General features: G+C 39.3%; 1 protein-coding gene across 1 annotated transcript; it reads right to left on the reverse strand.

Moving 5' to 3' along the window:
- Positions 1-38,159: 38,159 nt before the first annotated feature.
- On the reverse strand, positions 38,160-239,058 carry pcdh1a (protocadherin 1a). The gene is made up of 5 exons (XM_007233812.4): positions 237,773-239,058; positions 206,917-207,737; positions 204,085-206,271; positions 104,746-104,965; positions 38,160-46,426 (listed from the first exon to the last, which is right to left on the reverse strand). The coding sequence occupies exons 2-5, from the start codon at positions 207,706-207,708 to the stop codon at positions 46,050-46,052; spliced, it is 3,576 nt and encodes a 1,191-aa protein (XP_007233874.3). The 5' UTR covers positions 207,709-207,737; positions 237,773-239,058; the 3' UTR covers positions 38,160-46,049.
- Between the last annotated feature and the right edge of the window lie 49,300 nt (positions 239,059-288,358).

Genomic DNA, 288,358 nt, shown 5'->3' on the forward strand with positions numbered 1-288,358 from the left:
GTATTACGCCATCTATATAATATATGAGTTTCACGTTTTGAACTGATTTACTGAAGTATTTTTTTTTATATTTATTTTTTTAGATGCACTAGTATACTATAAGTGGAATCAGGTGAGCTGCTTTTTGTTTTTGTTACAATATGGACAGGTTTGACACCCTTGCTGGAGACCTTTAAAATGTTCTTTACACTCATACCTCTTTATTGAGACCCTTGGATAGGGTGTGATTAAGAAGTGCTACTTAAGCTAAATATTACAAATGCTGTTAGCCAAGTTGAGAAAGATAAGAATATGCTTTATGAATACACTTAATTGTTGGCACATCATCCAATACATTGATGTAAGGATTTTATCATCCAATGTTGTGCCTAGAGGTTTAGCCCATTATGTTATATGTTTTATTGTCTGAAGTTTTTACCTTTTTTTTCCTATATCAAAAATGTCCCTACTAATCAGCCTATTAACAATCTTTTCATGGGTTAACCTGGCTTTAGAACAGGGGAGCACTAAATACTATGGGGTGCAACAGGACTATTAGTGTCAGGAGCCACTGAATTAAGGTATTTAATGTAAATAGGATAAGGTAAGTATAAAGTAATAGATTGTCCATTATAACAAATTCTAGTTTACAGCTCTTGTTGCCAATATCCCAGCAACACTCATATGTCTTTTGGGCTCAGGTCAATGCCATATACTGCTGTGCTGAGAACAAGTACTGCTGGTCCACCACTCAAATAATTATATCTGATCAGCGGTGGTCCTATGGTGGTCTTTTTCAGGATAGAATCGGGCTGATAAACAGTGCGGCAACAGATGGACCACAGTCTGTGACTGCAGATTCACAAAGAGAACCTACACGGTAGCTGATAAGAGCGAGAACAGAAAATAACTCGCTGTATAATTATACTAGTGTGCATAAAAACAATCACTTGGGGTGGTTTCTCTTGAAGGGAGCTTGGAGTGAGTTTTTTTCAGATTTGGGGGTAGAGCAAACAAACAAGATGGGCAGAAAATTGGCTGGACACAGAGTGAAAGCAAAGCCACAGAGAAAAATCCAAAAGCCTCCAAAGCCTGAGGAGACAATGATCTTCAATTACCTACAAGTCTCTGTCCAATTTAGCTCAGACATGAGAAGAGGAACAGAGGAGGTGGTGAGTGGGTGGGGGAGGGGGGGGTGTTGCCAAGGGGTGGGTGTAGAGGCGGGGTTGTGGGGAAGTGAGTTCAGAAGAGACCCAGCGATGAAAGGGTGAAAGTTTCCAAAGAACCAGGCTAGCACAGGGAAGGTGAGGCTTTTCTTGTGTGGCTAAGTGGATCGACGCGGCGAAAGTGAACGGGGGCATTTTAATTAGATGACGGACGCACGGAAAGGGGCTTTTAATTGGATGGGAATCGACCGAGTAGAAGAGTGGAGTTTTATTCAGAGGAGGGAAGGAGACTGGAAGAAAGTGTGTGTCTCTAATGAGCAGAGAACATCAGAGTCTGAGAGAGAGAGAGGGAGAGAAGGAGTGTGAGAGAGACAGAGAACAAAATTTCATCTTTACTGAGAGAAGCTACACAGTGTTACTTACTGGCAGGGGAGTTAAGGGGCTACAGCACATCTGTCATTTAAAGCAATGGTGCGGTGAAAAATCAAATTTGCGCAGTTTTCCCTTTACCCCAAACATATTACAAACAACAGTTGACAAAAGTACAATGCACCAAAAAAAAAGAAAAAAAGAAAAACTCTCCTATCACTTGATGGTTACTACGACTTTCAGCTTTGCACCACACTATTTAGTAAGTATATAGATGTCCATGAGTCATTCTAAGTAAGAAACAGCACTAAACATTAAGCATTCAGTTGTTTTCTAACATAAATTCAAACATATGGCAGGCTTGGGTCAATTAAAGCTCCCCCCAGTGTTAGTTCTCGGTTAAATTGGCTACTTTGAACTAGCGTGACTGCCACGCGGTTTAATGAATGCACCAGGTCTTAAACCTCCTAGGAATTCATCCTTGGTTTTGGTTTTTAAACAAACTCTAGTGCACTGTGCTCAAAGTATGTCTGCAACATAAACCATAGCAGAGCCAGCTACATCTATGTGAGACACACCTGAGACATTCTTCTCAGCAGAACATATTTGTTCTGTGGAAAAGATATATTGATTTCAGCCTATTTAGGCGTGTGGATATGTGGATGTGGTTTATCACCCCTTCATTCTGGAGTTCTGGAGTGATAAAACATTGGTAAAGCACTAGGAAAGCCATTATCAAACACACATAACCGCAAACACATCAGTCAAACAGTGTTTTGCAGTGGACTCTGACCTTAAATTGCTTGATACTGTGGGAAAACCACAGTAATGCACACGCCTACATTTCCTACATTGCAGGGCAATATTCCATATTCTGACCCAAGTGTCTGTCCATCACAATTTTCCCTTTTCCAAGTGAAATTCAGATATTAAAGCTGTATGTTTTTTTCCTGCTTCAAACATTTCAAATTCAAGAACTTTACATTTCTGCCTAAAATGTGTATCCTACAATTTGACCACTGGAAATAGATAATCATGGGTTTAATGTTACGGCTGATTAGTGTAAAGCTCAGGCTGGAGCAGGGAATGGTTCAGAAGTAATTGGTACTAGTAATAGATAGTTCTGTAGTTGATATCATGAGAGATATAATCAGCTTTTTATCAAAAGTTTATAAATAGTCTGAGTCTTTTGAGTAGTTTTTTTTTCTTGCCACTTTAAATGCTGTAAATTCCAAGTGAACCAGAACCACAATGACCACTAACAGAGCTTTGGTGCCAACCAAGAGTTTAGGTAAAGTAGTAGACCCCGTCCAACTAAAGCCAGCTTTCAGAGGGAGTTACATTTACTTCCACCAATTTCTGACCTCTTCAGCTCCGGAAAGTGAACTGTATTCAACTAAGATATAATAGGCGTTTAGCTGGGTGAATCAGTAATTGAACTGTGAGATGGAAGGGGTGAGGGAGCAGAAAATGAGGGCGAGCGGTTCTCCCGGCCGTCACTCAGCAGGCCAGGTGTGTGGTTAATCACAAGTGCCTTTCCTTTAGTTTTCAAATTGGACAGAAGGAGCAGGTCCCCCGGGAGGCTCCCTGTCAGCATTCATCTTCTAAATGAGAATCTCTCCTCCACTCCATCATGTAACCTGTCCAGTCGTCTCTGGGAGGTGCCAGTTCTGCTCCCCTCTGGCAGCTACGCCATTTCTCAGTGAAAAAAAAAAGAGGAAAAAGGAAATGCGCCGCTTTTCCGACTCCCGTTTACGAAGCTGTCAGCCCAGAGCAGGCCAAGGGGTCTCGGGCCCCTTACAGGGATGAAAAATAGCCAAGCTGGTTGAACCTGTTGTGCCCCCTCAGGTGTGCACCAATATATATCCGGCACACCTGCTGCACCCGTTCCTGAATAAACAGCGCAATGCAAAAGGGAACTGGGTCCAGCTCATAGGACTGGAGGTAAAAAGCAAGGAAAACAAATCAGTGAAATGTAGTGCTTTCACGGCTTAACCACAACAAAGCCAGGGAGCTGGGTGAAAAGGGTTGGGAGGGCCGTGACCTAACCTCATTTTTGTTGCATGGTCCAAATAACTTTTACCAGGCTATCACTGCATAAACTTCACAATGAAACTGAAACTGTGAAGGTTCAATTAGCAGAGTAAGAGCACAGTTTTGCTCAAAATATTGCAATGCACACAACATTATGGGTGACATACCAGAACAAATTGTTGGTGCACGTCTTGCTGGAGCATCTGTGACCAAGACAGCAAGTCTTTGTGATGTATCAAGACCCACGGTATCCAGGGTAATGTCAGCATACCACCAAGAAGGACAAACCACAGAACTACATCCAGCAGGATTAACTGTGGGCGCAGGAGGAAGCTGTCTGAAAGGGATGGTCGGTGCTAACCCGGATTTTATCCAAAAAACATAAAACCACGGCTGCCCAAATCACGGCATAATTCAATGTGCACCTCAACTCTCCTGTTTACACCAGAACTGTCATCAGGACAATACATTATTGTGGTCTTAAACCAGGTGTTTCGGTTTCATTGTCAAACCCTCTTCCACATACCTATTGTTTTTGAAAAGAATTAACTACGTCATTTCATATGTAGAAGTACATTTAGTAGCAGTTAAAATGTTTGGATACACCCCTTATGTATAAAATGACAGATAGTCTGCTTTAAATTTCTCAGTTCATAGCCTTTCCTTGTCATAAGTTAGATTTTGTAATGGACTTCCAATTGTATTTGTGCAACTAAATAGAATGAATACTGTAGTTGCTGCTAATCATTTTCTTTCTTTTTTTTTGCATTTTTTGTAGTTCCATTGGAATGAGTTAGGATTTTCCTTGCATAAATTATGTAGCAGTTATTGGATTTTTTATTGACCTGTTCTATGGTTCTTTGTATTGTTTCTACACTGGCCGACCAAAAAAGGAAAAAGTTGCTGCAGTTGGTCAGGTCTAGGTTCAGCAACAGTACGTCCTGAAATGAAAGATGACAATGCCAGGATTCACAGAACTGGAATAGTGAAAGAGTGATTCAGGGAGCATGAGTTCAGCATTTTCACACCAGGATTGTTCACCATAGAGTCCAGAACTTAATCTTATTGGGAATCTTTGGAATGTGCTGGAGAAGGCGTTTTGCGGTGGTCAGACTCTACCATCATCAATGCAAGATTAATGCCACCTTTTATATAAATAAATCTTGTGAAAATGGAGAACCTTATCGAAACAATGCCAGAGTAGATGCATGCTGCAATCAAAGCAATAAAGGTGGTCAAATATAAATATATATATAAATATATATATATATATATATATATATATATATATATATATATATATATATATATATATATATTTTTTTTTTTTTTTTTTTTTTTTTTTTTTGCATTTTATCCAGTATTTTCTGCATGTGGTTCATGGTTTGTTCACAGTCTTTCATGAACAGAGCTCTCTATGTGAAAGAAAATAAATACAGTTTTCCTTTCTTTTCAAGGCCCTTTTCAGCCAGCAGGCGTATTCCTTTACCCAGCTGTACAGTATGTAACATGAATTTATAATAAACTGCACTGAAACTCCCAGTGCATGTCATTTGGCTGCAGGTGAAACCTTGCCTGATTATGTTGTTATGCTGGGAACAGGGGTTAAAAAAATGGGAAGGCTGTGTACAGTATATTGTGTGTGGGACACATGTCAGGTCCTGTGTTAGCTTTGCTAATTTGGCTCGAGCTTGAAATAGCTTGGGGTGTTAAGCAGGGCTAACTGGAAGTGTGTTTTACAGCTTTTCCACTGGTCTCCCTTATTGATTCTTTTGTGAATTACAATATATTTCCAGCGCAAACAATTATATACGGCGCTAATTAGATTCGGAGCATCGGGCATGCTTGTCATACAGATTTGGTAATCAATTCATACCAGCCTCTTCTTCATAAGAGTTAGCATGAAAGTGAGAAGGCAAAGAAAAAGAGCCAGAAAACTGACAATGTCGTCGGGCTTGCTTCTTTCTGGCCCGGATTTCTTATGGAAGTAGAAGCACTTTAAAAGCTCTAATCCGTGGAAGTGCCGAACTAAAGTCTGTGGGGAAAACTCAGCTAGCTCTACTATATGAGAAGTCCCCTTACATAAAGCCACTGAGGACAGTAAATTAGAAAAAAACATCTAGTATGAAGTACATTAGAGCCCTGATATGGTGTACACTCTCCCTCTAGCACTAACCACCAGCGCTAGCTACCCTTCTCCTTCCATCGGGGCCACTCATATCATCTTCTCTATGGCTCTCAGTTGATTAGCTCCAGAATTGTGTGGTCACTTATTTTGTTCTGCTCCAGCATCCAGTCATTTGTTTCTGCCTCCATGGTCAGTCTATCATTGCTTTTCTCATTTACAGTAGTAGTTCATTTCCTGCTTCATGGCAAAGAACGCTGTAGCTTTTATTTTCTTTCCTTTTCTTTCTTCATTTCTTTTTTTTCCGTTTTTGGTCTTTCCTCACCGGATGCTGCTGTATGGATGTGCCTTTAAAGAGAACCCTGTTCCTCAGAAACTTGGATTAATCAACAGAGAACTCCTTAAAGTGAGTTCCTCCCCAGAGGAACATCCCAAAGTTCCTCAGATGATGAGGAAAGGAACAGGTGCTTAGAAAAAAAAATATAGCAGAGCAACCGAAAGGAAGCAAGAGACAAAGAGACAGAGAGACAGAGAGAGGTAGTGGGAGATAGAGAGAGAGAGTGAGCAAAGGAAAGATGGATCTTTTGTTGTTGCAGACACAGGGGGTGCAATTAAACATAACGCGAGTGCTAGCGCTAAGCAGTTTCATTGAGAGGCATTGGGAGGGGGTGCACATCATCTCCCAGCTTACGGGGATAAGGCAAGGAAGGAAGCAGCTCAGCTTGGCGCATGGATTTTTAGGTAGGCAGGTGGGCCTGGCATCAGCTACACACGGATCAACACAACCCCGCCGCTTAAAGGAGAAAAAAAAAAAACAACAGAAAAAGAAAAATACAAAATGTTGACTCATACTGAGTTGCTGGTTTATTGGGAACTTGGTACTTAGAAATTTGATCAGAAACACCTACAATGCACTTTGTAGGTTTCGAGCATTGAAGCCCATCTGTTGCTGCACAATCTATCAGTCCAGCTCTTTCCCATCCATCAACAGAAGGGACCTCCTGAGGGCTGAAAAAAAAATGACTAAAACCAACTGCATCCATAAATGGGCCAAGTAGAGCACTTTGATTGAGCTGGTCACAGTACAAACCCAGTAGGTCTCTAAGAGGCTGTTTGCACCTTGCATTAACAGGGCATTGGATGAACAACACTTGATTACATTCAGATTTTATAAAACCACGTGGAAAGCCATGCCAGGTGTTAACATGACCTTGGTTAAGATTGGATCGCTCAATGTATGGATCATAATTTGGACAGTTATGGGAATTTATGGCAATTATATGCGCTCAACTTTCCACTGCTTTCTACTTTTATTTTCAGTACTTGAGTAGTACATTTTAGAATAAACTACTTGAAATACTTAAGTACAAAAAATATTTATAAAATTCTTTAGTGCTGGAACTTAAGTGTGGAGCTTAAAGGGCCCGAGTGGTCCAGCGGGCTAAGCGCTGCCACTATGATCAGGAGTTCACCAGTTCGAATCCTGTTCATGTAGTGTACCATTGGCTACCAGAGCCCTGTGAGAGCACAATTGGCCTTGCTCTCTCTGGGTGAGTAGATGGTGCTCTCTTACCTCATCACTTCAAAGGGTGAAGTCGATCAGCACAAGGCTGCATCTGTGAGCTGATGTATTGGAACCGAGTCGCTGTCGCTGTCGGGTCGGGTAATTAGCCAAGTAAATTGGGGAGAAAATGGTAAAAAAAAAAAAAATAATAATAAAATTAAAGAACACTCAGTATGCAATGATGCAAAACTGGCAAATACAGGAAATCAGGGTTCAGTTCTAGACTAAATCCTAATGCTGGTTTCTAACTTTTTCACCTTCTCAAACAGGACTTCCTTAGCTGAAACAAGCTGCGAAGTATTTCTATTTGTTTTATTTCTTTTTTACTGTGAGGACTTGAGAAAGCAAGGTCAGGAAAAGTGAGTGGAGGGATGTTTAAAAGTTAGCCGGCTTCAAAAGTTTCAGCTTGCTGGGTGTGTGTGGGCAACTGTCAGAGCTGGAAACAAGTCTGTAAAAAAAGTTGAGAGCCCTACGTTTTTTTTTTTTTTTATTAAGGTAAAATGTTTTTTTTAAAAGGTAAAACAAACGTTTAAACATCCCATAAGAATTAACTCTCAATAAATTCATTATTTAGCAATGTTAAGGTTTACATATTTAAAAAAAAATAGGAATTATTTTGGCTTTGAAAACATTTCAAAAAAGATTCAAAAGCTGATGATGCAGTTCCTTTGAATACATTTTACAGTGATGAAAGCCTCCAATGTTTCAACGTGCCATGGCCTTCGCCCACAGCTATCACATAATAACATAATTAAAATGTCTGTAGGTTTTGAATCTTGACCTACAGAGCTCCTTTGTTACATGGTACACAGTGCATACTGACAGTCCAGGGGCAGGGTTTTCTTTTTATTTATTTATTTATTTATTTTTTAGATAGATCACCTAGCTGTAGTGATCAAATGATGATACCTACATAAAACCTACACGTTGCCCAAATCCATGTTCCTAATGACTAATTATCCTTTTTTCCCCATTGATGGGTCAAGTGTTTTTTTAAGGGGGTACTTACAGGGGTTGGACAATGAAACTGAAAAAACTGTCATTTTAGTGTGGGAGGTTTCATGGCTAAACTGGAGCAGCCTGGTGGCCAATCTTTAATCATTAATTGCACATTGCACCAGTAAGAGCACAGAAGAGTGTGAAGGTTCAATAAGCAGGGATAGAGCACAGTTTTGCTCAAAATATTGCAATGAACACAACATTATGGTTGACATACCAGAGTTCAAAAGAGGACAAATTGTTGGTGCACGTCTTGCTGGAGCATCTGTGACCAAGACAGCAAGTCTTTGTGATGCATCAAGAGCCACGGTATCCAGGGTAATGTCAGCATACCACCAAGAAGGACCAACCACATCCAACAGGGTTAACTGTGGATGCTGTAAGAGGAAGCTGTCTGAAAGGGATGTTCGGGTGCTAACTCGGATTGTTACCAAAAAAAAAAAAAAACATAAAACCACGGCTGCCCAAATTATGACGGAATATAATGCGCAACTCAACTCTCCTGTCTCCACCAGAACTGTCTTTTGGAACAATAAATTATTGTGGTCTACAACCAGCTGTGTCAGTTTCGTTGTCCAACCCCTGTATATATATAACATTATTACCATGGCCTCATGGGCATTGTAAGAGCATGGAGGTTTGGGTGTTGCCTTGACTACAGAGTTAAAAAAAAAGTTTCTGTCGGTCAATCAGCATCATTAACATGTAATTTGTCTTTGTAATTCCGTTTCAAACGTCAAAAAGTGCAATTTATGTGCAATTTAAGTGCAACTTATGTGACTGGCCTCCGAGTTATAGCGCACTGGACGGATCCTAGTGAAAAGAATAGGGGCTAATGAGTCTCTGCAGGCCCTATACCATCCACCTCCACAGTCCGTGCCTCCTTTACCGCCCTTGGCAGCACTCACTGCTTACTGTATGGCGTGCTCTCAAACTATCTCATAAGACTTTTTCCAATAATTGGACACTGACTAGGCCTGGGTCCTTAGCTCATAGCCCCGGCTCTGCTGAAGACAACAAAGGTGCTTATCTCCTCGACGTGAATAGTGTCCACAGTGTCAACAACGTAATAGACTGCGCCCATTGTTTGTGCTTAATTATTTGCCGAGGCAGTTCACCCTCGAGAAAGAGCGCGATCAGATAAAAGGAAGGCAACAATAAACAGCGCATCGATACAGGTACGCCGCTGAGAAGCGAGGAAGCCGAGAAATTACTGACGACAGGAAGGTGGCCGAATTGCTTAGCTCATGCGAAAGGAGCCTATAGCGCTGCCCAATTACGCCGCCGCCCAGCAGGACCCTTGCTGCTTGCAGCCGGCATGCTGCCGCGAGAGCGTCAGCCCCGTGTTACACTTATAGCATTTCAGCTCCGAGGGAGCTGGAAGTTGACTGGACAACAGAAAAGCCTGCTGAAAATAAAGAAACAAAAGAAAACAAAAAAGAAAAGAAACAAATTCATGGAGAGCCAACACTCCGTGAGCCAACTGGCCTCCACTTATAAAATATATATTTTTTTTTAAATAAATGAAAAAATATACACCCCCCCTTATAGTTCTTCTTATTTCTGGTTATTTCTGGACACTCTTATAGTGTTTTTTTATTTTTTATTTTTTAAATGATTTTGATAGAAAGTCCAGACCTGAGTCTGAAACAAGGTTCTTGCTTTAGTTGCATTGTGGAAAACTAAATTTAAGTTAATTTATTGCACTAAAAACAAACAAAAAAAAAACTTTGTTACATTATACACTTACATTTACTTTCAGGGTATTTACTGTATTTAGCAGATGCCCTTATTCAGAGCGACTACAAAAGTGTTTTTTGTGTTTACTGTAATTTCCAGGACATAAGCCGCTACTTTTTTTTTACATGCTTTTAACACTGCAGTTTATTTGATAATGCGGCTAAAATAAAAATATATATATAAGCTTACTGTAAATAAACAAAAGTTTTACTCAAAGCTTTACTCACCAAATACGCTGTTTTCAATAAAACAAGAATGTCGATTAACCCAGGGCTCGTCAGCACAAATAAGTGTTCGCAGCTACTCAACATCAGCGTGAATCGTACATTTAAAGTGGCACTCTGAACTAAGTGGAAGGTTAGGATGAAAAACGGCGAGAAATAATTGACCAAAACCGGCCGAATGCAAAGAGAAACTGCTTTTGAAAGGCTGGACTGCTGTGTGATGAAGTGGACAGCACAACCTTTCTCCTGACACAAAGGCGCCTCACACTGCGGGAGCCAAAGCTAAAGTGCGACACAGGCTAGGCTACTGGTAGCCATGCTTCCACTGCAAAATCTGGATACAATATTATATAACTGTAACACTAGAGAATTAATAAGCAGCAGGTCATAAATGTTGGTAATAACCGATTGTAATCACAGCAGCCGGTAACAGATCATGAGCAAAATATGCTCCTTTCCCTGCAAGCTTCCTAAACTGGCAGCGCAATTCAACGTTTCCCTTTTAATATTACAACTTCATTCTTGTAATATTACAACCTTACTCTTGTGACTTTTCCTGGAAGAAGCCATGTCGCAGCACTGTTCATGGTACGTAACGTTATTTGTGTATGTAGTCTATTTAATTATATGTATTTAACGTGGACAACTGTGACATTTTTTTTTCTTACCGTAAGTTTTTTAAGTTTATATGACTGACAATAATTTCCCAGTTTCTAACTTAAATGAACAAAAAATATAGTTTGGCGCCCACTACATAAATGTGTTTAATGTAAAATGTTTCATTGACACAACTTAATTTAATTTATTCTAAAGGAGAGTCAGCAGAGCTTACAACTTACACATTATAGAATTTAAATAGTTGCCACAACTGGTGTGGTTTTCTTAAATACTTAAAAGTTTAAGATGACCTCAAAACTCAAAAATCTAGTACAATAGTTATATTTAAATTTTGAAATTGTATATTTTTTACAATACGTTGCACCCATAATACTGCTGTGTAAGACAGGGTGAATTTCAGCATAAAACCAGTTCTTTTTCTTCTTCTGTTGTTTACTCTGTGGTGATAGGCAGCCTCAACATTCTGTAATTGGTCTAAAAGTCCAAGCCTTCAACAGTGTTTCCAAACCGATCCATATTTCATGGCACCTTTTACACCTACCATTTTGGTTTGAACCAAACTAAAAAGACAGAAAGTCCAGACCAAACAAGTAGGTGTGAAGGCACAGTCTATATTAGGCAGCAAGTGAACAATCAGCTGAGAAAGCATTCCTGGTATACAGTGTTCAGTATCTACCAAAAGCTCTCTGAAGAAGTCTAAAACTAACAGTAAACAGATGAGTGCAGGAGTCATGTGCATCCAAGGCTCACAGATTTATGTCATGCATGGAGGCCCAACCTAAACGTCTTGGTGCCAGAAACCACAGGACACCTTCAGAGGTTCTGCAGAGTTCATGCCTCAGTGGGTCAAAGCTCTTCTGTTGGCACAAAGTGGCCAATAAAGTATATGGTATTGGGTTGTCCAATAATGTGATCTATATTTTTAGAAGGTTGGGGTTTCTAATAAAGTGGCCAATTAAATACAAGTTAGGGGTTCTAAAAAGTGTCCAATGAACTAAATATAAAATAGGGGTTTCTAATAAATTGGCCAATGAAGTATATGGTATGGGGGATCCGATAAGTTTTAGAAATCTAGGTTTAGGGTTTCTAATAAAGTGGCCAATAAGGCATTTAAAAATGATTCCAATAACGTACCCAGTGATTTTCAATATTGAGGTTTCCAATAAACTTAGGTATCCAATAAACTACATGCTAGGGTTTCCTATAAAGTGGCCAGTTACAGCAAGTTAAGGGGTTCTATAAATTGTCTAATGAACTAAATATAAATAAGGGGTTTCCAATAAAGTGTCCAATGATGTGCTTCATGTTGGTTTTCCAATACACTTGGCAATGTACAATCTATACATGTTGGTTTCTAAAATAGTAGCCATTTATATTCCAGGGAGGAGTTTCCGTAATGTGGCCAATGTCTTTCCAGGTTGTGGTTTCCAATAAAGTGGCCATAAAAGTTTAGCACGGCCTCATGGACAGCTTCCAAAACCATGTGGTTCCCGGAGGGGGCATGCCAATCACACGTGGCTGGGGGCTGCTGATCAGGATATCTACAGGAGCCAATCAGCCCACGCCTAGCCTCCATAAAAAGCTCGACCATGCGCTTCCTGGTGGGTAAACTGTTACTCCACGAAAGTTACAAATTCTAAAGAGTGCTTTCTGTTTCTCATACCTATAACATCTCAGGTTACTGAACTGCCATGTTGGAAACAGTACACGCTCAGGACAGGCTGGATTTTTTGGGGGGCAGAGCTTGTCTCCCTTCGAATACATGTGCAGAATAAGCATGAAAGATGACATTCAGATTTGTTTTATTTCTTTTAATAAATTGTTAATAAATAAGGGTTAATCTACAGTTACAGTAGATACAGGAATCACCAGAGTAAGTGTTTTTGCTCATACTGCTGTGTGATAAGTGTGCACCTAAAATCGTGTTTTCACACTACAACTATAGAATTATAGAATATACAATTTTATGTTCCAGTTGATCTGAAATTAAACAATGGGCCCTATTTTAGTGATCTATAGGCAAGCCATCAACCAAGCATGGCAAAGCTCAATTAATGTATTTGGTATCGAGAAGACACAAATAAAAAAATGCTTTACATAGCTCGAAACACACAAAATCCATGAACTAATTCATTCAAGTAATCATCGGTGTGCTTTGGGCATAGCGTTAAATGGGCAAAACTGATTAGCTTGTCGTTTGCTATTCCCTTTAAGAGCCAGGTGTGCTCTGACTTTGGCAGATTGGTATTTGAATGGCGCAGCGCTTCTGCGCTTCACAGCAGAGGACACTAACCTGCATTTTCACACTGTGAAGGTCCGTGAGCTGGTCATTTATGGGAACAGCAATGTCATTTTATTGTGTATATTGTTTATTGTTGATGTAAAAGTTTAGTGTAACAAGCGGGGGGGGGGGGGGTTGGGGGGTTCATTGGCTACCAGTTGCTGCTCGTATTAAATTCAAAGCCCTTACATTCGCCTACATGAGGTGATGACAGAACAGCTCCTCCAATGAACATCACCTCGCTTTACCAAACAAAGATTCACACAAAGCAATCCAGACTGTTCTCATGAGAGTTCCCCAATGGTGGAACTAACTACCTTCCACTACCAGATCAGGAGAATCTCTTGCTATCTTTAATAAACTCCTGAAGACAGAGCTCTTCAAAGAGCACCTACTCTCCTAACACCTCTAACTAACTACCTTCCACTACCAGATCAGGAGAATCGCTCACTATCTTTAAAACACTCCTGAAGACAGAGCTCTTCAAAGAGCACTTACTCTCCTAACACCTCTGACTAATAAACTAACTACTTCTAACCTCATTTCTTTCTTCTCCTCCTTCACTTCACTCATTATTTCCCTTCGACCTCCTTTAGGCCCTATCTAAAGATGTTTTTTTTACCTTTAACTTCTATTATTTACCCAAGATGGCGGCGCGTTAACACGCAGCGGCCACTCCGGGTCCGTTAAATGGTGCTTTTGTGTTACTATTTGTCGTTTTTTTCCGTTTATTTCCTGCAAATATGTGCATCGGAACACCCGTGCACATGTTCTACCACCGCCAGACCCTGCTACAGTGGAGAAATCAGCCAGAAAACACGCTACCGGACGAGGTTCTGCAGACGCTACTTGAGCTTAGCCTGCTAAGAGACCCAGGCCGCCAGCCCGTGGTGTTTCCTGACGCCGGAGCCCAGCGGAAGTGCCATAGCCAGCGGTGCTAGCATAAGCGGAAGCGCGGAAAGAGAGCCGGGATCCGCGCGAGGCTAAAGGCTAGTCCTAGCCGGCCGGCTATACCATCGCTCTTTCTGGCAAACGTCTGTTCCCTTGACAATAAACTGGACTACATCCGACTCCAGCGACTGCTGTGCTTTGGTTTTTGTGGAATCGTGGCTGAACGACAACATTCCGGACAGCGCCATTCAGCTAGCCAGGCTAACCGCGTTCAGAGCGGACAGGAGCGCGGCTCTATCCGGGAAGACCCGCGTGTGTGTTTACGTGTGTGTTTACATCAACACGGAATGGTGTAACAACGCTGTGACTGTCGCCAAACACTGCTCTCCGCTGGTGGAGTTCCTGATAGTCAAGTGCAGACCTTTTTATTTAGTACGGGAGTTCTCCGCCGTGCTAATAGCTGCTGTCTACATCCCACCCAGCGCTAGCATTGGTGCTAATGCTAAAGAGGCTCTGTGTGAACTCTATCGGACTATCAGCGATCTGCAGAACAAACACCCAGATGGACTGTTTATTATCGCCGGAGATTTCAACCACGCAAATCTCAAGTCAGTGCTCCCTAAATTCCATCAACATGTGGACTTTGCAACGAGAGGAGCGAGCGCGCTGGATCTTGTTTACACAAACATCCCCAGCGCGTACCGGGCGGAGCCCCGCCCCACCTCGCTTTCTCGGACCACATGTGTGGTGACTCCAACATACACACGACGAGTCAGCATACAGAGAGGAGGTGCAGCGGCTGATAGACTGGTGTACAGTCAACAACCTTCACCTGAATGGAAAGGAAATGGTTGTTGACTTCAGGAAAGCACAACACACCCACTCTCCACTCAACATCGACGGGTCCTCTGTGGAGATTGTTAAGAGCACCAAGAGTTCCTTGGTGTCCACTTAGCAGATAACCTCACCTGGACCCTGAACACCAGCTCTACAGCCAAGAAAGCCCAGCAGCGTCTCTACTTCCTCCGGAAGCTGAGAAAGGCCCGTCTCCCTGCACCCATCCTCACACTCTTCTATAGAGGGACCATTGAGAGCATCCTGAGCAGCTGCATCACTGCCTGGTTTGGGACCTGCACCGTCTCTGACCGCAAGACCCTCCAGCGTATTGTGAGGACAGCTGAGAGGATCATCGGCGTCTCTCTCCCCTCCATCACGGACATTTACACCACCCGCAGCATCTGCAAAGCAACCAGCATTGTGAATGACCCCACCCATCCCTCACACGAACTGTTCTCCCTCCTGCCTTCGGGAAGAAGGTACTGCAGCATCCGGTCCAGCACGACCAGATTCTGCAACAGCTTCTACCCCAAGCCATCAGACTCCTCAACTGCAGAGATGAACTGATGGTTTTTCTGTACATGCACACACACTCTTACCCCACTTACCCCAGAAAATGGAAAGCACTAAAAACCCTACTACCTCACTGGACACTGGACTCCTTTTGCGCACTGCATAATTTGCACACTGTCTTGTTATTTATTATTCTTTGTCTGTATTGTGTTGTATTGTCTGTCTGCACTTTTGTACTGTTGCACTACTGTTCTACACTGTGTTTATGTGCACCATGGTCCCTGGAGGAAGGTTGTTTCGTTTCACTGTGTACTCTGTATATAGCTGAAATGACAATAAAAACCACTTTGACTTTGACTATTACTTTTTGTACTTCACTTTTGTAAGTCGCTTTGGACCAAAGCATCTGCCAAATTTAATGTAATGTAATGTAATGTAATATATATTCCTAAACTCGCTATGACGCTATTTTAACAGTGCGGACGCAAGGTGTGAAAATGTGAAGATTGTTGACGCGTTGTTGTAAGATAGTAATGAGCATTGCAGCATTGTCTTGAGCAGGGTTTACGTAAGATAGAGCCCAAATCTCTCAAACAGTGGTTTGCAGCAACTTTCATTTCAATTCCAACCGTCTACAGCAAACAAGGTAAATGTGAAGGAACTCTGAAACAAAACTAGATAAAAAAGGCTACTGTTTGCTGCACTAGAGGGGTTTGATCCAGGAGTGAGGCTACTTTTAGAAGACAAAGTGTTCCGGTTCTCCTCGGACGGCGAGTAGTGACTAATTAGATTAATGCTAAGGTGTCATGTTTGGTGGATTCTGAGAAGTAAATGAACAGCGTTAAGTGTGCGGCGCGTGGCGGGTGGGCTGGAAAGTGGAGAGTGAGCGCTTCCTGACGCTACAGCGGCCCCGCAGTCTCCAACGTGTCTTTGTGATTTATATAATCCTGCCTTAATGGGCTGCACAACACACTGGCGCACACTCACACACACTCGTACACACACACACATTCTGGCTCTTAGCTGCCAACATCAACAATAGAGGAGGGGAAATTTGTACGCGTAGCTCCTGCAGACCTGCAGGTATTCAGCTGAGTCTCCAAAAACTGTTCCTCCTCGTTTTTCTTTTAACAGTTGCTGCTTTTTTATCAAATATTCAAGAGGAGGCCTCGGATGAGGGAGGAAACGGGGAGAAAAATACAGTGCGGCAAATAGCTATTCAATGTGTGTTTCCTTTTTTACCCCGAATATACTGGAGGTGGCTGCTAATGGCTGGCCGACAGTGGGATCACCGTAACCTAGGATCACTGAGCAGGTGTGTGTGTGTGTGTGTGTGTGTGTGTGTGTGTGCGCATAAATACAGTATATATGACCAGACAGTATATACTGTACTGTACTGTCCTATAGAAGCTGCACTGTGTGTGGTACAGTATGTCAGTATATTGGCTGTTATTGTTATGCATTGATCAGTATTTATTATATTGTGCTGTAAAAAAAGTATTTGCCCCCCCCACCCCACCCAGAGATTTATTTTGTTTTTTATTTTTTATCATACTTACATTTTTTTCTAATTAACAAATATATTTTAATATCAGGCAAAGATAACCTGAGTAAATACAAAAAGCAGTTTTTAAATGATAATTTAACTTATTATAAGGAAAAAAATATATATCCAAACCAATGTGCCATATGTGAGAAAAAAAAAAAAAAAAACCTGCAATAAGTTTTTAATATTTCTGTGGAGGAATTTTGGCCCACTCTTTTTTGCAAAATATTTTTAATACAGCCACATATGAGGGTTTTCAAGAATGAAAGGCCTGTTCAAGATCAAAATCACAGCATCTCAATTAGACTTTGAATAGGCCATTCCAAAACTTTATTTATTTATTATTATTTTTTTACTTATTTATTTTTTTGGAGCCATTCAAAGTTGGGCTTGCTGGTGTTCTATGGATCATTGTCCTGCTGCAGAACCCAAGTATGCTTCAGCTTAAAAGTCACAAACTGATTGGTTATTTTTCTTCAGGATTTTCTGGTAGAAAGCAGAATTCATGGTTTCATTAATTCTCAGAAGAACCAACAAATTTGACTTTCAGTATGTATTAGTCTTATGGCAGATGTAACGGGACACGTGGCATCCAATAATTTCCTTTCCTTTTGTCTTTTCGGTCTACAGATTTTTTCCCCAAAGTTCTGGGCATCATCAAGATGTTTTTTGGCAAATGTGAGATCTTTGTCTTTGTGTTCTTTTTGGTCAGTGGTGGTTTTTGCTTTGGAACTCTCCCATGAACACCATATTCGCCCAGTCTCTTTCTTATTATTGAATCATTAACACTGACCTTAATTAAGGCAGGTGAGACCTGAGTTCTTCAAATTTTGTTCTGTGTTCTTTTGTGACCTCCTGGATGAGTTGTCCATGCCCTTTTGGAGTAATTTTAGTAGGTAGGTCACTCCTGGGAAGGTTCACCAGTGTTCCATGTTGCCTTCATTAGTCAATAATAGATGTCAATGACTTTTTTTTTCTTCACAGACCAACACCAGCAGATGGCATGTCTCTCCAAACCATCACTGACCATCAGTAAGTTTTACATTTCATTTGGAAATCAAAGGGATCAGAGTCTGGAGGAAGAGTGGAGAGACACAAAGTCCAAACTGCTTGAGGTCTAGTGTGAAGTTTCACCAATCAGTGATGGTTTGGAGAGAGATGTCATCTGCTGGTGTTGATCCACTGTGTCTAAAGTCAGCGCAGTGTTTTCCCGCAAAATCTTACAGCACTTCATGTTTCCATCTGCTGATGACTTTCATGAGGTCCAGAGATGTGGATTTCATTTTCCAGCAGGAGTTGGCACACTGCCCACTGGTCTTATATAATATTCAAATTTTCTGAGATACTGACTTTTTGTTTTTTTTTATTGGCTGTAAGCCTTAATAATCATCAACAATAAAATACATAAATGCCGAAAATAGATTACTCTGTGTGTAATACATCATAGACATACTGTACATATAGATTAAATACTGTACATTATCTTTACTGTTGGATACCATAAACTCATATCTATATATTAGCACAATAGTGAGATGTAGTAGCATTTGAACACCGGGTTTCTCTGCATGTGTGTGTGTGTGTGTGTGTGTGTGTGCATGCACATGTGGTGGCTGGGCCTATGTCAGGGCTGATAGATGGCTCTCAGGTATTTCTGGATCAGAGATGGTTTGGAGATGGAGTTCAGGTGGGAGGTAATAGAGTGTTAAATGAGTTAGTGAGACGTTTCATAGACGCAACCGTGCACGAGGGGGCCTGGCAGAAATCGAAAAAGAAAGAATGTGTGTGTGTGTGTGTGTGTGTGCTCACACATAAATCATTCACCCATGTTCACAAGTATACCCCATGGACAAAAAGTATTGGGACACCTGCTCGTTCATTCTCTTGTTGTTCCCTCCGATATCAAAGGTATTTAAACAGATATAAACAGTAATAGCCTCTAATGTCTAGGGAAAACTTTATCCTAGATTTCTTCTATCGTTCCTATGTGGATTTGATTGCATTCGGCAACACAAATCTTATTGAGTCAGGGGGCCATATTGTATACCCTGTGCAAGGCGTGTCGTGATGCTTGTTGCTACGTTACACCCCATCAACAGTCTACTTTCAGGCCTTGCACCCATGCTGTAAAATATCATCAGAGTTTAGGAAAAGATCTACACTGATGGTGGTCATGGTGGTCTGGAAGGTGTGAGGTGTGTTCAGGTAAATTTCTGCCGTGTTTCTATCTTGGTGGCAGGAAAAACGCATGCGCTACTGACTGATTAAAACCCTGACAATAGTCAACAGTCAGCCTCCCAACTCTATCTTAGCCAACACATGTAAACTCCCACTCATTACAAACAAATAATGCGCGGCAACGGAAAAAAAAAACAGCGTTTACATCAACAATAAACAGAATAAAAAATAAAATAACATTGCTGTTCCCTTAAATAAGCTGCTGATGTACCTTAACAGTGTGAACATGCAGTTCAGTTTTCTCTGCTGAGACGAGCAAAAGTGCCGCGCTGTTGAGATACAAATGCGCCAAAGTCAGAGCTCACCTGGCTCTTAAAGGGAATGACAATTGGAGCCTAAAACATGATGATCAATGATCAATAAAAATAAAACAAAAAGCTGCGTGATGCACAATTGATCTGGTGCACCATAGATCACTAAAATAGGGCCCAGGATGTTGGAAGAAAACCAAGAAGCTGAACACACTCATTTAATGTATACAGTACCAGAGTTCCTTAACCTCAGTTGGAGAGGGGGTGATGAGTTGAAAGGGGAGTGGAGGTTGGGGCACACATTTTTAAATGAAATTATACTATATGGCCAAAAGCATTCACTCACCCAAATCATTGAATTCAGGTGTTTCAATCACTTTCATCGCTGCAGGTGTATAAAACCAGGCACCTAGGCATGCAGACTGCTTCTTCAAACATTAATAAAAAAATGGGTCGCTCTCAGGACTCAGTGAACTCCAGCATAATATTGTGATTGGGTGGCCAGATGCTCAACAGTTACTACTAAATATTCCACAAATAATTATCAGTGATATTCTGACACAATGGACGGGATTGTGAATGACAGTGGTCTTTAGATTACCTCAAGAACAGTAGAGCATTGTGAGCTTCATGGAATTGGGTTCCTTGGCCAAGCAGCTCCATCCAAGCTTAATGTAAACTGTTGCATGCATTGGTGTTCTCTGGAAAGACGAATCATGCTTCTCAAGGTTTGGAAATTCCAAGGAGAACAATATCTGACTGCATTGTGTCAAGTCTCACTAAAAAAAGTCTTAATGCTTCTGCATATCAAGAGGTTTTAAACAATTTCATGCTCCCAACTTTTCAAGAACAGTTAAAGGAGAACTTGAGTGAAAGTAAAACATGATAAAAAAAAAGTACTTACTTTGGTTGAATAGCACACCTCCGCCCTCCTACAGCTTTTTGAGATACAGTAATTTTGTAGTTTTTGCCCAGCACTCTGTACAATGGCCGCTTTGGGGCATATTTTCGGGGCCCCAATAAATATTTGGCAAATATTTTTACACCGTTATTCAGGCTCAAAGTAGCTCCACACTTCCTTGGTAGAATCTGGAGAGCTCTGAGATTTAAATTGAGGCGTTAATAACTTTAAAAGTGCACAAGAAGCTTATTAATAACCACTGTTTACATCCCATACTGCAGATAAATCACTGGACAACGCCATCTTTGTACTGATAATGTCATAGACATGTACAGTATACATAGACCTATAGTACACCTATTAAAAAATCACAACTCTACCAATTTTTACCCGACTTTCACACGGTTTGTTTTTTTACAAACGACAGAGATGAAGTAATGATTCAGGATGCTGTCACTCATTTTAAATACGTGCTTTCATGCTAAATTATGCACTTTAAATTATGTTCTTTATTAAAGACAGATATATGTTATACAGCCAGCTACTCTGAGCCTGGATAAGGGTGTTAAGTGATAAGTGATTTATTGGGGCAAAATATGCCCCGATACGGCCGTTGTAAAGAGCGCTGGGAAAAAAGTACAAAATTACTGGATCTCAGAAAGTTCATTTTACACCAGAGTTCTCCTTTAACGAATAGATCTTTCCTGTTTCAGCATGACTGCGCACCAGTGCACAAAGCTGTCACAATGTTAGGACAAACCAGATGCTTGCAGATGTAAAACCAGCAAAAAAGGATTATTATTATTTGAAGGTAATTCAAAAGAGTGGTCAAAAAGCCAGATCAGGTCAAGGACACAAACGGCAAAAACAAGCACATAGGGATCAGTCAAAAATCAGGAAAAAAAAGAAGCGGAAAATCTAGCAATCAAAGCAAAGAAGCAAGTCAAAAGAGTAAAAAAAAAAGAAATGGGTCAAAAATATACAAAAGTCAAAGACAGAAATAAACGCTTAGTATGCTTACCAAATGTTTTGGCAATACTTCGCAAAGAGCAAATGCAATAAATGTTTTTTGTTTTTTGTTTTTTTTATTCTGTACATACTCAGACAATCAGGCACAGGTGAAAGGAATCACTAATAAATCACAGCTGCATGTCCATGGTTGGTTGAAGAGGAGCATGTGACTGTGGTTTGAGAGGGAGGGGGATTCTGGGTAATGCAGTCTATAGTGAAAGAAATAGGTCCAGGAAGGGTTATAAAGACATGGATGAGCAAGTTTGGTGTGTAACAAATTGAGTGGCCTTCACAGAATCCTGACCACCATTGGGATGACTGCAGGCCAGTTTTCAGCCTGTTAGCTTGCTAGCCTGTTGTTATTTTGGCGTGGTTCCAGCAATATAGTGACGACTGTAAACTTCTTTCTTGTCCATCCTTTCAACACGTCCAGCCGGATGCTTCAATATATATTTTTACTAGAGAAAATGACAAAAAAGGCACAGTGACTTGGATAAGTAACTTGTGATCCTAATCTGATTACAGGATCCTAATCTGATTACAGGATTGGAAATAGTAACGTGTTCGATTACTCGTTACAGGAAAAAAAATGGTCAGATTACAGAATACTAAGTAATTCGTTACTCTTGGCAATATAGTGTGTTTTGTGCACAAAAAAAAAAAACTTTATTGTATATACAGTGTACATAGAAGCGAGTGAGTGAGAAGAGAAGGAGACAGGAAGAGAGAGAGAGAGAGAGAGAGAGAGAGAGAGGAAAAGAGAGTGAGAGGGTGAGTGAGCTCTAAGTAATAAAGTTTGTATGTGTCTGACATGCAAGCCGGAACGCTCTCAAGTGTACTTATCGACTTCACACACAGGCTCCTTTAATGATGATGCAGTTTAAATTGCTCCATTGATTTTAATGCAGCAATTACATCTTTAGTGTATGAGAGTCAATATAGTAGACAGTAATACAAATGGCTGAAAATGAGAAGGCTCAACTCCAGCGATTTTCTGGGAAACTTGAGTGCTTATGTTCTGCAAACCACCTTAGTGTCCTGAAAAATGACCAGTCGATATCGGCGGGTCGGGGGTGGAGGGCAGGTGGGATCTTCTTTTAGAGAAAATCTTAAGCGTTTTCTGTCAACGGAAAGAAAACGGTGTTGTTATTATTATTACCATTATTATTAGTATTCATCATAGTAGTAATAGTAGAATAGTAGTAGTAGTATATCTAAAAACACAGAAAATACAATATATGTGGCTTCCACTTCCAGGCACCTTATTTTTTTTTTTTATTACAAATCCTGATGCATATATTTGTTCTATACAGGATGTATTTTCCATTTTGCATGAGTACTTGGTACTTTTCAAGTAATTCATACCACAGTTAGTTTCAAGCCTGCAATGTGATAGGCTGAGAGGCATTTTATTAGTGCTGTTATCAGCCGGTAATGCACTGTAACCGAAGCTCTGCATGTATTACTCCGCCACATACAGGTAACCTAGCAATGATGCAGCGCTTACAAACCAAACAGAGCAGCAATGGAACTATTTTAACTCGTGGAGTGTTTATAACCAAAAAGATCACATTTTTCCTCCTCTTTAACTCTTAAAAAATATTTAGATAAACAGCGATAATGGAGTGCTTATGTTCTGCAAACCACCTTAGTGTCCTGAAAAATGACCAGTCGATATTGGCGGGTCGGGGGTGGAGGGCAGGTGGGATCTTCTTTTTTAGAGAAAATCTTAAGCGTTTTCTGTCAACGGAAAGAAAAGGTTGTTGTTATTATTATCAATACCATTAGTAGTAGTATTCATCATAGTAATATTCATTATAGTAGTAGTAGTAGTAGTAGTAGTATTTCTAGAAAATGCAGACAATACAATATAAGTGGCTCCCACTTCCAGGTAGTTGCCAGTAGGAGTGGGAATATCTAGGCAACATATAATTCATTTGAATTACAATTCAGCAATTAAGGTCTGCAATGCTATTAGAAAATGATTATTGATGCATCTTGATGCTTGATATTTTTCTTATATACAGGATTTATTTATTTTTTCCTCTTGCATGACTACTTGGCACTTTTCAAGTAATTAATACCACAGTTAGTTCCAACCCTGCAATGTGATTGGCTGAGAGGTGTTCTATGAGCGCTGTTATCAGCCGGTAATGCACGGCACTGTAACCGAAGCTCTCCATGCATTACTCCACCACGCACAGGTAACCTAGCAACGATGCAGTGCTTACAAGCCAAACAGCGTAGCTACAAACAGAACAGGAATGGTACTAAAGTATTGTAACTAGCTGAGTGTTTATGTTTATGTGAGATAATTGAAATAATACACTTGATGTTTGTGCTATAATGTGCAATGTTGTAATACAGGTGTAATAATACATGTTATAGCACTGAAAAACTATTCTCAGAATAGAAAGATAGATAGATAGATAGATAGATAGATAGATAGATAGATAGATAGATAGATAGATAGATAGATAGATAGATAGATAGATAGATAGATAGATAGGTAGATAGATTGCCTTGCAACGTGCAACCATAAAAATAACACTAATACTAATAATAATACTGCTGCTACTACCACTAATAATATTCTGAGAATACACTGTGTGACTTGTGGGTGATTATTCAGGCTAGAGCAAATGGCCTTCTATCTCTCTCTCTCTCTCTCTCTCTCTCTCTCTCTCTCTCTCTCCCTCCCTCTCTCTCCCTCTCTCTCTCTCTTTCTCTCAGTGTGTGTTTATTCCTCACAGCAGGCTTTTGAGAACTCTCTCTTTTAAAGCAGCTCAGAGAAGGTTCCTGTTAGTGCAGCACGACATTCGGGCGCGTGCTGTGTTTTTTCCCTCTTTTTCTTTCTCTTTGTTTTTTTATCAGGCCGGTTTTTGGGCAGCCGGGTTGTTTGACAGTGTTTAATTGGAGAGCACATTGAAAGGCAGCCGTCCCTGCCACTGGTTTCATTTCTAATTGCCAACAGCAGAGCGCTTAACGAAGCGAGCGCGCGTGGGTGAGAGAGAGGGATGGGGAGAGGGAGAGGGAGAGAGAGAGAGAGAGAGAGAGAGAGGTAGAGAGAGAGAGAGGTGAGTACAAAAGGGTGGAGTGAAAAGGGAAAGAAAGAGAGACAGAGAGGAAGCAAAGGGATTGTGGACAGACAGAGAAAAACAGAGAGAGAGAGAGAGATGGTGCTGAATAAAAAGAGAGAGAAAGAGAGATGGGAGAGTAAAGCAAGAAACGGTGGTCAGAGAAAATAGAGGTGGAGAGTAATAAAATAAAATAGGTAGGAGGAGAGAGAGATAGTGAGAGCAAGATAGATAGAAAGAGATAGGTAGAGAGAGAGAAAGAGGGATAGGCAGAGAGATATGGAGAAAGATTGAGAGGAAATGGGAGGGTGATAGGGAGAGAGATAGAGAGCGAGATAGAGAGAAAGAGAGAGAGAGAGAGAGAGAGAGAGAGAGTTTAGGTACAAAAGGGTGGAGTGAAAAGGGAGAGAAAGAGAGACAGAGAGGAAGCAAAGAAATTGCGGACAGACAGAGAGAATTAGAGAGAGAGAGAGAGAGAGAGAGAGAGAGAGAGAGAGAAAGAGAGAGAGAATAATGAAGAAAAGAGGTTATGGATTTAGAGATTGAGTTGATCGAGTTAGAGAGGAAGAGGGGCAGAGAGAGCACAAGGGTTGAGTGAAAAGAGAGAAAAAGAGATGAGAGAGGAAGACTAAAAACAGTGGAGAGTAGAGAGAGAGATGGGGAGAGCGGGAGAGACAGGAAGAGAGGGACAGATAGAGAGAAAGAGAAAAATGAGAGAGAACGACAAGAAATGGTGAACTGAAAAAGTAGAGTGAAGGGGCTGCGAGAGGGATGGGGAGAGCGAGAGAGCTAGGTAGAGAGATAGAGTGGAGGGAGATACGGAGAGTGAGAGAGAAAGGTAGAGTGAGTGAGAAAGAGTAGAGAGAGATAGGGAGAGCGAGAGAGCTAGGTAGAGAGAGAGTAGAAAGGGAGATATGGAGAGCGAGAGAGATAGGTAGAGAGAGAAAAAGAGTAAAGAGAGATAGGTTAATAGAGAAAGAGCAACAGAGATAGGTAGAATGAGAAAGATAGGTAGAGCGAGGGAGAGAGGTAAAGCCAGAGATAGGAAGGGAGAAAAAAAGAGAGAGAGAGAGAGAGAGAGAGAGAAAGAGAAAGAGAGAGAGAACACGAAAGGTTTGGGTAATGCCATCTATGCACTAGAAGAAAACTTCTCCTGACTCTGAAGGCTGGAAATCTTGCTTGGTCACTATTTGTGAGACTGAAACTAGATTCCTTTAGAGATTTTTGTTTTCCCATCATGCTCTAGGAGGACATTTATGAGAAACGGTTGAATAATGGAACACAGACTAAAGCAGCTTTTGGCCGCAGCTGCTCTTTTGTGTGCAGAAATTTGTTCCGGAACCGAATGGCCAACAAATAATAACTAGAAAAGTGCATTTCCTGAAGGAAACGCTGAATGGTTGAACAGATGAATGGGAAGAACAAGGGATGAAAAAAAAAACAACAACAAAGAGATGAGTGCGGGTCAGTATCTGTGAATTAGAGTTTGGGGACCTGAGCAGTACATGAGTACATGCAGTTGGATGGCTGTTGAACAAATGAAGCTCTATTTATTGGCTATGGATGAAAGGGGAGTAAATGTCAGGAACAAGGGATGATAAAAAACAAATAAATGAGAGAAGTTCAGCATGACTGTGGCCTTTTGTTTAAGCATCGTCATGGCGATGTGCTCATGTGCAATAGTTACATTGCAGGACGTGTGATGTCCCTCAAGGTAATTAAATCAAACACGTCATGTTGCAATATTTTGATTCTTGACACAAAAAGTAGATACACAGCACTGTCTCTGTGTCTGTGTGAGCGACAGGCTGTGGCTGCCTGAGAAGCCCAATGGGGAGGGAGTGCCCGAGGGGGAGCGTGAGAGGGGGGGGGGAGCAGGAGTGAACACGAGGTAACCACATTGCCTTCATCCACATGGTTGGGCATGTGCTTGTAAACACAGCGGTTGAAAGCTGTGCATCCCAGTCCAGCACAGTTTTGCAGTGCAGATATTTGCAGTTACAGCTGAATTCACACTTTTAATACCATCTTATTTACCATTTAAAAGCCATTTAAATGCCTGATTATGCCTAATTAAAGTGCCGATTACTGTTGTTTTGCTGTTTTCCTCGAGTTCTGCCTGCATTGGCCAAAAAAATAAAAATAGACAGAAATACGAGTGAATCAGGAAAGACCCTGGACTGAGGTCAACTTGTAAATCAGGATTCATGGCCTCGCCTATCTTAGCTTGTTACCGCCCACTGCAGAGCCATGGAGGAAGAGTGACAGTGCTGTTAGCCAATCAGAGGCTTTTATTTGTGTTTCTTTTGTATACCACATTTTTAGCAGTATTTAGAGCATTCTAAACACAGTTCAGAGTTCAGAAGGTAGATTATTATTTTTTATATTGAAATATAGATTAAACCCTTGTAATGAGTTCTTACTTTCTCTCCACTTTTCTCTGTCTCTTATTCTTTTACTCTCTCTTTCTCTGTCACACACACACACACACACTGTATTATTTTTTTTTATACTGAAAAAGGAAATAAAAAGTGGGCGGAGTGTAAGTGACATGCTGATTGGTTATTTTCACGTGACAGCCAAAACACACCCATAATTAATTAAAATATTTAGTACATGCCTTTTGCATGTTTTTAACCATGCAAGGCATACTTTTCCCGTCGTTATGATAGCAAAGAGACACTGACACGCCCTAAATCAAGCTGCACAGTTGACGTTTAAAGAGCCATTTAAACCTATTCCTGCCTCAGCAGCGCCCTCTTAGGTTAAACTGTGCTATAGGTGAGGATAATATGTCCGTCAATCATACAACACCCAGAGACCCTCTTAAAGTACCCCTCCCATTTTTTAGACTTTTTCACATTTGAGCTGAGGGGTTTATTGCCCCGTTAAAAATGATAGAGAGAATATAGAGGGTTAAGAAAGACAAAGAGAGGGCAAAGAGAGAGAGAAAAAAGAGGTTGAGTATGAAAGAGATGAAAAGACAAAGGGCAAAGGGAATAAGAGAGAGGTATGGCAGCACACGAAAGGATTGAAAGACAGTAAAATAAAAGAAAGAGGGAGAAAAAGATCAATTAAATAGTAGAGGTGCACAGGAAGATATATAAGAGAAATAGATAAAGAGAAAGAGCTGGTAGAGAGATATTTAGAGAGAATGGGTTAAGAAAGAGAGAATGACTGAAAACGAGTAAAATGAGAAAATAGGTTTGGAGGTAGAGAGAGAAAGAGTGCAGTAAATAAATGTATAAAAAAGCGATAAAGTCAAAGAAGAACATAAAAGGAAGGAAAGAGGTGGTAAAATGATAGAAAGAAATGGAAATGGAAACAATGTTTGAAAGAGTGAGTTTGAAGGTAGAAATAATAAACTTGGGTAAAAAGAAGAAGAGTGAAAATGAAATGAAAACAAGAGAAAAATAGAATAAGATATAATAAAGTGAGAGAGTTACAGAGGAACAGGGAGAGACAGAGAGGGGGAGGGAAAGAAAAAAGTGGGTAAAGTGATGGGAAATGAAAAGGAAGTGAGAAAGAGAACAAATACAATAAGAACACGAGTCTGAAGAAAGAAAAACATGGGGAAAAATATAAAAAAAAGGAGAAGAATGGAAAGGGAATGAAAAAGAGAAGAGAGAGAGAGAGAGATAAGGCAATTAACTAATGATGAAGAGAATACATAAAAGTGAAAGAGCTGGTAGAGAGACCTGTGGAGAAAAAGAGCATTGAGAGAGACAGAGAGGGAGAAGGAAGAGAGTACAGAGAAAGAAAAGAAAGGGTGTAAGAGAGAGAGAGAGAAAGAGAGAGAGAGAAAGAGTATACCTGAAAAAGAGTAAAAAGAGAAAACAGTAAATGGTTTTGAAGACAGAGAGAGAAAGAATGTAATATAAAAAAGGTATAAAGAGCGAGAGAGTCACAAAAAAAACAAAGACAGGTAGAGCAAGTAAGGAAAGAAAAAAGTGGGTAAAAAGATAGAAAGAAAGGGATATGAAAAGGGAAAGGGAGTGAGAAAAAGAAAGGACTAAAATGAGAAAATGAGTCAGAAGGTAGAAAGAACAAAAGTGGGTAAAAAGATTTAAAAAAAGAATGGAAAGAAAATGAAAAAGACAGAAAGAGAGAGAGAGCGAGAGAGTGAGGTGAAGCAAATACCAGTAATGATGAAGAGAATTTATGAAAGTGAAAGACCTGGTAGAGACCTGTGGAGAGAGAGAGAGAATTGAGTGAGAGAGGGAGAGGGGAAAGAGAAGAGAGAAAGAAAAGAAAGAAAGGGAGTAAAAAAGAGTGAAAAGAGAAAATGGGTTTGAAGACAGAGAGAAAGGGGGTGTAATATATAAAGGTATTATAAGCGAAAGAGTCAAAAAGGAACAGAGGGGGTACAGAAAGAACAAAAGTGGGTAAAAAGATAGAAAGAAAGGAAAAGGAAAAGGAAAATGAATCTGAAGGTAGAAAGAACGAAAGTGGGTAAGAAGATGGAAGAAGAAGAAAGGAAAGAAAAAGAGAGAGAGAAAGGTGAAGCAAATACCACTAATGATGAAGAGAATATATAAAAGTGAAAGAGAGAGAGAGAGGATTGAGTGAGAGAGGGAAGAGAGTAGAGTGAAAGAAAAGGAAAGGGAGTGAGAGAGAGAGAATGACTGAAAAAGAGTAAAAGGAGAAAATGGGTTTGAAGACAGAGAGAGAAAGAGTGTAATGGAAAAAGGTATTATAAGCGAGAGAGTCAAAAGAGAACAGAGGGGGTATGGGAAGAACGAAAGTGGGTAAAAAAGATATAAAGAGGAGGAATGAAAGGGAAAGGGAGTAAGAAAGAGAATGAATAAAATGAGAGAGAGAGAGAGAGAGAGAGAGAGAGAGAGATGAAGCAAATACCATTAATGATGAAGAGAATATATAAAAGTGAAAGAGCTGGTAGAGAGACCTGTGGAGAGAGAGAGAGAGAGAATTGAGTGAGAGAGGGAGAGGGAAAAGAGATGAAAGAAAGAAAAGAAAGGGAGTGAGAAAGAGAATGAATAAAATGAGAAAATGAGTCTGAAGGTAGAAAGAACAAAAGTGGGTAAAAAGTTAAAAAAGAAGATGGAAGAAAATCTGAAAGAGAGAGAAAGAGAGAGAGAGAGAGAGAGATGAAGCAAATATATAAAAATAAAAAAGGCCTGGTCGAGAGACCTGTGGAGAGAGAGAGCATTGAGTGAGAGAGGGAGAGGGAAGAGAGCAGAGAGAAAGAAAAGAAAGGGAGTAAAAAAGAGTAAAAGGAGAAAATGGGTTTAAAGACAGAGAGAGAAAGAGTGCAATAGAAATAGGTATTATAAGTGAGAGAGTCAAGAGAGTAGAGAGAAAGAAAAAGAAAGGGAGTAAGAGAGAGAGAGAGAGAGAGAGAGAATGACTGAAAACGAGTAAAATGAGAAAATGGGTTTGAAGACAGAAAAAGAGAAAGAGTGTAATACAAAAAGGTATTATAAGCGAGAGAGTCAAAAGAGAACAGAGGGGGTACGGAAAGAACGAAAGTGGGTAGAAAGATAGAAAGAGGAGGAATGAAAGGGAAAAGGAAAAAGGGGGGAGAGAGAGCGAGTGAGAGAGGCCAGGTTGCCACGGCAACAGTGGATCAATAGCGCCTGTAGCCGAGGGGGGAGTTACATCTCCGAGAAAAGCGGCAGCCACGCTGTTCCTCCAACGAGACAACAAACGCCGCTGCCACTCGGAAAAACACCACGCCACCAACACCGCCGCACTGAAACAGAAACATCCTTTAAAAGCGCGACCTTCGACGCGCGAGAGGAAAGAAAAAAAAAGAGGCGCGGACGGAAGAGTCCACAATGAGGGGCTGATGAGAAAAACAACGCTTTCTCTCGCTGTCGCTTCTGCTTCTTTAACTACATCTATTCTCCTTCGCTTACTTCTGCCTGCTGTGGTGGGCTTAGCGGCCTGCTATTATTCCCTCCATCCCGATCGCTGATACAGCTCGCGCTGTGTACACCAGGAAATCTGAGGCTGACAAGTAAACACACACTGCCAAAAGTCACTGGTAGCTGGGATTGGAGTATGTAAATACATCCCGGAGTGTTACCTCGGGGGACGGCTTGAAAACACCCACACTCCTGTAAACTAGATAGCATGCTAATGCTAAGGCGATGTACAGAGGGTTGGACAATGTAACTGAAACACTTGTCATTTTAGTGTGGGAGGTTTCATGGCTAAATTGGAGCAGCCTGGTGGCCAATCTTTAATCATTAATTGCACATTATTGCACCAGTAAGAGCAGAGTGTGAAGGTTCAATTAGCAGGGTAAGAGCACAGTGTTGCTCAAAATATTGCAATGCACACAACATTATGGGTGACATACCAGAGTTCAAAAGAGGACAAATTGTTGGTGCACGTCTTGCTGGCGCATCTGTGACCAAGACAGCGAGTCTTTGTGATGCATCAAGTGCCACGGTATCCAGGGTAATGTCAGCATAACCACCAAGAAGGAGCAACCACATCCAACAGGATTAACTGTGGATGCTGCAAGAGGAAGCTGTCTGAAAGGGATGTTCGGGTGCTAACCCGGTTGTATCAAAAAGAAAATACAGATCACGGCAGAATTCAATGTGCACCTCAACTCTCCTGTTTCCACCAGAACTGTCCGTCGGCACAATAAATTATTGTGGTCTAAAACCAGGTGTTTCAGTTTCATTGTCCAACTCCTGTATATTATCATCATTGAACTTTCAAGATTTGTTTGGATCCTCAACGGTTTGGACGGATATTTGGGGAAATGACATAGAAGGCATTACCACCCAGAGTAGACAGAGTAGTGCAGTTACTGTGGTTGTAATAATTGTCACCTTACCTGCGACATCTATCTAGAAATGTCTATATCTATTTCCATAGATGTTTGGGCATTTAAGATTTCTCAACCCAGGTGGCAAGTGGCTCAGGTGGCAGGCTAAGGGCTGCTGCTATGATCGATCTGGAGATCGCTGGTTCAAATCCCGGTCATGCAGCTCGTCATCAGCTGCCGGTGTCTTGAGAGAGCACAATTGGCCTTGCTCTCTCTGGGTGGGTGCAGTAGATGGCGCTCCTTCCCCTCATCACTCCAAAGGGTGATGTCAATCAGCACAGGGCATCTGTGAGCTGATGTATCAGAACCAAGTCGCTGCACTTTCCTCCGAGAGCGCAGTGACACTACATCAGCAGCAGTTTGAAAAGAGGCGGAGTCTGACTTCACACGTGTCAGAGGAGGCATGTGCTAGTCTTCACTCTTCTTGTGTTATAGCATTACTAGTGATAGGGGATATAAAGTAAATACAACTAGAAGGTCCTGTATGTGTCCTGAGTAGTTTACATATTTATGCAGTGTGAAGCACAAAAAATGTGCAGCTGTGCTTTCAAAAACACTGTTTTTAATGGGATGTGGGTTGGTATACATTTTTGTGCAGACAACTATGTACAGTTTGAAAACAGTGTAACATGTAACTGCAGCAGATTCCACGTTTATTCATAGCTGTGGGCATAACGTGGGTAATAAATCAAGTTAAACTGCACCTGAACAGCCGTTTAGCTCAAGCACGAGGACTATATATTTGATAGTTGGGGTAATGGATCAAGGTTGGATCATGTTTTCACCACAAACGAACCGCTCTGGAATTTGTTTGGAAACAGACCGAGACCACCTCCGCTCGGGGGTCTTGGTGTCTGGTCTTGGTGCGCTTGTTTTGCTTTGCACCCGAGTGCATCCAATTTTCTTTTGGAAAATGAAGTGTGATGGGATGGAGTGCTACAGACTATTAGCTCTCCAGCCCAGAGGGTTGTTGAACCCAATTGCAGAACAGTTGATGTCAAAACAGGTAAACCCAAGGAGAAAGAGAAAAAATAAAATAAATATAGGCCTTGGTTTGAAGTGTGCCTCTGAAAAATCTAAATTTTAGGGGCTAACAAGCTCTATCCCTTCCCCATAACCCTTGGTGTGCACACACAAAACAGAGGGGTAGGGGTAAGTGGTAGGGCCAAGGGGTGAAATGCGATTGGGCCTAAATAGTGCAGTTGTGAAAAAAAAAAACAACAGCACCAATTTAAGGGTGTTAATAATTCTTATTATAGTAAGTATTAGTGTGTCTGTTTTTTTTTTTTTTTACTTTATATATAAAGCACAAAATCTACAGACATTTAACTCAATATTTCTTTCTATATTTTTGGCCATGGCTCTTCATCCTCACATTTAGACCAAAAACCTGTTGTGCCCCTTTAAAAAAAGTTATTTCAGCCCAGACTGTTGAATGTTGTGTTTTTAACATAAAACCAAACAAGTACTTTACAATGGGTAATTAAAATGAAGCGTATATGCTTTTCTTTCTATTCTGTGTTTAATTCGTGCTGGACTATGACTGCAGCACTCTGACAGCTAGGGGGCAGTTTGGTTTTCTGTTTTTTTTTTTTATTATTTATTTATTTTTGCTGGGATCCATTCTTCTGCCAAAAAATCACCCACATTTTTCTGCTATTCTGTTATTTCTACTCTACTCTACTCTACATAGTGTTGTTAAGAGCTTATTATTTTTGGCTCTTGTCTCTTGTTTTTTGCCTATTCGCATATACAGAATTTGCCTGCTTCGCCTGCTTCGTCTGTCCGGCCTGTATCTTATTGACCCATTTATATCTCTTACTCTTTACGACTCATGTTCATCGACTCGGCGGCCGTTTATTTCCATCTTCTGACACCATCATTTCTCCTGTTAGGTGAATTACTCTACAGCGTCGCCTCCACAAAGAACGGCAGGCGAATAAAAGGCAGATTGATTTATTGTCTTTCATCTCGCTGGTATTATCTTTACGGCTTTGTCTTTATTGTGCTGTCGAGGACTTGCGGGATGTTGGGTCGAACCTGCCCTCGCTCCCTCACTTTTTCTTCTTCTTCTTCTGCTTCTTCCCTGGCTTCTTCGTGGACGCTAACGTTGGCGAAAGAAGGAGGAGGGCAGGTATAAAAGGAGCTGGTTCCTTTGGCTCTCTGTCGGTAGGTTAGTCCTTCATCCGAAGGCATTAATATTGATGGACAGATGGTGTCAGGTTCCTCTCAGGCGCGAGAACTGCACACTTCTCTCAGAAAACTCAATATTCTCTTCAGCTTCAAGCAGGTCTCTCAGGTGTCTGAAGCCCCTTCTCTCCTCTCCGAGACCTCGATGACGTCTAGCCGAGGAGCTCGGATAGCCAGGTCTTGGCCAGATCAATGTGTTTTATTAAAGAGCCCGTTTCATAGGAAAGAGCTGAAAGAGTTTGCTGAGGTATGTAATCACTTTTTGAAGCTTCAAAAGGTTGCAGTCACTCCGAAGCTTCAAAAACAGCCTGTTTACTGTATGCTGTGGTGGTGTCGAGTATGAAGGAGCTTAAAAAGTTCACCGGGGAGCTCCAAGCGTGGTCTGTGACCCATGGTTTTATGGTATGTTTTTGTGTGTATGTGTGTGTGGCCTGGCCTTGTTACTGCACCACGGTGACACCACATTATTGTTGGTGGAAGTAAGCCCAAAGTAAGACCACACTCTACCAATCAGAAGGGACCCTCTTGAAGAGCCGAAGGAGGTTGAGTGGCGGATTGGCGAACACACTGGCAGCCAGATGCAGGAGGTGAAGATCCTGATCCCAGAAGGTGGGGAAGCAGAACAGAATGCCTGTCTCTTCCCAGTTGAGCCAATCAATGATCTTCCACTACTGGCAGCAGCCCGAAAAGAAGACCCGAAAAGACTTTACCCTCTAAATGTACGTGGAAGTGGCGTGAATAAGTATTTTCCCCCTACAGATTTCTATTGTCTTTGCTCTTTAACTGTAATATCAGACAATGATAACCTGAGTACATAAAAAAATCTATTTTTACTCCATGTCCATTTGCTGCCTAATATGTAGATCCCACCCCTTTATTGGTGACGTTGGATTGGCTGATTGGTATATATATACATAATTTTGTATCTATCTAGATATTTTTTATTGAATTATATTTATATTATATTTATTAAAGGAGCAAAAAACTATCCAAACCAATATAAAACCAATGTGAAAAAGTGTTTGACCCCCTTAAAAAAATGAACTGTGATTAATCACACTTTTTTGAAAGCTAAGTTCAATTTCACTACTAACCAGTAGAATCAAGAAATCACTTAATTTAGAGTCTGACAACATGAAGCAACTAAAAGATCTTGAAAAGCAGCGCATTATGCCGCATATATATTTGAAGAATTCAAGAACAGATAAGATAACAAAAACTCATTGATCGTCTGTCAGTCTGGAAAAGGTTACAAAGTGGTTTCTAAAGTTTTGGAACTCCAGTGAACCAAAGTGGGACTTATACTAAACTTATAATATTCATGGAATGCTGGTGAACCTTCCCAGGAGTGACCGGCCAACTGAAATTATTCCAAAAGGGCATGGACAACTCATCCATGAGGTCACAAAAGAACCAAGAATAACATCTAAAGAGCTGCAGGTCTCACTTGTCTCAGTTAAAGTCAGTGTTAATGATTCAATAATAAGATAGAGACTGGTCGAAAATGGTGCATCTTGGTGATCTCCAGAACTTTGGGTAAATTATTCTATAAACTACGGACAACATTTCTCCCAAATTCCAAATAAAAATGTTTTTTGTTTGCAGAAAATGAGAAATGGTTAAAATAACAGAAAAAAAAGATGCAGAGCTTCCAGACCTCAAATAATGCAAATAAAACAAGTTTAAATTCATAAAAAGTTCTAAGAGTTCAGAAATCAATATTTGGTGGAATAACCCTGGTTTTTTAATCACAGTTTTCATGCATCTTGGCATCATGTTCTCCTCCACCAGTCTTACACACTGCTTTTGGATAACTTTATGCTGCTTTACTCCTGGTGCAAAAATTCAAGCAGTTCAGCTTGGTTTGATGGCTTGTGATCATCCATCTTCCTCTTAATTATATTCCAGAGTTTTTTAATTTGGTAAAATTAAAGAGCTGTATGTGGTTTATTTGTTTAAAAAAGTGGCTATGTGAAAATGTGCTTTCCGCTCCTCTGAGTGGGTGATGTCTCCAAGTATGGTGAACTGGTGAACCAAACTTACGAAGTCTGTACTGGCATGTACAGGAGTCCAAACTTGTGTACCTCCACAAGACGTCTGAAGATGTCCTGTTATAACTGACACACAGATCCTGTAAGTTCAGTAAGTTGTGAGTAGGCGCCTATATATATATATATATATATATATATATTGATCTCATCAGCCAATGAGCCTGAGGCGCCCACGATCTTGTCGCTGGTTCAGTGGTTTCCCATTATAAGTTCACTTTTGGTAGGTACACTGTAAACCCAGGAATTGTTTGAACTCAAATAATAAGTCTGTTTTACATAAAATTGGAGATTTCTAAACAATACTCAACTATTTCAATACTCAAACATGTGTGGGCACATATACAGTGGTAGGATGGTCCCCCCTTTAATGTGAGTCTTGGTCCTCCCAAGGTTTCTTCCTCCTCCTGCAGCTCTGAGGGAGTTTTTCCTTGCCTCCGCGCTCACTGGGGGTTCTGTATTATGTATATTCTATGTTTAATGTTTTGCCTGATTCTTTGTCCTGTAATCATGTTTCTGTAAAGCTGCTTTGTGCCAACACCTGTTGTAAAAAGCGCTATACAAATAAATTTGATTTGATTTGATACACTTAAACAGAGATATTTGAGTTGAACCAACTTATAATAACTGAGTTTAGTCTGTTGCCAATAACAGCTTCTTTTCCATTGGCTTCTGTCACAATCTATTTGCATACTGGGTGTGTCCAACAGTTTCTGACTAACACTCACCATCAGTGTGTAGTGATTCATCCAGGGCTACCTTAGGAAAACTTGTAGATCACATATTATGATTAAATACTTGGCCTCTGTGTTGTAGCTGTAAGAACAAGCATCATTTACTGAGCTGCTATAGTAACTCTGTGTTCTCGCTGTGCTCTCAGTACTTTTATTTTTTTTTTTACTGTTTTCTTTCATCTAGTTTTCTTTGAGTATTTAAAAAAATAGTTGAATGAAACCAGAAAGAAGACTAAATACAAGTTCAGGAAAATATTAATTTTAAATATATATGTATATGTATTTGTTAAGTTCACTGTACCTAAATTATATTACATGAACTTAAAATGTATTAGGTAATCAGAGTTTAGTCAACTTATCAGGTTTTACAGTGTAGAGGAAGCACTGTAAACTGTATAGTGAAAAGTTCTGCCTGATGTTTTAACAATGTTCTGACTTGATCTGGTTTATCGAGCCATCAACATTTGTCCAGGTCCAAACAGTTCAGACTGCAGGCAATTTGGATTTGTATCTCAAACCAGATCAATTGAGATGACTGACTGCACTTGCAACTGTGCATGACTGATTGCTATTTGCAATTGATCAGATCAGATTTGTAGTATGTCCAGACATCACAAACCTACCTGCATGGGCTGCCTTGGTAACCAGGTCAACGTCAGTAATGTCAATTTGGATCCAATTTGCTAAAATCGTTTTTTTTTTTTACACAGATTCCAGCTGTTCAGACTAGCAAAATCAATCTGGATACAATCTAGATATAATCCAGTAATCAGATTTGGGCTGGCAACCTGAACATAGAATACGATTCTTAAGATCAAAAAGAATGGACCAGTTCCACTCCATGTCCATTTGCTGCCTAATATGGTTGTCCCACCCCTTTATTGGTGACGTTGGATTGGCTGATTGGTATACAAGTAAAAAAAAAGGTGATTTAAATACAGCACCAGTTTACATTGTTTACATTGCTGTTAAGTTGAGTGATTTCTGTGGCTGGTAACTCTGATGCAACTGATGTAACTCGTAAGCTTTTTTTATTTTTTTCCTGGAGTGGTCCTGATGAGCGCCAGTTTCATCATAACATCTTAAAGTAAAAAATATATATTTTTTTCTTTACTTAGTTGAGTACTTCTTGGCATAATATGGATTAGAGCATTACTCAAATAGGGATATTCACTGGATACCTGTAACTCTACCTCTTCACACCGTTACAACTGATGCTCTCAAACACATTAAGAGACAAGAAATTCAAGTTTAATTAACTCTTGATAAGTTCAGCACAGCTGTTAACTGAGAAGTGAAGTTATTCCAGGTGACTCTTCCTCATAAAACTGCAGTTTTTTATTAATGAAAAAACACTAAATTTAACATCCTGACTTTCCATCTTAAAGGCAAAGTGTCATAGAGAAAAAAAAAAATCAAAAGTCAGTAAGAAACATCCATGCACAATAACTTTTTTTTTTTCACTCATTTTATTACAAACGTTTTTCTCAAGGAGGACTTATTACAAGGAGTATATTCTCAACATGCGGAAACAAGAATGAAACAGAACACGTGGGAACCAAACGAACAGGAGGAGGAAGAGGAGGAGGAGCGGGAGGAGGAGCGGACAACCCACTGTTCACGATAAACGTAAAAATAAAAATAAAAAATAGAATAAAAATGAAAGAAATCATAGTAAAATAAAAAAAAAAACTAAACAACTGGATAAAAGCCCTCATGAACGGGAGCCAGTGATGATTACGGTGCAGGCATAGAATGGCCACATTCACACCGACTTCAGCCAAAGATCAATCCAACCAAAGGCAAGATGTGCACATCTCAAGAAACACTTTACAATTGTTAATATGCCAACGGCTTTTTGTTTCGCAAGATTTTTAAAAAGCTTCACTTGCATGTACATAAAACTGTACAAAAAACAGGGCATCACAAGCAATTTTTCTCCTATATAAATATAACCAACAATTAAGGATAACAATGTTTTCTTTTATTTTTTTTGTTCGTTTTTTTATTTTCAGTAGTTTTTTTTTTTTTTTTTAATTTACTTTATTTTCAACTCTCCTGCAAAAAGACATACTTTCAAGGCAGCCGTCTTTAGGTTTTAGGTGAATAGTGATGATGGGGCTGTGCAGTGACGGACTTTTTCCTGTATTTCTGTGAAGTATTTCTTTTTTTTTCACATTTTTTTTAATAGTTTTTTTTTTTGTTTTTTTTTTTTCCGAGGGAAGTAAGAAACAAAAAAGAAAAGAAACAAAATAGAAAAGAGAAAACTAGAAAAGATTTAAGATTCTGGACCACTACCACCAATATCATCATCATCATCATCATTATCATCATCGGCAAGAACAGTAAACAATTTCTACCAATTATCTTTGGAATTCATGCTAAACTCGTCATTGTTGTTGTCACCTGCCTGACAGCACACATATGTGGGATTGGGTTGGGTTGGGCGGGGTTGGGTGGGGTGGGATTGGATTGGATGAGGATGTGAAGGAAGGGAGGGAGGGGGAGGGGTTAGGATTTGAGTGAAGTTGGGTTGTGTCGGGTGGAGAGAGAGAGAGAGGTCTATGTACAAAAAAGACACACCTTCTAGAGATGCTAGCCACGAAAAAAGACCAAGAAATCAAAAAATACGCGACAGACCACTTTTGAACTCTTTGATACGGGAAAAAACGGCCTGGAGTCAAAAAAGAAGATGTTCCTCTCTCACCGTGGTCTTCTTTATCACACCCATCAGTCAGTCCTCAGCTAGAGACACCAAAAACAGCAAGAGAGCACACAGCTAAACACCAGTTTTTAAAAAACGACAACGAGTGGAAAATTGAAAAGTCTCTTTCTTTCGTTCTTTCTTTCTATTTTTTATTTTTCACATTCTGCCCTTTGAGAATCAAAGCTAGCGATTCAGAAACGGCGTCGAGCGACTCGTCCCCGGATCCCCGGTTCCCAGAGTCGAGAAACAAGAGTCAAAAAACTCTTAACCAGCCATGTTGTTTAAAGACTAAAAAAAAAAAAAAAGAAAAGAAAAGAATAAAAGAGGCGACTCAAATCCTTCCATTCGGCTCTGAAGCGCTTCTTTTTTTTTTCGTTTTTCCTTTTTTTTTTTTCTTTTCTTTTTGACACAGGCTGGGATTACAGTGTAGTGGGGTCAAACCCTGCTTCGGTAGGAGAAGTTGGAACAGGTTAAACCTAGCAAAGCGAGCGAAGAGTGAACGGCATGGCACAGCACGGCACGGCGGGCGCGGCGGTCATCTCATCTCTCCGCCTCTGTCCTTAACTGAGTTAAGTCCGGGTCAGCGAACTGGCGCTTAGCCGCGGCCAGAGACGAGCGAAGAGTTTAAGGGAGGGCGAGAAGCGAGGAGCGCTAATTACCCCGGATCACGAGTCTCCCTGGAATTTTTTATTCCTTTTTTTTTTATATATATATTTTTTAATCCCATTCCCCCCCTATCACAGTCGCTAAATGGCTCTGAAAACAGCATAATGTGCTTTTTTTTTTTTTTTTACTCCTCAAGGCGGGCTAATCATTCGCCTTATTTAATCACAATCGTGTCCAGCCGTTTCCATATGTTTCTGCTTTAATTATTATTGTTCTCCGCCGGGCGCTGAAGGGGGCGCCTGCGAGGTAAGAGAAAAAAAAAAAAAAGAAGGAAAAGGGAAAAAAGGGGAAAAAAAGGCAGCGAAGAAGAAGATAAAGAGATAAAAAACAAGAAGAAGAAGAAGCCGATACCACTGCTGCTGCCTCTAGAGCCTCAATGCCAGTGCTGCTCTGCTGCCACCAAAGAAGTCAATTTTAAAAATAAATAAATTAATTAATTAAAAAAATAAATAAATAAAAAAAAAAGCATCACCTCCCAGCGACTAATCAGCTCGCTTTCTGCGGGCATCATGTTTCATTACTCGCTCTAATTAGTGAAAATGGCCACTGCGGCTACTCCAACACCCACCCAACACCCATCCACACTCACGCAGCTCACGCCGCTCATGCCGCTCACGTACACGCCGCGCACATGCCTCAGGTCAGGCAGTGGCTAAGAGGCTAGGTGCTGTATATAGATACATACAGTGTGAGCAGCAGAGTGATGGAGATAGCCCGGCCGTAATGTGCGACGCCAGGGCGCCGCTGGCCAATAGAGGTGCCCGTGCTGATTACTCGTGCTATTAGATCTGCTCAGTTCCGCTCAGAGCCAAACAGCCACACATTAGCTCCGTGAACAGAGTCGTGTCATAGCTGTGACACACCTGGAGGCCACACCGAGGAAAAAAAAAAAAAAAAAAAGAAGAAGAAAAATGAGAAACACCTCAGCAAACACGGCCAGGCCAAGCTATCGCCAGGCTAACTACCAACTACCAGAGCCGAGCTTTACGCCAAGTCAGTGGACACAATGGCCGTCGACGGACGAACGCAGAAGGATCGTAAATAAATGAGAGATTTTCTGATCTCCTAACCGACGTCGGGTGAAGGACATGCAATGTCTAACATGCTCGTCGCGAGGCAAGACGGGATTATCGATCTATCCATAATTCTTCGCTAATGATTGTTAAATACAACCGCTTTTAAGGCATCGAAAGAGAGGGTCCCTCGCTCCTGTACGGCTTTCGGAACCAGAGGGGGGCGTGGCCGCGATGACCACGTTAAGTAGGACAGTGAGGAGGAGAAGAAGAAGAAGAAGAAGAAGAAGAAGAAGTAGAAGAAGACACTTTCAGCATTTCAGTGGTCCCCTGTAGATGCTCATTAGATGGTCAACTGAATAGCAATGGATTTAAATAGAGGAACTACTTTTTTTCTATTTCTGGTGCTTCAAATTCCCTTAAATATGGAACAAAAAACATTACGCTTCAATGGAGGTCCATGCAAGCCAATGTTTAAAAAAAATGAGAATTTGTATTGGTCCATTTATCATAAAATCTGAAAGTTTTGACACAATGTAAACCTGGAGTGCAAAAAAAAAAGGAGGTAACGTTTTGTTATTGTTGTTGTTATTGTTTGTGTGTAACAGCAATTATATAAAACACAATGGGACCTAATACTGAGCCCTGAGGAACACCTTCAGTCTCTTCTCTAGTTTCTCATCCTGTATCATTTATTACACAGTAAAATGGAGGTGATTGGAAACCCCAAGACAAAGATTGACCTGAATTGCTGTTAATGCCCAACCTGTCTTTATTTTTTATTTTTTAATAAAATGAGTGTAGCTTCTTAATTGTTCATTGTACCTAGAAGGGAAAAAAAAGTTTTGACTAATTTAAAAACCATAGTTTCTTCACAAAGGTGTTTAGAATTAAGGAGAATGAAGAATTTGGTGTCATAATGTCATTAATTGTGTTTTTTTTGGGGGGATTAGTAGATTAGAAGGACCTTTTGAACATAAAAAACTATACTTTGTTTTTGAAAAAGAAAGTGATAAAGAAATGTAACGTCCCCATATGAGGACGCAGGGTCTCAAGAGGTTAATGGTTTAGTTGGCCTTCAAACTTGATAAACCTGAAGATAACTAGTATTACCAAGCTTGACCCTGCTGGTGGACCAGTGTGAAAAAAAAAAGAAGTGGTAAGCACCAAATACTAAGGGGTGAGCACCACATACTAAGTGGTGAGCATGACTCAATATGTGGTGCTCTCCCCTTAGTATATTCACTTGTCTGTACCTGACTTCACAGACAGCTACGTTGTGCTGTGCACATACGATGCAATCCTCCGTCCAGTTATCAATATATTATTTAGATATTATATATTTTATATTATATATTATATTATTTTTCTACTAGATGATACCTCCTGCCCTGTGCACGTCTAATAAGCGTTAGCTGGCTATCGCTAGCTCTGGGCTTAAAGCTACAAAGCTACCTTTAGCCTTTAGCTACTTAGCTGAAACATTCCACACTGAAATAAAAAATACACCATGTCCCTTCAGGGGATCCGTAGACATTGACATTATTGCATTGACATTATCTGAATATTTAGAAAAAAAAGGTTACATTAAAACTTTCTGAGACTATCGAGAATACTTATTGACATGTATCGAGAATGTTATCAAGAATTGTAATGTTCAAAAAAACGTCCTACTAACCAAGTACTGTTTTTTTGTTTTGTTTTGTTGTTGTTGTTGTTGTTGATTGTAGGGCAGTGACTTAGCCACCAATATATTATATATTCGTTCAGCTAGATCATAGATCATCAGTAGTCAGCTAAATTCTCCAGCAAGTAAACAGCTAATAACGACCAACAACAGCTAACGACTAACAGCTAACGTCTAACTAGCTTCTAGCTGAATTTAGCATCTGTTGATGAGCTACAGAGGACCACTGAATTGATCCTGAAGTGTTCCAGAAGGTTCTGCAGGAATCAGCCGCGGTCGTGACTTTGTGGAGACACCTCAGGCTACGCACAACAGGGGTGGATCCGCAGAAGGTCCGGCCGCTCCTTTCGGAAACTCTTCTGATAGCGCAACAGGGGGTTGCGCGCCAATCTCGGGCGAAAGCGCTATTCCGAAAGAAATGCCTTTCGGGCTCAGCCTCGTTCTAAAGGAACAGCAGGTCCGCCGCTCAGCGAGAGAGAGGCTTAGCCTGCCGCACACCGAGTTAAGCCACTGCGCCGGGTGAGGTCCGCCAAGGAGGAAAGGGTTCACAGTGCCAAACACACACCCAACGGCGGGTCGATAGCCGTGCACGCTAGCAGGCGCATGCGCGGAGAGAACGGCTACGTGTGATTGTGTGCTGGTAGCGCCACACAAGCGGCAATGTGTGGAGCTTCGCTTGTGGCTGAACACACACACACACACACACACACACACAGATACTATACATTAGTTTTCTGGTGTTGTGTAACCTAACACACACTCGTTCACGCATACACACACATACAAACACACACACTTCCTCACACACACACACACACATAAACAGGCCTGCTGTCCCGTAGCACCTGTGACAACTGTGGTGGGTGTCTATACTTCTATACTTCTGAACACACACTTTTACAGATCACACTGACACACACTCACACACCCACATATGCTGTGTCCCAACTGTATATAACACACACTTCTACTATTACTATGAAATATATATATATATATATATATATATATATATGAGATGTGTGCTGATCTGAAGAAGAATGATAAAAAATAACAATAAATTAGTACACAAAACAGTATAATATAATATTGTATTAACCTACTGCTCTTTTCTCAACTCTTGAGACATTATCGCTGTTGCCATAGCAACAGTAAGCATTTTTTTCTGATTGTTTCTGCTGTCATGATCATGATTTTATACGATGTTTTGATTTCAATTAACTCCACTCAACATACAGTAGTGGTAAGATTAGTCATTTTGTCATATCATTGACAAAATGTAAATGAATAAATAAATTTAATTTAACTAAAATAAATAAATAAATAAATAAATAAATAAATAAATAAATAACGCACCGCAGACTGCTGTAAGGATGTTTCTCAGGCAGATACTGTATGTAAATGATTACAGGTGTATTACAGGTGTATATACTCATTTCTATGTGTGACCACAAGAGAGTGCCCTATATATATATATATATATATATATATATATATAAAAGGCTCTCTGAGGCTAATTTTGGGTAGTGTACCTCTTGGTGAGAGAGGATTTAGATTGCTACACATTGTTCCGAGTGCTGTAAATGGTCTGGGGAGTGCTAAGGTGTATAACAATCTGGCACCCCAAGTAGTGATGCAACCTGCAACGAGTGATGCAAGATCTACAGGCACTACTGCAACATAAGTGGGCAGTTTTGCTTCTGGATGTCATGCAGGTTCTTGAAACTGTAAACCTCCAAGACCCAATAATATGTCATATTGTATATTGTTGTGTTTTTTTAAAGAGTTTTCACTAATAATTGGGAATATTTTACCTTAAATAGTGTAATCACTTACATATACAGCTCTGGGAAAAAAAATAAAAGACCACTTAAGTTACTAAATCAGTTTCTCTGATTTTGCTATTTATATGCATATTTTTTGAGTAAAATGAACATTGTTGTTTTATTCTATAAACTACAGACAACATTTCTCTCAAATTTCAAATATAAATACTGTATTATCATTTAGAGCATTTATTTGCAGAAAATGAGAAAAAAGTCTGAAATAACAACAAAAAAAGATGCAGATCTTTCAGACCTCAAATAATGCAAAGAAAAAGCAAAAGTTCATATTCATAAAGTTTTAAGTTTTAAGTTCAGAAATCAATATTTGTTGGAATAACCCTGGTTTTTAATCACAGTTTTCATGCATCTTGGCATCATGTTCTCCTCCTCCAGTCTTACACACTGCTTTTGGATGACTTTATGCCTTTATTCCTGGTGCAAAAATTCAAGCAGTTCAGCTTGGCTTGATGGCTTGTGATCATCCATCTTTCAATTTGGTAAAATCGAAGAAACTCATCATTGTTAAGTGTTTTTTTTTTATATTTTTGTCGGTTTAAATTTGATTTAATTCAAAAAAAAAAAAAAGCAAATTGGTGCGTTATTTTATTTATTTATTATGTATTTTTTGTCAATAATTCATCCTATTAGGCATTAAAGTGTGCCTATCCCTACTGGCCAGAGAATTCTGTTTGTATTTCTATTGGAGTTTTCTACTGGTGCATTTTCTGTGAGAATCTGATTAAATGCATTCATTGAGGGCAATAATGTATGTAATAATGTATGCAATGTATACCATTATGTTAAAGTAATAAAGACAAGTTTTTTTTTTTTTGTTTTTTTTTTTACAACATTTCTTTCAATCTACCAATCATGGCACATTCATAACTTTACGTAACTTAAATAAAATACATTAAATAATAAAATAAATAAATGTACATGTTGTTGTTTCTTTTTTTGATATGACACAGATCGCACACTCTGAACGTACACAATTGGAACACAGCAACATTTCCTCACCACTAAGCGACAGCAGGACTCACTGCAGGTCACACTGCTGCATGTACAGATCAGATCCGAGACTCGAAGTCCGCGAGGGTGTGAGAGCGTGTGAGAGCGCGTGAGAGCGTGTGAGAGTTCATGTGGAGGTTTTCTCCATCCCTCCATCTTCTGAAGCACCACCAGCACTATCAGCACCACCACCACCACTATCACCATCATCATGGACGTACAGTATCTTCCACAGGCTGGTTCAGTAATGTCACGAAGCAGTGTTTCTTTTTTGTAACTGTCGCTGTCGCTGCCGCTGATCTCAGCTCGAGTCTGGCAGTCTGATATTTATTATGTACAACCCCCATAGAAATGTATTTACATCACTGTACATGTACTAAGACCGCTCCGTCTGAAGGAGGAGGAGGAGGAGGAGGAGGAGATCCGATACACAAGAGGCGGAGACTCTAGAAGAAGAAGCTTCCGGCTTATGGCACTACAGCACAGGTCACACTGTTTAAAAGATCCAGTAAACATTCCACAGGCTAAACGAAGCTAAAGCCAGTCACGTCGAAGCTGTTGTTTGTTTTACTTGATTTGTTTCTTTGTTTTTTTTTTTGTTTTTTTTGTCTTTTTGCTTTGTTAAAACCGTGATTCGTGATGTAAAAACGCAAAAAAAAAAAAAAAAAATGCATTTCAAGTAACGTAAAAAATAATAAAATAAAAAAAGCTGATCAAAGTAATAAATAGATGGATGTGATTCATGGGTGAATAAATAAATAGAAATATAAATAAATGTACAACTCTTATCACATTTTTTTCTCGTGTCACGAATAGCCGAATGGATTCTATTCGCTAGTTAAGTGGCGTTCCGCCCCAGTCACGATGGTTCTCCGTGGATGTTGCTTGTACTTCCAGTGACTTCCCATGACTTCCATTGACTTTCATTGACTTCCAGTGACTTTTCCGTGAATTCTACTCGCTGTGTGTCAATCAAATCGATAATCAGACCATGCGTGGGCTCACAGGTAAATTTCCCTTTTGGAGGTGTGGTTGGAGGGGGGGCTGGTGGGCGGGAATTCAGAGGTGACGCTCAGTGGCACCTCCTCCAGTGGGGCGTGGTCACTGGAGACATGGTCACTGCTGGAGTAGGCACTGCGGGAGGGGGGCAGGCGAGGCCGGGACTCGTCTGCAACGAGCCGTGGGGCGCTGCCGTTGGCCAGCCGGCCCAGGCTTCCTCTCTCCTGGTAAGGCACGAAGGTGGAGAGCTTGGGCGGGTTGCGGCTCTTCCGCACGGGCGACGGCTGCCCCGGCATCCAGCAGGCGTCCGAGTGGCCCAGCTCGCTGCACTCCTGGCTGCAGTTCCCCGTCATGGCGACGTCGGGCAGGGAACGGATATCTGTGGGGTTAAAAAGAAAAATGAATTATGTGATTATCACTGATAGATACTTATAAAAATATAATACAATATAAAGTATAAAAGTACAGTCTGTATATCTATAAAACTGTGAAACTTATTATTTCAATTTCAATCACGATTCAACCTCTTTATATTTTAACAGCTTGCAAATTGTAAAGCCATAGACTATAAATTCATAGACTGAAGCCACATAAGGGCCATGGATCTCTAAAACTGTGAAGGAAGCTTATTTTAAATGGGTTAATATAAATTTATTCGATAAAACGGTTGCCATTTGCCTTCGCAGCATTTGATGAAATGCATTAAGATAGATAGATAGATAGATAGATAGATAGATAGATCATTTAAATTAAGCAGTGCAAGATTGTGCAAAAAACTACTAGTGCAAAATAATGTAAAGTAACGTAATGTAATAAGGCATCTCTGAGGGTGTGTCTACAGAGATGGGGGTGTGTCCACGGAATGGCCAGTGTTGCCGGACTAAAAAAGTGTCCCGATGCGTCATGACACCTCATGAATACCGCTTCTTATTTCAATTCCAATTACGACTCAACCTCTCTCTATATTAACAGCTTCCAAATTGTAAAGCCATACACTATAAATTCACAGACCGAAGCCACATAAGGGCCGCAGATCTCTAAAACTGTGAAGGAAGCTTATTTTAAATGGGTTAATATAAATTTATATGAGTCATTCGATAAAACGGTTGTCATTTGCCTTCGCAGCGTTTGATGAGATGCATTAAGTGCGTAAAAAAAAAAAAAAAGTGTGTTTCCAAAGCTTGCAGCAATTCTTTCAAGTGCTCTTGTTAACATAATATATGATTAAATATAACCTTTTTCCTATGGAGTAACATGCTATTTATGACCAGGAATATTTTTATCTCTCCATATTGAAGAACACGACACATTTGCATCTAAAACGTCTCCAAAGTGTAATTTTATATATATATATATATATTCTTTTTTTTTAGGCACCAAAGCAAATTACACTAATCTATTTATCTCAGCAATATGAGTGAGCCCCACATACGATTTAAACAGGTGCAAATAAACACACATACAGTAAAATGTAACAAGGAATTCTCATTTTTAACTAATTAACTCAGATCAGGAGGGATTAGTTGATGTTTTAAGGAAAACAGGGCTGTAAAACTCTTTTTGCTTTTTGTAAAATAGCTGTTTGTATTTATTGTAATGCTAAGTTAGTGTTTTACTGAGCTAATAAACACTTACTTCACAGGTAAGAAGCTTTTTCTTTACTGAAATTCCTACAGGTGCCTAAAACTTTTGCACAACACTGTATTTATAGATATACATTATGTAGTACAATAATTAGACCTTTATTATTTATCTTACATAAGCAGGTGGTGGGTTAAGGTAAAAGGGGGTACCCATAGACTATACTTTGAATGTTGAATGGATCCCCCATTCCAACCACTTCTACACACACACACACACACACACAAAAAAAAAGCTTTTTATATTAATGATGTGAAACAATTAAAAATATTTATTTATAGTTGTACTAATCACAACAATATTCTGTGATAAATCATAATTAAAATCATTAAAATAAAACAAGAAAATCATGACTTATCAGCTGGACCACTCAAATTCTCCCAATTCTGAGTAATAAAATACATTTTTAAGCTTTCTAATAGCTAAAATATATAATACATATTTTACTAATATAGTTTTTGGAGCTCTAAGCTGCCATTATAACCCTAAGGGAGCACCGGTTCGAATCCTGGATCATACTTCTTGCACTTCAGCAGCCTTCAGAGTCTGAGAGAGCACAATCGGCCTTGCTTTTTCTGGGTTGGGTAGTATCACTATTAAGAGACCACTTCAGTTTCTGATTTAGTTTCTCTGGTTTTGCTATTTATAGGTATTTGTTTGAGTAAAATGAACATTGGTGTTTTATTCTATAAACTACAGACAACATTTCTACTAAATTCCAAATAAAAATATTCTCATTTAGAGTATTTATTTGCAGAAAATGAGAAATGGCTGAAATAACAACAACAAAAAAGGATGCACAGCTTTCAGACCTCAAATGATGCAAAGAAAACAAGCTCATATTCATAAAATGAAGAGTTTTAAGAGTTCAGAAATCAATATTTGGTGGAATAACCCTGGTTTTTAATCACAGGTTTTGTGCATCTTGGCGAGTTCTCCTCCACCAGTCTTACACACTGCTTTTGAATAACTTTATGCTGCTTTACACCTGATGTAAAAATTCAAGCAGTTCAGTTTGGTTTGATGGCTTGTGATCATCCTTCTTCCTTTTGATTATTTAGATATTCCAGAGGTTTTCAATTGGTAAAATCAAAGTGTGGTCAGAGTGGTTTGGTTAATTAGCCTTGCAAATTAGGTTAAAAATAGGTTAAAGGTGACAAAAAGGCGTATTTTCAGCATTTTAAGGATCTAAAGTAGCCTGATAACCTTAAGAACATTAGGAGCAGAACCTGTGGATCTCTAATCCCAGCAAACCGAGGCATCAGTCACTGTCTTTAAAATTAAGCTCCACAGGAACATCCCTGTCTGAGTGAAGCCCGAGGAACAGGATGAGGAAGCGGCGCTGGATTTGTTCTGTTCTGTGGCGGCTCTGCAGGGTGAGTCAGGCAGACACTGCGGCTCACCTACACCCAGACATGGACAATTAGCGACCGATGCACAAGGTGCTTGCAGCGGTTGCTATGTGCTGCGCCGCGGTTGCTATGCGAGGTGCAGCGGTTGCTATGCAGCTATGGTGCTGTTGTTGTTTCGCGCCGCGCGGTGGGCTTGTGTTTTTCTTTTTTTTTTTTTTTTTTTTTCCAGCCACTCTGTGCTTTATTGCGGACCACTAGAAGCCGGCGTGGTGCCCGCCACAGTGATTGTGTTGGAAATGCCTGCTGCTGTGCGCCAAACACTGGCTGATAGCTGTTGATGGGTGGCTTAGGTGGTTGCTATGCACTGTGAACGAGTGTGAGGTGCAAGGTGCAAAGCCCTGGAGGGTAACACTTTCTATGAACGTCATCTTTATTAGATGCTATAACCACATTCATAACATATTATAATGCATTCATAAGGCATTATAAACATGGCTATAAATGTTTATAAAAATATAACCCATAACCCATTACAGCCATGTTTATTAAGCATTATGACCTGTGATCATAATACATTATAAGCAATATATGTTAAAATAGTATATCTCTATCATTAATAATCTAGTCCTATAATGAGAGTCTGGCACTTTCCATAGAGCGCACAAAGACCTGTTATAATACATTATAATTGACTATAACTAATATTATATTCAAGACAAGAATAATTTATGAGTGGTTAAAAATATGTTTAAAGGATTATTGAGGGTGTGGTTATAAGCTTATAAGTTGGAAGCTTTTTTAGTCATGATAAAGTCTGCACACGGGAACTGAGTTTCTTGGTATTGGTGTATAACATGTTATAAACGCAGCTATTAATGCATTATAATCACAGTTCATGATACATAATAAACATTGCTATAATGAATTATACATTTTTATGAATACGTATAGCCATGCATATAATGCCTCATGAATGCATTATAATGTGTTATGAGTATGTTTATATAGTCTTATAGAGATAACATTCAAGGAAAGTGTTACCCCCTGGAGTGGAGGGGTGGAAGAAGGATTGGGTGGAGGAAACATGACATGGAACATATGTACACACATACACACACACACTTAACCCTCCTATTATCTTTGGGCTCAATTTGACTCCATTTAGTGTTTAAAGTCTCTGAATAAAAATGATTGGCATTAATTTTGTAATTCATGTTTATTGTCTTTTCTTAATTGGACGAAGGCAATATGTTAAACAACAAAATTCATTTTGTTACTCAAACATATAGCTATAAATAGCTAAATCAGAGAAACTCTAGCATAATCCAGTTATTTAATCAAAGCTTATTGATGTTAATGGAGGCCAAAAATTACAAATTAAAAAAAATTCCGGTAACACTTCCTATGAATGTCATCTCTATAAGACTCTATAAACATAGTTATAACACATTACAATGCATTCATAGGGCATTATAAACATGGCTATACATATTTATAAAACTCTATAATTCATCATAGCCATGTTTATTATGCATCATTAACTGTGATTATAAGGCATTAATAGCTGTGTTTATAACGTTATACGTCAATACCAAGAAACTCAGTCCCAGTTTGTAGACTTATATCATGACTGAAAAAAGCTTCCAACTTATAAACTTATAACCACACCCTCAGTAATCCTATAAATATAGTTTTAACCACTCATGAATTATACTTGTCTTGAATATGACATTAGTTATAGTCAATTATAATGTATTATAACAGGTCTTTGTGCGCTCTAAGTAAAGTGACTATCATTTCATTGACTTTCACTGCAGGACTATATTATCTACTATAGATATATACTGTTTTAACATGTATATCATAAGCATAGCTTATAATGTATTATGATCATAAGTTATAATGCTTAATAAACATGGCTATAGTGGGTTATGCATTTTTATATATATATATATTTATAGCCATGTTTATAATGCCTTATGAATGCATTATAATATATTATGAATGTAGTTATAGAGTCTAATAAAGATTACATTCATAGAAAGTGTTACCAAATTTCCTGTTAATGTTTTGGTGTCTTGTGAAGTTCATGGTTCAATGGGTCAGAGATGTTTGGATAGTAAAAAAAAAAAACTAACCTCAACTTCTACAACTAAAAAGAACAAAAAAAAAAAAAAACACAGGCATGCTCTGGCCACGTTTTTGAGGGAAATCTTATTTCATAGCCAAATCAGTCAAACACCACACCCACAACCACACAATTTTCATTTTTTCATTTTCTATTTTCAGGCTTTTGGAGACATCTGATCCCTATCAAGACCTACAGGGGTTGGACAATGAAACTGAAACACCTGTCATTTTAGTGTGGGAGGTTTCATGGCTAAATTGGAGCAGCCTGGTGGCCAATCTTTAATCATTAATTGCACATTATTGCACCAGTAAGAGTACAGAAGAGTGTGAAGGTTCAATTAGCAGGGTAAGAGCACAGTTTTGCTCATAATATTACAATGCACACAACATTATGGGTGACATACCAGAGCTCAAAAGAGGACAAATTGTTGGTGCACGTCTTGCTGGAGCATCTGTGATCAAAACAGGAAGTTTTTGTGATGCATCAAGAGCCACGGTATCCAGGGTAGTGTCAGCATACAGTACCACCAAGAAGGACCAACCACATCCAACAGGATTAACTGTGGACGCTGTAAGAGGAAGCTGTCTGAAAGGGATGTTCGGGTGCTAACCCGGATTGTATCCAACAAACATAAAACCACGGCTGATCAAATCACGGCAGAATTCAATGTGACAGTTTCATTGTCCAACTTCTGAAAAAAAAAAAAAATGCACACACACACATATTAGGGTACTATATGCGTCTCTAAATGAGGCCCAGCACTGGTCCTAAAGGCAAATTTGATGTTGACTGGCACGTCTGAAATTAGTGTGCCCCTGATTGCTATCCATTTTCCATCCCACTGTTTCTAATTAATTAAATAGGGCCAAGAACCAGTGACCTCATTCCAACAACCGGCGCCACAAGCGACTGGATGTACTGTATCTGCTCCGCTCTGTGGGAGCGAGGCAACAACACTGTGTCTGTATCTCTGCATCTATCTGTATACGGCCTTCACTGGAAATGGGTTCTGTTTTTTGTTTTTTTTTTTCATGCAAATAATCAGTGGATTAAAACTGACACATAATAATTATTCTGTAACAGTTGCTCAATCATGCATAGTCGTTTATGTTAAAGAATGCACTTGCATTTGTATAAGCTTGTGCGTATTTTGAGGAACAGTGGCTTAAGGGAAAATGTGAATTGGATTTTAATTTACAGCATATTTACAGAAACTGTTTTTTTTTTTTTTATTTATTATTTTTTAAACCAAGAGTTTCATTAAGCTTCAGATATTGACAAACATTGCGTTAAGGGCTTTTTCTTTCCCAGGCAGCCAAAATTCTATATACTAGTGCATCTCAAAAGATATATATATATAATAAAATATATATAAAAGAATGTATTACAGACAGGATGATCTATTTTTATAAGCTTTTATTTCTTTTATTGTTGATGATTATTTATGGCTTACAGCTAACGAAAACCCAAAAGACCAATTGATACTATTGGCAGTGTGGGCAGTGCCTTGTACTTTATACAGTTGCCACTTTATTGGAAACCCCTACCTTATACAGGTGCATCTCAAAATATTTAATATTTTAATACTGTATCACTGAAAAGTTACTTTATTTCAGTAATTCAGTTGAAACTGTGAAATTCATACATGATATAGATGTATTACACACAAAGTAATCTATTTCAAGCGTTTATTACTTTTATTGCCGAGGATTATTAAGGCTTACAGCCAATGAAAAACCCAAAAATCAATGTTTAAGAAAATTAGAATATTATAAAAGACCAATTGGTACTTCAAAGTCAAGTCAAAGTCAAAGTGGTTTTTATTGTCATTTCAGCTATATACAGAGTACACAGTGAAACGAAACAACGTTCCTCCAAGGACCATGGTGCACATAAACACAGTGTAGACAGAACAATAGTGCAACAGTACAAAAGTGCAGACAGACAATACAACACAATACAGACAAAGAATAATAAATAACAAGACAAATGTGTGCAAATTTTGCAGTGTGCAAAAAGGACCAGGTGAGGTAGTAATTACTCTATTACACAGTGTGCAATAGAGTACTTTTGGCAGTGTGGGCAGTGTGCCAAGTCCTGAGTATATATAGTATATATAGTTTCACTTCTCTACAAGGAATAGACGAGCTTTGTGCCAATAGATACAATGGGTGTCAATAGGTTATGAAAAAAAAAAAAAAATATATATATATATATATATATATATTATAAACACTAGTATGCTGTGATTAATCATGATTCACTTAAATTGTTTGTGTTTTTTTTAAGATATTAAATTGTAATAGTGGATATTTAAATGTATATAAAAAATGGATGTAGGACTGGGAAAAACGTATAAAAAGTGTACAAATTAAAACAGTATTCCATGATTAATCACGATTAATGATTGTATTTAATTTTTATATTTTTGTATTTCACTCGTTTGTGTCTGTGAGAGAAAGAAAAAGAAAGAGAGAGAGAGAGAGAGAGAGAGAGAGAGAGAGAGAGAGAGAGTTAATTAGTGTTATTCATGAGATTTAGTCAATGTTTCAGCGTAAATAAAAAAGGGTGACACTTTATTTTAAGGAACACAAATTAGGCTTAATTATGAATGTCTTATTATTTGCTTAATAAAGCCTTAATTAGACATTTGTAAATGATGTATTCACATTGTATTAGCCTTTAGTCTTTTGTAAGTTTTCTTGGTGCTTAATTAGCGGTCTGTTATGTGGAAATGATGTATAATAATGGCTGTATTAATTCTTATTCTGCACAATAAACAGTTATGTTAGCACCCTGTTAAGCAGGTTATTAAGCATTAACTATTAGCTAATTCTTCATGTTATTAGTGTATAATTGGCAGCAGGTTGATCTATGTGAGTTTGGTAAGGTTATGGCTGTGCTGGAGTTTATTAAGAGTTAATAAGGGCTTAATAAGTCACTAATAGACCAAGATGTGTACCATATTCTAAAGTGACGTTCTGTTCAAATAAGCTAATAGTTAATGAATAATAGTTAATGTGAATAAATCATTTACAAATGTCTAATTAAGGCTTTATTAAGCAAATAATAAGACATTAATAAGCGCCTAATTTGTGTTCCTTAAAATAAAGTGTTACCATTAAAGGTAATCTGTGTATATATTGCTAAAATTACACTTTTATTAAACCACTAATATGTTACAAGGCGACGTAATTTAATTTGCATGTAAAAATCATTTTAAGTGTCCAGATGAATAGCATGCATTAAGGTTGTTATGTGTTAACACCCACAAGCACTACGATAAATGCACTCGTTAGAGGAAATGCACAATTAATTCATATACATGTACATATATATAGTGTCTGCGCAGTAAATTACAGTATGTCAACCACTGACCGCTGTGCTGCTCCTGTGTAAAGTGACCTAATCTGTCAACAAGGCAGGCGAGACCCTACACCACTCCTCCAGTGATGGAGTGGGATAAGGAGTGAGCGAGTGCAGGTGATGCCATTGCAACCTAATCACCAGATTTAAACCCCACTGGGACCTTTTAGGGAACTGTGATGGTAAATGTGTTGGGAAAGAGCTTCACAGTCTGACATAAATCCTCGTATCTTCACTTTCTTTACAGGTTCTTCTGTACAAGCGTATTTAAAGATGTCCTTCTGCTAAAATTCACATTTTTTCTTGTTTTTTTATAGTTGTATATGATGCTGCACATGACACTGTTCCTGTACCTCCATTGTCTGCAGTAGCTGGTAAAAAAAAAAAAAAAAAAAGTTCCGAAAAAAAATGAGTCGATCAGGAAAAGCACCCATGTCTACGTCAACCCGTGAATTAGTATTCATGGCCACGCCCACATTGGCTCGCGACCGCCCCCAGAGGCAGAGCTAACAGCGAACAGGAGCTAACAGGAGCTAACAGCGCTAGGAATAGCATGGCAGTTCGTTCCTGTGTTATTTGTGCGAATAACACATCAGTGTTATATGCTTTGCCCAGTAATTCAGAGCTAAGGAACAAATGGTTATAATTCATCTATGGAACATCACCAGCGAAGTACAACTGAGATAGGTAAGTAGTGCCATATCTAGCTTTAGTTTGAGTAAAGCAGGTAGTTTCACACTTTTTCTGTAGACACTTTTGAGTCATTTACTGATCTTATTTGGTTTGATTGAAACATCATATAAATATGTTTGAAGGTAAATAATATTGGTTGGGCAAGGAGATCTCACTTTTTTAGGTGTTTTTCTCAATGGGTTTCTTGTAGATTTAGCTTTACCGCACTGAGATGTTATCGCTATTTTTAGAAGTTTTTAGAGTAAGTTCCGCCCTTTCTAAGCATATTTGGATTATGTTTACGTGTGAAGGGATTTCTGAGTAATTAAGCTAAGAACACAAGGTGCGATTTTGGATGGAAAATCCATCCGTAGGGTTCTAAGGGTTAAAACCAACAACAGGATTATTACATGAGTCACACTGAGCTTGAGCCTAGACTGAGACTTTTAAAGTTGCTACATCCACGTCAAGGCTGACACGAGGATATACAAGGAGTCTGAGCCAAGAACAAATATCTCACTGTGAGTTGTTGATCTGTTTTAAAACAGTGCTCTATTACAACCCCCAAGAGGAACATTCCAGTAATACAAGAGAGAATTCTGGGACTTTTACACACAACTCAGCCATCAAGAACACCATAAAGAGGCTTCTTTCATGGCGCAGAAATAGTGTTTGAGGCGAAACTGCAGAAATATGTGTCTGACTGGAAAATTGGTAGACAGCATCGCAACGGAAACTCAAGGCTGTGAACAAAAGTATGATGTACTTGAATCTCATCAGCTGCTCTCAATGACCAACAAAAAAAAAAACACATCCTAGATTGCAGCAAAACTTAGTCACTGAGTTTTTTTTTTCAAAAGAGGGTGGAAAATGCGTCAGTGCAGCCCCATACAAAAGTCTTCAGAAGCTAATTTTGGGAAGTGTTGGTGAGACATGTCTCTTTAAAGCATGATTGGTCAGGTTTGAGTATGAATGCCTCATTTCTTGTACCACTCGTACCTTGTAACACTAAAGAGTAGCATTGAATTTTCCCACCCATTCAGCTACTACTCAGCTTTATATTCTGAAGACCAGCACATGCCTCTTTCGATACAGTCAGAGGTCAGCCACTGCCTTTTTTTGAAGTACTGCTGATGTAGGATTGCTCAGTAGCATCACTGTGCATTTGGAGAAAAGCTCAGCGATTCGGTTCAGATTCAATACATCAGCTCACAGATGCAGCCTTGTGTTGATCAACATCATCCTAGGAGCGGAAAGAGGGGAAAGAGCGCCATCTACCGTCATACTCACCCTGAGAGAGCAAGGCCAATTGTGCTCTCTCGGGAATCCGGTAGCTGATGTCAAGCTGCATGACTGGGATTTGAACCAGCGACCTGCCAATCATTGTGGCAGCTCTTAGCCACCTTTGTTGCCAGCAAATTTACAAGGTTAAATAAGCTGCACACTGACTACTTTACATTCCATGAAAATATATAATGTGATATTTACGAAACTGTAAGGGATGTACAGGGGTTGGACAATGCAACTGAAACACCTGGTTTGACACAGTAAGTCTATGTCCCGACGGACAGTTCTGGTGGAAACAGGAGAGTTGAAGTGCACATTGAATTCTGCCGTGATTTGGGTTCAGCCGTGGTTTTATGGTTTTTTTTTTTTACAATCCGGGTTAGCACCCGAACATCCCTTTCAGACAGCTTCCTCTTACAGCATCCACAGTTAATCCTGTTGGATGTGGTTGGTCCTTCTTGGTGGTATGCTGATATTACCCTGGATACCGTGGCTCTTGATACATCACAAAGACTTGCTGTCTTGGTCACAGAGGTGCCAGTACCCCTGTACTTTTGTCACTTTTGTGAGATACATAAACCAGTACATCGACCAGTATATTTATTCTGTGTCAGTCTAAGGGCAAAAGGGCAGGTTATTTAAGTGCCACCAAGGGTTTATCAGAACATTAGTATTTAGAGCAGAGTGTGTGCGTGTTTTTTTGTGTTTGTGTGTGTGTGTGTTGGAAGGGGAAGGGGGGTGGATATCTATAAGTGCTTTTAATGCATTATCTATGGATTAGAACTGAAACAGATACTGTTGTGTGTTCCTTTAGAGGGCATTATTCATCTTCCGTTCTGAATAACACATTCGTATTCAGTTCCAACCACAACTCCAGCGTGCCGCATGTCCTCAAACATTCAAAGAGCACGCTCGTAAACAAACACACACACACTCCCGTGGACCCCGGCACATAAACTCGGAGCGGTCCCCGAGCATGCCACGCTCCTCAGCCACACGTGTCCTCGCGCGCCACGCGAGCTGTAGAGAATAGTTCCAGAGAGAGAGAGAGAGAACAAATAAAGAGAAGGAGGCAAACAGTGTCTTAAAGGCAGTGGAGCTCCACAGATGGCGGCCCTGAGGCAGGCGAGTGCTCGGGCTCGCAGTCGTGAGGAGGGGGGGAGGCCCAGGGGACCCACCTCCACTGGCCTTGAACATCCATGAAGCTTTAATGGAGTCATTAAAAAACTGGGGAATGACAAAATATATAAATAAAAACAACTAAATAAAGAAATAAATACAAACACACACACATACACACACACACACATACACAAACTACCATATCAACTCTTCTGCCAACAGCGTAAACACACACACACACACACACACACACATACACACACAGACAAACACACTTTTGACCATAGTGGAGAAAGCAGCGGGAAATAGGCAGGTGGACACGGTACATACATCAAAGGAGAGCGGAACAGGAGTGGTAAAAGGGGAAGATGCTTTACACACACACACACACACACACTGCACTCAAACACACACATATACACACACACACACACACTTGGCCATTTTTTTCACAGTTGAAGTGCAGCCAGAGTAAATCAGCTCTCACCTCTGGAGAAAATAAAAAATAAAAAAAATAAAACACATTAGCCTCCCGCTAGCAAGAATGCGTGTGTGTGCGTGTGTGTGTCTGGACAATTGAGTTTTGCAGGAAATAGTTTGAGTGTGTAAGTGTGTGTGTGTGTGTACTGTATGTGTGTGTGTCAGAGATGGAATATGCTGAAGGTGAGAGGTGCTGGATAGATGAAGACAGATTAAGATAAGTGAAAATAAGAGTGTATATGGTGGAGGGTGGTGGGGTGGTGGGGTTGGTTGAGTGAAGGGCGTGTCTGTTGGATAGGGTGGATGGAGGTGAGGGTTAGGTCATGTGACGGCGACTGCGGGTGAGCGATATAGAGATATAATGCGTCTCTGACCGTGCGTCCGCACCGATCGCGACGCGAGCGACAAAGCAGCCGGAAGTCATTCATTTTCAATGAGAGCCAGCGACACTGGGCGACAGGCAGCGACGCGACGCGGGCGGTTTGAGCGACATGAGAGAGTTGACCAGAACTTTATGCAAATGAGCAGCGACGCGTGGCGGCGACTACCAATCAGAAACAGATTCTCATATGTTCGGCCTGAAATCGCGGCTCTGATATATATATATATTTTTTTTCCGTTATATGCTTTGGCAATAGTGCTGATTATTACATTAATGCCAATAAAGCACTGTTGAACTGAACTGAGAGAGAAGTAGAAGTCACTGTAGACAGAAAGAGAGAGAGAGAGAGAGAAACCATTGTGTACAAATTCACATCATTTATTGATTAAAGATCATTTTTCAGATTTTACTGATTTATTCTTTACTATTAAACATTATTAAACAAGTCTCCACACACTTATTTTCCTTTTACTGTAAATTACCATAATAATAATTGATAATCTTGTAAATAACCCAAGTTATGTAGTTGTAATTGTATGTATGTAATTTTATTTTATTTTTAAAATGTTTTCCGTTATATGCTTTGGCAATAGTGTTGCTTATTATACATTCATGCCAATAAAGCACTGTTGAACTGAACTGAGAGAGAAAGAAAAGTGACTGTAGACAGAGAGTGAGAGAAAGAGAGAGAGAGAAAGAAAGAGAGAGGAAGAGAGGCTGGCAGTAGTTAATGGGATTCGGTGAGCAGGTGACTGAGCTGGAGGAGAAAAATCTCCTCAACACTTTCTCTCCCAGATCAACAAAAACCCCAACAGCATCCAGAAGCTCCACAAAAACACTCAGCTCTGCCACCAAACTCTCTCTCTCTCTCTCTCTCTCTCTCTCTCTCTCTCTCTCTCGCTCTCTTTTTTCTCTCTCTCTTTCTCTAACTCCTTATATCCTCTCTCATTCTCCATGCCCTCCATCTTTCTCCCTCTATTTCTCTCCTTCTTCTATCCTCTCTCTCTGTCTTTCTCCCTCTATTGGTCTCTCTCTTTCCTTCTCTTTCTCTGTTCCCCCTCTATCCTCTCTGCATCCATTCTCCCTCCTTTTTGCTCTTTCGGTCCACAGCATGGCTCACTTCATTGGCCAGCCAGAAAGAGAAAGAGAGAGAGAGAGAGAGAGAGAGAAAGAGAGAGAAACATAAGGCAAACAGAGAGGGAAAGAGGGATAGATTGAGAAAATGAGAGAGGATAGAAAGAGGATAGAAGGAGAGGTGAAAAGAGAGAGAATGGCTGGACAGAGGTAGAGAGAGACAGGCTGACAGGAAAAGAGAGATTGAGGAGATAGATATTTTAAATAAATGATAAAAAAGTGAAGTGACTAAAATTAGAGAATAAAAATAAGAGGGGAAGAGACACAGGGAAAATGATAGAGAAATAGAGAGAGATAAATAAATCAAGAAATAAATACAAAGGAAAATAAAGGAAGAGAGAGTAAAAGGAGAGTGTAAGAATGAAAGAAAAAGTGAGAAAATGAGAAATAAGAGAGGGATTAAGAAATTAATGAAGCAAACAAGAAGTGGAAGAGAGAGAGAGAGCGAGAGAGAGAGAGAGAGAAAGAAAGAGAGAAAGGCTGGCAGTAGCTAATGGGATTGGGCGAGCAGGTGACTGAGCTCCTCAACACTTTCTCTCCCAGAACAACAAAAACCCCAACACCATCCAGAAGCTCTACAAACACAAAATGAAAAAAAAAAAAAAAAAGATTAAGGGAGAAAGAAAAAAGTGAGAAACAAGAGAGGGATAAAAGATTATGCAAGATGAACTAAGAAAGTAATAAAGGGAATGAGTAGTAGGAGAAAGAGGGACAGAATAAACACATGGCATGAGAAAGGAGGAATGATAGGTCGTAGAGACGACTGTTCGAGATAACCCCCCTCATTTGGGGCCTGAAGGAAAGACCAACTGTATACCCAGATATTTTACCCATGAGTTCCATGTAGCTCCCATCAAACTCACATAGATAACACCTCACAACCTGTAGAGGTGTACCCATTCCCAAGCCATCTCATAAGGTAATACACTGAACGTCCATTCGATTCAATGACAGAATTCTTCAGAACCACCCATTATATCACTTGGTATGTTAAGAAAAAAGGCAGACTGCATGGCTTGCTGCTTGATTTTATAGACCTTTAAATAATTTGATGATAACTTCCCAATGTTCCAACACGTTTTTCTTTATAGTGTAACTCATTAGCTCCAAATCCAGTGTTCCAAACCCTACACTGTAGGTTCCAATGCCTACCCTACGCCTAGCCATGGACCCTACGCCAAAGTCAGTTGCACACCTCCCCAGAAATGTACGTACACAACGTGGACAGCTGCAGCTGTGATTGGTCAACTGAGCTACCCACTCATTTGGGTCTTAATGGTTTAACCAAGAAACATGGAAGCATGCAAGCAGAGGTACAAACGTGGGCAGTTGCATAGGGTGCTCGCACAGGCTATACGATCGACAATCGGCGCAGAAGTATAAATCGGCTTGTAGGCTGCATTTCTTGGAAAAGTCATAAAACATTCAGAGAACATTCAGAGAACATTCTGATAACGTTCTGAGAACGGTCAGATAACTCTGTTCCAAAGTTAAGGACTCTTCGTAAACCTTTCTCGTAAGACTGTCTGTTGCGTTTTAGTGACCAACAGGCTACTAGTGAGTCTTCCTAGAAAAGTCCCATGTCCTACACTTTGGACTGCATCTATTATTATATAACCTGCTACTACTGTTATGCTTGCGTCTTCACGACAGGATTTCCACAACTGACTCACTCGTGATTGCGCTTCGACGGCCAGTGCATGCTAACCGCTAATCCCTGATCCCTGAAAGAGAGTGAAATAGAGACAAGGTGCAGTAAAAAAAAAAAAAGAACCTGTACCACAAAGAGAACGTCAACCTCAATGCTAATGATGCTAATTTTCAGTGAAACATTCAATCAGCTCTGGTCTGCCTGTGCAACACGTCAAGCTGCTGCTCTCTCACCCAGTCTCTCTCTCTCTCTCACACACACACAGACACACACATGTCGTGTGGAAGGTTTTACAGTGGGCTTGCGTCAGGAAGCCCGTGGGACGTCTGGGTTGTGTGTGTGTGTGTGACAGGTTTCTTCTCCGTCTGATCCTCTGCCCAGGGGCACAGGAGGGGGGGAAGCTGCTCTTCCTGCGATTTCACAGGGCACCCCTCCGTTTGATTCCACATGCTCTCTTTCTGTCTGTCGGTCTCTCTATCGCTCTCTCTCTCTCTTCCTCTCTCTTACTATCTCTCTCTCTCTCTCTCTCTCTCTCCACCTGCCGGGACTGAGCACACTCCACTGTGCTCTAATCAGCTGGAAATTGCAGCCTAGCTCACAGAGCGAGGCGTCGATCTGTCCCCATGTGGGAGCGCAAACTGTAGGCGTCTACTGTACTTAAGGCAATAAACAAATAAATAAGCGATATCAGACACCCTGCGGTTCGTGCTAAAGACAATGACGAATGCATTTCAATAACAATGCGGGGGGAAACCATCTTGTGGAAGATGGAGAAGAAGAAGAAGAAGAAGAAGAATGAGAAAGACGCAAGCTGTTTCTTTTCCTCCACCATGGCATGCTGGGGTTGTTATCACGTCGAGGAGCCGCAGTCTAACAAGCTGACACCTCCGACTACATCATGTTCCCTGCCAGAGCAAAAGCGAAAGACAAAGAATAGGAGAGCAGTCAGCAGGGAAGGTAACAGGAGTAAGACGGCGAATTTATCGCAGAGCACCAGAGGTGTCCTGACAATGACGTTTGCTCGCGAAACTAACACCGGCACAATCTCGCATTAGGTTTGCGGCCCCTCAGTATCTCGGGCACCCCCTGTTTTCTGCTGCTCTCTGCAAGCAGACAGGTGATTCCTCCATCCACAACGGAAAACTAGAACATCTGAGCCAGAATCTGAGCAAGAAGGGACTCTGGAGATGCAAGGCTGCGCCAAAGCGCAAAAGTCGAGACTCAAGAAGAAGTCAAAGTCGAGGCGCAAGAAAGGAAAGACAAAAAGTTGCTTTTCCTTGCCTCCCATGATCACACCCTGCCTCCGCCGCAACCATGACAGGGGCTTTTGTGGAGCAAATCTCAGCCTCTGAATCTTTCAGTCCCCAAAAAAAAAAGCAAGACGCTGCACGTTTGATTCATAATTGAACGCCCGCCCGCCTGCCTGCCTGCTCTACTGTGTGCAGACGCGAGCCCGCCGCTGAGAAAAGTGGGATGCAACCCATAACCCTTCATGTAAGGCACTAATCCATCTCCTTCAGCTCTCCCGTGTGTGCTGACAAGCCTCTGGATATGAAGGACGGGGAAGTCGGCAAGAGGTCACTTCCAGGAGGCTTCGGGATCCTCCCTAAGATGATAAAAATAACACGAGGGCAAGGAGGTCAAGGAGGGAAGGGAATTGAGCTTAGTGGTATGGCCTAGCGATTTAGATGTTTTTTTTTCCCATATCATTCAGCTTTGATGCATATTTGATGCTTTTAAAAGCATCTTAAAGTTGTTTGGAAGTCTAAACAGATAGAGGACAAACCTGAAGTTCAATCTCCATCTGACCTAATGTTTAAATGTTTATCCCTACCTTGCTTCTCCCACAATGAAGCTCCTGAAACACCCCTGCATCTCACTTGACGACTTTTTTGCTCATCAAGGTGGTCAAGGGTACCTGTTACTCAAAAGATTTTTAACACAAATCTTCCCATAAAGAAGTTCCTCAATATTTTAGTCCTCAGAGGCAGCAGTATTTTTTCTAGGGTTGCAACTACAGTTCCTTGGTTCCTCAAAAAAAAAAAAGAAACATAAACCATGTAAATATACCATTAAACTGGCAACAGCCAGTGGAGATTGCAGCCCGTTGTAACTTTAACTGCCAGTTTATTGGGTTTAGGGTTATGGCTTCTTTTCCTGGGGACCACATGAAGATATATCCAGTAAACAGCCAATGGATACCATGGCCTGCTGTAATAGTTATGGACTGTTTACAAATTATGGGCTGCTGTAATGATAACTGGTCGTTTACTAGTTATACGTTTATGCGGACCCCAGGAACAGAGGTAGTTACCATTGAATCAACGGCAAACAGCCAGTGGATGTTGCAGCCTGTTGTAACATTAACTGCCAGTTTATTGAGTTTTAGGGTTATGGTTACTGTTCCTTTGGACCACATGAACTTATATTCAGTCAATATTCTGTGGATGTGATAGGCTGCTAAAATGATAACTGGTTGTTTAATAGTTATATGTTTGTGCGGACCCCAGAAACAGTGGTAGTTACCTTTGAATCAATGGCAAACAGCCAGTGGATGTTGCAGCCTTTTGTAACATTACCTGCCAATTTATGGGGTTTAGGGTTATGGCCACAGTTCCTGGGGACCACATGAATATATATCCAGTAAAAAGACAGTGGATACCATGGCCAGCTCTAATGGTTATGAATTGTTTACTGGTTATTTGTTCATGTGGACCCCAGAAACAGTGGTAGTTACCATTTAATCAACAGCAAACTGCCAGTGGACTGGCTGTTTTTTTTTTTAACTTCTGATCCTTGGGTTTACATAACCAAGCTCCTAGTAAATATGTAGAGGATGCCATACCGGATTTACTGGATATATGTTTGGGTGCATCCTGAAACATTAGTAATTACATTTACTGCATATTTGCTGGTTTAAAGATTAATTCATGTTCTTTCTTTTTTTTTCTAGGGTACACCCAAACATATATCAGCAAATAACCACTGGATGCTACAGTATGGCTTTTTGCAACGATTACTGTTTGTTTATTGGTTGTATGTTCATATGAACCCCAGAAACAGAAAAGAGGTTACCTTTGAACTCATGGCAAACAGCCAGTAGATGCCATGACCTCCTGTTTTTTATTGGTACAAGGGCAACAGCTACTATTCCTGAGCTCCACACAAATATGCAGAGATGTTTTATAGAGATTGGTCCACAGTGTAGCCTGACTTTATTCAAAATGCAAATGCAAGCGTATTAATAATAATAACAACGCTGCCTAGGCTGCACTCAGTATAATGCAAAACAGCCACAATCAGACAATTATTCTGGCCGTGCCAGCTCCTCCTGATGGCCTGTGATACCATGGCTAGGGATCATTTTCCTCTTGGCCGCGGAAAGTCAGAGTTTGGCTTGTGGGGGCGGCAGGGTGTCGGCCTTTATTATGGAGATTGCTGGCGGTTGCGGGGTCATAGCTGGCCTCTGTGCGACATACTTTGGCACTGTCTCCTTGCTATTGGACTGTAGGGGAACAATTAGAAGCTGGCAAGCTAGCGGATGACTGTATCATCGGAGTGTATTAGAGAACAGGATAGTGGTGGCGGAGAAAAGCAGGGATGTCCGTATTTTCTAGCAGAAGGGTTTTCTTTTTTTGACTGTGATGCATCCGGCTGCAGTTTGAATCGCGCTGCCATGGGCTGGATTGCGAAGAGAGGGAAAAAAGAGAAAGAGAAAAAGAGAGAAAGAGAGAGAGAAAGGGGCTCTGAGGCCAAGGCAGCCTGGCTCCTCTGAGCCTCACTGAAAAATAAGAGAAGTGCATGTCAGCCCCCAGTCCCTCAAGTGCCAACCATCATGGCAGGGCACTGCAGTAGTTAGAAAGAGCTTGACTGGCTCACTGGCTGCGTCCCTTTCTGCCTCGGCTGTGATGGAGGTCCACGCCCCAGGGCCTCTCCGTACCCGGCCCAACTGGGGCGGAAGCACATCTGGCCCTGAGCCACCAGGGTCCCCAAAGTGCCCCTTGCTTCACCTGCTCTCGGATGCAGGCTCAAGCGGTACGATGATACTACCACTCTAATGTCAACCGCTGTAGTCTGTAGACTGACAATGATTATTTGGTTTGTTTGTTTGTTCTGCCGATTGCTATGTGTCCACACTCTTCTGCCATCCCATAATTCTACCATACATCTCTTCTACGTTCTAAGTCTTCTCCTGGTAAGAGATCACTCGATGCTAGATGTCCATTTTTTTAGTGATGCGGTTGAAGATATTTAACCCAGTTGACAGACTGGAAGAGAAGAAGAACATAATTGAACTGAGAGGGGAAAAAGGGATGTTCCTTTCTATCTGCCTTTAATCTATTTACCACAATCCTATAAATAAAAAAGTCTTTTAGCGGCGATGCACTACTTGTAAGTAGTGTACCTCCTGGTGAGAGACCACTGAATGCTAGACTGCTATGCCTCTACGATGCACTCAAAGACTTCAACAAGAAGAACATCACTGGTTCTTCTTCTAGATGGTTTTTGATGCTTCTTTGAAACAAACATTCTTTCCCTATTTCCTTTAGTATTGACCATGAGGTTATTATGGCAATCAGCCAGTGAATGTTGCAGTCTGTTGTAATGTTAACTGCCAGTTTATTGCCTTTATGGTTATGGCTACTGTTCCTGGGGACCACGTGAACACATATCCAGTCAATAGCCAGTGGATGCCATGGCTTGCTGTAACAGTTATGGATTGTTTTCTGGTTATATATTTGTGTAGACCCCATAAACAGCAGTAGTCACCCTTGAATCAAGACTTCAAGAAGAAGAACATCATTGGACTTGTTGGTTACCATACTTCTTTGAAACATACATTCGTCCCTTATTTCCTTTGATATTGACCATGCGGTTAGTATGTTATTTTCATTTGTTTGATTAAAAAAAGCTAAAAGCCTGACTATGAAGTATGTCTATGTATTGTGGAATAGGTGGTAAAGTTTACAACAAATTTGCAACAGAATTTCACAGCCAAACCCTTTTCCATTAGTGGCTGACAATGGCTAAGTTCAGATTGCCAGTTCAAATCAGATTTTTGGCATAACTAGATTGTATCCAGATTGATTTTTGATAGTCTGGACAGCCAGAAACCACAGGAAATCAGATAGAGAGGGCATTTGAGGGCTTGAAATGCAATTACAACAACTGTAATGCTGCAAGATGGTTGTTACGATAAACTACGTGGTTGATAGGGCGTTGTTACTTACTGGCTGTTAATGGTATCACCTTGAAGGATGATACATAGTTTTACGATCGCTATGATGTAGCATAAAAACGTGGGACAAACTAAACAGTGGAAATCTCTGGCAGAAAAGTATATAAAAGAATAAAAAAGGTGGCGCATCGTAATGCTTGAAAAAGGAACAGTGCCGCACGTTACTCAGGCGGCAGCGCGGGATGGAGCTGGCAGCCTCAGTGCTGATCTACTGTTCGGCACCAGTGCCTTTATCATCCCTCTGATTGTCTAATTGCCCTGTTCTGCCACGTCTCGGCCTAAGAATACCTGCTGTGGCCGTGGGAAGCCCCGCGCCACAGAGCCGTGCCCCTCCGGAGCCGCAGCTCAGAGCTAAAGCTGATGGAGACATTATTCTCCCCTCCTCATTACGGAGTCAGGCGCTCTCCAGCCAAGCTCACCCACCAGCTCTTCTCAGCACAGCCAAATAAGCAGCCTCAGCCAGGCTGTGCCCCCATAGGCCTATACAGCACTACATAACACTCAACTGCAATCTCCAAGCGAGAGGAAGAGAGATTTATTACCTTAACCCTTAAATGCAGGAGGATTGCGTACACAGCCCAGGGAAGCAGCGATCCTGCACTCGTGTCACCACTGTACCTGCATACTGCTTAGAGATGTCAAATAAGCAATTATAAATAAGATTTAGGATTATTAAGACTGTTAAGATACAGTACATCTGTTTATGAGAACAACTGTTTGGTTTATAACTGTTTATAAATGTTCACAACTGAATTTACCGTTAATTGTGCCGTGATGCTATGAATCTATATTAATCTATAATGCACCCCTTGTGCCCACATCATTAAATCTATATTAATGGGCGTGGTGGTCTGGAAGTGAGGTGTGTTTATGTAAATTTCTGGTGTATTGCTATTTTGGAGGTGCGCCACTGACTGATTAAAACCCTGACAACAGCCAATCGTCACCCATCCATACCTTTGCACAAGGATGGCTGCAGCAAGCAAATCCAGTTTTTACATCAACAAAAAACAGAATAAAGAATAAAATAACATTGCTCTTTCCGTAAATTACCTGCTGGCGCACCATCACAGTGCAAATGCACAGGTCAGAATCCTTAACAATAGTGCTGTTAACATATCAACGTGCCACAAGTCAACGCACATCTCAACAACAACAACTGGCATACAACTCTTAAAGGGAATGAAAGGGAACTCAAGTTACGCCCAAAACACCCCCTTGACTGATTAAGAGATTTAATTGATGCTTTCCTCGTTTTTGGAGTTGCACAGGGCATGTTTTTTTTTTTTTTGCATCCTCACGATACCAAAGAAGCATCAAGGCCCTAAATCAAGCTGTGCGATGCTCAAAAAGATTTGAACCCAGTTGACAGATTTTGAGAAGAAGAACGTCATTGAACTGAAAAGGAAAGATGATGTTCCTTTTAATCTGCCCATAATCTATTACCAACAATCCTTTGAAAAAGTTCTTTCAGAGGTCTCCAGGTGGGAGACCTTTGAAAGAGTAGTGAATGCTACACATGCCTTTTAGATTTTTTGATGTACTCAAAAAGCGCTTTTCCACCAAAAAAAAAAAAAACTCTGGTCCAAGGCTTATAAGAACCATTGTGCTTTTTATTAAACCAGCCCGTGTTTCCACAAATTTTAGTGGAACCGCCAAAACGTCACATAATACGTCACCAACAGAGGATGTTGCACAGCGACGGTGAACACGAATCACGCTGAAGAACCTAGTATTCTTCAGTTCTTGTTGCAAACGAACGTTCCTGGTTCCAGAACCCACTTTTGTTGGTGAAAATGCGACAAAAAGTTCAAAATTATGCACAAAAACCAGACCAGTGGCAGTTTCACATTGGTGGAAAAGCACTAAAAAACATTTTGCCTACAGGAGATGAAAGACTTTGAGAAGAAGAACATCATTGAACCAAATGTGAAAGATGAACGATGTTTCAATCTTTCAATCTTGCCACAAACTAGGCTAGTCTGATCTTCAAAACAAGGAAACGGTACTGGTTCTGGAACTGTACTGGAGCCAAGTCTTCTTTAGCAAATATTTAAAGTTCTGTTAGAAATAAAACAATGGTCAAGTTTGAGTTTTAAGGACTTCCAAGTTCCATAATTCAAACATGTTGCCTTTTATGGTAGGTCTTGAAAATTTCATTTTTCAGCAGGATAATGCTCACCCACACACAGCAAATGTTTCTCAGGAATCTCATTTCCTTGGCCTGACCATTCAGAAGCATCTATGGCACCATCTTCAGCAATCTACAAGTATGCAGGACCTACAGGCTCAGTTGCAGAACCTGTATGTCTCCAGTCTCAACCGTCTCAACTCATTTTTATTGTAATCACTAAATAGTATTTCAGTTAAAAACTATAAAACAGTAAAACTGTACAAGGGCTTGGGGAGAAACCGTAGAGACCGTAGTCACCATATGCACCATATCTAATGCTAGACATGGGCTAGAGGGTTTTGAATTAATATTATTATAATGTATTACCAAGTATCACCAAATATACAGATACTGTAGCAGCTTTTATGTCTTCAAGGGCTCAATTACCAGCAGCCATACACTGCATACTGGGGTAATCACGGAGTGCACAGAGAGCGCATGGAGACCAATTTAATGTGACTGACTTGTGGGTACTTATAGGAACACACACACACACACATTTCAGAATTAATATCCTCCAAGAACTAATGCAAATTAACGAAAAAAAAAAAAAAAGGCTCAAATGCTCAACTATAATTGTTCCCAGTTTAGTGGCATTTTAGAAATTAAATAATGTATCAAACGCGGATGAAATAAACATGAGGAATCTATTATTGAAATCACACTAAGGACGCCCGCGCCAAGAAATCCCGTGCCCTGCAAACGAGCGGGTCGGAATAAAATTTAGACGGCATCTTATATGGGTCAGACTTGTGTCTATCTAGGTCTTGGTCAGGTTGCCCTGTGTTGCTGCTGTGGTTCTCTACAGAAGGCCAGGCCCTGCCCGAGTGCGGATGATGTAACCTGTGGTAAATAGGGTGTTTATTTGGAGGCCGCTGAGCGCGAGAGGCTGGTCGAGGAGCGAGAGCAGCGGCCTGACTGTGCATTATTGCTATCTGCTATGATGAGGATGTAATCAGTGTCCCTGAGTTGTCGGCCAAGCGCCCGCGCTGACGCACCATAAAAGAGATAATCATCAGATTTCTATCAGCCAGCGGCCGGTTGAGCGGAGCTCCTGCCCGCTGTTCCCAACCCTGACTGCTATAGAGACCGAAACGACACCTCAGCCTCACCTAGAGTACAGGCCAAAAGTCTGGACACACCTTCTCTTTTTCAATGCGTTTTCTTTATTTTCATGACTATTTACACTGTAGATTCTCACTGAAGACATCAAAACTATGAATGAACACATGTGGAGTTTTATACTATAAAATTATATTCTAGTTTCTTCAAAATAGCCACCCTTTGCTCTGATTACTGCTTTGCACACTCTTGGCATCATTCTCTCAATGAGCTTCAAGAGGTGGTCACCTGAAATGAAAAGTTTTCCAACAGTCTTGAAGGAAGGAGTTCTCAGAGGTGTTTATTAGCACTTGTTGCCCCTTTGCCTTCTTCACTCTGTGGTCCAGCTCACCCCAAACCATCTGGATTCGGTTCAGGTCCGGTGACTGTGGACGCCAGCTCATTTTTTGTTAAGTACATGAAACTCCACATGTGTTCATTTATAGTTTTGATGTCTTCAGTGAGAATCTACAATGCAAATAGTCGTAAAATTAAAAGGAAAACGCTTTGAAAAAGAGAAGGTGTGTCCAAACGTTTGGCCTGTACTGTACGTCCTATAAAACCACAAAGATAAAAAATGTAAAAATAATAAAATAATAATAACATGGTAATAATAACACGAAGAAGAGGAAGAAGAAGAAGAAGAAGAATGTTATAACTATAGTCATTTCATTAACACAACGTATGAAGACACAATATATTCCACTAATCCTCATTAATACCTTATAGTACCTCATTTTGACACTGCCCTGTACACTACATACATATATTGTTTATATACTTCCTATATTTCCATATAATACTCTCTATGGTCCATATAATCCCTTACCATCATTTCCTACTCCTTTATACTTCAAACACTACCCTATATTACACTAAACTACACAAAACTACCCTATAGTACCCTTTACTACACAACACTACCCTATATTACACTAAACTACACAAAACTACCCTATAGTACCCTTTACTACAAAACACTACCCTATAGTACCCTTTACTACACAACACTACCCTATATTACACTAAACTACACAAAACTACCCTATAGTACCCTTTACTACAAAACACTACCCTATAGTACCCTTTACTACACCAAACTACCCTACAGTACCCTTTACTACACAACACTACCCTATAGTACCCTTTACTACACCAAACTACCCTACAGTACCCTTTACTACACAACACTACCCTATAGTACCCTTTACTACACCAAACTACCCTATAGTACCCTTTACTACACAACACTACCTTATAGTACTTTATAATACACAACATCACCCTATAGTAACCTATAATACAGAACATAACCCTATAGACTCCTATACTACACAACACTACCCTATAGTAACCTATAATACATAACACTACCATATATTACACTATACTTTACAACACTACACAACACTAGCCTATTCTACACATCTACCCTATAGTAACCTATAATACAGAACACAATTCTATAGAATCCTATACTACACAACACTACCCTATAGTACCCTATAATACAGAACACCACCCTATAGTACCCTAAACACTACCCTAGAGTAACCAATAATATGGAACACTATCCTCTAGAACCCTATACACACAACATTACCCTATAGTACCCTATAATACATAACACTACCATATACTACACAACACTACCCTATAGTACCCTATAATACATAACACTACCATATACTACACAACACTACCCTATAGTACCCTATAATACATAACACTACCATATACTACACAACACTACCCTATAGTACCCTATAATACAGAACACCACCCTATAGTACCCTAAACACTAGCCTAGAGTAACCTATAATACATAACACTATCCTATAGAACCATATACTACACAACACTACCCTATAGTAACCTATATTTTACAACACTACACTATACTACCCTATACTACACAACATTACCCTATACTTTACAACACTACATCATACTACCCTATACCACACTATACTACACAACACTACCTTATACTGCCCTATACTTTACAGCACCATACTATACTACCCTATACTACACCACACTATGCAATACTACACTATACTACACAACACTACCCTTTATTACCCCATACTGCACAACACTACCCCATAATACACTAGACTACACAACACTAACCTATACTACCTTATACTACACAACACTCCCCTATACTGCCCCGTACTACACAACACTACCCAATAATACACTATACTACACAATATTACCCTATACTACACAACACTACCCCATAATACACTATACTACACAACACTACTCTATACTACACAACACTAACCTATACTAACTTATACTACACAACACTCCCTTATATTACCCCATACTGCACAACACTGCCCCATAATAAACTATACTACACAACACTACCCTATACTTCCTATACTTACCAGCTTACCCTGTACCCCCTGTTCTCAAACGCTGTATTAGATATTCCACAATGCTGAATGCAAAGCTAGTAAAAAAAAAAAAAAAAGTCTTGGCTAGATACTCTCTCGGGATTGGCTGGTGCGACTGTGCTCCCAGATGTGTGGTTAAAGTTGTCAGTGTGACACAGAGATTTCAGGCCTCATTAGGTGGGCCACTGCTCGTCCTGCGCAACACAGCTACAGAAAGATTGCAAACGACCGTTAGGATGATTCTGCTAAAAAAGCAAAAAAACGAGGTAATATATCTCTATCCTGCTTTCAGGGATTTTTTTTGCCAATATTCTGTAATTGAGAATAACATTTTAGTGAAAGGTTTAGAAGCTGGGCTAGAGAGGAAAGAGGAAAAAAAAAAGATGAGAGAGAGCGCAGTAAGAGTAAGAGAGCGAGCGAGAGAGTTATTAACTAGAGCTCTATTAACTGCGGTTGTGCTCTCTGCTCTCATCCCTCAAAAACAAATAAAGGCAACCCAGGTTGAACCATCATCCTTAACACCCCCCATCCCCCCCCCCCCCTTTACCCATCCCAGGATGGACAATTTAATTCCACCACTGTCCAGTGAGGTCTGGATTAGAGAGAGAGAGAGAGAGAGAGAGAAAGAGAGAGAGAGAATGAAGAGAACATATAGCAACACAATGATTCTGTGGGGAACTGGGGGCATTAGAGACAAATTAGTCCTGTTTTTTTTTTACCCAAACTGATTTTCAGCCTCCTGTATTTCTGAGCCAAAACACCTCCACTGGTTTATTCCACCATTAACTGCATTGATCCATCCACACACACACACACACACAACACACACACCTAATCTTAATCATGGACAATGGTTCCAAATAACTAAACTGTTTTCTTCATTTAAAAACTGAAAAAAAGTTGTCCAAACAACATAATTTGGCCAATTTAAAACAGTCAAAGTTATAATTTATCACCTAAACCAAAGAACATGACTTCATGACATGACACATAACTTGTATGATATTTCTCCATTTTTGTCGATTTTTAATTTACCAATTTGAACACACAAACTGTCCCTTACACTGTGGTAAAAGTTCTTGATGAACAGACCAATAGAAATGCTTAATAATGACCTGAAATAAACTTTTTTCGTTGACTTTCATTAAAGGTATAGAAGTTTTTTTCTTTTCCCAGTAAAGTGTCTGTTTTGTAGATACTTGTTTTTTTATTGGACAGCGACGATACAGCAATGGTTGACAATGTCAAATTAGCCTTACTTGTTTATGCAAACGAACTTAAACAGTCGTATTCTGTTGATATCACTAATATCTTTGTATAACTTACATTTTAACTCTTATAACTCTGCATTAGTGCAGACACTGTAGGGGAAAGTAGCCAGATGGGGAAAAGACTACACACTGACAATTAGTGAGAGGGTTCACTGCCCAATCATAAGGTATTCAAATTTAAAAACAGGCACTGGAAACTCCTCTAATTGGGTGTCAATTAATTAATGAAATAATGATGAAATAATGTGAAAGAAAAGTGCATTTAAGTATATGTATTTTTTAGTTAACGTTAACATGGAAAAGTACATACTTTTAGCATTAAAATTATTACATATTTTTTTGGATAACTTCTGTGAACCTAAGTAGATTTCAGTATGTAATTTTAAACATCGTTTTAAAAGACTTGAAGTATATTATATATGTATTACTTTGTGTATTGATGTCTCCCTGCTTTGAATTTCTCTGATGTTGCTATTTACAGGTATATGTTTAAATTAAATGAACACTGTTGTTTTATTCTATAAACTATGGACAACATTTCTCACAAATTCCAAATAAAAATATTGTCAGTTAGAGTATTTATTTGCAGAAAATGAGAAACGGCTGAAATAACAAAAAAGATACAGAGTTTTCACCAAGTTCATATTTGTAAAGTTTTAAGAGTTTAGAAATCAATATTTGGTGGAATAATCCTGGTTTTTAATCACAGTTTTTTTATGCACCTTGGCATCATGTTCTCCTCCACCAGTCTTACACACTGCTTTTGGATAACTTTATGCCTTTACTCCTGGTGCAAAGAAATCAAGCAATTCAGCTTAGTTTCAGGCTTGTGATCATTTATCTCCCTATTGATTATATTCCAGAGGTTTTCAATTTGGTAAAATCAAAAAGAAACTCATCATTTTGAAGTGGTCTCTTATTTTTATTTTTTCCATTCTATTTTATGAAAATACAGAGAAAGTTTATTTAATGTGCATTTTTATACAGCATAATAAATAATAAAGAGAATTTAAGCACTTTTAATATTCTTTACCTAATTTTAACATACTTTTAATGCTCTTAAATATACTTCCTTCCCACAAGAGAATCCACACAGTAAAAACATAATAATGTAAGTATTAAAGTCTACCATCCAACACAAGCCACTTCAAACAGCAGAAGAGCCTCGATGACTGACACAACATCAGAATGAAAAGACATAAAAATCTTTACTGATTTAATCAAATCAAAGCATTCTAACAGATGACTGTAAATACCAGCGCCGGAGGACACGCCACACATCACAACACAACATCAACGCCAGTGATGATTCAATCTAATCATGATTATTTCTAAAAGTGATTCACTGTGTCAGAAAGTCATGAATCAGTGTGATAGGATCAGTACGATTCAGAAACATTTATATCTGTGAGCTCTGAACCAGCAGGGGCATCATGTTTTATGTACTCAGCTGTAAAATTGATATAATCCCGCTGTTTCAGGATGACACAGGACCACCACAAGTTTTGCATGAGATGGATTATCACACAACACCATTAGGAACCTCTACAACTTTATGCCTACATGTCTGGCAAGTTGTGGTATTTTTTTTTTTTTTTTTTAGTATTGTCCCTGGAAACTCTGTGATCTGATTAATATCATCCAGTATCATATTTAGCTATATGAGAAAAAAATAAATAAAAAATAAAAAATAAGAGGCCACTTAAAAATGAAGAGTTTCTTTGATTTTACCAAATTAAAAACCTCTAGAATATAATCAAGAGGAAGATGGATGATCACAAGCCATCAAACCAAGCTGAACTGCTTGAATTTTTGCAGCAGGAGTAAAGGCATAAAGTTATCCAAAAGCAGTGTGTAAGACTGGTGGAGGAGGGGGAAAAAACAGGGTTATTCCACCAAATATTAATTTCCGAACTCTTAAAACTGTCATTTCTCAATTTCTGCAAACAAATGCTCTAAATTATAATATTTGTATTTGGAATTTGGGAAGAATGTATCCATATATCCATAGTTTATAGAATAGAAATAGAAAACAACAGTGTTAATTTTATTCAAACGTATTCCTATAAATAGCTGTATATGTCTTTAAAAAAATGTCTCTGCATGTCATTTTTAAAAATATATTTCTATATATGTATTATTATAAATGAACAAAAAGAAAACATATACTTATAACATATATAAAGCAGTACCTGAGCTGCATAAACGGTATAAATAAAACAGTATAAGCTAAATCACCATCTTCAAAACGAGGCATCGTAATACATAATACAGTACATCTGTTTTATTTTTATATACACCCCTTTTTATCCCACCAATCCAGAGCTCGTTTGGTGGTCCGAGCCGTGTGGGACGGACGAGACCGAGGCCAGGAAAAGCTCACCGTCTCCCGGGCTCTTCCCCGAGGTAGAGGGCCCGGGCTGGGAGTCGGGGACAGTCTGGCTCAGACCCCCGCAATCAATTCTACTAACAGGCAGGGACTCTGACAAGGCCCAGCGCCATCTGTCTGAGCCGAGCCGTGCCCCGCATCGCCACGCCACGCTGGCACCCGGGCGCGCGCCCAAGCTGGCACCCACAAGACAAACAAGCCCCCTCAGACTCACACTCTGTTCCTCAGTCTGTCTCTCCTTTTCTCTGCGCCTTTCAACAGCCACCAGCTCAGACGAGCCGCCGTAATGAAATAATGAAGTGATGGGGAGAGAGCGGGCGACGACAACATAACAAGGGCTGGAAACGAAGAAGAATGGAGGAATTAGGGATGAACGCTGGTGGTGGCGTTGGGTGTGGAGTGTGTGTGTGTGTCTATATGTGTGTGTGTGTCTATATGTGTGTGTGTGGTTTGTACGTTTGCTGGAAATAGAAGACAGTGACAGTAGAGTTCAAAGGACTCGCTACACCATTAGGGCCTTCATACATCACCGGAACATCAGAGACAGAGAGGAATAGAAAGGGCGGGAAATAAAATAAATAAATCGCGCTGCATTGCTGAAGTTCCTCATCATTATGCAAATGCCCTTTTATTCCATTTTATCTCCCTCGCCTCTCTCTGTTGTCCATATGTGGAGTGGCTCCTCTGCCGGCATCAAAGGAAAAGCCCTGTTCTGGGCAGTCGTCGCACATGTAAATACCTCCATCTGGGGCTAACCTCCTCCCCCTGCTGGATCAGACGGGAGTGGCGGTGAGCCAGCAGACTGAGCGCTGGGTAGAACTTCCCCCGCTGACCTGGAGATGCAGCCCACCGAGGGCCAGATGCGCCCCACGGCCGCAGCCCCCCGTACGGGTGGTCTCGCATGGCGGCGACCTGGGCTTTGTGCTGTATGCAGTACATGCTGCTATTGTAAGCAGCAAGGTTGCAGACTGAGGGTTTAATCGCATGCTTTTGGCAACACTTCTGAAGCCCTACTGGAGCTGGATTACCTTTACCTGGGGAGGTGGTGTAATTTAAGTGACTACCGGCAAGATCCGTGATATTCATCCAGAATGAATATATATATATATATATATATATATATATATATATATATATATATATATATATATATATATATATATATATATAATTATTTTTTATTTATTTTATTTATTTATTTTTTACCACCTGACAGTAATAGCAGTGGATTGCGGTGATTTCAATCTAGTCTAAAGCATTCAAAGACTTTTAAAAGATTTTTAACAGTCTGACAGAAAAAAAAAAAAAAAGTGGGTGGGTTTTAATCCAGTATGAATCCGCAGCCTCTTTAGATTTTACAGACTGACACTAATAACTGTGAAGTGATTTTAATCTAGTATGGATAAACATCATATTGAGGTTTTGTAGCCTGACATTAATATGTATGGAGGTATGGATCCGTTTAATCCAGTATGAATATGCAGTTGTGCAGTCTATCAGCAGTAATTATGAGGGATCTAAATCCAGTATGAATCTACAGTTGGTTTAGTTTTGACAGCTTGGCAGTAATTACTGTGGAGTGATTTTAATCCAGTATGAATCTACATCATGCTTATTTCTTTACAGCCTGACAGTAATCACTGTGGAGTGATTTTAATCCAGTATGAATCAACAGCATGTTTAGTTTTTCACAGACTGACACAAATTATAGTAAAGTGATTTCAATCCAGTTTGAATCGGCATCATGTTTAGATTTTTACACAAATGTGGAGTGATTTTAATCCAGTATCAATCCAGAGTATGCTTAGTTTTACAGCCTGACAGTAATCATTGTGGAGTGATTTTAATCCAGTATGAATCTACATCATGTTTATTTCTTCACAGCCTGACAGTAATTACTGTGGAGTGATTTTAATCCAGTATGAATCTACAGTTGATTTAGTTTTGACAGCCTGACAGTAATCACTGTGGAGTGATTTTAATCCAGTATGAATCAACAGCATGTTTAGTTTTTTTCACAGCCTGACAGTAATCACTGTGGAGTGATTTTAATCCAGTATGAATCAACAGCATGTTTAGTTTTTTTCACAGACTGACAGTAATCACTGTGGAGTGATTTTAATCCGGTATGAATTAACAGCATGTTTAGTTTTTCACAGTCTGACACTAATTATAGTAAAGTGATTTCAATCCAGTTTGAATCTACATCATGTTTATTTCTTCACAGCCTGACAGTAATTACTGTGGAGTGACTTTAATCCAGTATGAATCAACAACATAACTTTAACTTTTAACAGGAGTATGGAGTAGGAATCTAGTATGAATCTACAGTAGATTTGGTTTTGACAGCCTGACAGTAATTACTGTGGAGTGATTTTAATCCAGTATGACTTTACAGCATGTGCAGTTCTTCACACACTGTGGACTGATCTTTATCCAGTATTAATCTACAGCGTGTTTAGTTTTTCACACAATGTGAAGTGATTTTAATCCAACATGAATCTACAGCATGTTTATTTCTTCACAGCCTGACAGTAATCACTGTGGAGTGATTTTAATCCAGTATAAATCTACAGCATGTGCACTTCTTCACACACTGTGGAGTGATTTTATTCCGGTATGAATCTACAGTGTGTTTAGTTTTCCACACAATGTGAAGTGATTTTAATGTAGTATGAATCTGAAGTGTTGCAGTCTAGTCAGTCTTGCAGCATGTTTAGTTTGTATAGTCTAAGATTATTATTATATATATTTTTTTAAACCAGTATAAATCTGCAGCCATTTATATATATATATATATATATATATATATATATATATATATATATATATATATATATATATATATATATATATATATATATATATATATATATAAAGCCTAGAATTTCCATCTGTTCATCACCACAAATCACCAAACTACACTGAACAAACATCCCTCAGGAACCGAGCTGGCCACCCTTTGCACAAACGCAACAAAACCAGAGCCACTATGAATCTACAGTGTGTAGTTTTTAAAAGTCTGACCGGTGATAACTGTACTTATTCGATACTGTATCAATCTGATGTTCTTAATAATCTGTTGACTGTAACAATTGTGACATGATTATAACGCAGTATGTATTTGCAATATGTAGTTTTTAACAATCTGGCAGGTGATAACTGTACTGATTCTATCCAGTATGAATCTGATGTGTATATAGTTCTCACTAATCTGTTGACTGCGACATGATTTCAATGCAGCATGTATTTGCTGCATGTGTAGCTTGACAGGAATAATTGTGGGTTCATTTTAATCCAGTATGAATCTGTTACATGTGTGGCGTTTCACAGCCTTTTAGTAAAAATGGTCTTATCCAGTATGAATCTGATGTATGTGTAGTTTTTAATAATCGGATCACTGTAATAATTGTGACATGATTACAGTGCAGTATGAGTTTGCTGCATGTGTAGCTTGCCAGTAATAACTGTGGGTTAATTTGAATCCAGCATGAATCTGTTATGTGTGCAGCGTTTCACCTAATAGCAGCCTTGGAGTAATTATTGTTTAATCCAGTATGAATCTGATGTGTTTGTGTAGTTTTTAATAATCTGTTGACTGTAATAACTGTGACATGAATATATTGCAGTATGTATGTGCTGCATGTGTAGCTTGACAGGAATAATTGTGGGTTAATTTTAATCCAGTATGAATCTGTTATGTGTGCAGCGTTTCACCTAATAGCAGCCTTGCAGTAATTATTGTTTAATCCAGTATGAATCTGATGTGTTTGTGTAGTTTTTAATAATCAGGTCACTGTAATAATTGTGACATGATTACAGTGCAGTATGTATTTGCTGCATGTGTAGCTTGACAGGAATAATTGTGGGTTAATTTTAATCCAGTATGAATCTGTTATGTGTGCAGTGTTTCACCTAATAGCAGCCTTTCAGTAATAATTGTTTAATCCAGTATGAATCTGATGTGTTTGTGTAGTTTTTAATAATCAGGTCACTGTAATAATTGTGACATGATTACAGTGCAGTATGTATTTGCTGCATGTGTAGCTTGACAGGAATAATTGTGGGTTCATCTTAATCCAGTATGAATCTGTAACGTGTGCAGCGTTTCACCTAATAGCAGCTTTTCAGTATTGTTAAGCATTGTTTAATCCAGTATGAATCTGATGTGTTTGTGTAGTTCTTAATAATCTCTTGACTGTAATAACTGTAACATGATTATATTGCAGTATGAGTTTGCTGTATGTGTAGTTCTTAATAATCTGTTGACCGTAATAACTGTGACATGATTATATTGCAGTATGTATTTGCTGTGTATATGTGTGGCTTGACAGGAATAACTGTGGATTCATTTTAATTCAGTATAAATCTGTTATGTGTGCAGCAATTCACCTAATAGCAGCCTTTCAGTAAGTATTGTTTAATCCAGTATGAATCTGATGTGTTTGTGTAGTTTTGTAACTATTTTAACCTATCGTGAATCGGAATTTTGCAGTCATACAGTAACGGTTGAATCCAGTATGAATCCGCAGTGTGTAGTTTCAACAGTTTGACAGCTACAATTGTAGATACCACTTTACAATATGGGTACATTATATACCGGTACTTTTACAGTTAATGCTTGAGAATGTTGTAAATCACCAAACTGCACTGGACAAACGTCCCTCAGGAACCGGGCCGGTCACCCTTCGCACAAACGCGACGAAACCAGAGCCGGATAAGGCTGAATGGATTGGCGAGAATCGATTCGCGTGTGACGCACAGTAGGAGCGGGACGCCTTTGTACAACTGTAATGTTCAATAAAAACACACATCCTCCAGCTTTCATAAATCACAAGCAGCAGCTCTAATCACTGTCAGGCAGCCTCTTATAAGAAAGAAGTGACTCATCAGCACAGATCCCTTCTCCCCCGTCCTCTCCGGCACCGAGAGAGAGCATGCGAGAGAAAAAGAGCGAGAGAGAGAGAGAGAGAGAGAGAGAGAGAGAGGGAGTCTGTTGGAAGTGGTAATAAAAGCGAAAATGAGCATTTTCATGCATGTCATTGTTCACTCGCTGTCACTCAGACGGAGGACAGAAACGGGCTCTGTACACCTGGCCCACCCAATCTAACGAGCCCAATTAAGAGAGATTACAATGCTCAACCCGCTACACCGGCCGTGTTTCGCACGCCAGCGCCGCGACGTCTCCCAAACTAATTGAACTCCCTCAAAACCGCCCGCATTCATATGCATGAGGGAAAAAAAAAAAAAAAAAGGCAGCGAATACACAGTGAATAAGATCTCCATTACTTCTGCTGTAGCTTTTAGTACTGCTGGGGGAACAACAACGCAGCCCGGGGCACAATCGAGCATAAGGAGGCGGGGGGGGGGATGCAAAACGGACCTTTCATACAGTTAAACACACGTCTGTGTACAGCATACTGCTCTTGGTCATCCTCTCCTATTCCCACGGCAACCGCATGTACCAATTTCCACAGCAAGTGGACCCGTATTTCTCCAGATGCACCCAGACGAAGGTCATAAAAGAAGCTGTTTTTCATGCTAAGAGGTTTCAATCCAATGGCAGAGTGATATTTCCGTGCTATTATAACTATTATATCTCAGACAATATTGCGGTATTACAGTATAATACAGAAGACATAATTGTATCATCATACTAAAGCATGGTATTATGAAAAACACTCTGACTCTAACAACTATGGGCAGATTGAATCCAGTATGAATCTGCAGTATGTAGATTTTTTTGGCATCATTAACTGTGGATTAATTGTAATCCAGCATGAATCTGCTCTGTTTGCATGGTATTTAACTCTTTTAACCCACTGTAAATCAGAAGTTTGCAGTCAGACAGAAACATACGACTCTGTAATATGTAGTCTTTAACAATCTGAGTCTAATATTGTTGGGTGACTTTTATCCAGTATGAATCTGACTGTAACAATTGTGGGGTGAAGCATGTAGTTTTTCTTTTTTTATAAGTCTGGCATCATTAACTGTCAATTAATTTTAATCCAGCATGAATCTGCTCTGTTTGCATAGTATTTAACGCTTTTAAACCATTTTAAATCAGTTAAATCCAGTATGAATCTGAAGTTTTTCATTTTTAACATTCTGATTTTTACGCAGTATAAATCTGCAGTGTGCAATTTTTAACATCCTGGCTCTAACAATTGTGGGGTGCAGTATGTAGTTTTTTTTTTTGTTTTTTTTTTAGTTAGGCATCATTAACTGTGGATTAATTTTAATCTCTTTTAAACCATTTTAAATCAGTTTTTTTGCAGTTTGACAGTCACAGTTAAATACAGTTTAAGTCTGCAGTTTGTCTTTTTTAAGATTCTGACTCCAACAACTGTGGGGTGATTTAAATCCAGTATGAATCTGCCATATGTATTTTTTCAACAATCTCACTGTAACAATTGTGGGGTGCTTTTAATCCAGTATGAATCTGCATTGCGTCATTTTTAACAATCTGGTATAAGTTCATTTTATTCCAGTATGAATCTGCTGTGTTTGAATAGTGTTTCTGCATAACTATTTTAACCCATATTTGACCACACCATATGCAGTCGGACAGTAACAGTTAAATCTAGTATGAAGTTGCAGTGAATTTGCAATTCAATCCAGTATGAATTTGATGTATGTGTAGTTTTTAATAAGCTGCTGACTGTAATAATTGTGACATGATTATATTGCAGTATGAATTGGCTGTATGTGTGTCTTTTTAAACAATCTGACTCTAACAATTGTGGACAGATTTCTATCCAGTATGAATCTGCAGTGTGCAGTTTTTTTTACCAAACTGGCATAGGTTGATTTTAATCCATTATGAATCTACTGTCTTTGCATAGTATTTAACTATTTTAACCCATTTTTTGACTAAATTATGCCGACAGACAGTTAAATCAGTAACAGATAAATCCAGTATGGGAAACCCACTTCTGTTTAGATTTGAACAGCCTGCCAGTAATAATTGCACAGGGAATTTAACCCGCTGTGGATCTGATTTACTGCGCAGTCAGACAGCAACAGTTATATTTATATTCACATAAATCCAGTATGAATCTACAGTGTGTCGTTTTTTTTTTTTTTTTAAACAGTCCGATGTAATAATTACTGAGTGATGAATTAATCGCATAAGCTGATAAGAAGACGTGACACTCATCAAATGTTTGATATCGTGCCCTAATCAAAAGCGCGCTTAAACAAATGCAGCCACAGACAGTCGTTTGTAATGAAATCATTATTGGATGTATTGTTATGCCAACAATGAAATCAGATACAACCGCTAATTAACACTGAACTAATAATTGCACTCGGCTGAGGTGTTTGTAATTGCTTGTGTATTATCATAACACGGACGCCATTGGATCGCATACGCGACTTCTCATAAGCCTAAACGTTACAATGGCAGAACAACGCAGCTTAAAAACTGCAACAATATAATGCCAATTACCGTCTCACACTACCACTGTATACCTGGGTTCATTAGACAGGGAACGACTGCGCCATGTTTAACGCAGCATTGGATTTTATTAACAAGTTATTAAATTATAGTTTAAGTGCACTCACACCCAAAAAAACGGTGCTTTATGAATATGTGGATCCAGTATTCCCCATCTCTAGCACTGTAGGCCACCTGTACTGCACCAGCCCTGCTCAATTCTGAGTGATTATAGCATCTGGAGCTAAATTAAATGTGTTAGATCAAGGGAAAGAAAATAAAACCCAACTCACAGCAAGAGCCAGGGGTAACACTTTACATTAAGTGTTGACTAACTAACATAAATTATTGCATTCGTTACCATAAATAAGACATGAGATAATACATTAACAATACTTAGGTAATGTTAATTAAACATGGAACTACAACATTAATTAATATTACTTTCACTTTTACATGAACAATAAATCAAACACTTCATTAATAATAGTAACTAATGTTCGATAAACAAGTAACAGCTTCATCGTTAAATATGTATTGATTAAATATATTTGGCTGTGATAAGACTTATGCCAGGGGTGTCCAAACTTTTTTTGTTGGGGGCCAGAAGGAGAAATATATTTGAAGTCACAGGCCACACTCTGTAATAAAACAAATAATGAAATATACCACTTTAAATAATACATTTTCCTGATTATTTCATTTACACACCATTTTACTTGACTTACGATCTTTATCTTTGACAGTGTTGTGGAAACTAAGATTTTTCAAACTGATGTTTAATTTTATGATGTCTCTTAATATTAAACTCCTTAATTACGGCAACTTTAAGACTCTTTGCCCTGTTTTTCTGCGCTAGAAATGCACACTCTCTCTGCTTTTAGACTCTTTTACCCCGTTTTTCTGCGCTAGAAATGCGCACCCTCTCCGCTTTTAGACTCTTTGCCCCGTTTTTCTGCGCTAGAAATGCGCACTCTCTCCGCTTTTAGACTCTTTGCCCCGTTTTTCTGCGCTAGAAATGCGCACTCTCTCCACTTTTAGACCCTTTGGCCCGTTTTTCTGCGCTAGAAATGCGCACCCTCTCCGCTTTTAGACTCTTTTACCCCGTTTTTCTGCGCTAGAAATGCGCACTCTCTCCGCTTTTAGACTCTTTGCCCCGTTTTTCTGCGCTAGAAATGCGCACTCTCTCCGCTTTTAGACTCTTTGGCCCGTTTTTCTGCGCTAGAAATGCGCACTCTCTCTGCTTTTAGACTCTTTTACCCCGTTTTTCTGCGCTAGAAATGCACACTCTCTCTGCTTTTAGACTCTTTTACCCCGTTTTTCTGCGCTAGAAATGCGCACCCTCTCCGCTTTTAGACTCTTTTACCCCGTTTTTCTGTGCTAGAAATGCGCACTCTCTCCGCTTTTAGACTCTTTGCCCCGTTTTTCTGCGCTAGAAATGCGCACTCTCTCCGCTTTTAGACTCTTTGCCCCGTTTTTCTGCGCTAGAAATGCGCACTCTCTCCGCTTTTAGACTCTTTGCCCCGTTTTTCTGCGCTAGAAATGCGCACTCTCTCCGCTTTTAGACTATTTGCCCCGTTTTTCTGCGCTAGAAATGCGCACTCTCTCCGCTTGTAGACTCTTTGCCCCGTTTTTCTGCGCTAGAAATGCGCACTCTCTCCGCTTGTAGACTCTTTGCCCCGTTTTTCTGCGCTAGAAATGCGCACTCTCTCCGCTTGTAGACTCTTTGCCCCGTTTTTCTGCGCTAGAAATGCGCACTCTCTCCGCTTTTAGACTCTTTGCGCGTTTTTCTGCGCTAGAAATGCGCACTCTCTCCGCTTTTAGACTCTTCGCCCCGTTTTTCTGCGCTAGAAATGCGCACTCTCTCCGCTTTTAGACTCTTTGGCCCGTTTTTCTGCGCTAGAAATGCACACTCTCTCTGCTTTTAGACTCTTTTACCCCGTTTTCTGCGCTAGAAATGCGCACTCTCTCCGCTTTTAGTTTCTTTGGCCCGTTTTTCTGCGCTAGAAATGCGCACTCTCTCCGCTTTTAGACTCTTTGCCCCGTTTTTCTGTGCTAGAAATGCGCACTCTCTCCGCTTTTAGACTCTTTGCCCCGTTTTTCTGCGCTAGAAATGCGCACTCTCTCCGCTTTTAGACTCTTTGCCCCGTTTTTCTGCGCTAGAAATGCGCACTCTCTCCGCTTTTAGACTCTTTGCCCCGTTTTTCTGCGCTAGAAATGCGCACTCTCTCCGCTTTTAGACTCTTTGCCCCGTTTTTCTGCGCTAGAAATGCGCACTCTCTCCGCTTTTAGACTCTTCGCCCCGTTTTTCTGCGCTAGAAATGCGCACTCTCTCCGCTTTTAGACTTTTTGCCCTGTTTTTCTGCGCTAGAAATGCGCACTCTCTCCGCTTGTAGACTCTTTGCCCCGTTTTTCTGCGCTAGAAATGCGCACTCTCTCCGCTTTTAGACTCTTTGCCCCGTTTTTCTGCGCTAGAAATGCGCACTCTCTCCACTTTTAGACTCTTTGCCCCGTTTTTTTGCGCTAGACATGCGCACTCTCTCCGCTTTTAGACTCTTAACAGCGGGCTAACTTTCATTCTATTTCTAAAATACCTTGCGGGCCGCTCCAAAAAAGGAAACGGGCCTCAAATGGCCTGCGGGCCGTAGTTTGGACACCCCTGACTTATGCAGTGGTAGCCAGTTACTTGTTTTATTTACTGATATCAGTTAACTAATATAGTATTATATATTTTACATTTTTAATTCTAGTAGAAATTCATCTCTACGTGGATTAGAATAAGGTTAGATTCACTTTACATCAGGTATATTTCTTTTACTGAACAGAGCTGTATAAGTGCTTAGTGCTAACTAACACGCTAATGTTACCAAGAAGAGAACTGAAGCTAGTGATGAGCTAGCTGGCAGCTAAGGTTAGCTAGCTCATCACTAGCTTTAGTTCTCTTCTTGGTAACATTAGCGTGTTAGTTAGCACTAAGCACTTATACACCTTATACTAACCTTAGCCACGAGCTGTTTGAGGAAAAATTGTGATTGTTTTTTACATTTTATGATAAAAATGAATAGATTTTGATGCAGTTGATTTCATGTCATGATTTAGAAGAGACACAGATTAAGCATAATTTTGATAAATAGAAAATAGAATTATTTTAAAATCTGGTCTTGGTCTTGGTTTTTCCTGGTCTTGGTCTTAACTCGAACTCGGATCTAGCAGTCATGACTACAACACTACTGGCTACCAACATCTCTCTTTGTTATCTTTCTCTTTGTTACAGTAGCATTTGCATCACTATTGCATTGATAGCACTGCATTCACATTGGATGTCACCCAGCATTGCCCAGCATTGCTATTTATTATCAGAACTTTTCTCAGATTTAAACACTAGTAAATACTGTATATGGTCTACATTTTAAAACTTCGAGACCAAGGACACAAGAAAAGTAATAGAGTTTTTTTTTTTTTTTTTATGTTTTTTTCGAGAAAAAAAAAAATGTGTCCCTATTGTTAAAATGACATTGACAATTCCTTGCAGCCAATATCAGCCCGGAAAAACTAGACTCTACACTGTTTTTTTTCTCCTTTCAAAAAGACTTTTGTGGCAACAATGGCACCGAAACACTAAAAACATGTTTTTTTTTTTTTGGTAACACCACTTTGTTTTTTGTTTGTTTCTCTCTTTTTTTTTACATCAGAGAATGCCAGCTAGCCTTCACACTGCGTGAACATCTCATGATGAATTGCGCGAGATAAAGTGAAGAAATATTGCCAGCGCGCCGCAAACAGGAGTCTAGAGGAGACGAAGTCTAGAAACGCAGCAAAAAGGTGCTTTTTTTATTACATTTTGCCGAAAGCGAAAAAGCAAGACGGGGGAACCGAGCCGACGTCTTCCTGCTGTCATCAGTGCTCGTGAAGCAACTCTGAAGCAGATCTGAGGGAGAAGCAAGAAGATGAATCGTCTGCTCGGCCTGGGTCTGAGTGCCAAATGTAATTAATAAGGATGTCCCAATCTGATCCAGAGGACAGGGACCTGGGTCGATCCAGGCACATCTGAATGCGCTGGGTATCGGCTATCATCTCACATTACACTTAATGGCTAAGCCTGGTATTGCAGGGTGTAATTCAGTTAGACTGTCTGAGTGCTTGCAATCATTTGACTCGAAATAATTGTGCAGTAGTTTGGAGTTTACACCTCACAGACACACAGCGGGGAATCTTAATGATTCTTCAGTTTTTACCATCTTTTAAGAAGTGATTCCTTTAGGAATGCCCACACAGCCACACAACACTTTGGCCCAATCCCATTTCACTCCTTGGCCCTACCACTTACCCCTAACCCTTCTTTTCGAGGGCTTAAAATCCTCCCCCTAATAATTGGGACAACCCTTTAATCACCCGATACATCATCAGAAGCGCTACTAAAGTTCAGCAACCTAACTGCTGCTGCTGAATAAAGAGTTAACTTTTAGGGCTTTATTGTTCGTCTTCAGAAAGAGGCGGGAAAGAAATTCAGTGCAGAAATTCATTATTATTGTCCGTTCCTTAATCCCTCCCTGATGAGAAGCTGAAATTAGCTTTGATTAGCTTTGATTTACTTTTTAACTATTTTTCTGCTCCACCTTAAAAGCTGCAGCATCTGCAGTCTATTACACCATTTTAAGGTGGGATGGTAAAGTTAGGTAGCAAGCTATAGCTACTACAACAAGCTACAGGCAAACCATGAACAAGTTCAAGTTCACGCTTAACTGCGATAGATTCACAACCTCAATATTTAAAGAGCTTACATTTCCATCTCACCTCATCTGCTGACTTGCCACGGACAGTTGGTGTTCCTTAATTCCTCTGTAATGAGAAGCTGAAATTAGCTTTGGTTAGCTTTTATTTGATCTAATTTTCCGTTCCGCCTTAAATCCTGCAGCCCCTGCCGTCTGTTGCACCATTTAAGGTGTATGGGTAAAAAAGTTAGCTAGCTAGCTAGCCACTGAGACAAACTACTAGTGACTACTACAATACCTTTTTATGCTTGTTATAATGAATTTGACCATAAAGCATTGAAACTACACATTAAACTATGGTGATATAAAGCTAATAATCACTTTTAACAAGGAAACAACTTTTTGTGGTGACTACATTTGTGGGTTTCTTTGGTTGCTTGTTTTTTCGACATCTTACCAGTGATTCTCATGCCCCTCAGTTTGAAGTGCACCTTTGAAAAATCTCCATTTGAAGAGCTACCTATTTGAAGAGCTACCTTTTTAAATTCTGTCTGTTTTCAGGGTGAAAAGTGCAAGCTGAACATGGCTAGGATAGGAACATTAGCCAAGCTAACTTAGCATTAGCCTTAGTTGGTGGTTAAAAGGTTGTCTGCTTTTCTATGCATGTGTAAATTTCCCTCACATGTGGCTTCCTGTGGCCTTGATGTGGTTTGAATTTAATAAGGTACTTTATGACAGACTACAGGCCGATAATACTAGCGCTTAGTGCGGTTAGCGGCTAATGCTAATGCTGCTCCAACAGTGCTAGCTGGGGTTAACAGCAGGCTAAAGGCCAATAATACTCAACTATGAACGGCGAAAGAGCTAATGCTTAGTGTTAGCAGTGCTAGGCAGGATAAGAAGGAGGCTACAGGCCAATAATACTCACCTCTGAATGGCAAAAAAAATTAGTACTTAGCGCTGTTAGCAGCTAATGCTAATACTGCTCCAGTGTCAAGTCTCGGTGCTGGAGAACTAAACTGAAACTCCTGGTAAAATTCATACATACTGTAGGGTGCACGGGATTATAAGGCACACTGAGGATTTTTGTGAAAATTAAAGGATACTAAATGTGCCTTATAGTGCAAAAAATATGGCAAATATATGCTACATTTAAGAGCATGCTTTAAAGACAATATGCAGATAATATGCAATGCTCAGTTGCAGACCAGACCTACCCTGATTGAAAATATGTGGAATTGCAGGATTATTATTGCAGGATTATTCCACCATTAGGAACTAATACTAATACTACTACTATGTGTACTACATGTGCCTTAAGATGTCTGGAACATTGCATTACGCATGCATTACATTACTAATTCTGTATTTGAAGTTCATTACATATGACCAAGATCTGTCTATATTAGTGTAAATATGTCTTTTAATTATATATGGTTCCTGGTAACCTTTTGAATACCTTCTGTACATGCATTGCAATCAAACACTTCATTCTGGATGCAACAGTTTTTGCAATTATTATCAAAAATATTGAACAGGTTCTGTGCAAAACTAAGAGGAGATCGTAGCATCACTCCTGCTTCAGGAACTGCAAAAAAAAATGTAGCTATGATGCAACTCAGCGCCTCTTAGATTGCGATGATAACGTTGTCAAATCGGCCAAACCCCAACTGGCGTGCAGAAAGACGAGGCACGAGGGTAAAGGGGGGGGGAAGTGGGATAGAACCTGGCAGAGAAGAAGACGAAACCCAGAGCTAATGCTTTGCGCACCAAATAGAGACCTGAAGAAATCAATAGCGACAGATCATGTTACATGAGAATCAAATAGAGTAGCAGTGATATCAGGAAGCCTGCTTTAGCCTTGGCTCGGAAAGGAGCAGCGCAGAGCGAGCGAGCGAGGGAGCAGAGGGAAAGAGAGAGAGAGAAAGAAAAAGAGAGAGAGAGAGAGAGAAAGAGAGAGCAAGAGAGAGCGAGAGATATTGCCTGTGTCTGTACGAGACAGTGGCTGCGACTGCATCAGTGAATCATATAGTATAAGGCCAAAAGCACAGCCTCCTCCAAATCCTACAGCCAGCTACTGTATTACATCATACATCAATCTGATCCAGGATCAAAGGGGGATCACGCTGGTACTATGGTAACAAGCTTCAAAGGCTTTTCTGCTCCGGCAGTCGCCGCAAAACCCGGGCGAAAGGGTGGATGCTATCACCTGTTTGGGTGATCGCAATACCTCGCGGTGGCTCCGGGGCACTGACGGGTTGTAAACATGGGAGCGACTGTAAGATGTAGGTTAGCGCTACGTTTCGCTGAGTGGAGTAAACAAACACACACTGGCTGCCCTTCTCTTGTGTACGAGGTGTTGGGACTGTCGCTGTAGATATGAACTGTCCATCAGAACATATAAACACATGTAGGGGACACTCAAATCCATGTCCATTGCTGATACAACTTGCCAAGTGCAGGCTAGAAGGGTTTAAAACCTCCCCCAGCCAGAGTTCTTTCATGTAAAGCAGTAGAAGTTTGTACTATGGGCAAGCTGCAATGTCTGTATAGAATCGGCTCAAGTGGTAAACACTTGGCAACCAGAGGGGCACAAGTGTCTCTGGCCGATTCCTATCTTATAGGAATCGAGCAATCGGGTTGTTAGCATGAATAGCTTGGACCCATTCACATATTATACTCTGCAACTGAGGTTTTGACACATGATTTCCGGGCTTTTTGTGTATGTTATACTCAGCCACCTTGCTGTTAGCAAAGGTGGCTCAGGCTGATTCCCATATTATTCTTGGCAACCAGGGGTGTTGACAGAAGCAGAGCAGGACAGTTCCCATATTAATCTTGGCAACCAGGGGTGTTGACACAAGCAGCTTGGACCCATTCACATATTATACTCGGCAACTGTGGTTTTGGTGCATGTGGTTCAGGCTTTTTCTATGTTATACTCAGCAGCCTTGGTGTTGGCAATGGCGGCTCAGGCTAATTCCCATATTATACTTAGTAACAGGGGTGTTGGCAAAAGTGGCTTGCGCCTATTCCAATATACTTAGCAGTTAGGGTTTTGGAACAAGAGGTTCAGGCTTTTTCTATGTTATACTCAGCAACCGTGGTGTTGGCAAAGGTGGCTCAAGCTGATTCCCATACTATTCTTGGTAACCAAGGTGTTGGGACAAGTAGCTTGAACCAATTCACATATTATACTTGACAACTAGGGTGTTGGCACAAGTAGCTTGGACCAACTCCCATACTATACTTGACAACTGGGGTGTTTGCATAAGTGGCTTGTGGCTACTCACATGTTACAACCTATACATGTAGCAACTGGGGTTTTGGTTCATGTGGTTTAGGCCTTTGGATTTTATACTCAGCCACCTTGATGTCAGCAACGACGGCTCAGGCTGATTCCCATACTATACTTGACAACCAGGGCGTTGGCACAAGTTGCTTGGACCCATTCACATATTATACTCGGCAACTGGTGTTTTGGTTCATGTGGTTCAGGCTTTTTCTATGTTATACTCAGCAACCTTGGTGTCGGCAAAGACGGCTCAGGCTGATTCCCATACTATACTTGGTAACTGGGGTGTTGGCTCATGCAGCATGGGCCGATTCAATATTATACTCTGCAACTGGAGTGTTTACTCATGCAGCGTGGACTGATTTAATCATATACTCTTCAACCGGGGTGTTGGCATATGTAGCACAGGTGAATTAAATAGTATACTCTGCAACTGGAATGTTAACTCATGCAGCATGGGCCGATTCAATATTATACTCTGCAACTGGGGTGTTGGCACATGCAGTGTGGGCTGATACCAATATTATACTTGGACAACAAGGGTTTTGCCACATGCACCACTTAGCCTGGATAAGAGCCAATCATTTAAGGCACAAATAATTCCAGAAATGGGTGGATTCTCCACAAAATGACCTATACACACATCTATACACACATTGTCTCAATTGGAAATTACCCAGGCTTTGTATAAGGGGGCTGGCAGTATAAAGTCCAGGAAACATCCTGTATTAGCACATTCACCTCTCAGGCACTGGGGTCTTGGGTTCAAGTCCAGGTCTGAGTGCAGTTTCCATGTTCTTCCAGTGTCTAAGTTTTTTTTTTTTTTTTTTTTTTTTTTTGGAGAATTTCTGTGAGGATTTGATGGCATCCCCAACTCTCCAGCTCAAAATCCCAACAGTAAAGGATTAAGCTGATTCCAATCATTCCAGAGAACACAGTTCACAGTTCACTTCTTCTCCACAGCTCATTTACGGGTGACTTTATACTCTTTTATAGCGAATGCCTGGCTTTAGATGTAGAGTCAACAGTTTATTATTATTATTTTTATCTGTTCTATAAATGACAATACCATATATTATCCAGAATTATCCATTCTGTTGGCAATACTTGGCAATACTCTACAGCGAATAGATGAACTGTATGAGTATGTGTGTGTGTGTGCGCCCATCTGCTCATCTGTATATGTAATATATTATTGCGTGTACAATAATAGTTGAATAATCTTTTATTTATATCGCATAACCCTTTAATAAACTGGAAGATTGTTTTCCAGCAGTGCGTTAACATGATAAAAAAAGAAAGAAAGAGAGAGTTATATTGGGATTCAACAAAGCCGTGTAAAAGCTAAACAGGCTCCTATAGAGTTTTATTATCACAACCACTATGAAATGTCATGGTGTAAATAATCGTAATTACAGATATTTGACTGATGTGGCTGTATGATTGCAGACAGCAGGGGAACCCAGTGCTGCTCCTGGAGATTTGCCCTCCCGCGGAGCCTGGCTCCAACTTTAATCAATCACATTTAATCTAGCTAATCAATGTCTTCAGGAGAACCTAAATATCAGAGCCAGCCGTGTTTGATTAGGCCTTGAACAAAAGCTCACCACTTTAAAGGAGCAGCACCTCTGACTGAATCTACAGCCAATGTTGTTGCTTCTTAAAGAAACTACGGTAACACTTCCTATGAATGTCATCTCTATAAGACTCTATAAACATATTCATAACACATTATAATCCATTCATAAGGCATTATAAACATAGGCTATACATATTTATAAAACTCACTCATAATTCATCATAGCCATGTTTAATATGCATCATGAACTGTGATTATAATGCATTAATGGATAATAGTGTTTATAACATGTTATACATCAATACCAAGAAACTCAGTCCTAGCTTGTAGACTTGTATCATGACTAAAACAGCTTCCAACTTATAAACTTATAACCACACCCTCAGTAATCCTATAAATATATTTTTAACCACTCATGAATTACACTTGTCTTGAATATAATATTAGCTATAGTCAATTATAATGTATTATAACAGGTCTTTGTGCGCTCTAAGTAAAGTGACATACTTTCATTGTGGGATTAGATTATTAACGATAGATATACACTATTTTAACATGTATATCAGAAGCATAGCTTATAATGCATTATGATCACAAGTCATAATGCTTAATAAACATGGCTATAATGGGTTATGCATTTTTATAAATATTTATAGCCATGTTTATAATGCCTTATGAATGCATCATAATATATTATGAATGTAGTTATAGAGAATAATAGAGATGACATTCGTAGAAAGTGTTACCGAAATTACGGTAACACTTCCTATGAACCCTGTATTCTATGAATGTCATCTTTATTAGACACTACAACCACATTCATAGCATATTATAATGCATTCATAAGGCATTATAAACATGGCTATACATATTTATAAAAATACATAACCCATTATAGCCATGTTTATTAAGCATTATGATCTGTGATCATAATACATTATAAGCTCTGCTTATAATATATCTGTTAAAATAGTATATCTCTATCATTAATAATCAAGTCCTGCAATTAAAAAAAGTCTGGCACTTTACTTAGAGCGCACAAAGTCCTGTTATAATACATTATAATTGACTATAACTAATATTATATTCAAGACAAGAATAGTTTATGAGTGGTTAAATATATATTTATAGGATTATTCAGGGTGGGTTTATAAGTTGGAAGCTTTTTTAATCATAATACAGTCTGCACACTGGGACACACTGGGAGTTTCTTGGTATTGATGTATAACATGTTATAAACACAGCTATTAATGCATTATAATCACAGTGATGATGCATAATAAACATTGCTATGATGAATTATACATTTCTATAAATATGTATAGCCATGTTTATAAAGCATTATAACGTTTTATGAGTATGTTTATAGAGCCTTATAGAGATGGCATTCATAGAAAGTGTTACCGATAATCCTTTATTAATCCCACAATGGGGAAATTTACAAGTGTAACAGTAAATAAATATCAAATAAATAGTAGTTAAAAGATGAGAAAAATATAGATATATTTTATATAGGGGATCACAGTAGATTTAGTGAGATGGATATAAACAAGTGTGCATCCATAAGGCATTATTTGACATGCATAATCTTACCTTATAATGACTGTAATAAGCCTGTATAATAGCTCTTAAGTACTTACAGTGACATTCATAACACATCATAAACTGCAAGTATAAGGGTTATAAAGTAAGAGCCTATAATGCCTTATAATATCTGTTCATACGAACATTGTACAATGTATTGTTGTAATGCATGATGCATGATAACACATATTTTGTGTATTGTGGTATAATGCATTATAATATGCAGCTATGATTTCTCAAGTTAAGCTTTTATAAAAGTTTGTAACACATTATAAAGCCTTATATACACTTAAAGTCATTACTGACTTTAAGTGAAGTGAGTTTTCATATGCATTTTAAACGTGAAAAGTAATTTTTTTTAAGCCTCACTGTAATGTCTTATAGAGCATTATGAGTGCTCTTTACTGGCTTTAAGTGAAGTTTGTTTTAAACGTGATGTATATGTTATTATGCCCTACTGTAGGTATTAGACAATTTAAGGCATTTAAAAAAAACACACTTCACTTAAATCCATTTAAAGTTTTTATAAGCATTATAAGCCTTTTCTCTATAAACCCTTATTAGTATAAATACTTGTAGTTTATAATGTGTTATGAATGTCGCTGTAAGTACTTATGAGTGATTATACAGGCTTATTACAGTCATTATAAGGTATTATGCATGTCATATAATGCATTATAAATGCATACACAAGGCATTATGAATACAGGGTTCATAGGAACTGTTACCCAAATTACAAAGGGAATTATCAAGGCCAGTGGGCCCTAAAGAGCACTAAACAAACGATGATCGATCAGATTGAACATCTGTTTCTGCGCATATTAAATGCGCCTTTCCGATTGAGTCAACAATTAAGATTTGTGATCACATTGGATCGCCATCCAACATGATTGAGAATCCATTTATTCATTATTTACTTGCCAACTTGAGAACAGTATCATGCAAGGCTTGTGATGGATGTAGTCCATTCAGTAGGTAATGAATTCCATAAATCAACCACCAGTCCTCCAGTCTAAACGGAAGTCACAAGTAAGCTAATGCTAACAAATGCAGAACATGTGCAGAGTGCAGAGTGTGCATATGCATAATCTAAAAAAAAATATATATATATATATATATATATATATATATATATATATATATATATATATATATATATATATCAGTATAGGGATATCACAACACAGTATAATAACAATATAATTAAGCAATAATACACGAGAGGCTGTGCTATAACGTGTAATATTGGCATCGCTGTGATGTGGTCGTAAAAATTAAGAGGCTACTTTAGTTTCTGAATCAGTTCATATTCACATTTTTAAAGTTAAGAGTTTTAAGAATTCAGAAATCCATATTTGGTGAAATAACCCTGCTTTTTAATCATTCGTTTTCATGCATCTTGCATCATGCATGTTCTCCTCCACCAGTCTTACACACTGCTTTTGGATAACTTTATGCCTTTACTCCTGGTGCAAAAGTTCAAGCAGTTCAGTTTGGTTTAATGGCTTGTGATCATCCATCTTCCTCTTGATTATATTCCAGAGGTTTTCAATTTGTTAAATCAAAAGAGACACATCATTTTTAAGTGGTCTCTATTTTTTTTCCCCAGAGCTGTATATTTTTAACAGTTAATATAGGGTATTTATGCAGAAAGTAAGGTGGCCGGAGATAGGCAACCCTTTTAATTCTGCAGGTCTTGCCACTGGGGGGTGCTTAATAACTAAAACTGTAATTTAAAACAAACAAAAAAAAAACACAATTTTTTAAATCAAAAGTCAAATGAGTCCCGGATGCAAATTTTCACACATTTCTCTCTTGAAAACAGTACTTTTAGAGTTCCAATGTTTTTTTACTCAGATTTTAATATTATTTTTACACAACTGTACTCTTCAAATTAAAAAAAAATATATATATAGTATTATTTTTTATCAATAGTAGATAAAACTTAAGAAAAATGCCTCTTTTGGTTTTGAATAAACACCAGAATCTGACATACTGAATTAAAAATAATTCAAATAAAGTATAGGAGTGGCTTAAATGTGCTCTGTCTCTATGAATGCTACAGAAAAAAAGATGACTGAAGAGAGACGCTGTCCTTTTCATCCAAATATGTACAAAAAACACGTTTTTATTATTATTTTTTTTTCAGGCAAATCTGTTACGCCCCACAGTATTACAGTAAAGATTAAAAGCAGTCAGTCGTGAGAGGACTGATAAGCGGTGAAGGGATGGTGTGCAGAAAAGCTGTGTGTGGTGTTGAGGAATGATTATCAGAAATATGGTGTGTTTTGTGCTTTGGGCGATATTGACACGGGGCCGCATGGTAAATGGATGCAGTGAAGGAAGATCATTACGCGCGGAGCATGTAAAACACCGACGATCCGGCGGCAGCAGCAGAGATTCGGGAGCAGAGAACCGAGGGTGAAGGGGGTGGATGCTGGGGTGGATGCTGGGTTGGGAATGGGTGGGGGGGGGGCACATGATAGATATTCTGGATGACAAAATGACAGTCGGCACCCCGCCAAAGACCTCGGATGCTTGTCGCACATTCACTGTTGACATTACAAAGCCGCGAGCGCTAGAAGAAAAGGAAAGAAAAGAAAATAAAAAAAAAGAAGAAGAAAAACAGTCCGCGGCCGTGTTTTGGTCGGAGGAATCATAAATCCGCAATTCCACATAACAGAGCGCTGTGAATCTGTGAATCATTCTCGCTTGTGTGCCGAGGGTCAGCTTCTCCGACCGAAAGTGGAGATTTCACATAAGCGAAAGGCCAGACTGCATCACGAATCGGCGCTCGCGATGTGGGGGGGCCAAGCACTCAAACACAGAGTTCACATATTGCTTTTCCTCCAGCTTTTAAATGCAGTGACACACCGTGCTCTCAGCCCGTCGCTCCCCCTCCCACCACCTATGTCTCTCCACATGTCAATCATCCACACGACAGTGAACAAAAAGGCTCTGCCAGGCCTGCCTGTCACCCTGTCACTCAACATTCAACAGCCCAAAAAATAAATAGGTAGAAGGAGGAGAGGCGGGGCAGTGCGACGCAGGTGATGGTTAGAGGGTTGGGGAGGGAGGGCTTTCCTCTTGTCGTTTCACGTTCACATTTTCATCTGTCTCGCGGCGGCGAAGGCTTTTCTCCGTAATCTTTCCTAAAGTGAGACTCGTGTTTTAATTAGGTCTACCTCTGCTTAACGCCTCCCTTTTCCCTCCGGTCTCCAATGGCCTACGTGCAGCCGGTGGGGCTCCGGCGTCGCTGTCATCCTCGCTTGCTTCCAGATCAAAACTCTGTCGAAATCAAAGATCCCGGTCCCCGACTCTTTCCCTTTTTCCCTTTTTCCCTTTTTTTTTTCCCCGGCTCCCACAACACAATGCTACTCTGCTACTCGAACCGGCGTCTCGTCCTGCCAGAGGCGGCTGCAGCAAAGCCACAGAAGGTGCCGCGAAAAAAAAGCCCTCCCGCTCTTGAAAGGGCCTGGCGTACCTGGGTGGGTGGGTACTCTGCTGAGTTGGATAAAGGAGGCAACCAAAAAACATGCATATTATATCACACGGGGCTTAAAGCCTCACATGCGCCGCTCGTATTCTCTTCTGCAGGAACGAGCTTCAAAAAAGACCTGGCTGAAAGACAGGCGACGCTGACTGTTAGCTGATTTTCGCTTGCAAAAAAGAAAAAAAAGAAAAGAAACCCATCCCATGAGGAACCCAAAGAAATGTGGATCCATAAGGGACCCGTAGAGTTGTGAAGCCATGAGGTGCCTCAATCAGTGAGTAAAAAAAAAAGAGTAAAAGAGCATTGGGATTGGGCCATATTCTATAATTCATGGTGACACCCTGAATTCTCTTAGTTCTCTCAGTTTTACTCTCAGTAGGCTAAATCCAATGAAGCAAGTTGTCCAGCAAGTTGTCGAAATAGTGTAGGGCCCAATCCCATTTCACTACTTGGCCCTACCACTAAGTCCTACCCCTTGGTTTTGCATGTGTACACCTAAGTAGAGGGTGTCAAGGTTCTTGTAACTCCAAACAAAGGGCTATTCTCTGGGAATCTCTGGAAAGATGGCGGCACAAGTGACCAAAGAAACGCACACATTTGAGAATTTTCTTAGTTTTAATTTACGATAAAACGCTATATTACCATAGTTTAATATAGTTTTATGGCCTTTAAAAAAAATGACTAGTAGTTTGTCTCTAGCTAGCTAACCTTACCCCTTCCACCTTAAATGGTGCAACAGAAGACAGAAGCTGCAGCATCAGCATTTAAGGTGGAACGGGAGAGAAAGTTAGCTAGCTAGGTAGCTAACTTTCTCTCCCGTTCCACCTTAAATGGTGCAACAGAAGACAGAGACTTCATCATTTAAGAGTAGATACTGAAGCTACTGTATGTGGAAGCTAACACATATGGATGTGATGTTCCTCTTCTTACTGTATTAGTAATGTTAGCATCCTTGCCTTGTCATTAGCTTTAGCCATTTTGTGGAAAAAAGACTTTACCCTGCTTCACCTTTAAGATAACAGTCTAGGGTAACAGTCAAAAGTTTGGACACATCTTATCAAGAACTTTGAAAAAGTATCCTCAAGTGCAGTCGCAAAAACTCATCAAAAAACGATGTGATAGAACTGGCGCTCATCAGGACTGCAATAGGAAAGGAAGGTTAAGCAATGTGGCTGTTGCACAGGATAAGTTCAGGCTCAGTTTCTAGCCTCAGAAACTGCTAAAAGATTAGAGCCACCTAAAAGCTTCACAGAGTGTTTTGGTTTGTCGTAATTTTGGTTTTAAGGTACTACATGATTCCTACATGTGATTCTTCAAAGTCTGGATGACTTCAGTATTCATTTACAATGTAGGAGGTGTGTCCAAATCATCAGAAGAAGTTTTTTTTTTTTTTCCTTTTTTTGTCCTAGTTCAACTGTAAAAGCTCAAAGGACTGCAGGGGTGCCATTATACGAGGTGAGCAGCCATGTTTACAACAGATCCAGCGGTGGCTACATATTTCATCGCCGCCGGCGTGCACCTTTAGGGGGTTAAAAGTGACACGGAAGAAAAAAGTCCCTTTTTTTTTCGAGATAAAACACAGACGACAGGGCTTGCTGATTCGGCCCAGAAAGACGCTGGCGAAGTAATTAAGCTCGGCCGCGCTAATGGAGGAAAAAAAGGATGAGAGTGCTGCGGAAAAGCGCGCCGAAAACCCTAAATGGTATTATGAAAGAGTTGCAGCCATAATGGAGATTAAATTGTACAGAAGAGAATTAAAGAAGAGTGCATTTAGTGTGTGCAAGCAGCTGTTAGGAGGCTTCTTCTATAAGCAGCGCTACACAAACACACTTCTTTTAGCATCGCTAAAACTCAGGAGGTGCGTGCGGAAGCTCGGAATCGCAGAAACCACTCATTAGAGTTTATTAGAGTTTATGGCGGCTGAATGAAGAGAAAAATGATAAAAGAAATATAAAACAAACAAACAGACAAAAAAAAAACACCTCGGCTATAAAGCAAAAGTGCTTTCCCCGCTATCCTGTTAAAAAATGCTACTTTTTGGTAGTGTACCTCCTGGTGAGAGAACTTATTTTGACCACTAGACAAACTAGACATACAGTCTTCTTCAAAAGTATCGATCAAGTGATTCTGATCCCTTTATTTCTGCAGCAAAAAAAACTAGTTTAATATTAAAATATAAATATGAGACAAAAGATTTTTCATTTCTGCAGGGGGGTTTAGGACACTTTATCTTCCTGCATGATGAAAGATCTCCCAATCAGTTGGGTCAATGGTTTTATCTTTCTTTAACATCTTTAACTAGACAAAATGTTTCTCTTTTGACTTTTGAGTTCATTAACCATCCATTAAGATTAACAAGTCCAACCCAGAATTAGCCATGCAAGCTTAAGCCATGACACTACCTCCACTGTGTTTTACAGATGAGCTAATGTTTGAGATCATGCAACAAATTAATTGTTTTAATCTACCAGATCAGGAGAATCTCTCGCTATCTTTAATAAACTCCTGGAGACAGAGCTCTTCAAAGAGCTCTTACTCTCCTAACACCTCTAACTAACTACCTTCTACTACCAGATCAGGAGAATCTCTCACTATCTTTAATAAACTCCTGAAGACAGAGCTCTTCAAAGAGCACTTACTCTCCTAACACCTCTAACAAACTACCTTCTACAGATCAGGAGAATCTCTCACTATCTTTAATAAACTCCTGAAGACAGAGCTCTTCAAAGAGCACTTACTCTCCTAACACCTCTAACAAACTACCTTCTACAGATCAGGAGAATCTCTCACTATCTTTAATAAACTCCTGGAGACAGAGCTCTTCAAAGAGCTCTTACTCTCCTAACACCTCTAACACACTAACTACTACTCCCCCTCCTTCACTCCTCTATCCCATTATTTCTCTTTGACCTCCTTTAGGCCCTATCTAAAGATGTTTTTTACCTTTAGCTTCTATTACTTTTGTACTTCACTATTGTAAGTCACTTTGGACAAAAGCTTCTGCCAAAGGTAATGTAATGTAATGTAATATAATATACGTTTTTAATATCAAACCCAAATGTTTTCGGTCTACAGTAGAAATACTGTAACCATATTGACCTTACCGTTCCAAGACCATTGGAGGGGACTGTATAATGAGTAAGTTTTATATGTATAAGAGGAGTAAAGTAGTCTATACTGCATTTATATGAATTATTGTCCATAGCATGTCTCTACAGTATTTTTCATGAGAATGTTGACTCTACACAAACACACTTCACGATCTGTTAGCATCGCTAAAACTCGTTAAAAGGCACATACGGAAGCTCGGCATCGCAGAAACCGCACGTTTTTGAGAGTTTTTTTTTAAGCTAAATGAAGAGAAAAACTGAAAACTATAGCAAACAAACAAACAAACATATATATATATATACAGAATTGAAAAAAGTACTGAAAATTGTAATTAAGTAAAAGTACCTTTACTTTGCTAAAATTCTACTCAAGTAAAAGTAAAAGTACCCATCTAAAAATCTACTCGAGCAAAAGTAAAAAAGTCCTCAATTTAAAATGTACTTTGAGTACAAAGTTACATAGTTACTTTTATTTATTTGATGTAAAAAAGGACCTCAAATCATAAATTAAATAATTATTAATGTAAATAATTTAGACCTCAGGCAGTATTTGTTCAGACCACCTTATTAAACATTTTCAAGAACAAGTGGCATAGGTTTCTATGATCCATTTTTTTGTTTACTGTTAAAAAGTTAAAAAGGTTATGGTCATATAGGCGACAATAAACTGTATTCTTATAGTTTTACAGTTCATTATTACTTTTTAATGTGCCATTGCTATGCTTTAACTGCTTTTTACATATTTTTTTTAACATCCAAGCAGATTTTCCTAATAAAAAAAATTTTGGTCGGTGCGTGTGCAGTGCCGTAAAGAAGCATATATTGATGGGAAATTTTTATTTTTTATTTTTTATTTTTTTTTTATTTAGACCATTTTTTTTTCCCAGCATTTTATTTTTTACTCAGTAAGTACTTGTGTCAAAATGTACTTGAGTAAGAGTAAAAGTACCTATTTTAAAAACTACTTTAAAAATGACAAATTACTCATCAAATCTACTCAATTACAGTAACGTGAGTAAATGTAATTAGTTACTATATATATATGTATATACATATATATACTATATATATATATATATATATGTATATACATATATAACACCATGCTCCAGCAACGCAGAGCATGCAGTTGGCCTGCGAACAGGCAGTGTTTGCGGTAGAAGCAGCGCATGAGTCTAAACAGGCAAACTGCAGCGTTATCTGGAGTCCAAAGGCTCCATTAGTTGGGGGGGGTTTAATTAGCGAGCTTGTGCGAGGGGGCCATTAAGAGTGATTTGGAGTTGTGATGGAGGGCCTGCTGATAGGGAGGCTACGCGGCTACTGCTGACTGCGCTCCTGACAGAGTGCGCGCGTCCTCGCCTCCCGCACAATAAGCAAGCGGGCAAACAAACAAGCGGATAAATAAATAAATAAATAAATAAACGAATAAGTAAAGCAAGCGGCGACGAAGAAAAAAAAAAAAGGAGGAGGAGTTCGCGTAACAAGGGATCTTCAACTTCAGAAAGGCCGAGCCGAAGCAGCGCTACCCAGCAGCTCGGGGTTAATTGACCTACCCATGCTCCCTCCACTGATGTGTTCGTTTGTTAGCTGCTGTTGCGAGGTTGGACGAAAAAGCTCCGCCAAACGTTGGCCAGGATTCAACCTAATGAGGAGCTCAAGAGCAAAACAGCACCGGAACGGTCTCGAAGCGCATTTAGCGAAGACTTACTAACATTTTATATGTGAGAACGGGAAGGCCTTGTACAGTAGGACTGCTTTATTTAGGTTTATTTTGCATTTTAAATAGCCTTTCCATTACACTGGTAAACGTTCATCTTCGTCTCATCAGTTTTTTTTCTGCACTTCATGAAAAAATCTACACTGGCTTTCCTATTCTTCTTGCTGATTTGTGGTTTTCATTTTCTGAAGCTGAAGCCTTTGTACTTTTGTTCATAAAGTTTTCTGCAAACAGTACATTGTGATTCTCCTTCACTCCTGCCCTCTGGAGGATGTTGCTGATGTCATTAAGACTTATTTTAGTTTTTTTTTTTTTAAATTAATATCATTTTTTCTAATATAAACTGCTGTGATTTTTCTTTGGTCTACTTGATCATCGCCGGTTACGTAGTACACCAGTGACGACTTTCTTCTTCAGGATGTTCCAAATGGTTCTTCTGGCTATTAACAGTATTTATGCAATGGATCTGACTACTGATTTTCCATCTTCCATCTCTTCTTCCAGCTTCACAGTTGCTTGTTTTTCTCTCATAGACTCTCATGGTTCTCTGGTTTTCATGCTGGTTACTCCTCTAAATAAATATATAATGCAAATGCACTGTGAAATGTGAAATTTAATGCAGACATTCAGCGCTGTTTATTGTTTGAATAATCAATGGTTCAGGATAAACCTGGGCAATAAAACACACCCAACAGTCACAAGTTCCAATAGTTTTGCTTTGAAGAAAAATAGGTGAGTTCAGACAAAAGGTGCTTCTGATCTTCTGAACTGTGTATCAGAAATGGAAATAAAAGCTGAAATGTTGATCTTTTGACTCACATTTGTCTTTTAATATCAAACTCAAATCAAATGTTTTCAAGTCTACAGCATAAATAAATTGATTGATCCACGGATCCAATACTTGAAGGGGACTGCATATAATGACTATGTACATATTGTGTGATTTTATATGTATTTTAAATATATTTTATATGTATTGGCTTAGATGATCATTGATGACATCAATGAAATAAAATGGACTTTGAATACAATACTATTATTGAATGCACATTGTACTAGTTTCTTAAATAATATAAAAAAACAAGTTATTTTGACAGGCCTAATTATACTTACTCATAGCATATGTGTATTATGTTCGATATATGTCGAAAACACACTGGATGTCACTAGAGAGAAGATAGAAAATCAATCAGAACCCTTGCACAAAGATTGACCATAGCCAGTGCAACTGTACAAAATGTTCAGAAGAAGAAAGTTGTCACTGGTGTACTGAGCAACCGATGTTAAACAGGCACACCAAGAGAAACCGCAGCAGTTAATGGGAGAAAATAAAAATACAAACAAGTTATTTTGAAAGGCCTGATTATACTTAATTATACCATATGTTTATTATGTCGAAAACACACTGGATGTCACTAGAGAAAAGATGGAAAATCAATCAGAACCCTTGCACAAAGATCATAAAGACCATAGCCAGTGCAACTGTACGAAATGTTCAGAAGAAGAAAGTCATCACTGGTGTACTGAGCAACCAAGAGAAACCACAACAGTTGATGAGAGAAAATAAAAATATAAAAGAAAAAAATAAAATAAAAGCTGAAATGTTGATCTTTTGTCTCGTGTTCATCTTTCAATGACAATCTCAAGTGTTTTCAGTCTACAGCAGAACTAAAGGGTTTAGCCTAACTGTTCTATTGCTTTTGGAAAGGACTGAATGTACAGTATATCATGTCTAATATGCACCATATGGATTAAATACTATATGCAAGTATATGTATACATAATATAAGTGTACACAAGTATCTTAATGTATCTGTAATATGTCCCTTATATGCATATATTATATAAGCATATAAGTGTCTTAATATAATAAAAAAAAGGGGGGGGGGGCATTTGTGGACAGAGCATTTGAGGTTAATAATTAATAATTAAATCCTGCATGAACTTTCATGAGCGTCTTACCGTTCTCAGGGTGTTCCATCTCTCCAATGCTTCCATCCGGCGTGGTCCTCTCGTAGTGGTCCTCGGGCAGGGCCAGTGGTCCGATGCGAGGGCCGGACGAGCTCTTGCTGCTGGGGGTCTCGGACTCCTCCAGACCGCTGTCGTAATAGCTCTGCTGGGAGGAGTCCTGCAGGTCCTGAACGGGATTGGCTGTGGAGAACGTCACTCTGCGATGCGGCAGCTGCGAAGGCGGGAAAAAAAGAAAAGAAAAGCAGGGCGTCCGGTCAAAACAATCTAATTATAACTTGGTGGGGGTGGGGGGCCCTAACTAGGCTAATTGACCACCAAATTTGTAATATCACACTTCGGGAGACATGGGCCTTTTTTTTTTTTCAATATGCAATTTTCTAAGGGGGCAATTAATGAGGAAACGTTCCCTTCCCACTCGTAGGGGAGGCTACTCCCGACGCAGCGCTAAAGAGGGACGCTCGCAGCCTCTTGATGGTGTGAAAAATTCGTAATTAAATTCTCCGATATTACTGTGAAGATGACCTCCAGTCTTTTAACATGCTTGTCTAGTCAGTGGATACACACACATACACACACACACACATACAGAAACAAAACACACACTCTCGTATTCTCTCTCTCACACAACACATACACAGATTTATACAAATATAGGATATATAGATGCACAATTCATAGACTTTTAACAGTACTAACCAGATACCCCTCTCAAGAGTGCATCTCTCAGCCCATACAGTGAGTGAGAAGTTATTATAAATTATGCACAATATGGTACATAATGAATGCCCTGCATGATCAATTACGTATTAGCTACCAAGTTCACCTCAAAAAAGTAGCTAATATGGCATGTAGCCCCGCCCCGCTCTGGATCTGATTCTGGCTCATCTTGCCTGACTTAAACTCATTAAACCCAGACAGGGATCAAGCCTAAAGAGAATAGAGACCTTTAACACTACTAACCAGATACCACTCTCAAGAGTGCATCATTCCGCTCATAGAATGAGTGAGTAGCTGTTGGTATAGCAGCATAAACACAGCTATCCACACAAACAGCAGAAGCATACATTGCATTGAGGAATTGGCCAATTGGTGATTGAAATCAGCCACCAAAAACTCTGATTGGTCAATATCTGATATATGCATGCATGCATGATGTACATATACCGTAAATAAGGAAAACCTACATTTGCTTTCTCTTTCACACAAAACACACACAAACACAAAGAAATAAAACTGATATAGGCTTACAGAGAACACAGACACACACACACATACTCACACACTATGAACACACACACACACACACACACACTTAGACGCAGAGCTCATAAAACAGTGGAAATCACTGATCCTGCAGAAAAGCCCTATTCCCAATTCTGAGTTAGTCCCCATGTTGCTGAGGGCAGGTGGGGGATCAATAGCACAGAAGCAGCATGCACGCACACACACACACACACCCACACACACACACACCCACACACACACACACACTCTCTTGTACAACTCCATGGCAAACAGAGTCATTTCAGAGCAGGAATTAGAGCCATTAAGAAGGCCATTCCAGCCCATATAAAAGGCCCATTAACAGAGTCATTTAAAACATATAGGGGCGCCATTAACAGCACGCTTTTCATCAGCGCAAACTCAAAACCTGCTACTTTTTTTTCCATCCCATCCCTCTCCCAAACCTGGATTCCATCATCGCAAACTCTCATCTGCCTCATTCTTTTCTTTCCGTCATTCCCCGCTGCCACCCCGGCGCGCTTATTTATTCATCCTTTCATTTATTTATCTGTTTGTCTGTTCAGTCACTTCTGTTCCCTCCCCTATTAATAGTGCTAAGAAGTAGTGCACACGCTAAAGTAGGCCTAAGACTCGAATCCTTGAAGACAGCGCCACACATAAAAGTTTGTATTCATTGTATTTATATATTTATGTCGGGATGCGGGAGGTGGCGTCTCAGATTAAATAAATCAAATATTAAAAAAAAAATAGTATTTAGGTCTGAAATGATAAAATGAGTCTTAAAAATATATTTTTTTCGAATGTGCAAGACTAATGCATCTCGTGGAGGAAAGAGAATATATAGACTTACTACTAACACTACTAACCAGATACCTCTCTCGAGAGTGCATCTTTAAGCCCATACAGTAAGGAAACTATTATAACAGCAACACAGCAGAGTTTAGTAACACAGCTGTCCATACAAAACAGCAAAAAGTAGATACAAATACAAATATATTTAGGACTATAAATGCTTGTATGAGTGGTCTGACTAAACACTGGGTCTTGCCGTAAGCAGGCATAAAAATTCTTCAAGCGCTGAACTAAAAAAAAAGGAAATTATAGCCTAGGAATAGGCCTAATGCTTGTTTGGGAAACTGACTCGTATATTTGTAGGATGTGCAAGACTAATGCATCCCGTGGAGGAAAGAGAATATATATACTTTTAACACTACTAACCAGATATCTCTCTCGAGAGTGCATCTTTCATCATTCAGTCTAAACAGTGAGTGAGTAGAATAAAGCACAGCAACACAGCAGAGATAACAAAAATAGTTATCCATACAGACAGCAAAAGTAAGAACAGCATGTAAGAATAAAAATACAAACATATTTAGGTCTATAAATTATTATACTGTATGTGTAGTCTAATTAGACACTGGGTCTTGCCATAAGCAGACATAAAAATGCTTCACCCTCTGCCCTGCAAAAAGAAATTATAGCCTAAGAATAGGAACGGACTTGTGTATTTGTAGAGTGTGTAAGACTAACACAACTCGTGGAGGAAAGCAAATATAGACTTTTAACACTACTAACCAGATATCCCTCTCAAAAGGGGTTACCTAACACAGCTATCCATACAAAAAAGCAAAAGTAGAGCGTGTAAAAACATTAATACAAACACATTTAGGTCTGTAAATGATTAAATATGTGGTCTGATTAAAAAATGGTCTGAGTAGGCTCTCAGAGACTACTTTTAGGTAGTGTACCTCTAAGTGACAGATAGTTTACTGCTAGACACGCCTCGAAGATGCACTCAAAAAGAAATTGACCTGTTGACAGACTTTAAAAGGAGGCACATAATTAGACAAAGAGAAGCAATATGGCAGTTTTGGTCCATTTGTATCAGACAGTAACCATAGTAGCCTTCGTTTGCAGTGGAACCGTTAAAAACTTGTATTTTTTTATGGATCCAGGTTCTGTTTTGGATCCAAATTCGAATATGGAGGCCCATTGGTGTAATGATCTGGAGATACATCACATGATGGCATGATGACAGTCAGTCACCACTAATAGTGATACGAGGAACACAAAGAACTGGTGTTTTTTTCAACATGACAATGCTCAAACCCATATAGCAAATGGTTTCCCAACTATGTTTCTTTGTTTTATTGGCAATCAAGCATGTGTGGGACCAGTTGAGGTGCCAGCTTCTGAAGATGCACTTCCCCCTGTATCCCAACATTTTGGAATTGGGAAAACCAACTCATAGGTGTTGGTAGGGGCAAGGGGTGAAATCTGGGACTGGGCCTTAATCTGGACCCAGTCTAAAGAGTTTTCCACTGGTTTTCCTTAAAATAAAGGCTTTTTTTTTTTGTTTGTTTTTGTTGTGAAAAGTCTGAAAACAAGAAGGCAATAAACACACTGTTTGCGTGCACTCTGCTCTCACTTATGCAGATATCATTCATCAGCTTTCTCGCCGCACGATCATGCTCATATGGTTCTAGTAGTATTGGAGCCCACTAGGGAGCATTTCCATGCACAGTAATTATCAGCTTTCTTGCAAAAACCCAAATATGGCATTTTCGGCACAAACAGCTTTGCTGTCTGTCAGCCCCCATGCAATGTGAGCGAGCGAGTGAGTGAGTGAGTGAGTGCTGTAGATCGAAAGGGTGAGACGGGGAAGGAGGGGTGCTTATTGTCTTGGGGCCAAAGCTTTTAATGTATTCTCCCCTTCAAATTTCTTATTAATTTGAGCGTTTGATGTACGAGGCACAACGTGGCTGCTATTCTTCTGCTTGAATATGGATGCAGATATTAATGTAATTGTTTTATCTATTGCAAAATGTACTTATCACGCTTTGCGGAGAATGCAAATGGCACTGCTTGATCTACTGTAAAAAGGAATGCATTTAGCATGCTTGGTGTAGAATGCAAATTGCACTGTTTGATCCACACAAAGCGACGCACACGCGCACTAATCGCTCATAACGTACACGCCAATGGAAACAATCTTATTTGGGAGCGTATATTAGCTCCGTTATGATTTTTCAATCAGCGGCAATATCGCCGTCCCCAGTCCAATGCTTGCGTAGCGGTACACTCCGAAAGAGCACAGCGGAGATTGTGATTAAAGGTCTCCCAGGCAGACGCATTACTATTTAAATGTAAGGGGGGTGAGGCAGGGGGAGGGGGGTTGGCGTTTAGTTGTTTAAATATGGATCCTCCGCTTAAACGGCTCCTCCAGGCATCGCTCCGGAGTCAGCGCTTCCTTTCCCTGAGCTCAGAGAAACTCTCCGCCGCTCCGCACTCTCTCCCTCTACAAGCCTGATTTATACTCCAGCAAAGACGCACATAAACGTATTTGCGCCAGAAGCCAAAGAGAGGTTTACAGGTGATTGTAGCATACAAGAGGCTTGCAGAGGAGCTGAGGTGCACAACTCTCCAAAATCTCAATTACACAAAATCCCTCCAAAATCTCAACTATAGAAAACCACCCAGAATCTCAACAACACAAAAAACTTCAAACTCTTACCTATATAAATCCACTAGAATCTCAATAACACAAAAACTTTAAACTCCTAACTATAAAAATGCTCCAGAATATATAGAAAACCACCAGAATCTCTCAACTATAGAAACCCACCAGAATCTCAACTATAGAAAACCACCAGAATCTCAACTATAGAAAACCACCAGAATCTCAACAAAACAAACATTTCAAATGCTTAACTATGGAAAACCACCAGAATCTCAACTGTAGAAAACCACCAGAATCCCAAGTATGGAAAAATACCAGAATCTCAACTGTTAAAAACACCAGAACCTCAACAACACAAAATTTTCAAACTCTTAACTTTAAAAAAAATACCAGAATCTCAACTATAGAAAAACCTCCAGAATCTCAACCTTAGAAAAAACTTCAGAATTTCAACTATAGAAAAACCTCCAGAATCTCAACCTTAGAAAAACCTCCAGAATCTCAACTATAGAAAAACCTCCAGAATCTCAACAATAGAAAAACCTCCAGAATCTACAGAAAAACCCTCAGAATCTCAACTATAGAAAACCACCAGAATCTCAACTATAGAAAAACCTCTAGAATCTCAACTATAGAAAACCACCAGAATCTCAACTATAGAAAAACCTCTAGAATCTCAACTATAGAAAACCACCAGAATCTCAACTATAGAAAACCACCAGAATCTCAAGTATGGAAAAATACCAGAATCTCAACTGTAAAAAACACCAGAACATCAACAACACAAAATCTTTAAACTCTAAACTAAAAAAAAAAATACCAGAATCTCAACTATAGAAAAAACCTTCAGAATCTCAACTATAGAAAAACCCTCAGAATCTCAACAATAGAAAAACCTCCAGAATCTCAACTATAGAAAAACCTCCAGAATCTCAACAATAGAAAAACCTCCAGAATCTACAGAAAAACCCTCAGAATCTCAACTATAGAAAACCACCAGAATCTCAACTATAGAAAAACCTCTAGAATCTCAACTATAGAAAAACCTCTAGAATCTCAACTATAGAAAAACCTCTAGAATCTCAACTATAGAAAAACCTCTAGAATCTCAACCTTAGAAAAACCTTCAGAATTTCAACTATAGAAAAACCTACAGAATCTCAACTATAGAAAAATCTTCAGAATCTCAACTATAGAAAAACCCTCAGAATCTCAACTATAGAAAAACCTCCAGAATCTCAACTATAGAAAAACCCTCAGAATCTCAACAATAGAAAAACCTCCAGAATCTACAGAAAAACCACCAGAATCTCAACAATAGAAAACCACCAGAATCTCAACTATAGAAAAACCTCTAGAATCTCAACCTTAGAAAAACCTTCAGAATTTCAACTATAGAAAAACCTCCAGAATCTCAACTATAGAAAAACCTCTAGAATCTCAACTATAGAAAAACCTCTAGAATCTCAACTATAGAAAAACCTCTAGAATCTCAACTATAGAAAAACCTCTAGAATCTCAACCTTAGAAAAACCTTCAGAATTTCAACTATAGAAAAACCTCCAGAATCTCAACTATAGAAAAACCTCTAGAATCTCAACTATAGAAAAACCTCTAGAATCTCAACCTTAGAAAAACCTTCAGAATTTCAACTATAGAAAACCACTAGAATCTCAACAACACAAAACCTTTAAACTCTTAACTAAAGAAAATCTCCAAAATCTCAACAACACAAAAATGTCAAACTCTTAACTATGGAAAACCACCAGAATCGCAACTATAGAAAAACTCCAGAATCTCAACTATAAAAAAACACCAGAATCTCAACTGTAAAAAAACACCAGAATCTCAACTGTAAAAAACACCAGAATCTCAACAATAGAAAAACCTCCAGAATCTCAACTATGGAAAACCACCAGACTCTCAACTATGGAGAAATACCAGAATCTTAACTATAGAAAAACCACAAGAATCTCAACAACACAAAACCTTCAAACTCTTAACTATAGAAAACCTCCAAAATCTCAACAACACAAAAATGTCAAACACTTAACTATGGAAAACCAATAGAAACTCAACTATAGAAAAACTCCAGAATCTCAACTATAGAAAAACCTCTAGAATCTCAACCTTAGAAAAACCTTCAGAATTTCAACTATAGAAAACCACCAGAATCTCAACTGTAAAAATAACACCAGAATCTCACTTATAGAAAACCTCCAGAATCCCAACACAAAACCTTCAAACTCTTAACTATAGAAAACTACCAGAATCTTAACTATAGAAAACCTCAACTCCATCTCAACATCATAAATGACCAAAAATGTGATCTACACAAACCTCCAATTATCATGACAGTTAACTTTTCTAAAAATCTCCAAAAAATCTAAAAACAACAAACCTGTAAAATCACCAAAATGACCAAATTCACATCTACAATCTCAAAAAATACAATCTTACAAAAGTTCATGTAAAGAATCTGGACTCAGTCTGGAAACAAATTTTGGACCATTATCTTTTGATAAGGAAAAAAAAAAAAAGACAGTAAAAATGAACAAAAAAATGAGGATGCAAAATTGTACTTGTTGCTAGTCTGTTCTCCAAAACTCTTTGTATCGTTGCTGTTTTTGCTTGTGAATTCTCTTCATTTGAATATCCTCAGTGAAACTAGAGATCATGATGCATATACTTCACATCAAGTATTATGATGTAAAATAAATGTATCTTTGGCACACTGCATTTTCCACCCATTTCACCACCCATTATTAAGAGCCACACTCGACAGAGCCAAATTAGCCAGCCCTCTCGGTCTCTTCTACTGTCGTCTTCAGAATTGCATGGGGGAGGCTGGGAGAGCAGCAGTGGGCCAAAGAGGCTAAAAGCTGCCTGGGAGAGTGGAGGAGCCAAAGTAAGTAGGGTTGGATGGAGCAGTGCACCAGGAGAAGGAGGAGGAGGAGGGAGATTCAGTTCTGGCAGGGCAAAAGGAGCTTGGCTGGGGATTGGAGAGGGGGGTTTTGGAGCTGGATGGGAGAAGGCTAACTGGAGTTGGATGGAAGGGGTAAAGGGGGGGATGGAGCTGGAGGCAGATAAGCTGATGGAGCACAGCGGGGACAAGGCCGGATGAGGCTTCCAGACGCTGAGAGAGAGAGTAAGAGCGAGAGAGAGAGCTGGCAGCGTCTGGGGAGTGAGGCTGAGAGCGAGTGCAGAGTGAAACAGGAGGTGCTGGTAACTGAGGGGTACACAATGCAGATTTGGCACCATGAGCACGAAGTCAGAAACCAGAACACTGAGAGAAAGAAAGAAGCAGAAAAGGGCGCAACACGAGCTTCAGACCGACTAGACGAGACGTGGGTGCTGAAATTAGCCCGGCGGAAAGTGTTGAAAGGCTGGGAATGAGAAATTGAATATGCAAGAGAAGTTCGTAAAGCATAAAGACGGGCGAGAGGGAATTATGCAGCCAGACACAGCAGGGGATTAGGTTTGCAAATATGAATACTCTCAAAAGAGGGCTGTGAACTCGAGGGGAAAGGTCCACAGTAGTTCCCTTAGAAGCCTACAGTTGTTGTCCTTTTGCTAAAGCACGTAAATCTACAGTTCTTGGACAACGAAACTGAAACACCTGGTTTTAGACCACAATAATTTATTGTCCTGAGGGATTTGGGCAGCCGTGGTTTTATGATTTTTGGATACAATCCGGGTAAGCACCCAAACATCCTTTTCAGACAGCTTCCTCTTACAGCGTCCACAGTTAATCCTTTTGGATGTGGTTCATCCTTCTTGGTGTTTGGTATGCTGACATTACCCTGGATATCGTGGCTCTTGATCATAAAGACATCATAAAGACTTGCTGTCTTGGTCACAGATGCGCCAGCAAGACGTGCACCAACAATTTGTCCTCTTTTGAACCCTGATATGTCACCCATAATGTTGTGTGCATTGCAATATTCTGAGCAAAACTGTGCTCTTACCCTGCTAACTGAACCTTTACACTCTTCTGTGCTTTTACTGGCGCAATATTGTGCAATTAATGAAGATTGGCCACCAGGCTGCTCCAATTTAGCCATGAAACCTCCCACACAAAAATGACAGGTGTTTCAGTTTCATTGTCCAACCTCTGTAACTGTATCATTACATACATCGATTACTCTACTTGTTTTGGTCCTTAAACGATGAAAAACCATGATACTTTGAAGACTCCACTACTCCACACTACTCCAGCATCAACCCCAGCTAGACTCAGCTGTCTGCTGAGCATCCCTGGAACTACAGGTCCTCCTTGTGATCTCTCCATCGCCTTTGAAAACCCTCATTATTTCAATTCTTGACTACTGCTACCGCTACTCTGTTTTCTTCTTTCGGTGCATGCCATCAGGCCCTTGCAGCCATCGCAGATTGTAGCGGCACCACTTGTCTTCAATTTTTTAATAAGGTTAGCCACGTAACTCCTCCGCTGGCTTCTTTTCACAGGCTTCCTGCAGCTGCCTGCTGACAACCTCAAAAACGGAGCTCTGTAGCTAATGGCAATGTCCAAAACACATTCAGTAGAAAGAGCCTTTTAAGCTACTAGAATGGCTCCATCCAAAAAGTTCCCACCATGCATCAAGATTCATGAAAAGTGAGCACTTGGCTGAAACGTGGTGTTCTTACACCCCTACCGTGTTTTGTTAAGACTTTCTGACTTTTAAACCAAAATAACTTCTGTAAAAAGTGCTAAGAAATACAGTCTAGAACAAGAAAGCACAATTTGGTCCAGATAAAAGAGGTGGTCCCAGTCCAAATCAAATGATCGATCCATGGTCCAGAAGTTGAGACGGGCTATCATAAAAAAACAGTGTTGTGCCAAGACCGGTGGTCTGACTACCCTTTGGGTTCACTCTGCCAATTGCTGTATCATTTGTAACACAACATGCCAGATGTTTCAGACCAAAGAGGGGCTCATCACTAATGATGATCTGCCGCCATTCTGCTTTTATCAACCAATTATTCAATGGGCACCATTTCAGCAAACTATAGTGCACCTGTCAATTGAGTATCATGCAGCTTGATTTAGGGCGTGTCAGTGTGTCTTTGGTGTCATGAGGACGCGAAAAATACACTTTGCATGGCTCAAAATCCGCAAAAGGCATGTATTAATTCTCTTAATTAATTAAGAGTGTGTTTTGGGCATAACACGAAATAAACCAAATCAGTGTATCACTTGTAATTCTCTTTAAGAGCCAGGTGTGCTCTGACTTTGGCAGAGAAAACTGACCTGCATATTCACGCTATGAATTGTATTCTTTATTCTGTTTACTGTTGAGGTAAAAGTTGAGTTTCCGCTGTGCAGCGTGTCCGTGTGTGTATTTAACGAGCAGGGGTGTATCACGCTGAGGGCGCCAAGTGTGCAAGGCACTCCTGCATGGCTAAGAAAGGATGGTGCAACTGACTGTTGACTGTTGTCATGGTTTTAATCAGACAGTGGCGCACCTGTATTTCCTGCAGCTAAGATAGAAACACACGGCAGATATTTACCCGAACACACCTGACTTCCAGACCACCAAACCCATCAGTTTGAAATTATTCCTAAATTGCGACACTATCTTAACAGCATGGGTGCAAGGCATGAAAATAGACTGTTGACTGGATGACTGGCTGTCCTTTTGCTTTAGTCAACCAATGACTCCATGTGTCCACATGAAAGGGACAAAATTTGATCACTCTAAAAGAGGTGGTATCTGCCTCTATTAAATTACCAATTGTCAGGAAGTTGTGACATGCAGATATGGAACAAGAGTTGTGCCAAAATCTGAACTCCCTTCCCCTTGCAGGCAGGCAATTTCTGTATCTGCTGTGACTGTAGATTGTGTACCACAACAAGCCAGACATCTAAGGGCACTTTTTTATTGGCGTGTTCCCTAAAGGTTCTCTGCTTTTCCACTGCAAAATCACAGGTTCCTGGCCAGAAAAGTCGGTGCCGTTGTGGTGGCCCCACATTTTTCATGGTCTGGAACTGGCAAACCTTTGACGCGAGTGGCCAAAGGGTGTGGTGTTCAAGCATCATCCTCGCAAAGTTTTCTACAACATGACCACATTTCCATATGTTGTGAGAGTCTCCTTAAAGCAGTAGAAACATGGGCCAATTCTTAAAAGGTCTGCAGGCTCTGGCTCCAGAACCAGCATTTTGTTGGTGACAAAAGCAGGACTCATCAATAAAGATGACACACTGCCATTCTGCTTTCATCTTGGAAGTAAAGTCCAACAAATCTCTGCAAGACACACTGTGGCCAGAGCTAAGATGAGCTTTTTTTTGTCTTCTGTCATCTGTCACATGTCCAGAAGGCATGGTGTCACCTTTAGTCTCCATTACAGGAACTTATCATCCAGATTTTACCAATCATAATAATGTCCTGCAATCAATGGCCCAACTTTTTTTCTGAATGCACAATCTGGTGTGCTCTTCCAATGGGACAATGCTCATCCTCATGCTGCTTTCATCTCAAGATTTCCAGCTACGATGCAATGGCTAAATGCATCAACATACTATATCTAGGAACTTGAATCTTGACATTTCAGTCCCCCGGCATGATTCTGTGGTACTTAAAATATGCCTCATGAAAGCATTTACCACAAAATAAGCCTTTATGTTAACAGTTAAGCAAAAAACATGAGGTTTAAGCAGCAACAGCAGGGCCAGACCTGATGGAAAATCACAGATTAGGTGTGGTTTGAGCTGAAAAGTGCTCCACAAATGGACGGGCAGGACACTGGGCGGTACAAGCTGCAAAGGAGGGCATCGCCAGGGCAATGCTTTTCCAGCCTGTGATTCATCCAGCCCATTACTCCTGCACGCTGTCATAGGTCAAACAGTATGAACGCTGCCATTTTTCACTGGTAATGGCAGCTCTATCTTCACCCAACGACAGCTAGCCATCATGGTGTCACAGAGAGCTTCAAACCAGCTTCAAAAACGCGAGAATTTATCATTTATTATCACCCCTATTTCAAACGTACTTGACCGTTCAGTACTTTTCTTAAAGGTCCAAACTGATGGTCTAGATCAATGGTTTACAACCTGTGAGTCAAAATGTTGTTCAACAAACATACTGCTCTGGAAAAAAATAAGAGACCAGATCAGTTTTTTTTCTGATTTTGCTATTTACAGGTATATGTTTGAGTAAGATATATTGTGAAATATTGTGATTTAGAGCATTTTTGCGCAGAAAATGAGAAATGGCTGAAATGACAAATAACAAAAGATGCACAGCTTTTAGACCTGAAATGATGCGAAGAAAACAACTCCATATTCTTAAAGTTTTAAGAGTTCAGAAATCAATATTTGGTGGAATAACCCTGGTTTTTAATCACAGTTTTCATGCCTCTTGTCATGTTCTCCTCCACCAGTCTTACACACTACTTTTGGATAACTTTAAGCAGTTCGGCTTGGTTTGATGGCTTGTGATCATCTATCTTACTCTTGATTATATTACAGAGGTTTTCAATTTGGTAAAATCAAAGAAACTCATCATTTTTAAGTGGTCTTTTTATTTTCAGAGCTGTATATCAAGCTGTGACAGATATTATAGAAATGTGTTGTAAAAATAAAACATTATATTTACATTATATTGAGAATGTTGCTGGAAGTTGGTAGATTAGCAAGTTAGTTAACATCAATATCAATATCAGAGACATTTTGTTTTACAACAAAGAATCCTGTGGCCGTTCAAGCCTATAGACCAATTTGAGAAGCTACATTAATTGTTTAACTGTATTTGTTTAGATGTAAAATGGTCAGTTAAATGTTTGTGTGGGCCGGTGTGCATTATGCGACCGGTTAATTGGGATATGAGTTGCAAAACGTTAGGAACCCCTGGTCTAGGTGGTGTGGTGCAGTGGACAACACCACTACTGCTAGTGAGCTAACACATCTTGTGGGAGACTGGGGTTCAATTCCTGGTTTGGATAACTATGCTACTACTATGCTACGCGAACTAACTAACTATGCAAACCAGTGATCAATTTCCCGATCACAGTGGCAGTGCTTAGCCAGTTTGACCACACAGCGCCCCGTATGTAGAGTATCTTGACTTGAGTAGCACTGCTGAGGTAAATTTATGATTAGAATAGCACTGCTGATGTATATGTGTACCTGTGCTACTCTGTGTTGGTGCTGTATTTACTGGTGAACTGTCAAAAAAAAAGTGACAAATTTAATGAAAACCTGCAAAAGCATGTGTTTTCTATGTTTAAGTTTTTCGCTTTTGGTTTCGGGTCGAAAAAATGTAATTTCAGCGCATCTCTAAAACTCTAAAACTCTAAAACGTACATTTCTAAACAAACTGTCACTTCAACACTCTCTTCCGAGAGACAGCCGCTATCGAGGAAGCGGGAGGTTTTGCGCACTGTGGAGGACGCATCTACGAAGCTTCGCAGACGCAAAAATTAGCATGCGGCGAATGCTAAACAGACCTGACAATGCCTTTTCCTTCTCCCGCCGTCTCTCTCATTCTAACCGCGCTCTTGTGATCATCCCTCGTTCTTTACTTGCCGTTCCTGCACCTTTGCCCGCCGCAGACCCCCGTTACCCCCACCCCCTCCTCCCCCACCTTGTCCTGTTCTTCTCCGTTCGCTGTGTCTCTTTGATAAGCCTCCACTCTTTGAAGACTCCACTGCCACACTGCCTGCCTTCTAGCTATTGCACGTAATACAAGAAGAAAAAAAATATATATATATATAATAATAATAAAATAACACAACTGCAGAAAGCAGGAAGGTGCGAGTCGGATGGGAAAATAAAAACAGATCCAATTCTCTTCCTCCTGCTCGGGTTTCTATGATTTCGTGCTCGCTGCGTCTCGGCAGAGGTGCACTTCTTCATTGTCATATTTGTTCGCGCGGCTCATTTTTCCAACCGCGCTCTACATGCCTTCAGAGGAGCTGCCTCATTGATCCTCACACAAGCCTGAAGCTTCTCTCTCTCTCTCTCTCTCTCCATCTCTCTCTCTCTCTCTCTCTCTCTCTCTCTTTTCTAACTCACCCTACACATGAACTTTAACCAACCGTGGATCTACGGGTTCATCCACGGATGTACTCTGCATTGCCAACAAACTAGAAATAAATCAGATGCACCTATTATCAGAGAACCATTATTTAAGCTGTGGCAGAAACAATAAAAAAAAAAAGATCTAACAACTAAAAAAAAAAAAAAAGTGAAAATTTGAAGGCCATTGAAGACATTTTAATTTTTTATTGTTATTTATTATTATACAGTTTTTATTTTATTTATTGATTTTAAAGTAAATCATAAAAAATACAATCATATTTATAACATTTAAGACAAAGAAAAGTTTGCTTACAACACTGCTATTTTTAAAAGGGTGCCATTGCATTATTATGCTACTTTAGTGGCATAAATTGGTCTTAAAAAGACCAGAATAAGGTCATTGTTTTGCCGAGTGGTCCAGTGGTCTAAAGCACTGCCTCTATGAGCGGGAGGTCGCAGGTTTGAACCCTCGAACTCCCCGCTCATGCAGCTTTGCCATCAAGCTGCCGGCGCTCAGAGGGAGTACAATTTGCCCTGCTCCCTCCGGGTGGGTAGATGGCGCTCTCTTCCCACATCACTGCTAGGGTGATGTCTGCAGCACAGGGCGTCTGTGAGCTGATGTATCGGAACCGAGTCGCTTTCCTCCATGCGCGATGGCTGCTCGGCAATGCTGCATCAGAAGCAGCTCGAAAAAAGAAACGTTGGCTGACTTCACATGAATCGAAGGAAGCATGTGTTAGTCTTCACCCTCCTGGTGTGTTGGGGCATCGCTAGTGATAGGGGGAGTCCTAATGAGTGGGTTGGGTAATTGGGCGTGTAAATTGGGGAGAAAATGGGAAAAATAAATTAAATAAAAAATATATATTTAAAAATGAACAGAATATAATTTATCTCAACTATTTTAAGACAATATATTGTCAAAATAAATAAATAAATAAATGATGAAATGTCTATCTGTGACAAACTTAAGTTACTTTAAGTAATTTTTTGTAGTAAATTTATTTGGCTAAATTAAAAGAAAAATCTGATTTGTGTAATCACTCCTGTAAGACACACTTAGACACACCCATTGGCGTCCCTCAAGGGGGGCTGTTAACGTCTTTCGCAAAATGTGTTGTTTTTTTATGATGTACATACAGTTTTTCTTGCACTTTTCTGCATGCCCTGCGGTTCATCAGTTCCTCATTAAACACCAAAACACTGTCATTTCTACCCCTCAGAAAAATAATGACTTGATCTTTCTGACATCATTTTAATGAGGTGACATCATCAAAGTCTCTGACTGCACGGTTTGAAGTAAGAAGTGAGATAAGCTTCCTTCTTCTCTTAAGATTAAAACATTTTTTTACTTATAGGTCAAGCTTGTAAAGGCTTGTCAACCCTGTTCCTTGCTTCTATTTTATTTATTTTTTTTCTATTTTTCTCCCAGTTTAGTGAGGACAATTGTCCCTCCCACTGAGCTACTACTCAGCTCTGATGCCACAACACATGCCTCCTCCGACACATGTGAAGTGAAACTTTGCCTCTTTTCCAACTGCTGCTGATGTAACATTGCCGAGTAGCATCACATTGTGTTCGGAGGAAAGCTCAGCGACTTGGTTCCTATACATCAGCTCACAGATGCAGCCTTGTGCTGATCGACATCACCCTAGGAGTGATGAGGGGAAAGAGCGCCATCTACTGTACCTACTCAGAGAGAGCAAGGCTAATTGTGCTCTCTCAGTGCTCCGGCAGCTAATGGCAAGCTGCATGACCGGGATTCGAACCAGCGATCACCAGACCATAGTGACAGCGCTTTAGACCACTGGACCATATATAGTATGGGTATAGTGTAAAGTAAACATAGTATGTACTAGCATAGAAAGTGCCTATGATTTAATAGAAATATTTATATTTTTTATGGCACATATTAATAATGCATCACAAATGAAAACTGTATGATATATCTCTATATCAATATTTTGTCCCACTCCTATTTTGTATGCTATACAATGCATTAGAAACACATATTTTCACACTCTGCAACATGGGGGTGTGTTTGCAGTTTCTTGCCCTTATTAAAAGTACATTCCATGACACATTTTGTTGATAAAAATACTAGAACTGAGAATTGAGTATATATATATATGTGTTTGTATATGCCTATGTATATGTTGGTATTATTTATTTATTTATTTTTCCTTTATGCTTTTCTCTCTCTCTTTCTCTCTCTCTCTCCTTTTTTTTTTTTTTGAGGTGAAGTTGGAAGAGTTGGGCGGTGGGATGTATGAGGGGTTTAACAAGTAATAAAACAATAAAGTATTTTTAGTCCTCCGAAGAGGGGGGGTGGTGGCGGGGCAAAAAAAAAAAAAACATATTTTAAAGGACATTTGACCAAATATACTTTTCTTAGCAATGAGTATTTTTGAATGTTGGTATTAGAAGCATTTGAGGGACACTGACCAATTGCACATTTCATTAAAAACAAATATATATTTACATTAAAAAATATATATATATTATATATATTATAAATATATATATATATATATATATATATATATATATATATATATATATATATATATATATATATATATACCCCAGATGTTGGGAACACAGTAAAAAAAAAATGCCGGTATATTGTAGTATATAATATGGGATGGTATTTGATTAGCAGCAGATATTTTTTTTATATATTTTGATAGCTGATAGCTCCTCTAAATCGCAAAAAATCTGTTTAAAAACCTTCATTCAATATTTTTACCATATCATCCCATATTAAGAAATGCTAGTGCTTTGTCTATAGTGCTTTCCAGTGGACGAACAGTAAGTAGTAGTGATGCATCAGCAAGCTGGGTCATTCTCGCATTTGCGTCACTTCTCACATATATTCTCGCACACTCTTAGCTTAGCTTCTGGTTTCTAGTAAAGGTCTGCTGAACTGAGCATCTGAGAGTAATGCAGTGTAAGGGTGAATTTTTGCAGTACGGATAAAGAATGCAAATGAGATCTTTAATCAAAAGATCTGTCACTTTACTGAATAACCAATGTCTTAGATTACACTGTATTTAGCACTGAAAAAAAAGTGTTTTTTGACTATTTTAGGGCATTTTTTACTACTAAAAAAAGTCCAAATCAGAGTCAGAACCATGTGTTCATGAAGTTCATGTGTTTGTTGCATAGCATACTGTACATTTAGCCTGGTTAGATTTGGTTTCACGCTAAAGTTTAGTGAACACAGTGAACTATCTTTGTTATTTCCTGTTGTCATCACTTATATTGAGCAGCCTTTCCAGGTGTTGTGCCAAATTGTGCTTCCTTTCCAGAATTGGACTCACAGTAGATACAAGTAGAATCAGTCAGATCTTGGCACACCACTAGTTACAGGTACATCTAAAAAAATAGAAAATCATAGAAAATGTGAAACTTTTCTATGATATTATATAGGTGTATTACACACAGATTGATCTATTTTAGGTGTTTATTTCTTTTATTGTTAATTAATATTATGGCTTACAGCCAATGAAAACCCCAAAAATCAGTGTCTAATGAGAAAATTAGAACATTATATTAGAGCAATTGGTACTTTTTTAGCAGTGTGGGCAGTGTGCCAAGTCCTGCTGGAAAATAAAATCCGCATCTCCATAAAAGTTGTCAGTAGCAGAGAGAAGCATGAAGTGCTGTAAGATTTTCCTGGAAAATAACAACAACTGCACTGACTTTAGACTTAATAATAAAACACAGTGGACCAACACCAGCAGATGACATGCCAGATTTCATTTTTCAGCAGGACTTGCAATCATGGCCACACTGCCAAAAATACAATTGGTCTTATTTAATCTACACATTTTCTGATTAGACACTGATTTTTTAGGTTTTCATTGGCTGTAAGCCATAATTATCAACAATAAAATAAATAAACAATTAAAATAGATGAAAATAGACTTTCTGTGTGTAATACATAAGTTTCAAATTTTGAACTTTTCAATGAGGTTCAGATTTTTAAAGATGCACCTGTATATTCTTTTCCATTTGTTTAATAGATGTAGTAGCTGACCTCAATTCCTTGCATTTGAGGAATCATTCATCCAGGTAAAAAAAAAAAAAAAAAAAAAGAAACGATAAATGTAAGTACTGAAACATTTATTTGACTTGAGAACCCTTGAAAAAGCTCTTTTTTTAAAGAATGTACGAAGCATCATAAGTGGAAATCATCTGGATCGATTATGCAATTCCATGCGTCACTTTTCAGCATTTAGTGTTGCAAAAGCTTCGGCTGTTTGCTGCGTTTTATCATTTTGCCTGAATACAAACACTTACACTAGGTGTTGAGGGAAAGCCCTGTCGGTATGAATGGGAATTCACTGTGCAGACGCTCCTCCAAACAAGGAGATGTTCATGTATGAGAAGATGTTTTTATCCATGAGCTTATTATAGTAATCTCACTCTCAACTCCTTTAAAAGAGTTGTCATCTTAGAGTATACTGATGGAAAGGGAAGTAACACGAAAAGTCGAAACATGAGTTTACAACACTTTACAAAACACAAGAAGCAAACACACAACCCTACACATAGCACTGGGAGCTGATAGCTTTCATACTATAGACTGTATATAAGTATGAACAGCACGACAGGGGTTTAAAAGTGAAGCCACTACATCTCCTACGCCCTCTGGTGGCTGGCTCCAGTACAACTTTTAACCCCGCCCATTTTCTATTTAACTGAATAAGAGATGGAGGAATATTTAATCAAAAATGACACATCCAGGAATTTTTTTTAAAGGGGTGTGGCGATGTGGTGATTGACAGCTGAGGGCAAGTTGATTGGCAGGTCGCCTGAGAACATGAACGTGCATTTCTGACATTCAGATTTTACTGTTAAAAATTACATTTCTGAAGTAAAACAATGGTAAGTGGTTTTTTGGTAAGTGGATAATTTCCCTCCATCAATTCATTAGTATTCCTACTTTGTTCTTCTCCCTGATTTTATTATCTAGATTAGGTTTTTAACCTAGCGTTAGGTACTTAACGCTGTAGCTAACTAGTTAACTAGGTTAGCCAACCCAGGTTAGCTAAGTTTAATTAACTTGTTTGGTGAAAATGACAGTGAAATGCAAAGAGTAATTGAAGGCGAGTATTAAAATATTTCAAACTGAATAAAATAAAGAGAACCTTATGCTCTAATTAGCTATTAAATATAAATAGAGATGTATTAAATATAATGCATTGAAACATTTACGCTAAACTATTGTTTTATCTGAATTTAATCACCGTGGAGGTTGCCATGCAAACTATTTCCAGTTTCTACTGATAATTATTCATTATTATCGATAATTATTTCTTGATATATTCTTGTAAGAAACTTGTAAATAGCCGGGTAAGTTAACGCTAGTTCGCTAAGTTGTGAATAGAAGTCTGTAGTCTGACGATAGACTGTATTGCCATTTAGCCTAATTCACAGTCTATTGTGCAGCAGGTCCACTGGCTGTGCACGTCCCCGAGGGGGAGGGCGGGGTTTGGGCAGTCACACGGCTCCGCCTACCAGTTCTGGCTCCAATTTGCCTCTACTACGCAAGCCATATTTTTGCTTCAAATCACCGTAATGAGAGTGAATGGGCACCCTAAGCTACCTGGATGCTCCCAGGCTCTAAACAGCTTTTACACCTGACCAAAATGAACCAAACTTGTGAGATAAGTGTTCTCAGTCCCAGAAATAAAAAGCCTAGTGTGAACGTGACCTCAGTGGATTGCGATTAGCGCTGTTTGTCAACACTGAACAATGTCCTGATGCTCCAGCGATCCAGATGATTCCTGTAACGCGCTTCTCCCGACTCACTGAGCTCGTTTGTCTCATCTGTACCACACAAGTTCTACTTCCTGGCAAAGTCCTATCAGGCCGAGCAGCTGTCTAACAGAGGCTTATTCCTCCTGGCTGAGGCGGCGAACCTTGAGGTGCGACCGGATTAGAGCTCCAGGCTCCGTCCCATTGCTTGCGACCCCGAGACAACCCTTTAACCTGACACACTTCAGTCGACTTTCCGTCAGCCATGCTGAAAAATGAAGGAACAGAGTTCAGGAGCGTGCACTAATCACCCACTTGTGTTGACTGCTGACTACTCTCTACTCCTGCCTCTCGCGGCTTTCTTTTCCCTGCTCTCTTCTACAGCCTCTCAACACTTTCCTCCACCCTGTCCCGAACCTGTCACTCTCTCTCTCTCTCTCTCTCTCTCTCTCTCTCTGATGCTCTCGCTGTCGCTCTTACTCTCTCTTACCATCTCCCCATCTCTCCATCTCGCCATCTCCCCGTCTCTCCATCTCCCCGTCTCCCCGTCTCGCCTACCTACCTCCCTCGCCCATCTCCCTGGCACGGCGGCTTGCCATTGGGATTTGGAGGAAATTGAATTGCATTATGAAGGAATTTCTCAGCAGCACGATTGGCATCATTTCCCCTTCACAATAGAACATCATTCTCATATCTCGCGGAGAGGTGGAGGGAAAATAGGCCGCGCACCGTTCTTTCTCTCATCCTTTTAAATTGAATTTTTCATATCACAGGGCCACGGAGACATCTGCCGTTTCTTTTAAGACGGGGCTTCGAAAGCAGCAAGGGAGGGGTTTGGTTTGTGCAGGGGAGAGAAAAGAGAGAGAGAGAGAGAAAAAAAACATATTTCATAACATCTGAGAGGCGTATACCTGTGGAAAATCATCCTTCCTTCAGGTGCGATGACAGCGGCTCTCCGTGCTAAACGATAAAAATAGGAGTAGCAGCGGATTCTTGTCTTGTCATGGACGCGAAAGACAAGAAAGGCAAGAAAGACAGGAAAGACGGGAAGACCAAGTTCTTGATTCTTGTAGTTTTATCTTGACATACATTAAGATTAGAGATATTTTCCTTTCTTTCATTGGCTCATCCAATTGGCCCCACTCTTCTTCTTCTTCTACTTCTTCATCTTCTTTTTTCAGGGCTGTCCATTCCTATGGTTTCTTGTTATGACGTTGTATCCTTTAAACCATACACTGTAGAATCATATAAAAACCTGATTCAGCCTTTGATTGGACCACATTTTGGTTCTTTCACACTCTTTGTTTTGATTCAGATCAAATAGAAAAGTCTCAATCTCCAGTACAAGCAAAATACGAGTGAAAGAACATTTAGTAGATGTTTTATAGTAGAGTTTTTTTTTTCCTTTTTAAAGATCTACAAGGAATTCCAGTTCCATTGAGTTGAGAACCCTACAATTTCTGTAACATTGCCAATTGTTAGCAATGTTAGTCTTTTGGCAAGGTTATGCAATTACTTATCATGGTCCATTGTCCATTGTGTTTAACTTAATTTAGGTCATTCCTGTAACACACTTATCATGACCTCACTGAGCTCGTTTATGTCATCTTCTTTTGCTCATCCAACTGACCCCACTCTACTACTACTTCTTTATCTTCTTTTCTTCTTCTTCTTTTTCTTTTACCGAAGCTGCATGCTCCCTCGGTTTCCCGCTGCGGCTTTGTAGCCTCGCCGCCGGACGGCTCCGAGGTGCACAGCTCCTAAATTGCAGCTTGTACGCCGAGAGGCCTTGTTTCGGAAACGCTGAGTGACAGGAGGAGAGGCAGACGGTATTAATCCAGGCACGGGGGAGAATGGGCGGGAGATGGAGGAGTAGAGTTAGACGAGAACGAGAGAGAGAGAGAGAGTGAGAGAAAGTGATGGAGGGAGAAGGAAAGGCACTAGAGAAATTAATCCTCAATATCCACTCCCAAGTGGGCACCTTATTCCCTCTCAAACTTCCATTTTCAGAGTTAATATCTCAATTCGCAGAAGCACTTGGCTGGAAGGCAAGCACGAAGCTCGCGCCTCCAATTGCTTTAAGGATGTGGTACATAATGGGATTGTAGCGAGAGATGACAAAGCTCTCGAGCGAGCTTAAGACTAGCAGGGGCCTCCAGAATTGTTTTCCCACGCCTCTATTAATAGCCGGCGAAGAGCCTATCTTCGGAAGAGGCTCCCGAATTTTGATGGCAGCGCTGATGAATAAAGTGCTATTATTGTTATTATTGTTTGGGCTGGCCTGGTTCCATTAGACAGAATCATCAGCGAATCAATCTGATCTGTTTTTCTGTTTGTCTCCACCCCTTCCTTCCATCCTTCCATCCATCCATCCATCGCCCAAGCCAAAAGCACAAATCCACCCCCCCTATCCACACACACACATTTTTTTTTTTTTCTCAACACACAAAATGAGGGTGATGATATTAAAAAATAATGTTTAATTAGAAGCCCGAACGGGCCTTTCATCTCCATGCTCCAAGCAGTCTGCCACGGCCGTGGAAGTAGGACACATTTCCTCTATTGATCTATCAGCAGCGCGCGGAAAAGAAAAAAAAAAAAAAAAAAGCTTCCGAATTTGGCAAAGCTCTAACAGTGCTCAACGAAGCTGAAAAATGACGGTCCAAGAAAAAAATAAAAATAAAAAGGACAGAGAAAGAAAGAAAGATAGAAAGGAAGGGAAGGAAAAAAAAAATCATCAGATCAAGAGAGCATTTTATCTGCAGCGAGTCGAGCGCCTTTCCTCTTCAATCGTGGGAACGGCCAGTCCGGGTTCGGGGGGATATCAAAGGATATCAAAGGGGTTTAAAGGCACCAAAACAAATAACCAGCCTGTCTCTCGCCCTCGCGTCCCCTGCCTCTCTGATGCCCTTCCAGTCCATTTAACCACTGGACTCGGATGCGATAGTTGTCAAGACCGGCCAGATCTGCCGCCGCATCATCCGCAAAGGCCGCAACGGCCGCAAGAGCCTCAACAGCCTCAGCTGCCTCCACTGCAGCCGCCGCCGCAGCCGCAGCCACGGCTCTGTTCTCCTAATGAATTAAGAGCTGATTAGAGGCAGCCATGACGCCTCGGGGCTTGGGAAGAAACATGCTCTGCTTTCTGAAAGCTCAGAAAAAAAAGAAAAAAAAAAAAAAAAAGAAAGAGAGCGCTGTGAAAACATCCAAATTTGTGGGCCGATGCTGACGACAGATATTCCGCTCCGCACAGAATTAGCCAATTTTTTATGTGCTTTTTTTTTTTTATCTTAGTGCGCATATTTTCATAAGTCCTTCAGAATTAATGGTAAACTGGCAAAAAAAAAAAAAATAATATATAAATATATATATATATACACATAAAAGGAAAAATCTGCACTAAAATGATAATATGCAAAGGCAAAAAAGGCAAAGGCAAAAAAAAAAAAGAAAAAATACAAATACACATTTCTGCAACATTTTGTAATAATTTAGCATTGGAGCACTGATTAAGCATGGTTCTACACAGGCCTCTGAGTGGGCACAAGCATTTCCCCGAACCAACTCAGGTCGGTCTTGTGGTCTACGAGGCCCTTCAGAGGATGTGATTTATGATAGAGCTGCTTGTCTCTTTGCACGGACAATTTGAGCCAGATGCCACCAGTCACGCTCATTCCCACCAACACACTGCGCTGCCAACTGTGGGTGGTAATTGGAATTTCCCAACCATCTGGCATCTACTCAAATCGGGCCTAGCGTGGGTTCTGTTAACGCTGATAATTCACGCCGTCCGGCCATTAGCAACGCTGCCAGTGTTTATTAACCTCGCTCACAGTCTTACAAGATAAAAACTGACAACTTATACAAGTGCGGGCATTCCCAAGGTGTTCCCTGACGTACATTAACACTTCCTTTATTAACAAGTTCCTTTATTTCAGTAATTTAGTTCAAAATGTGAAAAACCCAGAAATCAGTGTGTCAGAAAAAAGTACCCATTGGTACTTTTGGCAGTGTAAGCAGTGTGCCAAGTCCTGCTGGAAAATGAAATCCACATCTCCATAAAAGTCGTCAGCAGAGGGAAGCATGAAGTGCTGTAAGATTTTGCGGGAAAACAACAACTGCACTTTAGACTTTAGACTTGATACTGTAAAACACAGTGGACCAACACCAGCAGATGACAAACATGTCTCTCCAAACCATCACTGATCATCAGTAAATTTCACATTTCATTTGTAAATTAAGGGAGCAGAGTCTGGAGGAAGAGTAGAGAGACACACAGTCCAAACTGCTTGAGGGCTAGTGTGAAGTTTCCACCAATCAGTGATGGTTTATTTGGAGAGACATGTCTGTAATCTGCTGGTGTTGATCTACTGTGTTATACAGTATCAAGTCTAAAGTCAGTGCAGTTGTTGTTTTCCCACAAAATCTTACAGCACTTCATATCTTACAGCTTTCCTCTGCTGATAACAACTTTTATAGAGATGTAGATTTCATTTTCCAGCAGGACTTGGCACACTGCCCACACTGCCAAAAGCACCAATTGGTTTTATATAATATTCTAATTTTGTGATACACTGATTTTTGAGTTTCCATAAGCTGTAAGCCTTGATAATCATCAACAATAAAAGAAATAATACACACTTAAAATAGATCACTCTGTGTGTAATACATCTATATAATATATGAGTTTCACACTTTCAAGTAGAACTTTTCAATGACATTGTAAAAATTAGAGAACCTTAAACAAATAAGGTTTAACTCATTTAAAAAATCGCTTGGTTGCTATCATCTTATGCAACCGTGACGGATAATAAAACACCCACTACTCAAGGGAGTGATAGAGGACAAATCAGAGAGTCTATAAAAATGTGGACATTACAGGGCTAAGAGCTGCTTTATGGATTCTATCACTATGAAGAGGAGATGATGTGTCAAATAAATATGTTTACATGCGAGAGACTCTTCAAACTGCTGTTCAGCCGTGACAGCTAACCGGGCCAAAGCAAACAAGTGGTTCAAGGTGGCTTCAAGGCCAGTCTGGGCTTTCTGTTGCTATGAAGAGTAACAGGATTAATCAGACAGATGGAAAGACAGAAATAGATCCACTATCTCGACATATTGAAATATTGGGACACTTTTTTTATTGACTGTTTCTTCCAAAATCAAGGATATTAAAAAGCATTTACGTAAAATAAAAAGAGTCTAGCTTCGAAGATTTGATTACATTCGATGCATTTAGGATGGTTACCACCCAACCTCACCCCAAACTCTTCATCCAAACATATTGGACGGAGCATCTTATTTTTCCCCTAAAGGTACCCTCATGTTGGGTACATTTATAGCCTTTTTAATTTAAGCTTAGCATCAGATACAGTGCCAGTACTGTATAATCATATTTATGTTCATTTACTAGCAGTTAGTTGTTAATGCTAATGCTTCTGCTGCACCTAGCCTTAGTGTAAATCTGGAAATCTAAGCTGTCTGTAAATAAACAGAAGCATTTTACTCATCCAAATAAACAGTTTTCAGGAGAGAAATCACCTCCCCAATCCCCCACCACCACCCAGCGGCGACACTTGCTGAATTAGAAGGAAAACATGGTGACACCCCTGTGCCTTACTAGTGTTGCATAATGTGCCTTATAATCCGGTGTGTCTATGTATGAAAATAGACCAGAAAATAGACGTTTATTGGTAGTGCGCCATACAATACAGTACACTGTTAATGAGGACTAAAGTCACCCAGCCTACGAAGAAGCGTTTTTTTCTGAGGCTGGTAACTCTGATGAACTTATCCTATCCAAAAGAGGCAACTCTTACTCTTCCTTTCCTGGGGTGGTCCTGATGAGAGCCCATTTCATCATTATCTTTTTGATGCTCTTTGCGTCGTTTTGGATTAGAACATCACTCAAATTAGGTTAAACACTGTATACCATCAATTCTACCTCGTCACAACTCTACAACTGATGCTCTCAAACACTTTATTAAGAGGCAAGAAATTCAAGTAGTTCCGGTAACTTTTGAAGAGTTCAGCACAGCTGTTAGCTGAAAGCATGAATTCCAGGTGACTCTACCTCATAAAGATAATGATGTTCCAATCTGTTATCTAAGTAAGAGATGCGTACTTTTGACGAATCTAAAATATAATAAAACATTCTTTTTATTGAACTCTTTTTTCTTCATAGTTTGACTTCATAGTTGACTTTAAAATAATGAAAAACTGAAGGAAATGAAGGAAATATGTATGCACTGCAGCATATACATTAAATTAACTAAACAAGTTGATCAAGTACTGTAGAAATGCATTCTTTAGCGCCTTCAAAGTTTTTGGACGCATGAATTATTATTATTTTTTTGTATAAGCACAGCAGAACTGCGTCAATACGCCGACTTTAAAAAACGAAGCAGCCTGCAATAAAGCCCTGATTTTTCCCCCGCGTTCCCCAGCGCTGAAGCCTGCACACCAGCCTGGATGGAAAGCATGGCAGGAAGGCTGAAACAAGCCTTCTCATGAAGCCTGGTAATCAGAAAGCATTGATCCGACATTTCCAATTAAGTGGGAATGCATGTAGGGTCGAGGAGTTTGTGATTACGCAGCCATGCGTGCGAGCATGTGGGAGAGAGTGTTTGTCTGTGCTTAGTGTGCTGTGATAATGGCTTAAAACTCCAGACAGGCCTTCTCTATCTCAGCCTCGCTCTCTCTCCATCTCTATCTTACGACCCCTTCCTCTTTCTCTCTTTCTTTTTCGTTCGCTCGCTCGCTCTTGTTCACTAATTCGCCTTTCCTTTCCACTTTCTGTCTCTCTTTCTGATTTAGCTGGAAATGAAACGCGAAGAATCACGCCTCTCCGACGCACGCCGCCGCGAGTAGATATAATTATCCCCCCCCTGGTCTACGGTTACTGTAAAAGCTTCTGTTCTGCACTAAGTGTTTTTGACACCGGCAAGCGTTTCCTCGCACTAGCGTGGCTGCAAAGCTCATTGTGGAAGAAGTGAAGTGCACAGGGAGGCTTTTCCTCCCTTCCCTTTTTTTTTTTTTTTTTTGCCTTTCCTTCCTTTTTTTTTTTTACTGGACCATTAACACTTAGGTTGATGATTAAAGGCGCTGATTGGCTTTAAGGATCCGCTTTCGAAAACCTTGATTAGAGACGCCACAGATTGAACCATTATCCTAGGAACTGCACACATAAAAAGGCCCCCCAGGGACCTGGACAAGGGCTAGTAGGCACCAGTAAGTATTAGGCTAATAGCATGATGCTAATTTTGCTAGTCAATCTATGAGCAGAGTGTAAAGTGACAAGAACCTTCTACTAAGGCCCGATCCCTTTCCTTTTTCTTTACCTCTTTTGTACCCCCATCCCTTAAGAATTGAGTCAACCTTTCAAGCACTAGATACAAATTCAGTAAAACTAGCTGTAGCAGTGGAGCACTAAAGTTCAGCAACCTAGCTGCTGGTTAACTTTAGGGTATTTATTGTATGTCTTCAGATTACTGTTCCACCTTAAATGCTGCAGCCTCCATTCGGATTCTGAGTCTACTGCAATAAAATCACAACCTCATTATTTGAAAGTACTTCTATCTCCCTCATCTGCTGCGTTGCCACGGACAGTAGGTGCAGATTCCTCCCTCAGACGAAGTCTGCTGGCTAATCCTGGACCATTAACACTTAAGGTTGATGATTAAAGGCGCTGATTGGCTTTAAGGATCCACTTTCGAAAACCTTAATTAGAGACGGGACAGATTGGACAATTATCCTAGAAACTGCACACATAAACAGACCCCCCAGGGACTTGGACAAGGGCTAGTAGGCACCAGTTAGTATTAGGCTAATAGCATGATGCTAACTTTGCTAGTCAATCTATGAGCGGAGTGTAAAGTGACAAAATCCAGCTACTAAGGCCCAACCCCATTCCCTTTTCTTTGCCTCTTTTGTACCCCTACCCCTTGTTAGAGTAAAGAGTTATGTACAAAAAGAAGGGGTGAACATTTCCCAACTAAGAATTAGCTAGCTAGCTAGAGTAGAACAGCGCTAAAGTTCAGCAACCTAGCTGCTGGGTAACTAGTTAACTTTAGGGTATTTATCGTATGTTTTCAGAATAGGGGGAAGGTGGTGCAGCAATTCATTATTATTGTCCATTCCTTAATTATTCTCTGATAAGGAGCTGAAATTAGCTTTTATTAGCTTTTATTAACTTTTTAATAGTTCTGTTCCACCTTAAATGCTGCTATTACACCATTTTAAGGTAGTATGGTAAAGATAGGTAGCTAGCTACAGTAGCTACTACAGCAAACTACTAGCTAAATGTCTTTACCAGAGGTAAAGAAAGAGTTTTAGCTTGTCCTAAATGGCAAAACATGAACAATGATCAAGTTCATGCTTTAGTAACTCACCGAGCCAAGTTCCTTGTATGTGTGACATACTTGTGATTACATAAATAAAGTGATTTTGATTCTAATTCTGATTCTACTGCAATAGAATCACAACTTCATTATTTGAAAGTACTTACATCCCCCTAGTAGATTCAGATGCAGATTCCTCACTCAGACGAAGTCTGCTGACGAATCCTGCCGTATAGTTGATAATTCAACTGATCTAGTGGGTGGGGCTCTGGTGGGGGTTTCTCTTTCTTATTTTGACTTCACGGCTCATTAAAGCATATGATTTCTTACACTAAAACTCTTTCAACTAATTCACTAATTTTATTTTTTCATGTTTGGAGTGTTTTTAGGGGCAATCGAGACCCAAGTTGATATACAAAATCATGCACAAAGTGAGATTTGAATAATATGTTTCATTTAATGCTATGGCTGATAGCAGTATGGGGCATTGCAGTAAATCAAAGTTCATGATTAGCATAGTGTATCAAAACCTAAAAACTCATAAGTACTGTATGTATGCTGCTAGTCTGCTAGTCCTGCTAAGTCTTTGCTCATGCATGTTCCAATCTTTGCAAATCCATATATTTGTGGTAAAATATTAATATAAATATATAAAATATAAAATGTCCTTAGTGTCTACATGCATTGCTCTCAACCCTGTAAAACTAGGCCAGACTTTGAACACAGTCAATAGTAGATCAAAGTACAGAGTAAAACTTATATATATAAAAAAAAATTAATGTTAATCATGTTCCATCATTGAATTCAGGCTTTACCAATGTATTTTAATGCACTCTCCGGTGTAATATATCCAGTAACTTCCCTCCATATAATGCAGCCCTACTAGAGAAGGTCCAGGAGATGTGTCATATTAAAATGAGAGATAATGAGTCAGCCAGTCACGCAATAGCAGCTGACAGTCTACGGAGGCCGAGAGTAATCCCAGGCATTTATTTCATCCCTGTTATTCGCAGTGTTTCGAAACGACAGGGCTTGGGGTTTGGGCCTGTTTATAGGTCAGTGGGCTAATCATGGCCCAGAGGTGATCCTCCACAGTGCTGAGTGACCTCCATAATGTGACTACAGGACATTCAGGCCCATGCCTCAAACTCTGGGCTGGCCATTAGTCCCATGTTGAAGCACCCCGTCCCGCTGCATGCACAACCAATCAGTTCTCGACAGACAGTAGGAGGACAGAGGCTATGCTAACTGGCCAGAGATTGCTCCAGGGACCTTATTAGTGTTCACATCGTGTCAAACGCAGAGGGGCCTGCCGCTCTTTTCACTCATATATGTGAGCAGAGGACCAAACCCCAGTCTAACGCCAAGTCCACTGCACCGCTGTAAAAAAAAGAACTTTCCAAGCAAAGGATTAACTCTCTGCGGAGCAGCTCAGTAGACCACACTGTCTGCCCTGCAGAGTTCCTCTCAAAAACAAAGCATTTATCACAAGAATTTAAGGGTCAGAAGTTTATGGACTTGGACAGTGGTGTTCTCCCAAAAGCAGTCACATACTGGACTATCACAATTTGTATATCCATGACAGCGAAGAATGACGGTCACAATTTAGATCCATTAGGTTACTTTTTGAAGTAATATCATTGACAAGAAAGAGGAGGTAAATCTGAGATAAATTTGTAGATTTCATGTGGGATGACTATGGGAGGCTTCCTCAGACATCCCACCTATCCTGCAACTTGCAGGATTCTTCCTTATATTGGTAGAATCTCCTTGGCACTCTCAAACCGTATCACAAAAACTCAAGGGTCAGAAGTTTATGGACTTGGACAGTGGTGTTCTCCTAAAAGCAGTCACAAACTGGACTATCTGAATTTGTATATCCATGACAGCTTCGAAGAATTTCTGTTACAACTTAGATCCATAAGATTATTTTTTGAAGACATATCATTGGTCTTAGGACAGGAAAGCGGAGGTAAATCTGAGATAAATTTGTAGATTTCATGTGGGATGACTATGGGAGGCTTCCTCAGACATCCCCATATTGGTAGAGTCATCTTGACACTCTGAAATTTTTCAAAAACTCAAAAGTCAGATACTTATGGACTTGGACAATGGTGTTCTCCTAAAACACACAGTATATACATGTATATACAAGCTAAACAAATTGGTCTTCATTCAGATCCATAAGCTTACTTTTTGAAGAAGTATCATTGGCGTTAGGACAGAAAATAGGAGGTAAATCTGAGAGAAGTGTGTAGATTTCATGTTGAAGGACTGTGGAAGTTTTCCTCAGACTGCTACTTGCAGAATTCTTCCATATATTGGCAGAGCCCCCTTGACACTCTCAAATCCTCTTAAAAAGAAAGAGTTTATCACAAAAACTCAAGGGTCAGATGTTTATGGACGTGAACAGTGGTGTTCCAATAAAAAAAGACACAGCATATACATGTATATTAAATGGCATACCATCACTATTTGTGTATCCATAACAGCAAATGTTTGCCAATATATATATATATATATTTGGCAACCCAAGGCTAAGAAAAAATATACAGATTTTGGTCTCCATTCAGATCCACAATCCTACTTTTTAAATGTAATAGCATTGGTGTTAGAAAGCTTTAGAGAAGGGAAATCTGAAATAAGTGTTTAGATTTCATGTGGGGTGATTATGGAAGGCTTCCTCAGACATCCCACCTTTCCAGCAACTCATGGGATTCTTCCACATATTGATAGAATCTCCCTGACACTCTAAAATCCCCTCCAATCCTTACAAAAAATGTTTATGGACTTTTTGTTCTCCTAAAAAGAGACAGCATATAGATGCATTGCAAAGTATCATGCTTTTAAAAGTTGTGTACCCATAACAGCTAATGATTGTAAGGAAATCTGGCAACCCTAAATAGGCACATTTGAATTTTGGTCTTAATTTAGATCCGTAACCATGGTTAAGAAGCTGAAAAGGGAAGAAAAACTGAGGGAAAATTGGTAGGGTTTTGCGTGAGATAACTATGAAGAGCTTCCTTCGAAATCCCACCTCTCCAGTTACTTTCAGGAGTCTTCCACTTATTGATAGAGGCTATCAGCTGCAATTTATAACTGTTTGTTGCAAAGAACGTTATATATTTCCACAGATTTGTGGATTTTTGGTTTAAAAACTCCAGCAGCACTGCTGTGTCTGATCCACTGGTTCCAACAAAGTGTTACTCACTGCAGTGTAAAGAAAGACTGACCAACCACCCAAAAAATAATAGCTAATCTATGGTGGTCTATCCTGTGGGGTTCTGACCAATGGAAACAGAGTAAAAGGAGGATCATATTCAGTGTATGCAGATATACAGATACAGGAATACTCTATGTCTGTAGTTATTGAATTACAAAGTGTTCTATGTGCTCAGTGGAGCAAAAAATGTATAGTCAAGGTGGACATGGTCATGATGTCATGCCTGATCTGTGCATTTATTTATTTATAACTAGAAAACAATAGGTTAAAAGCATAGGTTTTGTTAATTCTGCTTCTTTTAAAAGTAATAACTGGTTCAGACTGGTTCAGAGGCAGCGGTGGTGACGGTGGCGGTCAGTAGCTGCCAGCATACGGTTGATGCATTATTACTGATAGCTCTGGTTTGAGGTCAGTCCCATCCAAAGCACAGTGCGATACGGGCACCACATCGACAGATGCTGGCACTCCGACCACGTGAATTATTGAACATCAGATACATGCAGATGACAGAGACGACAGTGACGAAAATATTTGAAAAAAAAAAAGTGAATAACAATGAGTTAACCAGCATGAATTATACATCTGAGCAGAGTCGCGGAAACAGAAGCAAAAAAAAAAAAAAAAAAAAAAGTAAAAATTGGAAAATGAAGTTGGTCTCATTCTGACAGTTTTTATTTAGTAGAGGAAGCCTATTTTATTTTATTTTTTTAAACAGTAACAGTTGATGTATGTTGCTAATTTGCTAATTTCATGCAAAACCTCAAATAGTAACAGTTGAGTATATTGCTAATCTTCAAAAATTGAGATCCTTTACAGAATAAGCAAAAAATAAATAAAAAATAAAAATAAAAATTGTATGTATTGTTCCATATGTTATGCATGCCTCATAGCACCTTTGTATAGCTATTATGGGTTGGTTGGGTTGGGTAGTCGAGTTTAACGCCACATCAGCTCGTCGGCTATTTCGCGGCAGGAAAGGTACTGTCTAATCACAATGTTCTACGATCTAAGCCATCGCAAGGCAGACAGACACAGACAGACACACAGACACATTCACTCACACACTCACACCTAAGGGGCAATTTCAATCAAGTTCCAATTAGCCTGAACGTGCCGTCTTTGGACTGTGGGAGGAAACCGGAGAACCCGGAGGAAACCCACGCAGACACGGGGAGAACGTGCAAACTCCACACAGAAAGACCCGGGACGCCCCAGCCGGGAATCGAACCCAGGCCGTCTTGCTGTGAGGCAGAAGTGCTACCAACCGCGCCACCGTGCCGCCCTGTATAGCTATTATAATACATAGATAAGGCATTTTGTTACTAAAGAAAATCTCCTTGTGTTTTGGAGTGTGTTTCTAGCTAAATTTCTAGGACAATTGGGAGAAAATGAGAAAAAAAAAGTGAAAAAGAAAAAAAAAATGGCTGCAACTTTTGCCTATTTTACCAGTCTAATCCAGCTAATCTGGTGATTATTATTTTGATTAGTTGATTAATCACAATTACCTGTTTCTATCTATTGCATCTTGAAAGGTATATTTTTAGAGAACCACTGAGGTTTTGCAGGACATAACTGATATACATATACAAAATTATAAAGCAATATATATATTAGGAGACATTCACACATGCAGGACACTGATTTATTTTTTCTTTTTTTTCCACTTAAATTGGGATGAAAAATAAAAAAAAAATAAAAATGGTCTGTTAATAGACAATATTACTTTTTGAATCTGACCATGTTTTGATAAAAAAAATATTATCAATCTCTTCAATTGTGAGGATTTTTTTTATTTTTTTTGTAATAATTTTATTGAGAGGGAAATGTATTCAATATTCAATACAATTCAAAGTACACATGATTTTTTTATTTATTAAACTGTTTAAAGTTATTATATCTATATTATTATTATTATTATTATTATTATTATTATTATTATTTTTAGTATCCAATTCTTTTAGTATTAATATTTCCTTTTCTATTGCGTTTTGTGAATTGCCTCTGCAACCCGAGTTGCCAGATTCCCGGTTTTCCCACTAAACTGGACTTGTTTGCTATTGTCACGTGTGAAAATTCAAAGGTTGAGGTGTATGATTTTTGGGGTACTTTCATATTTTTACCACGCCCACCAAAAAAAAATAAAAAATAAAATAATAATTCCAAAACAGTTCAAATTGAAAATGTTCTTTATTGTAAATGTCTATAGCAACCATAAATATTGGGCTGGTTTGAGCTTCTGACAGGCAGGTTTTAGACAGACTATTGGCTGGATTTGATTTTTTTTTTTTTTTTTTTTTGCTGGACCTGGCAACCCTGGCTGCTGCTTGTGCTAAGCTCACACTAACTCATTATGTGCTTTCTCTCTATAGCTCCAAAGACAGCAGAAGACTTTATATGTCTTCTTTATATATCTATATAATGAGATGATGCACAGTAAGTATGGGTGTTGTCTTGTCCCTTATCTGGTGTGGTTACTTTCTTCCACCACACATAGAAATGACATTTTGGAATATAAGCCCTAGTGTGTGTGTGTGTGTATCTCCCTTTCCTACAAATCATGGACCTATTAGACCTAACAAGCGTACAAAAACACCCCCCCCCTCCCCCACTCCTCCCCCACACACACACCTGTCTGTCATTTTGCACACTTCACATGTGACTGAGCCGTGTTCATATCTCAGTGAACAGTGTTAAGTGTTTACTCATCGGGACCAAAATTAGACGTTGATTGAAGACGGATCCAGAAGCCACCCAACCACACGCTCGCGCCTGAACGCACACACACACACACACACACTCACATGATAAAAACATCAAACACATTTCCTCACTTCCTCACGTGATTTTACAGCAAATAAAGTGTGCAGCATCCGACCTCTATACACACACACAAATGCACGCTTTGGTCACACGTACTTTTTCTGGCTTCCGATTTCACACACACACATGCGCATGCACACACACACACACACACACACTCGCACCACAAACACAAACACACACACACACACACACATACAGATACTGCCCCCACCCTCATGCTTAATACATCAAACAGCATTAGTTTCCTGGATTGCAAAAGCTCAGACAGACAAGCTTCTGACAGACCACGATATTCTGTCTCTCTCTCTCTCTCTCCGTCTCTCTCTCTCTCTCTCTCTCACTCCCTCACTCACTCATTCCCCTCTCCTTCATTCCGTGTGAAGTCTGTTTGGGTGCTTACAGAACATGCTGCCACAGTAGATTCACTTATATATTACCCCGACTTTTGCGAGCGCGTGTAATGTCATGTTTGAAAGCAATCTGCACCATAACCTGTCAGCGGTAAACTGCTGCAGGAGGACGAGTCAATAAAACAGTAGCTGGTAAACAATGACAGCTTTCACTCTTCTTTTCCGTCACATCTACACGCGCCGCACTCTCTCTCTTTCCGTTCGGAAAGAGGCTTCGTGATGGGAGCGGGTGCGGAGTCTCAATACGCTTTTCTCAGCGTTCTGCAGAGGACTTGTAGAACCCCGAACGCAGTAGGGAGTCTCCTATGGAGACTATAAGACTACGACCAGTAGGAGTGTCACGATTCCTTAAATCCTCGATTCGATTTTATTTCCGATTTTAGGGTCACGATTCGATTCGATTCGATTCTCGATTTTCTTTTCTTTTTTTCTTTTTTTTTTTTTTTACAGCAGAGAGGCCTAAACCAGTTTTAGATTAGTCTATGGTCATTCATTGGTTTGATTCATCAAATTTACAATATCTTATTTTCAAAAGGTGGGCTTGATATAAGTGATGCAAAGTGATACAAGTGACTGTAATACACCACATTAGGCACTAATGGTCAAATTTAAATAATTTAACTAAGATATATTTGTAATGCCATCTAGTGGCTTTTTTTGGTAGCAGCACTGTGCACTATTAAAACAGCAATGTGCAACATAAAATAAATAATAAAAGAAATACAGGAACAGTCATGTAAAAAATAATAGAACAATCAGAGCCTTAACAAACTGAACTCTATCCTACTATAACAGTTAAACATGAAAAATAAGACTTTAAGACTTTTTTGGTCCCTGAGAATGACAAGTTTTTTTTTTTCTTTAATAAAGATATATTATTAACTTTATCTGAGAGAAAGATGCTCCTTAAGGTACCAAAACTATGAACATATTTGAGGCTAGACAAAACAACTGTTATTTTTATATTTTCATTTTCATTTTTCTTTAAAAAGATGAGAATGTCCACATTCTCTGGAGAAAGGGCTGCTCTTTGAGCTACAGTGTGCTGCGCCATTTGCGGCAGGGATTGTCGATCCTCTTTTTGACTTCGATGCTCGAGATCATAACATAATTTCGATCGATTTTTAATGAAATATCGAAATCGTGCCACCCCTAATGACCAGTAATGTCGTTGCTGAACCTGGCAACCCTAGCACTAATGGCCAAGCTCAGACTACACAACATTTTTTCCCCTCACAATGTTCACTATGTCAGATTAAGCAGTTACTTTCGTTTCGTGTCGTACTCGGGGAACTGGCAACACTACACGTTAGTCACCGACCAATCGTCGTCCACGTCCTTGCGTGAGCTCATCGTAGGTTATGGTAGCGTTTTTTGTGCTCATACAATCGCAGAAAGAAGAGGAAGAAGCGACTGTGGGCTCGTTCCTACGTGACCCAACTTACTCCAGAGAGAACCTGAGGTATGGGAAAGATACTTTAGATCCTTTAGGAAGGTTTCGGTGCATGTAAACAGAATGAGGGATTAAACAGGATAAATAAATAAAGAATAAACAGAATAATGTGTGATTTGGCAACGTTGTTTTTTGTTTAAACATTCATTCTAATAAAGCCAATTTGAATTGAAATTGAATTGAATAAAGGCAGGGGTATTGTTGCCAATATCACTTGCTATATTATCTAGCTAGCAAAATTTTCCATTCCACCTTAAATGATACTACAGACAGCTGAGGCTGCATCATTTAAGGTGGATTGGAAAATAAAATAAAATAAAATAAAAGCTAATAAAGGCTAATTTTAGCTCTGCTCTGCAACACAGAGGGATTAAAGAGTTGGACAGTCATCTTAAATCCAATCCATCCAATAAATCATGACATCATAACATCACCTGCCTATGTCACACAACACAACTTGTGACACCATCTTCTACTATATGTCATCATAGTGTTGTGACATCATCTACATGGTATACCTAGAAAATAGATAAGTACAAAATAAATAAAGCAAATAAAACATACAGTAAAGTATCTAGTAGCAGTCATTTGTCATCATGATGTGACATCACCTTGCATGTCTTCCTATTATGACATCACGCCACAGGTCTTCCTGAGTTTTATGATGTCATCTCATACACCATAAACACTATGTCAAACAATTGTTCATAGCAATCTGTTAGGATATCATCATCAGGCTGTTTAACATGGCCCAGTCACAAATGAGTAATTGAGTCACAGTGGAACTGCATTATGATGTCATCTTATATGTAACCTCATGTATGATGATCATCATGATCATAATGATGATGATGATGCCTTATGTCACAAAGGAAGTTTTGCATGTCACAACAAAGTTGCATGTCATCCTATTATGACATCATTCTCCACATACATGTCATCCTAATGTGGCACAATTTTACACTATAGTATATATCATCCTATTATGACATCATCTACATGTCGGGTCTAAATACTGTAGTAGACTGGCCAAAAAGAAGCGATTAGCACAGCATTGTGGGTAATAAACCATTGCTGTCCATTCTTTCTCTCGAGCTATAAGTCCATGCCACACCATTAGACTTCTTAAGCAAGACCCCTAATGCTACAATGCTACAATGGCCTACAGCCCCCTGTACGCTGGGCGATAGCAGTGGTCTTATACGTCCGTTGCCAGAGGTAGTTAGTTCAGATCCAGTGAGTAAAACGGCTGCCCGGCTTCTCTAATTATCTCAAACCAGCAGGCACTTGGAACAAACTCCTGGGCATCATAGTGGCAATTCTCTGCCTGGAAAAATCAACACATATTAAATGCCAGCTAAGGAGAGTTTAGAGTCAAGTCAAACAGCAGTGTTATTTCAACTGGCATTTACACACAGCAGGGCATCAGCAAGAATTCAGGGGCTCTGGAACTCATTGGAGGCTATAGGTATGTAGGTCCTGCAGACCAGTAGTGGCACAAAACAAAGTGAAGAACCCTTAAGAGAAGCTCTCACATCTGAAGTCTACCAGTTTATTTATTTATACAGTGAATTAAGTCTTAATGTGTTGAGATTCAGGGCCAGAAAATCATCAGCTGAATGGGTCAGATTCACAGATCCAGGTTAACCATTGGATGCATGTCATTTAAAAATTTTTATGAAGGTATTTCATATTTTTTTGTGACAGTTAAAAAAAAAAAAAGAAATAAAAATAGAAAGTGATTTAAAGTACTATTATAGTATTATTATTACTATTATTATTATTATTATTATTATTATTATTATTATTATTATTATTATTATTATTATTATTTATTTATTTTTTTTTACAAAACAGGGTTGCATAGTTGTTGGAGGAGCCTGTCTAAAACTGCTTAGCAAAACCATACAAGGTGCAAATAGGGTACAGATAACATGATATAGAATAACAATTTTGCCCAAAAAATAGTTATAAAACAACTTTTAACACTTTAAAATAAGGGTCACATATAACAGTACCTAACACAGTAATACTTTAATTATTGTTAAATGATTAATTAATGTGTCATTTAATTTACTAAATTCATTTATTTGACACGAGTTTCAACATATAATGTGTAAATGAATAATTCCCACTTTATAATAAGTATGTGTAATAACTGTGTAGTTATGCATTAACAATACATGTAATAACAGTGTAACTACTGAAGTGCACATTGTTACAGACTGACAGACAGTTCTGCAGGTTATGTAATTACACAGGAATACCAAAGTCAGTTAGATGTTGTAGAATATGTTTTCCATCTTCCTATGATTATTATTATTTATTTTTTTTAATCATAAGAGCTGTTGGAGAAACTTGGGGAAGTTTATACACAACTAATTACACACACACTATGACACACGAATGTACACTTACTCTATTACACACAAATCACAATTGATGTTCGAACTCGCACAATTACTCAACCTTGCTTAATTACAACTGTAATGAATCTGTAACAATGAGTAATTCAGTAGTTACACTGTTATTACATGATTGTTAATGTGTAACTACACAATTATTAGAGAGAATATCATAAAATGGTACCATAATCCACACTGTTAATTAACGCACACTTTTTATTATGTGTTACAATACAAATAAAGAAAAAGAAAAAAACTATTATAAGCATCAATCTACAGCAATGGTTCCAGCTTAGTATCCAAATGTATTTATTACATAGGGTATTCATAAGTATTTAGACATATTGTGGACAAATTTATGTTCGCAAAAGGTTCAGGTAATAACTAAGAACTAATTATTAATTGACACAAGTTAAGACATAATCAAACATTAATACATTTTAATACTTAAAATATTGTAAAAGTTAATGAATTTAGACATCACCACAAACATTTTTTAATAATTAATAATGTCTCACCTTGAATCAATTAATAATTAGTTGAGAATTTTCTTAACCATGTATGTTTATTAGTGTCATATGTACTGTTAATTGGTGTACCCTTACTCTAAAGTGTTAAATACAAGATACATACGAATTGAAATGACTACAGTAAATTGTATTGTACACAATGGTAACAAAGTCCTCACGCTGCCCTTGCTTGGTTAAACAGACCGGTCTAATTAAATTACATCAATACGACTCTTAAGAAGATGAGATGTATTATCATTCAGGTTCCGAGACAAAGATAAAGTATACATATGCATGAGCCTCTGTTTTTTTTTTTTCTTTTCTTTTTAAAACCAGTTGGTAATGGACGTCTGAGCGAGGTCGTTCCCGAGCATGCTTTATTAGCACTTAGACTCGCAAAGGGCCACAACGTTCAAATGAAACGACCAGGTGGCCCATTAGAATCTGTCCTCAAAAAAACGGACGTTAATTAGTTCATCAGCTGAATAAAAAACCCGGCCGTAATTAACACTGATACATGGATCCTGACAAAGGCCTCTTTTTTAATGGTAAATCCTGAGTGGTGTCGCTCCTCTCTGGATCTGGCCGTGCCGTAATTATGCTATTGATATGCTATGTGGGTTGCTATTTGAGATGGACACGGGCATTGTCGTCGAAACTGAAGGTAACAGGTAAAAAACGGTCGCCTCCAGAGCTCCAGATTTAGCCCCGAATTGCACGTTTTCAAATCATCAGCGTCTATTAAGTATGTTCCACTTCAAATACAGGAATAAAGGAGCTATTCGCCTTCGTCTCGCCTCCCTCCATCCTCTCCGTGAGCATTAGAAAAGAATTCCGCAAAGTCCCTAAATGTGCTTTGACAATCCAAGACCCAATTATTATGCCAACTTGATATTAGCATTGACATGGTACTATCTGGAGGCTGAAGTGGTGTTATCTTCAATTACCTGATCATTTTCTAGGCGAGCAGGTAATCCGTGAAATAGAGTGTTTGGCTGTAAGGATGGAGACACGAGGGCTATCTCATCACGAAAAAAAGGAAAAAAAAAAAAAAAAAACACACCTATTCCCTCGACACCACCGCCCCCATCCCCCAAACTGCCAATGCTACTGCCACCACCGCCTCCGTTCCCTGCACCCTGATGTTCTTTGCAAAGTGGGCACATTTCATTAGCGTAAACCAGTTGTGGAGGTGGTGGATTTACAGAGCTTCCACACCTGCAGAATTGAGTTGACCCAAGCCCTGGACCACTGACTTCAGAAGGACTAGAGTTGAGTGCTCTGCATCAGCACTCTTGAGCTTGAAAGCAGAATTCACTATTGACCAAATGTATCGAAATTGCAGAGAAAGTACTCTAGGTTCACTTAGTGCCCTCAGTGGTCTAAACCAGAACTTTGTCAACCACTATATGGTCACAATGTTTGGTCCCAAAGGCACTACAGCATCATCCAAGGGTACAACATGATGCACCAGTTTCCAAGGCCCAGATTTCAAAAGATAAACTACTAGGACTTCTCTTTTTACTAGCAATTCCCTCAAAACAAGGTGGTAAGTCTAGCACTTTGCTCTCTTGGACTCCTAGTTGCCATTAGCTGCTAACGACAAACATTATAATTTTCAGATCATGGCAGCATGTTAGTCCAATTGACAACCACATAGCTCTTGACCAAATGTATTTATGGGGACCAGAACCATGAGTCATCCATGAGTACATCATTGTGAGCCAATTTTCCAGGCTCAGATTCAAGATGTGAAGGCCTGTGAAGGCAACCACCATCTCTTTTCTACTCCCCCAAACCCACCACTCAACAATCACCACCACTGGACTTGAAAGCAGCTTTCACTATTGATCAAACATACAGTTGTACAAATGTATAAATCACACAGAATGTGATCCAGGTTATCTTAATGCACTTAGTGGAGAGATTTTAGACCTTATTTTTATCAGCTATGTTTGTTTGCAAAGACAGTAGAAGTTAAGACTACTAAGACTCCTTCTTTTAAACAAGCAATGCCCTCAACACTAGAAGGGTGATGACTACCACTTCCTTTCAATCTGCCATTGCATTGCAAGGTAGCATTACTAGGTACCCAGGGAGCTTAGAGTTAAATGCCACAACCCTAGTTCTGACACATCAGCTAACAGATGCCTGTTAAGGTCTTTACCCATCTTCTACCCATCCAGAGAGGGCTGATGACTTGTTTACTCTCCTGGACTAAAAAATAAAAAAATCTCTTATAGTGATAAAGTTTAGCTACAGGGGTTGAACAATGAAACTGGAACACCTGTCATTTTAGTGTGGGAGGTTTCATGGCTAAATTGAAGCAGCCTGGTGGCCAATCTTTAATCATTAATTGCACATTGCACCAGTAAGAGCAGAGTGTGAAGGTTCAATTAGCAGGGTAAGAGCACAGTTTTGCTCAAAATATTGCAATGCACACAATATTATGGGTGACATAGCAGAGTTCAAAAGAGGACAAATTTTTGGTGCACGTCTTGCTGACGCATCTGTGACCAAGACAGCAAGTCTTTGTGATGCATCAAGAGCCACGGTATCCAGGGTAATGTCAGCATACCACCAAGAAGGAAGAACCACATCCAACAGGATTAACTGTGGACGCTGTAAGAGGAAGCTGTCTGAAAGGGATGTTCGAGTGCTAACCCGGATTGTATCCAAAAAAACATAAAACCACGATGCCCAAATCACCGCAGAATTTGTCCGTCGGGACAATAAATTACTTTGGTCTAAAACCAGGTGTTTCAGTTTCATTTTCCAACCCCTGTATATGAAAGTGTTGTAAAGGAAGATACGTGATGAGACCACCACCACCTCCATCCTCTGCTTCCCTCTAGGTTCTTTGCGCAGTAGGCACATTTCATTAGCTTAAAGCAGCGACAGCGTCACCGGCCCCACGCAGGCCTCGATGAAATGACACTTAGCAGATGGATTTCCCGCACCTGCAAGGTGTCCTGGGAGAGCGACGCCGGCCTCGGCTGCTGAATAAGGTAGGAGGAGAAGGTGAACAGGAGCTTTTCCCTGAGAGAGCAAATATGGTGGGTGGGGGTGGCCAGAACAGAAGCGCTTAGTAGCGCTCAACTGTCACGCACCGTCTACTGTCTCTTCGGAGCGTCTGGGACAGACAGGAACACGGGCCATTATCTTTGATCCCATCCATCAGGGTAAGAGGCGACTCCTGTTTTGCGCTCGCAAGGTACACAGATGTCTCCCCCATGCAAAGGCGTCCAATAGCGCAGCTCTAAACTGCAGATTAATGAGGCCCGCCTTGCATGTGTGGCCGCTCTCGCTCTCTCGGTAACGGGAACATTTTGGAGGCGCGCTGAACAACGCAGCCCAATTTAGCTGAACTATGGCTGCCTGCGTTTCTCCATAAATCTCCGCAGTCATTTGGCCTGCCACTGTATCTTTATGGGGGCGGGAAGAGAGCCTAGTGAATCTCTCCGGGCCTATTTGGGATCCACTCAGCTGACTCAAGGTGTTCTGCCTGGATGTGTGTGTCTCCATCTCTCTGTGTGTGTGTGTAGGGTTTTGCGAGGTACCATGTGCTCTACACACTAGGGGCGGGCAGCACAAGGATATCTGCAAAGTATGCTTTTCTGGGCATATCATAGATCCCATTAGAATACTCTTTACCAAGCAAAAAAAAAAAAAAAGATTCTAAACGGTACTGAAATATGGTTCTCTAGCCTTTCTTTTTTTTTTTTTTTTACTTAAAGTGACAGTCCATAACTTTTAGTGGCAACGCATAATTGCACTAAGTATGCTAAAAAAGTACTTTTAAAATGTATATAGTACATACAGGGGTTGGACAATGAAACTGAAACACCTGCCATTTTAGTGTGGGAGGTTTCATAAATCTTCATTAATTGCACATTGCACCAGTAAGAGCAGAGTGTGAAGGTTCAATTAGCAGGGTAAGAGCACAGTTCTGCTCAAAATATTGCAATGCACACAACATTATGGGTGACATACCAGAGTTCAAAAGAGGACAAATTGTTGGTGCACATCTTGCTGGTGCATCTGTGACCAAGACAACAAGTCTTTGTGATGTATCAAGAGCCACGGTATCCAGGGTAATGTCAGCATACCACCAAGGAGGACCAACCACATCCAACAGGATTAACTGTGGACGCTGTAAGAGGAAGCTGTTTGAAAGGGATGTTCGGGTGCTAACCCGGATTGTATCCAAAAAACATAAAACCACGGCTGATCAAATCACGCAGAATTCAATGTGCACCTCAACTCTCCTGTTTCCACCAGAACTGAAAGTGACAGTCCATAACTTTTGGTGGCAATGCGTAATTGCACTAAGCATGCTAAACAGTACTTTTAAATATGATTTTAGATTCTTATTCCTAATTCTACATTTCTTTTTTGAACCCTAGGCTCTTTTGGTGTGTTTTTTTTTTTTTTCAGTTCTTGTCAGTTCCTCTTTCAGCAGGTCTTATAACACAGTAATTATATCACACAGCCACATGCACTGAGCTCTTTTACTCCAGAAGACATACGGTTGCTCAAAAATAGAATCATTTAAAATGTAAAAGGAAGCAGAATTGTTATATTTTTGTACTTATTTTTGAATATATAGACTTTAAATATATTCACACCTAAGATATCTTTTCAAAAATGGTCAGACTAGAGTGTTTATGAGTTAAAAGCATAAGAATATTGATGATTTGAGTTCATCACATGACTTATTAATTATTACTTTGACAAAATACATAGAGAGAGAGCATCAGGCGGAATTATTTTTCTTGATAATCAATAATCACACCTCTAGGACACATGTAGATACTAAAAACCTGACACTCAGAGCGGCCTATGCCTTTCAGGATTTTGATCAGGACACATAAAGAAAACTATATATACATAAACATTTTTTTTTACTTTTTTAGTCCAAATAAATAAAAATGTTTAGTGCAAAATAACTACTTAGTAAAAATCTGCAAGTAAAATTATATAAAACTATATAAAGTAGTGTGCTCATCATACCTGGCTTTAGTTTGAGTAAAGCAGGTAGTTTCACTTTTTTTTTGTAAATACTTTTGAGTCTTTATTTACTGATATTATTTGGTTTGTAACATCATATAAATATGTTTGAAGCACTAAAGGTAAATAATATTGGTTGGAGAAGGAGATCTCACTTTTTTTAAGGTGTTTTTCTCAATGGGTTTCTTGTAGATGCTATTTTCAGAAAGAGGAAGTTCCGCCCTTTCTAACCATATATGGATTAAGTTTGTGGGTAAAGTGATTCCTGAGTCATTAAGCTGAGAACAGAAGGTTTGATTATGGATGGAAAATGTGTCCGTAGGGTTCTAAGGGTTAAAACTATTCTGTAAAGAAAGAGAGATGTGGAAGACTCTTAGGAAGTTCTTAGGTTTAGAAGTGAAGTTCAATGGAAGTTCAATTGGAGTTCAATGATTCATATTGGTGAGCGAATACTTAGCACTTGGCAATATGCTGGTGTGTTTGTGAGTGTGAGGAAATGTGTTTGTATTGAAGCATGTGTGTTTACGTTTGTGTACGTTTCACCTGTCATGGCCCACGCTGCTCTGCAGCCAAGATTTGCCAGCGAGTGGCTTGATTTTCCTTCCTGCGTTATTTTGCCGGTCTCTCTGATCGACGTCAAAAGTGTCAAACGTTCGTAGGCCTGTCACGCGCACCTGTGACGGCTGGGTGACATTTCCCGGAGATGCTTTTATCAGTTTCTCCCCGACGATAAACCCCGCCCGCCCGCAAGCCCGCGCCTTCGCCAAAAAAAAAAAAAACACGCCAAAAGACAAACATAAGACAAGACGCACAACCCTTATGCACTGCCAGCGCTCCTTTCAAAGAACCCCACATTAACTTGTCAAGGTAGGAAATAAATAATATACAGAAATTAAATAAAAACGAGGCGATGCCAGCAAGCATGGCTGCGCTTTGATCCAGTTCATCAAATATAGTGCGTTTCCATCCCCAGCCATCTATCCCCAGCTCTCTATCTATCTTTCTATTTTTCTATCTATCTTTCTATCTATCTATATCGGGCTTCTGCCTGATGCTTTGTTTAAACGACAGAATACCAACCCCTCATCCCCCCCCTTTCAAAACCGATAAAGAAAAACGATTTCTCTTCCACTAAATCCGGCTTGGTTCTTTTTTTTTTTAATTTGCATGGCGCAGTCTGATGCGGGCGGGATAAGGATGGATGAAAGGCGCTGGCATTTGCAGGTGGGATAGATAATGAAGAAGCTCTCGAGGAAAAGCTGAGGCTGCCACCGTCGCTGAGCTCGCTCTTGGCGGGCCTGGTTGAATAATGCCTCCGATTCTACCGCTGGCATTTTAGTGGCATTTTGATATGAGTGTGTGGAGGGTCCCGAGAGAGGAAGGAGGAGGAGGAGGAGGAGGAGGAGAAATCCAATAGTATAATAGAGATTTTAAAAAAAATAATAAAGACCCTCTTTCTCCTCCATTCCTTAATACAACCATCCTAAATGGGGGCCCACCTGAGATCAATGGCAACACCAGAATCTGACCATCAAGCTGAATATCTAAGGAAATCTGTATTGAAATGCATGGATTCCATTTTTTCATGTTTTTTTTTTTCTTTCCAATTTAGGCAAGATATGCCTATGTTAATTTTTTTTTTTTTTTATGCTAAGGCATATCCAGTTACCACTTCAAATTATGTAGTACACAGCATTCATTTACTAGTATGAATTACTCACTATTCACAATTTTATAGTCAAAGTTTTTTTTCAGGATTTACTATGAATTATTCAGTATCTACTATAGTTTTCAAAATCTACTGTCAATGACTGTGTATCCACTATGAATTATTAAGCAACTACACTAAAGTATTCAGTGTTGACTATTCATTATTCGATCTAACTTTCTCTAAATGTACGCAATAACTGCTATATCATATTCAGTATTCATTATGAAGTACTCAGTATTTACAATACAATGCTATGTTGTGAATGCTATGAATCATTCAGTAAGCGCTATGAATTCAGCAACTCCTGTACATGACCAGTACTTGATTAGCATCCACTATGCATTATTCACTATTTTCTATTAATTACTCCATCAATATTGTCTATTATTTAATGTATAATACATTTTGTTCAGAATCTACTATGAAATATCTAGTATGCATTATTCAGTATTAATCCGTAACTACTATGAATTATTACGTATTCACTATGAATTCAGGAACTACTATAAGTTATTCAGTATCCATTATGGATTACTCACTGTTTAACTATTATTTAGTATACAGTGTGAATTATTCCATAGTTATCATGAATTATTCATTATTTACTCTAAACCATATGGTATTACATCTATCAGTTAGTTAACCTGTCCTGTGCATTTTGTATATATAGTGCTTAAATAATCAAATGAATTTGAATAGAATTGTGATGAAATCTGAGAGCTAAATTTTATACAATCGAATCAAATATTTGCATTGCCCAAAATGAACCCCCCTGATATTCATCATAATATAATATCTAATATAGTATAGTTCATGTCTGTGAATTAAGCTGCCGTGTACATTGAGTCTGACCTGGCTGGTATTATTCCAGTGCTGCTGTGGCGGTGCAGTGTGTGTGCGTGTGTGTGGTGGGCTCTGCAGTGGGGGCTGCAGGAATGGATTTTTTTCCTGTGTTCTGTCAGTTACGTAACGGAGATGGAGCAGTGGCGTGTGACTCAGTGGCAGACGGAGTGAGCGTCTTCCCTTCCTGCCTTATTTATGAGGCTGCTGGTGCTCTCCTGCGCCCACAGCCCTTCCTCCAGCGCTCATTCACAAAAGGGGCCACTGCATCCAGAGAAACACTGCTCTGTGCTGAGTGTAGCTCCGCCCCCAACTGAGGGAAGCCCCGCCCAGCACTGAGAGAAGCTCCAATCAGCACTGAGAGAAGCTATGCTCTGTACTGAGAGAAGCCCCGCCCAGCACTGAGAGAAGCTATGCTCTGGAACGAGTGAGAGAATAGCTCCACCCTGCACTGAGAGAAGCTCCGCCCTGCACTGAGAGAAGCTCCAATCAGTACTGAGAGAAGCTATACTCTGTACTGAGAGAGAGAATAGCTCCGCCCTGCACTGAGCACTGAGAGAAGCTCCACCCCGCACTGAGAGAAGCTATGCTCTGTAATAAGCGAGAGAGAGAAGCTCCGCCCTGCACTGAGAGAAGCTCCGCCCTGCACTGAGCACTGAGAGAAGCTCCGCCCTGCACTGAGAGAAGCTATGCTCTGTAATAAGCGAGAGAGAGAAGCTCCACCCTGCACTGAGAGAAGCTCCGCCCTGCACTGAGCATTGAGAGAAGCTCCGCCCTGCATGTAGAGAAGCCCCGCCCCGCACTGAGAGACTGAAGCTCCACCCTGTCCCGAGTTAAGCTTTAAACATACACACTCCTTAATAACTTCAGCATGAATGGGCTGGGTTAAATCACTGCAGGCCAATATATATATATATATATATATTTATTATTATTTTTTTTTTTTTTGTGACATAACAAAAACACTGATTAAATAAAACACTCTCTAAAATATACTTTACTAAAACATTTATGTTTTTTTTATATTTTAAATCTCTAGATAGCATGTAACAGTAGCTGCACTATTGTTACAGGCTTGCAGAAGTTGTATTTCAAATACAAGAAAAAAAAAACATGTTTTCTGGCTTTTTTATTCATTCAGGCACATCATCTACAACCTCCACCATCACCTCTCTCTCTCTCTCTCTCTCTCTCTTTCTCTTTCTCTCTCTTTCTTTATTCAGTGCATTTCAGTTCAGTGCAGCTTTGCTGGCAGGGCTGTATTGACAGCAGAGCTACCAAAGCACAGTGAAGTTTAACTGTTTACAGCTGAATTTATTCAACAGCTCTCTCTCTTTCACTCCCTCCCTCTCACTTTCTCTTTCCTCCATTCTTATACTCTCTCCTCTCCTTTTTCTATCCTTTTTACACTCTCTCCTGGTGGACTCAAAAATAGATTTTTCGATTCAAATCGATCTTTATTTTAATGATCCATATAAGTAAACCTGAGCTCAAATAGCTATTGAGGCATTAGTCTCACTCAGCATCACTACTACAGTGTTAGCATTGCTACTGTAGCTATAACATGGCAAAACCAATCCCTCTCTTTCTCTCTCTCTCTCTTAATTTCTATCTATTTCTGTATCTCTCTCTTCTACCTTTCTCTCTGACTCTCTTTATATCTACCTTTCTCTCTGTCTGTCTCTATCTCTCCATCACAAAATCGTCTCAAAATCTGACCAGCACCACTACTGTAGTGTTAGCATTGCTACTGCAGTTTTAGCATCGCAAGATCAAAGCCTCCTTCTGACTATCTCTTTCTCTCTCTTAATTTCTATCTCTTTCTGTATTTCTCTCCTCTTCCTTCCTCTTCCTCTCTCTCTATCTACCTTTCTCTCTGTCTGTCTCTATCTCTCCATCACAAAAACATCTCAAAAGTCTGCCCAGCATCACTACTGCAGTGTTAGCATTGCTACTGCAGCTTTAATATCGCAAGACCAAGGCATCCTTCTAATTCTCCTCCTCTCCTCTTCCTTTCTCTTCCTCTCTATCTACCTTTCTCTCTGCCTCTCTCTATCTCTCCATCACAAAATCATATCAAAAGTCTGCCCAGCATCACTACAGCAGTGTTAGCATTGCTACTGCAGCTTTTAACATTGCAAGACCAAAGCCTCCTTCTGACTATCTCTTTCTATCTCTCTCTCTCACCTCTTCCTTGCTCTTCCTCTCTCTCTATGTACCTTTCTCTCTGTCTGTCTCTATCTGTCCATCACAAAATCATCTCAAAAGCAGCTTTAACATCGCAAGAGCAAGGTTTCCTTCTGACTCTCTCTCTCTCTCTCTCTCTCTCTCTCTCTATTTCTATCTCTTTCTGTATCTCTCTCTTCTTCCTTTCTCTCTCTGTATCTACCTTTCTCTCTGTCCCTCTCTATCTCTCCATCACAAAATCATCTCGAAAGTCTGCCCAGCATCACTACAGCAGTGTTAGCATTGCAACAGCATTAGCCTTGTTTAGCATAACTACTGTGATCACTAGATCACTCAGTGATGCGAATTAATTATGATAGGGTGAAACAACATTCTAAACCGATTGGATAATTGGCCAAATTATTCAGACCAATCACAGACATGGGGGTTGGAGGTCTCTGCCTTCTTTTGAATCCTACCGTACTTCATTCATATATGCATTAGGGAGGATCTGAACATAGCATTGATACATATATCTGATGTTTCTATTTTTCTATTTGTTCTGTTTTAGATGATGTATTTCTGCACAAATACAGGGCAGTTTGAAGAAAAATAAAGCTTGGAAGAAAGTAGTGGATGGCTCAATAGGTAGCTTGTTAGCTTGCTAGCATGCTAGCCAGCCACACTGATACCCCACCCACTCACGACAGTGCAAACATCCTCAATCACACCAACACAAGAGACAAGTGTGGGGCAACACAAGTGACTTGTCACTTGCCATCCTCTCTCTCTCTCTCTCTCTCTTTCTCCTTCTCTCTCTTGTTCACTATCTCTCTGTCTCTCTCTGCCCATCTCTTATCTCTTTCTTCTCCGCACACACAACCCCATCTCTCTTTTTTTGGCACCTTATCTCTCTTATTCCGGCTCTTCCTTTCTCTTTTTTTTTTCTTTCCACAGCCCCCATCCCCTTCTCTTCCGTCATCACTCCCTTTTTTCTTTCATATTTGCCTTCCCCCTGCCCTCTCTCTCTCTCTCTCTCTCTCTATTGCTCTCTCTATCTCGCTCTCTCTCTCTCTCTTCAGCATGGCTGGCAGCCTCTCCACTCTCTGATGCCACTGCAGATTGTTTCTTGTTGTGTGGTCGCCGCTGTGTGAAGTCAGGGCCATGTTCTTGACCACAGGCTGTGTGTGTGTGTGTATGTGTGTGTGTGTGTGTGTGTGAGAGATGCAGAAGAGCTTTGCTGTCACTGAGGAGCAGGAGGCCGTTTCTGAAAAGGACGACAGGTCCGAAACTGCTCAACACCATGACAGTCCAGAATCTGGAGCGGTCTGAAGAGCCCTGATGGACGACCATTAGACCAAGGCCTCCTTCTGTCTCTCTCTCTTTCTCTGTCTACCTCTGTCTCTCTCTATTTCTCTCCATCACAAAATCATCTCAAACGTCTCTTACAGTGAGAGGTTAAGCCCTGCCACTATAATAAGAAGATCGCTGGTTCTAATCCTGTTCATGTAGCTTGCCATCAGCTACCGGAGCCCTGAGAGAGCACAATTGGCCTTGCTCTCTCTCTCTCCGGGTGGGTACAGTAGATGGCGCTCTCTACACACATCACTCCTAGGATGATGTCGATCAGCACAAGGCATTTGTCTGCGAGCTGAACGATGTATCAGAACCGAGTCGCTGCGCTTTCCTCTAAGCGTTAGCGCTGTGATGCTACTCGGCTATGCAGCATCAGCAGCAGTTCGAAAAGAGGCGGAGTCTGACTTCACATGTATCAGAGGAGGCATGTGCTAAACTTCATCCTCCTGGTGTGTTGGGGGATCACTAGTGATAGGGGGAGTCCTAATGAGTGGGTTGGGTAACTGGCCTTGTAAAATGGGTAGAAAATGGAAAAAAAAAATCTCTTAAAGTAGAGTGTGTATGTCTCTTTTCTTCCTCTCGCTCCTTCTCTTCCTCTCTCTCCCTATCTCTTTCTACATCTATCTCTCTCTCTTCCTCTCCATCATTAAATCACCTCAAAAGCCTCTTAAAATGGAGATGTTCCGACTCTCTCTCCTCTCTCTTCTTCTTCTTTCCCTCTTTTCCCTCTCTCTTTCTCTCTCGCTCTTTCTCTCTATGTTTTTTCTAAAGAAAGTATTAAATAAATGGTGTTTTAAGCGACTCTCTCCCCTCTCTCTTCTTCTCCTCTCCCTCTTTCCTTCCTTCCTTCTCTTTCTCTCTCTCTCTCTCTCTTTATTTTTGTGCTTTTTCTAAAGTTAGTGTTAAATAAATGGTGGTCTGTCTCTTTATGCGACTCTCTCTTTCTCTCTCTCTCTTCTTTGTTTTTTTGTGTTTTTTCTAAAGTAAGTGTTAAATAAATGGTGTTTTAAGCGACTCTCTCTACTCTCTCTTTCCCTCCTCTATCCTTTTCTCCTCTCCTTCTCTCTCACTCTCTTTTATTCTTTGTTTTTGTGCTTTTTTCTAAAGTAAGTGTTAAATAAATGGTGTTTTAAACGACTCTCTTCCTCTCCTCTCTCTTTCTCTTCTCTTTCTCTCTCTCTCTCTCTCTCTCTCTCTCTCTCTGCTTTCCTCTCACAAGTCTCCTTTTCAGATTCAAATGGTTCTACTGGCACAGTCTGTAATTAAAGGGCCATTCTGGCCTAAAACCAGCACTTAAAGTGCTCATATCTAACGTTTTGCTTGTGTTTTATGGCTCTGAAAAACACTTATGCCATTGTTAAAGTTTACCTTTAAAGTTTTATTTTTACATCACCGTTCCCCAGTCTCTCTTTATCCCTTTTTTATAATCTCTTTCTTTTCTAAACAAGCCGTTTTTGTAACTGTGTTTTAAGTGTTAAAGATAAGCAAGCTACTTGCTGATTGGCTGCCTTATTTTGTGCCATGTTTAAAAAGCAGCCCAGCTTAAAAAAAAAAAAAAAAAACGTTCTTACAACAGTTCCTTTTTTACAGTATGAATGGGCGGAGCTACACTTCTGTTTGCTGAATGAGTAAATATGCAGTCAATGGGTAATCACACCAACAAAAAAAGGATTGGGGGGGAATATTAGGACCACCTATTTTCACTTTAGTTTATTTTTGTAGTTCTATAACATAATTACAGACTGTAGTCCTGTATCTGTCTCTCTGTACACTTCATTATCTTCCTTTCGCCCTGTTTCTCAATGTTCAGGACCCCACAGGACCAAAACAGAGATGGTGGTGGTGCTTTATTAGTGTGTGTCCTGCTGGTACGAGCGTATCAGACACGGCAGAGCAAAACAAAGAATAAAAAAGTACAAAGAATAAAACATAGCTTATGTCTGATCCATTAAATAATGCCTGGATCAGCCAGGCTCTCCAGTGAAAGTGTACTCTCACACTTTCATTATATCTCTTTCTTTTTCTATCTCAACTCAACTAAATGAAGCTTTACTGGCACGACGATAATAAATGCAGATTTAAAGGCTTTGGCAACACTGTACTGCCAAAGCGTTTTAATCTGTTTATCATACATTAGTCTGTTACCGTCAGCACACCCACACACCCACACATAAAGGTATTCATGTAATATACATCCACACTTAGTCCGGATAAGATTACAGTGGTATAAAAAAGTTAGGACACCCTTGATAACTGTCCTGATTTTCCTTTATAAATCATTGATTGTTCCAATTAGCATTTTCCTGGCATGACCTAACAGAGAGTGATTCAGCTCCGAATAACAGTTAGCATTTTGGCTAATCCAACACAACCCTGCTAAAAGGCCACCTGTTGCACCAGTTAGCATTGTGTTTCAAACCCAGCTGCCACTGGGTGTTAGCATTGTGCCTAATCCATTCCAAATTCAGCCAAATGTCCACATGCTGTGTCTGTTAGCATTGTGGCAAAACTTGGCTAAGCTAACTCACTATTCTAAGCTTCATAATTCAGGTTTAGTGTAATCTATAGGCACGATACACATATCATAACAAACAGCAATACCCTACCTAACTAGCTGCATTGCTCAGTGTCCTCAACCTCAACAGAGAGTAATCCAGCTTCCATAAAACAGTTAGCATTGTGGCTAATACAACACAACCATGCTAAAAGTCCAGCTGCAGTGTCCGTTAGCATTGTGTTTCAAACCCAGCTGCCACTGGGTGTCAGCATTGAGGCTAATTCACCCTAACCCTACCAAAAGGCCACATACTCTGTCTGTTAGCATTGTGGCAAAACTTGCCTGAGCCTGGCTGTTATCAATGTGGCTAAACTCCTATTCTAGGCCTCATAATTCAGGTTTACATTAGCATAGAGACATGAAACACGAATCATAACAAACCAAATTCGGTAAACTGTAAACGTAACTATTGATATCGGCACTGTTAATCAGAATTATTAAAGCTGGTAATGTCAATAATAATAACAGAGCATCACTGAGATAATGGTTTGGAATTTGTGACTCAGTGTCGCTCAGGTGACGGCATGTTGTGACATACTTGCTCTATGTCTTTATAATGGTACAAAGCCAATGGCACAGCGACCAAAGAAACCCACAAATTTGAGTATTTCCCTTGCTAAAAGTGACTATTAGCACCATTTTACCATAATTTAATGTATAGTTTCAATGTTTTATAGCTAAATTATTTAAAGCAAGCATAAAAAAGATCACTAGTAGTTTATCTCAATAGTTAGCTAGCTCGCTAACTTTCCAGTTCCACCTTAACTGGTGCAACAGATCACAGGGGCTGCAGCAGCACTTAAGGCGGAATGGAAATTGCAGCAAATCCACCCCAACCATGCCAAAAGGCCACATGCTATGTCTGTTAGCATTGTGATTAAACCTGGCTGTGCCTGGCTGTTATCATCACGACTAACCCAGTACTCTAGGCCTCATAATTCATTTTTCTAGTATTCTCTAGTATTGCCGGAATTATTAAAGCCGGAAACTTCAATAAAATACTTTATATTGATACTTTATAAATGGTGCAACAGATAACAGGGGCTGCAGCACTTAAGGTGGAATGGAAAAATAAAATAAAATATCAAAGCTTTATCTAAAAAAGACAGATCGTTGCCTCTCTAGTACTCTCTAGCCTGGCTGTTATCATCACAACTAACCCAGTACTCTAGGTCTCATAATTCAGGTTTAGAGTAATTAAGGGTAATAGTAAACTATTGATATTGGAACTAAAAAAGACGAGAGATCGGTGCATCTCTCTAGTGTTCTCTAGTCACAGGAATTATTGAAGCCGGTAATGTTAATTAAATTAAAATAAAAACAGGCAACAGGATGTCTAGCTATGCTGGCGGTGAGCATCACTGAGATAATGGTTTAGAATTTGTGACTCATGTCATTACATACTTGCTCTATGTCTTTATAATGGCACAAGCGACCAAACAAACCCACAAATTTGAGTATTTTCCTTGTTAAAAGTGACGATTAGCACTATTTTACCATAGTTTAATGTGTGGTTTCAATGTTTTATAGCTAAATTCTTTATAGCAAGCATAACAAAGATCGCTAGTAGTTTGTCTCAGAAGTTAGCTAGCTCGCTAAGTTTCCCATTCCACCTTAAATGGTGCAACAGATAACAGGGGCTGCAGCACTTAAGGCGGAACGGGAAAATAAAATATCAAAAAAATATCAAAGCTATATCTAAAAAAGACAGATCGTTGCCTCTCTAGTACGCTCTAGCCTGGCAGTTATCATCACAACTAACCCAGTACTCTAGGCCTCATAATTCAGTTTTAGAGTAATTAAGGGTAATAGTAAACTATTGATATTGGAACTAAAAAAGACGAGAGATCGGTGCATCTCTCTAGTGTTCTCTAGTCACAGGACTTATTAAAGCCGGTAATGTTAATAAAATAAAATAAAAACAGACAACAGGATGTCTCGCTAAAGATAACGGTTTAGAAAAGCCACAAATTCAAGTCTTTTCCTTGGTAAAATTGATGATTAGCACAATATATATCACTAAAGATCGCTAGTAGTTTGTCTCAGTAGTTGGCTAGCTAAATGGTGCAACAGATAACAGGTTCTGCAGCACTTAAGGTGGAATGGAAAAATAAAATAAAATATCAAAGCTATATATAAAAAAGACAGATCTTTGCCTCTCTAGTACTCTAGTCTCTAGTCGCAGGAATTATGAAAGCCGGTAATGTCAATAAAATAAAAACAGACAACAGGATGTCTCGCTATGCTGGCGGTGAGCATCACTGAGATAATGGTTTAGAATTTGTGACTCAGTGTCGCTCAGGTGACGGCATGTTGTGACATACTTGCTCCGTGTCTCTCCGTGTCTCTCGTTTTCCATCTCTCTCTCTCTCTGTCTCTCTCTGTCTCTCTCTGTCTCTCCTGTCTGTCACTCAGCGTCTTCTGGGTGGAAGCTCGTGTCCGACACGCTTCCATTAGTGGGGAGACTGTTCAATTACCTCAGCTCACCATGTTTAAACCCTGCCAATTACCCATACATCTCCCTCCTAAATTATGCATGTGCGGGGCTGGGCTAGCGCGTATGATGATTTCCTCCTTTTAACACCAAGCTGCTGCTGCTAAACTCTGAGGTGGGGGGGGGGGAGTCCGTGGTGGACCCTCGCGGACGGGGCCCCGGTACGGCGCGATACTCTCCTGTAGCACCTTCAGCTGCGTCTTCTGCTCGTTTAGTCAGATACGTATTCACAATGGCTGCAGACTGCGGGCGCTGGCAGCCGTGCTGGATGTCTTCGAATTGGCACACACACACACACACACACACACACACACACACACACACTTACACAAACACACTCTCTCTCTGTGTCTCTGCATGCTCCGAGCACATCTCCTCTCATCCCCTTGTCTCCTAGCAACCTCGGCTGTCTCCGTGGCCCAGGAGGCACCCCTGCATCTTCACTCGCTGTGACTTTATCTCCTTTTATTTTAACCCCCTCCCCGCGAACCCCCCACCCTCCCGGCACCCGAGCAGCTGACCCCCCCCCCGCCAGGAAGCGAACTTGTCTCTCTCACGACTGTTACATCTCCGTCTCTCTCTCTCTCTCTCTCTCTGTATCGCTTCTTCTTCTCTTCATGCTGTTACATGAAACCCCCGCTCCCCCCCGTAACCCCACCCCCCAACCCACATCCGGAGTCACGACCACAGGCCACATCATCCACTAGGTCGGTCACTTTTATATTAGTGATTATTATCAGAAATATTATATGATTATTTTAATGGATTTGCATTTGTAGTCTCAATATGTGCTCAACAATTACCCAGACTATTTCATGTTACTGTGCCTTTAAGACTGACGTACATCAATCAGTAAGATTTAGAGCTGTTCTGATTGGCTGCCTAATACTACGCCACTAGGCCTCAAACAAACAGCAGTTCAGGCTGACATCACAATGCACGTATACAGAACGCGAATTCCTGATGACATCACGAAGATGCAATGAATTTAAGCCAGCTCTTAATCAACGACATCATATTAAACAACAGATTTGAAGTGAGCTCTTATTGACATCACAAACAATGCATTTGAAGCTTGTTCTTAATGAATGAAATCATTATACATAATAGATTTTAAGCAAGTTCCTAATGACATCACAAAGAAACAATGGATTTAAAGCCAGTTCCTAACCAATGACATTATAATAAGCAATAGATTTAAAGCCAGTTAATAATGAAGTCACAAATAAACAATGAATTTGAAACCAGTTCCTAATCAATGACATCATAATAAACAATAGATTTATTAATGACATCACAAACGATCGATTTGAAGCAAGTTCTTAATGAATAAACTTATTAATGGCATAACAAATAAACCATGGATTTGAAGCCAGTTCCTTATCAATGACATCATAATAAACAATAGATTTTAAGCAAGTTCCTAATGACATCACAAAGAAACAATGGATTTAAAGCCAGTTCCTAACCAATGACATCATAATAAGCAATAGATTTAAAGCCAGTTAATAATGAAGTCACAAATAAACAATGAATTTGAAACCAGTTCCTAATCAATGACATCATAATAAACAATAGATTTGAAGCAAGTTATTAATGACATCACAAACGATTTGAAGCCAGTTCTTAATGAATAAAATCATAATAAATAATGAATTAAAACAAGCAATTAATAATAAACATAATAAACAATAGATTTGAAGCAGGTTCTTATTAACATCACAAAAAAACAACAGATTTGGAGGGTGCTCCTAATAACATCATAATAAACACTGGACCTGGAGCAGGATCTAAATGACATCAAAAATTCACAATTGTATTTGTAGGCTCTCTAAGTCTTTTACAATTAGTCAGTCTTACAATAGGTAAACTCTGTATTTAAAAGGTCATACAATAGTTAATGACTAATTGTTTGGCCTACACGATTTAGGCTTTAAAAGCCTAATATCTTCTTTAAAATGTGTGTGTTCATTTAACATGATTGCGTTTTTGGGTGTAACGTGAAATAAAGCCAATCAGTGTGCCAGTTATCATTCCTTTTGAGAGCCAGGTGAGCTCTGACTTTGGCGTGTTTGTATCTTAACAGTGTTTCACTTTTGCATGTCTCAGCAGAGGAAACTGGCCTGCGTGTTTACGCTGTGAAGGTACGCCAGCAGCTCATTTAAGGCAACAGCAATGTTATTTTATTCTTATTATACTTTATTGTTGAGGTAAAAGTTGTGTTTGCATGTATTTAATGAGAGGGGGGGGGGTGGGTTTGGTAGAGTACGCCGCCCTAAGGGTGGCTAAGATAGGATTGGGTGGCTGACTGTCGATTGTTGTCAGGGTTTTAATCAGTCAGTGGCGCACCTGTATTTCGCCATCGCCAAGATAGAAACCAATGCCAGATATGTACCTGAACACAACTCACCTCCAGCGTAATATATTCTTAAACTCTGATGCTATTTTAACAGCACGGGCGCAGGCCTGTTGACAGAGTGTAAGATAGCAATGAGGATTGCAACACGTTTTGCGCAGAGTGTACGGATAGGGCCCAATATTTTGTAATTGCAAAAATAATGTTCTTTTTAAACTAAACTTCAATAGTTCATGTTGCAATTGTTCGTGTAGGTGTAGGAGTGTCATCAACTTGGCAATCCATGTGAGCTTTTTTTGCACGCTTTCTCTCATTTATTTAGTGCATATTGTTTGTTTAAACATGTTAAAGATAAAAGCATGTTAAAAGCTTAAAACTTACTGGACGTGGGAATCAGCTGTAGGCCACTCTGTAGGTTATCTCTTTTTTTTTTTTTTTTGTACAATGGCATTGTTCCAGTTCCAGCCATTTATGTTTTTTACTTCTGTGCCGCGCCCCGAACCCTTTTTTTTTTAACTCGCTTCACTCGCAAGTCCACACAGAGCATCACTGAGAGGCAGGCATTATTACCAGTGAAATCAAGGAGAATTAATTGAATTATTTTCAAGTCATCAAGGACCCCCATAGGTAATTGCTTCTGAGTCAGTGACCAGAGCCGACAGTGAGGCGATGGAAGGCGGTGGGGTGCGGGGCGAGGTCCGGATGCACGCAGAAACAGAGCTCTAAACAAAGCCCGAAGCCTAGGCTGGAATGGACAAATGCACAAAGGCTTTCTAATCAAATTGGCACAGGCTTCATCACACCCAGCACGCAACTCCCCAGTTTAAGCAGCACGAGCCCGAGACAAAAATATATTGTTCTTATATTTCATACGGCAGCGGTCTGCCTTCGATCTCGGCCCTGGACTAAAAGACGAGACGACGGGCCTTCTTAGAGATCAGCACACATCTATAGGATCTATATCGAGTACGATGGCTTTGTTAGGTGGGATTGAATATTTGGGTACCACTTTAAAATAAGACTACCCTTATAAAGGGTTTATAAATGATTTATAATTATATTATTAAGTATTTGAGTAATTGATTAGGTTGTAAATGCCTCAAAACCATTGATAAGCAGTTACAACACATCAATTAAAAAGACAACAGTGATCCGTTGTTTGCTTAGCCATTTTATTCCTCTGAGTCATTTAATTTATAGTAAAGAGATAAACATACTTACAAATATATTAATATGACAAGTTTAATGCTAACTGATGGAAAACCCAAAGTATCATCAGTATCATGGTAATAACCATTGATAATCTTCTTTATAAACCATTCATAAACCCTTTATAAAGGTAGTCTTATTTTAAAAGTGGTACCAATATTTGTAATGCACTGCACATCTCCTGGATTAATGGGTAAAGATGAACTGCTATATGCAGAATATATACAGTCTGGTATATGTATATACAGTAAATGTACAGTAAATCAGTGTCACAACATCACAAATGGGTTAAACTGCCCCAGGCTGTTCTAATTGGATACAAATAGGTTAAGTTTTTTTTTTTTCTGGTTTGCACTGTAAACTCATATACTACATCTAAAAAAAAAAAAAATAGAATATAATTGAAAACGTTATTTTTTTTTAACTATTGAAGAGTTTATTTCTTTTATTGTTGATGATTGCTGTTTACAGCCAATGAAAAAACACAAAAACCAGTGTCTCAGAAAAATTAACATATTACATAAGACCAATTGGCACTTTTAGCAGTTTGTGGGCAGTGTGCCAAGTCCTGCTGGAAAATGAAATCTGCATCTCTATAAAAGTTGTGAGCAGAGGGAAGCATCACTGCCAGTGCTCACCATCAGTGTGTAGTCGTTCTCCCAAGTATGTCTTTCATCTTACAGTATGTAAACTCTGTATGTAAAATTTAATAACTATTTAATAACTAACTGTCTGGCCTCCATGATTTAGGCGGTAAGTCATAAAAAAAAATGATTTGAGTGATAAAACTAAATAAAACTAATAAAAGTGTGGATTTTAAATCCCTATTTAAGTTAAATGATATAAAAAGAAACTCATACAGCTTACAGCCAAAAAATGAATAAATAAATAAATAAATAAGTGTCTCAGAAGATTAGAATGTTATATAAGACCAATTGGTACTTTTGGCAGTGTGGGCAGTGTGCCAAATCCTGCTGGAAAATGAAATCTGCCTCTCCATAAAAGTTATAGTCATTCTCCCAAGTATGTCTAACATCTTACAGTATGTAAACTCTGTTTGTCAAAGGTCATATTTAATGACTAACTGTCTTGCCCTATATGATTTAAGCTGTAAGACATGAAAAAAGGTAAATTCGAGTTATGGTGTCCCCTCAACATTCATTTTGTGTTTGATTCTGAACGGCAGTATGTCTCTGAAGTATGTTTATTTCTTACAATATGTAAACTTTGTACGTAATAGGTGATATTTAATGACATTATGATATTAAACTGTCTTGACCTACATGATTTAAGCTGTGAGTCTTTAAAAATGTAGATTTGAGGGATGGTGTCCCTTTAACATTCATTTTGTGTTTGATTCTGAACTGCAGTAAAACTAACAAAACTGTTAAATGAATTAAGGTAACTATTTTATGTGAATATGATATAAGACCAATTGGTACTTTGGGCAGTGTAGGCAGTGTGCCGAGTCCTGCTGAAAAATGAAATCAGCATCTCCCAAGTATGTCTATATCTTACAGTATATAAACTCTGTATGTAATAGGTCATATTTAATGGCTAACGGTCTGGGGGTTGTTAAGAAACAGTAAATATTAATATTAAAGGTATTTTTCAGCTGATCAGACAAAATGACATTTAATCCAAAAACCTGATTATGATTAAGAGAATGAAGTGTCATGTGAGTGATCTTGTTTGGGCTGACTCAAGTGTCTGAAACTAGTGAGTTGTTTCTGGATATTTGACCTGAACTGTGTATGTGGGTGAGTGTGCAAAGGACAGTTAGGCTGACACCTCAAAACTGAATGTCCAGTATGTAGCATGTAATGCAGAAGTCAGCGCCTAAGCAGCAGAGATGAGGCCGGAGGACACATAGAAAACAGTAGTAATCAATAAATGATTTAACTTAATCAGTTAGAAACAGTTGCTGAGGAACCGCTTAACTGACCTTTGCACAGTATGTATGGGTGGGGTTTTGGGGATATATGGTCTTGCAAAAATATGAGGATCATTGAACTTCTTCTACTGAAACTCTGTCTGAGTGGAAGGGGTTCCCAGAGCTCTGTTGTAATAAATTGCTAATTTGCTGAAGATCTAAGTATCCTGTCTCTCTATTAACTCTACTTCGGGCTTCCATCAAAAGAATCAAGGGGAACGCACTGGAGCAGTTGAGGGTAGTGCTGATTTTCCCAACAGGGTTCATGATTTAGTCATAAAAAATAGGATTTTAAATCACTAATGTAGTTGAATGAAATGAAAAGAAACTCAAACTAGAAACTCAAACTAGAGAATTTTTATGCAATTGCAAACAAAAGAAAATAGTATTTCTTCATACTTCGAACCGCAGCGTTCCATAACCAAAGACCAAAGACAAGAGGCCTCATTAAAAGATCTACAGATCTCCTATAGAGGATCTATAGCATCGAGTATGCAGGCTTTGAAAAGCGGAATCAAAAGCCTGAGCTTCCTACTGTGTTTGTAATATAGTTTATCGTTTACAGACTGGCCAAATTAAAGTGCACTGAGTTTGTTTGGGATTAAAAAAAAAAAAAAAAAAAAAAAGACAGAACCGAACAGAACCGAACCAATGCAAATGAACATGCAAATGAAGCATTATCGCACGCGCAGCGGACGACTTTCATCGCTTTAGCGGCCTTTATTACATAAACACACGAACGATATCAAAGGGAAAGCCGAGAGCTCGGAGGACGAAGGGCCGCAGCGAATATTTCTCGCTTCATCAGCTGACCATCCACCGAGACTGTAGTGAGAGATTAAAGCTGATGTTGGGGCACAAAAGAGACGGGGTAGGGTGGGGGTGTTATTTTACTTACTTATTTATTTATTTTATTTTATTTTTTTTTTTTGGGCTTCACACTTCACAGTTCACAGTTCCACAGCTTCAACACAGCTTACGACACGAGCGATATAAGAGCCTGCCCAGAACAACAGATCATTCTGAATACATATCAGCGTGGTCTAGAATCAAAACGCTTTGACGCACTGATATATAACAGCATGGGCAAACTCTCGCGTTCCCCCCCTGCTTTGTTGTTGCTGGAGGGGAGGGGGGGGGGGGATGTGGCAAAACCATGTGAGAGTGTGAGCATGAACAGGCATGCTTATTTATTTATTTATTTATATATATATATTTTTTTCCCTGTTTCAATATTTATTTATTTATTTATTTCTCACCCCACTCCCCAGAGCGCTGCTTTGAAGTGGGGGCGAGATTAAGATGGTGGAGTTTGAATTAATTTTATACGCCGCGTTTGAGTTTGAGCCTCTGAGTCACACAGCTGATTTGAACCCAAACACTTTCAGGCCTAAGCTGCCCTGCACTGCCCTGCGCTGCCCTGCGCCGCCTGCGTGGGGCGCCGTAGCTTTTGCACGGCGGACCCTTTCATTCCAGCTGCCTCATACATGGAGCAATGAAAACTGATTTGATTTGATGATTTGAAAGCTCTTACATCATCAAAGTGCATATGCAGTGTACAGCAGTTTAGCTCCGCCCCGTAACCCCGCCCCTTAATGCTGAAGTTATAAAGTGTGTGTGCGTGTGTGTGTGTTTTACCACAGACTGCATTTTGAATGAGTCACAATACAATATAAACACTTATTATAATTATGTATATAGCAATGTAGTGTAGCCCCGCCCCTTTATGCTGAAGTTATAAGAGATGTTTCAGTCTAGACTTCCTCTACAGCAGTTTAGCTCCACCCCTTGCTATTTCAAGCAAGTCGCAGTGTGAAGCCATTTGCAAAGCAATATTACGCAACCAGACCACCAATCAGAACAGAGCTCAATTAAATACAGTATAGACACCTATTATGCTTATAGCAGTTTAGCCCCACCCCTTAATGCTAAGTTTTAAAGTGTGTGTGTGTGTTTTACCACAGAATGCATTTTGAATAAGTTACAATACAATATAAAGACTCATTGTAATTATGCTTACAGCAAGCTACTGTAGCCCCGCCCCTTAATGCTGAAATAATAAGATAATAATAATAAGGTGTTTCAGTCTAGACTTCTGTACAGCAGTTTAGCCCCGCCCCTTGCTATTTAAAGCAAGTTGCTGTGTGAGGCAACTTGCAAAGCAGTATTACGCAACTGGACAGCCAATCAGAATCGAGGTCAATTACATACTAGATATATACGATATTTCATATGATTACAAAGCCAAAAATATGAAAAACATTATTTTAAACTGTTCCCCAGCCTGTAGCATCCACGTATGTAAAAAGCCAGCGCAAGGAGCTGTGGGAGCATGCTGTCCCAGCTGTGCTGCCATGGCGACGACAAATGCGGTGCAAAGGCCAGAGCACGCCGAATCAATCCCCAGCTGTGCTGCTATGGCGATAGCGTGATGCGGGACGACAGCTGCCCAAAAAAAGTGGGACGGACCCAGCGCAGACCCCTGTGGAACTCCAGCTGTGCGGTTTTGGCGACGGTGGAACGAGGCAGAGGGGCGGTGCAGATGTGCTCGACCCCCCGGCAGCGGCGCTTGGGGGACCGCGGCCCCCATAATGCATAACTCAACCAATTATTCATAAGCAGTTACTGAATAATAAGCCTTTAGATTAATAACTGAATAATACGCTTGGACTTTAATCTCTTCAAGCCTGATCTAAGTTCTTACAACTAACAGAATATACATATTAGTTTCATGGTAATTACTGAGTGCTGAATAACATGTGCTGGGATTAATAAAAGAATAATAAGGCTGTGGTTTAATCCCATAAACCCTCTGTGTGGCCTCTCACTCTCACCACTACAGGACTTTACAGATTAGTTTTATAGTTTCAGAATAATTCACACTAGTTGCTGGAAACTGAGCCTTAAGATTAACGTTTTTTAAAGGTTTTTATCACAGAATAACATGTTTGTCAGTGATAAAGCGTTTAAGATACAGTACAAATATTGTTGAAAATGCAAAATTCAGATTCGATTTACATTTTTTTCACACTTAATGTCCTTAAAGTCAGTGTGCCTTATAATTCGGTGCTCCTTATATATGAATTTTACCTGTTTGGATGAGATGCAATAGTGGGTTAATTGGCAGCCAATCAGAACGGAGCTCAATTATACCTTTTTCTTGTTAGAAAGGCATATAATGTTACTTAAAACATTTTCTGAATGCACACTCCGGTGTTGGGGTAAAGGGGCTCCGATTGGACCAGCGAGCTAAGTGCTGCCACTATGATCGGGAGATCGCTGGTTTGAATCCTGTTTATGTAGCTTGCCATCAGCTGCCGGAGCCCTGAGAGAGCACAATTGGCCTTGCTTTCTCTCTGGGTGGGTAGATGGCGCACTCCTTAAGACTCCTTAACCTTAAGATTAAAGGTTTTTAAAGGTTTGTATCACAGAATAACATGTTTGTCAGTGATAAAGCGTTTAACATGCAGTGCAAACATTGTTGGAAATGCAAAATTCAGATTCTATTCAAATTTTTCACACTTAAAGTCCAAAAATTGTCAGTGTGACTTATAATCTGGTGCTTTTAAGGAGCAGTAAAACACACTCTGCTGAAGTACAGCGCTATGTACTTATGTATGTACTATATATATATATATTTTAAGGTAAGCATTATCAGCCTGTAGTCTGCTGCTTACCCCGGCTTGCACTGCTGGAGCAGCATTAGCTTTAACCACTAACCACGCTAAGCGCTAACTCTTTTGTCATTCGGAAATGAGTATATTGGACTGTAGCCTTTGTGTTTACCGTCTTAAAGCACTGCTGGTGCAGCATTAGCCTTAACCACTAACCACGCTAAGCGCTAACTCTTTTGTCATTCGGAAATGAGTATATTGGACTGTAGCCTTTGTGTTTACCGTCTTAAAGCACTGCTGGTGCAGCATTAGCCTTAACCACTAACCACGCTAAGCGCTAACTATTTTGCCATTCAGAGGTGACTATTATCAGACTGTAGCCTGCTGCTGACCCTGGCTAGTACTGCTGGAGCAGAATGAGCATTAGCCACTAACCACGCCGCTAAGCGCTAGCTCTTTCGCCGTTTAGAGGCGAGTACATCGGACTGCAGTCTGCATGTTTACCGTGTTAAATCAAGATACATGGGACGACCAACTTTTATGGAGATGTGGATTTTATTTTTCAGCAGGACCTGGCACACTGCCCATAGTGCTAAAAGTATTATTTGGTCCTATACAATACTCTATTTTTTTTACTTTCTAACACTGATGTTTGGGTTTTCATTGGCTGTAAGCCATAATCATCAACAATAATAGAAATAAACACTTAAAATAGATCACTTTGTGTTTAGTACATCTATATAACATATAGATAAGTTTCACATTTTCAACTGAATTACTGAAATAATTACTGAAGTAACTTTTCAATGATATTCAAATTTTTTGAGATGCACTAGTAAGAACTTAAGTTACTGTACTGCACACTAAATGCATCCCTGAGTATCTATAATATGGAGGACTACCCTGTTAAAAAAAAGCTTAATTATACTCTATTAAAAACATATTGAGAACAGATTTATGTACTTACTTAAAATATAAAAAAGTACATTAATATTTTGCTTTTATTAAATGTTTGAAAGTAAAATTTCAACATATAAAAAATAGACTGCTATGAAGTACACTTTTAGTTTAATGTAATTCAATATACTCCTACAATACAAGTATACTTTTATATATATATATATATACTGTATATATATATATATATATATATATATATATATATATATATATATATATATATATATATATATATATATATACTACATCTTTAGCAAAGTGTAACACCTTAAAAATTGTAGTACAGTATATTCAAATATCTTTTTATACTCAAAAAGTATACTCGAATTGTGTTTCTTAGAAAAGACAAAAACAAGAAGAATATTTGTAGTCTAATGTAAATAATAATGTAAATATATTTAACATCAATTCTACATATCTAGTATATACCTGGTGTAAAATAAATAGTGATACAGTTGTAATACACATTAAATGTATTACAATTTCACTGTAAGAATATTTAAAATATGGGGTTACATACATGCAGTATGTAAGTATATTTAACATAGTTCCATTTTAGTACAGTTAAGTACACGTAGCACAACTTAAGTAAGACTCTTTTTTACTATTTTGGTACCACTTTAAAATAAGACTACCTTTATAAAGCGTTTATAAATGGTTTACAATTTTTAACAGTTAATGCCTTAAAATTAATTAATAATCAGTTATAACACATACGTAGAAAGGGCAACAATATAAGTGGCTGTGTAATATAGTTCACTATTTTTAAGGCATTTACAACCTAATTAGTAACCATTAATAAACTAATTGTAAACCATTTATAGACCCTTTATAAAGGTAGTCTTATTTTAAAGTGGTACCACTATTTTATACAGTTAAAGTATAATAAGTGCAAAAAAGTTGTTCCATTTTAGCACTCTTTAAATATACTGATTAATAATGTGGCTACAAGTACATATTTTTATTCTACTTTTTTTTCACTAGGGTAGATTTGCCAAAAAAAAAAAAAATAAATAAATGAATTAATTAATACTGTAAAAGCGTAAATGAAGAGTATAAAAACGCAGCAAAGCAGGGCTGTTCAGGGATCCTGTGGCCCACTAACGTCCCACAGAGATTGACAGTTCCAGCACACACCCAGCAAGAGCTGCTATCTGTCAGACTCTTCTCCACCACAACAAGCCAGTGGACCGGAGAGCCACACAGGACGCCGGGCCAGCCCGGCCAGAGCTCCATCATCAGCGGCGCAGCTAATAATGAGCTTTATCAGACAATGACATGGCCGCCCAGCAGGGCACATCACTCTCTCTGCGGCGAACAATAGCAGACAATATGTTTGGGCTCAGGAGAAATCTCTGATGGGGATTGCCTGCTTCGTATAATGCTCGTCAAATCCCAGCTGACATTTTATATGGCTGCTAATCAGAGGCAATCCGTCCCTGGGCAAAATCCGCCACTTTCTGCAAATCGCTTCTGTTGTTGCTGCTGCTGCTGCTGCTGCTGCTGTTGTTGTTGTTGAAATAAAACTCAATCTTTGCTCAACTTTGTTTACACTTGTTTATCCATATCGGGGAAAAAAAAAAAATATATATATATATAGAGAGAGAGAGAGAGAGATTGCATTTCTAAACGGGTATTCACTGGGTGCATTACATTAACCATTTATAGAGACACAGTGGTCACTATAAGAAACCTCCTAGATTGTTTTTTATTTTTTTATTCAGTTTTATGTTTCACCTTGTGTTAAAAAAAGAAAAGAAAGTTTGTAAAACAGTAAAGTGTGTAAAACTAGCTTTATGACATTTTTGGGCAGGAAGAAAAAGCAATTCCTAAACTAAACTACCATTTAAAAATATCTATTTAATAATAAATAATTTATATTCATTCAAAATATCCCAGCAGACAAACCAACAAAATACAATGCATTTACCTCAGTAGTGCTACTCAGTACTTCTACTGCTACAACCTCAGTAATGCTATTACTACTGCTTCAGTAGTGCTACCGTAACCGCCTAAGTAGTGCTATTGCTACAACCTCAGTAGTGCTACTACTAATACCTCAGTAGTGCTCCTACTACTACCACCTCAGTAATGCTAATACTACTACCACAGTAGTTGTACTAATACTGCATCATTAGTGCTACTGCTACTGCCTAAATAGTGCTACAGCTACAACCTCAGTACTGCTAATACAACTACTACCTCTGTAGTGCTACTACTTCTACCTCAATACTGCTATTACTACTACCTCAGTAGTTTTACTACTACCTCAGTAGTGCTAATACTACGGCCTCAGTAGTGCTACTACTACTACCACCTCAGTAGTGTTAATATTACTACTACCTCAGTAGTGTTACTACTATACTGCCTCAGTAGTGCTCTTCTACTACTACTACTACTACTATTGTTTGGACTGTGGAAGGAAAACAATGTCCCCGGAGGAAACCCAATAAGAGACACAGGGAGAACATGGAAACTCCACCCAGATAGGGACTTGAACCCAAGACCCCAGTGCTGGAAAGCAGATGTGCTAACCAGTAAGCCACCATGCCACACACTTTATTTTAAATTAAATAAATAAAGAAAGAAAAACATTGAATGGGAACATTGAATGTCGTCAACACCACTTAAATAGTGCACAGTGTTTATTCAGAGAAACCACCTAAAATAAATCAGAACCCAGACTTGCTTTAGTTTAATGGTTTTGTAATTCGTCCCTATCAATAAATCTGACATTTAAAAAAAAAAAAAATATTCTGCTTGTGGTTGGACGGGTTAGTGATCAAAGAGTGGTCGTAATTGTGCACCCGGATGGTGAACAGCAGGGAATGGGGAATAATGTGAACAGTAACGTGGTGTTTTCTATTTCGGTGCTGTGGAAATTCACACCTGCTCTCTTCATGGTCTGATATTTCCTGGCACGGATCGGAAACGGCGTGCGACGCGGCGTCTCCCACCTACCAATTATGTGCTATTTCGCCACCTGATTTTACCACCCTGAGCGTGTTGTGGTTTGGGGCTAAAACTCACAGTTTACAGGTTTCACAGGAAGTCACAAGAATGCCCACGACCACCTCCTTTAGCTCTGGAAGCGTTAGCATTAGCATACGTCCGTGTTTAACCAGTGAAGGCCAGACTGAGAAAAGTGATTCCCCCTTAGGTTGGACGCCTTAACTGGTGGTCCTACTGGTGTTGTGCTTGTTTACACTGGGAATGAGGGTCTACGTTAATGCTTCAGTAAAGGCTGAGTGATTTATACAGTGTAAAAGCAGCTACGAGGTCTGCTGCCTGACCTGAGATCAGTAGGACGCAACAAAGCATCAGGTGTTCGGCCTATTTTTTAATATCAGGCTCAATTAGACTCTCTCTCATGTCTTCTCGTCCTCTCTCTCTCTTTCTCTATCTCTATCTATCTATTTTTTGCACTCTATATCTCCCACTGTTTCCTCTCGCCTCCATTTCTTTATTCACCTTTCTCGCTCTCCATCTTTGTCTTTCTCTTTGTCTTTACACTCTCTAATTCTCCACTTGTCTCCGTCTTGCATCATTTTTTTATTCTCTCTCTCTCTCGCTCTCTCTCTCTTTATCCTTTGCTATATTTCTTCCTCTCTCTCTCTCTCTCTCTCATACACATTATCTGTCCCCATATCCATCTGTCTTTCATTAGCACTCTTTCTACATCTCTCTCCATCTATCTCTTTCTTTCAATACCTTTGTCCCTTTCTCTCTCCGTTGGTGTATCCCTCTTTCTCTAGCGCCCTCTCCCTGTCTACCTGTCTCCTTCTCTCAGACTAATTCCCTGTTTTTCAGTCTGTCCCTCTTTCTTTCTTACATGCTTTCTTTTTTCACAGCCCTTTCACTCTTTCTCTGTTTCCCCCCCTTCTTTCCTTGTACTCTCTTCTTTCTTTTTTGTCTCTCTCCTTGTCCATTTCTCTTTTCTTTTTCTGTGTGTGTCTTTCTCTATTATGTCCTCTCTATTATATGTCTTTGCTTGTCCATCTCCCTTTCACACACTTTCCCCTATCTCTCTCTCTCTCTCTCTCTGTCCCTGTATTCCATACACTTGCTCGCTCCTTTCATTCCATCTTTTTTCACCTCTCTCTCTCTCTTTCTCTCTAAACTTGTCCATCTCTCTTCCTCTTGCACCCTCTCCCTGTCTAAATTCTCTTTTTTTTTTCTTTACCCACTCTCTCTCTGTCTCTCTTTTTGTCTCAAATGCTCCCTCTTTCTCTGATCCCCCTCTCCTTTCACTATTTCTCTCTATTTCTATTTTGCATAGTCTTTCTTCCATTGTCTACCTCCTTCTCTTGTGCCCTCTCTCTCTCTTTCTTTCTTTTCCCCTCTCTCTCATTTCTTCTCTGCCTGTCTCTGTCTTTCTGCTGCTCTCCACTTTCTTGTTCTCTCTTTTCCAGTCTCTCTTCCTGTCTCTCCCTCTCTCTCTCTCTATCCATTACCCACTCTAGCTGTCCCCATTGTCCATCTGTCTCTCTCTAGCACTCTTTTTACATCCTTCTCCTTTTGTCTCTCTCTCTGTCTCTCTCTCTCTCTCTCTCTCTCTCTCTCTCTGCAATTGTCCACCTCTAACACCTTTTCCCAGTCTACCTCTCTCCTTCTCTCAAACGTACTCCCTGTACTCCTTTTATTTGTTCCCTCTCTATCTCCCTGTCTGTCTCTCTTTCTCTCTTGCATGTTTCACAGCTCCCCTTCCATCTCTATTTTTACTCTTATCTCTCAGGTCTTGGGGATTTATATTGTAGAGGTGTCTAATATAGTCCAGATGTTGTATGACGTGTCATCGTATAATCACGTGATTAACACATTCATTTCTCAGTTAATAGTGAATAATTAATAGTAGCTACTGAATAATAAAGCTGTAATAACTTACAGACTAATAACTGTTCTCCGAGCCGCCGGCCGTTTAAGGGGTTAATGACCTTATGAATGTTTTAAGGGCAGTGTTTCAGTGGGTATTAATAAACACCCCCCAACACTGGAACCCCTCTCAGACATTCTGAGCACTCTGCGTCTGCGGGGGTCTCTGATTACATCCTGCACTGCATTAAGCTATTACTGATCTGTATACGTCTGCCCTGAGGAACGCAGTCGATACGGCGCTCCTCTGATGTAAAGAGTGATTCCGCGTTAATTATTCCTTCAGGTGTGCTGTTATAGGGGGTGTAGGGGATTCTGGTCATTGGGGTGGTCAGCGGGGGGCGGTGAGGAGTTCAGCGCGGCGCTGTGTGTGTGTCCGTGTGCGTGTGGAGGTGTGAGATGGTGGAGAGGATTTGATAGAGTGGCCTAGCGCATTAGCATAGTGGCGCTGCGAGTGGAGAGCGGGAGATAGACGGGCTCACTGAGCACCAGGACAGCTCACCTGCCCCTTATCAGCCTTCAGACACACAGACACAGAGAGAGAGAGAGAGAGAGAGAGAGAGAGAGCAAGGAGCGAGAGAATTACAGACAGGTGAAGGAGAGAGAGAAAAACGATGTGAAAAGGGGCAAAAAGGGGCTGCGAGAGCGTGAGAGAGAGAGAGAGAGAGAGAAAAAAAAAACAGGTCTCAGGGAAAACCAATAAGACCATCCACAAATTATCATCAATAATATTTGTGTTGTTGTAATATTTATAGTTTATAATATTTTTTCTACAATATTTTATTTCTCACATTGTTATTTTTCCTTTGATGGAGAAAAGAGAAACAAAAAATAAATGTCAGATAATAATTAGAGAGAGGGAGATAATTACAGAGAGAGAGAGAGAGAGAGAGAGAGAGAGAGAGAGAGAGAGAGCAAGGAGCGAGAGAATTACAGACAGGTGAAGGAGAGAGAAAAACGATGTGAAAAGGGGCGAAAAGGGGCTACAGGAGCGAGAGCGCGAGAGAGAGAGAGCGAGAAAGAGAGAGAGAGAGAGAGAGAGAGAGAGAGAGAGAGAGAGAGAGAGAGAGAGAGAAACTCAGGGAAAACCAATAAGACCATCCACAAATTATCATCAATAATATTTGTGTTGTTGTAATATTTATAGTTTATAATATTTTTTCTACAATATTTTATTTCTCACATTGTTATTTTTCCTTTGATGGAGAAAAGAGAAATGAAAAATAGATGGCAGATAATAATTAGAGAGAGGGAGATAATTACAGAGAGAGAGAGAGAGAAAGCAAGAGAATTACAGACAGGTGACAGAGAGTGAGAAAAACGATGTGAAAAGGGGCAAAATGGGGATACAGAAGCAAGAGAGAGAGCAAAAGAAAGAGAGTGTGTGTGTGTGTGTGTGTGAGAGAGAGAGAGAGAGAGAGAGAGAGAGAGAGAGAGAAAGAGGTGAGAAGTCTCAGGGAAAACCACTGAGACCATCCACAAATTATTATCAGGGTTATTTTTGTTGTTGTAGAGTTTATTGTTAATAATATTCTAATAATCTTTTATTTCTCTCATTGTTATTTTTTTCTTTGATGAAGGGAATAGAAAGAAAAATAAATGGCAGAGAATAATGACAGAGAGGGCAGAGATGTATAAAGAAAAAAAAAGAGAGAGAAAAAGAGAGAGAGAGAGCAGAGAGAAAGAAAAAGAAAAGGCAGAAGGAGAAAGAGGGAATTGAGAGAGAAAGGAAAAGCGAGGAAGAAAGGGAGGGCAGAGATGGAGAAAGCAGACAGATAGAAAGAAAGAGAGAGAAAGAGAAATAAAGGGTGGGAAGAGAAAAAGAGAGAGCAGAGAAAAAGTAAAAGAAAGGGCAAAAAGAGAAAGAGGGATGGAAGTGAGAGGGAAAGAGAGAAGAAGGAAGAAGGAAAGTAGTGAGAGAGAGAAAGAAAGATACATGGCAGAAATACAGGAAGAGAGGGAGAGAGAGAAAAGTAGGAGAGAGACACAACAGAGAAGGAAAGAGTGAGAGAGTCAGAAAGGGAGGGCAGAGAGCGAGAGAGAGGGCAGAGAGAACGTAAAAAAGGGTAAAATGAGAAAGAAGGAGGGAAGTGAGAGGGAAAGAGAGAGAGGGAAGGAGAAATAAAGTAGTGAGAGAAAGCGAGACAACAGAGAGAGAGCAAGAGACTAAATTACTGCACTAATACATAGAGAACAGTAAGTAATACTACTAAACCCCGCTCACTCCATTAAAATGACACCTTTACCCCACCCACTGTCTATAAAATAATTGGGATTAAAAATAAAAAAAATAATATTGTTTGTTTCTGGGGTGGGCGATATGGTAATGATATTGTATGACGATATTAAATGGTAGATTTACAATATTCATCACAATATTTGAACAAAATTCTTCAATAATGACAGATGGCTTACAGGCATTGTATGTATTTTACATATTACTGGACATATGGACTGTTAATAGTTGGTTCATTACCTAATTAATGTACTAAAAATATGATGATCATATTTATTTATGTCATTAATTGATGTTTAATAGGTGCTTTTGCCACATTTAATCCAACCTGACCTGAACTGAAACAAAGTAGAGAAATAAAGAGAGAAGAGAGGATATAGAAAACTAGAGAAATGAAGAGGTTAGAAAAGTGAGAAAGATAAAGAGAAAATAAACAAGAAATAGAGACAGAGCGAGAGACAAAGATGAGGAAGAGGGAGCGAGCGAGAGGACGAGAGACAAAGGCAGGCAGGAAGAGAGTAGACAAAGATGGATAGAGGGAGAGGGCAAAAGAGTACAGAAAGAGAGAGAGAGAGTAGAGCAGAGGTAACCAAGCAATTAATTGTCTTCCCTGCCTGGCATCTCATTTCAACATTCAAGCAAAGAAAGTCTATTACAGGAACAGGATGATCATTAAACCCCACCAGAAATCACAGATAAAAAAAGAGAAAAAAAAAAAAAAAAGAAAAAAAAACCCACCCTTCCCCCTTTCCCCCGATCCTCTACTCCCCCCGTTCTGTCCTGAACCATATAAAAAAGAAAAAGTAAAAAAAAAAAAAAAAAAAATCAGCAGTTTGCCCCACTTGACGGTTAGTGGACTGAGACCAGTATATTGAAAAATAATAGCAGTGGTGACGCTCCCCCGGGCGACCACAATGCAGATACATACGGCGTTTCCACAGCCTCTGACTGCGACACTACGAGGGGGAGAAGAGGGAGCCGGCTTTAATTTTTCGAATTAAGCGCCTGGCAGGGATGCCACGCCAAGATCATGACCTTGCCTGCGGCCCTTTCTTTTCCGCAGACACACTGAGCCGAGAGAAATGCAAAAGAAGTGGACACGAGAAATATGAGCGTGGGCGACGAGACGGAGCCAGAGCACAAGAACGAACAGAGAGCGAGCGCGAGAGCAAGAGAGAGAGAGAAAGTGGTGGGTGAAAGAGGGACGAGGGCGGAGGCTGGCGGAGAGTCGGAGCAGTTCATTTGTCACTGTCATACCGGCTTGCTTCTCACTCATAACTAGAAGGACAGAACCTCGCCCACAATTCCCTGTGGAGTGGAACTGCACGAGGTGGCCGTCAAAGGTTTAGGGACACCTTGCGTCCTTTTAAATCCACAGTCAGTTGAGGTGAAGGACACTGATTATCCGGTTCTAATGGCACCTGTCAAGCATTCTAATGATTCAAATGCAACAAGCGAACAGTCGGTTCTTGAAGTTGAATGGCGAACTTTGGGCAAAAAAATGGGCAACTGTAAGAATTTGAGACACTTTGACAAGGAACAAATTGTGATGGCTAGACGACTAACTCAAGAACATCTCCAAATCATCCAGGCAATTCTTGTTGGGAGCTCCCAACATGCAAACAGGCTCCAAGGAAGGACAACTGGGGACCCAGCAACAGGGTCATAGGCACCCAAAGCCTAGATTTAAGTGTACAGATTTGAGACCCTTTGGCAAGGACCAAACTTTAATGGATAAATTACTGGATCAAAACATCTCCAAACCCTTAGACAGGTCTTGTCATGTGCACCTAGTGTGCAGTGCCCAGTATCTTTCAAAAGGGCTCATAGGAAGGACAATTGGTGAACTGGCAACAGGGTTATGGGCGACTAAAGGATGTTGATGCGATTGATGAAAGCAGGGAAGGTGAAGGACACTGATGATCTGGTTCTGAATTACTGGGTCAAAACATCTCCTAAACATCAGGCAGATTTGCAGGTGTACTTGGTATGCAGGGGTCAGTATCTATTAAAAGTGCTTCAAGGAAGGACAAACAACAGGGGAACTGGCAACCAGGTCAGGGCAACCGAGGCTTATTGATCGATGCAATCCATGGACGACTAACCTCACAACCTACAGGACTTAATGGATCTACTGCTAACTGTTCGGTGCCAGAGATAACACAGGACACCTTCAGAGGTCTTGAGGAGTCCACAGTTCAGACCTTGAAGAGTCAGAGCTCTTTTGGTGGAATGGGAACAATGGGAACAACAATGGGTTTTATGGCTGAATCAGGTACTCTGGTTCATGTCATCTCATAAAGACTTGATTACGCAGGTCCATGGATCAAAATACTATCAGAAACTCACCTTTGTTGGTAAGAACCAAAGCAGATTTCTGGAGAACAGATGATGGTTTATCTTTCGGTTTGTCCATTTAAATGTCTTTGGCCTATGTTACGTTCATTGCATACATTAATCAAACTACACTAGAGTTAATGTGGAAGCACCAGGTTATACATGGCTCTTCAAATCTTTTAGAGTATTGACCAGCACCAATCTGATGTGTCTTGTTTGTGTCTTGTCTCTAATGGCTAAAAATAATCTGAATTTAACTAAAGAAAATAACCAACCCAGATGTCTGTCTACAATTTGTGTTTTTGGTACTATTTAGACTATTTCCAATCTCTTTATTTCTTAGAATTAAATAATCTGTTTTTCTTAATTTGTCTCTATTATACTATGGTGTCACCAGTTAAGAAGGTGAGCAATACACCTGCTGAGCAACTTTATATGAACTTATGAACAGACATTAGACCAGAGGAGATCCTTATCCACCCTTCATACCAAACTCAGAAGGGTGGATGACACTTTGCCAGCCGAACTTCCACAATGACAATCAATACAAACATCATTATAAAAACCCTAAAATAACCCCAATCAAAGAAAAGTGTGCCATTGCTGAACATGCTGGGAGCTCCCTGTGAGCTTCTTAACCCTCCAACACTTTGAACCGCCAATGAATGCCTAGGTATGTTACAGGGCTGTGCTCTGATTGGATACCATCTGTTCCAAAAGCTCCTCATTAAAAAAAACAGTATGAATGGGAGTGGCCAAACCCATTCACCCACATCACAGAACAATGCATTTGAACACAGAATGTCCACACTGTAGCCACGCCCACTTACACAGATGTTATAAGAGTGTTATAAGCAAGCAATTCAAACAGGGGCTGCAATTCAGTGTCAGTTTCCAAAAATTGGTTGAATTTGCTGGAGAATGAATTGCGTGTCCTTTTCTTTTCAGACAAAAATGTAGCTTTCCATTATATGGGCCCTTCAAAAATTGCTTGGGACTGCAGATGGGATTTGCGACTACAATGAAGTACCAAAATCTAACACTTCATCAATCATTTGAATGAGAATGGAAAACAAGGTACGTTGACTAAAACTGCCCCTCATTCCCCTCAGTCATCCACGACGGTCAGCAGAAAAACAGAGAAAGAAAGTCCGCCATGAGGAACCCTTTCCCAGCTTTTCAGAGCAAGAGATCTGTAATCACTGTTAATGTTGGGTGGAAAACACTACAGGTTTTAGACCAGGAGATAGACCAGTGGATAACAGCTTGACAGAACACAGCAAAATGACAGAAACAGCAAGAAAACATCAAAACCAGCAGGTTTTCCCTAGTGAATACAACAAGTTTTGTCCCAATTAATACAGATTTTATTTAAAATCTTTGGATTTTGGTTGGAAATATCCTTTAAAACCAACAGTGGGTTGACATTAGACAGGCATTTAAACATCTAAACATTTTAGAAGTTCTTGTTGCATGGGCATTAAAATTCCTAAGTTTAGCAGACTATGGATTTTGGTCACCATACCTCATTACTAAAGGATTGTATGTTGATGACAGTATGTGATGTTTGTAAAACAACGAGCCCTATCTTACACCATGTACAAGGCATGTCAAGATGCTCATTGCTATCTAACACCCCACCAACAGTCTATTTTAGGTCATTTCTGGTGAATTGCTACAGTATCTTGGCCATGGAAAATACAGGTGACATCTATAGTCTATAGTATGTTTATTGCTATCTTGGCAGTAAATTGTCAACACAGGCATGTGGACAACAGGCATACAAAACTACTTGTTATGCACACATAGACATGAAGAAGTGCACAAACCCATAGCTACGCAAACTTTTACACCAACGATAAACAGAAAGAACGAACATGAACGAACAGGTCAGCTTCCTCTTTCTGCGCCCCTGAAATAGCAATCCAACAATGTGGAGGGCAAATGACTCTCTGATTGGTTTATTTTGAGTTACGCTCAAAACACACCATTGATTACTTAAAAGAAAGAGTACATTCCTTTTGCATATTTCGAGTTGTACAAGCTGTACTTTTCCTGTCGTTTCAACAGCAAAGGTGGCTCGCCTAAAGATTGCAAAAACAGGAAATAAAAATGGTTTTTGATTACTTAACCACAACTTAAACAATCTAACATTGTTACAATTCCATGTTGCTGTGGTTTAGCACTCTATATGTTTTGGTCACCATAACTTACAACTAACTACAACAACCAGCCAATGAACTCACAGAAATAGATGACATAAATATGGACCAAGAAAAATCCATGTAATCCATTTAATCAACTAAAATCCCTTTCTAGGCCTTATTCCAAACTAAGAAATCAGAGTATGCCGTTCACATGACGACATGAATAATCAGATACTGTATACTGCAGTAATCCAATTACACAGTAAATGAACATGTGAACAAATACCGTGCAAAACTGGTTCTAGATGATAGTTTTGTTTTTTTTGTTTTTTTTACCAACAATCATCTTACAAATGTGGTTTAGATCTATACTATCAAATATCAATCAGGATGAAAAAATTTAGATCAGCTTTTAAAATTAGCTTTTGTGTTGTTTCTTCTGTAGATGAATTTCCATGACAGGCCAGGAGTGGCTCCTCCCTTCTTTCATGACCTGGAAAAACATCGTACTTTAGAGAAAAGTAAGGGGTGAGTTTCTTTTTGTTTTGTCTACTCTGGTCTTTTGTTTTGGGTAGTTTTTTGGTGTATTTTAATTTCTTTGTTTTCAGGTTTAGTCAATGTATTTAGTGTATTTATTAGTTGTTTAGCTAGGCATATGCTCACCCCATAAATGGGTTTTCTCCATTTCCAGTCAATAAAATAATTTGGTTCTTAATTTTATACCTTGCTTTTATATCTTGCTTGTTTGATCTGGCAGAGGGTGTGTTGAACAATTTTTTTCTGTTTTTTTTTTTTTTTATGGAGTGATTTGCTTGCTATGAACATCACTAATATAAATATTATAAAAATTGCATTTTACATTTCTGTCATTCATTCTTTTATTTATACAGTATTTAAATATCCACTATATAAAAAACTTGCGTCTTAAGAAGAAAACAAGGAGTGCAATTCAATTAAATCACAGTTAATCACAGAATTATGTTGTGATTAATCTAAATACATTTTCTGGTACCACTTTAAAATAAGACTACCTTTATAAAGGGTTTATAAATAGTTTACATTTAGTTTATTAATGGTTACTAATTAGGTTGTAAATGCCTTAAAAATCATTAATAATCAGTTATAACACATACGTAGAAAGGGCAACAATATAGATGTCTGTGGGTTTACTATTTGGCAAACAACAGGTCATTGTTGCCCTTTCTACATATGTGTTATAACTGATTATTAATGATTTTTAAGGCATTTACAACCTAATTAGTAACCATTAATAAACTAATTGTAAACCATTTATAAACCCTTTATAAAGGTAGTCTTGTTTTAAAGTGGTACCCATTTTTTTAATCGATTGACACCACTAATATAAACATGATTCCTCGTGAATTCCTAGAAAATTCTCTTAGAAAACCAGATAATTCACTTTAAAACCCTGATCTCAGATAAGTGCACACAGCTTATACAGTCTAATCGATTGACACCACTAATATAAACATGATTATTCCTAGAATTCCTAGAAAATTCTCTTAGAAAACCGGATAATTCACTTTAAAACCCTGAACCCAGATAAGTGCACACAGCTTATACAGTCTGGAGAGTCGGGAGTCTGGTAATCTATGTTGACTGAATTTGCTGTTTGTAGATCTGACGTTTATTCCCTGTTTTCAGAGTAAATTTGAAGAGATAAATGGTCTTTGTTTGCACGAGGACAGAAATGCACTGTTGTGACAAGGTGTAGAGTTTAGCGGCTGCATCTGGAATTTCTCTCGGCTGACAGCGGTGGTGGGACGGGAACGTAAAGTGAGACAGAGAAGACGGGGGGTTTCTCTCTCTCTCTCTCTCTCCCTCTCGCGTGCTCTCTCTCTCTTTCTCTCTGGCAGGCAGGCAGGCGGGATGTGGATGTGCGAGTGGACGCTGATGTAGCACTCCTGAATGCATCGCAGGCAGAATTGGACAAACTCATTTATTGGCCTTGTGTCCACCCTGAGCAGCAGCGTGTAATGAATGACAGAGCATAGCTGCTGCAGTAAATGCGCTCTCTCAATCTCTCCCTCTCTCTCTCTCTCTCTCTCTCTCTCGCACATACTCCCTTTCTCTCTCAATCTCTATCTTTCTCAGTGTCTCTCCCTCTTACTCTCTAACTCTCGCACTCTATCTCTGACAGCCCACGTTTCTCACAGTGGTCTGGAGTTTCACCTGACTCCGCTTGGACGTCAGTTTCCCCTGCTGAGAAGTGCTGGACACGTCCAGGTAGATGCGCCCCTGAAATAGCAATAGCTTGATTGCTTAAGAGAAAGAGTAAATTCCTTTTTAGGCAAAATTCAAGCAGTGCAAGGCATACTTTTCCTGCCGTTATGATAGCAAAGGTGGCAGAGCATTGCTGCTGCAGTGAATGCGCTCTCTCAATCTCTCCCTCTCTCTCATACTCCCTTTCTCTCTCTCAATCTCTATCTTTCTCAGCGTCTCTCCCTCTTACTCTCTAACTCTCGCACTCTATCTCTGACAGCCCACGTTTCTCACAGTGGTCTGGAGTTTCACCTGACTCCGCTTGGACGTCAGTTTCCTCTGCTGAGAAGCGCTGGACGAGTCCAGGTAGCTGCGCCCCTGAAATAGCAATCCACCAAAGGTAATGGCAAATGACACACACTCTTCATTGCTTAAGAGTATGAGTACATGCCTTTTGCTACATTTAAGCCTCGCAAGGCATACTTTTCCTGCCGTTATGATAGCAAAGGCGGCAGAGCATAGGTGCTGCAGTAAATGCGCTCTCTCAATCTCTCTTTCTCTCTCTCAATCTCTATCTATCTCAGTGTCTCTCCCTCTTACTCTCTAACTCTCACACTCTATCTCTGACAGCCCACGTTTCTCACAGTGGTCTGGAGTTTCACCTGACTCCGCTTGGACGTCAGTTTCCTCTGCTGAGAAGCGCTGGATGCATCCAGGTAGCTGCGGCCCTGAAATAGCAATCCACCAACGTAAATGGCAAATGACATGCTGATTGGTTTATTTAACGTTACGCACAAAAACACCCACCCTTGATTGCTAAAGAGTCAGAGTACAAGGCATACTTTCCCTGCCTTTTTCGTGATTGTATTGACATAACATGGTTCCACATAGCTTAGTTTCCCATAAAGAAACTATGAAAAGTCTAGACATAGATTAGATTTCCCTTTCAACTGAGAATTTCCATTCAGAATGCTCTGTAGTCCATGATTAGCCCTAATCCCTGCTTAAAGAAACTGGTGCTTAGAGTTTCGCTGACTCCGAGTTTACCAGATTAGCGGTGGGCAAAGCATAGCACTATTTTACCTAAATAGATTTTAAACATATGTACTGATACATAAATTCATAGTCCAAGCCCTGTTTATACAATGCCATATATGAGAACTGTGAAAACATGCTGTCAATATCAAATCCAATCCTATCCAATATCAATGTGAATTACTGTGGAGATAATAATAATAATAATAACAATAACAATAATAATAATAATAATAATAATAATAATAATAATAATAATAATAATAATAATAATAAAATTAATAGCAAATGCTTCTTTCTTTTTCTCGATCTCTCTCTCTCTCTCTCTGTTATTTTTGACCGAGGCAGTGGAAAAAGGTGGCAGATGACACGCAGGTCGCAGGTCCAGCCCCCCGTCCAGGACAACACTGTGTTTCCTTCAGCAGCGTAATTAACCTGAATTCTTCTGTGTACTCAAGCGCATAACGGATAATGAGTAAACTGCAAGCCATGCTGCTGGATCCTGAAAAGGGCATCTGCTCAGCCTCACGACTTCACGTGTACACTTATCACTGATAATGATGTGTTATTATCACCCATTGTTTACCTATTTACATGAACTTAATAAACACCCAAATCGACAGACAGTTTAAATGTTTGAGTAAACTGTACATAAACAGTACGACTGATTCATTACGTTCAACAGAGCTAAATAATAAACTGTTATTAACTGTTATTACTGTACTTTACCGATCTTCTGGTAAAATATGGTTACTGTGTCACAATTTAACTCAATTAAAAAAAAAGCAGAGATACTGTAGAATAGTAAAAGTATGGAGAATGTATTAGAATCTTACTTAATTAAAAAAAAAAATGAAACTGTATTATGGTAAATGCTTGGGTGCTGCATCCTAATCAACTAACTCAATTTAAAAAATCTGAAACTGGTACTATAGTAAAAGTAAGGGGACTCTTTCATAATTTAAATCAAATAACAGAGCAGTAACCATAATAGAGAGAAAATAAGGTTACTGTCTCACTCAAAGGGCAGAAATTGTACAATAGTGAATATTAGGTACTGTATCATAATCCAACTCAATTGAAAAAGCAATTAAAAACAACACAAATATGGACCGATGGTATAAATATAGGTATACAACTCAAATAAAAGAGCAAGAATGGTACGATAGTGAAAATGGAGGTATTGCGTCACAATCTAAATCAAATAACAGAGCAGAAACCATAATAGAGGGAAAATAAGGCTACTGTCTCAAAAGCTAACTCAAATAAAAGAGGATAAACTGTACTACAGTGAATGTTATGTACTGTATCATAATCTAACTCAATAAAAAAAAAAGCATAAACTGTATTTTGGTAAATGCTTGGGTGATGCATTATAATCTAACTCAATTAAAAGAGCAAAAAACAGATCTTGTCATATGGTGAAATTGCAGGTACTACAACTCAAATAAAAGAGCAAGAATAGTACTATACTGAAAGTAAGGGTACTGTTTTACATTCTATGTAAATCAAAAAACAGAGCAAAAAAACAAAATAGAGGGAAATTAAAGCTACTGTCTCACAAGCTAACTCAAATAAAAGAGCAGAAACTGTACTATAGTGGATGTTAGGTACTGTACCATAATCTAACTCAATTGAGAAAGCATAAAAAAACAACACAAATATGGACAGAAGTAAAAAATATAGGTATTACAACTCAAATAAAAGAGCAAGAATGGTACGATAGTGAAAATGGAGGTATTGCGTCACAATCTAAATCAAATAACAGAGCAGAAACCAAAACAGAGGGAAAATAAGGCTACTGTCTCAAAAGCTAACTCAAATAAAAGAGCAGAAACTGTACTACAGTTAATGTTATGTACTGTACCATAATCTATCTCAATTGAGAAAGCATAAAAAAAACAACACAAATATGGAACGATGGTGAAAATATAGGTACTACAACTCAAATAAAAGAGCAATAATGGTACGATAGTGAAAATGGAGGTCACAATCTAAATCAAATAACAGAGCCGAAACCATAATAGAGGAAAAATAAGGCTACTGTCTCAAAAGCTAACTCAAATAAAAGAGGATAAACTGTACTACAGTGAATGTTATGTACTGTATCATAATCTAACTCAATAAAAAAAAAGCATAAACTGTATTTTGGTAAATGCTTGGGTGATGCATTATAATCTAACTCAATTAAAAGAGCAAAAAACAGATCTTGTCATATGGTGAAATTGCAGGTACTACAACTCAAATAAAAGAGCAAGAATAGTACTATACTGAAAGTAAGGGTACTGTTTTACATTCTATGTAAATCAAAAAACAGAGCAAAAAAACAAAATAGAGGGAAATTAAAGCTACTGTCTCACAAGCTAACTCAAATGAAAGAGCAGAAACTGTACTATTGTTGGAGTATGAGTACTGGATCGTAATCTAACTCAATTAAAAAAAGCAGAAACTGTACTTTAGTTGAAGTATGGGTACTGGATCATTATCTAACTCAATTAAAAGAGCAGAAACTGTACTTTATTTGAAGTATGGGTACTGGATCATTATCTAACTCAATTAAAAGAGCAGAAACTGTACTATAGTTGAAGTATGGGTACTGGATCATAATCTAACTCAATTAAAAGAGCAGAAAGTGTACTATAGACATAAATATGGCTGCTTATTGCAATCTACTGTAATTCAACTGTACTGAATATATGTAGTGAAAGTACAGTTTCTGTATTATATTACAGTCTAACTCAATTAAAAGAGTGGAGTTTATACTATAGTGAATGTATGGGTGCTATATCTCAATTAAAGGAGCAGAGAATGGCCCACCCCTACACAGTAATAGTTTTGCCCTTATTGTGAAGCTCTACTATAGGAAATAAAGCCATTTGCTAAAGGCTACTCTCTAAAACAATGAAGAAAACTCCAACTAAAATGCATCTATCGAGGTCTGACCCACAGACGAAAGAGCAAATCACTACATCTCCCTCCCTCTCGCTTGTCCTTTTCTTCCCCACTATCTCCTCATCGCCTCTCCTACTATTTATCCAATTTTCTCGCTTGTTTTAAAGCACTTTAATTGGCTTTCATCATCCAGACAAGTGCTTTTAGACAGATAATTATCACTGGGGCTTTGTCCACTGCTCTCCTCGTCTCCTTCCCTCTCCTCCACAGCCTTTGTGTTGGATCATGCCTTAAACGCAGCCGTAATAAGCAGAAATAATCGGCCGCTGAAAGTGCCGCGCCTGCAGAATCCCAAAACCAAAGGCTCAAATTCCAGCGTCTACTTCTCTCGTTCTCATTTCTTCCCTTTCTCCGAGCTCCTCCGTTGTCTGTCAGAAGAGGGATTCCAACATGGCGGAAAATATTGAATCTGGATCGGGTTCAGCCGTATCATCCAACACCAGAGATCATTTTTATATGGAGGGTTTGAGCCGAGGAGGAGGGGTGGAGGGGTAAGGCTTCCGGAATCGATGCTGGAAGTAATACTACACCATGCAAACAGAAATCCACACAGTAGGATATGAAGTTACATATACAAATACGCGGCGCTCCACACAGATAACGTAACATATTATACCCCACAGTGTTACACAACTCAACTCGGCTCCAACTCGAACGGTTCGAACGGTCCGCTTCGGACAAATGGAATACAACTGGACCCTGATAATGTACTTTAGCAAACGTTTACTGTAGACAAAACTGTCTATAGTAAAGGTATGGGTCTTGTATCACAATCGTAACTCAATTAAAACAGACAAAACAGAAACTAACTCAATTGAAAGAGCAGAACTGTAAAATTATGGGATTTGTATGCCATTCTAACTCAATTAGAAGATCTGAAACTGTACCACGTTGACCGTATGGCTATTGCTTCACGTTCTAACTCAATTAAAAGAGCAGAAACTGTACTGCAGTAAAAGTATGGCTACTGCATCTCATTCTAACTCAATTAAAAGGGCAGACACTGTACTGCAGTAAAAGTATGGCTACTGCATCTCATTCTAATTCAATTTAAAGTAAAAAAAAATGCAATACAGTGACAGTATGGCTTATTGCTACACATTCTAACTCAATTAAAAGAGCAAAAACTGTCCTATAGCGGAATTATGGCTACTGCATCACATTCTAACTCAATTAAAAGAGCTGGAACTGTACTGCAGTGTAAAGAATATGAACTGTTTCGTAATCTGTCTTGATTAAAGGGTCAGAACCTATACTATAGTGAAAGAATAAGTACTGTATAATTATCTAACTCAATTAAAAAAACAGAAACTATACTATAGTGAAAAGTACTGATTACTGTATCACATTTTAAATCAAATTACAGGGCCGCAACTAGACTATAGTAAAAAAGATAGGTATTGTATCATAATCATAAACAACTCAATTAAGACAAGAATCAGTAGAACAATGAAAGTATGCACACTTTCCTAAAATATATCTGTATTTTATAGACTATAAGGCACACCATATTATGAAGTGCACTATCAGTGAACATCTGTTTTCTAGTCTATTTTCATACAGTATATAAGGCGCACTGTATTATAAGGCGCATTTTAAGCGACAACAGTAAGGAACAAGGGTTGCGCCAAGGGTTGTTTCCCTTCTAAATGTTCCTTTCAAAGCCAGACGAGCATTGGATGTCAATCTACACAGATTTCTCTCCTGAAAACTGTTTATTTGGGTGAATAAAGCATTTCTGTTTATTTACAGTAATCTTAGATTTCCAATATTTTTAACAGCTGTTAAAAATAGCAGTTCTTACTATCAGCTAGCAGTTTGTCCCACGTAGCTTGTTTTAACATGGAAAACATGCAGATATATTGATATATACACTGATATATTCCCTTCTGAGCAGCGAAAGAGCTAGCACTGCGGTTAGCGGCTAACGCTAATACTGCTCCAGCCTTGGTGCTGGAGAACTGAACCTTAACTCCTGTATAACGCTATACTTCAGCTGAGTAGCTTTACTGCTCCTTTCTACCTGATTAGGTAGAATTCAAACATAAGGCACACTGGATTTTAAGGTGCACTTTTTTAAGGTGGATTTTTTGGAAAAATTAAAGGACTTTAAGTGTGACTTACAGTGCGAAAACTACGGTTACTCAATGTAAAGAGCAGAGGAACTGTTCTATCGTGAAAGACAATAGACAATGTTATACACTTCAACTCAAACTATTCGCCTTGAACAACTGGAACACAACTGGAACCTGATTGGGGGGCATCCAAGGACCTGTATTCTATTTTTTTTTCTTTTTTTTTTTGTCTCAATGCATTCAAAGGTTCCATTTCATCTCTGGCCCTCGAATGCGTCGCTCTCGACGCTCCTGCCTTTGACTCTAATGCGAGTCGACACATCAGAACAATGCACATTGTCAGAGGCCTCTGCCTCTCAACCCATTTTTTAAAGACTCACGCAATTAAGCCATGTTCCTTTATAGTGCCAACATGAAACACCACGGAACATCTTCCTGCAGCAGCCCAAGAGCAAGAAAGGGTTCAATATTCATGAAATATTCTAATATCCTGCGTCCCCAGTGGGTGAACAGAGAGAGAAAGAGAGAGAGAAGGAGGGAGAGAGATGGAGAGAGAGGGAGAGACAGTGAAAAGTGAAAGAGAGGGAGAAATAATGATCATTCCTCATGTCAGCCAGCACGGGCGGCCAGGGAGAGAGAATTATGCAACAGCACACTTCACAAGCACTTTTCTGTGTTTTCTTTTTCGGGGTTGCGGATAAGTGGATTATTATCCCAAGCGATACACAAGGAAATTAATGTTCTCACCCATGTCAGAGCTTTGGATCGTTTTTTTTTTTTTTTTTTTTCGCCTTTTTTTTTGGCACTTCTTCGATATTTAACATCTCGAACAAGGAGGAGGGTCAAAACCTTGCGATGTGGAGAGCAATTAGTATTTAGCTGGCAAATTGGTAAATTGTTAAATCGCGAGACGTGCCACGCCGGTGCCCCTCGAGATATTATAGCTGGTTCTAGCTGGATTTTCCATTGAACTTGGAAACTTGGCCTGGGGTGAGTCCGTTCCTTGACATCTCAATCCCGGGCAAGCGGTGGACTCGGAAGAGCTGCCAAGCTGCCAAGAGGTTGATTGACAGGCCTCTGAAGATGACTTTAGAAGGATCGATTTCTCTTTGGTTTCTTGTTTATTTGCTCCGGCGGTGTGAAATGTGACCGAAATACCAACAGTGCTCAGTGGCTGAATGGTACAGAGGTAGAACTTGTTAATTTATTACATTTACATCGGTTGGACAATGAAACTGAAACACCTGTCATTTTAGTGTGGGAGGTTTCATGGCTAAATTGGAGCAGCCTGATGGCCAATCTATAATCACTAATTGCACATTATTGCACCAGTAAGAGCACAGAAGAGTGTGAAGGTTCAATTAGCAGGGTAAGAGCTCAGTTTTGCTCAAAATATTGCAATGCACACAACATTATGGGTGACATACCAGAGTTCAAAAGAGAGTCTTGATGAGAGTAATGTATCAAGAGCCACATTATTCATGGTAATGTCAGCATAACCACCTAGAAGGACGAACCACAGAACTACATCCAACAGGATTAACTGTGGACGCTGTAAGAGGAAGCTGTCTGAAAGGGATGTTCAGGTGCTAACCCGGATTGTATCCAAAAAACAGAAAACCACGGCTGCCCAAATCACGGCATAATTCAATGTGCACCTCTGTGTCAACTCTCCCGTTTCCACCAGAACTGTGTCAAACACTCCTTTTGTGTTCTCCTAAAATGCCTGTGACATTTACAAATGTAACAGCAGGTAATGTTTGACCTGCGCTGCTTTATTAAAGCATTAATTAAATACTACGTAGCCTCGTCACACTCATAAGGCCTTTTAAGGTAAATTGTGTGGATTTCGCCCTAAGGCTAATCTAAGGCTCGCCGCTACTATGACACAGATCAAATGCGGAACAACACTGAGCATTTCCTCCAAGCAGTTTGTAATCTGCATTATTTATGAATGGAGCGTTTGAATAATGAAGCTTGATTGTACGTGTAACGGCACACCGCTCGGGGTGCGTGGCCTTAAAGGTGTCCGTGTGATTGTATACTTCCCTAATGGAGCTTAATGGATTGCACATAGCCCTCCGCCACTCTAATGGGGTGAGATGTCTGAGAGGTCTTTGTTCCCTGGCGCTTTCACCAATCTCCCCGCCTGACCTGCAGTTTAAAACCTCCCCGCTGACACACAGACGAGGCCGAGGTAGAGTCAGCTTTGGCAAAATCCCCTCGGGGGACTCGCGGGGGCTTTCTGTCCGGCCTCAACTGACTGACAGCAGCGTAAAAAGAGATCAGAGTGCTAGGCTGCTCCTGCGCCGATTTCCCTCAGCAAGCGATGACGCTAAGCAACACTCAACGCTGCTGTCCTAACTACTTCTCTTGCGGGTCCTACACCAGAATACTTTATAAATCCCTTCTTACTTGTCTTCTCTATCTTCTCTCTCGAACTGTCCCCTGCTGTTGGCTTGATAAGATCCCAATCCTTGGTGGAAGTCCTTGGTGGAAGTTGTAACATTCATAGTTGAAGGGTGCCGGTGCCTGCCTTCCCTGTCTCTGGATCAGATCAACATTCCAGAAGTGTGAACTAAGCACTGTTTGATTAAATCCTCCTAACCCCTTTGTTTTTCCTTTCTTTTTCTTCTCTCTTTGCTTCCTGTTCTGTTCTGGTGTTGCCCACCTTGACTCTTCACTCCCCTGTTGGCTGCTGCAATGTTGTCTCGCTCTGGATCCTTGCATTGGTTCATTCCCACCACACTGTGCAGCTGTGATTTGTGACTCTTTAACATGCATAGACTGTCACATTATTAGCCCAGTGTCCAACAATCACTCACATTCTGATAATTCTCATAATCTGCTCTCATATAAGCCATGTATAAGCCACAATCAGGTCTTCCCTAGATTGTCTAAAGCTACAGTTCTGGGAAAAAAAAATAATAAGAGACCACTTACAAATGATGAGTTTCTGATGAGTTTGACTTTACCAAATTGAAAAACTCTGAAACATAATCAAGAGGAACATTGATGACGACAAGCCATCAAACCAAGCTGAACTGCTTGGATGTTTTGCACCAGGAGTAAAGGCATAAAGTTATCCAAAAGCAGTGTGTAAGACTGGTGGAGGAGAACATGATGCCAAGATGCATGAAAACTGGGATTAAAAACCAGGGTTATTCCACCACATATTGATTTCTGAACTCTTAAAACTTCATTAATATGAATTGTTTCAAGAGTCAAAGGCATTATTTGGGGTCTGAAAGCTCTGTTTTGTTTTGTTTTCAAGCCATTTCTCATTTTCTGCAAACAAATGCTCTAAATGACAATATTTTTATTTAGAATTTGGGAGAAATATTGTCTGTACTTTATGGAATAAAACAACAATGTTCCTTTTACTCAAACATATACCTATAAATAGCAAAATAAGAGAAACTGATTCAGAAACTGAAGTGGTCTCTTAATTTTTTCCAGAGCTGTATGTTATTCTAGTTATTTTTGTTGTTGTGTCATTTGCTGTGCTATCATGAGGTGTTGACCAGAGGAGAACTGATACCCCTTTTGACTCTTGGTTCCTCCCAAGGTTTCTTCCCTTTTGCCCTAAGGGAGTTTTGCAACTCCATCATTGCCACTGTCTCAGATCCCTGTAAAGCTTCTTTGTTTCTCAACGTTCACTGTGAAAACTGCTATATAAATAAGCTTTAAAGTGTACTGAACTCATCGCTCTACCATAACAATCAAAACGCCTTCTGTTTCTCTATCTCGTTAAGGAAAACATGCAACAACAAGATCATCATTTGATCGCACGTTGTTTACGACACTTTCATTTCTAATAACGTTCGTCTTTGCAGATGAGATGGAGGAATGGCTCTGGCAGTGCCACTGTTCCCGCTTCACCATGGCAACAACACCCCGAACGAATAAATGTGCTTCCCAGTTAACATGCAAAGGCCATGACAGGGCAATTACATCATGCAAAGTTGATTTTCCTTCACACTGAGACAATGGCACACTTCATTATGGTGACCTAAAAAAAAAAAAAGCAGAAACAGTCTTTCCGGCCTTATCAGCTCTTAGCGAGCAAGCAAATAAATAAATAAATGAACGCGCGCTCTTACCAGTCAATGCCTGTAGAGTGAAAGAGACAGTACATGCTCAAGGGAGAACAGGGAGAATGAACAGAGCAAGATAATAAAAAATAAAAAAGGAGACCAGACAGGAAGGAGGGAGAATTAGCCAAAAGAAAACACGGTGAGGGAGACCAGAGGAAGACACGGAAAGACACGTCTAGGAGTCAAGGCAGCGGGAGAGAAAATACCGTGGCACATTATTGAAGGACGCTTTGGCGCTAAGCTGCTTATTGATAAAAGTGCTAATCTGGCTGGCAGAAGGTAAAGAGGCTGTGGCGATAAAATATCTGAGCTAAAGGCAATGCCATTGGGGAGCTGAGCCTCCACACAGCTTTACCTAAAGGAGCTTCTCATTTTTGTATTTTTACATAAAAGCGCCAACCTGACCACGGGGCCCTCGCCAAAGGAGTCCTCCTCGCTGCCAGAGAGAAAAGAAAAAAAAAATAACGTGACTGAATGAGTGAATGGCCCCGGCTTTCATCAGCGCAGATAGAACGAGCGAGAATGTCACAGTCTTCGCTCTCACTTATCTCCGATTATTTCCTCAGCCACATCCACAAGCAAGTCAGTAATTTGATGCAATAAGAGATTTGACACCTCGGGTGTCAAGGAGAGATTGAGGGGAGGGGGGGAAAAAAGAGACCTGATACTTTGCGAGAGACAAAAAAAAATGTTTTTGCATCCAAGTTCACATAAATCAAACTCCTCGGGGTTGTGTGCAGAAATATATTTAGGAGGAAATGAATCTGACTGTGAGCCCTTGGATATTACCATAATCACTATCATTATTGTCATCCTCATCTGCGCCCACATCATCATTAGTCTGCCATTTGCGTGCTACCGCTGTGTACTGTGCCATCCATTACTATGACAACATCAGGCATCGCCTCCCAGATCTACCGAGCGAACCCACATCAGATCTGCTGCCCTCAGAGCATCTCCTGGGCTCAGTCTGTAATCCCTCTTAACAGGTAATCATTGGGACGTTAGATCAAAATCTCTACTGACTACAGTTTGCAAGGACCTGCGGGGTTTGAACAGACCATCTTCTCCATCGCCGTCGCCCCAATCCCAACCCCAACCTCGAGTTTCAGATAGGGCTGTTCTGTTTCGGAGGAAAAGAGAAAGAGAAAAGAAAGAGGTGATCCAATTCCGCTGTGCACACTTCTGCCTGGGCAATCCCAGCTTGCTTGTCAAGATCATGAGAATCGATTAGCCTAGACTAGAGAGAGAGAGAGAGAGAGAGAAAGGCCTTCTGCCCTCATTTGCTGTAAGTGGAGATCCAACGCCGCGCTGAGATCTTACAAAACGTTCTGGCAAGGCCGTCAGTTTTAGAACGCACCAAGCTGGTTACAGGCCAAAAGCTAGGTTGAGGAATCTGTAAAAGAAATTGTCAGGTTCTGCCTGAAATGGTTATGCATGCTGCCTTTGCCTTATCTCCCGCTAATACTCCCGCTAAGACAAGATCACTCATTTGGAATATGTCCGTTGAGTGCGCTTAAACCACTGAGCACTTGTCCAGGCCAATCGATCCCAAAGTGTCAGCCAAAGCCAGTCAATCAGCAAGTGCCTGCAGAGACCCGAGCACTCCCGAGGAGACTGGGCACAGAGGCCCTGTAAAAACAACAACGCATAATAAAGCCATTCCCTCCACTTTCTGTCACTTATTTAGCCCTTGCTATGTTGACAAGATCACACCAGTGGGGTGCGGCGTGTAGCTGTGGGTGCATAAGAATCCCTCATTACCGGGATAATGTCCCTCAGAGTGGGAAAGCTCTCGGTTGTAGGCTGTACTTTATTCCGAGGTATTTGTTTATAATTGCCTCGCTCGTTTTTTTCCTCTTCCTCGCAGGCAGCCGAACAGCCAGAGCCGGCGAAGGGAGGAGGGGGGGGTATTGATCTCTCAAATTCCTGTCAGTTGCGGGAGGCCTGTGCACCTGATGGTGGATCGCTCCTCTGAGAGAGTGCCGAAGGCTGCAGGTATTGTGCTCTAATGAGGAACAGTCTGAGGGTATTATGGGGTGCATCCTCCATGGGCCGGGCACCAGGTTTGAAGGCTTTTACAACTGCATTCTGTCATGGATATCAGCCAGCCGCAGCCGGGGAGAAACAGATGCTCGAAAATGACGGAGGATTCTGGGGCGGAAGGCTTTTGCCTGTGAGGAGGAGGAGCCAGGGAGCCGGGAAGCCAGGGAGCCAAGGCACTGCGGCGGAGAAGCGAGCCACAGAAGCGATGCTTAAACGAGCAAAAAGAGCCACTAAAGGCAGGGTATATTTTATGCCTTTACCTTGTTTTTTTTTTTTTCCCCAGTGCGTAGGAGTTGATTCATTGCCAGAGTCACTGCACAATACAGGGGGCATAATTTACTCATGAGGAAGAATAAGAGCAGCACAAAGTGGCTGAAGTAGAAGAAGTGGATGAAGTTGAAGAAGAAAAAGAAGAAAAGGAGGAGGAATACTTCGCAGATATGCATAGCCTCTTGACAGACGATTTTCTTATCTCAAATTCTCGCACGCAACACGAAGAGGCAGTATGCGATGCGAGTGCTAGATGCCGAGATTGCCGAGAGATTGAAAGGGCCGATATCCTATCGTATCCTGGAAGCTACGGATGGCACGGCTAGGCTTCGCGCTATTTTTCCAGCGGTGACAAGGCCAAGAGGAGAAACTGGCGGCTAAACAACGCTCGTGCTAACTTTATTCCTTTTGGAGCTGAGCTGGATGGTCACAGCAGGCTGACGGAGGGTTTTTTCGGGGACTAATCTCTCGACACACTGGCTCCTGGAATTCACGCTGGGTGAAGAAGGTTAAGCGATGTGTTCCATTAATTAAAGCCTGCCCTAAAATCCCCCCTCGCATCCCTGCCTGCCTCCAAATCCTGGAGCACCAGTCTGAGTCTGAAGCAGCGGAGAGATGAAATGAAGGCGAAACCCGAGGGAGGGGGCCAACACTGTGCTATCTCTGTCTAATAAGGGATTTTAATTGTGTGGATTTAATTTAAGCACAGATTTACAGCTTCGCGAGCTCTCATCACGCCCACTTCAAAATAACTGGGCAAGCCTTTCCCTTGATCTAGCTGTGGGTACTAGTGCCTACCACTAGACTTCTTCATCATCATCATCATCATACAGAAGGAGGAGGAGAAGCAGATCATTAAAATGCAACAAACCTGTAACTAAATCACAGGCCTGTATCGTGCCTCGCTGAGGTTTTATGACGTATCACGGGGGTTTTAATTACGCACAACCGAGACGAAAACTCATGTAGACGAAAAAAGAAAAGGACCGTTTTCCGCAGTTTGCCTTGATTTTACAGCACTATTACTTTTTTTTTTCTTATTTACGCTTATGAACGCTTCTCTTTTATGCTCAATAACGTCCAAACGGCAGGCGTTTTCTCCTTCTCATTAACCGCAAAGTTATTCCTAAGGGAGGCTATATCGCGGCGCGAGTGTATCAGGAGCGCGGCGCCATGTTTCCGAGTGCACCGCTACATGCCTATTTAAATGCAGTGTCAAAAACGTGTTATGTCTGTGCCATGACCAACCTAATTATCAGCCCTGTTCTGTCAGCTGAGCAAGTGGTCCCCTCAGCAGCTCTCACACATTCGGAGAGGAAGGGTAGATGCAATGTGCACTGGGAAAACCCTTGATGTGTCACACACACACACATATACACACACATATCGTTTGTATTCCCCTCCTTGCGGGGTTGCCTCCACTGCCTCCAGTGCTGCGGTGCTCCACTTAAACAACCCCGGTGAACATTAAAAACTGGTCCTTGACTAAAAGCCGAGTAAAAGTATTTTAGTCTAAACTAATCAACTAAAGATGCCCAAGACATCTTAACAAAAAATAACAGTTCAAGAGGGTTAAAAAACGATGTCAAGTATCATTTTATCATTAGATATTAGAACAGGGATATTCTGCATGTCTTCCAAATATCTGCCCAAATATCACCCAATTCACAACTAGCAAGCTCCTTATAAAGGTAATTTATGTCATTCAGTTTTTAATTAAAAGTTTTTTAGTAATCACACATTTCAACACCTGTGTTCATTTGACCATGCGGGTGCCCAAACTGTTGCATATGGCTGCATAAACACTTACAGCACAATTGTTTACACCTGAACACATCGCTCATTCACTGCAAAAAGTGAAAAAAAGAAAAAAAAAAGAAGTGGCAGTTCCCAAAATAAACAGGATGGAAACAGGTATCTGACAAACTGCCTAGAGTTGTCATGGTTTAGATTTCTCACAGTGTAATGAGCTGTCTAACATAGTACTACAATTGTTTTTATCACAGTAGTATTGTATGTTCAACATTTTTTTTAGGACAGGGTTAGATTTAGGGCTAGAATAATAGTTAGGATTAGGTTTTGGGTTGAGGTTAAACTGTTTTTTGATTGTCACTTGGGACAGGGTTAGACTTAGGGCTAGAATGATAGTTAGTATTAAGCTTATACAATACAGGTGTGCCACTGACTGATTAAAACCCTGACAACAGGCACACAGATTGATTTGTTTTAAGTTATACCCCAAACACACCCATGATTAATTAAGAAAATAAGTACACACCTTTTGCACATTTCGGGCTGCACAAGGTATTATTATTATTTATTTATTTTTGTGCCCAAATGATGCCAGACGAACCATCCCTCCCTCAATCGAGCTAGGCGATGCGCAATCGACCCGTGCACTACACTGTAAACCCATACGCTGTTTGAACTCAAATTATTTAAGTCTGTTTTACATAAAATTGGATATTCCTAAACAATACTCAACTGTTTTGAGTTAGTTAAAATATTTCTGGGCACAAATACATTCAAACTGAGATCTTTCAGTTAAACCAATTTATGATAACTGAGTTTAGTCTGTTGCCATTAACAGCTTCTTTTCCATTGGCCTCTGTCACAATCTATTTGCCTACTGGGTGTGTCCAACAGTTTCTGACTAACCAGACACTCACCATCAGTGTGTAGTGATTCCCCCCCTGGGCTACCTTAGATTTAAATCAACTTCCCCTTTAGTTGTAATTAGTTTATGTTTTAATTTATGCTAACTCAAGTTATCATTCCCCATTACTTAAAAAAAATTGAGGAAACCGGCTGCCTTAAAAAAAGTTGAGTAAACTCAACTTATCCGGTCTTACAGCATAACAAAAAAAAAAAAGTTAAATCAACTTCCCCTTTAGTTGCACAGGTTTTAGACCACAATACTTTATTGTCTCGACGGACAGTTCTGGTGGAAACAGGAGACTTAAAGTGGACATTGAATCTTGCTGTAATTTTTTTGTGTTTTTATTATATACAATCCTGGTTAGCAACAGAACATCCCTTTCAGCGTCCACAGTTAATCCTGTTGGATGTGGTTCTGTCGTTCGTCCTTCTTGGTGGTCTGCTGACATTACCCTGGATACCGTGGCTCTTGATACATCACAAAGACTTGCTGTCTTGGTCACAGATGCGCCAGCAATGTGTGTCACTCATAATGTTGTGTGCATTGCAATGTTTTGGGCAAAACTGTGCTCTTACCCTGCTAATTGAACCTTCATACTCTTCTGTGCTTTTACTGGTGCAATAATGTGCAATTAATGAAGATTGGACATTAGGCTGGTCCAGTTTAGCCATGAAACCTCCCTGATGTTCTAAGTTATCCGGGCTTACAGTGTATAGAGCGCTACAACAGGACCCCTAGTTCCTATAAAGGGCTAAAAACAAGGCGTCACATGCAGCCGCCTGAACAAATCCCTCTTCACAGAGTCAGACCATGCCTGTGTGAATTGAGCATTCAGTGTTTTCCTTTTTTTTTTTTTTTTTCTCCTCTTCACCTTTGGATCAGTCTTCCCCCGACAAACAAACTCCCTTTAATGACTTTTTAAAAGAGCGGGACGAAGAGTACTGAGGCCGACCACCAGGTCCGGCCGGCGCCGGCGCAATCTGGCAAACACGGCTGCTGTGTTTACAGTTGTTAGGTTAGGTGCGACTGAGGGAGCACACACACAAACACACACACACACACACACACACCTGAGTGTACTCTCACACTCCACAATGACTCATTGTCGAGTGTATTACCGTCGGTTCCGCCAGGCCCCGCTCTCCACATCTGTCACTCCGCTTGGCTCACACTTTCATTATTTATTTTGGTCAATCTGTTTCGCCTGATGTGGGGAGGGATCCCTCACATGAGTTCACATCTGCTGAGAGATGTCACACGAGTTAACATCTGTGCCTGTTTTTCTACGCCTGTCAGTCAACTCGGCCACGGGCGTCGGCACGCAGACAGGCTGCGGGGTACCAATCAGACGTCTAAACAAATATCGGCTACAGGCCAATCAGCACGCACATTCAAAAACCAAACATGCATACATTAAACTTTCAGGAGTCCTTGCACCGACTATTGGTTAGCAGTCATTAGCAATATATATTAGCCTTGATAATCTGTATAAATAAATTATTTCCTTAATGACTCAGCAAGTAAAAATATTTTCTATTTTAGAATGATAGTCAGGATTAGGTTTTAGGTTAAACTGTTGTTGGACTGTCACTTAGGACACGGTTAGAATTAGACTAACTGAACTAATTGGACTGATGTTAAAACTACATTTTGGATTGAAAGTAAGATTAGGATTAGTGCTAGATAGGTGGTTAGGATTAGTTTTTGGATTGATATTAAAACTACTTTTTGGATTAAGATTAAGGTTAGGATAAGGTTTAGAATGATAGTTAGGATTAGGAATTGGGTTAAACTGTTGTTGGACTGTCATTTAGGTCAGGGTTAGAATTAGGGCTAGAAATGATAATTAGGATAAGGTTTTGGACTGATGTTAAAACTACTTTTTGGATTGAAAGTAATGTTAGGATCAGGGCTATAATGATAGCTAGGATTAGGTTTTAGGTTAAGCTGTTGTTGGACTGTCACTTAGGACAGGATTAAAATTAGGGCTAAAATAATAGTTAGGATTAGATTTTAGGTTTAAATGTTTTATACTGTCATTTAGGACAAAATTACAATTAGGGCTGGAATGATAGTTAGGATTAGGTTTTGGATTAAACTGTTTTTGGACTGTCACTTAGGACAGGATTAAAAGTAGGGCTAGAACGACTGTTAGGATTATGTTTTAGGTTAAACTGTTTTTAGACTGTAATTTTGGACAGGGTTAGAATTAGAACTAGAATAATAGTCAGGATTAGGTTTTAGGTTAAACTATTTTTGTCGGGCACTTAAAACATGATTACAGTTAGGGCTAGATGATAATGATAGGTAGGATTAGGTTTTGGACTGATGTTAAAACTACTTTTTGGATTGAAAGTAAGGTTAGGATTAGGGCTGAAATTGATAGTTAGGGTTATGTTTTGGGTTTTAGACTGTCACTTAGGACAGGATTACAATTATGGCTAGAATGACAGTTACAATTAGGTTTAGGTTAAACTCTTTTTGCACTGTAATTTAGGACAGGGTTCAAATTAGGGTTTGAATGATAGTTAGGATTATGTTTTGGATTAAAATGTTTTTGGACTGACACTGAGGACAGGATTGCAATTAGGGCTAGAATTATATTTAGAATTAGGGTTAGGTTAAATTGTTTTTGGACAGTCACTTAGGACTGGGTTAGGAATATAGTCAAAATAATAGGATTAGGTTTTGAATTGATGTTAAAACTATTTTTTGCATTGAAAGTAAGGTTAGGATTAGGGCTGGAATGATGGTTAGGATTAGGTTTTGGATTAAACTGTTTTTGGACTGTCACTTAGGATAGGATTACAATTAGGGATAAAATGATAATTAGGATAAGGTTTTGGACTGATGTTAAAACTACTTTTTGGATGGAGAGTAAGGTTAGGATTAGGGCTGGAATGATGGTTGGGATTAGGTATTGGATTAAACTGTTTTTGGACTGTCACTGTAGGACAAGGTTAAAATTAGGGCTAGAATGATAGTTAGGATTATTTAAATCAATAACATTATATATAGATGGGTCTCAAGATATTTTCTTAATGGCCCTGCACAGAAAATTCATGGAATTTTTCAACACTATATTTTTTGAAACTCTGATGCAATATTCAACCAAAACTACCAAGTCTCTAATAGCGATCCTCTGAATATTTGGCAATTGAAATATCTTTGCTGCAAGGCTGACATTTTGAATGTGTGACTACAATAGCACTGCTGAGGTAAATGAATGTGTGACTACAATAGCACTGCTGAGGTAAATGACTGTGTGACTACAATAGCACTGCTGAGGTAAATTAATGTATAACTACAATAGCACTGCTGAGGTAAATTAACGTATAACTACAATAGCACTGCTGAGGTAAATGAATGTGTGACTACAATAGCACTGCTGAGGTAAATTAATGTATAACTACAATAGCACTGCTGAGGTAAATGAATCTGTGACTACAATAGCACTGCTGAGGTAAATTAACCTGTGACTACAATTTCACTGCTTTTAAATTGCAGTTTTGCAATTATCTGTTCTTCTATCTGAAATATATACAATAAAATATGTACCACTCTACATTAATATATGTATATTACAAAGCATATCACAAATATCGTAATATAGCCCAGCTCGATCTCAATCTACTGTTTCTACTGTATATCTTTCATCTCCAGCATACGCTGATGCACACACCTCTATGACGTCTACATCTTTGTGCATGCAACATTAGACACATGAAACTTGCACGATGACAGACACACACCACACACACACACACACACACACATGCACACACTCGCTATCCATAGCTGGAGTCTGTTGTCACTTCCATGCCATATGCTGTCCATCACAGAGCCGGCGCTGCTTTGGGTGACTGTTCTCTCCAGTCAGTGAGTCCACAGGGCCTGCGCTCACCCTAACTGTCAGCTAGCATCTGCTGGCATTACCAAACAGCGTGCTGGTACTGACGGCGCAGGAGCCCACGCATCCTCCAACTCTGTCTCACGCATATCCGCTGCCTACTAACCATCACTAACGTACTCACTCAGGAGAACAGGCTCTACCTGATACGGCTCAGCGTCCCCTGGGCTCCCCCCACCTTCCCCCACGCGACCACACGAGCGCAAATCATTCCGCTTCAACTACTTAAACATCACTCTCCTGCCTTACTGCAGAATTAATGCGGCAGATTAGCATCTAAATGCGTTCGGCCCAAAAACAGTGCGGAGGAAACGGACGCGGACCTGCTTGGTGGCAGGAGGTCAGATATGAGCATCCCCTCCGTGTACCAGTCGGAATATTGACTCTAGCGGGATGATGACAGATATGCAGATATGCAGATATTTTACACCCTACTTAACCTCGGGAAGATAGGAATTCTAAAGCAATTATGCAAAGAGAAGAAAATACAACCCAGTCTAAATTTAGCTTTCAGACGGGTCCAAATAGTACAAAAAGTACAAAAAGAGGTGCAGTGCATGTAGAGTAACTTCACTTTACCCATCCTTGCCTTTGTACAGCTCGTCTAGGGCCACGTCTCCCCGTCAAACCGAACTAACCCCATCAGAGTTAGCGAACAACAAACACTGGCACATCTGTTCACAAGCCTGTTTGATATTTTGAGTGAACAGTTGAAAGCAAAACCAAAAAAAAAAAAAAACTGCCTTCAGTAAACCACTGTAATTGACTGAGCAGTGATTAAAGTGATTTTTTAGAGACCGAGCAGCCTCCAAGACGCAACGGACGGAAATAGGCTATAGACGACTTGTCACCGCGCAAGAGCAATTGCTCTCCTTTCTCCATCGCCGTCCAAAACCTGACTGTTAAAGACATTATTCTTCCCCGCTATAGCTTTTTTACTTTCGCCTTCTTGTGCCAAGAAACAGAAATAAAAGCAAAGGAAATAAACACCACGCTCATTATTTCAGCAGCTAAGTGCGGCATGCAAACACAAACATCTGATCTGGCAAGATCAATTCCGATTTAGATTTTTAGAGTTATTTTCAGACAAGGTATCTCATCTGCAGGTAAGGGGGAATTCAATTTAAAACTTTCAAAAAAAAAAAAAAAACTTTTTTGATTCCGCTTAAAAACTAAATTACTAAATTAAGGCCACTGCTAAGCTGTATTCTAGTGTTTTTTGACAATTAAATATATGTCAAACAAACATAAATGACCAATTTTGCACACACAAATACATTTGGTTTCTGTAAAATGTATACTTCCCCAGGCCTACAGTACCATCTTGATTCCGTCTCCAAATAAATCAGTAAGCTAGCTTGCAAACAACTGAATACAATTAGGCTTGAAGTTAGGCTTAAGTTGAACAAAACCAACAAAACCAAACTTGTACTCCTTTTTTCAGGGGTTTGTGTTCAAGATCTCTGAAATATTTAAGATCAAGATTTCAGGATCGATTTAAAACATTTTTAAGCAAACACATTTAAGACTCTTTAAAGCCTTTTTACATCTGCAGACACCTAATTCAGAAAGCAAATTTAGACATAACACAATTCATAAAACTGCAATTGCAAACTTACAGATTTTGTGCTGTATTTCGGCTGGTTGGTCTTGTAGCTGTAATCCGAGTACTGGTCCGAGCCGGTGGAGTTGTCATCTCCTCCTGTTCCCACAAAGGTGTTGGTAGCAGGAAGCTCCTGGACAGCCTGGTGCTTCTGAGAGGCAGATGGGGACTGGGCCTGGAGCTGAATGGAGGGCAGGGGTGAATTGGAGCGGTAATGCCTCCCCAAGTCAGGGCTGCTAGGCGGGTAGGTCAAGGGTAGGTGGATCCTGGGGCTGTCGTTAACCCCGTCAATGTTGAATTTCAGGCTCTTCTGAAGGCTGACCTCTTCGTCTTCTCCAAGAGGCTTGGGCGACTTTGGCGGTTTTCCTTTTCTCCCCTTTTTGCCCTTAATGCTCTTTGTCCCTTGCTTGGGGGCATAGAGGTCCTTGGTCTCCTTCTTGCCAGCTTGGTAGCCACTCTTGGTTTCTCTTTGAAGACGATGCCTGATGAAGACCACTACAATGATGACCGTGACAACCCCTGCGACACCAGCCAAGCTGCCGTACACAATGTTGCTTCTCTGAGCAGCTAAACCATAGTCAGGGTCACCTGCAATGTCTGTATCCAGGGGAGTGTATAAACTATGTCCCACTAGACCCTCCACAAGGCTGACGTTGGAAATGGTCTCATTGACGTAGATGTGGACCAGAGCAATAGCATGGCGAGAAGGCTTGCCTCTATCACTCACTTTCACTACCAAGCGATGCAGTCCCCCATGTTTTCGAGTCAGTTCCTTGGTTAGTTTGATCTCGCCATCGGAGGGCGAGATGTAGAACAGTTCGTGGGGATTCCCTCCAGCAATACTGTAAACCAGTTCGGCATTAGAGCCATAGTCTATGTCTTCTGCCTCCACCACTTCGACAACACTGTCAGGTGCAGCCAGGGGAGACAAACGCCTGAAAGATGAATTAGAAGGTTTGGTGACAACCGGAGCATTGTCATTTTCATCGAGGACATTGATTGTGACTCCAACATAGGATGATCTTGGTGGTTCCCCTCCATCAACTGCTTTAAGTCGGAATGTATAGCTGCTTTCTTTCTCCCGGTCAAAAGAGATACTGGAAAGAATCGTCCCTGTGCCGTTCTGCACTACAAAATTTCCAACATCAGGTTCAACAGAAAGCTGCACTTGAGCATTTTCACCTTTATCCATGTCTAGTACAGTCACCATCCCAACCGGGCTTAGAGGTGGCATGTTCTCCAACACAGAAAAGCTGTAACTACTCAGCATGAACTTGGGATCATTGTCATTTCTATCCAGAACCTTGATCACAACTGTGGCTGTTCCCCTGTGGCTGGGAACACCTTTGTCGGCTGCGGTAACACGGAACTCGTAGCGTTCCTTGTGCTCACGGTCAAGAGGGCTCCTTGCTCGAACCTCCCCTGAACTGGGATCAATCTCAAAGAGTCCTCTCGTTGAGGAATCCGCAATAATGCTGTAGACAAGTTCTGCATTGGTGCCGCTGTCGGCATCCAAGGCAATAACATCCAGAACCTTCTCCCCAGGCTGGTTCTCTTCAGCGAACTCCACTTCAAACAATGGAGGTGAGAATATGGGAGAGTTGTCATTAGTGTCAGTGACTTGGACCCTCAGGGAATTGGTGCTGGACAGAGCTGGGTTGCCTGAATCAACAGCTACGATCTCCACCCGGTAGTCCCGGATCCGCTCATAGTCCAAAGGTGTGGTGGTCTGCAAGAAGTACTTCTTCTTGTTATCAACAGAAGAATCACCAGCAGGCCGGAGCTGGAATGGAACATCGCCGGCTACCACACAAGTCACCACAGCGTTCTCTCCCTCGTCTTTATCCGAAACTTGCACCAGAGCCACTGCTGTGCCCACTGGCATGTCCTCTGAGATGTTTGCAACCCCATCACTATGGGTCCTAAGGCCAATGCCACGGATCTCCACAGCTGGTGCATTGTCGTTCTGGTCAGTCACCTCAATGGAAACATAAGTCGTGGAACTTTTGGGTGAGGGACCTTTGTCTCTTGCGATGACATGAAACTTAAAACTGCTTATCTCCTCACGATCCAACGGGCCTTTCACAGATATGATGCCAGTCGAACGCTCAATCTGCAGCATCTTCGGCACTGGGTCGCTGGCCTGATGTATGGTGTACTCTATCTCTCCATTTGGGCCAAGATCCGAGTCGTTGGCCTTGACCTGCAAATAGAGAAAGAGTTTTTAAAACCGAGTTTAGAACTGAGAATTAAGACAGTAAATGCTTTTCAAAGCGCCTCCAACAGGGATGTTTAGAACCTAAATTTGTAAAAGCAACAAAAATGTTTAAATCCTGGAGCAGTTCTGAAGTGAGCTGCATTGGTAAAAAAAAAAAAAAAAAACACGATCTGAGGCGCCACGGTCCCATACGTAAAATAATTTAAGAGATGTTTCACAGTGTTGTTAAATTATTAAAGTCTCTGAAAGACTGACCACAGGAGAATATTGCAACGGTGATTAAAATCATGAGAAAATATAAGGTTAATCTAGGACAAAGTTATTCCGAAAGTAAGTAAGTAAGTAAGAAACAACTATGCTTTGAGTCAACCTACATTTTTCAGGCAATTAAGATTAAGTGAAGAGGTGAACTGAGAAAACGATGCACTACTCTGCTGATATAAAGCATCAAAGTAAAGGGAATCATTTGGGGGTGGGGGAATGGAGGAATTGCAGAGGATGGTTAAGACAGCAGTGCTCATTAAAAAACTTCACACCCTGCAATGATGCAATATCTCTCATCAGTTCCTCAATGAGATCTAAAGGTTAACAGTACTGTATATATTATAATTTTTGTATAATTTTTTTTACCTGCAACACTGAGTATCCAACTGGACTGTTCTCTGAAACTTCTGCTTCGTAGGAGGACTTCTCAAACTGGGGCGCGTTGTCGTTGGCGTCAGTGATGACGACTCTCAGCAAGGCACTGCTGTAACGAGATGGGGTGCCTCCATCCACGGCATTGATGGTCAGGTCGTAGGAGTCCTTCAGCTCCCGGTCCAGGTTTCCAAGCACAATGAGCTGAGGCAATTTCTCGCCCCTGTCGTTCGCCATCTGCAGGCTAAAGAGCGCACTAGCCTCCGGTCCAGCACTCAGGTCATACTTAAGTACTCCATTCCGCTCTGTGTCCCTGTCAGTGGCCTGGGGGATGGCGAAGGTGGCCCCCATGTGAGCATTTTCCTGCACTGAGAGAGTGAGGACAGGCGAGGGGAACTGTGGCGTGTTGTCGTTTATGTCCTGCACCTCGATCCTTCCCTCAATCAGCCGGGGGCTTTGGTTCTGGATGAGGTCTGTGACCGACACTTCGAACTCTAGGAAGCAAGGCTTCCCCTTGATTCGGCAATCCTTCAGCGTTTCTCTGTCAATGGGGATCTCGGTGGTGAAGATCTCCCCCGTTTTGCCATCGACCCGCAGGTAAGGTGCGCCCACCTCCAGTTTGTACAGGTGTCCACTGTCTGGTAGGCCCTGGTCGGCCGCCAGGCTTCCTATCAGAGTGTTTGGCGGCTGTTCTTCACGCACATGGTAAAGGATTCCACCCAGGGCACTGTTGATGGAGTCCACTAGTAGGGCAAACAGCAGAAACCATCCCACTGAGAAATCCATGACGCCCCCTAGGGAGGTAGCACCTCAGTCTGCAAAACAGAGAGTGAGAAAAAAACAAGTTGAACTGTAAACATGTTGAGCTTGGTGGCAGGGAGTTTGTCAAGCAGTTTAACAGACGCTTAAAAATTCGAACGCTCATGATTTATTTCACAGCAGAGGCTGTGCAAGGATAAAAAAAAAAGGAATTCACACACCCAGCGAACTCTGTGTTTTAAATACACTGCGAACACTAAATCCAGGGCTAAAAGTACTAAAAGCTCTTAGGAAAAAAAAAAAAAAAAAAAAACTAAAAGCCTCCATTCTCATTATCTTGCATTATTCATCACACTCATTTTTTGACTAGAGGACAGAAATCACTGCTGGGACAAAGAAGAAGAGGAAGAGCAGAGGAATACTGTACAAATGTTTATCGAGAATTTAATTGCATGCAAAATTCTATCGTCCTCTGACGCAGCATATCATAGCGTCCCTTATTTTTATTATTATATATTTTTTTGGCAACAAATTCTGTGTTTCTCTCAAGACTCCCGAGTTAAATCATCCTCGTTAATGCCACATAGGAAACTGCTAATTATCACCCTTTTGACTGCCTGTCCAAGCTAAGCTGCTTTTGGAAATTAATGATTTAACACCAGTAATAAGGCAGTCCTTAATGGGCTTTTTTTTTTATTAAGAAGGTACGGGTGACCGTGTAGCCCGAGAAAAAAAAACAACAGCTCAGCACAGTCTGCACAGTTATTTACAGCATCAGTTAAGCCTGGCTCATAACCTGTTTGTAATGTGGTTTCCCCTAGATATGCGACTCGACTCAATAGGAATTTACTAGCAATGACGCTCTCATTACCGTATAGGGCTGTGAATTAGCAGAGTATTGCTTGGGTAAGGGGTTTCGATTCGTCCATAACGTTTATTTAGATGGTCTTGTGCTCTCTGGAGGAGGAGCACTGACACACTGATATGGAGTTTTTTTTATACAGCTCTGGAAAATCAGGTTTTTTTCTGAATCAGTTTGTCTGATTTTGCTATGTATAGGTATATTCCATTACATTTATCCCAAATTCCAAATAAAACTATTGTCATTTAGAGCATGTATTTGCAAAAAATGAGAAATGGCTAAAATAACAAAAAAGATGCAGATTTAATCACAGTTTTCATGCATCTTGGCATGTTCTCCTCCACCAGTCTTACACGCTGCTTTTGGATAACGTTATGCCTTTACTCCTGGCGCAAAAACTCAAGCAGGTCAGCTTGGTTTGATGGCTTGGTGTCATCCATGGCATCAACTAGGCATATAACACACTTTACAGCAAGTTTTTTATAACAACTTAAAAAATATTTTATTGTTTTTCCCCAATAAAGTAATGCATCTTCATTTACCAGTCAATAAAATAAAATAAAAGAGTACAATTAACAAGATAAGAGATCAACGACAAAACAAGAGACATCTATCTGTAACTATTTGTAGCAATAACTAAATATTATATTAGTTTTTTGAGGTCATGCAATTACATACCAGCTCTTAAAAAGTAATTTTTTTATCAATTTTGAAAGAGAGTTACAAACTTGCTTGCTGCTTTCATGGGTCCTTGGCAAACTAGTAAATAAAGCAACTTCCTGTATTTGAATTGGTTTCAACATAAAAGTACCAAAGTAGTAGTTTCTTGATGGTTGAACCACATGATGTTCTATAAAATGGATATCGTTGGACAGAGTTGGCTTGTATATTAGGATGTAAATTAAATTATAAATGCTTTGAAATTTTGATAGGGCTAATATATATATATATATATATATATATATATATATATATATATATATTTAATAATAATAATTAATAATTTAAACTGCGGCATTCTGTAAGAAAAAAGTTTACTTCGAACAAAAGCTGACTTCACTGCACATGTAAGATTCCGTTAAGAGACCTTTTACTTGAATTTTTCATTTTTTCTTCTCAAAAAAAGAAACAATTACAAAAACGTTGTAAATTTTACTTTGGCATTTAGACTAAAATGTACAAAAATATATTTGACGACAAACAATTAAAAAAGAAAAACACCAAGTAGTGCAAATAATTTGACGTGAAATTGTTGAGTAACTAGACTGTAGTAGATTATTCTTGTAGATAGTGCTTAAATAAACTTTAAAACATTTATTTTTTTTTTAAGTTAAAAAAAAACATTTTTTACAGTGTAGCAAAAAAATAAAAATCACGCTGTTCTCATTTCCCATTATATATCTACTAGAGACAGATTATATCTGCCTTGTATCATATTTTTTTTTTACTTTAATCCTGGATATATGGAGATATTTGGAGTGCATTATTAGTATTATTAGTATGATGACATTCTGGATCATTGACTTCTGTTACAAATCTGATAAAAATGTGTGCTATATATCATATCATATTGTATGCAATAATAACATATATTCTTAAATATATATACAGTACAGGCCAAAAGTTTGAACACACCTTCTCATTCAATGCGTTTTCTTTATTTTCATGACTATTTACATTGTAGATTCTCACTGAAGGCACCAAAACTATAAATGAACACATGTGGAGTTTCATGTACTTAATAAAAAATGAGCTGGCCTCCACAGTCACCGGACCCGAACCCAATCCAGATGGTTTGGGGTGAGCTGGAGCACAGAGTGAAGAAGGCAAAGAGCCAACAAGTGCTAATAAACACCTCTGAGAACTCCTTCTCCTTCAAGACTGTTGGAAAACCATTTCAGGTGGCCACCTCTTGAAGCTCATTAAGAGAATGATGCCAAGAGTGTGCAAAGCAGTAATCAGAGCAAAGGGTGGCTATTTTGAAGAGACTAAAATATCTTTTTTTTTTTTTTTTTAGTTATTTCACCTTTTTTTGTTAAGTATATAACAAACATGTGTTCATTCATAGTTTTGATGCCTTCAGTGAGAATCTAGAATGTAAAAAAGTCATGAAAATAAAGAAACCGCATTGAAAAAGAAAAGGTGTTAATTAGTGTTTTGTCATATCGCCAAGAGTATCGTTATCGCAAAAATACCATGAAATACAGTATTGTGGTATTATTTTAGGGCTATATCGCCCACCCCTTCATCAGATCAGAGTCCTACAGGATTTACAACTTGAACCCCAGCAGTCCAAACGCCGGCAATGCCAAGTTTCTTAGTACGCGGGTCACAGAGAACCCGGAAGGCCTGACCTTTATCTCCCAGCCCAGATTTACTTTAAAGCTTACGAGAAATCTCCATCTCATCTCAGCGCCGGCGTTTCGGGCTAATTTACACACTGTAATGCTTGTGTTTGATTTCTAACCTGCTATGCCTCCTCATTAATGAATAGCCTCTAATTTAGCGGCGGCTTTGATCCGTATTCCCCAAGCTAAAGGCTTCTCCTTTCTTTCTTTCAGGCTTCACATCATTTCAGACTTTAATTATTTCCCCGAGAAGGAAGATTCCTTGTTGTGATTTGAAAAAAAAAAAAAAAAGAAAAAAAAAAAAAGAATAATAATATAATAAGGAGCAGACGGTTTATTGAGCCGAATTGTATTAACACTCCGACACGGCGTTCCCAACTCTCCCTAATGATTCCAGCGCAAAACACTTGTGTAGACATCATCATCCGAGCAGGAACGCCAAAACCCGACTCGGAATCGATGCAGTTTTGTAGCACCGCACAAACAGCCGCGGTCCCGCGGAAAGCGAATAAGTGTAACACAAAACAGCTAAACACAGGAAAGCATGGAAATCCGATGCGAAATCCAATTCCTCTGTATCCGTTAAGATCGGGATTGCAGCATATTGATGCGCTAATTGCTCAGTTATTGATGTGTCCCTTTTTGCATTTGCAGGGCAGCCTCCTGTCGATTGGCCTGGAATGATAGCATGCGGGGTAAAAACATGATTAGAAAGTGGGACATAAAGCCCAGTTTCTGAAGGCCTGAGCAGTAACTCAGCGACGAGCGCCTGAAGCCACGGGCTGGGAGACCTCACGCAAAGGTTAATGAGAGCCTAGAGGATTCCCCTCATGAACTGGAAACAGTATTAATATGCATAACGTTAGATCAATGATATGAAAGTCCACTGATAGAAAAAAAATATAGACTTGCATGTGAATTTCTTGCATTAATGCCAAAAATGAAACGATGGCCAAAAAAAAATTAGCCATCTTACTTTAGATGAAAAACTTTCGGTACCACTTTAAAATAAGACTACCTTTATAAAAGGTTTATGAATGGTTTATAAAGTTACTTTAGAGTTTGCTAATAGTTAATAATTAGGTTTAAATACTTTAAAACCCTTTATTAACCAGTTAATAATTATACAACAACATATACATAGAAATTGCAACAATTGCAGAGTTGAAAAATTGCTAAATATTAATTCCTCGCTCATTTCTACTGTCAAACCTCAGATCTTTCTAGACACTGATCTTACTTTGTGTTTTCCATCAATCAGCATTAAACCTGTCATTAATGAATGTGTAAGTATGTTTAATTATTTACTATAAATGAAATGACTACGTGGAATTAAACAACCTAATCAATAATTTACAACCTAACATTTACAACCTTATCAATACTAATTTATAAACAGTTTATAAACCCTTCATAAGGGTAGTCTTATTTTAAAGTGGTACCAAGCTTTCAATTTCAAAATAATTAGTTAGTATCTGAAAATAATGACTAAGTATCTCAAAATAATGACTTAGTATCTCAAAATAATGACATAGCATCTTAACATAATGATTTGTTATCTCAAAATAATGACAGTATCTCAAAATAATGACAGTATCTCAAAATAATGACTAAGTATCTCACAATACTGACTTGCTATCTTAAAATAATGACTTAGTATATCTAAATAATGAATAAATACCTTAAAATAATGACTTGCTATCTCAAAATAATGACTTAGTACCTAAAATAATGACTAATATCTTAAAATAATGACCTGCTAACTCAAAATAATGGCTAAGTATCTTATAAAAATGACTTAGTATCTCAAAATATTGACTTAGTATCTCACAATAATGCGATAGCAGTTTACTTAATATATATATATATATATTTTTTTTATTATTATTATTTTAGATAGCAGGAATGGGCTTTCATATGAAAGGGATTGTAGTTGAGCAAGAAAAAATCTCTATTCAGATCAATTTAATGCTAATTAAATAGGTACATATATAGCTTGTCTCTGATTCGTTCCTCAAATTAATGGCGGCTAAATATTATGATGTCACATGAAACACAAAAATAGACATACAGTACTAGACTACACCCATCACTCACTACAAAACTGAAAGATAACAGCCTACTACCACAGATCCCATCAGAATATATGCCACACAACACTGAGTGCCAACAGAATACCAAGTACCAACAGCAAAAAATACATTTAATCTGATAATACTGATAAAAATCATTATGAACAATAATATATCCAATATATTGCAAGGCTATTACGCACCATTAGTGTTAAATTGGCAAATACTTTAACCACCCAGCAGGTTCAAGCTAATACGTGTGTCAGATTAAAGCACTGCAGCTGCTTTATTCTGTATTAAATTGAATTTGTGCCCATCTATTATTTGCTTTAATACCTATAAGATGCTTCATTTAGCAATAATCAAAGTCTTGTTCGGAGGCCTTACAGAGAAACAAAAGCAAATGCACTGTAGCTCAGTAGTACACAGTAGTAGCAGTCTTCAGCTGATATGAAGAAAATGTATGTATATATTTTATATGTGTTTTCTCTCTTTTTGTAATTTATTTACATTGTAAATTAAATGTAACAATGAAAACATTAAAGCTATACAGCTTTATGGCCCGCAGGCATAAAACATCTGGCCCGTGAGGTTGTTTGAACTATAATGAAATAAATAAATAAATAAATAAAATGCTTCTCCGGCTAGCTTTTGTTTATATCCCTCCCCTGTCTCTCTCTCTGTCAAGCTCGGCATGTCGCGCTTTACTTTCCGCCCGTTCTCGTTTTGACAGAAATGGAATCTAAAGTGCAGAATATTTAGTTTATGCTTAAAAAACAAATATCATATCAGCTTTTTAATTGAAACAGCTTGTCGTATGGGCATTCTATTAGCTTTATTTGCCATAATTAGCAACACTGTTCACCACTGGGGACTTATTTATGAACTTAGTCCAAAAACACAATGCCATTTGGGATCAAAAGCTGTTCTCTTAGTAAAAGCTGGAATTAGATTTGAGATTTAAGTTTCACACTTGTGTAAGGGGTTCTGATTTGTTAGATGTGTATCTTAGCTAAGCTAAGCTACCCATCTAGCTTAGCTAAGTAAGCTATGCTAAGCTAACCCTCTAGATGACCTTTTAGTCAAACAACAAAATGAGAGCACCTGCAAAAGACACAGAGCTCCCAATACACAAGGGCACTTGTGTTAAATTGGAAGGAACGGGTATTAATTAGTTAGCTAGTTAGCTAAGTTACACTAAGCTAATCATCTGGAAGTATGGAAGCCCATTCCCGCCACCTAAAAAAAAAAAAAAACTTTTTTTTTATTATTATTGAGAAAACTCAATCTCATTATTTTGAGTCATTGTTGCGTGATACTAAGTCATTATTTTGTAATACTATCTCATTGTTTTGTGATATTAAGCCATTCTTTTGAGTTGCCAAGTCATTACTGTGAGATGCTAAGTCATTATTTTAAAAGAAAAAACTTTTTTTTACAAAAGCAAACACATTTGCTATCTTAAAATAATAACTTGGTAACTGAAAATAATGACTTGCTATCTCAAAATAAGGACTTAGTATCTCACAGTAATGACTAAGTATCTCAAAACAATGATTTTTCTTTTAAAATAAGGATTTAGTAACTCAAAATAATGACTTAGTATCTTAAATAATGACTAAGTATCTCAAAATAATGACTTTTTGATTAACTGTTATTAAGACAGTATAGAGCTTGTAACACCTTAGCCCATGTCTGTCTTCTGTTTCTCCCTCGTTTGGTCTCTTGTGCTCCTGCCCCTCTGTTTTCCTGTCAAGTGTTCCCAGCCATGTGCTTGTGTTGTTGTTTTTGTACCTGTCTCCACCATAGCTCCGCCCCAGCCCTGCCCTAGCTATTAGTGTTCTCACCTGTGTCCTGTCTGTTACCCCGCCCCCTCGTCATCCAAACCCAGGTGTTTCTCACTGTCCTCTTGTATTTAAGCCCCTCTGTTAGAATGTTCAGTGTCGAGTCTTTTGTATAGTTTGTATCCTTTGTATCCTTTGTACCTTTTGTATCCTCGTATCCTCGCATCCTCGCTATCCGTATGTATCCTAGTCTTAGTTTGGTAGTCTGTGTTTCTTAGTCTTTGTTCTAGTTTTATATTCTCCCTGCCTTGTTTTTTTTTGTAGTTGTTTGCGTTACCCGTGTTTTGTTTACTGTTTTATTTTATCTTGTTTGTTTTAATAAAATATTGCACTTACGTCCATCCCTCCGTCTCCCCGCGTAACAGAGCTATTATCACTATATGTATTTTTTTTTTAACATACTGTAGTTTTTTTTTTTTTTTTTTAATGATCCTGATCCTAAAGACACACCCAACTCTAGAGTGAGATTTTCTCATTTCATTATTCCTTGAAGGTGAGAAAGAGGGAGGAGCTTCTGAAACACTAAAGAGATGGTTTGAAACCAGGAGTTGCTCTGAAGCTGTTATTGTTAGGCAGCCAAACGTCTGTATTGATTAGCCTGTATAGAGCAGTGTCTGTGCTGCATCATCACAGTGGGAGGAATTAACAGGCCCCCAGCGTTCGCTTCCCAAAGCATGTCACCAGAGGTATGTGGGTCAGTCACAAGAGGACCGTTTGAGAGAAGCGCTCCATTCACTTCCATTCATTTTCAAGTGTTTACCATCCAGAGATAAAGGAACATTTGAGCCTTGTGTACAGCGCATGACTTTTAAAGCCGTAGCCGATTATAAAAACAGTGGGTATCTCTCAGTTCCTCACTGAGTTTTGCTGATTTTTTAAGGATCTTCATCTACGTCACAACAATAGACAAACACAGTCTGCTTAAACCATAGACTGTATATAGCTGGACAGAACATCGTCTTTCAAAAGTGAAGCCACCACAGGTCGGGCGCCCCCTGCTGTTCGGTTTCAGAAAGCCGTGTAACCCCACCCATCCCCATAGGTTTCAATGGCAAAACAGACAACATTCAATCACGTTTTTTTTTCTAATATACTGTAATTCTACCTCCTTTATTTAAATGCAGCAGCTAGTGTAACCTCTGCTTATATTGTCATATTTTTATATCCCCACAGAATTCGTTTTTAAAAGTTTTTCAGCTCTATTCAAAAAAGGTGTGGTTATTGTAAAAGGGCTGGTTATGGGTGGGACCAATAACAGACCGTCAGCTCCGCTCTGCAGTCTGTGACCGCAAGGCAGCCCTCAGGGGCGGGGTTATTTAAATGAGTAGGCTGCTCTCCACAGTCTTTCTCCCTCCTCTGGTCTCTACTGCGCTCTACAGACTCGGGTTTCAGGATCGCCAACATGGCGGAAGATTTTGGCTTCATTTTCATTGAATGAATGGGAACGGCGACATGGCGTCCATCTTTTTTTTACAGTCTCTGGCTTAAACTAATACCACAAAAAAATATATATATGTTTGCATATAAAGGTTTAAAAATATAAAGGGCTCACATACCTTTTCTTGCAACTGTATCTGACAGGCAGTGAGTCTGAGTTTCACTTTTTTACATTAGTTTGACATTGAGAGATTCAAAATTCTGACATTAATCAGTGTAATCAGCTTTTGTTTCACTTCTAAATGATAGAAAACAACTAAAACTAACTTTAAACCTTCACCTATCTTTTATTTTTGAATATCGTGACTGAAATTATTATTTTTTTAAATTAATTTTCAGCACTAAACAGCACTTTGAGAACTGTAGAAAAATTACTGGCCAAAACAAGTGATGAATAATTATCTAGAACTTTCTCAAAATGTGACCTCGTGATGTGCAATACAAAGAAATGTATACATATATACATATATATCTCCAAAATAATAATAATAATAATAATAATAATAATAATAATAATAATAATAATAATAATAATAATAATAATAATAATAATAATAGACCATTGCAAAATGACCAATTTATCTGATTTTACTATTTTACTATAGGCATGTTTTTTTAGTATAATTAACAAGGTTGTTATAATCTATAAACTACAGACAACATTTCATCCAAATTCCAAACAAAAAAATTGTTAATTAAAGCATTTATTTGCAGAAATGTATTTAAGAAATGGTCAAAATAAAGAAAATAAGATTTAAACAGTCCAAAAATCAATATTTGGTGGAATTACCCTGATTTTTGTTCACAGCTTTCCTGTGTCTTGGCATAGTTTCCTCCACCAGTCTTACACACTGCTTTTGGATAACTTTATGCTTTTACTCCTGGTGCAAAAAATATAAGCAGCTCAGTTTGGTTTGATGGCTTGTGATCATCCATCTTCCTCTTGATTATATTCCAGAGGTTTTTAAAGCATAACATTTGGAAATTTGGGAATTTAGGATAAATGTTATCAGTAGTTTATAAAATAAAACAAGATTTAATTTTACTCAAATAAATAGTAAAACCAAAGCAAAGCTGTATTGTTCTTGTTGATTTGACATCAGAAAGTCACTTTTTGTGAAAGTTAAATTGATTTGTTTCATTATTCATTTGTCCTGTATTTTCCCTACGGTCCCTAAACTGCTCCTCAATGCTGAAGAATTAGTGGATCAAATTCTATAAAAGTTAATCATAGATTAAAAAGAGGGTGTAATCATATAAACGTTAAGTTTATTTAAATAGTTCAGTAAAATTGTGAGTAAATTTGTTGTTTATCATCATTTTAACTGATCCAACCACAAACACAGTGTAGCATCACACCTACAACCCCTTGGGGGACGGTGTCAGGACCCCTTGGGGGACACGAGTCCCTGGTTAAGAACTCCTCATTGCTGTCCAATGAAAAACATGTACCGCGTCTCCAAACGAAAGCAATTTAACAAGAGAGAAAGTATCTCTGAAAACATTTTGTCATTTGAGTTTTAGAGCTGTAAAATTGAGTATGGGGGGAATGCAGGTGAGCTTTCTCTGCTGCAGTGCTCTTAGCCAATCAGAGGCTACACATTTGCATGTATGAATATTCATGAGCAAGCGCCAAAACCTGTCTTTCTTCAGTGATCTAACCTCTAATTCAGTGATCTAAAGCAGGGCTAAATAGAAACACCTGAGCACTATTTTTCTTAATTCATTCATTTATTCATACTAGAGACCACAACTTAACTGTTTTAAATGAATGAAAAACAAAACGATGGAAAGAGACCTTTAACTTTCGATGGAACTCAATGTAAAAAGAGTTTATCTCACGTTATTTTGGAGACTTTCTATTGGTGCATTTATCAATAAATACTTGTTTTTTATTGGTCAGCGACGCCCTGCACTAGATGACTCCAACCTGCTACTGAACCAAACTGAACATGGCCAGCTTTGGGATTGAGGGTGTGAAAATGAGGTCAGCATGGTCTGTACAGGCTAGGGGTGAATAACCCATCATTGTGTGAACGCTACGCTGCATACATGGCAGATGTTGGCTTCTTATAAATTCCATTCCACCTTAAATGATGCAGAAGTATGGGACATATTCTAGTGCTGGTGTGTAGCTGCTGCATCATTTAAGATGGAATGTAAAATTAAACGAAGAACCTGCAGAATAAAGAAGCTGAAGAATGTGGGCACATTTTAGCAAGAAAAATAAATAGAATAAAGATGTATATAAGGTATAGAAAAGAAACAATTAAATGGACATGCTTTCAGATAGTAAGTGGATGAGCATTGTTAGAAAAAGTAGGGCCACTAATTGAGGGTCTTACTAATGTTGGGTTAACGTTGGACTGTCAAACTGCCTGTAACGTACAGTAGACCAATGGAGCTCACCAGAGTACTTCCAAGGACCAAGGTTTTGTTGGCCATCTCTACCAAGATTGGGAAAAAAGCAAGACTCATCCTTAAAAATGATTCACTGCCATTCTTAAACAGTTTAAGTCTGTCACGACTACCCACCAAGTTTCATTCCTGTAGTTTGTTTCCATCTGGGTGATAATGAGTGTGTTATCCCTTAAACTCTTTGCCCACAGTATAAACCAGGGTTGTAAGCAGAAATGGCCCAATAATTCTCGCCAGGTGTTAAATGGGTCTCGTGAGATTTACGCAAAGGTAACCAAAACAAATGTTTGGTAATTTTGAGCAGCAAATAGCAGCGCTAGTCAGCTCAAGTGAACAGCTGTACACACACACACACCTGAATTTAGCAGGTTGTTCCGTGTTCTGTTAATTGTGTGGTCCACCAAGCCTTATGTTCCCACCCACATAGTCCGGAAACACACAGATGCAATGCAGTGAAATTGAGTTACTGGTTGCCAGGTCTGTCTAGAGCCCTCAAGGAGGATTGCCAGTTGAATATAGAACCCTCACTGGCAGGCTTCTGAGGAGCTGTAAGGTCTGAAGGGACTCATGTGAGATCATGCAGGAGAGAAGTGGTTGGGTTTATGGTAAAACTGGCTGTAATACATGCATACTGTTCTGTATCTTAATGCATATGATAAATCATACATAATTCATAATCAGAGTAAACATTGATTGACATTCTTTACAAGATGATTACTTACAAAATCTTTTTTAAAAAATTCCTGCAGTTTTGCACTTTGTGAGATTTAGTCAAATTAAATCTTTTCAGTCGTTCATTTCGGGCTCTATTTTAGCGATATATATATAGCGCATCGGTCAATTACGCGTATTGGGCAAAAAAACATGCATTGCGCAGCTCAAAACACACAAATGGCATGTACTAATTCTTTAAATTAATCATTGGTTTGTTTTGGGCATAATGTAAAATAAACCAATCAGTGTTTCAGTTGTCATTCCTTTTAAGAGCCAGGTGAGCTCTGACTTTGGCACGTTCATATCTTAACAGCACATTGCTTTTGCAGTGCGTCTCAGCAGAGGATACTGACCTGCTTGTTCACGCTGTGAAGATATGCCAGCAGCTCATTTAAGGGAACAACAATGTTGTCTTTTTCTTTATTTTGTTCATTGTTGAGGTAAAAGTCAGGTTTGTGCACAGTACGGACACCGCTCCTGCATGGCTAAGATAGAATTGGAAGGCTGACGGGTTTTAATCAATCAGTGGCGTGCCTGTACATCAGATAACGATAACGCCTGAAAACCCTTCAATTCCAGACCACTACGCCCATTGGCATAAATTTATTCCTAAACTCTGATACTATTTTTTTACGGCAACGGCGCAAGGCGTGAAAAACGAGACTGTTGACGGGGTGTAAGATAGCAATGAGAATTGAGACGCGCCTTGCGCAGGGTGTATGTTGTAAAAATCTCATCTTGTTTCATTTTCAATGACTCAATATCATGAGATGAGTGTCTCATCAAACACTAATATAAACTGTTTCGTCTTTACTAACTGCATTTCTTACTGAACTAATTAAAAAAGTTATCATAACTTAAATATTACAGAAACTTGGCATCACTTATGCTGATAAAGTCAAACTAGCTCAAAAATGATTTGTTGCCATAAAAAAACTTTATTGTTTTGAGTTAGATCATTTTTTGGTATAATTTAATAGTTAATATTGATTTATTCAAAAATGTAATATTTAGTATTAAGTGTTTTCAAATGAGTTTACAAAAGAAATCTACTTTTTATACTATTTTATCCATTTTATATTCACTTTCCACTTTCTCTTATGTAACATGTAATCCGAATACAGATGTTTTCTGTAAAGATGGATTTTAGCTACAGACTATTAATATACTTATATTTTTTTCTATTGGTCCATTTATCAGGAAATACTTGTTTTTCATTGGTCAGCGACGCCCTGCACTATTTTCGTCACAATTGACCAGTTACTAAATAATGAACAAAGTTTGTGAATTAGGTTTAATATAACCTAAATAAAATAGAATTATTTTAGAGTGTAAAAGGTTCAATGCTAGTTTTAAGCTTTTCAAACTGTCACTAACTTTTGACAACGCTGGCTTTCGCTAAACACATTCAGAATTCAGCTTACAAATCTAAACTGACCCCAAATTCCAACCTTCAGATTGAGCTGTTGCTTTGTTCTTTGTTCAGGTTGCGCCTTTTCTCCCGCCACCTTCCACACTGCAACATAATCATGTAAACCACCCCGATGTCCAACTTTATTCATCAGCCTGAAATGTAGTCTATGCGATCCGTAAACAGGCACGGCACCAAACGTCTACCCACATTTGTCTTCGCGCGTTTGCGTCTAAACAAAAATAACCTTAAAAAAGCAACAGCATTCTTCAGACAAGTGACTCTCCAAACACCCCGCTAGTCCACGCACTCCTTCTCCCCCAAGACAAGAACAACTCCATAAACACTCACCAAACAATTCCACATGCTGTTAGTTTTCACAAGCAGCTGCCGAACAAAGGCCCATTCTAACAACCGAGAGTTCAACTGTGCGATCCAGAAAACGAGTAGGCTGGGGTAAGAAAGACAATACCTAGAGGCTCTGTTTACTACATCTGCTTCTAACTTTCAAAGAATTATTGGTATAATAGCATCTGAACAAAACAAAAAAAAGATATACTGGGCAACAGCTCTGTGAAAAAAATGTTTAAAAAAATAAATAAATAAAAAAGCACCAGAACATAAAGCAGCAATACACCATCTGCAGTAGCAGAACTTCATGGCTGAATCTGTTTTGGGATTAAGGATTATGCTAACAATTCATTAATCCATTAATCAGCCGCCATATTTAACCCATATTCCTATTATTTCTATATTTTTGTCTACAGTTTATTAGATTGCTGAGCATTTTATACATACAGTATTCGTAGCCAAAGCTAAGCTTTATATTGTCTTAATAATGCTCTAACCCCAACCTAAGATGCTAGCTGGAAGTTAGCATGCTAGTTAAGGTACATTGGTACAGCATAATGTGTTATAACATATTAGTCACGGTATATTGACACTATTTGATGTGTTATAGCCTGGTAGTCATGGTATACCGATACAATACAATGTGTTGTAGATGTGTTATAGCATGCTAGTCATGGGATATTGATACAAAACAATGTGATTCCCTGCTAGATATGGTATATTAACGCAGTATAACGTGATATAGAATGCTAGTCATGTTTTACTGAATCAATACAATGTGTTACAACATGCTAGTCACGGTATATTAATACTATTTGATGTGTTATAGCCTGCTAATCATGGTATACTGATTTAAAACAATGTACTATTGCATGCTAGCCATGGTATATTGACACAAAACAACATTATTGCCTGTTAGTCATGATATACCCATACAATGCAATGTGTTATAGCATGCTAGTCATGGTATACAGGTACTATATAATGTATTGTAGCATGCTAATCTTGGTATAATGATACAATACAATACGTTAGGGCATGCTAGTCACTATATATTGATACCTGATGTGTTATATCCTACTAGTCATAGTATATTTATACAATATAATGTGTTGTAGATGTGTTGCTAGCACGCTAGCTATGGTACATCGATACAAAACAAATGTTACTGCCTGTTAGTCGTGATATATTGATACAATACAATGTATGGAAGTATGTTAATCACGGTATACTGATACAATACAATGTAAAATAGCATGCTAGTCATTTTATACTGATAAAATACAATGTATGGTAGCATGCTAGCATGCTATTCATGGTATATGTGGTAAACAATACAAAACAATGTATTTCAGCATGTTAATCACAATATTTTGATACAATACAATGTGTTACAACATGCTAGTTATGGTATACTGATACAATACAATGAGTTAGAGCATGCTAGTCATGGTATATTGATACAATACAATGAGTTAGAGCATGCTAGTCATGGTATATTGACACAATACAATGAGTTACAACATGTTAGTCATGGTATATTGGTACTATATGATGTGTTATAGCCTGCTAGTCATGGTATATTGGTACAAAACAATGTTATTGCCTGCTAGTCATGGTATACTAATATAGTATAATGTGTTACAACATGCTAGTTATGATATATTCATACTGTTTGATGTGTTATAGCATGTTAGTCACGATATACTGATACAATACAATGTGTTAAAGCATGCTAGTCATGGTATACTGATACAATGCAATGAGTTAGGGCATGCTAGCCATGGTATACTGATACAATACAATGTGCTGTATCATGCTAGTCATGGTATATTGAAAAAAATACAATGGGTTAGAGCATGCTTGTCATGATATATTGAAACAATACAATGAGTTAGAGCATGCTAGTCATAGTAAACTGATACAATACAATAAGGTAAAGCATGCAAGTCATGATACATTGAAACAATACAATGAGTTAGAGCATGCTAGTCATGGTATACTCATACAATACAATGTGTTAGAGCATGCTAGTCATGATATATTGATACAATACAATGCATTGTAGATGTGTTATAGCATGCTAGCCATGGTATATTGATAAAACAATGTTACTGCCTGCTAGTCATGGTATACTAATACAATACTATGAGTTAGAGCATGCTAGTCAATACAATACCTTTTTTTTTTTAGCTTAGATTTAGCTTCAATGTCACTCAGACACTAAAATAAACATGTAAAACCTGGAGTGCTTGATGAATTTCATCATGCTAAGGAGAGTTTGCTGAGCTGCTGGGGTTTTAAGTTGAGACCACTTTATCTTCCCAACTTACTTGCCTTATTTTGTGCTGTGGATCTGGGCTAAATATATAGAATTTAGTCTTGAGCGATGAAGTTGCCAGAAACAAGAGTTGTCTGTTCATTAAAACAGCAGTGTGAACTATAGATACATGGTCTCAGATGTTAGCTTAGCTTTCTTAGCTTCGTTTGGAATTATGAGTAAGAGCAAATAAAGCATGGTTTTTGGCAAATACCCAACAGATACCAGGATCCATATAATCAGTACCAAGAATAATTGCCAAATTACACTGGTTCCTCCCACTGGTAAACACTCTATAGCCAAACACCACATGCCACATGACAGCTCACAAGCACTAGAGCCTGGCAGAGTAGATGTTCTTTCCACCGTGATCAAAACCCAACTCCGTCTGTAATCTTTGAAGCATGTTGGCGTCTCCACAGTCGCATGATCAAATGCGCTCTCCGTTTCCGCCCTGCTTATGTGTCACCAAATTGAAAGCTCATATGCATAAAATCGGCTACGAAAACCGCCTCTCGAATCTCAGCGCCCGGCTCCGGATACTTAAAGTTCATGTGGATGTTTTATCGCCCTTAAGTGCTGTGACCTTTTATTTTTCTGCAGCGCTCTAAATCATCTGTTATCACATTCATTCAGGTTCAACAGGTTTAGCATTTCGCCGTAGCGCAGTTAAGTCATTTACCCGTATTAATGCCTCGCTCGGCGAGTATCGCCCCACAATTACAGCAACAAACGCAACTCAACACCCGCAGCTCATCTGTCATCTCAATGGGTGTTGTATTCCCTCCCCAAAAAGGAAAAAAAAGGGAACAAAGAAGGAAGAAAGAAGGGCAATTATTGCAATATGTGTTTATTTATTTATGCATGCATGCATGACTTTCTGTGCACAGAGGCTCATTCATCTTTGAAAGACCCATTTATTATGCTTATTGTCAGAGGATGTGGAATATGACTATATTACTATATACTATTATTGCTATGATGATAAGTTATGATGCCATTATACACTCTTATGAGTATACTGTGGACATAATCAGTCCTAAATGGGCCCCCAAAGCAACTGTGTAGTGCATCTGTTGCTGCATTCTCAAGTCCTTTATCCTGCCCACAGGACACTGCCCACAGGACAAAGCAAACTGAAATCTGCCCACAGGACACTGCCCACAGGACAAAGCAAACTGAAATCTGCCCACAGGACACTGCCCACAGGACACTACCCACAGGACGCAGCAAACTTTAATCTGCCCATAGTATACTGCCCACAAGATGCACCCCACAGGACACTGCCCACAGGACACTGCCCAAAGGAGGCAGCAAACTTAAATCTGCCCACAGGACACTGCCCACAGGACGCAGCCAACTTAAATTTGCCCACAGGATGCTGCCCACAAGATGCACCCCACAGGACACTGTTCACAGGATGCTGCCCACACAACACAGCCCCCAAGATGTTGCCCACAGGACACAGCCCACAAAGCACTGCCCACAGGACACTGCCCACAGGATGCTGCCTACAGGACACTGCCCCCAGGACACTGCCCACAGGACACTGACCACAGGATGCTGCCCACAGGACACTGTTGACTTACTATTCTCAGTCCAGCAGTGGACATAATCAGTCCTTAAAGGGCCCCTAGCCAAACTTTTGTAGCCTCATTTTGCATGGGCTGAACACGGACCACAGGATGCTGCTCACAGGACACTGCCCACAGAACGCTGCCCACAGTACAGTGTCCACAGGGTGCTGCCCACAGGACACTGTTGACTTACGATTCTCAGTCCAGCAGTGGACATAATCAGTCCTTAAAGGGCCCCTAGCCAAACTTTTGTAGCCTCATTTTGCATGGCCTGAACATGGACCACAGGATGTGCCCACAGGACAGTGCTCACAGAAAACAGGGTGCTGCCCACAGGACACTGCTCATAGGATGCTAAACCAACTAAATAAAACTAAATCAAGTCATTGATTACATGGTCCTTATTGTGCCACCAAAACTACTATATCCTCTAATACTAGACTATGCTTCAGTCTACGGTATCTAGAACCAAGACATTAGCAGCAGATCTTCCAAGTCCTGTAAATTGTGATGTGGAACTTCCATCAATCACATTGATAATCATTAGTTCATTGGTTTTCCTTTTTTGGGGCAAGACCATGGGTAGGTATGGACCACAGCATGTTGGGAAGACTACCTGATGTTTTGGAGATGTTATGATCCAGTATGATCCAGCCCATTTTTCACATCAACTTCAGCTTTTAACACTTCAACACAAAATAACTTACTGTTCACTTGCTTCCCAATTATCGTATTTTTGCGTCGTATTAAGACGCACCAGATTATAAGCCACACTATGAATAAACCTCTATTTTTTGGTGTATTTTCATACATAAGGCGCACTGGATTAGAAGGTGCATTATGTGACACTAGTAAGGAACAGGGCTGTAGCCATGTTTTCCTACTAATTCAGCAGGTCTCGCAGCAGGGAGGTGGTGGGTGGGTAGTTAACTAAGTTAAGTAAAGCTAAGTTAAGTAAACAAAACTGTAATTTAAAAAACAAATGCTTTCTTTCAAAGTCAAACGAGCTCTGGATGTTAATCTACACAGATTTCTCTCCTAAAAACAATTTATTCGGCTGAGTAAAGTGCTGCCATTTGTTTAGAGTAAGCTTAGATTCCCAAATTTCTCCAGCACCAAGGTTGGAGAAATAGCATTAGCATTACCAGCTAACCTGCTTGACCAAAATCAAATGCACCATGCTCTATGCTGGTCAAGAGCTAAGAGGTTAACCAGCTAGTGGACCAGTATAAGGCTAAGTTTTCACCTAAATTCCCACATTTTCAACCACCATAACCATCAAAAGACCAGCTTCCTCCATTTGAAACCATTTTTTTTTTCATTTTTCCAGGATAAAGGCTCTTGAAAAAATGATAAACGCCTGCATAGTTCACTACAGAGAGCGGATAATAAGTCCTGCTTCGCCGCATTTAGTTCAGCGCACTGAGTGAAATGTTAATAAGGATTGTTGGCCTAGATTTTATTCCAAATGTGGCAAACGATCTAAAAGTCAGAAAGCAAAATATCATGAGTAAAGCTGCTTCCAGTATTGAAACACCCTTAAAAATACTGCAGTTTAGAGGGTAAAAAACTTTTAATATTTTTTAAAAGATCTTTAAATGGCTGTTCTTAAGTTGGGTAATATAACAACAGATATTCTACAATGATAAACTTCTTTATTCTTATTATAACCAATCAGGATAAGCCAGACATATTGTATTGGCTAATATATATATCGGCTATTTTATTCTTAATCAATTTTGTTTAGTCTTCATCTAACTGTATCAATATGCTTTGAATTAGATGCTTTGATTGTTAGCTTGTGGCTATAGTGTGATAATGGGTGGCTTATTAATCAAAAGTAGTGTGTTAGCACAGCTTGTATTGTAATTTACAATATTGTCCTTTAATCGTGTTAAATGCTATGAAATGCAGCAATCAGAAACATAAATGCATCATGGTAAAAATAGCAAAGCGCCAAAATTCGAGCACACCTGGCTCTTAAAGGGAATGGCAAGTGACATGCTGATTGGTTTATTTCACGTTATGCCCAAAACACATTCATGATTAATTAAAGGAGCTAGTACATGCTTTTGGCGCGTTTTGAGCCACGCAAAGCTACTGTTCCTGCCGTTATGATAGCGAAGACACACTGACACACCCTAAATCAGACTATAAAGTGCACAGGTGATGGCTCGCCTACAGTTTGATGAAATAGGGCCCAATGTTTTTACCACAGTGTTAAGAGTGACCAGCCAGAGGCCAATAAACCAACCCACTTATTAGGACTCCACCTATCACTAGTGATGCTCCAACACCAGGGGGGTGAAGACTAGCAAACACCTCCTCCGATACATGTGAAGTCAGACACTTTGGAATGATGAGGAAAAAGGGCACCATCTAAACACCCAGAGAGAGCAAGGCTAATTGTGCTCTTTCAGGGCTCCGGCAGCTGATGGCAAGCTACATGACCGGGATTCGAACCAGCGATCTCCCGATCTGCTGGACCACTCGGAGCAAAAAACACTGTTATTTCACATCAGTAGTCCACAAACTACTAAATACTATAGTTGACTGGAATGTTCTGCAATCATTTATTGGACAACATATCTTTAAAATGGAAATAGTTATTGTGACCGGCCTATGTCAGATTATTATGTATACACCTTCAGAATCCGGTCTAGAATCGCAATATATAGTATTTTAGAAATGCCGTTTCATATACAGTGCAGGTCAAAAGTTTGGACACACCTTCTCATTCAACGTGTTTTCTTTATTTTCATGACTATTTACATTGTAGATTCTCACTGAAGCATCAAAACTATAAATGAACACATGTGGAGTTTTATGTACTTAACAAAAAATGAGCTGGCCTCCACAGTCACCGGACCTTAACCCCTATCCAGATGGTTGGGTGTGAGCTGGAGCACAGAGTGAAGAAGACAAAGGGGCAACAAGTGCTAATAAACACCTCTGGGAACTCCTTCTTTCCTTCAAGACTGTTGGAAAACCATTTCAGGTGGCCACCTCTTGAAGCTCATTGAGAGAATGATGCCACGAGTGTGCAAAGCAGTAATCAGAGCAAAGGGTGGCTATTTTGATAAACTAGAACATATATATTTTTTTGGTAAGTACATAAAACTCCACATGTGTTCATTTACAGTTTTGATGCTTTCAGTGAGAATCTACATAGTCATGTAAATAGTCATGAATTATTTTTTTTTTTTTTTGCCATACTGTCCATCACTATACAGTACTGCAGAATTTTCCAACTGTGAGCTCTTCACCACCACAAAGCCAGTGCAGTCAGTCTGATCTGATCTCATTAATCAGGTTCTAAGTACTTTCCCTTAATGCCACCAGGAGCTCACTTCAAATGACCCGTTCAGAAATGCATTGGTGATGCGGTGGCTGCATTTCAGTGCAGCTCAGATGCTGACACTCCAGATCCATCATGGACCATCAGGGAGAGCTCGGAGGCAGCTGGGAGACGGAGATTTGTGAGGATTCATTATCTATATGATTATCTATTCCAATAAAATTCGGCGATATGTCTCTAAAATAATATTATAATAGTGCAATACTTTTAACAGTGTGGGCAGTGTGCCAAGTGCTGCTGGAAAATAAAATCTAAGTGTCCATGAAAGTTGAGGGAAGCAGAGGGAAGCATGAAGTGCTGCAAGATTTTCCTGGGAAAACAACAACTGCACTGGCTTTAGACTTGATACTGTAAAACACAGTGGATCAACACCAGCAGATGACATGCATGACTCTCCAAACCATCACTGATCATCAGTAAATCTAATGTATCATTTCATGTGGAAACAAAGGGAGCAGAGTCTGGAGGAAGAGTGGAGAGACACACAGTCAAAACTGCTTGAGGTCTAGTGTGAAGTTTCACCAATCAGTGATAGTTTGTAGAGACATGTCATCTGCTGGTCAGAACCAAATGAAGGCTAATGCTAATGCTAATGTGAATATACACTAATGCTCTAGAACCCCGAACCATAGAGCATTCACCTCATTATAAAAGAGTTACTTCACATCATATCACTGGCTGATATGTAATATATGTCACATATATGTCACATAATATGATATGATAAGTACAATAAAATATTATTGTGATATATTTTATTGTGATTTTGTTTTATTTTACAATAATTTCTTGGTGATATTAAAACAAATCTACGATATTTATTAATATCAACAATCTGTTACTAAAAAAAAACAAATGCTAAAGTTTTACATGTTTAGTTTAAATATAAGAATTCCAAACATTCAGTAGAAACTAAATTATTGTTATTTATGTACAAAAAATCAAATTAATCAGTATTAAAGTACAAAACATTTAATGCATGCTTATAAACTGAAAATTAGGGTTTGGCGATATGATAAAAAAAAAGTATAATTTTATGATATCAGTATTTATTTATTTATTTTATAAATAAAACATATTAATTACAGTGTTTCTAGGACAAAGTTATACACTACACTATGATAAGTATCTTTTCTCTGAAATTTTTAATTTTAAAAGATAAGAAAAGATAATTTGCATTACAGTGGTAACCTGCATAACAGCTGTAATTGTCAGGGCCAGACAGGAATGAGACTGGGGCAGATACAATAAAATAACTTTTATTAAAGTTATAGAGTAAACAGGGGTAGTCAACAGAAACAGGGTCAATACCAAAAATGCACAGTGTAGAGAAACCATACCATAAACGGAGGACAGTCCAGAGTTCATACACGGAAAGGCAGTATCACAGGTTAGGCAAAAATCCAAAGTACAATAAACAGTCCAGGTCATACACGGGTATCCAACACAAGGGAGCAGGCAAAAATCAAAGTCGGTAGAAAACAAAAACAGGATCATACACGGAAAATAGCAAGGGCAAGAGAAACGCTTTGTATTGTAGGATTTACCAAACAGATACTCGGCGAGGTGTGAGCGTGAGCATGGTCCTTAAATACTCTGAGTAATCAGTACTCGGGGCTTCCTGGTGGCGTCATGTGACGTGACATGTGATCGGGAGTGTGTGTTGTGTCATGGAGTGGTGCGTTCTGGGTATTGTAGTTGTTACTGTGAGAATCGCAGATAGAGCTGGATGTGGGAGACACAGACGTGCTTTCAGCACCAGACATGACAGTACCCTCCCCCTGAGGGCCCGGAGCGGAGGCAGAACGGGGCCGACCCCGGCGACGACCACCCGGCGGACAGGGAGTACCGGCGGGAGGTGCAGGTGTCGGAGCGGAGGTGCCAGACAGACGGGGCTCACCAGAGCGAGAAACCCGACGAGTTGGAGCAGAGGAGGTCGGAGGACGCTTGGGACGTCCACGGGGCCTAGGAGCAGGCTTACCAGGAAAACGAGCATGAAACTCCACGAGCAAGGCAGGGTCCAGCACGTCTTTGGCAGCCACCCAACAACGCTCCTCCGGACCATACCCCTCCCAATCGATAAGGTATTGGAGTACACCCCCACGTCTGCGTGAATCCAGCACCTCCCGGACAGAATACGTGGACGACCCCTCCCCCTCCACAGCCGCGGGTGGAACATCAGCCGGTGCAGCGTCAGCGAGCGGACCCGGGACCATAGGCTTGAGGAGAGATACATGGAAAGAATTATTAACACGATACTGAGGGGGTAACTCCACCTTGTAAGTAACTTCATTAATACGTGACAAAATCTTAAGAGGACCAATAAACTTAGGCAGGAGCTTTCTACAACTACCCTCAAACCTAAAGTCCCGGGTAGAGAGCCACACCCGATCTCCTGGTTGGTAGTCTGGGTTGTCACCACGGTGCTTGTCAGCACGCTCCTTGTACACGCGCAGTACCTCAGAGACTTTACGATGCGTGTCTTCCCACACCTGCTCACTGCGCTTCATCCATTCATCCACAGCCGGCACATCAGTGGACACCGCTGTCCAAGGAGCTAGAGGAGGCTGAAAACCCAGAACACACTGAAAGGGGGTGAGGCCAGAGGTAGTGTTAACTAGGGAGTTTTGTGCTATTTCAGCCCAGACGAGGTATTGTGACCAATCAGTGGGATGTTTGAAGCAGTATGTGCGGAGGAATTTCCCGAGTTCCTGATTAACCCTCTCACATTGACCGTTACATGTAGGGTGGAACCCAGAAGTGAGACTGACATGTACACCGAGATGTTCAAAAAATGCCTTCCACACACGAGAAGTAAATTGAGGACCACGGTCAGACAAAATATCTTCGGGGATACCAAAGTGTCTAAATACATGCATATAAATAGCTTGAGCAGTTTGGAAGGCAGTAGGCAGAGCTGGGAATGGAATAAATTTAACCCCTCTAGAGAAACGATCAACAATAGTGAGAACTGTAGTATAACCCTCAGATACAGGCAGATCAGTAACAAAATCAACCGCTATATGCGACCAAGGTCTCTCAGGTACAGGGAGAGGTAGTAGCTTACCGGCTGGAAGGGTTTTAGGCGTTTTACATTGCGCACAGACAGAGCAGGAGGTAACGAAAGAGTGAACATCAGCACGCATAGAATCCCACCAGTAACGGGCAGAGAGTAATTGTAACGTGCGTGTGACACCAGGATGACCAGAGGTTAAAGCGGAATGAGCCCAGGTGATGAGCCTGTCTCGAAACTGAACGGGTACGAACGTTTTACCCTGAGGACAGTCCTCAGAATTGGGCTGATTAGCGTTACTTTGGCGAATCTGATCGTCTAACTCCCATTGAATGGTTGCGATCTGAACAGAGGGAGGAAGAATGCGTTCAGCCTCCTGGGGCTGGGATGCGCTGTCCACAGTGCTGTAAACCCTGGACAGCGCATCAGCTTTAGTATTACGGTTTCCCGGACGGAACGAGATCGAGAAGTTAAATCTAGAGAAAAAAAGAGACCAACGTGCTTGTCTCGGATTAAGTCGTTTAGCCGTGCGGAGGTATTCCAAATTCTTGTGATCAGTATACACAGTGAACGGATGAACGGACCCCTCCAGCCAGTGACGCCATTCTTCTAGAGCTAATTTCACAGCAAGAAGTTCCCTATCCCCTATCCCATAGTTACGCTCCGCAGGGGAAAGCTTGCGTGAGAAGAAGGCTACAGGAAACAATTTGGGTGGCGACCCACTACGCTGAGAGAGAACCGCGCCAACACCCGATTCGGAAGCGTCCACTTCCACTACGAAGGGAAACTCGGGATTAGGGTGCCTAAGTACAGGGGCTGAAGTGAACGCAGCTTTCAGCTCACTGAAAGCGCGATCTGCTTCGGTTGACCACTTCAGGATTTTAGCAGCCCCCTTAGTGAGAGCAGTCAGGGGCGCAGCAATGGAGCTAAAGTTACGGATGAACCGCCTATAAAAATTAGCGAAGCCAAGGAATCGCTGGAGTTCTTTAATGGTCTGGGGCACTGGCCAATTAGTAACGGCAGTTACTTTCTCATCGTCCATAAGGACACCGGAGGAACTGATAACGTAGCCGAGAAATGTGACCCTTTGAGTGTGGAACTCACATTTCTCGGCTTTGGCAAACAGACTATGTTCTCTCAGGCGTTGGAGAACTTGGCGGACATGCTGAATGTGTGTGGGGAGATCTGGTGAATAGATAAGGATATCGTCTATAAAAAGGACAACAGAGTGATTAATGAGATCGCGAAAGATGTCATTCATAAACGACTGGAATATAGCTGGGGCGTTAGCGAGACCGTAGCTCATGACCAGGTATTCATAGTGGCCGTTGGTGGTGGAAAACGCCGTTTTCCATTCGTCACCTTCCCTGATGCGAATGAGATTATAAGCGCTACGGAGATCGAGTTTGGTGAAGTACACGGCATTACGTAACTGTTCGAGAGCTGCTGGGATTAACGGGAGCGGGTAAGCGAACTTTTTAGTAATGTCGTTTAAGCCTCTGTAATCTATGCAGGGTCTCAAACCCCCATCCTTCTTCTTCACGAAGAAGAAACCTGAACCAACTGGGGATTTGGATGGGCGAATGAAACCCTGCGCAAGAGCTTCACTAACATACTCTTCCATAGCCTTCTCCTCATCACGAGACAATGGGTACACACGAGCTTTGGGCAGTACAGAACCCTCTATTAAATCAATAGAGCAATCATAGGGGCGATGCGGAGGTAACTCAGTAGCTTTAGCTTTACTAAACACATCAGAAAAATCATAGTACTCGGAGGGAATATCAGGGGTATCTACAGAATTAGGGCTTTCGACAGAAGTAGATTGCAAAGAGAGTGAAATTAAAGATAAACAGTTCTCACGACAGAAAGGAGACCAGGCAGTGATGTCTCCCAGGCTCCATGAAATGACGGGGTCGTGTGTCTTTAGCCATGGCGCTCCCAAAACCAGTGGATGTTCTGTGCGTGGGAGCACATAGAGAGAGAGCTGTTCCACATGTAGAGCGCTGGCTTGAAGGGTGAGAGGAAGAGTCTGCAGGGTCACAGGTTTGGAGCGTACAGTCTCTCCATCGATGGCATGGATGGAGATCGACTTGGAGAGAACTTTCGTGGGTATGGCGTGCTCCTCCACCAAATCCAGGCTGATAAAGTTCCCCTCCGACCCAGAATCTACAAGCGCTGAGACACAAAAAACATCCGTTGGAGTGGTAATAATAACAGGCAACACGAAACATTTTTCTTTAAGTTTAGAAACAGGGGTACATACCACGTTAGCGCGTGGAGTACTCTCCACGCGCTGTCCCAGAGCAGACGCTTGAGCAGAATTGGGCCGGAGTTCACAGTTAGCCCTTAGATGATCTGGACCACCACAATAGAGGCACAGGTGAAGGCGTATGCGACGCTGCCTCTCAGCGACGGATAGTCTGGATCGTGTGATGTCCATGGGCTCAGGGCTGGGTGCAGGCGCAAATTCCGGAACTGGATTCCCGGACTGGAGTAGTGCAGGGCGAACCGCAGGAGTGTGGCTAACAGCTTTGGGCTTACGGGAAAGGAGCTGATCCAGACGGATAGACAGAGCGATCAGCTGATCCAGGGTGAGTGAGTCGTCCTTGCATGCAAGTTCTCTTTGAATCTCAGGGTTAAGTCCGTGTCGAAACATGGAGATGAGAGCAGGGTCGTTCCAACCGCTGCTAGCCGCTAACGTACGGAACTCCAGAGCAAAGGCTGCCACAGATAGTTTACCTTGCTTCAAGGTAATCAGAAGCTCTCCACTAGATTGCCCATAGCGTGTATGATCAAAAACGCTGCGAAAAATAGACAAAAAAGTGTCGTAGCTGGATTCAGAAATGTTCTCCCAAATAGCTGTAGCCCAGTCCAAAGCCTTGCCAGACAGTCGAGAAATTATAAACCCGATTTTAGCTTTATCAGAAGCAGGAGGTGAGTTGCTAAAAAACACGGAGCACTGGAGCAGAAACCCATTACATTTCTCCGTGTTTCCGTCATAGACTTCGGGTTTACACACAGCGAAAAAGGGAGTAGTGGTTTTGTTAGGGCTGGCTACAGGACTAACCACTGGGCTAGGGTTCTGGGTGGACAAACCCCGGAGGTGACTCATAATCTCGGCTAGCTGCTGCTGTTGGTTAACCTGGTGGCGTGCTAGCTCGTCAACAGCTTGGGTCACACCAGCGAGCGTTTGCTGGTGCTGACCTAAAAGCCGACCCTGGTTAGCCAAACCAGACTTAATAGACTCTGTATCCGCAGTCTCTGTCATTACGGCCGAGTATCTTGTCAGGGCCAGACAGGAAGGAGACTGGTGCAGATACAATAAAATAACTTTTATTAAAGTTATAGAGTAAACAGGGGTAGTCAACAGAAACAGGGTCAATACCAAAAATGCACAGTGTAGAGAAACCATACCATAAACGGAGGACAGTCCAGAGTTCATACACGGAAAGGCAGTATCACAGGTTAGGCAAAAATCCAAAGTACAATAAACAGTCCAGGTCATACACGGTAATCCAACACAAGGGAGCAGGCAAAAATCAAAGTCGGTAGAAAACAAAAACAGGATCATACACGGAAAATAGCAAGGGCAAGAGAAACGCTTTGTATTGTAGGATTTACCAAACAGATACTCGGCGAGGTGTGAGCGTGAGCATGGTCCTTAAATACTCTGAGTAATCAGTACTCGGGGCTTCCTGGTGGCGTCATGTGACGTGACATGTGATCGGGAGTGTGTGTTGTGTCATGGAGTGGTGCGTTCTGGGTATTGTAGTTGTTACTGTGAGAATCGCAGATAGAGCTGGATGTGGGAGACACAGACGTGCTTTCAGCACCAGACATGACAGTAATGTTATCATGTGATTATGTTTTATATCTTGTATATAATGACATTAAATGTATCAGTATTGACAATGTATTGCACAGCCCTACTGCAAACATTAGGGGTGTGCCATATATATATTTTTTCATATATCAATTATTTTACATTACATTTTATTTTATTACTATTATTATTTTATACACATTGAGAGTCTTGGCAAATTTATGTTTATGAAAGTGAGAAATGTTCATTGATGTTTTTGTTTCTACTGAACGCATAAAACTCATATATTTATACTAAAATCAATATTTGTTTTCTTGCAGCTTTATATTATTAAATTATTTTTATTTTTTTAATCAATGAATATATGGCAAAAATACCCTGAAATAGTTTGATATTATTGTAGGGCAATATATAAACAATTATACAAAAAAAAACTCTTAAAACTTCACAGTAAATTATTTATATACAATAAACATTAATATAGTTTTAAAAAATCATAATTATACTATTACATTACCTACCATAGCACACTCCTATTACCAAATATTAGTCTTATTATTGATTTATTGATCTGGTCTGATCTCATAAAGACCCCAGTGTGATGGTATTTCTATGTGGCACCTCCTTGACCCCCCCCCCCCCCAGTCAACCACCCCCGCCCCCCACCCATCCCTCACTTTCCCTGTAATAATGAAACATATCTACACTCAATAATGCACTCTATAAGCACTGTACGCACGTGCTCTACTTCTACCCGTTATAAACGACGCTAGACGCGCATCATCTCACCGTTTACAGAACGCGCGAGCCCAGAAGAAGAAGAAGACCAGCACCGAGCCCATGCCGAGCACCCAGGCAAACAAGTGGCACCTCGCGAGCTCCTCGCGCTCTGCATCGGCGTCAGATCGCACGCACGCTCACACAGAATCCCGGTCCTATTTCACGATGCACCAGCATTACGCACTGACATTTACATAGCCAAACTGATATGCATCACGTATTTTGAAATACATTGACGTGTTATAACAGATCTGCGCGTGTCAACATTTATTTCCATTCTATAAAAAAATATCTAAAAATAAAGCAGCTCAAGACCAGCGTTTGCTGCAGCTGGTTTTGGATGGTCCAATCAGGTCCTGGTTGATGGTTAAGATTGTTTAAAAAAAAAGCTGGTGAACATGGTGAAAAAAAAACATGCACTATACTGCTAAATTATAGCTGGTTAACCGACTCTTGACCAGTAGAGTGTGTGTTTGATTTTGGCTAAGCTCGTTATGATGGTCATGCTGCTCAATCAGCTTGGTCGTGCTTTTGAACTTGCATAGACTTAATGGTTGACCATGCAGAACTTGTTATGATGGTCAACAAACTTGCTAATGCTGGTTATGCTCATCATGCATGTGAACTAGCATAGTTTTATTGGTTGTCCAGCTTAAGTTTGTGGTTATGATGGTCAACAAGCTTGGTTTTGCATGTCATGCATGTGAACTAGCGTAGTTTGTATTGGTTGATGGTCATGGTGGTCAACTAGTTTGGTCTTGCTAGTTATGTTGTCAATGAGCTTGGTTTTGCTAGGTATCCTTGTCATGCTTTTGAACCAGCATAGTCCTATTGGTTGACAAGCTTCATCTTGTGGACGTGATGGTCAACTAGGTTGGTCTTTCTAATTTAGAGGGTCAACAAGCTTCATTTAGCTGGTTATGCTCATCATGCATGTGAACTAGCATAGTTTTATTGGTTGACCGACTTAGTCTTGAAGTTATGATGGTCAACAAGCTTGGTATTGCTGTTAATGTACTTAAACTTGCACAGTCTTAGTGATTGACCAAGCCTGATCGTGCTGGTTATGCTTGTTATCCTTTTGAACCACCTTAGTCTTGTGGTTATGATGGTTAACCAGCTTAGTTTCATTAGTTATAACAGCCAACACGCTTCAAGCTTCTTGCTGGTAATCTTCCTCATGCTTTTGAACCAGCAAAAGTTTTATTGATTGACCAGCTTAGTCTGGTTAGTTATGATGGTCAACAAGCTTTATCTTGCTGGTTATGCTTGTCATGGATGTGAACTAGCATAGTCTTATTGGTCAACCAGCTTGGTCTTGCTGCTTAACCAAGCTTGGTCTAGCTGGTTGACGAAGCCTGCTTTTGCTGACATCCAGACTGGTCATACTGGTCATGCTAGCTAGCTTACTCAAACTAATCATGCTTGTATTCCAGTTAAACCATCAAAGAGATAAACTCAAACCCAAGCATACCCTAGTCTAGTGTATTCTAGTCTAGTTTAGTACTTCGAGTCAAATCTTCTTAACCAGCTTAACCATCTTTATGGTTAATTTTTTTGTACATAAGGATTTCAGCAGGGTTATAACGCTAAAATGGCAGTATATAATATTAATAGCATATTAATACACTGACAACACCTTCGGAACGCACATATATCCGCACATACATAAACAAACCGCCTCAGCTTTGGCCCTAATGCGATTCCTCGCCATTCCTCAAGTGGCATCCTGAGCCATTCCTGCAAACTTCCAGGCTTACCTCGCTCCGGCACTTTTTCCACTCCCAGCCGGCGCTGCGTGCGCGAATCCCGGCGTGTCTCGTCGACGTTTGCTGGCGCAGATCTGCAGGAAGACCCCCCAAGAGAAGAAGCCCACTTTCAGGAGAATCCGCGCATCAGAAAAAAGGGCTAAAATCCTTTCCTTACGCGGGGGCATCCGTATGAAGTGGCCGCTCGATGCATCCTCGCAAGAAGAGACCCTCAAGACGCGCTCAAGAGGAAAAGACCACACCGTGTTGTTTTCAAGACCCTCTCGCTGAATTCCGAGCTGAAGATGAGACCCCCGGTCTCCCAGTTGCCAAATGTCTTAGCGCACTTTTTCTTCTTCTTTTTTTAATGGGAGTCGGGGGCATAAAGATGTGCCTTCCCCCGTCGCCCAGTAAAACCCCCTTAAAAAACGTGCAAAAGCAAAACGACCACCAGAGAACTCACGAGCGCTCTGCTTCAGTCAGAAATAGCAAAAAAATAAAAAATAGCCCCCAAAATGATGCAAAACCGGGGCGCCTTAGACGATCGGTGAACGCGCGTTCCTCTTTCCGTGCGTACGAACGAGCGAACGAACGCAGCGCGCGGTTTAATCCAGTGTATGTGAGTGAGTCTGTATGTGTGAGTGAGTGTGCGCGCGCGCGTGTGTTTCCTTAGCCTGTATGAGTGAATGTGAGAGTGTGTGTATGTGTGTGTGTGTGTGTGTGTATGAGAGAGAGAGAGAGGGATCGAGAAGAGCAGGAGGATGAGGAGGAGGAGGAGGAGGATGATGATGAAGAAGAGGAAGAGCAGCAGGAGGAGGAGGAGGAGGGGTACTCGCGCCTCAGCTTCAGCAACTTCTTCCCGTGGCGCGAGCTCGGGGCTGTTTTGCTCGGGAGTGCGCAATTAGGTTAAGAAAATCTGTTAATTGCCCCACAGACGCTGTGCGCGTGAGAGCGCGCGCGCAGGAGCGAGCGAGCGAGCACGAGCACGAGCGTGTGAGCGAGCGACAGTGACCCACATCTTGACGGTGATGCACTTCTGGAGGTGGATTAGATGATGCTGGTGTGTGTCTCCGCGCGCGCGCTCGCGCTTGTGTGTGTTTAAATGGAAATTTCCACAATGGACTTGTTTCAAGTCATGCCAAGTGTCTCTCTCTCTCTCTCTTTCTCTCTCACTCGTTTACTCTCTCTATCATACCTATTTTATTTCTCTCTTTCTTTCTCTCTCTCTCCATCTTTTTTTCTTTCTCTCACACACACACTTTATCTATGTACCACTCATTCTCACTCTCTCTTTCTCTCATTCACTCTCTGTCACACTCTTTTCTTCTCTCTCGTTCTCTGTCTCTGTTTCTCTCTCTATTTTCTTCTATCTCTCTATCTCCCTTTCTCTCTCTTGCGCTCTCTCTCTCTCTCTCTCTCTCTCTCTCTCTCTCTCTCACACACACACTCACACTTTATGTATCTGCCTCTCTCACCCTTAACCCCTCTCCGTCACTATCTCCCATTCATTCTCTATCTATCGCACTCTTTCCTTCTCTCTCCTCTCTCTCTCTCTCTCTCTCTCTCTCTCTCTCTCTCACACACACACACACTTTGTCTATCTGTCTCACTCCCTCCCTGTCGCCCTCCCTCTCTCTCTCACTCTTTCTCTCTCATTCTTTCTGTTAGTCTCTCTTTTTTCTCTCTATCATACTTGTAGTAATATATTAAGTGTGTGTTTTATGTGTGTAATGTATTATAGGGTATATCTTGTATGTGAATAAATGTGAATCAGTTCAGAGCATCACTTTATCTTCATTATATAAAAGCAGAGTGAGTGTGAAGAGCAGTGATGATGAGTGTTAGGAGCAATAACTATAAGGAGTAGTGAGGGTGTGTGTGTGTGTGTGTGTGTGTGTGTGTGTAAGGTACTGAAGTTGTTTTTGGTGCATTCAACAGTTCTGTGCTCTCTTTGCTCTTTTGGCGCCCCCACGGGGCGTCTGGGAGAACAAAGCAGCAGCACAGGCACTGTGTGTGTGTGTGTGTGTGTGTGTCTATGAGGTGGGGTTCTCATTCATTGACTACAAAATGAAACTGAACTCCAAAACACTGTCACCCAGAGACCCGTTTACATTCCGGTCATTCTGTGCTATCATAAAAAAAATAGGAAGTAAAAAATAGAGAAAAAAAGCAAAGAAATGTATAATTCAAATACCAGATAGAGAAAAATACATTCTATATATGTATATTTTTCATTAAAAAAAAACAAAACATGAAATTGCAAAAGTGAAAGTTGAAGTTTAGAGCAGTACTAAGGTAATTCTAGGTACACTACCGGTCAAACATTTTAGAATGCCCCATTTTTTTTCAGTTTATTTTACCACTTAAGCTCCTTAAGGACCTGTAAATAATGGTACTTAAATTGGTACTTGAACTTAAATTGCACAAACATTGGCTGTAAACTGTGAGGAAAAAAATAAATAAATGAAAGAGGAACTGACAAAAACTGAGAAAAAAACACACCAAAACAGCCTTGGCTTCAAAGGGTTAATAAACAGAGCCTTCTTGTATTTTTATTATACATTTTTTTTTACAAAAAAACTGTAAATATATGCAGTAAGCTATTGTTTTAACATTTCTATATATAAATATGACTCCCATTTCTTAGAATGTTTTACTTGCATTAAGCATCCTCTACCATCCTCTTGAGACAAAGCCATCAACCATGTCATCTCCCGAAAGCCCACAGATTGCCTCATGATTAATACGCATGACGGTTAGAATGGCCCTCCAGGCATTGCGGTTTCTAATTTGAGTAACTGTCAACCATTTAATAGCAGTAGCCTAACAAGCTCGATTTCTGGTTCAGATTCACAATCTGTTTCCCCATCTTATGTCAGGGGGACACACACAGATAATGAAATGAAGACCCCCCTAAAAAAAAGCATTCTTTAAATTTTTTAATGTTAAAAAAGTGTTAAAAACAAACCAAAATACAATAAAACATAAAGCAATTAGGTGGTTCTTATCTGAGCTGCTGTTATCTTACAGTTTCTGAGGTAACTCTTGAGGTAACAAGAGTTCTTCCTTTTCTCTTGTTCTTCCTTTTCTAGAAAAGTCCTGATGAGAGCCAGTTTCATCATAACATTTTTGATGGTCTTTGTGACTGCATTTGAGGATACTTTCAAATTTCTTGAAATTTTTCAGACTGACTGACCTTCATTTTTTATGTTTTATTTTTTTTTTGCCTTAAATTAGTTAAATAGTTATTTGCTCCTCACAACGTTACAGTTGATGCTCTTAAACACATTAAGAGGCAAGAAATCCAAGTCATTAACTCTTGATGAGTTCAGCACAGCTGTTAACTGAAAGCTTGAATCTCAATTCCAGTTGACTCTACCTCGTGAATCTTAAAGATGTCATCTAAGCAAGAGGTACTACTTTGAAGAAGCAAGAAGTTAGAAAGTAGACAGATAAAACACTAAAAGAAAGCCACGCCTTCCAATAAAGTTGAGGGTACATGTCAATTTTGCCAAAGGCAAAAACACTATGCAACAAAACCGTTTCCTAACTGTGAAGCATGGTGGAGGGAGCATCATGGTTTAGGGCAACTTTGGTGCCTTGTAATCTTGAAAGGGTCATTTCAAAGGTGTATCAGACCTTTTACATGAGAATGCTTGGCTTCCTCCGAGTTACTGACTGCCCACCTGTCTGACCCGATACCGATGGATAATGGACCCTCAGGCTCTCATGTCCCCTGTCCAGAAACTTCAGAGAGTTTCTGAAGTCAGCTCTTCTCCATCCACCACCCACCACAGATCAGCTGCTCATCATCCCTCTTACTCTCCACTACAGATTACATCCAAGCCATTAGTGGTGCTGCTGTACTGATATACTGAATATATAAAACCTATGTGGATGTATAAAGACATTTTAAAGTTAATTTAAAGCCGTTTGACCAGTGGTAGGATGGTCCCCCCTTTAATGTGAGTCTTGGTCCTCCCAAGGTTTCTTCCTCCTCCTGCAGCTCTGAGCTCTTTTTCCTTGCCTCCGCGCTCACTGGGGGTTCTGTATTCTGTATTTTCTATGTTTAATGTTTTGCCTGATTCTTTGCCCTGTGATCATGTTTCTGTAAAGCTGCTTTGTGCCAACACCAGTTGTAAAAAGCGCTATACAAATAAATTTGATTTGATTTGATTTGATTTGATTTGAATGTATATATGGGCAACCATGCTCTTAAGCTTAAAAGACCATGGGTTATTCAACACGACACTGACCCAAAACACACAAAGTATAGTAAACAGTAAAATGTTTAAAAAAAGAAGATTTAAGTTTTAGCATGGATCAAGGCAGGGCAATGATCTTAACCCTACCAAGATTCATCTCCAAAGCATTTGCAATTTGAGATACACGTGCAGGGGGGAGAAATAGGAACAAAACTCATTATCCATGTTGTGCAAAGCTGCAAACAATTTGCAGCTACAGGAAATGTTTGGTGGAGGTGAAAAGCTCTATACGTGCTAAAAGTGCTAAAACAGTGAGTGTTAAAATTGAATTCAACACTATCAGTGTAAATTTAACCCTGTCGAATTTGCTGTGCAGGTAATTAAAATCATTACGTTAAATGTCTTTTTCTAGCTTCAACTGTGAATTTTTATTCAATGTGATCAATATAATATACATGCTATGCATAGGTTTTATTTCCCCCTTATGACTTTGTTTAGAATCTAAAATAATTAGAAAACATTTTATTAGTAATCGTTGCAGAACTCCAGGTAATTACATGGTAATTAACGGGTTCACATATTTTCTTTTTTTCTTGCAACCGTATATATGTATACATTTTCTATGCTAATTTTCTGCAATTCCTCGTGTTATAAATGATCTATAAGAAGCTACATAAAAAATAACAAACAAATAAAAATAAAATGTAAAATTATATATATATATATATTTTTAGAAACAATTCCATAAGCTCCATGGGATGTATTAATGCAGGACACCATTAGGAACCTCTACAACTGAAGGCCAATCATTTATTGTTCCTGTAACTTTTTGATCTACCTTCTAAATCCTACATCCTTTTTGGTGCACCATACAGCTCTGGAAAAAAAATAAGAGACCATTTACAAATATTGAGTTTCTTTGAATTTACCAAATTGAAAACCTCTGGAACCTCTGGAATATAATCAAGAGGAAGATGCATGATCACAAGCCATCAAACCAAGCTGAACTGCTTGAATTTTTGCACCAGGAGTTGTTTAAAGTGATCCAAAAGCAGTGTGTAAGACTGGTGGAGGAGAACATGCCGAGATGCATGAAAACTGTGATAAAAAAACAAAAAAAAAAACAGGGTACAAATAAATGATCTAAATGACAATTATTTTATTTGGAATTTGTGAGAAATGTTGTCCCTAGTTTATAGATTAAAACAACATTGTTCATTTTACTCAAACATATTCCTATAAATAGCAAAATCAATCAGAGAAACTAATTCAGAAACCGAAGGGGTCTTTTCATTTTTTTCAAGAGCTGTACATACATATATAAATATATACATACATACATACATACATACATACATATATACATGGATACATACATACATACATGCATACATGCATGCACAATGTAAAAATGAATACATACATTTCTAAAAATACACATTCCACATTCCACATAGATGGACAATTACACGCCACACGACTGGTGTTCACTATTTCATATTAATGCATCACTCTCCACTCCACTTTCTGACCGTGGGGCCAACGTTGACCAGATGTTATTTGCATGTCAGACCTTTCTCAGCACAGTGACACTGACAAAGTAGTCTTCATGGTAATGTGGGTGGTGGTAGTATATGATTAATATAGATGGGTGTTTTTATATATGTCACTTTTACTGCTATGTAGAGTCTATAATTAGTCCTGTAGTCTTCTCTACTATACTATATATGTACAGTATGAACATGAGCTCAATCATTTTCGCTGACTTCAGAGTTTCTTATCGAGTTTTCTTAGTGAAAAGAACCAATTAACATGAATAAGATGGTGTGAAGACTTTGTTTTATGTTTTAAATATGTAAAAAAAAAATAAGTGTAATTTAAATGTTTGATAATTCACAATAAATCCAAAAGAAATTAGTGTCAGCTGGGTTGTGGCAACTGGTTAAGCGCTGCCACTATGATCGGTAGACCGCTGCACTGTTTGGCTTGTAAGCGCTGCATCGTTGCTAGGTGGTCTGTATGTGGCCGAGTAATACATGGAGAGCTTCGGTTACAGTGCATTACCGGCTGATAACGGCACTTATAGAACGCCTCTTAGCCAATCACATTGCAGGGTCGGAACTAACTGTGGTATAATAACAGTGTAACTAATTGGTTTATTACAGTTGTACAGGTTATGCATTTACAGCGCAGTGCTTTGTGCACGTTCACGTTGATTTTTTGACCGTTGTCAGGGTTTTAATCAGTCAATGGCGTATTTCCCTCTCACTTCCAGACCACTACGACCATCAGTGTAGATTTATTCCTAAATTATTACACTATTTTGATGGTTTGGACAGAAAGCGTGAAATTAGACTGTTGACAGGGTGTAAGATAGCAATGCCCATCATGAGTGTGTGTTCATGTGGGAATAAGGTTCAGTATAAATTTAAATTTCTCCAACAGCTTTTGTGTGGTATGTAATTAGAGCTACAGTTATTAAAGATACCTATCATAAAGCTTTTACATATTACAACATGATTAAATAAGTGGACCTGATGACAATAATGTCATTAATCATATTTTTGTATTTATGGGACAACAAATCATGGAAATTTGGCATTTTTCATAATCATAAATATCTGGAAAAAAGTGACTCTCTTCAGAAACTGAATAAAAACGTCAAAAAAGAATTATAATAACATTTTTGAGTTTGTGGGTTGGAAAAAATGCTTCTTAAGAAACGCATTTTCCAGATGATACCCTCCTCAGGAAGAGATGTCTCTCTATGTAGGTTCTCTTATTGCTGTCTTCGTGGAGAGGCTCATTTTCAGGGTTCCTAAGAACAAAACATAAAATAAATCTATATATTCCTCAGTTCTGTGGTAAACCCTGTTGTGCAGTAATTCAGTTTACCTGCCTTTTCCCTCAGGATTGTGTTTTGTCCTTATGCAATGTACATTCTGTACATTCTGTACATTCTGTGAAAGAAGTACGATGCAAATTATGCAATTACACACAGCAGTCTATGGTAAATCATCATGGTAAAAAAAAAAAAAAAAAAAAACTTTCTTCTCTGCTCATTTTGTTTTTATTATTTTCTCTAATTCGAACACTATGAATTTCCCAAGGGCATTTTTTTTAGTGTACACTATGAAAAATAAAGATAAATGTAAATTTAGGTATGTAACTTAAATAATAATAACTTTGTGAAATACTATAGGTCTCTCTGAGTTGTATATAAATGCTACATATGAAACTGTTCCTCAACCCCCGTTGTCTGCAGTAGCCAGTAAAAGAAAATGTTTAGAAAAACGAGTCGATCAGGAAAAGCATCGTGTCTACGTCTATAACTCGTGAGTTCATGGTCTCACCCATCTCTGTTTACACCAGCTAGTTAAAGTTAGCTATCTTTTTAAATTGGATCTCCGGTTGATTCTGCATTTTACCAAGACATTAAATGTACACTATGGAAGCACAGTTTGACAGAGTAGCACAACTTGACAGAACACCGGTCTCTGGGGCTTCGACGTGGTGAAACAACCCAAACACCAAATCACCAAGTCTGAGGTAAGAGTTTAGTAGCGTTAGTTCAACTGAAAGTAACGTTATTAAGAGAGAGAGAGGGCCGCTTGGCCAATAGGAGACATCTAATTTTAAGTGCAGTTTAAGGGTTAAATTTATAGGGTTAAAGCTATATCTTTACAACTAAGGCTGTATCTGTGAAAACATTTTGTCCGTTAAGTTTTAGAGCTGTAAAATTGACTGTGGTGGAAGACAGGTAGTGTCCTCTGCTGCAGTGCTGTTAGCCAATCCGAGACAATATGTTTGCATATATGAATATTCATAAGCAAGAGCCAAAATCCTGTCTTTCCTCAGAGACAACTAGTGCAGTGAACTAGAGCAGGGCTATACAGAAACACCAGAACAATTTTTTTTTTCACAAAAAACTTCACTCACATGGCATTCATTCATACTTGAGAGCACAACTAAACATTTTAAAACGAATAAAAAAAAAACTGTGGAATGAGACCTTTTTTAAAAAAAGGATATTTGTACCCAACAGACTGAAAAATTAAACTGATATGGGCAATATTATTGTAGGTGAGTTATTTTACTATGCACAATATCCTGAATGGACTTTCAGTTTTCCTTCAATCTTCAATGTGATGGAAGCTCTCAGCTAGCATCTCCCAGCTTGCCCTTTTGAAGTCTTAATGTTATGGCTAGTCTCAAACCTTCTTAGATTAGATTAGATTGTTCTAATCTTTATTCTAATCTCCTCTATAAAAGAATATGGAAGAGTTTTAATTGATAGTATATTGTGTAATTTCTGATTATATAAATAAGTATCCAGAGCCACCAGTTACAGGCTTTATTATTGTGTTAGACTGTAAAAAGATATGTAATTAAGACCATAGGTGATCTGGCACTGTACAAAAAAAATGTCCCATACACACAAAAAATGATGTCATCTCTATGTCTGACATGTAACATCAAAACATTAATCCTGTGTCTGTTCTTAACTAAAATGGTTTGAAAAGATCAGCCTCACATTAAGGCAAAACAATCATATTTGAGTCACTTTAGCTTTATAATGTGAACACTGTGTTTCATATAAAAAAATCCATCCAGATCTAAAGAGCCAAATCTGATCTGAGTAGAAAATTGGAATTGATTAATGAAGCTTGTAATGAGAATGTAGCCCTACTGGCACCACCAAGACCCCTGGCTTGGCAACTGGGGTGGCAGGTGGTTTGATTGCTATGGCTGATCAGAGTGAATAGACATACATACTATAAAATGTATGAGCTCATTCCGGCCATTTGCATAGATTGTGTGCAGATAAAATCAAGAATGAATTACACTTTTGGAAAGATAGACATTTAAAAGAAGGATTCTTTAGTTTAAGCAGTGACCCTGATCATTGAGACTGTCATAAGGTTGCCATGGATATCCAGTTTACGCCCAAAGTCTATTTATATCTATTTCGAACAGAACAGAAACAGAGAAATGAATTGCAGGTATGAAAACACCCTTAAAATATTTCCACTTTGGATTGGTTTGGTTTGTTTTCACACTAGAAAACAAACCAGTGCACTAAAATGTGGCATAACAAACCATGTGAGAATGTTCTCTCTACTGAATGCTCTGAGCTTTATGGGATTGGAGCTAAAAACTAAATTTTAAGACAATACATCTTATTTTTTTTGTACAACAACGCAATTATAAGACTATTTCGCGTATTTTAGGAACAATGATTTGAATCTGTCTTACTTAGAATTTGTCTCCTATATTAAGTTATTTGAACTCGAAATAAGCACAAAAAGTCACATTACTCAGATTAATGTGTACAAATTTAGGCCATAAAATATGTGATTTTTACTTGATGAAAGTCTAACTTTGATCATTTTGACACTTTGTGCTCGCTAATTTTAATATATCTTGCGAAATAAAAAATCACCTGATTTTTTTGGCAGTGAGGAAAGTAAATACAGGAAGAAGGTCCTGTGTTTTGGACTAGTGTATATTTACACTTTACAGTTTAAAGTGTATCAACCGGTGATCAATCAGTTTAACCCTTTGAACCCCTGACTATTTGTGCGTGTGTTTTTTCTCTGTTTTTGTCAGTTCCTCTTTTTATACTCTTTAAATCAGAAGACACTGAGCTGCTCTAAAATGTCATCATTTGATATGTGAATGCTTCCAGAATGTGTAAATCTTCATGAAATTGATAATGTTTTGATCAAAATGTTACCCAGCACCTGTTTTTTTTTAATGTACAGTGTTTTCTTTTCAGTAATAGTTAGATTAAAGTGTATTAATTAAAAGTATAAGGATTTTAGGGATGATAGTTCATTACATGGCTTATTACTGTGACAGAATACACGAGCAGCACCAGGCAGATTTATTTTTCTTGATTTCTCAAAAACACTTCAGTTCAGCGTGAGTTTAGTGCTATTTTTAGAAACAATAGGCTTCCCTGTTTGTCACATGTATGAATCATGTTGGTGCATTGACACATTCCTGAGTAATTAAGCTGTATAAACAATGCGTGATGCAATTTGCATCAACAGGGTTCTAGGGTTAAACCGCACCTGAACAGCAGTTTAGTTCAATGTTGTGGAGTGTAGATTAGGATTGAGTGTGATACAGGATACAGGATTCATAAAAAGTGTTACCACATTACATTTTTATACAGTTGCAAGAAAAAGTATGTGAACCCTTTGGGATTGCTTGGATTTCTGCATAAATTGGTCATTAAATGTGTTCTGATCTTCATCTACGTCACAACAATAGACAAACACAGTCAGCTTAAACTAATACCACACAAAAAAAAATATATATATATATATATTTATATATATATATATATATATATATATATTTTTTTTTTTGCATGGTTTTATTAAACACAACATGTTAACATTCACAGTGTGGGGGGGAGGGGGGGGGGGTAAGTGTACCCCTAGGCTAATGACTTTTCTAGAGCTAATTGCAGATAAGATTGGATTTGTTGGTTAAAGCTGCCCTGCCCTATAAAAAACACACACCATTTTTGAGTTTGCTGTTCTTAAGAAGCATGATGCTTGATGTGAATCGTGCCTCGCACAAAAGAGTTCTCAGAAGACCTGCATTAAAGAAGTGTCTACAAATGGAGAAAGTTCAGCACCTTTGCTGCTCTCCCTTTGCATGGTCATCCTGTAAAGATGAATGCAAGAGCACAGCGCAGAATGATCAATGAGGTGAGGAAGAATCCTAGAGTGTCTGCTGAAGACTGAAGACAGAAATCTCTGGCACATGCTAACATTTTTGTTGATAAATGTACAATAAGGAAAACATTAAACAAGAATGGAGTTCATGGGAGGACACCACGGAGGAAGCAACTGCTGTCCAAATAATAAAAAAAAAACGTTGATGCTGTTTTAAGTTTGCAAAAGAGAACCTGAATGTTCCACTACTGGCAGTACTGGCTAAATATACTGTGGACAGATGAAACCAAAATTGAGTTGTTTGGAAGGAACACACAACGCTATCTGTGGAGAAAAAAGGCACAACACACCATCATCAAAACCTCAAGCCCAACTGTGAAACATGGTGGAGGGGGCTTCATGGTTTGGGGCTGCTTTGCTGCCTCAGGGTCTCGATGGATTGCAATCATTAACGTAAAAAAAAATGAATTCCCGAGTTAACCAAGACATTTTGCAGAGAAACTAAAGACCATCTATCCTCCAACTGAAGCTTAACAGAGGATAGATGGTGCAACAGGACAACGACCCAAAACATAGAAGTAAATCAACATCTGAATGAACGGCTTCAACTGAAGAAAATACTGGATCTTCTGGAGAGTCCTGACCTCCTCAACCCAATTGAGATGCTGTGGCATCATGACCTCAAGAGAGCAAATTACACCAGATATCCCAAGAATATTAAAGCTGAACTGAAACTAAAGTTTTGTGAAGAGGAATGGTCCAAAACTCCTCCTGACTGTTGAGCAGGTCTGATCTGCAACTACAGGAAACGTTTGGTTTGGTTGAGGTTTTTGCTGCCAAAGGAGGGTCAACCAGTTATTAAATCCAAAGGTTAACATACTTTTTCCACCCTGCACTGTGAATGTTAAAATATTGTGTTCAATAAAACCATGCAAATATCTATTGTTGTGACTTAGATGAAGATCAGAACACATTTAATGATTCATTTTTGCAGAAATCCCAAAGGGACTGGACTTAGACCACTCCTCTTGTAGGTCTTGGTGTGGTTGTTTTTTTTAACCAGATTTAACCAGAATAAGAGTGTGTAAGTGCACGTGTAACAACATCCATAGACTACAGTGGAATTAGCTAGTTAGCTACTGAAAGGTCTAATATGAGGGAAAGCTTGCTGGAAAGTGATGGAGGTGACGCCCTGAAGGCTCTCTGTCAGCACATATGATTCATTAAGGCGAATGGCGGACGAGTCTTTGAAAAGACCCCTCCCGCACAGCGACACCCGGGCTATACCATCAGCTGGAAATTGAGGCCTTAGCCACTGTGTCCTGGGGGCGGGGGGAGGTTAGGGGGGGAGTCACGAGAGGTGACAACATGCTACAGCTTAGTAGCAGTTGTCATGACGATGGGGATGTCAGTGTCGCTGACAGTCACTAGCTGTGACAGCAAGGACCCAGCATCCCTTTCAATTTCGAGCCTGAACCCAGGAGGTGCTAGACACTGCAGCTTCAGAGCGATGATCCATCTGTGATCTGGTGCACAACAGCTCCCTGAGCAAAGTAGGGTGGTAGATGATCTGGAGGTGGTCCGGGGGTCTGAAGTGGAGTTCCTTCCCTTAACCCTTTAGTTACCTTCAAATTTACTAACATCTTTAATGTTTGGGGTCAATTTGACCCCAGCAATTTTAAACTACATAAAATTCTTATATAATATATATATATAAATTTATTACCCAAGTGTACATCACATGCTAGATTGTGTGCAGATAAAATCAAGAATAAATTACAGTTTTATATATATATATATATATATATATATATATATATATATATATATATATATATATATATATATATATATACATTTTTAAAGGATTCTTTAATTAATAGAGTGAACCAAGCAAAGTAGAGGAAAAAATTGATTTAGAACAGAAAAACTAATATTTCTACTTTGGATTGGTTGGGTTTGGTTTGTTTTCACAGTAGGAAAACAAACCATGTGAGAATGTTCTCTCTTCTGATTGGTCTGAGCTTTATGGGGTTGGAGCAAAACACTAAATTTTAAGGCAATACATTCTAAGTGTAGGAATATTGGGCGTATTTTAGGAATATTAATCTTAATCTGTTTTATTTATAAATGTTTCCTACATTAAGTAATTTTGACAGTTCATTTTCAATCATTTTGACACTTATTTCAATATATCTTAAAAAACTAAAAATTGCTTAAACCAGTGGCAGATTTTTTGCTTAATATAAGTACGTCTCAATTAACACATATTTTGATTTTTTTTCTGTCAACTGTTTTCTGTCAAGTAAATTTAAATTTAACTACAGACAATTCTTATATAATAATATATATTTTTTTTTACCCAAGTTTATATCACATGCTATATCTGTTTCTTGTGTGTTATTGTTTCTACATAAATAGCCTTAAAAAAGAATAACCTGCTGCTGTGCAAAGCTTTTATGTGGTAATATTGTAAGCATAAATGAAGTAAAGTTTACTAAAAGAAAGGATTGACTGAAGTTCAGTTCACTTATTTACTCTGTGTAACGTTTAAGTCTTGAAACTGAGCTGAAGTTACTTAAATTGATCTGAAATTAAATTTACTTAAATAAAAACAAAGTGAATACAAAAAGTTCCAAAACTTTTTTAAAGTAAATTTTACCTAATCCTTTTTTTTTTAGTGTAGGCCCCATCATTACACCAGGTCTGCAAAGCCTGGACCCTCGCAGATAGTGCCGTTTGTAGAAGGCAGGTAGCAAAGCCAACCCCCAGGCAGTCGGCGAAACTTGCTGAGAGCCAGTTTCATCATCACGTCTTAGAGATAGTCTTTGAGACTGCACTTGAAGATACTTTCAAAGATTTTTTTTTTAATTTTCGGGTCAACCAAACTCCATTTCTTGAAGTAACTTTTTTCTTTACTTAGTTGAGCATGGTAATGCTCTAAAACACAATAAGAGACAAGACATTCAAGTGATTAACTCTTGATAAGTTCAGCACAGCTGTTAACTGAAAGCCTGAATTCCAGGTGACTCTACCTCATAAAGCTGACTGAGAAAATGCAGCAGAGATGTGCAAAACTGTCTAATCTAAGAAATTCTAGTAATTCCAAATTGTTTTAATAGTTTGGATGACTAATGAGTATTAATCTACCAAAGGACAAAAAAAAAAAAAAAAAAACACTTAAATTAAGGTGTGTCCAAACTTTTGAACTTTTGCTACTGTAGGTCTGCTTGTGTTAATGAAGTTAATAAAGTGTTCTGTGAGTTTACATTATAAAATACCCTCACAGGATTATATTAAAACCACTCTTACACACATACTGATTCATTTTTAATATTGCTATAGATTGTACTGGACTCAACAGAAGCACTTTTTGTCTTATAAAAGGTGCAAAAGATACTTCCCTACTGTAACTACTGCCCACAGCAACAAATAAAAAGCTTTTTTTTTTTTTTTTTTTTGCATATGGTGTGGCAATGTGGGGATGCTCATAACTTCTGGATAAATGTTACTACCCTACTGTCTGCTCTGCTGGTGCAGCTAATCCCTGTGGATCCGGCTGTATTATTGCTTAATGATGACTCCAGTTTAAATCTAACAGAAAAACAAAGGGAGATACGGCTCGCTGGCTTAACTTCAGCTAAAAGAAAGAAAAAAAAATGTTGCACACAGGAAGCCACCTCTGTGCATTATCTCCTTTCCCCTCTTAATATAAATGTACAACACTGGCTATTTCATCTACAGTGGCTTGCAAAAGTATTTGTACATGTTATACTTTAATTAAAGTATAAAACTAGAACAAAAGTCAGTACCACTTTAAAATAAGACTACCTTTATAAAAGGTTTATAAATGGTTTACAATTAGTTTATTAATGGTTACTAATTAGGTTGTAAATGTCTTAAAAATCATTAATAATCAGTTATATCACATACGTAAAAATGTACGTAGACCTGTTGTTTGCCAAATAGTGAACCCACAGCCACATAACTAATTATTAATGATTTTTAAGGCATTTACAACCTACCAACCTAACCATTAATAAATGAATTGTAAACCATTTATAAACCCTTTTTAAAGTGGTACCCAAAAGTCTTACTTAAATTGTGCTTAATTGTACTAAAATGGAACTATTTTAAACTTAAAAATACTTAAGGAACATTTAAAGGTCACCTTCCGCGAAAATCTGATTTTTCTTGTTTTTTGTGGAATACAGTAGGTCTCTCCGAGTTGAATGTGTACACCTGCACATTAAACTGTTTTGCAGCCCCCATTGTCTGCAGGAGCTAAGCAAAGAAATCCCCCCTCCCCCCCTCCGAAAAACGGGTGAATTTTGAATTATCTTTCTGCCTACGTAGGCAGAAACTCACAGACCAGCCCACCTTGGCTCGAGAAACTCCCAGAGGCGGAGCTGAAGCGACGCAACATCACCGCTCATCAGTTAGGAGGTGGGAGGCAGTGAGCGGCAGAGCGGTGGAGGGGCGTCGCAGTGCTCCTAGCCAATCAGAGGAGAGATATTTGCATGCTGTTTGCATGTATGAATATTCATGAGCAAAGCTGGAATCCGGTCATTTTGGACACACCCCTAAAACAGTCCATTAAAAAAGAGCTATACAGAGACACCTGAGCACTTTTTTTTTTACAAAAACGGCTCACATGTCATTCATTCATACTAGAGACCACAACTAGACATTTTAAAATGAAAGAAAAAACGACGGAAGGTGACCTTTAAACATTTAAACTACTTCATGTATGTAACCCCATATTTGTTATAATATGCTCGCAATAAAATTGTAATATATTTAATGAGTATTACAACTGTATCACTATTATAGTGACAGAGTGTATTAGAAATGTACGAAGAATTGATTTAATACAGTTAAATATAATTAAATATATTTATATTTGAGTACAACTCAAACATAAACGCTTCGTGTTTTATTAGTAGTAATTAGTAGTAATTTAATTTACTTTAAAAAAAAAAGGTTTTAAAAACATGATACAATGTACTTTAAGTGAAGCACTGTGACAGTTATTTGTTTAACACACTTTGCTAAAAATGTACAAAAGTATATTTGTAAATGAGTGTTTTAGAAGTATATTGAATTACATTAAGCTAAAAGTGTCTATTTTCTTAAAATACACTGTATTGTATTTTTTTTTTTTAAGGATGATCAAAGTTCACTTTCAAACACTTGATGAAAGCATGATATTAATGTACTAGTAATGATTTTTGCCCACAAAATGTGGAAAAGTTTAAGGGGTAAAAATACTTTGCAAGCCACTGTATGTGATATTGCTCTGTTAGAATTGTCCGCATCTACAGTCAATAAAGGAAAATCATGTACAGTAAATCAAGGGTGATTGGGAATAAAAATAGACTGTGTATAGCTGGACAGAGCATCGTCTCTCAAAAGTGAAGCCACCACAGGTCGGGCGCCCCCTGCTGTTCAATAACAGGGGCTGTTTAATAAATACGTTGTGTGAGAATAATTATCGTTTTTTGTATATTTTGGTTGCAATTTAGAAAAAAAGATATTGAAAAAAAGCACTGTTTGGCTATTGATATAGAATTCAAAGTACAATACCAGTATCGATATCAAAAATTAAAAAAATCATACCCAGCCCTAGTCGCAAGCAGGGATGTTTTATCCAGTATAAGGAGCCAAAAACCCAAGCTAACCTCCCCTTAATAATAATTTAATAATACATATTCATAGGTGTTAAATGTTCAACTATTTTAAAAGTGTTGGCTTCAAAGAAGGTGGAGCTGGGAAAGAGTTGAAGTTAATTCAACACTTGACTTTTTGCTGTGTATATGTCATGTCTTTTGTCTGTCAGCTTCTCATGTCTGTGTTATTGTCAGGTCTTTGTTTCATTCCCAGTGTTTTTCCACTCACCTGTGTTCATTTGTAGCTCCGCCCCTTCGTCCCAGGTGTTTCCTGTTCCCTGTGTGTGTGCACCTCTATTTAAGGTCCGTGTTCCATTTCCCCGGTGTCGATCCTTGTACGTTTATCGTCTGTAAGTGCTCCATGTTTTCCCGAGTTTCCTCAGTCCTGTTTTCAGTTTATCCCCTGTGTATTTTGTATTTGTTTTCTGTAATAAATCCCTTTTTGTTTGCATTTGCGTCCGCCTCCGCGTCCTCCCTGCACCCGCACCTGACAGTATAATTCACCCTTTTATTAATCTTATTGAACAAATTGTTTAAAATGTACTCTCAAAATTTGGACACAACTTAATTTTTCATTATTTAAAAATGTCTGCATTGTAGATTTATACAATAGTCATCCAATCTATGAAGAAAAACATATGAAATTATTTAGTGAACGAAAAACTGTTAAACAAACCAGAATGTGTTTTTTTTTTTTTAATTCTTCAAAGTAGCACTTCTTGCTTAGATGACAGTTTTGCACATCATGGCTGTATTTCCTCAGTGAGCTTTATAAATAAATAAAATAAAATCACCTGGAATTCAGGTTAACAGCTGTGCTGAACTAGTTAAGAGTTCATTACTTGTTTTTTTTTTATTATTATTTCTTGTCCTCTTAATGTGGACAAGACTGAGAGCATCAGCTGTAAAGTTGTGCAGAGGTAGAGTTGATATACAGTGAATAGCTCTGTTTGAGTAATGCTCTTGTAACGAAGAGGAGGAGGCCGGATGCAAATGCAAGTTAGTTTTATTTTCCATTTAAACAAGAAAATAAACAAAAGAGCAAAACCCTATGAAATAGTATAAAGAAAAAGTAACTAAAACAAAACACTATGAACTATGAGGATATGAGAAAAAGACTTAAACAAACAAACAAAATAATCAAACAAATAAATAAACTAAAGAAAACAAACCAGAACACTGCAGACAAAAAGGCTCAAAAACACAACTAAACAAGATTCTGACAGAGAAACGGGACTAGATCAAACAAAGCACGACACAGAACAAGGAGCACATGGGGTATTATATACAGGCAAACATAAGGGACACCTGTGGGAGCTAACAAGGGGGCGGGGTTACAAATGAGACAAGAGGTTACAGCACTAATGGCTAGGGCAGGGCTAGGGCGGAGACAAGGACAAAAACACAACAATAGCACATGGCCGGGACACATGACAGGAAAACAGAGGGGCAGGAGCACAATAGACCAGGAGAGGGAGACACAACGAGACAGACACGGGCTAAACTGTGACAGCTCTAATCCAGATTAGATGGAACTTTGAAAGTATCCTTAGGTGCATTTACATAGGCCATCAAAAATGATATGATGAAACTGGTGCTCATCAGGACTGCTCCAGGAAAGGAAGAGCAAGAGTTACATCTGTTACACAGGATAACTTTTAAAGTTAACATATATAGATAAGTTAACAGCACCACAGATAAGAGCACCTAAATGCTTCTTTACAGAGTATTTTGATTTATTGCATGATTCCTTACATTGGCTCCCATTTCATAATAAGTGTCTTTAATAACATTTTAACTACTAGTGAAGTACACATGGTTACAGATTGTACAGACATGTTTATAAAGGTCATCTAGACATATTAGGACAATATTTTGTCCATATTATCATAATTAAATCTGAATAATGATTATTAGTACTAAAAAAAAATAATACAGTCCTAATTAAATGCCACACACAAGCTTGTGAAAAAACACATGAAAATTCACACTCACTATGCCCTATTAAACACAAAGGAAAATTGATGCTGATCCTTGTAATACCCTATAAAGTAATTACCAGTAATTACACTGTTGTTACTAGATTGTTAATGTGTAACTACACAATTAGTAAAGAAACATTATATTATGTAAGTGTAACCAAGTATTGAATGAGAAATTCTGTTCAGTCCACTTTTGACTAGTACTAGTGTTTATACAGGTTGAATTTTTTTTAAAGTATCGTCCTCAAAAATAAGAACATAGAAAAGAAAGAAAGATAAACTGAATGAAATTCACACCATTTTGTTAATATTTATTTTTTTTGTTAACTTTCACAGACAACATGCACTCACTCCTCTCTGCAGTCTCTATGGTTGCATGGCAACAACTGCGATGACTGGACGGTTGTGTCCCAAGAACTTCAGGTACATTTCACAAACTACATTACTTTATTCTCTGTTTTTACCACATACTGAGATGCATCTCTAAAAGCAACTCAGGCAGAGCTACAGTTTTCTCAGCTGTGTGCAAAAAAAAAAAAAAACAGTAATTATGTGATAGAAGAATCTACTTTTAAAGTGAAATCAAAGTATGTTGGTCCTTGCACAATGGAATTCCCATATGCTCATACAACTTTTTCTGAATGTTACAGTTAACATTCTTAAATTGCTCAATCGGTCATGTTTTTAAATGTTCTGGTAACATTGATGCAACATCAATTGTGTCAATGTTTACATTTTTAATTTTGGGCATGTTAGTTTTAACATTTTGATCAGTCAAGAGTGGGAAAAATTGGCATCAGAGCAAAAGGTGCTGCTTTAATGGATCTAAAGTAGAAAACATAGTTTGGTTTCCCAGCTGGCATTTCAACGTTGAATAAACATTGAATCAACGTTGATCGACGTAGATGTTATGGCTGAATCAACGTTGAATCAACTGTTGATTTTGAAAAGTGAATCAACATTGATATAGCAACGTTGTTTCACCGTCATACGTTCAACTTTTAACAAACCATAGCTTACTAAATGTAGAAATTCCTATGGTTAATAAAGTGTTAACAATAAACCTCATTAAACCATCACTGTAGTAAATCTGAGTATAAAGAAAGCTACCCATCACCACTACCAATCTGATTACTGAACATCTGATCTCAAAAACACTAAAACTGTAAAACTATTAGAACATGAACATGAGCTTAAATTAAAAATCAGTTACTGCAAATAGAAGTAAAACACTGTTTCATTCCTCCATCCAACCGTTTTTAGAAATGATATGGTGATGAAATGTAAAATGCTGATTCAAAAGGCAGAAGGTTGAGGACATTATGTTGATTCAACATTAAAATTTCAACATTAGCACAACCATTGAACATTAAATGTTGATTCAACGTTGTTTCAACGTTGAAACCACAACATACATTACCTTAGTCATGAAATCATATTTCAACCACATTTCAACATTGAAGGTCGGTTTACTTTTCTTCAAAGTCTTCAATATTAACCTACAATGTTGAAAATAGTAAAAAATAAAGAAAAACAAAGTTAATATCGAATTGCCAGTGTTTTCTTTTTTTTGTGATCATGCAGCCCTGCTTTTTTCCACCAAGCAAACGTCTGCTATATCCTCAAAAGCAGTTATTGATGCAACCCTACTCCCCAACTCTACAATCTGAAAGATTTTTGTGCGCTTGATCTATGTAAGTATATCAGGTGATGAAATTATAAAGAAAAATAAGTCCCAGTCCAAAAAAATAGCTTTGCCAGTTTTATTCAAAGAATCTTCTGAGCAAAACAAGGTTTAGTTTGCACAAGAAACAACATGGAAAAAGCTTAGAGTTTCAAAGTGAAGCTCCAAAGTTCTGCCGGTGCAGACAATCAGATCAAGCCCTCTGTCTCAGCTGGCCCAAAGACCAACTGCCCTCCCAGGGTTACCAGGGTGTACCACTCAACCCCAGCCTCCCCTCTGACTGCCCCCTTTCTGGCTTCTGTCCAACGTTTACATACCATAGCTTTCAGATCATAACCCACTCGTTTCCACCAATCAGGTGTGAGTGATAAGCTTTGCGGTCATCTTGCCCCTTAGATCACAGCCTGTTTTAAGATAAGAACATACTTCTTACAGTTCTATTCATTAACTTACACAGACAACACTCTGGAACTTAAACGCATCTTCAGTAGTCAAAAGTAGTGAATACATGTACAGAACATACAGCTCTGAAAGAGACCACTTAAAAATGATGAGTTTCTTTGATTTTACTAAATTGAAAACCTATAAATAGGAATATAATCAAGAGGAAGATCTTGAAAGGATGATCACAAGCCATCAAAAACAAACTGAACTGCTTGAATTTTTGCACCAGGAGTAAAGGCATAAAGTTATTTTTTTAAAAAGCAGTGTGTAAGACTGGTGAAGGAGCACATGCCACGATACATAAAAAACTGTGGTTAAAAAACAGTGTTATTGCACCAAATATTGATTTCTGAACTCTTCAACCTTTATAAATATGAACTGGTTGTCTATATTAGACTTTTTTTAGTCATTTTCTGCAAATAAATGCTCTAAATTATAACATTTTATTTGGAATTTGGGATAAAGGTTGTCTGTAGTTTATAGAATAAAACAACAATGTTCATTTTACTCAAACATAAACCTATAAATAGCAGACATTATTAGAGAATTAGAGATTATGAGAAACTGATTCAGAAACTGAAGTGGTCTCTTCATTTTTTCCAGAGCTGTATACTGATTCCACATAAGTAGACCTTGAAGCTTTTCAGCTAAGCTATACGTGCACATATGGAGTTTTACCCACAGTTACATATGAATTACTCAGAGAGTAATTCTTACAAACCTCAAACCTAAGTAACATGACTCAAACATGGATAACTCTGCATGGAAACATCAGATAAATGCTGGAAATTACTGTATTTTAAACCCAAAGCAAATCTAATGAGGCCAAACTTTAACATCAAAAATTTCTCACTTTTTGGCTGATTAATTTGGAGAAACAGCGTCAGTTACGGTGTCCGACTTTTGGCTGAACCACTGCTGATCTATTAACAATCTGATCTGTCCAGAAACTCATCTCGGAATGCATAAAGCGTGCCACCAGCCCCATGCTGATTAGATACATTTGTATCCTAATGGTGGTCTGCCAAGGCCCTCATTGATTGTCTTGTGGTCGGTGAAGCGCAAATGTTGGCACTCCCTGCCTGATACAATTAGTTATGTGTTTACATTTCAGAAGCAGGGGTCACCTGGGTGCTTCTTTTGCATACGGCACTCATCTTGGAGTGGACTAGCGCGCTAGCGCAGGTTAGCTGTCATTGCGCTTGCAAGAGCAAGAGCAAGAGGAAGCACTGAAGCGAGGCGAAGCCGGTGGGCCGCCCTGTTCTCTGAGAAGCCGGTTGCATATCTTTTTAGATTTTTTTTTTTTTTTTTTCTAGTTTGAGGGTTTGTGGCTGGAAAGCACTTGGCTAATTACCTCAGGCATGCTGTGGGACGTGTTCTCAGAGAGCCGAAGAGAAAAGGAAAAAGCAAATAACCCTGGAACGGATAGGTTACCTAGCAGGGGGAACAGCGGTGCTAGCTATCCATGAACTTGCAAAGACAACACTCTGGAAGTTACAAGTATCTTCAATAGTCAAAATTACTGAACACATGTACAGAACATACAGCTCTGGAAAAAAATAATAATAAGAGACCACTTAAAAACGATTGGTTTCTTTGAAACTCTGGCAAACAATCAAGAGGATGATGGATGATCACAAGCCATCAAACCAAGCTGATCTGCTTAAATAACTTTATGCCAGGAGTGTATATAATAATGTTACCCAAAAGCAGTGTGTAAGACTGGTGGAGGAGAACAGGCCAAGATGCCTTTGATTTTTTTTTTTCTTTTCTTGTTTGAGTGTTTGTGGCTGGAAAGCACTTGCCTAATCACCTCCGCCATGATGTGGGACGTGTTCTCAGAGAGCCGAAGAGAAAAGAAAAAAAGCAAATAACCCTGGAACGGATAGGTGACCTAGCAGGGGGAACGGCGGCGCTAGCTATCCATTAACTTGCAAAGACAACACTCTGGAAGTTACATGTTTCTTCAATAGTCAAAAGTACTGAACACATGTACAGAACATACAGCTCTGGAACAAAAACAAGAGACCACTTAAAAATGATGGGTTTCTTTGATTTTACCAAACTGAAAAGCTCTGGTATATAATCAAGAGAAAGATGGATGATCACAAGCCCTCAAACTGAGCTGAACTGCTTGAATAACTTTAAGCCAGAAGTGGCATAATGTTATCCAAAAGCAGTGTGTAAGACTGGTGGAGGGGAACAGGCCAAGATGCCTTCGATTTTTTTTTTTTTCTTTTCTTGTTTGAGTGTTTGTAGCTGGAAAGCACTTGCTTAATTACCTCCGCCATGCTGTGGGAAGTGTTCTCAGAGAGCCGAAGAGAAAAGGAAAAAGCAAATAACCCTGGAACGGATAGGTTACCTAGCAGGGGGAACGACGGCGCTAGCTGACACAATAGCCGCCTTTCAAGCTCTGCAGCGGAGATCCTTATTAAGCACAGACTCTCTGTTTCCCCTTAGCAGCAATCAATTCCGTATAATCCATTAGAGCGCCGCGATGCTAAACGAGCGTAGATGGATTTATAGTTTCTCAGAGCCTCCGAGAGGTCAATGCGGACTCGTGTAAATGCAGGGAATAAAGGACGGGGGACGAAGAACAAGCTCGTCCGCCCACGCTTCCCTCCCCAGTCTCGCCTCAGACAGATCACATATGATAAGTGGTGCTAGTTTGCAGTGCGCCGCAACCCAAGCCTACGCCTCGGGAGGAAAATCGGGACTTCTCCCGCTTCGCCAGCCGCTCCAAAGGAAGGCTCTTTCAAAAGAGTTGCCAGTGTGTGATCCTCGCTCTTCCACCAATCCCTCATTAGCCGCAAACAAACAGCTGTTGGGTTGCCTCTCCTGGGCTCTCATTAAACCCTGCCAGTCATCCTCCGGCTGTCGGCCAGCCAATGGTGGCGCAGCTCCCGCCCACGCCGTGCCCGCCCCCGGGTGGAGGCAGGGTCAAAGGTGAGCCGGATATGAGACAGCGCTGCCTCCCTTCGTCTGCTCTACTACTGGGGCATTCGTAGCAAAGAGATTTTTTCGCTTTGAGTTGCCAGAGCTTTCAGCTTTCCTTATAGAAAGTTATAGAAACTAATCCCAAGCCTGTTCCTCTGTTCAGTCTGGAGTCTGAAGTCTGGAAAACATCTGCTTTGCAAATCTTGGGGTCAAAGTCATTATCAAAAACGTACCTTTTGTACATTTTATACAGATATAATTGGTTTTCCTGCATTGAAATGAATACAGAAGTCATATGAAAGACTATGAAAAAACACATAAGGAATCATGTAGTAACTTAAAAGTATGTAAAACAAAGCAAAATAATCTGTGAAAAAGCATTTAGTTGGCTCTTATCTGGGGTGCTGTTAACTTGCGGTTTCTGAGGCTGGTAACCCTGATGCAACGCAGGTAACTCTTGCTCTTCCTTTCTAAGGTGGTCCTGATGAGTGCCAGTTTCATCTGACCTTCATTTCCTAAAGTAATGTTTTTCTCTTTGCTTAGTTGAGTAGTTCTTGCCATAATATGGATAAGAACATTACTCAAATAGAGTTCATATAGGCTATTCACTGTACACCAACTCTACCGCTACACAACTTGAGAGCATACAACTGATGCTCTCAAGTAATTCATTCTTGACAAGTTCAGCACAGCTGTTAACTGAAAGCCTGAATTCCAGGTGACTCTACCTCATAAAGCTGACTGAGAAAATCCAGCCAAGATGTGCAAAACTGTCTCTATCTAAAGCAAGAGGTGCTACTTTAAATAATCTAAAACCTAAAACATATTCTGGTTCTTTATGTTTTTAAATTCTATGTTTTTCTTCATAGTTTGGATGCCTTTAGTATTAATGTATCATGCATTTTCTTTTAATAATGAAAAATTATTTGAAACTAATTTAAGTTGCGCGCAAACTTTTACCCCGTACTGTATATAAACAAGCACATATTTTCCAAAAGTTTTGGAGATTTTTTTTTTTTATAATTTAGGAAATTTCAATTAGTTACTTAGTTGTTTTCTAAGAATTCTGTATACAGGTTGTCATCTAGAATAAAAAAAAGTTACTTTTGACTTTACCTTCACACTGTTGTTTTTAAGGGACTGAAAACACTTGCTGCATGTTTAGAAATTGATAAAATTAACTTCACATTTTATTATTTCTCATATTGTCTCCAAACTCCAAGCTGAGGTAAAGCTTAAGCTGTCCACTCTGAAGTAGTATTAATTATTAAAATAATTGTATTAAAATCAAAACGTAACAGACCTTGTTGACCATGAATAATTCAAAATGTTTGCAACTTTGGGTCAATCATATTTTCATCAAATGCTGATTTTCAAGCTGGTTCATGCTTTACTGCGACAGAAGCACAAAACTCATTTTCTATAAGAACTTACATCTCACTTATCTGTTGACTTGCCATGGACATTAGGTACAGATCCCTACCTCAGACAAAGTCTGCTGGTTAATTCTGCTATGTACTGTCCTCAACCAATGTAGGTTCTCAACCAAAATGACAGAAATCTCTTCTTGTTTCTTTAAATAATTTATTGGGTGGGGGTTGAAAGGTGAGGTGGTACCAGGGTGGTTCTATGCAGGTTTTCATGTTGTAATGTCACAATACAGAAGATTACAGAGGCATATGATTTCTGATTGCTGTTTACACACTGAAAAAATGATGAGTAAAATTTCTGCATACAATATTACCTAATTACAATTACTCAAATAATTTATGATACATTATATATTATAATTCCTGAAATTTAAATTAGTTTTAGTTAAAACACTCATATTACACTGTCTCAACACATGGATGGCACATAATACATTCTTTATACTACATTGTAAACCCAGATAAGTAAAATTTACTTAAAAAAAATTAATGGAGAATGAAAACTTGAGTTAGCATAACTTAAAACATCAAGTTATTACAACTAAAGGGAAAGTTTATTTAACTTTTTTTATTTTTGTTATACTGTAAGACCAGATAAGTTGAGTTTACTTAACTTTTTAAGGCATCCGGTTTGCTAAAAAGTTTTTGAGTTGAACCGGTTGAGAACCGGTTTTGAGAGGAAACTGGTTGCCTTAAAAAAAGTTAAATAATGAGGAAACTTGATTTATTTCTAAGGTAGCCCAGGGGGAATCACTACACACTGATGGTGAGTGTTTGTCAGAAACTGTTGGACACACCCAGTATGCAAATAAATTGTGCCAGAAGCCAATGGAAAAGAAGCTGCCAATCGCAACAGACTAAAATCAGTTATTTTAAGTTGGTTCAACTCAAAGATCTCAGTTTGAATAGTACAGTTTATGTGCCCACAAATGTTCAACTAACTCAAAATAGTTGAGTTTTGTTTAGAAATATCCAATTTTATGTAAAACAGACTTAAATCATTTGAGTTTAAACAACCTATGGGTTTACAGTGTAGTATATTAAAAAGAATGTATTACATGCCGTCCATATGTTGAGACAGTGAGACTTGGTCTGTTTACAAAATACATCTTTGAGACCTTTATGTAAATATTTGAATGTGTGTTTTAACTATAACTATTTAAATTTCAGGAATTATAATATATTATGTATCATAAATTATTTGGGTAATATTGTGTGAATTAAGTAATTGTAATTAGGTAATATTGTATGCAGAAATTAAGTAAAGCAAAAATAAGCAAAAATAAATTGAGTAAAGTTTACTGTCACATCCTGGTCTCGTCTCGTGTCTCTGTGTGTCTTCCCCACGTGACCTGTGCTCCCCTGTGTCTCCCATCTCAGTACTTTTCCACCTGTTTCTCATTTGTAGCTCCGTCCCTTCCCCAGGTGTTTCTAATTATAGTGTGTTTCCTGTTTCTTTAAATAGCCCTCCTCTGCCACTTTGTCTCTTTGTCTCTTTGTCTTTGCACCTTCACCTGTCGTTTGTCTCTCTCAGTGTTTAATAGCTTTTCTCAGTGTTTCCTTGTTCTCTCTTAGCCTTGGTTCCTTGTTTCTTGTTTATTTCTTGTTTTCTCGTTTATAGTTTATTTCCTTGTTTATTTCTAGTTTCTTGTTTTATTTAGTTTAGGTTCTTTGATTTGTTATTGGTTATTTGTGTATCTTTGTTTCATGTTACTTGTTCCTTGTTTTCTTGTTATTTATTTATTCTTTATTATTTATTCTGTCATGGAATGACCCAGGCAGGGAGACGAGGAGGCGGACACAAGTGCAGTTAGGGTGAAAATAAGTAATAATTTAATAAATAAATAACAAGAAAACAAGGAACAAGTAACATGACACAAAGATAGACAAATAGCCAATAACAAATCAAAGAACCTAAACTAAACCAACTAGAGATAATAAATAAACAAACAGGGAATATATATACAAGGAATAAACTAGGAATCAACACAAGCAGGGTATATACAGGGAGCTAGGGAACAAGAAATAAAACAAGAAACTATAAATAAACAAGGACATAAACTATAAACGAGAAAACAAGAAATAAACAAGAAACAAGGAACCAAGGCTAAGAGAGAACAAGGAAACACTGAGAAAAGCTATTAAACACTGAGAGAGACAAACGACAGGTGAAGGTGCAAAGACCGACAAAGTGACAAAGAGACAAAGTGGCAGAGGAGGGCTATTTAACGAAACAGGAAACACACTATAATTAGAAACACCTGGGGAAGGGACGGAGCTACAAATGAGAAACAGGTGGAAAAGTACTGAGACGGGAGACACAGGGGAGCACAGGTCACGTGGGGAAGACACACAGAGACACGAGACGAGACCAGGATGTGACATTTGTTAAAAGAAAGGATTGACTGAAGTTCAATTCACTTATTTACTCTATGTAACATTTAAGTCTTTAAACTGAGTTGAAGTTACTTAAAATTATCTTTAAAAAATTTACATTTACTTAAAAAAAAGCCAATGCAGGAAGTTGAAAAAAATTTAAGTAAATTTGACTCATTATTTTTTTCAGAACAGGGTGGTTCTATGCAGGTTTACTTATTGTGATAAGTAGTCAAAGGGCAATATCAAACCCCTTGATATTTTCTGGTTGAAACACACTTGATCTAAAAGGTCAACAAAAAATCAATCCTTCCATGAGTTGACATGGATATACCATCGCCTAAAATAGGTCAAATTTGCTTGACTTGCCATGGACAGTAGGTACAGATTCCTACCTCAGACAAAGTCTGCTGGTTAATTCTGCTATGTACTGTCCTCAACCAATGTACAAAAATGACAAAAATGACAAAAAATATCAAAAATCTCTTCTTGTTTCTTCAAATAATCTATTGGGTGGGTGTTGAAAGGTGAGGTGGATACAATATTACCTAATTAAAATTACTCAAATTTTTTAATTCCTGAAATTTAAATTATTTTTAGTTAAAACTCTCATATTACACTGTCTCAACACACGGAGTTGAAGTTACTCAAAATTATCTAAATTATTAAGTAAATTTGACTCGTCATTTTTTTCAGTGCAGGGTGGTTCTATGCAGGTTTACTTATTGTGATATTTAATAAATCAATTGATTTTTAAGTTTTGGGGGTTGAAGGGCACATTGTTCTGTTAAAGACCCCTTGATAGTTTCTTGTTGAAACACACTTGATCTAAAAGGTCAACAAAAAATCAATCCTTTCTTGAGTTGACATGGATACATGGGCGCCTAAAATAGGTCAAATATGCTGGTTGGTTTACCATGATTATGGAAAGGCAGGTCTTCCTCTGGCCCCAAGACTGGGTCCCTTCAAGCTTCCATTTTGAGCAATTTTATCAAAGACCGAGCGAGCTGTTCTGGAGGAACCAGAGCCAGAGCAGGTGGGTTCCAGATGGAGTTCTGTGTGTTAGAAATGTCAGAAAGCTTACTTACTGTATATGCCCCAATGGTGTAGCTTCTGGTGATGTAAATTGGCCCCTCTAATGAAAGGTGAGACGCTCTTTAAAATCACCAGGTCTTTGTTCTCTGATTGTGAAACAGTTATGAGTCACTCCGCTCACGGCGCTGGGTAATGACAGCCCCCCGCCGTCAATCAGCTCTAATCAGAAATATTCAAAAGGGAATAAAACCACATAATGGCTCGGCAGTCCTTGAGGGGGTATGCGAGGAGTTTCGGCGGTGAGTCGCTCCGCAGCACAAACAAAGCACTTTGATTATGCTGTTGTTTGGTGTGGGTGATGGCTTTGGCATTTCCTCACAGTCGCTAACTTTAAGGGGAGAAAAGCTAAAGAGAGAGAACGACTGTCAGTCTCTCTCTCTCTCTAATTCTTTCTCATTCTCTCATTCTTTCATTTTTCTCACCCCCTATTGTTTCTTTCCTTCTCTGTCCCATTCTCTTCCACGTCCCTTACTCTCGTTTTGGGAATACTACCTATTTCTCTCTTTTCATTGTTTCTCTTCCACCCCCTCTCTCTCTCTCTTTCTTTCTTTCTTTCTTTTTCTTTCTTTCTGCCTCTCTCCTTTATAGTCTCTCCTTACTCTCTCCCTCTATCTGTGTCTCTCTGACACATTCTATCTCACTCTATCTTCATCCTATAACTACTACTATAACTATAACTAGCTAATTTATCTCATTCTTTCTCTTTTTTTCACTTCCCTGTCCTTTGAAATGTTTCAAAACATGTTGAAATGAATTTCCAGTTGTCAAAATATCATAAAACAACAAAAAAATGATGTTTCTTAAAATGTAATTTTAATTTAATTAATTTTCTACATTATATATATATATATATATATATATATATATATATATATATATATATATACTGAGATATCTGGTGTGTTTGTGCTTGTGTCCCATATATATGGTAAACATCATTGGTTGAGCACATAGATTCTCCCAAATCTAATTGTTTTAATGGTGCCCCATGTAATAAAATTTCTCTCCAGCTTTTGATACATTTTACATTACGTTTACAGGTGTAGCATTTAGCAGATGTAGTGTTAGGAGTCTTGCCCATGGACTCCCATTGGTGTAGCACAGCATGGTTACCCAGACCTGGTCTCTATTTTCCCAATCTCTTACCATTGTCTTCCTCCTCCTCCTTCTCTTCTCTTCTTATTTTCTCTTTTAATTCCATTGCTCTCTCTCTCTCACATCATACCTCTTTTTTCTATATAATCATCTCTATCCATTTTCTCCTGTTGTCTCTACCTATTCTTTCTCTCTCTTTCTCTCTCTAAGCACCTTTTGTGGATCTCTCTCTACCCTCTCTCTAATTTTCCCTTTTAGTCTTTATGGCTTTCCCCTGCCTCTCTCTCTCTTTCTTTCCCCTCTCAATTTTATTCCCTCTCTCTCTCTCTCTCTCTGTCTCTCTCTCTCCCCCTTTCCCCTCGCTCGCTCCCCCCCCCCCCCCCCCCCAAGAACCTTAATGAACGTAAAGGCTCATTGCAGGTGGCTCCATTTTCATAATTGTGAATGTTCTCACAAGAACAATTCAGTTATAGGGAAAGTTATGTTGAGTTGGGGATTGGGCCCCGCAGGCTGTTCGCACAGCAAGGCCACTCGAGAACAATTAGCCGAGCTTACGAGCAAATCCAGTCAGAGCCGTTTCCAACCGACTGAAGGGTCAGTCGCCATGCGACTGCCTGGAAAAACTCTTCTGTCGCCAGGCTCCGAGCCGTCCGCTCCATCCTGGAAATGGACGCAATTTACACCACTGCGAGAATACAACAATGGATCCGTTACACGGCGAACGTGGCGCTTTGAAGTATGCAGTTCAAAGGAAACACACAAACATGGCCGGAGGGTGGACATCCGGGAACCTCCAAGTGGTTAATGCTCACTTTGCACCGCAACGTTTCCTTGCAGGACTCATTGCGTTTGTGGCTGAGGGCAGCCGAGGGGCGGATTTCCGTTCGCTTCCTTGATCACCAAATGAGTGGTTTGATTTCTTTATTAGGAAAGATTGTCATCCTTTGCTCCCCCAACACCCCCCCCTAAACACGTAGCGCCTCTGGTCCCCCTACAGCTCGGCTAATCTGCATTTGAGAGATGGTTTGACTCCAAAAGCACGAAAGCACAAAAGCACTAAAGCGCTAAAGCATTAGCGTAGGGAAGCATATGCACCACCAAGGCAGAGCCAAAGGGGCCCACAAAGGCACAGTCAGTCTAATGAGCTCTCTCTATCTCTTTCTCTCTATCTATCTCTCTCTCTCTCTCTCTCTTTCTTTCTATTTCCCTGCCTACAGCATTTGCTCAGCCCTCACTGACCGCCCATCCACCGCAACACGTTTAAACCCCATCCTTCATCAAGGCCTGCGCTGCTGAGAAACCTTTCACTAAGCACCGGGTGCTCCTACCGAGCGCCGCTTAAAAAAAAGAGGAAAGAATAGAAGTCTTTTCTTTGTAGCCTATCGCTCAATATGATATAATAGAGCTCTTATATCACACACTAATTACACGAGGTACCTATGCCCATTGTAAATCAATGAGCTCCAAATCATAATGGGAACAATTAGAGTCTTCTCAGTAGTTACAGAGTACTTACAAGATGAGCCATTACGTACGTTGGCCAGGTACCCGCGATGCCTGCCTCGGAATCGATCAAGCCGTGCTTATTATTGTCGTTATCGTCTTTGTTTTGGGTCTGGAAAAAAGGAAGCGCATCTCATTTGCATGGAAATCGTTGTTGATTGCGACCGAAGAGACACGCTTCCTACTGTACACACAAAAACAATTCCATTGAACGTTGGGCGAGCACCAAGAACACATCAGATCGACCGAATCAGATCAAGCATTCATATTGTGCTGTGATTACAAATGTTTTGGTAATTTGCTCCACGTTTGAAATACAAAAGGATTACAGAAAAAAAAAAAAAGATAGATGTGCAATCTAGTCATTAGCGCAGGAAGCCAAACTAGCAGGACTTATCCAATGCAGATTTGGCCAAGTGGGGTCACAGAATGTTCTGTTAAAACTAGAGCTGTCGACATTAAAGCGTTAACGTGCGCTGTTCATTTGGAATCAGTAACGCATTACTATTTTTTTAACACAACTTAATTAACGCACTGAATTGTTGTCTGGCTGAATGATTAAATGGTGCGCTCTGAACTTCCAGCTCAGACCCGGTCAGAGAGCTTTGTTTCTCTCTCTCTCTCAATCTCGCTTTCTCTCTCTCTATTTCTCTCTCTCTTTCTTTGCCTCTTTCTCTCACACACACACACACACACACACACACACACACACACACACACACACACACACACACACACACAGATCTGTGCTCCCTCACCCCTTATACTCATCAAATTAAGTTCGAATTCAGAAAACCTCACAACCAAGCTGAGACATTCACAGTCCAATTTATCATGCCTTTTTTATTTCAGCACCCAATGTTGATTTTATCTCTCCTCAAACATAAACGTATGTACTATTATTTTAATTGACACCACTAATATACGTATAATTGCACTTTACATTTATTACATTCATTCTTGTATTTACATTTAAATATCCACTATAAAAATTCATGTCTGAAGAAAAACAAACGCGATTAATCACAGTTAATCACAGATGAATTTTTTTAATTGATTTTAGTGACACCACTAGTTATGACAGATACAGTTCAAAAGCCAGGGTCTCTCCTGGTATGGTGTTAATACTGTTGTCATTCAGAACATGAAGGAACACATTATTACAGGAATTATGTGTTTATCTTTTTTTTTTTTTTTTTTTTGCTAAACACACTTGAGTGCAATTAACTTCCAAATTCTAAGGCTGGTAACTCTGATAAACTTATCCTATGCAACATACATGGACAACAGACTCTCGCTCTTCCGTTTCTGGGGCTGTCCTGATAAGGGCCGGTTCCATCATACCATTTTATAAAGATCTTTGCGACTGCACTAAAGAGTACTTTTTGAATTTCTTGAATTTAGTTTGGATTGGTTTGGAACACACACTGACACACACTAACGATCTAACGACTGACGGTCACCTAAATATTGCTAAAAAAGGGCTTAAACATGTTTTCCAGAGATATCCAGACATTTTTTTAACAAGACAATGCAAATCCACGTGCTGCACACATTACAAAGGCGTAACTGAGTGAAAAGAGGTTACTTGGCCAATCCCCAGTAGACCATATGTGTAGAATTTATTTTGAAGCAAATAATGTGACAAATATTGATGACATCATACTGTTTCACACCTTGAAATTAGTTAAAAAATATATAAAACTGGAACACTTCATCGCTTAGTATCTGTGGTATCTGTTAAAATGTCATTTAAATGTTGTGAGAAAAATTGGCCAAATTACAAAGTAGTAAATGCTTTGACACATGGAATATCTTGGGTTATACGCTGTTTTGTTGTTGTTAGTTTGTTTGTTTCTTTAATTTTCTATTGCATTATTTTATTTATTAATTTTCCATGCTATCCCACCTTTTTATATGGAGCCTGGAAGGGGCAGTGGATAAAAAAAAAAAAAAAAAAAATATATATATATATATATATATATATATATATATATATATATATATATATTTTTTTTTTTTTTAATATATATATTTATATATATATATATATATATATATAAATCAAGTTAATGATATAGCAGCTCGTACTCATTATATATATATATATATGATATATATATATATATATATATATATATATATCATATATATATATATATATGATTTCTTTAATTCTTACTCATGATTTCTTTAATTCGACCAACCGGTTTCTTTTTATGCTCATTAAGACAATAAGGAGGGAAAGGAGCATTTTTTTTTTTTTTTTTTTTTTGCTCTTGATCTGTTGCCGGGCTGCTGTGATGATAATTAGTTATTTATACTTTACATTTTATCGTTCACTCCATTTTATTATATATTTTTTCCTCCATCGCCCCTGCTGCACTATAAGGCTGCTCTATATTTATATGAATCTCAGTTGCATTTATTTAATGCTTTTAATGCATTTACTGTACATCCTTTGAGGTAATGTTGTGTTTAACCCTTGTGTGGTGTGTTCGGGTCTGCTGGACCCGTTTTCATTTTTCATCAAATGATACAAAAAAAAATATTTTTTCTAACTCAAACTCATTGGCATTGGCTCATTTTTTGTGAAAAACATATATCAAAACACATTTTCGATAAACACACACTGTACACCCCCCCCCACACACACACACATTTATATTACATACAGTATGTTTGGCCAAGGGCTAATAAACATTGCTTCATTTGTAAATTTGAAACTAAACAAATTTTCTACTCATATCTTGAGTTTAATTCATTTTCTTTTACATTTTATTAAAAAACTAATAAAAAAAAGAGTAGCACTTTTTAAAAGAAATGTAACATAAGAAAGGTAAAGGGCAAATATTAACCATGTAAGCTGTTTATATTGCTTGCAATTTAGTTGAAGCAAGCATGTGTAAAACATTTTAATGTAAAATTGCTTAATTTTGCTGAATTAAATACAAGTAACAAAGTAAACGAGTAACAAAAATATGAACACCACACAAGGGTTAACACTGTATTAAATATGTTTACTTGCTATTTTTTTTTTCCCTTCACGCTAAAAGAAGACTAGCTTGGCCTTAATTAATAATATGAATGAATTAAATAAAATTAAAATGTCATTGCTGTGTTTTGACTGGACGTTAAATGAATTACTGTACAGCAGCACTGGTGTTTGACAGGCTTTGGCAGAAGCGTAGAAGCTAAGCTGATTTTTTTTTTTTTTTTTTTTAAATGTTATTTTCTTTTTTTTTTTTTTATGTGTTTTTTTCCCCCCTGAGTTAATGCAGCTGCTCGCGGTACTAAAGCAAGCATTGTCATTCACAGTGAGGAACTGTAATATTCTGATGCCGTTACTTGAATGGTGTTGTGTCGTTTCATTTATCTCGCATAATTGCTTTCTCTTGGTCAATTGTCGGTGACACATATTAGATAGTTGCAAGCATGATTCTGTCAGTTTTTATCTTATCTGTCTCCGTGTCTCTGATAATTGTGTTTGGCCTTTTACGTCTCGGAGCGCCGAAAACAAAACAGCGAAAAAAAAAGAGAGAGAGAGAAAAAAAAAAAACGGTGAGTAATTGATTTTACCCCCATTTGTGGGATATCAGCATCTTATTTGCTCTGAGATGTTGCTTCCGCATCAGGCACCTCGTGTGATAGGTAGGCATTTCTGTGTGTGTGTGTGTGTGTGTGTGTGTGTGCATCAAACTGCCAACTGAAAGATGTATGTGATTTTCACACTGTGAGATTATTAACAGTAAGGTAAACATATGGACATGGACACAATGTATTTGGATTTCCACCATTTGACTGTGGGGTTTTTGGCTCCATCATCTTATCTGTCCACTCTCTTTTTGCACTGTAAAAAAAAAAAAACCTATAGAACCTACTCAATAAATGTGAGGTAACAATTTGCACTCACTTTGTTTGGGTAGATTTCACCCTATATATTGAGTAAAGATTACATAAATGTATTAGTTGTGACACACTAAAAGAAACAAGGTAAAACTTTTCCAACATTTCGCAAAACTATTAACATGATTGTTGCTTCTTTATCTAATTCATGTTTATAAGTTAAATATTATATATTATATTTTCAATATGACTAGCTAACCATTACTTATTCAGAGAAGGTTAAATGTACTTTTACAAAATGTCAGGGAGTGAGAACCACAGCTATATATCAGCAACATTTTTCCTGTTATACTCAACGTACTAAAACATGCACCAATAATATTCCTGTAGGCACAGTGTTTTATAATCGACAATAGAACTCGTCTCAAATGCAAACATTCAGTCAAGAGCCTGAGCTAAGCTAATTAGCGTTAGCTATATGCAACCATACCCATGTACATATTTCCCAAATATAATATGTAGTGTGCTAACTAGCTTGTTTTTAAGTAACCAACATTTGTATTATGAACCCACACACTTGCTAGATAGCACTACATTTTTATTATTAAGGCTGAATAGCACTAGCTACTTAGCTAGCGAACCTAGCTAGGGATATCTAACTTTGCACAGAGGGGTTAGCAGTGGCTGCATGTGTTAATAATTAGCCTGCTACTAGAGCTGGCCAGTAACAGAAGAGTAAAATCCTCGTCATAAATGAGCACACCGACTACAAATCTTGATATAGAATTTAGAATACTTACATATATCAATTTTGAAGTTTTTACTGTTAACAAATGAGTAGTGTATGTAGAATTGACCTATTCTAATTTATTTTACTTGCTGACTAATACATTTGAATACTTTTTAAACAATGTGCATGGGTTATATATATACCACTCTTTACTTGGATGGTCCATTTGATGATGCTCAACTGACTAACATTCAACTAACATTCAACTGCATGTCTATTAAATGCAATTAAACTGAAAGGTGAAAATAAATGATTCTCTATTAAATGTAACCCTACATCCAACTCTAACCCAAACTCTAATCTTAACATTTTAGCATTGGGTTTAGAGTTAGATTTAAAGTTTCGGTTTAAGGTTAAGTGTAGGGTTAGATTTTAGGGTTGATCAATGGTTAGGGCACAAAGTCTTCTCCAGCACATCCCAAAGATTCTCAATGAGGTTAAGGTCTGGACTGTGTGGTGAACTCTCTCTCAATCCATGTGTGAAAATGATGATCTCATGCTCCCTGAACCAGAATCATTCTTTCACAATTCCAGCACCATGAATCCTGACATTGTCATCTTGGAATATGGCCGTGTTCATCAGGAAAGAAAATCTGAAAAAATCCATTGATGGAATAACCTGGTCTATAGTCAGTATATTCAGGTAGTCAGCTGACCTCATTCTTTCAGCACATACTGTTGCTGAACCTAGACCTGCTTTTTTATTAGTTTTTTTTTTTTTTTTTTTTGGTCAGGCAGTGTAGAACAATAAACACTTATGTTATGAAGAAGAATGAGGGCTATATTCTTTATGTGTTCTTTATGTGTATCTGGAACCATTGATGCTAATCTTATGGAGGCAAACAATACCTGTTTACCTGTTTAAATGAATATATCCGAAGGAATATTTACAATACCCTGGGAACAATATCGGTAGGCCAGTCTGTCCTCTGGGAGGACTGGCTATGATTGCAAGTTTGCAAGGTAGAAAATTCATATCATCAAATGTCATTTCTAGCTTCTAAACAAGCTCAAGCAAAAGCACCAGGCTTTATTATTTCTTTTTTTTCTGGGGAGCTCAGCTGTTCATTCTCATTCTCTTTAGTTTAGGCTAGAACGTTGAGCATACAGTATATAAGGCCAGGGGTCTCCCTCTGTAGATTCACCCCACCCCCTGTTTCAGCCGCTGTGGGCGTTGCGATGCACAGAAAGACGCATATATATATATATATATATATATATATATATATATATATATATATATATGTATATGAAGAATAATGGCTGCACACTTTCAAAGATCAAACATCCCTAATGGCAGCTCACACAAAGACCACACACATGCGTAGATATATGCATTCATATGCATACTAATGCCCACACACTCTACGCTAACACACACACACACACACACACACACACACATATATATATATATATAGTTGTGGTTTACCCCAGGAACAGATGCTAACTGTAAAATGTAGCTATGTATACAAGATCAAGGACAAACATGGTTATATAAGTATATAAAGTAAATTTTGCCTCTACTCATTATTAGTCTTACAATATGAGTAACAGGGTTGAGTTCACTGAGTGACACACAGAACTTGGACTTGAACATATTTGGAAAAAAACTTCAAAACATTTTTAGAGCACTTACTCTTGGTCTTGCCATGTGGGCAGAAAATGTCCTTGTGACGTCACGTCCTTTGTGCCAGTAGAAAAATATTTTTAACTCTTTCTCTGCAGGTAAAATTCCTTATGGTAACAGGGTTGCGCTCATGTTGTGGGACACGACTTAATAGCATAAAAACTGTAACATGCAAAACAATGTAGACCAAAGAAGTTGTTTTCATAAGTAAAGGAGATGCATATCAACAATTTACAAGAGGAAGTCATTTATTTAGAGCTTATTTTAATTGTTAAATTTGCCAAAGGAGTTGGTCACCCAATGTGTGGGACAAGAGAAAACGACAATTTTTTGAGGTGGTCCAAAGGTATTCGGCCTTTTGAATAATATCTAAGGAGCTTATTTTTCACCATATTTTACAGTTTGTCTTATAACAAGTACACTGTTCACAAAAAAATAGTCATTTAGATATTTTGGATATGTACATTTGAAATTTAAGTGGTGGGACAGGAAATGTACCAAAATCCTGGAATGTCCCATATGTATTTCCTAGAACCACCAACAAGCTTCATACACCTCTCATCTGGAATTTTGGAGCACTCTTCTTTTTGCAAACTGCTTCATGTCTCTCATATTGAAAGGGTTTCTTCTCCCAACAGCAATTTTACAATCTCTTCACATGTATTCAGCGGGATTTAGATCCAGATTCATTTTAAAGTATGTTGGGGTCATTGTCCTGCTGGAAGACCCATGGCCTTAGACTCAAACCCAGCTTTCTGACATTCTACAACGAGACGCAAAATCCTTTGTCCTGATGGAATGGTCCATTGTGTGTAAAACTACTGGTTTTACAACCTCATTAAGGTATCAGTGTATCTGTAATTAAGATCACAGGTAATCTGGCATTGTACAAATGTGAACCCCACACAATGACTCCAGGACTTCTGGATGTGGGACTTGTTTTAATGTTGGTGTGATGTTGCAGCTGTGTTAGCTGTGTTAGTTAAGTTGCATTTTTGCTGGCATTTTGTTTTTTTCCTCACAGCTGATCCCTGGAAAATGTTGTTCCCTGTTCCATTAATTGATCTGGAACCATAAACACAAATCTTATGAAGGAGAATGAGGGCTATATTCTTTAGATGTTCATCTGGACGAATCCGGAACCATTGGTGCTGACCTTTATGGAGGTAAATAATACCTGTTTAAATTAGTATATCTACAGGAGTATTCACAGTACTGTGGGAGCAGTATTGGTAGAAGGTCAGATACCAGATTTAATTAGTACCCTTGTCTTGCAATCATTTATGAATTTGCCAGAGCCATGAAACTCCAGCCACCAAACCTCCAAGATCTCCATGCCATCATACTACCACCACCATGTTTCAATGTTGGCATGATGATGACTTTGGTTATCTTTACACTAAATGTAGCAGGCTCTTGTGTTTCAGTTAGTTAGCATTTTAGCTGACAATTTGTTTTGCCTCACAGTTCCATGCATGGATCTGGAACCATGAACACTTATGCTACAAAGGAGAATGAGGGCTATATTCTTTATGTGTTTATCTGGATGCATCTGGAACCATTGCTGTTGACCTTATGGTATTGTTTACCTGTTTAAAATAGTATATCTAAAGGAGTATTTACCAGACCAGTCTATCTTCTAGGAAGACTAGCCATGAATCCAAGGTGCTTTCCATGAAGTTTTCAAGGTAGAAAATTCAAATATTATTTCTAGCTTAAAAAAAAGCTAAATACATCAGAATTACTGGATGTGTGACTTGTTTTAGTGTTGGTGCGACGTTGCAATTGCTTTAACTTTACAACAGACTTAATTAGCATTCTTGTTTTCCAATCATTTATAAACTTGTTTGCCATCATACTACCACCACCACCACCATGTTTCAATGTTGGCATGATGTAATCTTTGCTTATCTGTACACTGTTTTCTGGGAAGACTTGCCATGAATCCAAGAGACTTTCCATGAAGTGTCCAAGGTAGAAAGTTTAAATATAATTTCTAGCTTTCAAACAAGCAAAACACACCAGAACTTCTGGATGCATGGCTTGTTTTGGTGCTGCCCAAAGATGTGCCTCCTCCACACAGGGATTTGTTGGTCATCTCCACTCCAACCTCACACACACACACACAAACAAACAAATATTGGCATGATGACATCTTCGCTTGACGTTACACTGAATCTTGCATGCCTTTGTGTTCCAGAAAGTAATTTTTTTTTTTGCTGGTGCGGTAGTTTTGGTGCAACCCAAAGATTCATGGATTCGTTGGTCATCTCCAACCCAAACCCCAACGCCTTTTTTCTTTGATTAATAATGGATGAGTAGTCTACATATTATTTTTTTCTTCCAGTAGCCTACAGTTAAATTTGTAGGACTCCACTCACTTGGACCCACTTGTCAGAAACACTCAGCGACTACAGCATCCACACACCAGAGACTACACCATATAGAGACTACAGCATCCACACATCTCCACACACACACTTACACACAGTGGCAAACGCACACTGCTGCAAGAGGATAAATTGCGAAGGAGGGAGCTAACATGCAGTCTTTCACCAACAGTGTATGAGCAGCCAAGATGGGAGAGATATATGTTTTTGTGTGTGTGTGTATGTTTGTGTGTGTGTGTGTGTGTTTGCTCCCTCCATTCTGTACTGTTTTAGTCTCTCCCCCGGCTGCAGAAGGCTCTGGTCATCCGTCTCTTTGAGAAACGCCATGTCAGCCAGCCCAGATGAGCTTTTAAATGACTGTCACTTCTCCCTCTATTTCAAACGGCTCCGTGTTATGGCGTGCTATAGGCATTTCCTTTATTTACGGTTTCTCGCTCTGCCCCGCTTTCATTTATGGGCTTAGAGGATAAACTTGAGCGAGGGGAAGGAGAGAGAGAGAGGGGGGGTGGGGGGTGGGGTGGAAAGTTTCAGGCAAATAAATACACAAGAATGTTTTATAATATGCGCAATACATTTTCGTTTTTTTTTTTTTTTTTTCCAATTGTTAACACACTAAAATTACAGGCATAGCACAATTATTTAAACTGACACACTGAGAGTATAACCCTCTCAAGCCTCCAACACTCCAACAATATATATATATATATATATATATATATATATATATATATATATATATATATATATATATATATATATATATATATTTTTTTTTTTTTTTTTTTTTTACACATAATAGTGCATCTCAAAAAACTAAAATGTCATTGAAAATTTACTTTATTTCAGTATTTTAGTATAACTTAAAAGACTTATCTCCAAAACAGCAACTTTACAGGAGAGAGAACAAAAAACTTGTAAACTTTCAATGGAAGTCTGTAATGTAAAAAGAGTTTATTTCAGGTGATTTAAAAAAAAATTCTATTGGTCCGTTTATCAAGAAATTTGAGTGTAAGGGACAGTTTGTCTATTCAAATTATGTAGTAAATTAAAAATCGACCAAAACGGAGATCAGTGTTTTTCATAGGACAGTGAGGATATGTTATATAGATCTATTACGCACTGAGTGATCTACAGTATTTTAAGCGTTTAGTATTTTTTATTGTTGATGATTATTGTGGCTTACAGCCAATGAAAACCCAAAAATTAATGTCTCAAAAAATTAGAATATTATACAAGACCAATTGGTACTTTTGGCAGTGTGGGCAGTGTGCCAAGTCCTGCTGGAAAATGAAATCCGCATCTACATAAAAGTTGTTTTTAGCAGAGGAAGCATGAAGTGCTGTAAGATTATCCGGAAAAACAACAACTGCACTGACTTTAGACTTGATACTGTAAAACACAGAGGATCAACACCAGCAGATGACATGCATGACTCTCCAAACCATCACTGATTGAGGAAACTTCACACTAGGACACAATTGTCCTTTATACTGTATAAAGTGGTGTTAGTAAATTACTTAGCTATGGTCAGCAACCTTCCTGAAGCTCAGTGATTACTTGTTCAGCTGAAAAATTGCCAGCTTGCCCATTTCCATGGCTGTAGATTTCTGTGATGTATCACACAGTTCAAATAAGAAAATACTTGAGATCTTCTGTCAACAGCTTTCAGAGCTTATACTCAACATGCCTTCTTAATATCATAGTAATCATTTTTCAGTGTGGAAGTTCATTCTCTTTACTGTGTGTTCTGTACTGCTGCGCCGTTAAAATACCAATATGCCAAAGTGAACCAGAGTGAACCTGGCTCTTAAAGGGAATGGCAAGTGACACATTGATTTGTTTGTTTTATGTTATACACCCAAAACACACCCATAAATAATTAAGAATATTACTACTTGCCTTTTGCACATTTCAAGCTGTGCAAGGTGTACTTTTCCCGTCATTACGTTAGCAAAGACACACTGATACTCCCTAAATTAAGCTGAATGTTGAACAATTGTTGGCTCGCCTACAGATATATATATATATATATATATATATATATATATATATATATATATATATATATATATATATATCTGTAGGCGAGCCAACAATTGTTCAACATTCAGCTTAATTTGTTTTGAACATTTTAACTATACTTAAAAGTGGCATCAATGTTTTTGGATTGTCCACTGTATATAGTGGTGTTAGTAAATTACTTAGCTATGGTTAGCAACCTTCCTTAGGCTCAGTGATTACTTGTTCAGCAGAAAAATGAATAATAATAATAATAATAATAATTACTACTTGCCTTTTGCACATTTCAAGCTGTGCAAGGTGTACTTTTCCCGTCATTACGATAGCAAAGACACACTGACACTCCCTAAATTACGCTGAACAAGGTGAACAACTGATGGCCCGCCTAAAGTTTGCTAATACTTAAAAATATATATTTTAATTTTGGGTTGTACATAATAAAAGATCGCTACATGCATATATTTTTTCTATAGATCTCCAACAAGATTAATTTTTACTCATTTTAATAGCTTTGGAACAGCTTTGTAAGTGTGTGTATGTGTAGGTGTGTGTGTGTGTGAGTTTGCGTGTGGGAGGGGAAGGTGCTATAGTGTCCACTCACGGTGACAACACACATTAAAAGCACATTACAGTTTAATGACCATGGGGAAGCTAGGGCGTGAACACAGATTCTAGATGGAATTTGCTAAAGAAACACAAAACTAATGATTTTAATTCGTATTTCAAAACACGTTTTTGCAAAACAACATGAAACCTGTTGATTTAAAACACCCTTATAGTAGAAGCCAGATAGCATTTTCTGCAACACCCTTCCACAACAGAATCTATAGTCTTTAGCATCAAAGGAACCTACTGTATGATTCCATAAAGAAAATTCAAGTGCATGCTTCTTAAGTCAAAACTTTATGAGCACCTACCTGATATGCTGTTAGTTTTTTGAAGATTTGGGGTAGTCAAGCAAAAAGCAATCTACAAAATGCATTGCGTTTCCACACCAACATGCAGAATATGTGCCAAAATGAAATGCAAAACCACTGTGTGCCACTGCAAATGTTCAAAAGCAAATCACAATGCACAGGATTGCATTTCATCTTGGAGCAGTGTGGTTTCATGTCAAAATTAAATGTAATCACTGTCCAATCAGAACCCACAATTGAAATTGGGGTATAATTTTTAAAGGGTGCTCACACAGTTTGACATTGTACTCAATTCATAAGCAGTTGTTTTCCAGGCATTTGATTGGTTTGCCTCCTTTGTTTCAAGGGGCTTGGGTGGTATTGATGTACCCGATGATAATGATGTGTCCTCTACAGCATGAACATTTAATAATGTGTCTAAGTAAATAAGTGTCCTGTTTCTATAGGTGGACTTCTGCCCTTTAATATGAGTGTCTTTTATTGAAAGAGTACCCTAAAGGTGTGCTTACAATATAATCGAACAATAACTGTATGTAGTTTTCACAGCATTACTGCCGTATGATGTTAAGATTCTTACGTTTAGAATTTGCATACAACATATTACTATAGATCGACAAAGGACAAATCGGTACCACTTTAAAATAAGACTACCTGGTTACTAATTAGGTTGTAAATGCCTTAAACATCGTTAATAATCAGTTATAACACATACGTAGAAAGGGCAACAATATAAACGGCTGTGGGTTCACTATTTGGCAAACAACAGGTCTACGTACATTTCTATGTATGTGTTATAACTGATTATTAACAAGTTTTAAGGCATTTACAACCTAGTTAGTAACCATTAATAAACTAATTGTAAACCATTTATTAACACTTTCTAAAGGTAGTCTTATTTTTATTATTAATTCTTATTAATATTAACTGATTATTAAAATCGTTAATAATCAGTTATAACACGTACGTAGAAAGGGCAACAATATAAATGGCTGTGGGTTCACTATTTGGCAAACAACAGGTCTACGTACATTTCTACGTATATGTTATAACTAATTGTAAACCATTTATTAACACTTTATAAAGGTAGTCTTATTTTAAAGTGGCACCGACAAATCAGAGTTAAAAATCAGTAAAGAGTGAATTCTACATAAGTCAGATGTTCATTACTATCTTCACAATGCAGGTACACCATGTGCACTCAATGTGCATACTCCCCTACTTGTTTAGTAATATTTAAGTCTTGAAACCGAGTTGAAGTTAGTTAAATTTATCTGATATTAAATTTACTTAAAAAATACAAATACACTCATCATTTTTTCAGTGTATGGTACATTAACCCTTGTGTGGTGTTCGGGTCTGTGGGACCCGTTTTCATTTTTCATCAAATGATACTAAAAAAATATTTTTTTCTAACTCAAACTCATTGGCATTGGTTCATTTTTTTTGAAAAACATATATCAAAACTCATTTTCGATAAACACACACTGTACATTTGGAACTAAACAAATTTTCTACTCATATCTTGAGTTTAATTAATTTTCTTTTACATATTATTAAAAACTAATAAAAAAAAGAGTAGCACTTTTTGAAAGAAATGTAACATAAGAAAGGTAAAGGGCGAATATTAACCATGTAAGCTGTTTATATTGCTTGCAATTTAGGTGAAGCGAGCATGTGTAAAACATGTTGTAAAACAACTGAATTAAATACAAGTAAGAAAGTAAACGAGTAACAAAAATATGAACACCACACAAGGGTTAAATCTTTAGTCCACAAGACCCCTAATTGTGGTATCTGCAGTATATGGCATGAAGACCTCACCGCAGGTCGTTTCTGTGCTGCAGATTGGGAGGTGCAGTCGATGAGGATGGCACATCTTGCTCCTGAACATTCTACTCAGGCATTTGAGGCCAGTGCAACACCTTGAACTCTTTGTTATGTTCTTCAAACTGTTCCTGAACAATATGTGCAGTATGGCAGGCTGCTGAGGTCACCCGCTGCCATCTGGGAATACCGTCACAATGAAGGAGTGTACCTGCTCTGCAACAATAGGGTTTCCCAGAAGAATATCACCCACGGCATCAAACTCCCACCACTGGCTCGTCTTCTCCCCACTGCGCTTTCTTGGCGCACATATTCCCAGCTGTCCGTATAAAAAATGAGTTGGCACAGGCAACTTCAAGGACTTCAAGGTCCACTTCTGACACCACCTTTTTTTTGCGATTGTAGACACTCGAGACACTGCAGACCAGTCTGCAGCTATGGAGCCCAGCAGGGGGTGCTGCACTGTGTTGTGAGACAGGCTCCTCCAGTAACTTCAATCAGAGTAGTGAGCAAATCTTGGTCTAGGAGTAAGCCCTCCCATCAGTACAAAAACACATTGCGACTTGTTTTTATTATTAAGCACACAACTATTTGGAGAAAATGTCTTATAGTAAGTTTATTCAACTTAACTCAAGTCAAGTCAAGATATCATTTTTATTTGAGTTAGTTAAGTTGTAAATATATACAATTTAAATATATCCAACTTAACTCAGTCAAGTTATCATTTTGATTTGACTCAGTTAAGTTGTGAATATATGCAATTTGAGGTTTATTCAACTTAACTGATTCAAAGCTAGATGATAACTTATATATATTTATATATATATATATATATATATATATATATATATATATATATATATATATATATATATATATATATATAAAATAAAGGTAACTTGGGCAACACAGACAACACAAAAAAGGTAAGTATCGAGGCCACACCCAATATGCAAATATATGGTGCCAGGAGCCTATTTTGAAAGCTGTATGAACCAACACTCTAGAAAGAGCACTGACAAATGTAGCATACTAAAAGTTGGGTCAAATCACATTTTTTCATTGGCTCAACAAACATTTTTCTGTTTCAGGTTGAAGTTTGAATTTGTTTATTGAGTTGTACTGATCGGTACGTTCACTCAACTTGATAATATTAGTTGTTCTGACTAAAACACAAAATCACATTTTAGAGTGTACAAAACAGCTTCAAACCTGGAATGTTGACGGTTGTCCCATATTAACTGCTCAGCTCAGGTCCTTCCACAACATTTCCATTGGATTAGGGTTAAGGTCAGAACTTGGACTTGGCCCCATTCCAAAACGTTAACTTCAATAAAATCGTCTTGAACCATTCTTAGGTAGAACAACTTGTGTGCTTAAGGGTCGTTGTCTTGCTGCATGACCCACCTTCGCTTGAGATTCAATTTGTTTACAGTTGTCCTATAACATTTTTATTGAGAATTGTCTCATATATTTCAGAATTTATTGTTCTATCAATGAAGGCAAGTCATGCAGGCCAAGATACAGCAAAACAGGCCACACCATGATACTACCACCACCACCATGTTTCACAGATGAGATAAAGTTCTTATGCTGAAATGCAGCCTTTTACTTTCTCCTTGTTGGTGACCTTCCGCTTCCATTGGATCATACTACCATCCATCTACCCTCAACCCTCTATCTATCTATTTATCTATCTGTCTATCCGTCTGTCTGTCTGTCTGTCTGTCTATCTATCTATCTAATCAACATTTTTATGCCCAATTCTTAAAGATTTTACAGATATAAGATTTAAACACATTTAATATATGAAATAGAACAATAGCCCAAAGTATTTTCCAAGGATCCATCTTTACATAAGTGGGACTAAAGAACATTTTCAGATCCTATAAAAGCTATGGTCCCATTTTTAAGGTTACCAACATCATCAAATATATGAATACTGTGAGTGGTTCTATGTGAGGACAGGGATGAGGTAAGGTTGCATTATCTGTAGTGTGGGGCTTGACTAAACATCTGCAGGACAACAAGGAGGACGTTCAGCCTGAAGATCCATCCTTCCAAGACTAAGCTGATAAAGGCAATGACCAAGTCCGAACAGCCTGTCACTGATGGAGGAGAACAACTAGAAGAAGTTAAAGACTTCAAATTCCTGGAGAGCTATGTTTCTGCTGACAGTACCATCGAAAAGGTACCATCGAGAATCTCTACACACAGTAGAGTCTGGAAGTCTGCCTCCATCCATACCAAAATAAAAAATAAATGAAGATCTACCGCTGCAGTGTCTGGTCTGTTTTGTTTTTCTCGAAGCTGCAGAAACATGGACCAAAAGAAAATAGAAAGCAAGGTTGAGAGAGAAGTTTTTAGGGGAGATGCCTAAGGAAGATTCTTTGTATCCAGTGGAAGGTCTGGGAATTATCAGGTTCGAACAAGATCGTACTGGAAGTCAAAAAAAGGGACTGGACTCTGCTAGACCATGTCCTATGCATGAAAAAGGACCAGTTACCTCTCAGAATATGGAGAAGAACGTTGGAGAAAGAGATGGAAGAAGCCAGGAAGACCTGGAAGAAGATTTGATGGCTTGCTCAAAACAAGTAAGAGTGGAGGCTCTTTGTTGGCGCCTTATGCTCCAACCAGAGCGAAGAGGGTTGATGATAATGATGATGATGACGTTGAAAGAACCTGTATGGAGGAATATATTTCCCTCTCCCAAAATAGGTCAATCTCTATGCTTTCGAAGAACATTTTATTGACTTCAGTAAACCAGAAGGAACAGCTTTCATTTCCATTGAACACCAATGACTTTTTGGCACCTGTTTCTTCAATCCTTGGACCACTTTCTATGGATGCTCACCACAGTTGACCCACAGAAGTCCGCCGCAAGCTTTGCCACTTGGGAAACACTGCAACCCAAATGTCTGGTCATTACAATCTGACCCTTGACTTAATGGCTCAGGTGATTATTCATACTTGCAATGTCTTAAGTTCTTCATGATAACCATGAATATGATGGAGAAGGTCCATCCAAGTTGCTTCAACACCTCTTCTGGATATGGTTAACATAAGGCTTCAGTTTGCGAAATTAAGTGCCATCTGTGAATATATTTCCATATTGTATTGGGAAAATAGTTATTTAAGGGTTCTGTACTAAAGACACTGCTTCTAAAAAAATCAAAGGTCACTTAAAAAGGATGAGTTTCTTTGATTTTACCAAATTGAAAACCTCTGGACTATAATCAAGAGGACGATGGATGGATGGATAATCACAAGCCATCAAACCAAGCTCAACTGCTTGGATTTTTGCACCAGGATTAAAGGCATAAAGTTATCCAAAAGCAGTGTGTAAGACTGGTGGAGGAGAACATGCCAAGATGCATGAAAACTGTGATTAAAAAAAAAGGATTTTTCCACCAAATATTGATTTCTGATCTCTTAAAAATAATATAAATACAAACTTGTTTTAAAAGCGCTGCATCTTTTTTGTTATTTGTTATTACTGAGCTGTAGAACAAGAACTCTAATAACTCAAATACATTTTCTATAAAATTCTTCATGTACAAGTAGTAGCTATGATTTCTTCATCTGTAAAGCCATATACACATATTTAGTTATATTTATTCCAATGTGACCTGCTTGTAAACTTGGAAAATTGTTGATCTGAATTAATTCTATTAAGGTACAAGGTTTAGGCAAAATCCCAGCCAAGGTTGAGTGGAGGCTTTTCTCCGTTTCCCCACTCACTGGGTCTGCCCTACATTGTCTTAACAGCCTTTACACCTAGTTCCAATCTTACATTCAGCATGGCTATGGCTTAATTAACTCTCAGAGTGTTCTGTTTGACCCACAGAGATCCCTACAGGCTACCTGGCTCTGTCAAGAAGGAATTGGTAATTGTCACTAAAAAAAGGTGATTTTTTTTCCTTATTCTTCCTTTTTCTACCAGAGCCCAACTTCCCTCATTAAATGAATATTCGCAGCAGTGCTCTACCTCAACTCTGTCTGCTGTATCTGTAGCTGATGATCGATTGCTACGTTTTCTCAAGAAAATGATGCATCTATTGAAAGGTTCTTAAGGGAACCGAAGTTGTGTTTATGGAATCGCTCCGAATAACTCTTTTGATCAATTCCTCCACTTGGTTTGACCACCTCGCCAGTTGGGATGGGGATTTAGATTCATTTTTCTACTGTGTTTGAACACCTCCTAGCTGAAATTGAGATTCTGCCTGCCTATTCCATTGGACTTAACCATCTACCACCTGAGAATGCGATTTTGTTTGGTTTTGCCAGTGCATTTGACCGTCTGATTTGTTATTCGACTGGATATGATAATTTTGTTGATTGGAATGAAGATTTAGATAGATGTAACTACTTGGTTTGACCCCATTCCATTGTATTTGACCATCTTTTAGCTGAAAAGGAGATGTTAATCAAGTCTTTCACCAGCCCTCCCCAACTGAAATTGAGATTTTGATTGGTTCTTATAATGTCTTTGACCACTGCCCACACTGTAAACCCATACGTTGTTTGAACTCAAACGATTTAAGTCTGTTTTACATAAAATTAGATATTTATAAACTATACTTAAATATTTTGAGCACAGATACATTCAAACTGAGATCTTTGAGTTGAACCAACTTATAATAACTGAGTTTAGTCTGTTGCCATTGGCAGCTTCTTTTCCATTGGCTTCTGTCACATCTATTTGTATACTGGGTGTAACCAACAGTTTCTGACTAACACTCACCATCAGTGTGTAGTGATTCCTCCAGGGCTACCTTGTAAAAAATCGAGTTCCCCTTTAGTTGTAATAACTTGATGTTTTAATTTATGCTAACTCAAGTTTTCGTTCCCCATTACTTAAAGAAAATTGGAGCAAACCGGCTGCCTTAAAAAAGTTAAGTAAACTCAACCTATCTAGTCTTACAGTATAACAAAAATAAAAAAGTTAAATCAACTTCCCCTTTAGTTGTAATAACTTGATGTTCTAAGTTATTCTAGCTTATGTTTTCATTACCCATTACTTAACCTTTTTAAGGCAACCAGTTTCCTCAAATTTTTTAAGTAAATTCAACTCATCCAGGCTTATACTGCAGGTAAAAGAATGATTTTAATTGAACCTTCCACTGTATTTGACTGCTTCCCAATTGAAATAGAGGTTTTAATAGGTTCTTACACTTTGTTTGACTGCTCCCAGTCAAAGAGTTGGACTGTCTTTTAGGGTAAAAGGAGTTTGTGATTGGTCCTTTCATTGTAGTTGATTGCCACACGCTAGTAAATTTTTAAAATAAGATTTTGATTGGTTGTTCCATTGTGTTTGACCATTTCTCTGGTGAAAAGGTGATTTTGATTGATTCTTTCAGTGGATTTGACCTCTGCGTAATTGATATTGAGGTTTTGGTTGATTTTTCCACTGGGTTTGACAGCTAAAGTAAAAGTCATGATATTGATTAATTCTTTCACTGGGTTTGATTTTGATATGTTCTTTCACTAAGTTTGGCTGCTCCCCAATCAAAAAGGGATGCTGAATAATTCATCCACAGTAGTGCTCTACCTCTTTTCTGTACCTGATGATTGATAACTACATTTTTTCAAGACAAAGATCAAATCATCTATTGAAAGGTTCTTCTAGAAAGATGCTGTGTTTATGGAATCGCTCCAAACAACTCTTTTGATCGATTCTTCCACTTGGTTTGACCACCTCGCCAGTTGGAATGGGGTTTGTGATTGATTTTTCCACTGGGTATGATTACCTCCTAGCTGAAATTGAGATTTTGACTGATTCTTCCTTTGGACTTCACCATCAACCACCTGAGAATATTCTGTTTGGTATTGTAAGTGGATTTGACTGTCTGGTTTATTATTCCACTGGGAATCACCTGAACATTTGGAATGGAAATTTTAATTGATTTAACTACTGGGTTTGACCACCTTCCAGCAAAAAAACAAAACAAAACAAAAAAAAAACAAGATTTTCTTGGTTCTTCCACTGGACTTGACCATCTCCAAGCTGCAAAGGAGATGTTAAACGTATTTCACTGATTTTAGTTGATTTTCCCACTGGGTTTGATTG

This window comes from Astyanax mexicanus, chromosome 20, assembly GCF_023375975.1.
Source record: "Astyanax mexicanus isolate ESR-SI-001 chromosome 20, AstMex3_surface, whole genome shotgun sequence".
Classification (NCBI taxonomy): domain Eukaryota; kingdom Metazoa; phylum Chordata; class Actinopteri; order Characiformes; family Acestrorhamphidae; genus Astyanax; species Astyanax mexicanus.

Bases quoted from the DNA above. Each gene is read 5' to 3' on its own strand.
- pcdh1a (XM_007233812.4), bottom strand. From the start codon at position 207,708: ATGGATTTCTCAGTGGGATGGTTTCTGCTGTTTGCCCTACTAGTGGAC. The intron at 206,272-206,916 runs GTAAAAAAAATT...CTCTATTTGCAG, and splicing joins TTGGATACTCAGTGTTGCAG to GTCAAGGCCAACGACTCGGA. The intron at 104,966-204,084 runs GTAAGTTTGCAA...CCGCCTTCGCAG, and splicing joins CGAAATACAGCACAAAATCT to CTGCCGCATCGCAGAGTGAC.